Source organism: Ammospiza nelsoni, chromosome 4, assembly GCF_027579445.1.
Source record: "Ammospiza nelsoni isolate bAmmNel1 chromosome 4, bAmmNel1.pri, whole genome shotgun sequence".
Lineage (NCBI taxonomy): Eukaryota > Metazoa > Chordata > Aves > Passeriformes > Passerellidae > Ammospiza > Ammospiza nelsoni.
Genome location: NC_080636.1, coordinates 21,106,373 through 21,394,730, shown reverse-complemented (window position 1 = coordinate 21,394,730; position 288,358 = coordinate 21,106,373). Strand labels below are relative to the sequence as shown.

The window sequence follows — 288,358 nt, the reverse complement described above, 5'->3', positions numbered from 1 at the left end:
TCCTGCTCTGGGGACCAGCTCTGACACTCACCCTCCCTAAGGAGAAAGTCCAGCACTGCCAGAGCACTGAAACCACACTCCCACACAGCTCCGGTGTGCTCCAAGCAGCCAGAGAGGGAAAGGGGCTCTGCAGCCTGTGTGTTGTGTCAATCCACGGAGGGAAAGGGGCTCTGCAGCCTGTGTATTGTGTCAATCCACGGAGGGAAAGGGGCTGTGCAGCCTGTGTATTGTGTACATCCACAGAGGGAAAGGGGCTCTGCAGCCTGTGTATTGTGTCAATCCAGAGGGAAAGGGGCTGTGCAGCCTGTGTGTTGTGTCAATCCAGAGGGAAAGGGGCTCTGCAGCCTGTGTATTGTGTACATCCACAGAGGGAAAGGGGCTCTGCAGCCTGTGTATTGTGTCAATCCAGAGGGAAAGGGGCTGTGCAGCCTGTGTATTGTGTCAATCCAGAGGGAAAGGGGCTCTGCAGCCTGTGTGTTGTGTCAATCCAGAGGGAAAGGGGCTCTGCAGCCTGTGTGTTGTGTCAATCCAGAGGGAAAGGGGCTCTGCAGCCTGTGTGTTGTGTCAATCCACAGAGGGACAGGGGCTGTACAGCCTGTGTATTGTGTCAATCCAGAGGGAAAGGGGCTCTGCAGCCTGTGTGTTGTGTACATCCACAGAGGGAAAGGGGCTCTGCAGCCTGTGTGTTGTGTCAATCCACAGAGGGAAAGGGGCTCTGCAGCCTGTGTATTGTGTCAATCCACAGAGGGACGGGGCTGTACAGCCTGTGTATTGTGTTAGAGAAGGTGATTGCTAGAACCAAAAACCTTCCTTTCCCCATCTTCAGCAGTCTGGCAGCCAGTTAGTTCCCTGGCTGGAGTGAGGTTTCCCAGCAGGAGAGGTTTGAGCAAAAAAAGGTGGAAAAGACTCTATAAATCCCAGTGTTTTCTTTACTTCACTGTTAATTTTAAACTCCTCTGAGACAGAAATCCTACAAACACCTGGGACATCATCTGTAGACTCAAAATATGATCTATTCATTATAGATATTTCACTGTTCTTTACCCCATGTAGAAAGCCCAGGTATGTTCTATGACACTGCCCAGGAGATCATGCTTAACTACCACAAACAATTTCAATTTCTTTTGAGCCAGTGCAGTTTGTCGAGACCTACTGTTGTCAAGAGAGCAAGCAGAGTTTTTTTCAATCTGTCTGGGTTTTTCTTCCTTTACTTTAAGAAATGTTTTGTGTGCTGATACAAAAGATACCTGGAGCAAAAAAAGCACATGGTTCTGTTGCACTAAAGACACTGACAGGAGAGACTTTTTTAATCCTTTCACTGAAGTTGTGTTCCTATGCTATGTGTCCATGCTTCCTTTTAAGATGCTTTTCATTTTGCAAGCAAACAGAAGTGAGCTGTAAGCTTCTAAAAACACAGGCAAGATCTTGCTCATGAGGATGGAATTTTCCACTTCATGTTCTGTATCAAACAAAAGTCACCACCAAAACAGTCTGCATGGTGTTTTAGTTATTGCTATTAGCTCTGATCTTGCAGCAAGCTGGAAAGCATAGCAGGTGCTAAGTGACTTCTCAATGTGATTTTCAGGGCATAGCAACATGACATTTGTCAGTTTGAAGAGAAATATATAGAAAGAGAGAAAAAATTAGTCTTGGTGCTGGGACCACTCTTGAAAAGCACTCACTTTTCCAAATTGCACTGGACTGTATGTAAAGACATAAAAATGCAAAGTTAAGACTAATTTTGTACACACAAATGCTGAAATGAAAGTAAAACCTTGCAGCAAAGCTGCATTCTCTCTGAATAATCTCCAGTACCTTTTTTGTGACACCAAAGAAAGCGTTTGGCTTGCACCATCTGCCCCATCTCTTTCACCAAGTTCTACTGAAATAGAGCCAAAGAGTGCCAATTAAATCCCTCCTTGAAGAGTGAGAAGAGCCAGGAAGTCATAAAGAGAATCATCTGCATTTGATGTGGTGCACAGCCTCATCCCCTGCTCTGCCCTGTCACATCCATCGCCCCAGGATGGGGCTGCTGGTTCATCAGAAGCTCCAAGGGCTCTGACCAGCCCTGGCTCCCCAAACCAGCTGCTCACCCACTGACTGCAGCTGCTCCTTCAACAGTTTGTTTTCCAGTCTTCCTCAAAGATGAGACTGATTCAGGCTTTCCCAGCTGCACAGCCCAACTTGTCACGCCTCTCATGTGGTGTGGTTCAGGGGTCTGAAGGACGTGCGCTGGCGAGCACACAGCACTTGGCAGCGTTTCATTAGGAGGCTGCTTCAGTGCAAAAAATATAAGCAATAATGTCTTGTAACTTAATCGGCTTTTTTTGTAAACACTGTAGCAAGTGTTCATCAGTGAGGAACCATCTTACTGCACAGGCCACCATTTACTTGCACAGTGATGAATGCTTTAAGGGTGAAGTACTTTAGGGGTGCAATTTTTAAGTCAAGGTGAAATGAACCATGGAGTTGAATCAACCCAAGTCAAGGAGCTGTAAAGTCAGATATAACCCAAATTGCACATCCTCCTCCTCAAATCACCACAGGTGCCTTGTGCATGCCTTTGTCAGCCCTTTGAGAACTTCAGTTTCCCTCCTCTTTAATGCACTGAGTGCTTACAGTGCACACTCTCAAGCTCCCCATGCAATTGCATAATTAAAATAATTAAATTTCTTAATTTTTAGGCTTTCATATTATTACTTTACCCTACAATGAGATTCCCTGGATCAGCAAACTCTCAAGAGCTCATTAATATCATTACAGCACATTCCTGAAGAGAGGAAAAGAGAAAATATATTTTAAAGAGTATAAAGAAGAAGGAAGAGGTGCTATTTCAGTACTTCAAGAGCCCTTTCCCCAGGAATATTTCACTCACTGATTTTGCAGCTCTCACTACATGTGCTCTTGCTCTGGCAAGTCTTCCCCACATGCAGTGATGGGGAGTTGCTCTTGACGTGCAGCAGAGCTCAAAAAAGGCTTTGCCAGTTTTGTCACTGGCAACTGCTGGGCTGTGTTAGGATCTCACTGCTCCCCTATCTTGCTGCTGAGGAGATGACAAGGTCTTACAGTGCTAAAACACAGAAAAGATTCCTCCACCAGGACATGCCCAAAAAATGGAGCTTTGTGCCTGAGGGGGAGCAGTTCATTGCAGTTTAATGAAAGGAAAGCTGAATTTAATTTTTTTTTTATTTAATCACAGCAATGGAGAATCCTGCAAGCCATGGGGAGTGGGTTTTGGTTTTTCAGAAGGGGCAACAGATACCCATAGTTTATGCTTTGGGATTAAGTTCTGGTATTATGCTTTGTACTGTGATATTAAGTTTTCTCACCTGTGGAGAGAAAATGGAAAATGGATCGATGGAGTGCTGGCCATTGGTCTTGAAAAGTGCTTGAAAAATTATTTCACCTCCAAAAAAAAAACAAAAGAAAGAAAGAGCTGTTGCAATCCATTATCCCCATGCAGAGTTTTTCATAAAAAATGTTTCCTCAGAAAATGCTGTGCATGGTTGGCAGATTTCTATGCATTTATGTTGACAGGCTTCTTGAAGTCCCCATGGAAAGAAAACATCATTTAAACCCACAGTTTAAGGGTGTGCATCTCTCAGAGGTTGCCTGACACTAAGAGGTTACTATGTTTCATTAAGACAAAATTTCAAAGGATGAAAGCAACGACTGCAATCAAACCAAACACCCAACTTGAAACATCAATTCACCCGCCTCACCTGAATTTTGTTTCCTAGGCTATTTCATCTGCAACTACAATGACACACATAAACAACCTGAGAGAACTCAAGGCTTATTTAGCAGTGTATTTCCAAGCAAACAACCTGCACAGTGGAAAGTCCAGCTCTGTAGCACAGAGACGTGGTCAGCTCTCTGCAGTGTGTGTGCAGCCCCAGGCTGCAGCTCCTTGGCCTATTTCACTGCAATTATTTAGGGGTGGGTTGCAGAAAGCAGTGAAAAGGTGATTCCAGCAGGTTCCCAGGTGAGGAACTCCCTACAGGGCTGGGGATTCCCTGCAGCCATTGAGCAGCTGAATGCTTTGGGGGCTCCTGCTTCCATCCTGCTGCTCAATAACACTTTAGTTATGTGCAGATCAAGTGTGGGCTGCAGCTCCCTAGGGGCAGCTGGACCAGCTCACAGCCACCCAGGAGAAAACCCCTGGCACAGCTTTGTGTTTGTACCTCACAATGCACAAAGCTTTCTTCAGGTAATGGGATCGATCTTGCATATGAAAAACACAGTTTGATAAGCAAAAGCTTTCTCTGCATCTCCAAGCTCAATATTCCAGCTCCAAGTGAGCAGTTTCTATTTCTCTGTTTCTGCACAGGCCTACTCTCCAAATCTGAAAGACTTCCTGTTATTTTATTTTCTTCAAGAATTTTACAGATTTTACCAAAATTTTGTGAACAAAATTATTTTCCTGCTGTTTTTTTCCTAAATTTCATTTTTATTATCAAGTAGTAACATGAAGACATGGATGAATAAAAGGAAGACCTTTTTTCTATCTCCAAGCTCGATATTCCAGCTTGATATTCCAGCTCCAAGTGAGCAGTTGCTACTTCTCTGTTTCTGCACATGCCTGCACTTCAAATCTGAAAGACCTCCTGTGATCTTTTCTTCTTCAAGAATTTTACAGATTTTACCAAAATTTTGTGAATAAAATTATGTTCTTGCCAATTATTTTTTCTAAATTTCACTGTTATTATCAAGTAGTAACATGAGGACATGGATAAATAAAAGGAGCAGACCTTTTTTCTATCCAATTTTTCACCATACAGTTATACTGGAAAAGAAGGAATTATACAGAACTAGTTGTTTCCTCCAAAGGAAACATGAGCTGTGGTCATTGAAATGTTTCTTTCTGTATTAGAAAACTACAGTGGTCTAAGCCAAATGTTGAGTAGTACAACTCTTATCAACAGGAACTAAATAGATAACATTCATCCCAGTAAGACTCATGATTATTTGTATGTATAATACAGATATTTTAGCATGACAGGCATTGGTCAACTGTCTTGTCTCTGTCCACAAGTACATACACCTGCTACTTGTCTGAGAGAGTGCTGGGGCTAAGCCCTTGAGATAACCTATTTATTCACATCCCTAAATACAGATTTAGGTGCCTTAAAAGATTCTTCTCAATTTGGAAGCAATGTCCCAGATGACTGGGCTGATACAGAACTGTAAGGAATTAAATTCTCCGTCAGCCCACCACGATAAAGGAATAATATCAGCCCCAGTTTACACTTAGATTTTCCCTTTCCCTCAGGTGTGATGTACTTCAAGAAGTTAACGGCGTTATTTACATCTGGGGCACTCTCTCCACCTCTCTTCCTTCTCTGCTCAAAAAATTCCCCAATATCTGAAGCTGACACACTACCTGCAGAAAGTTCTTTGAGTTTGTTTCATTATCTCAATTAGAATTTTACACTTTAAGCCTTTGATCCATGTGTAATTGGTATCCTGCCCTTTGTTCTCTTCGGTGGGCTGTGCTTACCTCTCCTTCTTTCTCCATCCAAATAATGCCCCAGGTATTTATTTAACTTTTTATTTAACTTCCTGCTCTTCCACGTTTCAATATTTCTTTATTTCAGCTCATTGTTCTCTGCTTGTCAGCAAGGCTTCTATTTTTTTCACACGTGGAGGCACACTAAAGGAAATCTGATTTGAAATGTCACCTATAATCTTGCTTTTCATTCCAAAAATTTTATGAATTCTTACAAAATTTGCAAAGCCATGTTCTGCACTCATTTGGTAACATAAATCCAATATTCCTCACAGTAGTAATTCCAGATTACAGTGGTATATGCATAAAAAATAAAATAAACCTCCCAAACTGGACTCTTGAACTAAAAATGTATTTTCTAGTATAACATCCTTTTCCATAAGAAAAAAATGAAAACACAAACAAAAAAATATTGTAAATTAAGGCTTTTCCTTGTTTATGATATGGAAGAATATGGAAGAAATTCTAATAAGATAATGTGAGAATATATCAGTATTTGTATTTTTATAGTTATACCCAAGAAGTCCAGAGAAAATCCTGGATCCTTTTTTGCTAAGAACACCAACAGCTACACATGCAGAAGATGAGGTAGTTTGTAATCACAACATGATAAGCAAAACAAGGCAAGCTCAAAAAGAAATGTAAAATGAAAAAAGCAAGCTGCTCAGGAAGACAAACAGATTCTTTGAGTGGAATGTGTTCTCTGAAAAGCCCATTCCTCATCTCTGCCAACTCAGATCTCACACAGATTCTGATTTAAGCTTCAAACCACATACGGCACAGGGAGTTTTTTACTGTTTTCTCTCTTTTTCTATCATGATTTAGCGACTATTTCTCTTTGAGACTGAAACTCTTGCTGAGTAACTGCAGGAGCCATCAGGCTGTGTTGCAATTTTAGTATCTAGAGAAGTAAGTTAGGGAAAAAATTCAGCCTTCTTTAAAATGCATATAGTTTAAATCAGAGGGGGAAAAAGAAAAGAAGAGGTAAAAGAAAAAGGGTTGGGATGGGGTAAAATATTCAAAATCCTTCTCTTCCTTGGGTTCCTATACTGCTTGGTGAGGGTGTGCAGGCTGGGGATGCATTGAGAAGCAGGAATTTTATTCTCAGTCCATGTGAGTTGTATAAATTTGGACTAGAAGGGCTCTTCTGGCAGCTGCTTGTCCAAGAGATGTCCCTTTGTCACCCACAGTGATTCTCCCCACATTCAGAGGCTCACAGAAGAAATCAGTCCAACAGCCTCCCAAAGCAAACATGACCCAGACAAAACTTGCTGAAACATTCCCTGATGCAGCTGTAAATCAAAGAAAGGGAAAAGAGGTGTAATTAATCTTAGAACTAGAACAGCTGCTTTCAAAAGGTGCAGAATTGTCCAGGAGTCTGGGATTTTAACTGTCTGATGGAGAGCAGAGCCCTCTGTGTTGGATCCATTTCATCACCAAGGAGTGCCCAGCCAAACATTCATATATTCAAATTCATCCAGTATATGCCTCAGTTGTGTGGAAAGGAAAAGACAAGAAAGAAAGCTGGGTTTAAAACTCTTAGCAATGGCTTTGCAATTCTATTTGGTGTTCTTTCTTGGAGTCCAAGCTCCTAACTCATGTCTGTACATAATAATCTCAGCTTTCATTCGGGGAGCAAAAAATATGTTTCCAAGTTTCTGTGGCTTAGGAAGATAAGAGGAAATATGTACAGCCTAAGGGTTTCCAAACAGAAAAACAAATTTAAAAAATCTCAGAGATGATCTGCTTTAAAATCTCATGATTTATAATCTGCTCTGGAACCACCTTTGGCCTCTGACTTAATTATTTTTGTAAGCAGGGGACTGCAAATACTTCATTTCCCAAATAGACTTCTAGCAGGAGCCCCACTTCTCCTCATCCTAAGGTTTTCCTTAGGATGGTCATAAAACTTTTGACTAATTCCACTCTAAAAATTGCCTGTGCAATATTTTTAGGAGTGTTTCTTTAACATCTGCTTATTACAAGACAGTTTAATATACTGTTGAGGGAATATAAAATCACTGTAATTTATGACTGATGCAAAATAAGATTGAGAATAAAACACCTAAATGAGCTGTTTTATTCTTTTTCCTGTTCTCAGTGAATATTTGGTTTTGAAAAGCAGAAATCATAATTTTAATGCAAATTAAGTTACCTTATTCCCTCTCCATCACCACACAATCAAATAAAGTGGCAAGGGAAATTACTGCAATTCCCTGAACTTGTTTTGTTATGCACATAAACTTCTGAATACATGTCATGTGAGGCAGTAATTAAGTTCCTAACTTATTTACTTCTTCTATTGGGGCTGCTTCATCTGAGCCACAGTTTGGCAGGAAATCCAAATATCCATCTGAGGTGCAGAATATCCTGAGCTATTTTAGCTGCTACAAGTTTAATTTAGATATTAACCATAACAGACCTGGGATTAGACAATGGCTATGCACTGCCTAGAAATAAAGATGCTATAGAAATCCCTGTGAAAAATCTGGCATGAAAACATAAGTGTTGTTCATGAAGAACACAAACCAGAGCTTATTCCCAGAGGGATCTGAAGTATAAGGAATGTGAAAGAAGCAGAGGCTGGAGAACTGCCTGTGCTTTACACAGGTCCCAAGCAGGGATTCAAGAGAGAGAGGGAGTTTTTCAATTCCACAGACTCTCAGCATCTCCTGAAAGGCTTTCAGATGAATATTTCCAACAAGAGAGAGAATAAGATATCTGGCTGAGGGTTATTGTTTTGACCAGCCACGTAGCAAGAGGAGGAGCAGCAGCAAAGGATTAGAATCAGAAGTCACCACATCACAACCTCCCACCTGTGCACTGAGACCAGATCCTCTCAAAGGCCATGCAATATTAAACCTTTTACAACAATCAGGCCAGAAATGTAAAGGCATGAGTTTCGCTGGAGGAATGATACTTTAATAGAAAGGGCTTGTATTTTTTCTCAATTGTCTTGCTGCTCTGCCTAGGTTTTTTTTGAATGCATGGGCTGGTTTTAAGCAGAGGTTCTGTCTGCAGACCTTGCAGAGACATTCAGTACTCTTCCAGAATAAAACAAAAATCTGCAAACGTGATTTTAGACATGGAAGCCTTTAATTGTGTGTTCTACCACAACCTACAGTTCCTTTCTACAGCAACTTCCAAGTTACTAGCTGGCTCAAAATTTCCACTCAAGAAGAAAGTAAAATTTATTTTAAATAAAGGCAGCTATAATAAGTCTTTTATAATAACTCTGTCATGGTTTTACGGACTTGTCCAGCCATATCTCCTTTATTTGTTTTAGTTCAAAGGGCTATAGTCGTATTTCAGATTATTAGCGTTACATTATTTTTTTTCTTTTGTGTATATATTTATCTGAGATTCATTGAGGTATCTAACAAACAGAGGCTAAGAAAATCATATTTAAATACTCACTGCTACATAAAATTTTATTAACAAAAAATTATGAAGTGATGAAATGTTATATGATTACGTTAATATTAAAAATGCAACTTATTACTTAGAAGTTATAAGTAATTATAAGTTATAAGTTATAAGTATATATAAGAACATTGCAGATGTTCTAGACATCTCTACAATCCAAGGGCAGGAGCGTGGCTGAGCTCCCAGAGAGAGCAGCCCCAGAGCCTGCACAGGCACACAGAGAGAGCTGAGAGCTTCACACTGGAGCCAAGGAGAAAGCTTTTCCCTGGCAGGACAGTCAGACAGCGAGACAGATTGCCCAGAGAGCCAGTCCCTGTCCTGTGCAGCTTCCCAAAGTCAGGAAAAGCTGTCAGTGCAGCTTTCCTGGACATCCTGATATAACCACACAGCTGACCCAGACTGGAAGTGAAGGTATCTTCCAGTCTTATGAGATCCTATATTTCTGTGAAATTTAAGTGACTGTTTAACTTCATTTTAGTTGTCATATTTCAAACATGGGTGCAAAAATGTGCACCAGTGGCATTTTACTCACACCACTCAAGAAACTGAGAGTTTAATATTGATTTACTTGTTTTATATAATTTCTACAGACAAGAGATGGTACAAAGATGAGTACAGACCTGACCTGTATCTTAATATTCATTTATCTTGCCTTGTAAAACCTATACATGATACAGTGTTTTTATCTCTCTGTCTTCTTGTTTCAAATGGATTTATCCTATAGCACTAAAACATCTTTTGCTTGTTTCTTGTACTCTCTATAGAATACTGGTTTTTAACAACTTAATACCTATCTATCAGATGCTTCAAAATATCATGTATTTCCCTAACAAGGCTGTCATTTTTCCCTTGGTGAGACAAGTATTACAATGGCTATTTAATTACAATAGAAGGTGACTGATCAACTTCTTTGCATTTATCAGAATGAAAACGTTTCTATTAATTTGCTGCTTTGTGCTTTGGCATTGCCATTGATGTGTGCAAAGAGCTCTGATGAGAACACAGAGGAATCTGCTACTTCAGTGAATGGGGGAATGTCACCAGGGAAAGGGAAATGTGCTGCATGCCTGTGAGTTTTGATTTTTGCTAAAGCAGAGGAGTGCACTTCTCATCCAGCAATATTTTATTGTTAATGTTGCTGTTTAATTTCAGATGTGTTCAAATAGATCAGTGCACCAATTCTTGTGGTTCTTCTGATATCCTCCAATAGACCAAACTGAACTGCTTTAAGTACTTTGACAACAGCTGACTAGAAATGTGTATCATTTGAGTCCTTTTCTATTCTATCACTTCCATTTCCCAGGTGACAAAGTTGTACTCTTATAACCATAAACCTGTACACATCAGTACAGACCTCCCCATCCTTTCCTGCCTCACCCTCATTCTTTAACATCCAGACACCTGATACCAATTTAGAAATTCATGTAAGATTTGTCCAGCACGCTAATAAATGTTGAGGGAAAAACAATGGGAATCCATCAATAAGGCAGGTGGAAGAGGATCCCTCAATGCATTTTTGGCAATATATGCAGCCAATAAAATGCAACCAATAACTTCAGTGCAGACTGCAAATGCCCTAAATAAGCACACAAGATTGATTATGCAGGTTATCAGCCTCTGGACCTGGCTGCACCTCTGATTTCATATATGGGTAAATAAATCTTTATTTTGTCAAATGCTAAATATAGGCTTCTATATCTCATAATCTAGGTATCTGAAACCTGAATTACACAGAGCATTGGCCAGTCCATCTGCATCTGTTTTTCTTAATATTTTTTTGTAAAATAGAATTGTTTGGAAAATAACATTAAGATCATCAATCCTGAACCAAGTCCCTAAGTGCCACATCTACACACCTCTTAAATTCCTCCATGGATGGTGATAATGACTATTCCTGAATGAGGGCAGGGCTTCATCCTCATCAGATTGCATCCTGTTCCTTTGCAGATCAAGATCAGCCTAAACACTCATCCACTCATCCAGAGAATTGCAGAGTGAGTGGGCATCACTTCCATACCATCATTCACTCATCAATAAAAGCACCCACAGCATCACAGCCAGGAGAGATCTCTGAAGGTCCCTCATGACACAGCTGGGCACCACTCAGTGCACAACTCATATCCCCCTCTCTGAAGCCTCCAGTTAATTTTGAAGCCCGTAGAGTTCTTCTTATTAAAATTTTCTATTTCACAGAGAAAAGAAAAAGCCTGAGTTTTGAAAATGGGGTGGGAGAAAAATCTGGAATGAAATTTAAAATTTAGAAATATGAAACTCAAGTAAAATTACTTAACAGTCATGCAGTAGGATCTCAGGTATACAAATAATTATAGATATTGGATATAAAGCCCAAAACCCTTCACTTAGTAAATAAGAGCTGCTTTTCTCAACCTCAAAGACAAGTTTTAAAAAACAGCTAGTTATTAAAAATTAATTCAGGTGCACTTATGAATAAGAAACTACTTACCTTCCTTGTGATTCTATTCAGAATAAGCAGAACTATTATCATATTTTATCATTAAGCTATCATGAGATTTGGAAATGAAATCTGCTTAGTGGGAAATGAGGCTTTCATAAAGGAAAGGCTTATTTAAAGTTCATTACATCCATAGAGGGCTATCTGAAATGTCCAGGTTAAGGCACTCTGAAATGACAGGGGTCATCTTCAGAGGAACTACTGTTGCTAGGAGACTCAAGTATCAAAGTACCACAAATTTGTAATTTACCCTTATCTGTCAAGGGACGTTGATGATAAATGTACTCCCCAGAATGCACAAGGCTTTAACCAGGCCTTCATCATTTTGCATGAAAAGGGGGGACCACAATCTCACCTTACTGTGTTCTAAGCACCCCCCAAATCCTTGGATTCACAGTAAAACATGAGGTGCAATTTCCTGCTCTTGAGGTAGAAGTGTTTTGCCATATCCCTTTCCCTTGTCATCCCACTCCATTAACAACTCCCAAAGGCAACTGGCCCTAATGGGCAAGACAGAGAGTCAGCATTTAAACATCTGTGATTTAAAAAGCTGCCCAGTGAAGGAAGAGCAAGGGGAGTTTGGGGTGAGCAGCTTGTAAGGTGAGACTAAATTTGAAAATAGCTCAGACTGGATGAGAGGGTCCAGTCTTTCATATGTGGTAGAAAAGATGTTTGGGGGTTTTTGCCTGGATGTAGCTATGGATCACCATAGCTCCAGATGCACAGAAGCACCAGCTGGATGCAAAAACCAATTTGTTTCTGTTGACCCCAGGGATGTGGTATCAGAAAACAGCAACCTTTTGACTGGATGGGAGCAAATGTTACCCCTATCTTCAAAATGGGCAAGAAGGACCCAGGAAAACTGCTGGGCAGTCAGCCTCACCTCCATCCCTGGAAAGGTGATGGCAGATAACATTCTGGAGGTCATCAAACAGCAAGTAAAAGAACAGAAGGTCTTTGGGAGTAGTCAGCATGGACTCAGCAAGGGGGACTCATACTTGGCCAGCCTGACAGGCTTTTGGGATGGCATGGCAGGATGGAGGAAGAGCAGTGGTTGTTTGCCTTGACTGCAGCAAGGGCTTGGACATGGTCTCCTTCCAACCCTAACCCTGGGATTCTGTGGTTCTCTGGGCAGCGCACACCACTGCAATACCTTCATTCCTTCTAAGGTGCAGTCCCAGGGCACTGCCAGCCTCATAATGAACAAATACTTACAGAAATTATTTTCAAGAAGTGAAATTAAAGTGCTGAAGGCAGTCTGCCCTTAACATTGAAATGGCTGCGGAGGCTCGTGGGCACCTTGACTGCAAGATTATTGAGGTGATTCCAGCATAAATGAGCTAATACAAAGTAGAAAATAATGGGAAAAGGACATCCTCATAAGGACAGTACTTTTAGACAGACCAGGTCCAGGAAAGTTCTAGCTGCAGTGTGAATATAAAGAAGAAAAAAAGATAGAAAAAAGAAAAAGGGGAGGAAAAAAAGGCCAGAAAATGTTGTAGCTGTAACAGAATAACAGCTGAGACACTTCCATACTAAGAAACTGAAATAGACTGTTACAGGAGGGCCTTCAGGATCCAAAGAAAAAAAGGGCAGAAGGAAAGATGGGTAAATGCCCAGACAAAGACATACACAGTTGCACAGATAACTACTAATTTGAAGTGATCCTCCTGGATGGGAGACAGGCTTTTCTTTATTTACATGGTCTGGTTACCATGCTCTACTAAAATGACTTGAAGAATTTTACTACATGTGTATTTTCCTTGATTAGCAACTGGTCTGAATATGTATTTCCTTAACATCAAGTCAAATTTTGATTATTCCAAACCAGCTGCCTCTCAGGGCAGCAAAACAGATTTTATAAATTATTTATTCACATGATAGGGAAAGTGTGCTTCTTCCATATCCACATGAATTATTTGGGGATTGAATTAGCCCACCTTTACAGTTTTATCCAACTTCAAAATGAAGTCAAAATCTATACACAGATCAGGACTCTAACAGTTGGTAACCCTGTATCCACCAAAAGCTTGACTTAGAACTATTCCTTGCACAGTTTCTGTAGTGTAATCATTCTTTGCTCTTTCAGTGATACCTCTGAGTCTCCAGTGAGTGCACAACACAGCACTTTCATTCCTGTAATAACCACAGGACTTGCAAGATGCCAAATTCCTGAAGTGGGCATTTGTGTGCTCCTCCTGTATCACACAGCCAGGACTTCTTCCCCAGGTAACACACCACTGCCTGTCCCTCCAGATGGAAAATTAAGGGGCTTGCATTCCATCTCAGTTTTAACCCATCCCTGGCTCACCAGCTCCAGACAGTTGTGCACATCGGGAACAGGAATGTTCTGCTCCTGGTGTTGTCCCTGCCCTCCCATGGTCTGCAGAACAGAGTTTCAGCAGCAGGATAAGATGTTGTTTCCAGGAGATTTATCCATACCTCAGATTTGCAGGAGCCTACCTACTCAAGCATGTGCCAAATTGCATTTAGCAGTGCCAGAGCCATAAAGGAGTTGAATGTTAATTCCAGTCACACACTCTGCTGAGATGAAAACACATCTGAGGGATCCACTGATGTTTAGCTCCCCATGCACACCCCAATCCTTTTGTCTCTCACTGTCATTCACATCTTGCTCATTTGCATCTTGAACATAATTATATTCAGAGCAAGACCACAGGGCATGAACTCATTCCATATTTACCTCCTAGTCCCAGAAAAGTCATCAGTTCCCATAGTGAGAGCAGAGTTAAAAGAACTGCCACTCCAGCACCTCTGTGTCAGGTGTCTTTTGACCTCACAGTAACTCTGCAGGGATTTGGGGTCTTGTCAGTGTAAGATCCTCTGTACAGCTTACCTGCAATTATGAATCCATTTACTTAATACAGTTCTTGACATGTATTTTTTAATTTATAAATGTTTTAAAGATAATTACTTAGTTTCATTAAAAGTAAATCTGAAATGGGAATACATTGCTACAATGGCCATATTTCACTTTAATAGAAAGAGATATTGACATATTTTAGATGCAAACAAACCAGGGAGATATAGTGAGTATGGCCACTTAGGCTGATTGAAAGATGATTGAATAATGGCCACATTACTGTGAAAAAAAGTGGCTTTCCTCTTGAAAAATAATTATGTTTTTCTGTCTAGCTGCAGCAAAGTAGGCGGGAAGCTTAGATTGTTTTGTTCCATCAAAAGATGACAAGAATATGGATGTAGATCTGTAAATTTAATTTAGTTTCACTTTTTAATAGAAAAGTGCTATTTTGAAACAAAGCCAAAGTTAACTCCAAATTCACTGAGACATTGTATTTAGATATTTGAATATTTTCCTCCATTCTTTGCAGCCTCAACTTTTACAGTTGTAAAATGAAAAGAGTCTAGTTCTTATCTCATAGCTCAGTTTTTAATTGAATGCATTTCACCCACTAAATAATATCACTCTGGCTTCATTGGAAGTATAAATAAATAATTTAAAATTAGTTGTGTTCACAACAAATGATTTCCATCAGATATACAACCATACTGCATTTTGCTCTGGAAGATTTCAGCCCTTAGTCTCCAAGGATATTGCATCAAATGACCAGGCTCTTTGATTTCTCTTGAGAAATCAGAAGGTGATAATATTGGTCTATTCTCCTCAAGCAATAGACAAATTTACTCTCCAGGAGTAAAGTTATTATCTGAGCTCACCCTTCTGTTGCCATCATTTTCCCATCACACACGTTTCCATTCCAAGCAGCTTAGAAAGGGAATATTTTATCTTGAGGTTTCTTTTTTTCTACACCCTGAGCAATTGCTAAACAAGATTATGGCAGTATCTGAGAAATGAGCCCTTCTTTCTCCTGGCTTGAAAAGCTGGTATTCCACTTTACAGTGTCTTACTGGGGCCTGTCTTCTTTCCTATTTGTCAGCTCTGGGACCAGATGACTGCAGGTTAAAATCCAGGAAATAATTCTGTATTCTGGTTCTGTAATAGCTCTATGGAAAGAGACATTAACCCAGAAACTACAAAATAAAACCACCAACTCAGGCAATGAACATCAGCTACTCTGCTGTGCCAGTGCTTTATTAATGATGCAGCCTCTCACAGCTGCATCAGAAGTTCCTCAGTTTGAATGGGATTAAAGGTGAATCAATTAGTTTAGATATAGAGGAGTTAGAAATTACTTCAAAAGATCCTCTCAGACCAATATACCTGAAAACATTGTAAAATATTTTTCCAGAAATTGCTCCAAGCAGAATGTGAACTTTGTATAACGATCATGAGAGATGTTTTTCCTTTACAGTCTGATTTCCCAGACCAAAACTCACTTGAAATGCCACAGAGGATCTGAATTGTCTTGGTTTAATATCAAGAGAAAATGAGATCTGAGAAGCCACCGGAGGCACAGAGCTCTGGCAGTGCACTGTCCCCTGGAATATATTATTTTAAATTATCAGACAAGCCTTTGCCACTTCAGAACTGAATGCCCAGTTAGCAGGGATGTAAACAAAGGGAGCTTGCTAAAAACAAGGCTATTGAACAGAAGCTGAGCACCACTGGGGCAAGCTGCCTTCCTGCCCTCCCCACTGGAGGAATCCATCTCCCTGCTGATGCTCCTGGCTCTGCACAGCAGCAGAGGCAGTGACACACCTGCAAGCAGCACCCAGCTGTGGAACCCAGGACATCCCTCTGGCTGTCCAGGATGGCTAAGATCCCTGCCAGGGGGCTCAGAGACCCTGGCACAGAGCCCAAGACACCTGTGGGTTTGATTATGACCCCTGGAGCAAATTACCAACCTTATATGAAGATCAGCAAGCCACAACAGTTTAGGCGAAATTATAGTGAAGTTATCACGGGGTGGAAAAGTAGATTTTGGGGTTTTTGGTATGGGGGTTCAGGAGGCAAGATGGAGGGAACTGGGCGTGTCCAGCCTTTCTCCTTCTTCTTCTTGGCCTCCTTCTTCTGCTGTGATGGTGGCACTTTTAGATTGGTTTAGAGTGGAAGCTCACTGTCTAACATAGGCAATAGGTATTGGAAAGTAATTGTAAACATTGTACACATAGTTTTTAGTATAAAGACATAACAGTGCCCCTGGGGCAGGCAGAGTGCCTGGAACTGTCCTGCTGGACGGACCTCAGCAGGGCAGGAGAAAGAATTTTATGGACAAGATACAATAAACAACCTTGAGACTGAGAACTGAAGAGCTCTGGCTCCTTCTTCAAGTGCCGGGCTGGGAAAAGAGAATTTTTAACATATCTTGGGGTCACTCTGACCAGCTAAAGCCCCGACACCCAGTAACTCTGCTGGCTTACACAGCAGAGCTCTGATCCCCCACCACAGGACCCATGGCAGCATAATGCCTGGGCCAGGAGGTACTTGGAAAGGAATGAAAATATCTGACCTTTCCAAAACTGGGTATTTCTACAAAGATATGACCCTTCCAAAACTGGTATTTCCCCAAAAAGAGAGACATCTTTTATTCTGAGTCTTCCACCAATCACATCAAAGGCCAACAAACTTCCTGACCAATACATCCCCTAAGTATGGAAGTTGGAGCCTTCTCACTTTAAGATGACCATGATAGAAGTTATCAAACAGATGTTGAAGGTGGCAGATGTCTTAAAGGGGAAAAAAATACAAGTATAGCAATAAAACACTATGACAAAAAATATGCACACATTGGACAAATTAAACTTTTACAAGTGGCTGGAATTCTGGAATGTCCTATATTTCTATGCTTTTCTTTGCCATCTTGAAATTCTTTTAATATATTTATTCAAATCAAACCAGTAATTGCCTTTATAGATATCAGTCAGAGAATAAAGACTATTTTCTGTGTATTCTTCATGTATACAAAACTCCTTTACATTTCAGTATTATTAGCTTAATAAAGGAAATTAATCAATTACAAATTTCTTCAAAAACTGACAGTGAAAGCACTGGAGTAGTAATTTTTAGAGTTTTGGGATATCTCTGACCCTTCTGGATTGAATGGGGCAGCAAAAGTGGAGTAAGACTGGGGAACACAGCATGCCTTGCAGAGAATTTTTTAATTGTAGCTTTTTAAATAAAGAACTGACAAAGAAAAACAGATTTCTTTCACATTAGTCAAAACAGAAGAAACTGAAAATACTGAATATAAAAACACAGCTAGAGTCTCTGCTAAGAAAGCACTGCCTATGAAAGGTCCATAGTTTTCAAGACTTACAGGAACACAGGGGAAAGGTTATCTTGAAACAAAATAGTTTCCACATCCATCTCCACACAGGTTTAGGAAGGTTGCCAGGATGCTCATATGTTATAGAGTAGTAAAATTATTTCTGAAGGAGGAAATGCTGCTGTTCTCAGAATGTATTAGACCTAAGGACCAGAAAAAAATTAAACTGTTACATCTCCATGGACACAAGAATGGAAGAAGATCTCATCATTACATTTTTGTTTACTTTTTAAGTTATTTGTCACGTATGAAATCAAGTGACACTGACTTTAAAAAAAATTGAACTGATTGCATTTAGACTAGCATTTCTAGAAAAAGAAATTATAGGAAATGATATAGATGACTTGTAGATGGCAGCTTTGCATTATGGTATATGAGATATTTAGCAACATCACTGCTGCTTACCATAATTGTTTTCTGCATATAAGTAACACATGACCATCAGGAATGATCCTCCAGTGAAAGAATGCTATTGCCCTATTTTGCAAAAATAGCTTAATATTTCTGAATAGTAATTCCAAAAAAACACAATACCAAAATACTGTGGCTGTACAGGGTGGGTTATGTAATATCTGCATTTCAGAGTTACCAGAGGGTTTGTTCGTGGCATACAATGCCAAAGAGATGATTTTGTTATTTATTCATGGTGCACTGTCTACAACACAAGTAAGGAGAACACCAATGTTAGGGAAATAATACTCTGTTGCTTATGAGAGGGAAGGCTTCCTTGTCTTAGGGGAAATTAGAACTGTATAATTTTTTGCAATCTACATTTGAAAACAATTTTGGCCTCAGACCTTTCTGACTGCACAAATACTAATCTACATGAGCATATTAATCACCAATTTCTACATATGAAGCAATACCTCAACACACCAATTGTTCTGGCAATTCAATCATTAAAAAATTGTACATTCATATATGTAAACTAATAGATATTAAATGTAAGTTAACATTTTGAAGCTCACTTCTACATTACCAAACTCCAAACCATGGTGCCCAGATTATCCCCTCAGCACTCCTGATGCTGTGGGTCTCCAGACAATTTGGAAATGCAGACCTCACTTTTTCACCTTCAGATATGCAGCCAAAGTTAGTGGAATAAGTAGCAACAATTTGTTCTCCAGTGAGTTTCAGACACGAGGTCGGATCTCAAGAACTGATAACTCCTCAAGCTGAGTCATACATTTCTAGCACTTCCCCGGCTGATGGGTACACAAGAGAACAGATTTTTGCACTTGTTCAGCTCCCCAGGACTGTACATCAACAGAGAATGTACCTGGGGATGGTACAATCCTATAGTGACTGTATTTGAAATAAATAAATAAGTTCTTTATGCACCAATTAATCATTGAAGAATAAAATGTAAAACAAGTCTCAGCTGGCCTCTCCTACATCTTACAGGATCCTCTGTGAATGGGCAAATCAAAGCAATGGCCCAAAGCAGTTAATCATTAATGTCATTGATTTGCCAGAACACAGTGCACCTGCCAAGCTGCACTGCTCATTTTAGTCTTAATGTCTTGAGAGAAAAAGCCTTGTACCCTGTCAGGGGCAGATAGATATTCTTACATATCCAACCCTATCAACTGCTTCGATGTGCATTACTGACCCAAAGCCTGACAGATGTAGTACAACAACACTTACTGAATGGTATCTGAAAGAGAAATCATTCACACTTGAATATTGTGCTCAAAAGCCCCCAGGTTTAGAGGATGATCCTAACTGTGCTGTAAATTAAACAGCTGCTGCGATCTGATTGAAAAGGCTCAAGTGATTTAACCAATCACTAAAGCTGTTTATTAGAATTACAAAACAACAAAGGAAATTTTTGGTTGGTGACACACCATCGTATTTTAAAATATTCAGCCTGGCCAAGAGGCCAGGACCCTGTGTATGCCGTCCCTCTCCTAAGCTGGCAGGCATACACACTGATGGTGTTGTAGAACACCTCATCAGAAAATATCTGATTTGTTTGTATCAGCCGTGAAGATCCCCTCTTGTTTCACAAATGAGTTTTTCGGTTCAGTCAAATAAAGAACATTTGTGAAATGTTCATTTAAAAGAACACTATTCCTCTACCCATCACAGTAGGAATGAGCCAGAGATTACTTGGTAAAACATCCCAAATTTGTGAAGCCCCCCAAGATATTTCAAATATGGTTTTGTTCTCGCTTATAAAATGTGCTCATTTAAACACCTTTCTTCATTTTGCAGTATAATTTACTATTCTCTTCACATTTGAACTAACACATGCAATCTTTTACAGTTTTTTATTCTTCCTACAAGACACAAGAACCGTTTTTTCTATCACTTCCTCATAGATGACTCTTCTGGTAGCTAAGGAGACACTCCTGATTATTGCCCAGCAATATAAAAAAAGTCAGAATCAGACACATATTTTCCTCAACATTATTAAATTTATGATCTCCTTGGTTTTATAAATATGTCTACTGGGTTATGTCCATTATTGCCTTACATCTATTATTGCTACAATATCATTTTTGAAGGAAGACAAAGAGAAAGGAATTCAGCAATGTCCTGTTTGGCCGTTCACATAAAGCTTTCATAACTTTTCCAGGTTTTTGCTTAAGAATTCCATTAAAAGCATAGTTTCTTGGATGCAGGCTGCTTCTAGAAAACAAAGTTAAAGTTTATTACAACATGAAATAAATATGTACTTTCTGCTGTTATTCAGGGAATATAAAATATTAAAAATGTTTTTTCCACTCCAAGTTGTAAGGCATTTTGCTAATCTGCTGCAATTTTGTAGCAATTTAAAAAGGTCACAGACCTCTTTATAAACTTGATAACAGTGCACTGCAGCCTTCCACCCTTCCATCAACCAATGTGATGCTGTGCTCCCTGAAGTCAAGTGGATCAATGCCTGGTTGCACAAAACATTTGGGGCCTCCATAATGAGCGGTGCTTTTCTTTATCATTTTGGTTTTCTTATTTCCTGCTCCATTTTAATGGCACAGCCAGGGAGATCTTGTCAATGCAGAATCTCTAACACTAATAAGAAAGAATTTGTCATTTCTGTTAACTGTTGTGCCTTGTTATTTCTGTGCTTAGGGAGAAACAACAACTTCTCCATATGGCCAAAGCAGCTCTTTAAGAGAGATTTCCTAGGAGAGCTTTGTCTTTCTCACTGGGATTGCATTGCCCATGAGTTTTGTTTTGCCTTCTGGTTTCATGCCAAGAACTTTAAAGAACTTTAAAGCCGGAGTGAGATATCACAAAGTAAAACCAAAAAATTGTACTAACACGCATTCCACTGTAAAATAGAGGTATTTTGATTAAATAGTAAGGTATAATAGAGGGGTGTGATAAAACACAAAGTCCAATGTCCTTGTACCAAATGCTGTGCATCTGCAGAGTTGCTCTGAAACCTTGACTGCACATGCCACAGGAGCTGGTACCAGGCCCCACAACAGCCGGAGCTGCAGCCTGCTCACCAGCACTTCTTCGGGTAGACCAAAAGAGAATTTTTTACAGGCTTTCTAGAAGCTAGGGCTCTCTCCTTGCAAACCTGAAATCCTGCTGGGGTTCCAGTTGTGGGTTTCTCTGGGTCTGGATTGAAGGCACTTGAGACAGTAGTTCATGTTCAGGCTCAAGTGTTTATTATTTCTTATCAGTAAAACAGTCTCACTGATGTGAGTTTGGCAGCTTTTCATTAGAAGGCACAAAATGGCCAACAATCTCTTGTTACAAGAGCTTTTAAGACTAAACTATCCAGTTAAGAACTGACACCTAGATTATTTTCCCTTTTAACCCAGTAACTGATCCCACAGAGCCCCCAGTGTAGACTTTTCTGCCCAATTACAAAATGCCACCCAAACCCATGAGGAAGAAGGAAGAAGAAGCATGAAGAAGAAACCCAGGATGAGACACCGTGTGCCCTCCATCTTGCTTCCATCCACAATATACTAAAAATCCCAAACCCTAAATTTCTCACCAAGTGATACACTACTCTCTAGAATCTATTTCACACTTTTGTGGGTTCTAGTCCATCTTGAAGTCTAGGAAACTTTCTCCATGAATGAGGGTCAAAGTCAGTGCTCCCCTAGGGGTCAGGCCACCCCAGAGCAGACAGAGAAATATTCCCAGTGCCCTGGGTTTCCACAAAATCCCTATGATCTGCCAGGAATCCCCCTGCAGCTCCCATAGCTATAGGATGGGATATTGGATGGGACAATCAATTCCCAATTTTGGCACAGCCAAGATATTGCACAGCTGCTCCTCATCTGAGGCAAGGCTGGGTTTATCCAGGTCTTCTGAAAGAGAGGGAACAGGTGGGATAGAAACTGGGACCCCTTCAAAAAAAAAAAGCACTTTGAAAAGGATTATGGGCCTGGTGAATGAAAGCTTCTGGGCACTTTCCAGACCAAGCCCTGCTCCAGCTGAGAGCAGGAATGACAGCAAGAACAGCCCTCAGGGATCCCACTGATCCTGATTCCTAAACACTTTTGGCTTCCCAGCCCTACTTGTGTCATTAATGCTGTCTGAACAAGATAAATGTTAATTGAAACAATTTGTTCCATTATGGATCTTTCTTTGTCTATTATTTATTTGAGTCAATTCAGAATTTTTTCTACGTTATTTAAAGGGCACCTGTCTTCAGCTTAAGAGTGAATAATGCAGCAAGACAACTGTAGAACAATCTGAATTGATTGGGAAATGAGTGAAAGCTGTTATATTGAATAGAAATCATTTTGCTTCTGAACTGGCATGTGTATGTCACTAGCCAATAGATTAATATTTGCAGTAAATCATCTTGCACCTGGTAGCTGTGGTGATGTGTTGGAATTCTTTCCTAGGTCTTCAGTGAAAAAGGGAAAGCTGGTCACAGTTGCAGTAATATAGAGCTGGAGTGTTAGGTGAGGAATGAGAGACACAAACACCTCTGGTACAGATGGGTGGAACCAACAGAGTCATCAGGAGACACAGCAGCTTCTGTCTGCCAGTGGTCCTAACCTCAATGGGTTTCAGGATTAAATAGTTGAGAGGTACTCATGAAACTTCCCCAGGAATCACTTAATTAGGAGAGGTTTAAATAATTCAAATCACCAGCAACTGAGTGTAAGTGATGAATTAAACACCATGTTAGAAACACAACTGAGAAAACTCCTGGGAGGGCAAGCACATGACAATCCTTTGCAAAAAAATTTATATGGATAAGAAAAGCTTCTGTGAAAAACTCCTTAAGGTTTCTACAAATAGAGCTGAGAGTAGCTTAATATGAAAACCTGTATAGGGGATGGAGAAACCAAATTAAGGCTGTTGCCACACAGTTGTTCACCACAGATAATTTTCCAAGGTCCAGGAAGGATCATGAAGTTTGGTTTGTTGGCAAGAAATAAGTTTGTAGATATATATATTTGTATATATATGTATGTATGTATATAAATTATAATAATATTTATAAATTTATAAATCATAAATTAATTTGTGGGCACTTCTCTGAAATGGCAGAAGGAAATGCTGTGGCTACAAAAAATTGCTTAACCTTACTAACTAGCAGATAAGAGATGCAATGAGCCACATGAAAAAAAAATAAGTTTAGGGGTTACATGCTTTAACAGTCAAACCTCTTGCTAATTGAAAGAAAAAACATGGCTCACACAGAAAGAGCAAACTCCCCTACATCAGTGGTATGAAAGCAAGAATGTGAGTGAATTCACATACCTACTGACATTTTGCTTACTGCAAAATTCTTAGTGACACAGAAGGTAATGACATTTTAAAATACCTCACATTCAACAACAAAGCTGAAAGCAAATGCTCTGCAGCAACTTCTAGAGACAGCTGAATGAGATGTTTTGTGGGTGATGTGGGAATTTTGTCCCTTTGGACCTGTTTATTAATCCAAAATAGAAATTGAAGAACTGCATGAATGGCACAGAAATAAGTTCCTGATCAAGGTTGATATAAAAGACTGCCATTTCCTTTAGCAGCCTTGCCACAAGGGTCTAAATGAATATTTCCTAGGTGCCTGTTTCTGTGTTTATCTACCCCAAATATTCTTGCTATTCTTGGACTGAGAAATGAAGTTAGTACTGAAAAAAGTGAACTTTGAGTCTATGCTTTTACAGACTCTAAAGGGTCTAAACTTTTATATTAAAAAAATGTATTTCTTTTAATTAGGAACACGGGAGAAAAAGATTGAAATATTGTAGATAATCTCAAATATGCAGTAAGAAAATCAGAAACCACTTACTAGATGCCTCTGGGGAGAGTCCAATATCCAACAAACCATTTGGTATTGAAATAGAAACCAATGATATGTGCATATTCAATCCACAAACAGAAAATGAGTTCCTGCTTATTATGCCTTATTTTCCTTTTTTATATTTTCCTTCTTTATATAATGATTTGACCTGGCCAGTGAAGAGACTTAAGTCTCTAGATTTTATTTCATCCAGTATGACTCACATTAAATTTCCATGGTTAGAGCAAGTTTACAAGTTGATCCTGACACTTCTGGCCCATCAGGTCAGGTATTTCCAACTTAAGACCTTCTTGCTGAAGATATTGCTGCTGCAGAAAAACAATTCATCACATTGTGATTATGAACTTGAAGAAGAACATGTGGCATAATATTCCCTTGTGAAAAGGGATATTTAGAAAAATACAGATTCATAAGAAAAATTAAGAGATCCTGGGATCTGATCTTTCATTGCTTTTCTCCAACCAACCCACATGGCGGTTGAAGGTCATTTTGAGTGTCTTCCACATGTTCTTCCACTGACTGTAGGGCTTCACAAACTCCTGTGCTAATATACAGTCAGCAGATGCATCCCTGCCTTCCAGAGCAGTGGCAGTGTTTGTCCCTGCAGGAAATTTGTTCCCAAATGCAAACAGCAATTTTCTCAGCTAGTAAGAAAAACCAGGTTAACATTTCCACTCTTGTCTTACTGTGTAGTTGAGGGATGAAGTTTTGATCTGTGTTTGCATTTGCAACCTAGTTAATCTCTATAGTAAAAGGCACAAATGTACTATTTACATATTTCCAGAGGCCTACACTTTGTGGAGCAGTTGTATATATAGAAATAACATATTTTAAATACACAGTAAATGCTTCAGCACCCCTCATCAACCACTATATTATTTTAGGATGTCTTAAAACCTTACTGGCAACACTATAACTTACTTAATTGGAGTCCTGGAAATAATTCTGCCATAAATTCATTAGAAGAACACAAGGCTCTTGAAGAAGATGAGGATCCATGTTAGATGAGCATACAGAGAATTCCCAGTCAATGCTGGAAAAAACCCAAAAAGATCATGAGGTTTCATTAAAAGAATTGCTCTAAGACTTTCTATGCCAACTCTTGTCCTAGATTATACCAACATAAATGAGAAAAATACAGCAGCTATAAATAATTTTACACTGAATTTGGTGTAAATAACATCATCATCTAATAACATCACCCAACAAGTTTTTTGCTGTACTATGTGAAATATCCTAAGTTATCAGTACTACAATCTCACAACCCTCTTCTGGCAGCCTTGATGCTCTCCCTAACATTTGCCAGTTTTCCTGCTGGGAATATATTTGCCATCTAAGTTTTATGACATTCTATACTTGATACCATTTTATGCTTATGTTTACTAATTGTTTCAGAACTGACCTATAAAAACAAATACTATTTTGTTCCACTATTTTGTTGAACAAATAGAGCTATTTTGTTCTAGTGTTTAGTTCCAACAATCAGGTAGCAGCAGACCTGTATTTCAAATAATCTGTATTTCAAGATTATTTTTATTAGCACTAATGCTTATGATCAAAGAGACAGCCAGGTTCCAAGTCAAGTTTTTTAAACCTGACTCAAAGTCAGGTTTTTTAAAAAGACCCTTTTTAAAGGTCCTAACAGAAGTGTTAAAAGTCATTCACTATATATTTAGATCACAATGTACAATATGCCCCATACAAAGGACAGACCATGACCATGTTGGACATAATAAGCCTATTCTTGAAACACCTTATTTGAAGTTAATTTCTAGCTAGAACTTTCTTGGAAAAGGTTACTATTGCTAACAAAAAACAGGCTTCAAGAGGCTTTTGTTTACCTCTTGGAGCTAAACATATTTACCGCTGTGGAGAACCAGGACTGCAGCCATTAGGAAAGGATTCCGCCATTTACTACTACCATTAGGAAAGAATTCTGCTTTCTTGTTTGCTGTACCTACTCCTCCTCCTCAGGAAATTACTCCTTATATATACACTCTTTGTTGTTTTTGCAGCTTTCCTTTTCTCTGTGATTCTATGAGATCTTAAACTGTGATCCTACTTGAGATGTGAGTCATCTTTTTCACCATATCCAAGCCCCCAAGCCACCATTTTCATTCTGGATGCAATCATTAAAAACAAATGTAATCAATCATGATCACTAGCAAGTTTATTTAAGACAAACAGTATGTAATTTTACATGTCATCAAGTTCTGCTCAGCACTTTCCAAAATATCTGCTGTGTAAAGTCTTCCCTTTCTGAGAACATTTGTGCTCTTAGTAACACCCCAATAACATGCTCCAGGCAAAACAGGCCCTGGTGCTCAAAGGAAAGTAACTGCTCAAGGAAGTTGTTGGTGGATGGGGCTTTTCTCCCATATTTCAATTGCCCAGAGAATTGGAACAGTCCTAGATTAACCTGCACACCTATAACAACACTGCAGCTAATGATCCAAGCCCAGGAGATGGCAAATTCAATGCGTCATTGGCTTTGGCACTCTCAGCAGCAGCCTCCTATTCTGCAGAAAAGGAATAAAGCCCCCCACGGTCCCTCCCCCTCCCCAGCTCCCTCTGATCCCCTGTCATATTGTGCAGCATGAAGGCACCTGAAAAGAAACTTGACAGTGAGGTCTGTGGATACTCCCTCCCTCCCTCTGATAATTGCCACAGTGCAATTGTGCTGGGAGAGGATTTCCCAGAGCACAGGAAAGGATGCTGAGCATTGTTCATTGCCTTCCTCCCCCAGCCACTGGTACAGACTCTGCTGACTGCATCCCTTTGCACACCAGGATCAAAGGAAGGATTGCCCTTGGTCACACTCAACTTGAAATAATGAAGGTAAAAACATGAAATAGGAGAGTAATTTAACATCTGGAAGCAAAACCTACTAAAAAAAAATTGTCACCATTGGAAGTCTCAGAAAAGACATGAAGAGTCAGTGGCTCTGCACTGCCTCTGAGACTGCTGGAAGCACTGAATGACAATGCAAAAGAAATCTTATATCAACTAAAACAGGAATAAAAAGGTATCACAGAGCATACATGCAAATATATTTTAATCTTGCAGTGTTTTATCTGGGAGAAAAGCAGTGGGGAGTATCATCTATGAAATAAAAGCAGAAAAATAATTATAATAAAAAGCCAACCAGGAAAAATTTAGCTTCTGAAATGTTTTCTCTTTCACTTTGGTGAAAGCTTTCTCCTGATGAAAAGGTCCCACAGCATGCAGTGTGACTATTTTAAGTACCTGCAGTGTTAGGAGTTGAAATTCTTGACATTTGGGGGGAAGGGAAGGGAAGGGAAGGGAAGGGAAGGGAAGGGAAGGGAAGGGAAGGGAAGGGAAGGGAAGGGAAGGGAAGGGAAGGGAAGGGAAGGGAAGGGAAGGGAAGGGAAGGGAAGGGAAGGGAAGGGAAGGGAAGGGAAGGGAAGGGAAGGGAAGGGAAGGGAAGGGAAGGGAAGGGAAGGGAAGGGAAGGGAAGGGAAGGGAAGAGGGAAGGGAAGGGCACTGGTTTGGAGGTGCACATTTCATCTGCCTGTGCATTATTCATTAGCAGTCGCTTGCCTGCCTTTGGGCTGAAGTGATCTCAAGTGGGATGCTAACTCCATGCCTGCAATTACTTGTCAGGACAATCAAAGGTCACTAGATCAAAATAACTAATTAGATGTCCTGACTTGTCCAGACAGAGGTGGAGGCTTTCCCAAAGCTGATACATCCTTTTCTCAGCAAGATCTGGTAAATTCTCTCCCAGTTCCACTCCAACCATACCTGAATTTCCCAAAGCTCCTGGTAACAACAAAGAGCCAACATTCATTGTGCTCAGGGACAAGCACCTCCCTCAGAAATACCCCAACCTTGCCTCCACTTCCCACAGCAGGATAACCCCTCTCCCATCACCTGCTTAACTTCACCATGGTACCTACATCTGGCACTTGCTCAAACCATTACATAAGTGGCTCTGCTCAGCCAGGCTGCCCTAGGAAATCTACATGAACCATTTGCCATTAACTATTCCAGGTCTCTCATCTTTCACACCTCACTCTGCTCCCACCTACAGTTTTGTTCCAAATGAAATGCAGCCCCTTTCCTGCAGGGAGTGACCTCAAAGGACAGAAGTAACTCACAGGGCAGATCTGCACCATTAGAAGTTTCCTGGGTGGACAAGTCACTGAGGCAAAGAGTGGCTGCAGTTCCTGATACAGCTTTTCTGACCACCTTTGTGAAGTGCTTTGCACTCAAAAAGCACTGGATAAAATATGTGTCTTTGCTATCATTCTCAGTTAGCTGCCTGAGGCTGAGCACAAATGTGGCCTAAGCTCAGCAGCCATGACTTTACACCCTCAGCATGTCTTCAATTGCTTATCCCCACCTTAATACACATCAGAGATGCCACCTGCAGATTGCTATTCCCACATTGGACAGATTGTCTGAGCGTAGGACTGAAGGTAGGAAGGAGCAGCAGCACGAGATCTGCAGCATGTCACTGGCACAGACACAGATCTGCATAACAAAGAGCTTTGTGTCTCTTGAGAAAAGGGAATTATATGAAGCTCACACAATTTTAACCATCCCAGCTCTGACATTTCTTTTAAAGCCTATGTGTCGGTTTGGATAAATGACTGTGGAGAAGTAGGAATCTTGTGAGTCTCAGCACTTCTTTCTGGGGGTGGCAGGCTGTGAGACACTGCTGTGCTACGACACAGTAAAGAATATGCACTTCTTCACAGCTATGAAACAGAAAATATATTGCATTCAAATATTATTTTCCTGCAAGATTATCAAATTTACTTATTCAATAATGGGACACTTCAGTGTGCATTTCAATTGGATAAAAATCTAATATTGTTGAGTGTCGGGGAGAAAACATTTATTGCAAAAGAATTTTAAAAGGGAGAATTTAGAAATTGTCAGATCATCAGTCAGTCTTTTCTAGCATCACTGGTCTGAAGGGAGTTCATTTCAGAGCCTTCAGATTAAATATTAAAATATATCTACAGCATGATATACCTGGATGCTATACCCTGATGATATACCTACTATTATCTCTCCAAGTGTCCTTTGAGCACAGTTTTCTAATTTAAGCCACTTCACCCTCTCAAGTATATATTTACTCAAAGAACTGTGCTCTATAGCTTCTATCTTATTTATCCATCCCCAGGGCATGCTTACCAGTACATCTACTTGGCAGCTGTATGTACATTTCAAAATTAATATCAAAAAACAAACAGCTGAGGCAGGAGAATGTGCTGGCAAAACTAAATAAGAAGAATTAAGAACTGGCAGGACATTATGACAGACTTTAAATTTTGCTATAATATATTTTATAGTAAAAAAACCACCTAGAATTAAATCCAAGAAGACGATGGTGAATTAATCTGTTTAGCTGCCTGACTTAAGTATCAAAGTGAACAATTTTAAGGCTAAAAAAAAATACTTTTACTTAGATAAATTGTTCTAGAACCCAGTTTGTTCACTGCTTAAAATAAAGAAAGATAAACAAATAAAAAATATTCTTTATTTCTTGCTTGAAATCTTCTGGTTTCAGCCTGGATCTTGCTATACCTTTCTCTGCAGGATTGACGAGCTACCTACAACTGGAGCACTGCTCATGCTAATTAAGGGTTTAGTCTTCTGGACAACATGAGGAATCTGAACTTCTGAGTCCTTTCCCAGTCAGCTGCTATGAATCAATTTATTATGAAGGGATAAGGTGAGTTAGAATCATGACATCATGGAATATCCTGAGTTGGAAGGGACCCACAAGGATCATTGATGTTCAACTCCTGACCCTGCTCAGGACACCCCAAGAATCACACACCATGGGCCTGAGAGCACTGTTCCAAGGCTTCCTGAACTCAGACAGGCTTGGTGCTGTGACCACTGCCCTCGGGAGCTGTTCCAGTGCCCAACCACCCTGCAGATAAGTGAAAGTGATGTCTGCAGATCATTATCGAGAGGCTCTCTAAGGAGTCATCAGCTGCTCCTTTCACCACTATTCCTGCACTGTGTGCTGTGTAACACACACAGTCCCTGTGCACTGGTGTGGCTGTGCCTGCAGAGCTCTTTTCTGTCCTATTCCCGCTAAAGCTGGCTCTAAATTATTTCCTGACTGAGGCTGATGGGCCCTTGCTCCTCCATAAACTGCTGACACACCACTACACCAAAATCCTTGCTTGACAAGGGTGTGATGTGATATAATCATACCAGACGTGTCAAGCACATTAACCCATTTTTTAGAAGTACTTGGAAGAAAAGCCCCAGGAATGTCAGTCTGTGTCACCTCTGTGCATAAAACACATCACAGGAAAGGGGGTCTCTTCTTGATTTCTTAGCAGCCACAGAAGCATGCATCACACTTTTCTTCATCCTTATACACAAAGCACACCTTTATTGAAAATATACATCAGTGTGCCACATTAGACCCTGATTCACCTCTCTCTGACAACAACAGAAAGTGTGGTTTGGGTTTAAAAGATTACATAATAGCATTCAGGTTTGTGCACATTCAGGTGGAGTCGCATTCATCCGAGTGATGTTCATCCAAGCTATCACTGCACTTGGTCACTTTGTCAAAAACTAAAATCTGGAATGAGAACCTCTGTGAGGAGCTGAAAGCACCTCACAAATGTAAGCTGTCTACAATGGGAAGTAGAATTCAGAAGTCTCATGAGAAAAACATTGCTAAACAATTTAAATATGGATTTTCCTTTTTAGCAGTATTTCCATTCCTTTCAAAACTGTTCAGCTGGAAACAAATGAAACTTTTTAAAAGTGATGCTCCCATCTAATTTTTAAAGGCCAGATAAATATGTAGATGTAAAAAAAAATTACTTTGAAATAAATTTTGGAATATACTGTGTTTCAAATAGGCAACTTCTCTGACAGTTGTGTATGCAGTGCTTCTGATTCATCAGACTCTGCCCTGAACTGGATTACTGAGCACTGTTATAGAACAAGCAACAAATAAGAACAGCTGCTTACTTCACATATCCCTGTACATGTTTTCACTTTAGATACCTAACTATATAAATCATGGTTTTATGGTTCTTGTAGAGACAGGATTAACTGGAAAATTGAAATCCTATTCTGGGCACTAAAACACTCACGCATTTTCTTTTGGTGCCCAAGCCCCTTCTGGGAACTGATGCAACCTCATTACAATTCCATAAAGCTTTAGAGATTTTATAAAGCATCAAAATTGCTGTTAAGTGATCCAGCACTTCCCTGTATTTCACACCATTTGTGACACTTCACAGAGTATCTGGTCCCCAGCACTGTACACACAGGAGAGGAGAGGCAATGTTTGTGCCATAGGCTTCTATAAAAATTCTGCATCTTCCTTAGAAGGAAAAACTTGGTTACATCTGGCAAAACTTCAGTGATCATTGCCACAGTCAGAACAAAGTATGAGCTTGCCACACCTCAGGCACAGAGAAAACACTTTTAGATCAGAAAAAAGTTAAACTTCCAATTAAGTTTCTCTTTATCTATCCTAACATAGACATAACTCCTTATCTATCTCCTACAATACAGCCATTAACAGGGCAGCAGTGCCAATTCTACAAAATATTTTCTAGAATCAAACACCATTTTCTGCCATGACACTTCCACTTTTGACTAGAATCTTGTGATTCTCTCAATTGCTCTAATTCAAAACAGGAATTTTACCTGGTTATGGTCACAGTAATATTATTTTCAAAAAACCATTGTTTCTAAAATAATGTTTTTGAGTTCTTGTGAGAAAGCATAACATCTCAAAGTTTAAATATGATAAATCAAAATATGTCTCTGATTAAGTTTGTCTCTGACAGTTGCCATTCAAAACATTTGTTCTGGGCATTTGGGATAATTAATACTGTGCTGCACCTTGAATTTTGCACTATTTTCTCAGAAATACCAACAGCATGGAAAGTTTTTCGGTTCCAGTACTTGCTTCCAGGACAATCTGTTGTAGATGAAGTTCCTGGAATGAAGTGCCCATCTGCTGATGTCTGTGAGAAAGTTGTTGTTGTCTTTAACAAGCCCAGAATTTCATTTTTATCTCCTTGGGAGAAGAAATATTGGTTGCACCTGGTAAAAATTCAGTGCACTGGTCTGATTTTAGGAATCAAGTTGGCATTGGGTGACATAAAAGATCCATATAATATAATCGTATCCACAAAAACAGTAGCACCAAATTTCAGTACAAGAATTCTTTATCCTGATTTCCTGTCATCTAGCATTGTCCTCTTCAGGAGATTCCTGGGCTGTAAGCTCTTTTCTGCATATTTAGTTACTCTAAGCCCTTCTCCATGAAATTGTCCAGTCTCTCTCTGAGTCCATGATAAACTCCCTTGAACCCAGCAGCCACAGTGTCCTGGCCAAGGGTGTTCACAAGTCTACAATCAAACACACAAGGTACTGCTTCCTCCTCTCTGAACTGTGGTTCCCATTCTTTCCATTCAATACTCCTACTTCTTTATTTATATAAAGGCCCTATCTTTTTCTCCATGGTTGCTGTTATTTTGTGTCTCTCATCCCAAGGGTCTCTTCCAGCCAGAAGATTCACCAATTACACAACTCCTCCTTGAACAGAAGCTATTTGACTTTTTTGACCCTAGCTTGCTTTCCCTGAACCTGACCATGATGAACCCCAACCTTCCAATTGGTGATACCAATTTGGGGTCCATTAGGGGAAGATTGGAACAAAAATGAAGGCAGCAAACCATTATTCATGTCCACTGAGGGTAGAAGAGAGAGTAATAAGGACAAATTGCTGCAAAGAAGAAAAAGTTTAATTATCCAGGATAATTAAAAATCTGAAAAGACTTTCAGGAAAACGGGGCTTGACACTACTGAGGATTCTTTAAAGAAAGCTTAAGTATGTGCTAGGAAATACTGCAGCTGTATTTTCCCTCTCAGCTAAGAGCAGTGGATGGAATGGGGTTAAGTAAGCAGGTTTGTCTGAACTCATCATCTTGCCAGTGAGGAAATATGACAGAAACATTCAAATTTCCATGCTTAAGAGAAGGGTTTAGGCCACCTGTGAACATGATCTGGTTTTCAGAAAGGCTGAGCTTCTTAACTCTTACTAGATAGAAATAACAGGTAGCTACTAAGGATCTTGACATGCTGGACTTCTTTCTTGCTTTGACAGCTACCTAAACCAGACTTTACCTTCAGCTACACAGGAGTTAATCATTTTTTCACTAATAATGTTCAAACAGGCAACTCATTTTACCTGTGAGATGGAAATAAAGTAATATTTAACCTTTTGCTTATGTGGTGTTTGGGCCTAAGGAAGAAAGTGTTTTACACACCTTATCTTCTGAGTCAGAAGGGGATTGTGGTGATTCTGTTTTGTAGAGGTGTTTTTGTTGCTTTTCTCATTCTGCTTGAACTCCATAGCTTGAAGTCCCTTAAGAAGAGAAGGTAGCCTTCTTTTTTATTGATCAGTAGCTTCTGTGGCGTGGGGAGGCAGACAGAAAGGATATCTCTGCCTTTGTGGGTGTATGACATAAGCGATGCCAAATGGAAAATACACAGATCCTGCTGAATGCTAACTAAATGAGGACTGAAAACCTCCCAAGCACTTGTCAGTACAAAACCAGGAAAACACAATTACTTCTGTTTTGAATATCCCAGACAAATGCAGACACTCAAGCTGGATATCTGTATGTTTATGTGATAATGATGAGTAAAAAAAATAGCTGTTCATTTTAGACATTGCCATAAACAAAACACAGCAAAGTATCTCTGCACAGGACACCACAAGATGCACGGGGCTCCTCTCAGAGATTGGCATTCAGTGCAAGGAAGCAAACAGCTGGGAATTGTAACACCTGCATTTGGATACCTGCAGTTTCAGGGGTGAGGTAGAACATTTAGATGAGAATTCACGAGAGAAAGGGAGGAAAAAAGTGCAGTCAGATATTCAGACTGGCAAATTGAAACAATGCCACTGAAGTCAGTCAAGCTCTGACAACTTGCAAAGCCAAAGTGCTACTCTAGAACATTGTCTGAGCACAATTGTTATGTATTGCGCTGTCTCCCTTTCTTAAAGCAGAAATTGCTCTCAGATGCAAAAAATTTATTACCGCTGAAACAAACCCACTTCCATCAGCTTTGAGAAGATTTTGGACAAGCATATGTTCTAAAACAGTGAGCATCCAGCAGGCTGTTTCTGAATCAGTACTGTTTTTTTGTAAATTAAAACTTCTGACAGGTATTAATGAAAGTCTGCAATGTTCCACTGCTTCAGCAAGCAAGCTGGATGGTCCAAGAGCTGTGACATAATTAAAGTATGTGAAATGAAACCTGTCTTCCAGTTCATCTGTCAGTTACTGAAGCAGCATAAAAAATGTGTAAGCACCTAAGAAAATGAACATGCCATAGATATAGTTATGCAGAAGAATGTCTGCCTTTTGGGAAAGACAGGTTAATCCTTCAGTTGACTTCAACCATTGAAGTGAAAAGCTATCTTGATTTTTTTCTCTTCACTAAAGCTAGAAGTTGTGAATCCAACAGAAGGCAGAGTCCCTGACAAAATTTTAATCTCTCTCATAAATGTAATTGTGTTGACATAATATGTTGAGATTTCTGCAAAGCATATCACTCAATGCCATTCAGCAGTCTGATTTTAAAATTTTGGCACTACCTGCAAATTAATGTTGTCTTTATCAAAGTGATTGAAAACATCCAAATTATGGTTAATGAGTGACCAACACAAGGATGTTTTCAGGATGGACAAAAAAAGAAATAAAAAATAATCCTGGAGGATGTTGTTGAACATTGTTACAAAATATAACAAGTGGAAAATCAGTATTAAGTTTGGAAGTGGCAGAATTTTATCAGACACTAAGCCAAAGCAATTAACAATTAAAAACAATTAGTTCATTATTGATGCAGAAATGGCTTTTATTTAATGACAAGAAAAAGGTGCTCCTCCTCTGAAAGACCAGAAAGGACCTTTGGGAAATCAACTTCTAATTTCTGCATAAGGCAGGCTGACAACATTCTCTGGTTTCAATCATGACTGAGAAAAGTTGTTTTAGAAAAACTGCATTCTCTTACAATTGCCAGTGATCACTCCATCAAACACTTCATAAATTGCTCTGTTGACTAGTTGTCCTCATTCTTTTGGTAAAAAACACACACATTCTCACTGAAAATGCGCAGCAATGCTCATATCTAGCCCAAATGGAGTTGCATCCCCCCGCTTTGGCTATGGGGCAGAGGTGGGGGATGAGCAGAGCTGCTCTGTCACAGCTCTGTGACCCTCAGAGCAGGAGTCCTTTGCACTCCTGCTGCCTTCTGCAAGGCAAAATCAACGGGAAGGGGCAAATCCTGTGCTGGGGAACTGCAGCAGGTGAAGAGGATGGAATCACATTACAGGAAAAAATCCTTCACTTTACCTCCCCCAGCACACATGGCCAGAAGTACAGAGGTCTCGTGGTAATAAATGGTTTTGCACTTACACAGGCAGAAGAACTAAAGGACTGAGGATATGAGAGTCAAAATATGTGCCTGCTTTTAATATAGGAACATGTGCCAAAACAGTATAAGTTTTTTAACTGCTCTAAATTATGACTCCTCTAAAAGCATTGTGCAATCCACTAGAATCCAAAATCTATGCACTTATCCCAGAGGAGAAATGTACAGTTGTAAGACATCCCTTTAGGATTAGGAAATAACAAATATTTGATAATTAAATACATTAACAGTATAGAAATGCTCACTGAGAACTCATTGACTAAGCCTCAAGATGGAAAAAACAGCAAACAAAAGTGAGAGTCTCAAAAGCCTAGAAGAAAGAGCAAACATAGTTATATTAATAACCATTGACAGGGATGAAGAATTTTGTATTGAATAGAGATTTTCTAGGTTTTTAACCCAGCTTGTCAGAATTGACATGTATATTACCAGACAGTATTATCTCATGAAATGTCTGTTGTTGAGTTTGAACCTCACTCATTAGACTTTTTCCTTCTATATAACAACAATTTTGGTCTTTGTGATACCAAATTAGAAGAAATAAATTACATTAAACTATCTTATTTGCATGGTTATTCATGGACATATATAAGACTCCACAATTTTTAAATTTGCTAAAAGCAGCCATAAAACAATAGACATGCATTAAAGCATGATACTGAAAATTTCACTTAACACTTCAACCATAAAAAAATCCTTGAACTTGATGCAGAAGAGCTATAATGATCTAATGTGCCAACATTCTGAGTTTTCTCTTTTGATATCTTCAAATATTCTCCAGAGGTCAAAGCCTTTAGCACAAATCATGAGTGCATTTGGTTTTACATTGATCTTCAGTAAAGCTGGTTATCTACAAGAGAGTACAGTCTAAAGCCTTATGAAGAGTTCAAATATTCCAGAGACCTCATTTATTGACTGATTAAACAGCAATAAAAAAATTGTAATGCTTGTTGCCTCTCTGAAATTGTGATGTACTTAGACTTGCGTGGGTTGATTTCCAAAGCTCTTCTGAATTTAATAGATCCTTTTCTGACAGCTGTAAACTACTGCCCCAGGTCATTTTTGGCACATTGTTCTGAAATGCTGGCAATTTGGCTGGGACAGAATACAATGAATGGTAGAATGGATGAATTACCAGAAACAATTGCTCATAACAGATTAATGGGCATGCCTAATATTTTTGTAAACTTAGTGCCTCTCAATGCATATAAAGTATCAGCAATCTATTTTTGCCACACTTTTTTTCTCTGAAATGGGAGTGGATTCAGCCATGCTGTTGAAACTTCTGTGTAAGAACAGGAGATATTGACACAGATACCCAAGTCTTTCCTCAGGAGTCTTTTTTCAGACATAGAAGGGCAGAGGTGATACAACAGCAGAGAGCAAAATGTGCCACAAGATGTTTGCAATTGCCCATTTGGTCAGTAGCTCACACAGCTATCAGACACTACCCCAAAACCTTTAAAGCCTTTTGTATGTGTTGTTTCATACATCTGTCAAATAGCCTTTTTAAAGAACATCTGACAGAAGTCTGACAAGCAGCAGAATGATTTCAGGTGTGTTCCAGTCAAGAGGTTGAAACCTGTATTTTTGAAGTGTCAAAGGAAAATAGTTTACACATCTCATTTTCAACACAGTCAAATTCTCATTAATATCCCATTCTCAAAGCTGTCTTTTTGGCATTTCTTTCTTCTTGAAGAAAGCCTCCCTATACATTTTCATTATATCAGCATGTTCTCTGCTTCTCCCCACTAAATTCAGACAAGTTACATGCTTAGAGAGAAGGGAGCTTTTGGTTGGATATGTTGAGCTTCATTAAGAAACCAGTCTTCTCTCAAAACTGCTGCTACTACCACATTCAAATCTTAAAAATCCCCAAATTCCGTGGCACACACAAAGAGAACAATCACTTTAGTGTGCTGACCACTTTGATGTCATGCCATTTACTAAACAGCCCACTCTGATCTAAATTGAAGAAAACATATAGTCTGCAAGGAGATTAAAAAAATTCTCACTAAGCAGAATTGTTCGATGGCTTTCAGTCAAACTCTTTATTCCAGCATTTCCATAACAATCTAAGTATTCACACTGGTGCATTTCCTCTGGCAGCAGTCACTTTGAAAAAAGGGTGTTGAAACAGGATAATTTTGTATGAAAAAAGATTGCTGTAAAGAGGCATTCTCATAAACAGGTGGGAGAAGAAATAGGACAGCACTTAAATATATAACTGGTATGCAAGTAGTTGTGAAAGGCTGTGATCAGCTTGGAGGTATTAAAGCAATCTTAAAATTGAAGCTTCCAAATCATATTATGTTTGTGCTCATCAGCTGGGAGTCATTTAGGGTGATCTTGGTGATATTAATCTTTTTGGAGATGTTTGTTGAAAGAAGCAGCTAAGCAAATGTATTCATTTTGAATTTAAATTGATGAGGGGGACAACTAAACACACCTGCTATGAAAGGATGTGGAACAAGCACTATGGGATGGGAAGTACAGTTGTGATTTAGAGCATCTCAGTATTTTCCCTGCTTGGAGAGAATAAGATGCTGGATACATGAGCTCTCCCTTGAAATAGCCTTTAGAAAAACAGGTTATATTCCCCCATGTTCTGAGCACTCCACTGATAATATTTATAAAAAGCTTTGAGATTTTAAACTACAGAGGAAATTTAAATCCAGCTGGGGGGCTAACTTTCTTTTAGGCTTTCTTTGTGAAGATCCAGAAGTGCTGCATAAGGGCTCATGAGTTATTACTCATCAAACCTTATGAAAATAATTGAGGATTAGGCCAGTTTTGAAGATGGGAAAAGACAAAGGTTAGGGCTTGGTTTGTATTTCACTAATATTGGTGTAAAATGAGTTTAACAGGAATTCAATGCCCTTCATGTAACCAGGATGGCTCTCTATTGATGTTGTTATGCAAGACAACATGCAGACAAAACCAAGAGCACAGTGGAAACAATGAAACATTCAGGCCTGGATTTCTGCCTTCTAATTTCAGAAAGAAAGATTCTCAAATTAGCTGGGCAAAATCAGTTACAATTCATTACATGATATATGCAAACAAAAGTTAGCATTTCCTTTGTATCTTAGGCTGGAAAATCTGGTTTTATCTACATTAAACCAACCTGCTATGCTCATTCTTCTTGTGTTTTATTGTTAATGCTACCTGTGCCTGCTCGTATTTTCTCTCCTGTTCTGTTACTATACAGAAAGGAGCTTGGCTTTTCTCAAAGAGAAGTCATTTCCTTCTGTACCAGTTTGTGTTAAGACCCCAAATCCACAGCTGAAACACTTCCAGTTGCCCAAGTAGCTAGAAGTAAATAATGTATCCTAACCAAGTCTCTCACCACAAAAATTTGAACTATAAGATATTGTTGTAGGTGCAGGTTGGTATCAGTGTAAACTCTTTATTGGTACTGCACACTATAATTTTGTCCAAAGATGAATAATGCAGGTTTCTTATAGACTGAATATGCACATCTGGTGACCTGCTTGACCAGATAAACTGCACCATTTGCTGTGACAATTCATTAGAACTACAGCTGCAGATTTTTCTAGTCAGGGCCGAAGTAAAAAGCAGACTTTTGCTATTAGGGGTGCACAGCTGTGGGACAATATCATATCTGAAAACTGAAGGAGAAACAAATTCAGACCTAGGGAAGACCTGGAGATTTCAAAAGCACTGCCTATCATCTCTGCTGGAGCTCTTTCTTACAGAAGTGTATTTTCAAGGTCCACCATGGCAGGAAGGAAGTGATGAATCTGACTCCATGTTCTTAAAAGGCTAATTTATTATTATATTATATTATATTATATTATATTATATTATATTATATTATATTATATATTATGCTATACTAAAACTATACTAAAGCATAGAGAAATGATACTTACAGAAGGTTTAACAAGATACCAATGAAAAACCCGTGACTCGCCAGAGCCTTGACACAGCTGAACCATGATTGGTCATTAAATAAAAACTTCACATGAAACCAATAAAACAATGACCAGTTGGTAAACAATGTCCAAACCACATTCCAAAGCAGAAAAACATAGGAGAAGCAGATCAGATAATTATTATTTTCATTTTTCTCTGAGGCTTCTCACCTTCCCAGGAGAAGAAATCCTGGCAAAGGGATTTTTCAGAAAATATGATGGTGACAGAGAAGGATTATGAGCAAACTGAGTATAAACTGATGCAAATCATTCCACGAAACTACTTGCAAGATACGAACCATCAGATGTGGCTGTAAAATCTGCAATTGCAACTTAGGCTGAAGGGTTCTTTGATTGTAATTAAACTCTAGTTCCAACACAGGAAAGGTGAATTGTCATGTTCTCCACATGGTATTTAATTCTCAGATGCTGTTCCTTTACCTTTTTCCTCTGGAGGCAAGACTCTGGAGTACAAATTATCAAAAGAGAGCTATAATTTTGGATCTGACATAAAAAAATATGTGTGACTCATAGACACTATGCATCTGTTATCACAGCCCTAAATACATGATTATCTGGTAGATTGAACTTAGAATTTCTAGAAGAGAAAGTTGCAGTTTCTCCTTTGAATTACATTTTAGGTTTGGTAAATAATCACCGACGCACTTTTTCAGCTTATTACTACAATCAAAGTAAAGCATAAAGCACTTGGCAAGTGGCAGGTGTCTTTTAAAGAATAAAGATGATGTGGGGGTGAGAGCCAAGACCCAGGAATTTCTCAATTGGGTACAAGATAGATCTAATCTTTCAGTAAAGCACTGAATATGGTGCAAAGCCTCTAATACTGCCTTCAAAGTGAGATTCAGAAATCGAGGCAAATTTTCTAAGATAAGTAAGGAATTGGAGTGTTGATAGGGATGGCAGGATTCTACTTTTTAAAGAATCAGTCTTGGAGCTGATGTTAGCTAATGTTTTTAATAATTACATCATTACAACCAAAAGAAAATTACATCAATTAGGTTTCCTGGTGACACAAAATTTAAAGAGAATGTACGAGCACATCAGATGTGAAAAACAGTGGGACTTTGAGGAAACAAGCAAAATACAAATTTCATGCAAAATAGAAATTTAAATTCACCAAGCACAATTTTATGGGCAAGGACAAAAATTTGAAAACATTTCTGAGCTGCAAACAATATTAAAAAAAAAAATGACAGAAACTAGCAAGGATACGTACTTGGCAGGTACCTGTGGGAGTAAAATCAGTTTTTAATATTCTAGTAATTGTTATAATGTAATAAATTTATGCTCTGAAGCAGTAACAGAGCCTTATACACACTTGGTTATTAGTGTTTTGATCTAGTTTTGTAACAGGAAATGGTAACTTCAGCATTCATAGTCACAGTTCATACCTATTTTTGACTTCTTTTCTTTGGAAATGAGACAGAAAATATCATCTGTCTTTCCCAGTGAACTGTTGCATTATTGCTCATTTTTCTGTCCAAGAAGAAAGAAGAGTTGACATTTCAAAGATGATTATGCTCTTACTGTCATCACAAAAAAAAAAGATGGCCAAAAAGAGAACAGAGTTTGTTGAAGACCTCACACAGAAAATCTGCAAGGCAAAAAGAGCTCCTAAAATCTCCAGCTGTAGGAAAAGCTTTATATAGCACTTGCTACCAAAGGACTTAAGTCTCCAGTCCTGGAGAAACATCCCTCATTTTACAAAAATATGGTCAATATGCTACAACACAAGACCTACAAAATCAGTGTATCAGTCATGCAAAATTGCCACCAAGGGGTGAGGCTGGTGCTTGTTCCTGATGAAATTGATAGACTTGTGAAGCATTTGGCTGTGTGAAACATTTAGGAAATATTGATTTGATCCTTACTTGGAAGAGGGCATTTCAATGTTTTAGTGCCTTCCAGGGAAACAGTAACAGCAGCCTGAAAAATGTGTGTCATATATTACATGTTCACTGCTGTGCCAATGCATGTTCTGTGTGTTTATGTGCTTTGCAGGCTGCTGTCTCCTAAACACTGAAAGTTAGAGACCTGTATAGGGCTCTTCTTTTTTTTCCACATGGCACTGAAAATAAACTATGGCAGGGAGGGTAGGAGAATGCTTAAATTTGCTGTTATCTAAACTGATATTTGCACTGCTGACTTCCAGGTTTTGTATAAGGACCTCATAGCTGCTGTAAATTATATGATGCTGTGGGATTTCTTTTTTATTATTTAAAAATTTAAATTTTAATAACTATTAAACTATTTTAACTATTTTTAGTTTTAAATGGTACAAAGCTAAGAAAAAGGGTTTTGTAAAGTATATTCTGATATCTGAATAGAGAGGAACTACTTAAAGGAACAGTTTAATGTATATCTTGATTTAGTAAGTGAAAAGGATGGACAGGAAGGGTCACTATCAGCTTTTACAGCCCTGAAAATACCTAAAATAATAAGCCAAGTTAATACCTGAGTACCTTCTTGTGGTATTTCTTGATTCTCTCATTGCTGAGAGGAATAAATGAATCTGACTCCTTGTCTTTAGAAGGCTAATTTATTATTTCATTATCTATATTATATAAAAGAATTCTACACTAAACTATACTAAAGAATAGAGAAAGGATACAGACAGAAGGCTAAAAGATACCAATGAAAAACTTGTGACTCTCTCCTCAGAGTCTGACACAGCTGGATGTGATTGGCCATTAAGTCAAAACAATTCTCATGTTGGATAAACAATCTCCAAACCACATTCCAAAGCAACAAAACCCAGTAGAAGCAAATGAGATAATGTTGTTTTCATTTTTCTCAGAGGCCTCTCAGCTTCCCAGGAGAGAAATCCTGGGCAAAGGGATTTTTCCAGAAAATATGACGGTGACACCTTCTAAGCATCCATACAGCCTTTAAAGTAGCAGAAATGACTATGCAAACCAGCAACTGGGGTTATCAGACAGCTTTTTTAGTAAAGCTAAACCCAGCCACACAAGGATGCAACCTCTGTTAGCTCACTGATCTGACTGTCAGAGTATCCACCTAACTTATATGGAATTTGTCTTGCTTACCCACTCCTCTGTGAAGGTGTCTTTAACACACAGTCCACTTCAAAATTCTTCAGAGGAGCTTAATATTTCTTTAGAGACAGGACTGGGACACAGGCAAGTGTCCCTGTCTGCTGTCCCTGGTAGCAATACAAATATCCCATAGGTGTTGGTCAGATCCCACCGTGCCACTGCACTCCTTACAAGAGTCAGTTTCCACCAAAACATTTTGGTGGCCAAAAAAACAACCTAACTCCTTAATTCTGACCTGATGGACTCCCTGAAGGATTCATGGTTGTGGTTTTTTGTTCCTGTGACTTCCCTATTCAGCACAAAAGCAATGGACAGGCTGCCAAGCAGCCTTCATCACCCTGAGTCCCATCCCTCAGCCCCTGGGTACCAGCCTGCCTGGGATTAACGATTACCCAACAACAAAGCAGCTGAACTTTAATTCTCCTGCTCATGGGAATAAAGCCCCAGAGTCCATGATTAAATCAACCTGGTTTTCAGACACTCTGGAGCTCTGAAGCACATTTTATAACCAGCTAAGCAAACTACACAAAGCTTTAATTTTCAGTTAAAGCCTCTGCAATGTGGTGTTCCTTTTCCATGGGGGAGACTGAATTGCTTGCTATCCTGTCTTTACTTGCCAGTGTCAATATTTCCTTCAGTTAAGAAACAACTGCTGCTCTAACAAATTGCACAAATCTGCTGAACATCCCATGTGTGACTCCAAGGCTAGACATAGGTAAACATTCCCTTTTTCTATAATAAAAAACATTTATTTAAAAAATAATTCTGATGTTTTAAACACACCGGGAGATTTTTCTGTATTTTGGATAGATGCATGCTCAGGCACATTCTTGCAAAATATTACATCACCAGATGTGCCTCTGTACTTTATAGGGGTCTGTACAAACTGATAAACCATAAAGACAAAGCTAAAACTTGAAATACATGGAGTTATTTGTCTGTGCTTTAAACATCTTCCACAGTGAATATTTTCCTGCTTAAGATGATCCAAGAGTTCATTAACCATGAAAACCACACCTGTACTTCTTTAAATGCTATTCTTTTAACTAGAGAATTTGACAACCACACCAACACCTGCTCTTAGGTAGACTGGAAAAATGAAGCAGGCAGAAATGTTTACATTTACTATAAAAAAAAAGAGGATTTTTCCAGATGTTAAACTGTATCCTTGGTTCCTGTTCTTTGCATTATCTGTTTTTCCTTACTGTTACATTTAACTGTAAATTATTATTCTATACTGTACATTTCTACTATAAAAAAATCTTTCCAGGAGATGAATAAAGTGCAACAAGAGAGTTCAAACAATTAATTGCCTTTATTAGCCTGTACATAATTCAGCCCTTTGTAGTTTGGGAAATTTTGCTTACAGGGAACACAGAAAGTATCTTTTTGTGTACCTGCTTCTGCATGGTCCTGAACTAATTGGGCAATGTCTCACAAATTGCATAATTGGCTGAACATTCCTAGCCATCTGATTTTAATCAGGAACACATGGTGCATATCAATAGTCTACTTCATTACGCCTCAAGAAGATCCAGGGTACTGTCCATTTTCAATTAAATTGTATTTTAAAAGAACAGCAACTTGACCTTTTGGAATACCACATAATAGGTTTAAAAACTTAAGCAGCTTTGGGTTTTTTTCCCCTGGAATAGCTAATAACAAATAGAAATAAGCACCCCTTATTGCAGTATGTCACCAAGGATCAGCCTTTGGATCCATTGGCTCTGTCTTGTGATGGTAATAACACCTGAAAAAAAAATCAATTGCAAAAGAGTACAGACCTGTGTATCTTTACAGCCTTGGAGCTTCCTGTTAGCATTGTTTACTAGAAGCCACGAAAGAAAAAGAGTGGGTGTGATCAAACAGCAGAACATGGAGAGGGCTCCAATCCCAAAAGGCTCACCCTTTTAACTGACAGCAGCATGCAAGAGAACAATAATGAAAAAGCCTTTCTAAAGATAATGAGCAGATCTCTGCCAGAGCTGGGAACAGAACATGCATCTTTGAAGTGGTCAATTCTATTTATTTCTCCTTAATTCCAACTCTGAAATATCTATTATTTTAAGATTCTCATTAGATCCCTGAAAATCCGTAAAACAGCCATGAAGATTTTACCATCAGCATAATTTTCCTCTAATTCGGATTACAGGGATTCTTTTTGTTTAACTGTGGTGACAGCAGTTGTCAGCCAGTATTGCTTTGTGCATGATCCAAAAGAACTGAATCAGTAGCAAGCCATTAGATAACCAAAACAGCACTGCTCAGGAACTTTTAGCTACATGAGGTTTCACAAAACTGAATAAAATCCATGAGAGGCTTTTACTGGCATATATCAGCAGCTCTGGGAGACCTCACAGAAAAAAAATCATGCCCCTCCAGGATGTGCTGGCCATGCTGCTGAAGGCTCTCTGGTCTCTGCAGTTGATGGGTTTTGGTTGAACAGCTGGCTCACAAAAGTTGCATATATCTGTGATTCATATGTCCCAATGTTTAGGAATAATACTTCTCTCCAGCTTGAATCCACTGTGGCCTTGTGTAAGTGAAAAGTGACAAAGCCCAGCCACATCTCTAGAGCTCAGAAACAATCCCACACAGTGTGCTTGTTCATCACCAAATGAGATGAAAGCACAAAACACAATAAAAAATTATAAAAGTATTCACTAAGCACAAAAGCCTAAACAAATGGTACAGAGTATCTCTGCAGCTGAGGTCAGAGGTGATTTAAGTTTATGTAACTGATTATTAGAAACTTTAAATGTCCTTGACCTATTTCAATAGAACTATTCCCTCATCTAAAAGCATAAAGAGGCACCTACCACTCTCCAGCTAGGAATTCATTTGACAGAGGTAAGAAAACGACCCTTATTTCAGCTATAAGTATTTTTTTCTTTATTGACACGTTCTTCAGTGAAAGTCAATCCACTCTTTTGGAAGTACACTTCATTCAAAATGTCCCCCACATGTAGCCAAAAGATTTCTAAAGAAAAAAAGAACAAAATTAAACCTCTTAGAGGAGTATATTGTGGACACTATGGAATATTTATAGAGCATCCGTCTGGGCCATGGAAAATCAGAAGCCTAACTTCAAATATTCTAATATTCTATTTTGTTGCTGAAAGAGGAACATTTGGACTTTAGGGTAAAGTTAGCATTTGTGAATGCTAATTCTCCTGTCCCACCTGCCTTCAAAAGAAACACCTTTAAAACCCTGGTGTGGATAGTTTTCCAAGTTTAAACCAAAAATATTTGTGGATAGCTCAGCTGGCCTGCCAAAGGCATCAGGGTCCAGGATGAGCAAGACAAGTTATTCTTTGTCATTCTTCTCAAGTATTCTCTCATGACAAAAAAACCAGATGTATCCAGATGCCATAGCAGCCAACTGACACTAATTACATCCAGGATAGACCAAAGATGCAATTCATCAATAAAGATAATTAGGGATTTCAAAGACTTACTAGTTAATATACTGAGTTTTTGTCACTGGAAGTCTTGAAACAAAATGTAATGTCATTTTAAAAGCTGTGTTTCTTATCTCAATAAGAATCTATGCTGTAATTATGGAGTTTGGTACCCTGGTCTGGCTTGTACAGGAGGTCAGATGAGACAATCCTAATGGTTTATTCTAAACTCTAAATCAGTGAATAAAGAAATAGCAAATATCTCCACAACTAGACATAAAAATAGGTTGATCATAATAAAAACAAAGCATCAAAAGAATGAAAAAGTGTTGGGTTTGCCTACTAACATTCAGAAGCATGACCAAAAAAAGCACTTGGAGTACTAATCACTGTAAATTATTTAAAAAGCAAAAGAAAAATATAAACAACAATAAAACCAAAATCTTCTACCAACACTTGGCCATCTACTTCAACCCCAGGAAGGGCATTGCTTTCTGTGTGTTTTATTGTTTTGTTTGATTTGTCCTAAAGGTCACAAAGCAAGATTATCTTCTCTTCTGCGCAGGGCTATTGGACACCTTAATAGACTTCATTATATGAGCCATTTCTCTGACATTCAGCTAACATTTGACTGTTTGTGACCACTCCTGAAGTGACAGAAAATACGTGCAAATCTACCTAGGAATACAATACATGTGTGGTAGAGAGCAGAAAAGAAATTTCAGGTGGAAGCAACATCAGAATTATCCTTGACACGACCATTTTCACATGTTTCAAGTGTTCAAAAACACAAAGACTGAAAAAAGCACTACTCCAACTCTTCTTCAATACTTAAGACAGGAAAGTCAATAATGGGATTTTTAATGTAGTGGTTTGAGCAGAAAAAGTGACTATGAAGTGAGAAAGGGATTACATTCAAAAGCGCACAACAGACTTGGGTGACTGGCACCATTTGTTTTATCTTCATTGTACTTACAAATTGATTGATAAGTAAAATGAAATAAAAGGAGTCTTACCTCAGTGTCTAATTGCAAAATGCACATTCCCCTAAAAAAAAAAAAAACTTAGCTGGAAAAACTTCATCCCATTGTGATTTGTACCATCATTGCCCACCCTTTACCAAAGACATTGGCTGTCACTCACCTGAAGGAATTCCTCTTTTTCAGGGCACTTGAGGACTCCAGCTCCCAGAATTACTCAGTAGTTTGGAAAATGCTAAGTGCCAGTTTGGGCCACAAGCCCTGCAAAGCACTTGCCATTTTCCTGGTGTTCCTGGCCTCCTTGCCAGGTCAATCCCCTTGAAACTGTCAGATTTGCTTCAGTTCACCTCAGACAAATTTAAAAACAAAAGCCTTAAAAATTATTCCTGCAAAACAAAACATTTTGTTCTTGATTATGATGTTTAAACCACACTTTAAAATGTAAAGCATAAAATAAATAAATTGACATTTAACATAAACCTGACATAAAACATAAATGTCTTTCTCCCCTTACACACATTCAGGTAAAGTTCAGCACTTTCTAAAGAAAGGTGACAGTTGAGTTTCAGCATTCACAGATCAATCAGAAGCAATGTGCAAACTACAAACTGAAAAACATCACTTGGAAGAATTGTCTTTCAGAAGGGAACCTCTTTGAGACTTTATTCAGCAACAGAAGCTAAAAGGGCAGCAGCTCAGTAGCACTCCTTCTCTGAAACATTTTCATTTCCAGATGACCTAAAAGGTTAGCTTAGAAGCTAGCAATCTATCCTTCATAAATATGCCTTTTTTAACTTTTAATATTACTTTAATTTTTCTTGAAGACTATTCCTCTCATACTAGTAACACTGATGACAGAGCTGGCCCTTAGGAAGCTCCCTGTTCTTCTCTATTAGTCTGGGGAGTACAGCTGTCTCCAAAATAAAGAGATACCCAGACTGCATAAATTACTTTCATATTCATGTTTCAGTACTTGAAGTATGTTAGGTGATGTATTAAGTACTCAAATGTACTCAGGTGTCTGACTTTGCCAAACCCCATTCTCAAACTAAACTCATTCTTTGCAAACCAAGTATTCCCCTCCCTTTTAAAACTTAAATCCACTGGTCTCAAAGCACTCCTGGCAGATTAATCTTCATGAAGAACACAGTGGAGCTTTCATTTTCTCTTATAAGACCAAAAGTGGTATCTCCTATTCTTCTAAGAGCCACAAAATGCACACTCAACCATCTCCTTTGGGGAATTAAAACCCACAACACTTGCTTCTCTGGAGAATCTTCTAACTAATGAGATTTATCTGACCAGCTAAGAGCAAGGGCACGAATTAACAAAGAGCAAGGGCATAAATCAATAGCCTAATAAGTTAGGACTCCTGCTCCTGTGCCTGGATTCTAGTAAAGAAGAACATGGCCTCAGCCTCTGGGGAAAACATAAAAAGTTTCTGAAGGAAAAAATAAAAATAAAATCCACCTTTCCCAGCTGAATACTCCTGTCAGTATTAGTGAGAGTCACACACCCTGAGATTCTCACCATTATCAGTTAAAATTCTCCTTACTTCAGTTTGAAACAGGGGACAAAGAGCCCTCCACCAGCCCTGGGGGCTGCCACAGTCACTGCTGGTTGCTTGTGCCACCTCCTGGCTCTGGCCTCCAGCTCAGGTGGTGGAAGGGGGACAGCACAAAGCAGTACCAATCTGGACCAGGGATGCAGAAGCAGTAGTTCATTAGATGTCATCACAGCTCTCAGATTCTGTGCTGCAATTTGCTCTTCTGGAAAGGAGGAATGGGAGAACCAACTGCTCAAGCCCTGCAAACATAGCTAAAGGCATAAATCCACTTCCTGATCAATACAACTTTGATGATTGGTAACTATGATCAATCCCATTCCCCCTCAGGTACCTGCAAGACTTTCAGGGAATAAAGCCTACCAAATTTATTATAGAACAGTATTGCCCTCCTGTGGCCAAAGACTATGCCAAAGAACCAAATCTTATAAGGATTTCTCTGTATTTTTTTAATTTATTTGTTTCTTTCTTTGTCATGCACAGTCTGCTACCCACCTTTCTGAAAGGAGCTGACAGCTGGGAGACTCCCCTGCAAGCCTCTCCAAACCTAGATCCAAAGCTAGTTTGGGCATTTCAAGGCATAGAAGCTGAACAGAAAAATAAGCAGTAGCCATCATCCCAGTCCCTCTGGCTCCTTACATTTCTCCTGATGATGCTCTTCACATCTGAAATTATTATGTGCCTCATCTTCAGTGGTGACATTTAATAGTGACAGCATTTCTTTCTGTGCACTGCCATTAATCATTCCTCTTTGCCTTAGATTTACTGCCTGTTTAATAATCCAAAAGTAGGATGTGCCCATTTTCAGACTAAGAGACAATCTATTTCTCCACTGGGAGCAAGTATGGACCTTCCAGACCTCCCCCAAACCCATGTAAGAAAACTGATTTTCTCTGATTTAAAAGTCTTTTGGTCCTGAGTGACTTAGCAAGCACGGTGTGAGAGTTTGCAGGCACACAGAGCAACAACAGAGACTACAAAGGGGCTGACACACAGCTCCCCATGGCAACACCCCAGCTCACAGGCTACACAATTAGTGCACAAAGCAAATGACATCGTCCCACCCTTGAATACATAAAGTCCTCTCTGAAATCCCCATAACTTTGCCAACAGAAGTATCACTTAACCAAGAAAATTACAATTTTTTTCTTGGATTAAATACTTGGAGATAATAAAAATCTCTTAAATATTGATTAGCCACACACCTGAGAAAACACTGTTGCAATAAAGGATTTACATAAACAGTAGGACAAATGTAGCTTAAAGCAGTCTAAATTCTTCACCATTATGTCAAAGTGTTGTTGAAAACCAAGATACAGTTTCTGTGAAGATTAATTTCACTTTACATATATCATGGAATGGGCTTCCAATCTATTTTACCTGCCAACAGTCAGTTAATATGACTCAGCTTTTCTGCCCAGCTGTCAAAGACTGAAGAAAAAAGGATAAGCATCTCCATCTTCCTTTTCTGATTGCCAGCTATGCAGTATAAGAATGATCTACCTTTTCTTTTCACAATATGTGTGTCTTTAATCAAGTCTGATTTCAATTTATACATATGTTCCAGTATTTTCTACACAGGATTTTTGTGTTGCTCCATTCAAGTTAAAGAAACCAGTCACAAATAATCCATATAGCCAGAGAAAGTTTGGGAATAGATCTGTGTTCAAAATATGCAAAAATATTTTCAGTCATTTCTGGAAAACAAACAGCCCAAAACATGGGACAAATCCTGGGCCACAACAGACTTACTTGGACACAGCCATAGTTTTTCAATGCATTGAATGCAGCTAACAGTGACCACTCCAAAACACAATTCTTTTCTGGTTAAAATAAAAAAAGGCCTTTGTGTTTCAGGTAAGTACTGACAGCAAATTTTACTTGCTGTCTAATTTATGAAAAATTAATTTTAATTATCATCTCGGAGAAACAGCATCTGCTTAGCATTAGGTTCTAGAAGAGTCTGTAGAATGTGATGAAAAATGAGGACTTCATACCCAGCTGAGTACACAGAGACAGGGAGAGCAGGATAAGGAATAATTCTCAATCTCTTGGAAGTATCTGAAAAGGTTTTTTACCTGTGCTTCCTTTCCAAGAACAGTTTGCACAGACCAAGCATACAGAACTGTAGTCTGGAAGGAAGGAGAGTATTTGAAAAGGTTTTATCCACAAGATGACAAGATGAGCAAGTGAACAAGAACAAGATGAACAATCTCACTTGCTGATGAATTCTGCGTAATCAATGTTAAGTCACAGGCTTGCTGACATTTTGGTTTAATTGGGCAGAGCAACTGTGTCTTCTGGATGGAGGTACAGAAAACAGCATTTTTCCAGCTAAAGTTCCATGGCAGTCTTGCAGCAAGGACATGCACAGGCCACACCTTTCAGCAATGTGTCCTGTATGACAGGGGAAGGAGGACATTAGATATCTTCTGGGAACCCTGGAGACATCATCCATTTCCTTCTGTGTATCTTCTTCCTAACCCCATGGGAATGGACAGTCGCATTTGGATGTTGCTGCTCACTCCCAAGTGCAGTACACTTTTGATCATTTTAATTTTCCATCTTTTCTGATCAGTTTTTATTTTGGATGCTATCTAGGAAAGATAAATAAAAATTAGTAAGATATTTAGATTCCCATTTATTTTTATTTTGGGCTGCTGAATTCGTCATCTGTAGTGCTCAGTATTAGTTATGCCACACGTAACACTCTCCAGAATCATTCTTTTCATTTAACCACTTTTCCCTAGAAAACAATTTTCTTGACAATTACCCTGATTTCTTTTCTTCTTCTTTTCAGAAGCAACAGAATCCAACTGAAAAAGTGAGGATAAGAGGATGCCACCAGCTAGTACAGGCTTTTCTGCCTCTCCTCTTGCTTTTTGACCCAAGCTATGGCAAAGGAAGTCAGTCACCATCCCTCCCACAGCACACACTCACATTTCTCTTCTGTTTGCAAGCTCAGTACTCCTTGCTGTGCTGTGAAACCCTACCTGCTCTCCTTCGAAGCACACCTCTGCCTGGATGCTGTGTACTTCAGGCAAGGAAAAAAAGTCTCTTGTTTTGGCTCCTAAGTCGTTTTTCCAGGCTGTTGTACACAGGAACTTAGAAATCTGTGAGAATTGCTCCCATTCCTGAAAATGGCATGACCTCATCTCCCTCTACAATTATTGTCCTTTTGGGTTCACTCCTCTTGACCAGATGTTCGGTCACTGCTACTCAGGCTTTGTACATCTGAATGCCTCCTGGCCAATAAGGCTAACAAATACCCTGAAATCAGTGTTTGGCTGTTGAAGTCCTTCTAACTCAACTGCAGTCTCTGCCTCCTTGAGGAATTCTCTGTGATGCCCACTAGGAAGCACTAAGATCTCAAACATAGCAAGGGATGTATATTTTTTCTTCTAGCTCTGAAATCCTCCCTTTGAAACTTCTATAGGAAGAGTAATTATTTCAGCTGGACTGGAAGAACCCATCTGCTTATTTGCTTCATTTTCTACAGCTTCCATGACCCTTCTTCTACCTATTTAGCTGAAAATTCAGGAACAGTAATGAGAATGAAAACTCCTCCTTTTAACATTCTCAGGTGCTTATGCCAGAGCTTGTAATACTCTAAAATGCCAAGCCACTGCTGAAGGCTGCTCACCAAACATTAAACTCCCCATATAACAGTAACTTGAAAAATATTGCTGCTACTCTTCACGAGTTCTGATAACAAACATGCCAGAAAATAGAGATGCTTCTGTATGTCTCAACAGATATAAAAAAAAGATACTGAGCTACATCTGAATAATGCAAACTGCAACATACAACTCTTCCTTGCACATCTAGGAAAAGAGAGCCAGGAGTTTTGAAAGGTACAGGTGTTTGGTAAAATTTGAAAGCTATATACACAATGGAAAAGGAACTGGAGAAAAATAATGTACCTATTATGAATATAAACTTAGAAAGCTGTGATGTCAATGCTAAAGCTCATGAAGGTAAGTAAACAAGGAACAGCATGACCTAAAGGAGATGGAAAGAAGAAGAAGAAGAAGAAGAAGAAGAAGAAGAAGAAGAAGAAGAAGAAGAAGAAGAAGAAGAAGAAGAAGAAGAAGAAGAAGAAGAAGAAGAAGAAGAAGAAGAAAGTAAGCAAGGCAGAGAAGCAAGAGGCAGAAATGATTCAAGGCAGCAGGACACAGAGGTTCTTGCTGAAGTTCTCCTGTTGTCACAGCTCACGGTGAAAATCAGCACTGCAGAAGCCATTGGCATTGCTGTCCTACATTTCTGAGGAGAAATGGGGATCAAGTGAAACTGCAGCCATACTTGGAAGGAGCCCTTAACTAAATTCCAGACAAAAAGGACACAGTTGCTCTGGCAGAAAACTGATGTAAAGGAGCACATCTGCCAGGTGTGTTTCTACACTGCACTGTCGAATCCCAGAAAGGATGATTCAGGAGGAATGGAATCACAATCAATTATCTATAATAGGATGATGAGAGAAAAGCACAGCACTTCAGTATATGGTTTTCAAGGAGATGGTGCTTGGCATTCTTCAGAATAGTTTTTGATACTTCATGTTCTGTTCCACCTAACAGCTCTTGCTTTTTTTTTTTTATTCAATTAGATGCCACCATGAGTTCCAATGATGGGCTTCATCTCACAGAGGAGCAGCATTATTCAAGCATATGAGATACCTGTTAGCAATTCATTTTTTCATTTTACATTCATTGTTTATTTTATAGTAATAAGCTACAGCCCAAATTCCAATTAAAAGTTACCTATACATACTATTAAAAATGCAAGTAGTCTCACAGTAGTATAGTTCATGTATTAGAAAACATGAGTACCAAAATTATAAACCAAGATGGTTTCTGGGATTCTCAGTTCTTGAGAGACCACCTCTCATCTCAAATCCTGAAGATGTTCAGAACCTAAACTACATCTCACTGAAACAAAATTTCATTTCAGGAAGGGAAACAAAATCTTGTAATTTCAATGGAGATCAATTGGGCAAGCTTTGGTCCATGTCCCTGAACTTCATGGCATCCCGTGCCTTTTGATGGCTTTCACTTTGGCAAAGACTGTTTTGGGGTTTTTTCCAGTATCCATGGCATGGCACTCATATCTAAATTTTCCAATTTTCTGGTTTTTCTTCAATTGCATTTCCTTTCATTGTATCTCCATTCCAGAGTGTTTGTAAGTCCTTCTACTTTGGCAAAGACTTTTTTTTTCCAGTATCCATGCCATGTCCCTCATATCTTCCCCTCAAAGATGTGTCTTCCTCCTTGATTTTTTCCCCTGATTTTGCAGCATCTGTGAGCTCAGTTTTGGCATCTTTGGGTCCTTTGCACGGCACCTCATTTCCTCCCAAACCACTTTCGTGTAGTCACTAAATCTCCCCATTTTCTGGTTATTTTGGGTTTTTTTTCAGGTGCATTTCATTTGATCATATCTCCTTTCCAAAGTGTTTGTGAGCCTTTCTTTTCTGTTCTGCAAGATTTCGTTTCCTTTCCTGAAATTTGAAACAAGTCAAGATTCCACGTAAAAAATCCTTATTCCCTCCCCACTTATGAAAAAAAGAAAATAAAAAGAGCCTTTACAAGTATGTGCTGAGAACTGGATAGAAAGGAAAGTTGGATTCACGCATTCTACCCAAAGTCATGTAGAGTTGCAGTCAGGAGGACTAAATCAAAGAGACAAGAATACCAGTGAGTTCTTCATTTCCTCTCAAAACAAGTCATGGTTCACTTTAGTCAGCTGCAAAGATCATTTCAGAAAGGGAAGAATTGATAAGCTGGTTTTGACATGCTTATCTTCAGCATCAGCCCTAAACAATTTAGCTGAGGAAGTAATTTCAGGAGGAAAACAGCAATACTAAGCTGCTATAACTTCTGAAAATTAACTACTCTAGAGGGATGTTTTGTAATATTATACCAATACTTGCTTTTTTCTTCTACTAAGATTAAGTGCATAGAGGAAATGATCCACTTTATGAGAATACATGTTTTAAAATAAATTCCAAACTGGTTAGTTCTCCTTGATGTTCCAGTAATTCACATTAAATACACAGGTAAGAAGGGAATGTAAAAACAAGCACTTCCCCAGTTCATCTCTTCAGCATGTTATGCAATTCATTTTCTTCAGTCTGACACTATTTAACTTCCTGCTTGAATGCACAGAATTAAATCCAAGAAAAATAAAGAAGCTATTTCAGAAAAAGTAAACAGTTACATAGATTAACCTAATTTAAATGCACAGGGGGGAAAAAAAGTCTCATTCACACTATAACAGAGTAGTTTTCCTAAATTCAGACTTGGAACAAAGCAGACATAAAATTTCTGATGCTGGATTCTCTGGGTTTGCTTGGATAGGAAAGTGAGAGTGACCCATGCAGAGAATCCTGGAGACAGGAGCTGTGATGCAGCCTGCTCTTCTTTGAGCTGAACATGGAGTTTTCCCAGAGAAGGCAGGTTTCCAGCAATGTCCCAGGTACAGCTCCCAGCCTCTGGGCCTATGAGGGGTGAGTGTGTAAAGTGCTTTTAAACCAACTGTGACTTTCCATCCCAGTGAGCTATTGCAGCTGCCTTAAGGGAATATCAGAGGAATCCAGGTCCTTTTAGCCCCGCTGAAGTAGTCAAAATTGATGTCTTAAAGCTGATTCTGACCTTGGTCTGAGATTTACAGAACAGCACACAGTCAAAGAACAGGCTTAATCCCTTGACAATCAGGATTGTATCTTCAGTGAGAGAGCTCAGCTCAATTAGTCCAGAGACCTATCTCCAACTGTCTTGTCCTGGAAAACTCAAAGCACAGCTGAATAAATTCTCTTTAATTTAATTCTCTTTCATTTAAGTTGAATTACATATCTCTCTAAAAAATCAATATATAAGGTCCACAAAGATGTTTTCTCTCTTATTACTAAGAGAAATGAAGAGAAGAAATAGGTTTCCTCCCTGTTTAAAAAACCATACTGAGAGATGGATGCCAGGCACAGAGAATCTTTTGTGTCACCAAATAAAGACAACCAGGCATCTTCAAAGCCATCTTGATTTGTACAACTCCTGTGGTATCAATTCCCAACATTAACCCAGGAGAGTTTGTCAAGAATGAACCTGCATCTGTATAGGGCCAAAAAGCCTTCAAACTATTAATATCTAATCCAAAATATTAAAAAACCCTGCCGGTGCAAGTAGAGCCAGTAGGATTACACACAGTGTTAAGGTACCTTTGTGGCTCTTCATGAGACCAGGCTGTAACTCACTGCTGACTGAGTTCAGTTTGTTCAGCCTGGAGAAGAAAAGGCTTTTGGGGGACCTTAGAGCAGCTTTCAGTGCCTAGAGAGGCCCTGAAAGAGAGCTGGAGAGGGACTCTTAAGCAGGGAGTAGTGATAGATAAAATTGCTACTTCCTCTTTTTTTTCCCTTTTGCCAGTCTTGCCCTGATTTTCTTTGGGCTCTTGTTGTGGAGCTGCATTTACCAGCCCAGTTCTTGGCAGGTTTAAGTTCTGGCCAGTCCATGCTAGGAGCCAAATGGAATCAGAAAGTCACAACACAGTGGCTGGTGCTTCCCCTTCTGTGGTTTCCTTGCCTTTACCAGCTCAGCAAATCTGGGTACCCCGACAACATCCTGTTATGATGCATTCATATTTCCCCATTATGATTCTCTTCTTTTCTTACAATTTCCCTATCTGAGGCCTATCTATGTGAACCTGGCATTGCTGAGTCCTCCCAGAAGCCAGGTATGCTCTCCCTTCCTAGAAGACAGCCCCATCCCCATTGACAAGCCCCCCAAGTCCATGTGGAGTCCATGTGGAGTCCATGTGGGTGCTGCCAGAGCAGCAGGTGGGATACTTCTGTGCACCCCTGCCCACAAAAATAAAGTATCAGGTCCCCAGAAGAAAGGTGAATGCAGAACATCCCCCTGAGCACCAGCCAGAGCAGATTTTAGCTGGTGCCCCACTGCGAGCAGAGGCCCTGAACTGTGGAAGATGCTCTGGCCTCTCCCTCATGCAGTTCATGGCATTAACCCCACTGGCACCCCAGCACGGTCTTGGACGTGACACTGGTGCTGTCTCCAGGCACTGCTCAGGCTGTGCCAGTGAGCTGACATTGTGCCAGCAGGCCATTGTGCCAGCAGGACAGGCTCAGTGTCCACAAGAATGGATTGGTGAGTCTCCAGAGCTGACACTCCACGGCCCCCAGCCCTCTTTTCCTTTCCTGCAGTGCCAGGCCAGCAAGCTGAGCCAGACAGGGACCAGTGAAGAGGGATTCTACAGCTTTCCCCCGACAGCCAGCAGGAGCTGACACAGTTGGCACAGAAGGTGAGGTTAGGAGTCTTCATGCCCTCAGTCTGGCAGTGCACAGGCAGTGATGCTCTGGTAGCCAGCTGCAAACCACCAACCAGACCTTCATTTACCCAAAAAGGCTCATTTCTGCAGAAATTAGGTCTTTTGAGAGGGTACATGATGGTATCAGTGGTTCCTGTGGTTCTCACTAGCCAGGCAGCCCACTAGCAGGGGTAAGGGGTAACCAGGCTCCCCGGGGCAGTGTGGCACTGACATCCCCTCAGGGGCTGCACCTGCCTGCTGGGGGCACCTCAAACATCACTGCAGCAAAATTCTTGCTTGACAAAGGTAGGATATAATCAATTCCTAAAGACCCCAGCAGTGCACTGTCACCCCATTTCTCTTCACAGAGAAAAGCAAGGCACAATTCTTCCCAAGAATATTTCTGGGTTTCACATTCTCTGAACCTCAAAGGAAAAACAATTCTTATAATTTGCTGTGCCTGTGTTTGTGCAAAAGTAGAATGCAATATGGAGATGTTTTTTACCCAAAGAGATGGTATTTTGTTTCCTTGGCCTGTCAGGGCCAAGTGTGTGTGTCTGTGTCAGGACTGTCAGCTGACAGTCATGAGATTCTGTGCAGTGTGTGCAGAGTTGAGTGCTTGGTAGATTCAGTTTAGAGGTAATGTAATATAATGTAATATAGAATAATATTGTATAATAAAGTAATTAATTAACTTCTGATAAGATGGAGTCAGATACATCACTATCTCCCCTCATCGGGGCAGCCTGCTAATTGGATAGTGCACACTCAGAAAGCAAGCTATGGAACTTGCTACTTTCTTCTTCTTTTCCAGTGTTTATCCTTGTTCTGGTTCTCCTCAGAACCCTGGTCAGCAAAGTTCACATCCCATCCTGGCTCTCAGCTAACAGGTCATTGCAGCAGTAGCAGGGCTTGTGTTTGGGGGTTTGGCTCCGGCCAGTCCCACCAGAGACTCAAATGGAATCTCAAAGTTGCAGATCTGTCACATGCACTTCCCCTTCTGTGGTTTCCTTCTCTGTCATGTTGCACTCATTTTCTCTCCTTTAAACCCTGGATGAATAGGGACTGAGCATTGTGAAGAGGAAAACCCTGCAGCCACCCCAGCTCCAGCCCAGTTTGTGCTCCCTCAGCCTCCGCAGTACCATGAAGTTGACAGAAACAAATTGTAGGATCATTTGTGTTGGAAAAGACCTTTAAGATCATCAAGTCCAACTGTTAATCCAGCATTGCCAAGTTCACCACCAAACTATGTTCCTAAGCACCACATCTACATGTCTTTTAAATGTCTTTAGGGATGGTGACCCCACCACTTCCCCAGGCAGCCTATTGCAGTGCTTGACAACTCTTCCAGAAAAGAACATTTTCATAACATGACCTGGTTCAATGTGAAGCCATTTTGTCTTGTCCTTGTAACCTGGGAGAAGAGAGCAACCTCCACCTCACTACAGCCCTTTCAAAAACTTGCAGAGAGCAGTTAGGTGCCCCTCAGGGGGGCCTCCTCTTCTTACCATCAAAGAAACCTGTGGAAGAGGTTTTACAGCAACTTCTGTGGGCCAGAGAGAAGTTTGATAAGAGGATCCATGTTTACTCCTGAAAGGATTTTCCAGCAAGGTTGTTGACGTAGAAGCCAAGAAAGAAAGAAGGATAAATAAGAGAAAACTGCAACTGTCTGTTCCAATAAGCACCTTGTTTGTCTTTTGTGACCAATGAGTAAAGTGTAAACTTAGGAGTTTTGTAAGAATGTGTAAAAAGCATGATACTATAATAAAAACAGGTCTGAAGCCTTCTGAAAATTGAGTATGTTGCTTTGTACTGTGACCATCTCAACTACAACACAAACCCAGCTCCTTCAGCTGTTCCTCATAAGACTTGTTCTCTCTCAAATCTGAAAATCATAGCCCTGTGGCTGGCACTTCCCTTTCTGCAGCTTATTTACATCACATAATTTTGCTGGTATGACAGACTCATTTTCTTCCGTGAAACCCTGTGCCCGCCCAGTGGTGGGGGATAGAAAAAGAGATCAGCAGGAGCAGGGGCTACTGTGCAGAGGACAGCCCTACAGACACCGCAGCTCCAGCGTCACTCGTGGCTCTCTCAGCCTTTCCAGCACCATGAGGGTCCTGGCAGCTGCCCTGGCTGTTCTGCTCCTCGTGGCCATCTGCTCCCTGGCTGAGGCTGATCCCAGCGTCCCCAGCAGCGCTGCACTTTACAAGCAGAACGGTAGGTTCTCTTTCCCCAGGAGAGAGCCCCATCCCCACTGATTAGACCCTCATGTCTATGGAGAGCTGGGAGCTGATGGGCATCACCAGTGCAGGGACTAAGCCTCAGAGATGGAGGTTTCCAGGAGGTGTTCCCAGAGGACACAGCATAGGTGATGGCAAATGCCCTGAGAGCCACAGGCAGAGCCTCTGCTGCAGTGTGGGGTCTCACTGGGCCCATCTCTCTTCCCTCACAGAAGACTCCACCTGCTGCTTCTCCTACATTTCCCGCCCCATTCCACGCAGGATGATCAGCTCTGCCTACGTGACCAGCAACACCTGCTCAAGGCCAGCTGTGGTGTAAGTACCCAGCACTGCTGGGGTCCAGGGTGCAGCAGCCAGGGCAGTGCCCCAAGGGTGTCCAAGGTTGTCCAGGATGGGGAAGGGCATGGACAGGGACAAACAGGTGCTAACAGCAGGACCTAGCAAAAGCACCCTGATGCCCTGGCTGAGTGCCTCAATACTGGTTTTCCCAACAGCCTGGTCACCAGGAGAGGAACGAAGGTGTGTGCTGATCCCAGTGCTCGCTGGGTGCAGGAATACCTGAAGGACATGGAGCTTCAGTAGTCACTCCTCCCTGCTGCTGCTCCTGGGCAGAGTGCTCAGCCCCCACCATGAGGACTGCAGTAAGAGTGCTTGAGCTGCATCCTTCTTCAAAAGGAAAATTTACTGCAATTGGCATACACTGGTTTAACTAAACTTTGCTTTTGCATAAATGCTTGAATAAAATGTTGGCTTGTCAAATCCTTTGGGTGTCTCTGAAGTCTCTGCTGGAACCCCAACATGACAGAAATGACAGACAAGATAGAACCACGTATTCCAAAATTACTCAGGAATACATATATACACTGTAATAATGAGACTAAAAGAAGCTCTATATCCTAAAATTGATGTGTAGAGCTGCACAAGATTTGGGCAAGGCTGATGGACTTCTTTCTGCATCATCAGTTTGCTGTACTTCAAAGCTCACTTCAACTGCTCTTCAATGCAATGTATAGTGCAATGCTTTTGACCACTTCTGCAATTCAGTCTCATAGCAACAGCTCCTAGGTAAATAACATTGAAAATCTCTGACTTAGGAAAAATGTGAAAGAGAAAACACAAGATTTTTATATTACTTTCAAGGCAAAAATTACACTCCAGTAAAAATCCTCCCTGGCTCATTGTTTTCACAAATCTCATTACAGTTTAGGCAATCTATTGGTTCTTACAAATACACCAACACTGGATTAAACACTGTGCATTTTCACAGCATCATGGAGGTTTTTTTCCTTAATACAGCTTGACTTAATCCCCTCCTAAAAACGCCTGTTGACCACTGCACCCTTTGGCTGGCTCCTTGAAGAGGACACACTGAGGTAGGAGGTTGGCACCATCAGGACCAAGAGCTGCCCTCTGAGCACACACGACTGAGCCCAGAGCCATTCCACACTTCACCCCTGGAGAACAACCTGTGAAAAACGCCAATCACTTGTTTTTAAAATTTTAAAAGTTTAATAGTAATAAAATGGTTATAAAAATAGTAATATAATTAGAGTAATAAAAATTTGAACAATTGAGATTAGGACAATATGAGACAATTAGAACAAAGAGTTACAGACAGTCCAGGTATCTTTTCTGGACAAAATAAGCCTGAAAAAGGACACACGTTAACAGAGGATTAACCCTTTAAAACAATGGATTAACCCTTTAAAACAAAGGATTAACCCTTTAAAACCTGTTGCATATTCATACACCTCATACATGATGAATAAATTCCATTCAGACAAAGAATTCTGTCTGGTCAGGGTCAGCTTCTTCCCTTAATCCTGACGGTGTCTTCATGCCTGAGCGAGGCAGAAAGAAGTTTATTTCTTCTGATAAGAGAGCAATAAATTCTTTTTCTCTGAAAGATTTAGGTGTCCTGTGACTGCTATCTTGTGAGTCCTTTCTTTTAAAAAAGTATCTTATATAGCATAGTTTCTATTTTAACCTTATGTTACAACTTAAAACTATATTTAACACACTATTTAAGAAAATTAATACAGCATAACTTTCTAGCCTAACACATATAATATTCATTTTAATATTTACAAAAAGCCAATCATAAAATACGTATTTTTCACAAACCCAGACTAGGTGTTCCTGCATTTCACACAGCCCTCCTTCTGCCCACACCACCATCCATCCCTCTGTGCTGCCCCAAGTACAGGTGCTCTTCCCTGCCACCACCAAGGGGGAACCCGTTCCCATTCCTGCCTTCCATTTCTTGAGCTGCCTCTTTCTTTCTCTGTTTCTTGGATATTGTGTTAATATCTGAAAACTTTGTTTGATGAAAATAGCAGTGTTCAAACCCACTGTGTCCCCTTATTCCTGCACAGCTGACATCAACACTGAGTGTTGGATGGGAGACTAATCATAAAACGTGCCATATTCGGCATATTTTGTCAAGCAAGTGCTGAGGGGAATGAGAATTGAAAAATGTGTCTTTTATTATTGATTTTTTGCAAATATTAAAATGAATATTATATGTGTTATGTTAGAAAGCTATGCTGTATTAATTCTCTTAAGGAGTGTGTTAAATATAGTTTTAGGTTATAACAAAATGTGAAATAGAAACTGTGCTATGTAGAATACTTTTTTTTAAAGAAAGGACTTACAGAGATAGCAGCCACAGGACACCTAAATCTTTCAGAGAAAGAATTTATTGTCCCTTTGTCATGAGAAACGAACTTCTTCCCGCCTCGCTCAGCTCTGAAGACGCCGTCAGGATTCAGAGGAAGAAATTGACACTGACCAGACAGAATGCTGTATTTGAATGGAATTTATGTATCATGTATGAGATGTATGAATATGCAACAGGCTATTGTTTTTAAGGGTTAATCCTCTGTTAACGTGTGTCCTTTTTCGGGCTTATGCTGCCCAGAAAAAGGTACCCGAACGTCCGTAACTCCTTGTTTCTATTGTCTCATATTGTCCTAATTCAAATCGTTCAAATTATTATTACTCTAATTATATCACTATTTTTATAACAATTTTATTACTATTAAGCTTTAAAAATTTTAAAAACAAGTGATTGGCGTTTCTCACAAAGAGAACAGCACGAAGTGCAACAGCCCACACCTCAGTCCCCTCACGCTCCCCAGACCCAAACCCCACTCTGGGTTCCCGGATTTCCGGCCTTTTCCCCGGCTCGTCCAGCACCGATCTCCCGGCCCCGCAGGGCATCTCGGGAGTTGTAGTTCTCCGCGCGGCGCGACATGGCGGCTGTGCGGGCGCTGCCGGCCCTCGCCGCCGCGCTGCTCCTGGCTGCCGCCGGCCAGGCCAGCAAGTACTCCCGGGAGGCCAACGAGGGGCTGGCGGCCGCCGACGGCAAGCGGCGGGAGGCCGGGGAGTTCCGGGTGGTGAGGCTGAACCAGATCTGGGAGAAGGCGCAGCGGGTGAGTGGGGCGGCGCTCAGAGGGGGCTCCGAGATCGGGCCCGGCCGCTTCAGACCCTCCTTCCCCGTCAGGGAGATGGCGAGGAGCGGGCACCGGTGTGTGAGGAGACGCCGAGGCTGTCTGGCCCCGGCTCGGGACATCGGTGGCGTTTGTTCTGTTCTCGGGCACGGCTGTCCCCGAGCGTCACGCAGCGAGCGCTGCGCTCAGCCCCGCGGCGGCTGCTACGCCGGCGGCGGGAGCGGCCTCCTCCCGGCACGGGGATGTGTGCCCGAGCCCCGGGAGGTGCTCACCCGCCCTGGGTAACGGGATGTGTGCCCGAGCCCCGGGAGGTGTTCACCCGCCCTGGGTAATGCAGCAACTAAACCACATGGCTCCCGGGACAGAGATGTGTCCGAGCCCTAGGATGTGTGTCCGAGCCCCGGGAGGTGCTCACCTGCCCCCGGGTAATGCAGCAGCTAATCCACATGCCCAGGCAGTGCCAGAGAGAGGGAAGCCCCCCTGGTGCCGGGTAGGATCTGCGCTTGGCTCCCGGGCTCGCCGGTTGAAAGCTTTAGCCGTGCTGTTCAGGACTGGGATGCTCTCAGCTGTCTGAAGGTGGTGGGCTCGGTTCCTGCTCGGCACAGGGCAGAAGTTCACTGCGGGAGAAGAGGAAATCTCCACCCTGGTGGTTGTGTTTCCTACGTTCACGTCAAGTAATGTAGACAAATGCAAGAGGACCAGCAAATGGGTTTCACCGTTCCCAGATGAGAGCCTTAATTCTGACAGTGAGTCAAAACAGTACTTGAGTTTCTCTCACAGTGACTACAAAAGATGTTTAATTAAAGTGAAAATACAGTCAAATTATTTAATTACAGTGGAAATACTTGCTTATAACTAAGAAGAACAGCTGCAGTGGGAGGAGAAGAATGTACTGCAGATATCCCCTGAATATTGTGGACCATGGAAATCAGGGTGATGACTGGCAAAGGTTCAGTTCTTTCAGGCTATGAAATATAGTTAACATTCATTTTGGATCTTCTGTATTCTGAATAGCCTGAGCTATTGAATTGGAGGTAGGGCATCCCCAAATTCAGCCAAAAACTAGAACCCTGCTATACTGCTGCCTCCCAATGTGCTAAAAGATGGTATCACAATTACTCCTTACATCAATGGGAGACAGATGGAATGGGGCATAGGAAAGTGTGTTAATAAAACTCCAGCTGTTGAACTGACAGCTGAAAAAGAAACAACACTGAGACTGGAAATAATCTGTAATTATAGTAATGTCAGTTACATGTCACCTTTCCAATTACAGTCTTTTTTCATATCTGGCTCTTCTGAAATTAAAATTTGAGGTGCTTTACATCATCTGTGTTAAGATGCTAAAATATAAAATGGATTAACTTTGTCAGTAAGGAACTAAGGCTTAGTAAATTCTATATGTGTGAGCTGGATTTTAGAGATGCAGAACCTACTTGAACTAAATTTGCTACAATCTGAATTTCACTGTTGAGTACAACTGTCATCCAGCATGTGTTTATAAAGTGATTTTTCAGTATGTCTGGGCAATATATAAAATAAGAGGAAAACTTTGGCTGTGTATTGCATTTGTATTTAAATACTATGTGTGTCAATGCAGACCTCTTTATTCCTTTATTTTGGTAGTGATAGAGAAACTACTGAAAACAGGGGACTTCTTTGTTTTTACATAAAAGTCAGATACCACAATTTAGCATGGCAACACACAGCTGGAGGAGCAGTCCCTAAAAAAAGCCCCAAAATGTTACTTAGTGGGAGCAGGAGCTAAGCCAGACAAGAAGAAAGACAAGCCAGACTTTCTTCTTGTTTCCCTGAGGATGAGTGGAAGGGAGTGCTTGATCTTTCTCCAGAATCTCTTTTCACAAAGAGTAAATTTGTAGTAAAGAGCTCTTTTCTCTCGGAGGCAAGAGTGTAGGTAAGGGTGTTGCAGGTAATGATTGCAGCCAGGCCAACAGCAAATGATGCAATTGTTGTAATGTTCAACAAGTTTCCAGCACTCATTCCCAGAATTTCCAGGTACCTGTCTTGGATGTTAATGTCCAGGCAGCATAAGGAATGAGGAATAAGGAGTGAGTTTAAGGAGCTTGTTGCTTGGTTTAATCATTAAACTTAACTTTTCACCTCTGCTTCTAGTTAGTTATTCCAGCATGTGAGTGATGTTAGTAAAGTGATGAGGAGTCTTACCACTGACATTTTTTCCTGGTGTACTCAGGGTCCAACATGGGATAACCTTAAAGGAAGTAGTTCTTGAACTGAATACTTTAAATTATGTATGCACTCTGTTTTGCATTAATAGGACAGGCAAGGGGCTTCCAAATGGTTTCAAAGGATTTATAATGCTTACAAGGACAGTTACTTTAGTTTCCTACTAAAATTATGATGAGAATTAGAAAAATATTGCTCTAATTGGGAGAAATTTGAATAGAATCTTGTTTTCTCTTAAGGAATAGTGGACTTAATGTAGCTCCTTAGTATTTATTAAGACTTTAACATGTTTGATTGATTATGTCTCCAGACTTTATGTTTAGAAGTTCTGATATTCTCTTCTATAACATCTAGAAAAGAGAAAGCTGTACATGTTTATGGGATTGCACTAACTGCAGAGGGGCTCTAACATAAAATGCACTGTAGAATCTTTTACACAGTAGTGTGTTTCTGATGACAAGGTCCCACATAAAAGATTTTATTATATTTGCAGTACTTAGGAGCTAATTACTTCTTATCTAATTATGCATGGCTATTTATTCCTGTATTTCCTCAGCCCAACTACATGTGATGTCCATGCTACTTGAATGCTGACTAATATTAGAGTAACTAAATAAGTACCAAGATATTTGGCCATTCCCTTCACAATTTGTAGCAAACCTCTGACTCAGTCTTGAAGCTTCAGAGCACAATTCTTGCTGAGGAAAATGATTCTTGGTGCCACTGCAGCAGTGACACTTCGGCTGTCCAGGTCATCCTGCACCAGAAAAGTAAATAAGTACATGATTAAGGTTTTTCTTTTACTCAGCACATCCTAAGAACCATAAATAAAGTGGTTCCTTCTAAGTGCTTTGTTTCTGTAAAGCAGTTCCCCAAAAGTAGATGGTAAAGGTCACAACAGGGACACTCTTTTGCTTTAGTATTAGAGGGATCAGAAGTTTTAATGTGTTCTGGAAGCGTTATATTTCCTGTGATTCTAGATTTTAGTAATTTCAGTAAGCCAAGTGCAAAATGCAGAGAAAATATAGTTTAAAAATCAAACAAGATGGCAATGGCACAAGATTAATTAATAGGACAGCCTATGATGGAAACATAAACAATAATGTGGATAGTTTCCTGAGTTCTTGTCAATAGGAAGCGCATTAGTTTAATTACACTTTTCCTAGTTACTTTAAAATAACCTAGTGACACACAAAGGAACGGGTGAATCTTTTCAGTATCATTCAGATGTTTAAAAACAATACTGAGTTCTGAGTTTGTGTTTACCAAACATACTCCTTCCTCACTGAAAATGATAATTTTTATAATCTGTAAGCTGGTTTTAATGATAAAATAGATAAACTTGTGCTAGGACTTATGAGCCCAGGTGGTTTCCAGCTGGATCTGAGCTCCCAGGAGCTGGGCACACAGTAGTTGGAGGGGTTTTATCTCCTCTCCTCTCTGGGCTTCTCCTCACCTCACCTTCTGGTTTTTGACCACATAGACACAAAAAAAAAGTGGTTCTGAAGTATTAAGATTGTTTGTTACATTTATTTGTTTTAAATTGAATAACTAAGGTGACTAAAATCTGGAAGTTCAGGATCAACTCACAGCAGTGCTGATTAGCCAACCACATATTAGTCATTGTTCCTGTTTTCCCTGTAGCTCACAAAATTTCAATTAGTCCATATTTTTCCTGTTTTCTCTGTAGCTCACAAAATTTCAAGCTGACCTAGCATTCATGTAAATTAATTTTTTTTCTATCTTCAGCCTCAGTGTTATACCTTTTTTTTTTCTAATATGTTAGACAGGAATACCTGTAGGTTTTGTATGTTTTAATGCACATAAACTGTGTTAAGAAATTATTTGAGAATTTCTTTTTTCATTTTGATCATAGTAAATATTGCTGATGAAGTGGCTGTCTGACCTGCAAGGCCATCCTCAGTGACCTGGGAGACTGAAAAACTGTACTAACCAATAAAGTTTTCCAACTCACTATAACTGTATGGTTGGAAGATGGTCCACAAGAAAGGACATGTGATGGCAATGGCATGTTCTTTGAGAAGAATTGCTGTGCCATGCTGGTTGTTATCTGTCTGTACTGGTTCCTGAGGTAGCTCTGAAGCAAAAGGGGACTCCACATAACTAAATACAAACCCACATAACTAAATACAAACCCACTTAACTAAATACAAACCTTTCTGTGTTCTCGTCAGCTCCATCTCTCTGCTGTGAAACTGGCAGAGTTGCATAGTGATCTAAAAATACAAGAAAAGGATGAGCTGAGCTGGAAAAAACTGAAAGCTGAAGGGCTGGATGAAGATGGAGAGAAGGAAGCCAAGCTCAGACGGAACTTAAATGGTAAGGGCTGTCTTGGAAAGGAGGAGTTTAAACTTTGCATCACACACACACATGGTTAGACACTTGTGTTTATTACATAACAGGTTGTCTTGGACACTAAGCACACAAGTTCTCTGCAGGTCAGTAGGGAGCTGCAGGAGCCTAACTGAGTGCTTTACTCCCAGTAATTCCAGACGAGGTCATTGAACCTGGGACCACTGTCTTGAACTGTTTGTTCGCTGTTCCTCCATGAGCTGCAAAGTCCAGCTCTGAAAGTCACAGATGTAGCCCATCTCTCACCTTCCATACATCCATAGTTGGTTCTCATGTTTCTGTATCTTCTATTCCCTTGCAGTCATTATGACTAAATATGGAATGAATGGAAAGAAGGACTCTCAGCTAGTTGATACCAACTATATTAAAGATGGCACAGAAAGTGACACACTAGATGATCCAAGACTGGAGAAATTATGGAGCAAGGTGAGTAAGATTTCCAGGAACTGGAGTGTAGGAAGTCAGTATTTCTTCATTGAACTCTTAGCTGTGTCTTCTGTGAGCATTCAGACTTGGAAATTAATGGCTTTACTACTCTTTTGTTAAGTACTGACCAAGCTGCCTTGCTCTGTAGCTCACATCTTCATGCCCTGTATCCAGACCATCCAGCTGTGGCAGGTTGTCTTTGGCAATTAAAACACCCAGTTAATCTGAAAGGTGGAGCCTGGGTCCTCACATTTCCCTGAACTCATGGCTTCCCTTAGTGTGACTGTCACACTGTGTGGTAGTATATCTATGGTGTTTTTCTCAGTTTTCTTCTTGTTGTTTGTGGATATTTTTTAAAATATATATTTAAAATAGAACCATTTTGTAGACTGTCTAAAGTGAAATGTATTGTGGGGAAGGGTTTTAAATAAGGGCTTTCTCAACCTAGTATTCAACTGAAAATTTCTAGGATTTGCATTCATGCATAAAAAGTGGAAGATGTACTGTCAAATTTGGGCAGTTAAAACTGGCAAAGTCATAATCTTCAGCAATTAAATAATTCAAATTTTAAGAAGCAACTAGTCAGGTAAATCTAAAGAATTCTCCCATGAGTGTAGTGCAGTGATAGAAAAGCAGAAAAAAAGATTTGCTGAATATTTAAATGTTACTGTAACTAGGTACAGCTTTGGCAAGGAACATGTTGTCCTGTGCTTTGGGGAACAGTAAAGTGCAATAGGAGAAATATTCCCTGAGCCAAAAAAAACAAAAGGGGTCTGGATAGGTTTCAAAAATATTCACTTTTGATCAGGCATTGCAGCAAGTATCCCCCCAGATTTGTGAGTAGTGCCCCAGCTGTGTGAGCAGTGCTTCTTAAATGGTTAGAGAGCAAGTGCACAGCAGTGATAAAATCTTCACATGCCAGTAGAGTAAGATGCAGTAAAGACTGTGTTTAATATCCGACTGCATCCCTCATGCAAATGGTTCCCTTACAGTTGTCTGTGGAGCTCCATGGCCCTTATTTCTGTATTAAATTGTTTCCCATGGAATAGAAATGCCAGACACTTTTCACTGGGTAATCCATAGCAAGTCCACCTTTATAAGTCTGAAGCAAACTTCTTTTGACATGATTAAAGAGATCTCATCCATCAACATCTAAATCCTGACCACATACAAATATTAAGAGAATTAAAAGATCTAAAGAAAAGCTGCATTTAATAATTTTCTAAATGTGGTGAGGAGTGGGAAGACATTTTGGCAGTTGAGGGCACTTAAAGCACTTGGCCTGGAAAGCATAATGAACTCATGTTTCTTTCAGGCCAAGACCTCTGGGAAGTTCTCTGATGAGGAGCTGGATAAGCTTTGGCGAGAATTTAAGCATCACAAAGAAAAGATCCGTGAATACAATATTCTGCTGGAGACTGTGAGCAGAACAGAAGGTGCCTGGACATTTCTCTGATGTTTCAAGATCAGTACATCTCTTTTCTCTGCCCATTGTTTCCATCACTTCCAAATTTCTTTGAAACTCCTCACATTTCTGTCAGAACCACTTGCAGATGCTGGCATTTTCAGATACCTCCTGGGTTTAGTTCTGCATTAGCTGCCAAAATTCTTGCCAGCTAATGAAACTGTTGCCATTTCAGTTTTCTGATTCTGCCTTCATTTCATGCAGGGAAAATGCCATCAGATTAGCAATGATGGCCATTGTAGTTTTACAGGAAATTAGGCAGCAAGCATAAATCCACTGCTGCAAAACGCAATTCTAAAGTCTGCAGAAAATACGTGTTTTGTCTCACCAGCTGTATTTGCACTCAACTGAAATCCTAAGAACTTAGCACTTTTTTATTCACCTCAGATTTGGGGGATTATTTGGAGTTTTTGAGCTATCAAGATTTGGCCCACAGTCAATAATACTTACTGTTCTTCAACAGATATCCACAAGAATGTTATCAATCCATCTGAGGAGAACCTGGTGAAAGAGGAAATCTTGCACAACAAGCACAGAGAGCTCAAGGAGAAGTTAAGGAGCATCAATCAGGGCTTTGAACGTTTGCGTAAAGTCAGTCACCAGGGATATGACACAACCAGTGGTATGATACAGCAGGGTTTGTGCTTCTTTGGGATTCATTTCATTTTTTAAAAGTTAAAATCAGTGGGCAAGGGCATAGTCACAGTATCACAGTGTGTTGTGTGCCACAGTGGGCTGAAGATATAGAGTCAGCCAGTCCTGTTTAGCACCAAACACTGGAAGCCTAATGAAAGGATACAGTCATTGTGTTAAGAGGATAATTTTGTCCTCCATGAGAAGGGATATTGCCCCCGGAGGGCAAGTAAATGAGACAACATGCAGGACAAGCAATGCCTTTATCCAGTTCCTCGGGTTTGGGGTTTTTTGCTTTTAAAAACCTCCTTGTTTTACCTAGTACTAGTATCTGGTTTTATCCAGTACTTGGGTACTTCTCCCAAGTACTCAGTTTCATCTAAATTAGATCTATTAGAAATGCAGTGCTTAATGTCTCTGTTCTTAATTTAATAACTATATGTATGTGAGAAAGCATCTCTTCATCTTTCATAGAAGTTGAGCATTAAAACCATTGTGTCCACATTTTAATTTTGTTATGTGTGTTTGTTTAGAATTTGAAGAACCAAGAGTGATTGATTTGTGGGACATGGCCAAATCAGCTAATTTCACTGAGAAAGAGCTTGAATCTTTTCGAGTAAGTAGAATTCCAGTGACTTCTCTTGCAGAAAGATATTTTGCCACATAAAGAAACGCTTGATGTTACTCTGATTGCAGCCACTTCTGTATTACCCTCCAGACACCATAAAAAAGGTCATACTGCCTTTTTAATTCTTCAAATTTATAGACATGTGTGTAACTAATCATATGCTGGTTCTGTTATAATCAGCAGAATGAACATTCTGAATCCTCTCAAAACAACTGTTGCATATTTTGAATCTTTGAAAGATCAGGCCCTGCTTCTTTGTTGCCAAGGCACCAGATTTACCCCTCTTACCAATGTCTTAATTATGTCTTTGGGAGGCACTGTAATCTGTATACCCAGCAATTTCCCTCTCGTGCCCATCTCTGTACTGCTAACTTCCCATGTTGGAGCTGTGTTGAGCTGACACAAAACTATTGTGGTTAAGACTGTTTTTCAATGAAATAATGTAGAACTTCATTCCTGTGCAGTTCATGCCACTTTTATTCAATTCAAGTTGTATAAAGAAAAGATTTTTTTTTTTTATCTGACTCTCTCTGTTTATCAGATTTCAAAAAGAGGCTTTTCTAAAAATCTGTCTCTCTCCCCTCATTCTGCTGTTCTTATGCTTAAATTTTTGCTTGGTGTTCACTGCTCTCATCTTGTAGCACCTCACAGCCACCCACAGTCTCCTTTTGAGGACTCTGCAGTGGGTCATTTTCAGCACTGCTTTCAAAATCAGCAGTCTGGTGGTGATGGTAATGGATTGTCCAGACACTTTTTAAGAAGCAGGGAACTGAAAAAGCTTTCTCTGCCTGACTTAGTAGAGTATCATTAAGAGTGTCTTGGCAAGAGAAAGGAAGACTTGGAAAGAAACTCCTCTGAAGCTGTGTGTGTCTATTATCTTAGGAGGAGCTGAAACATTTTGAAGCAAAGATTGAAAAGCACTATCATTACCAGAAACAATTAGAGATTTCACACCAGAAACTGAAGCATGTAGAGGAAACTGGAGACAAGGATCATCTGAACAGAAACAAAGAGAAATATGCCATGCTGCAAGAAAAGACAAAAGAGCTAGGATATAAGGTCTGTATAAATGCAGTGTTACATACATGTTGAAAGTTTAACTCAATAGCAGAGGGGAAGCAGATTATCCAGTGCTGATTTTTCATGCAAGCTAAATGACTTCCAGAAGGGGAGTTCAAGACACATCTGTTCTCCATGTTTAGTACACCATACACATAATTGTTCTTACAGACTTAAAAAGGCCTGAAATCTTCCTGCTCTCTGCTCTTTCTGTTGTTACAAATATTTGTGGCAAAGTCTGAATATATTACTCTATTGATAATTTATTGTCTTCCTGATTTTTTTGTGTGTGTTTTCTTTTCCTGATAGGTAAAGAAGCACTTGCAAGACTTATCCAGCAGAATCTCTCAAGGTCTCCAACACAATGAGCTATAAGAATTTGTCCTGCTTCATGGGATCAGTCTGTTAACACAAAGCAATTAGTGTGGTTTTTTGAGCAGGGCTTACCAAGGAGTCCTTCTGAAATAGTAAGGATTGAACAGATGTGTGGTGTAAGAATTTTTTTTGCCTACTTTATTACAAATTTTGTATTTGCACTGTAAAATTAAATGATTAAATATTAAGGTTTCACATCTTGGATCATAAGAATCTTACTTCTGAATCAAGTAGCAGCCTTTGAAATAATCAGTTTTGTCAAAAGGAAACAAATATGCAAAAATCAAAGGATTCCTGCTAGTAAAAAAATACTAATCTTATAGTCAGGTAAGGTATTCTGATCAATGAAAGCAAACACTGAGGTACAGGAAGGTTAAACAGGGGCCAGAAAAAGTCTTTATTTCAATCCTTGGCCTATTACATTTCCAACTTAAGTTTACAAAAATATTTTTACTGACTTTGAGCAGTGGCTCAGAGCTGGACTGCTGCACGTATATGAATCTTTCATGTGAGAGGGGGAGGAAGGTACTGAGGTCAATTTGCACAGTTTAGTTATTGACTAATGTGTGTGTACAATTATCTTGTTCATGGTTGCTTTGGTTTTGCTACACTTGGTCATTAAAAAATCAAAACAAGATACTGGTGAGTCTTTTTCTTTTCACCTTCCCTTTCATAAAGTGAGAAGTAACCAGACCTGTTTTTTGAGCATGTTGCTAGTTCCTGTAATGTTCATTCACACATCAGTTTTTAAGAGAGGATGGATAGTTTTGCACCACAAGGATGTGTTTCTATGTTCTGAATAGGCAGAAAGATTTCTAAAGCAGCTTATCTCTGAGTGTATATTTCAGTTCAATCTCCAGTAAAGATTATTATCACTTCTTCTTTCAAGACCAAATTTTTCTGGTCAGAACTTTGGCACACATCAGGCACTTGGATTGAAATTGTCTATAATAACAATGCTGACCCTTTATTTCAAATGCAAGTTTCGAATTAAACTGTTCCAGGAGCGAGGCCAAGGCCAAGGTCCGGTGTGGGTGAATCATTACAGCTTGGTTGGGGAGCTCTGTCCCTCACAGATGGCAGTGCTGAGGTGTCTGATCAGGCAGCTGTCCTCAAGCCCTGCTCTGCCTGCCTGTTCCGTGAGGAATACTGAAGAGACCCATTCAGTCAGAATAGGCCACTCATCCTGGGTCATCATGGCTTAAAAGTAACGTGATTTTTTTTTACTTAAAAACTATATCTTCATGTGCAAAAGATCTGAACCAAAACTCTGGTAGCAGTCTTACTTTGAGATTTTCTTTGAAGATAGAATCTTTTTCTTTTTTTTACTTTGAAGATAGAATCTTTTTTTTACTTTTTGAATTTAATGTAAGCTTAGAATTATTTATATTGCAGAGAATCGTTGTCCATCACAATAAGAAGCCACCACTAATATTAGCAATCTCCTTAGACAGCTCTGTTCATGTAGTTTAGGTATACCTTTGGTTGGCAAACTAAAAAATGTAAATCCAAAAATAGTTACAAGCCATTTATGAGAAAACTGCTTTGTTTTTGTTTTTTTTCAAATGCTACACACTTATTTCTTCTCCAGACTATGGCTTTAAGGGTCGTATCAGAGAGTAGCTGTATTATCTTTCATGTTTGTCTACATCAATTCCCTGTGAATGCAGAACAGAAATGTAATCTGTATTATGTTAGAAAGCAGAGACTTCACTGTGTTCTTCAGTGCCCCCTTTGGCAGGGTGGGCACCAAATCTGTGAGCTGCAGGTCAGTTTGGTGGCTGTGGCCTGGGTGTGGGGGGTCCCACAGCAATGGCCCTGGGTGAAGAATTTGGACACATGCAGAGGAGAGGAGCTACACAAAGCACTGAGACACTGCTGCTGGGCAGTCCTGGCAGGGTGGTGGGGGATGGAGCAGCTTTCCCAGGGCACAGAGTTCAGGTCCTGCTGCTGGGGGAGCTGTGCTGCCCCTGGGAAAGCAAAATATCCTGGCCTGCACTGAAGGCAGGCACAGCAGCTGTGTGCTCCACACAGGAGGGCACAGCACGAAGCTGGGTTTCATTCCAGTGTCTACCTGAAGTAGAATATGCTTATCCAAGAATTTCTGAGGATGTCTGGAACAGCAGAAGGTGCTGTATTCATGGAGTGAATAACCAGGGTCGGATCAGTTACTGAACAAGTGCAGAGGTGTTGCAGCAGAGGCTTTAAAGAGGCAGTGGCTGTGCTGTGTCTTTACCTACAACACCATGACAGTAAGGTTCAAAGGCTCAAAGGCCAGGTGGGCTCAAGCAGAGAGAATGCTTGGCAGGTGCTGCAAAGTACAAGAGGCTGACAAAATACTTATATGTCACAGTAATGTAAAACTGGGAACAAGTCACAGCTCATCAGAGGCAAAGGTTGGAGAGTGGGGTCAGCAGAGTCACCTCACTTCAGTTACAGAGCAGAGCTGTTAATGAGTCTGAGCGCACAAACCTAGAGGAGAACAAAGTAAAAAGGCTGTTGCTGCCCTGCACCCAGCTTCCCATTGGAATAGTCTGTGGCTGAGTTAGAGTGCAACGGCATAAGGCAAAGCATGAGCAATAGTCTGTTCCTGTCAAGGTTCCTCAGGGCTTTCCCTGCCTTTTAAGATTTGGGACAGGCTAGGGGGGTGCAAAGTCTGATTCCACTGTAGTTTCTATGGTCTGCACCTCACATGCATCAATGTATTACTGTATTTGCAGGGACCCCTGTGGCAGGGAGGAATGATGAATCTGACTCCATGTTCTCAGAAGGCTAATTTATTACTTTAAAATACTATATTATATTAAAGAATACTATACTAAACTATACTAAAGAATACAGAAAGGATACTTACTGAATGCTAAAAAGATAATAATGAAAACTCATGACTCTCTCCAGACTCTCAACACAACTTGGCCTCAGTTGGCCAAAGAGTCAAAACAACTCACACCAGAATCCAATGAAACAATCACCTGTGGGTAAACAATCTCCAAATACATTCCACATGAGAAAAACACAAGAGAAGCAAATGAGATAAGAATTATTTTCTTTTTCTCTGAGGCTTCTCAGCTTCCCAGGAGAAAAATCCTGGGCAAAGGGATTTTTTCCGGGAATGTGAATGCTACAATGTATCTACAATTCAGTTATTGTTGCAGTTTTAGTCCTCCAAACACTGTTCATATGGTCAAAATAACAAGAGTGGGTAGTGTTTGAGATATTAAAGATTAAAAAATAACTTGAGTCACCACTCCTGTGTTTCTCTAAATAGCAACAAAAAATCAGAGCCAAGAAAAAAGGTATAAATGAGATATACCTGCAGTCCTGTACCCTGTAAGAGGTGAATAATGGAGTTCATAGATCACATGGAAAAGGCATCTGAAAAGCAAAGAAAACTTTTATACAACGGTTGAATCTTCTCTTCCTTAATAGGTTTTCTAGCTGATCCTTCTGTAATTTTTCAAATTAACAAGTTTTTAAACCACTCTGAGAAACAATTTGAAATACAAAAGGGGGAGCAAAAAAAGGAGAAAAGAGCTGCATTTCTTAGGAAAAAAAAATCAGACCATTTAATATTCTATAGTCAGTCAAATTCTGCCCTGAAAAGAACCTCAATTTAAGTAAACATGTCAGTGACTTCATGGACAGATTTTATTTGTTAAAAAGGGGGGTGGAAATGTGAGGGAAATAAATACATAAGGCATTAAATGCAACAAAAATAACCAAGCCTTTCTTAAAAAAAGCCCATCCTACACGTTGGTACAGCAGCTCAGGTGGCATCATTCTACCAAGACAAATAAGGAACAGCACTGTAGCAGATTTATTGTGCAATAATTTCCCCTCTCCCCTCCCATGGCATCCTCATGAATGATAGATCTGGCAATAGCAGGAATATTTAAATTTACCAAGTAGAGATCATTTACATTTTGTCAGGTGAAGTGGCATCTGCCTTTTCAGATCCCGTTTCTGCAGGTGGGGATCCCTGTGCTCAGGAGCTGGTGGGATCCTTGCCTGGGCTTTCCTGCTTGCTGTGTCCAGCTCTCCCTGTGGAGTTCCCTCAAGATAGGCTTAATGCAGATTAAGGTAGAAAGCAAGGGACAGAGAAACCACCTGAGCTTCCAGAATGTGCTGCCTCAACAGCTGATCTTGGCTGAGCATTTCACAGTAAGTACTACACAGGAAGTTCTAAAATATATCTTAAATATATTTTTTCATTCCATAGCATTTAATGAGAATAGAAGAAATAAAGTAATTTAAGTCAATAAATGGAATAGATTGTTGCATTCAATACAAACAGACCTACCTCTGTAACTGAGAGCTGGGTGCTGCATTTTCTGGATGCATTATGTTCTTTTAAAAAGTGCTGCTAAATACCACAACCAACATTTCCAAACAGATCACACAGTTAACATGTATTTCAGTGTATTCACCTAGTGCCTATTGGGAAGCAGGATATTCATCTGCAAAAAAAGACTGCATGGAATTCTTTTACTGGTATCTACAGGCATAAAATGGAAGCACTCATAAAGTCTGTCCAGTAGAGCCAAAATAAATTCATAAGCTTTCCTCCACAATAAATATTTCAAGTTGAGCCATATTATTACTTCAACAATTGCAACCCAAGTGCTTTTATCAAAAGCCTTTAAAGCACTCTCATATCCAAATGTTCAAATGTTATATTATCCCACCACTCAACAAAAGAGCACTCTCCTAAATCAGAAACAGTACACAGATAGTAATGCTTAATATGTGAACTTTGTTCCTTCACTGCTGCAGTAACTTATCACAAAAGCTTGCCATTTTAATAAAACTAACCATTTCAGTCTCCAAGTCTGCCTCTCAATAACTTGTCTACTGTAATTTAAAACTGACACTTTCTATAGGCAAAGTGAGTGTTGAATCACTTTGAAATAAACCTCCTTCTAAAATAAAATGCTGTTTAATGTTCTACAGTTGTAATTTTCCAAGCACTTTAAAGAGAGAAGGGAGCTACACTATTTGAAGTATAAACACACTGAGAACGGGAAACTCCCATATGAAAACCAATAATTTACAATACCTGGCATTGGGTTCTTTAGTCCAAAATTCAAATTTCAGTTTCTAATTCAAGAAGACATCTGAACCAAAACCATTAACTAAATGGTCCTTCAGTAGGGAAAAAGTTCATTTTCCACCATTTAAGACCCAAGTTCTGGGTCTGGGATGGATGTGTCTTAAAGAATGTTTGCATTAGACTCAGTTTGCTGGTGTCACTAAAGCCTTGCCACCAATCAGGCCTTGCACAAATTGACCCTCATTTTTTGTAGAACTGCAAAACAAAGTTTTTATTCATGATTATTAATTCAGGATGAGAACATGATTTTCCAGAGACGTTCTTAGGAATTGTTTTCCTTCTCATTTTAATGCCACATGTACAAAGAGCTGTACTAGAACTTTTGAAAGACCAAAACAGCCAATGTAACCAAATAGGACAGTCAGAATTCCAGATCAAAGTGCTGTCACAGTATGTGTCTGGGATTACAGAAGGAACAGGAGTTTAGCCACAAGCATACCATGAAAAAAACATGAATTTTCATCAGCCCCTTCCAACCTAGGAACAGAGCAACTCACCCTGTTCAGCTTTGACCACTTACAGCAGAGACACAGCAGGGTGCAGTTAGTTTGGCATCTTCACATGGACAGTGTTGCTGCTTGGCCACCAGGTTTCTGTTATCCATTCATTCTGTTTCTCCCTGCAGTGCTCAGGGCAAGCTCTGTGCTGATGGACAGAGGGACAGGGCTGCCATCACAGGCCACGCTGCAGATGTGGCCAGCTGCAGGCTGAAACTGGCACCTTGACAATTCCCCAGACAGAGCAACAACAATGAGAGGCTCTAAGCTGGTTAAATGTTCCCACTGTATTTGCTGCCTGCAGGGCTCCAAAGCAGCACAGCCAGGGCTGTCACCGCCGTCACTGCAGGAGAAGCATTCCACAGCTATCACTTCTGGCCACTTCTGGTCACTACTGTCATAGGTCTGTGATTCACCATAGAAAGCACAGAGACAGCAAATCCAAGATCAGGTCCTGGGCTTTCAGCAGACCTGATCCATCTGTACCAAACACCCCAGCCACTGTAAATGACACTGGTGCATTTACAGAACACAGAATTAGGAGCACTCTCCTTTCAGATCTCCTTTCAGTTCTCTCTGTTTCACAGCACTTGGCTCTTTACACACACACATCTTGTGGTGCTGCCCTCCTACCAGTGCTGCCAAAGGACAGCTGCTGCTTTCTGGTTCTCTGCTGACACCTACCTACTTCATCACATTCCCAGGAAGACACTTTCCTGTGCTTCCCAATTTGTGTCCGGTACTGCTGACTGTCAGCATCAAAAGGACAGAGTGTTACAGCAGGCCATGGGGTACATCCTCCAAATGTGGCAGAGACATGGGGGAAGATGGATCTGAGTGATTCATTACATAACAAAACTCCAGTATCCAAAGAGCAGGTTCCTTTCTGAACATCTAATCAGCTCTATTTTCTGTATATGGACTATCCATAAATTGCCAGCTCAGCCCACAGATGAGCAAAATTTAACTTATACAATAGCAGATGCTAGGGGTTTTTTATTTATTTATTTTTCTTTTTAAGGATTTCACAACCATATAATGTAGAGAAAAATTACTGTCATGCTAAATCTGCTTTCTGATCCCACCCCCCCTACTGCATATTCCTCAAATAAGTTGACACGTATTATTTCAGTAAAATGGTGATGTTACATACGCCTCTGTGTACACAGTGGGATCATAAATTTGAATTATTTCTAGATGCCCTGATGCAGGAGAGCATTTGAAAGTATATAAGTTTTAAAGTTCACTCACCCTCAAGTTTTTACTAAATTCAAAGTTCACATGTCAGCTGCACTTTCCTAAACCTGCTCACTGTCTTACAAAGCTATTCCTTGTGTCAGAATCCAGATGAAGATTACAGTTACTTTCCTGTCACTTATATCCCAGCCTTTCAGAGAAAATTGATAGCTGATTTATCAATAACCAACTCATATTACTCAGAGTGAGGCTACTCTGAAACCTGTCATCTTTGGGATGAGATGGGATGGGATGGGAGAAGAGAAAGAGAAAGAGAAAGAGAAAGAGAAAAAAGAGAAAGAGAAAGAGAAAGAGAAAGAGAAAGAGAAAGAGAAAGAGAAAGAGAAAGAGAAAGAGAAAGAGAAAGAGAAAGAGAAAGAGAAAGAGAAAGAGAAAGAGAAAGAAAGAGAAAGTATTAGGAAAAAGAAGAGGAAGAAGAAGAGAAAAGAGAAGAGAAGAGAAGAGAAGAGAAGAGAAGAGAAGAGAAGAGAAGAGAAGAGAAGAGAAGAGAAGAGAAGAGAAGAGAAGACAAGACAAGACAAGACAAGACAAGACAAGACAAGACAAGACAAGACAAGACAAGACAAGACAAGACATATTTTAATTGGGAGGGAGCAGTATCAACCAACTAATCCCCCTGCCTGACCAATTCAGGGCTGACCAAAATTTAAAGCATGTTATTTAGGGTATTTTCTTAATGCTTCTTAAGCACTGCCAGGCTTGGGACAAGAATCACCTCTCTGGGAAGCCTATTCCAGTGTTTGACCAGCCTTTTGGTAAAGAAATGCTTCCCAAAGTCCAATCTAAATCTTCCATGGTGCAGTTTTGCACCATTCCTGCACATCCTATCTCTGGATACCAGCAAGAAGAGCTCAACACCTTCTTCTCTGCTTCCCCTTAGGAAGCTGCAGAGAGCAATGAGGTCACCCCTCACCCTCTTTTGCTCCAAATAACACAAACCCAGAGCACTCAGCCTCCCCTCAGAGCACTCCCAGACCTTTCACCAGTTTTGTTGTTCTCTGGACACACTCAGGGACCTGCCTTTGCTTCTTAAATTGTGAGGCCAAGCACACATCACTCAAGATAAGGCTGTAACAAAGCTGAGCACACATTCACCTCTTTTGCCCAGCTGTCTGTGCTGTGTTTGATGCAGATCTGCTCCCTACAAAAATTCCCTTTAATTACTTTTAACTCTCCCAGCCTTACTCTGCTTTGCTTGTTCTAATTGCTGTATGAGATTAAATTAACATTTCCTGTCAACTTAGATTGTAAACATTGTTTGTATGACTGGTCAAATGAGAGCTGAGGATCTTCCCAAAGAAAAGGTGACATAAAAATGTAGCAGCATTGTCATCTTAAAAAAAATCCTCATAATTTTAACAGTAACTCATAAAATACTGTGTCTTTTTCCTGTGGTGATTGTACCAAGTATGTGTCTTACTCTAGACAAACTAGAAGAGAAACTTACCAAGGGCTGCATGTTCCAGCATCTCACAAAAATGCAATCACTCATAATTCAAATTCAAATATAGTTTTCCAAGCTACACTAATTAAAACTGTTTTGTTTACAGCAGAGAGGAAAAATGAGGATTTTTTTCCAAGCCGTTTGCTGAAAACAACTCTCAGGGCAGATTTTCACAAACATTTACATGCCTAAAGATACCTACTGGCATTTTCCACAACTAGGTGCCAGAGTGCTATTAAAACCCAGACAATTATTTGCATTGTTGGGAAATTAAATCCCTCCAAACTCCAGCCCTCCGTCCTGCAGCCCATTACCTTGGAGAAAATTCCATCAGCCAAATATTTGCCTGTAAAACTGTTCCATAGCAGCTTATGAACCTTGCCATTGCCCCACTGAGGCAGCAGTTACAATTGGCAGCAGGTTATCAGGCAGAAGGAGGTACACACACAGCACATTAATGCTTATGCACAAACACTGCACTTGAGAGCTTTTTCTCATCACCAAGAGCACTTCTGCCACATTAAAGTCCTTCAATAACACCTTTCAGAAGTACCAGCCATATCACATTGTCTTGTTCTTCTGGTAATTAATACTTTGTGCTCCTGGTGAAAACAGATCTGACTCTGATAAAATGCTAAATTAAAAATGATCAAATCCTTCTTTTTATCATCAGAAGTTACAAGTTGCATTTGTTTCCAAAAGCGTGGGAGAATTTGTTTTTTTGGCTTTTTTGATTTTTTTGCAAAGAGCTCTGTATCTGGACTCATCCCATAGAATCACAAACTGTATTTTAGATCACTCATGCACATGTTTTTTTTATGCAAGGTCTGTGAACAAGCACAAGCCTGCTAACAGGACTATGGTTTGATTTCCATTGCCCCTGGTTCACTAGTGGAAGTTGAAGGCACATGATTTTATTTATCTAGGAAAAAAGGTTTCCATTTCTGTGAGCTCCTGTTGTTCCAATGAGAAAATTCCAGTTCTTTCAACAGAAATGTCAAGTGTGTAACTTGACAGGGAGGTACAACCTGCAGGTACTACTGAAATAAAAACCAACCAGTTTTTAACAGATGCAACAATTTGGCTTGGCCTCTTGCTTCAGCTCCTGATATAATTTAGTGCATGACAATATAACGTGAATTTTAAAACTAAGTGAAAGTCATCTATTTGTCCTATTCTAGTGATGTAAAAATAACTTAAAAGAAACAGAGATTACTATGATATACACAAACACGTGCACAGAAAAGCATGTGCATGCACAGATTCACAGCCCTTCTCAACCTGAAAAAATACATTTTTTTAAATTGTGATTCCTCTATGAGACCAGCAGCAATCTGATGACCTTTACTATTGTGTCAAATCCTTACCCATGCTACAAGTCCCAGATTTAATGCAAGTAACATTCAGAAAGGCAGCCTTTGTAGAGACCTTGGGTAATTTATTTTCCTGGTAAACAGAATTTTGCAATAAAAATATTTTGTCATGGAAAACACTGCATTTCAATGCATCAGTCCAGGTGGCCTCATCCTAAATATGAAGAGATTTAACCTTGCAAGTCCTCCGGTGGGGGATCCTTGAGTGAAGAACTCTGATAACCTGGCCCCAGGAAGTCCAGGCTATTCCAGTTGTACTGAAATTTAAAAAGCAGATCAGCACTGTCCACTTGTCAAAGAAAAATCTTTTAAACTTAGAATCTCATAAAAAGATCTCTTTTCCCTTCAGAAATATGCTAGGTGGATCAACAGAAAAAATACATCTGAACACAGGACAGAGAAGAATGGCAATTGTCAACTCTCAAACACTGGGTTGTTTTTTTTTTTATTTGAGAGATTTCTGGTATTTTACATTACTATTGAGGCTACATTCAAATAAATTTGTAGGTTAAATCCTGCCTCAGAAACAAAACCCCACCTCTCATTTTAAGTCACTTATTTTGAAACCCTCACTGGCACAAAACTTCCACCCACCAATATAAATTATAATCATATCTAGAAAACAGAATTTGGCTGTAACCCTGGATCTTAAGAGGACATTAACAGAAAATCATAATACCCAAGATGTCACTCCTGGCAACTTCTGGAAGCTAAAGCTGATATTTTATCAGAAAAAAAATTCCTTTCCTTCTTAAGTACATTTCTTTGTTAGTCTAACATCACTGCTATACATTTTATATAACATTTTATTTAAATAACATTTTATATGAGGATAAAGAAAATATTTACATAGCCAACATGGGGAATTAAGTTTTGAATCATAAACTCTCACTGTACAAAAGCAAGATATGGCAGATTCATGGGTAAACCTATTTTACAAGACAACATCCTGTTGTGCCTCAAGGCTGTAGCATCTCTGGAGATATCATCCTCTTACACAGAACTGGTTTTATGCTACTTAGGGACAGCAAAGAATAATTCAATAAAGTTTTGGATTTAAGGGGGATGATGGTTTTACATTATGAATAGTTTTTGTGACATTAAAGACCCAACTTCGAAAAGCAAATGTTTCTCTTGAATACCTTGGTTTTAAAATATGCTGTGGGAGAAAACTGGGACCTGATTTTCAAAGTGATACATATGTTCAGCTCCGGGAAAATTGCTAAGAATTACAGATACCCAGCAATATGGTTTGAACTAGGCTTTTCAAGAACAGAAACACCCAAATGCCCCTTCACATTACTGTGGTTTATAAACATAATTAAATAACTTGTTTGTGTGCTCTGGTCTGTTTGCAGACACATGTGCATCCCTGACACTCCGGCTTTTACATCTGAGAAACTTTAGACAAACTGCAGGACTTGGTGAGGTATAAAACTGAATTATCCATAGGTATAGTTGAGCATGTCCATAAATAAGCACATCAATTGAACAAAACTGTACTTGCAAAAAGAGCTGGCACTGAATTTTCTTGCTTTTGTAGGAGTCCATTAATGTATTAATAGAGGTTTTACATATTTTATACACTCAGATATATACATATATTTTATCAGTAATGTGTGCTTACATACAGACATATGCAAACATATGTGTACACTTACCACACACACTCACATTCCCTTATCTACACACATTCAAGTTCTTTATTTTCAAAGAAAATGCCACCATTTAATAAACACTGAAATTGGTTCCAGGTTCTCCATGATTTTAGAATTATAGAGAAAGGTAACTAATTGCCTATGACAAAAAATCTGGACTTTACAACCAAATTAAAACAAAAGGAAAGACCAAACACACCCCTCGTGCTACCAGTTTTCCAACCAGGAATCAAGACATTGGAATGAATCTGGTGTAACTGCAAGGAGCAATGGCAGCAATTTGTGTGAGTGCATTTTTGCAACAAACGTGAATCCTTTGGAAGATGAATTAGGATGGATTTGTGGTGAGCACAAAGTTCTTTCCTGGCCAGGTCACTGCTGAGCTCCTTTCTTCTTGTGCTCCAGCTCCTGCAGGCGCTCCTGCGCGTGCTGCGTGCCCACCTTGTGCGCCGTCTCGGTGGCTGCAATGTCAATCTGGGCGTACCGGGACGATCCACTCCCTGAAACACCACATGGAACCCTGTAAAAGGCTGCACCCCTCACACATTCCTGAGCAAAACAGCTGTTGTGACACTTCCTCCATAGATTTCCTGGACTGTCTTTGTCCAGTCTCAGAGAAAGCTGTGTAAAGGGAGCAAGGTGATAACCACCACTAAAACAAAACACCTCGAAAGCTTTGCTACCTACATATTCTAGCGGTCTGGCTTTCCTCAAACAAGCAAATGAACCATTTGCATGTCTGCCCCAGGTGTGAATCTCCACCCCTATTACTCCCAGTCAATGACAAAATTGAACTTGACTCTCCCACTCCTGGGAGGTTTCCTCACCAAGCTATCAATCAGGAAATCAACTCCTGCTTTTTGAACAGAAAACTCTTGTGGCAGCTGGCACTGTTCTTTGTCAGGATTAGGCACTCTGTGAATGTTTACCAGAGCAACACCTTCAGCCTCACACAGAATGACACTTCAGCTCATTTTTCTTGCCAATAGTGAAGACAAGTTAAGTAAAATACTTAAGTATTAAGAGTTGAGCAGTAAAATACTTCTATAAGGCTAGAGGCTGGGAAAACTTTAATATGAAAAAATTTAAATATTTGTGGTCATTACAGGCACCTTTAAAGTTACACAATTTGAGACTGGGAGGGTAGTTGACATTTAGGAAAATTTAGAGTCTTTAATTCTTCATTTTTAATGCCTTGGTTCATTGTGTTTAAAATTAAGAGAAAATATTGCTTTTACATTTCAACACAATGGTTGTAGAGAGAACTACATTGAGGTCCAGGAGAAGCTTAGAATTACATAATGAAGAACATAAAAACATTTAAAAGGCAAAAAGCATGGGAAAAGTGCTAGCATTTCAAGTTAATAAAATTGCTGAAATTAGAAGTATAAAAATTAAACTTTTTATAAACTTTTTATAAAAAGTTTATAAAAAAAATAAACTTTTTATTTATAGCTGAGAAGTATAGATGGAAAACCTATCAATATCAAATGCAAGGAATTAAATACCAGAGTCTGATGAAAGGCTTGCTGTAGCAAGGACTGCATCTCTAAATGACAACGCATAGCAGATGTATTGCTTGTTTATGTGCTAATTGCCCAAGTTAAGCAATAGAAGTAAAATATCCAATCCATTCAAAATAATTAAAAAGAAAAAAAAACATAAAAAATGAAATCATTTGCATTCTCTCTGTAGCACTTTCACATGCCCACATGGAGAGCAGATAGAAGAACACTGTGTTCTGTTCTGAAGCACTTGCTGCATGGCTCCAGAGCCAGTGTCTTCAGGAGCAAGCCCTGTACACCCACAGCCCTGTTTCTGAAGCCAAGAAAAATGAGGAAAGTGTAGTCCTAATATGCAATGAAAATCTTGAGAACACAAGCAAATTACTGTCTTTCAAACTCCAGAGTTTGAAATGTTCACTTTAGAAGGAGTGCATATACAATCACCTGTCAAAGGGATGCAACACCTTATAGAACTTCATTACTCAAAAATCTTTTTCAAGAAGAGATGCCAATTAAAAAAAACTGCCTCTGAAACGTAAGAGGATTCAACTCCTCTGTTAGCAGAAGCCTGTGGGTAGATCATGGAATCATTAAGGTTGGAAAAGACCTCCAAATCATTGAGTCCAAGCTTTGACCAAGCACCATCAACTAAGCCACAGCACTGCATGCCACATCAAGTCATTTCTTGAACAGTTCCAGGAATGATGACTCCATCGCTTCCCTGGGAAGCCTGCTCCAATGCTTTTCAGTGACATCCTGTCAGTGAAAAAATTCTTCCTGATGTCCAACCTGAACCTCCCCTTGGGCAGCTTGAGGCCGTGTCCTGTCCTGTCACTGTTTCCTGGGAGAAGAGGCCAACCCCCACTTGACTACAGCCTCCTTTCAGGTAGTTGTAGGAGCATTAAGGTCCCCCTTGAGCCTCCTTTCCTCTGGGCTGAACACCCCCAGCTCCCTCATCTGCATCCCGTATGAAATCAGGGTTCCACATACCCATACATTCTGCATATTCTTAGCTGTTTAAAAGTACCACAGACTTCCTTACCTCTTATGCTTGTGCTAGATTCTTGAAGCTCCAGTTCCATGTAGTGAAGCTGTTTTTTGGAAGTAGGGCTGACAGGAATATTAACATAGGTGGCTGTCTCACTGTGGGGTCGATCTGGTGTTGGGACATCAGCTGAATAACCTACAGCCCCTTCTGAAATAAATAACAAGTTACAGCAGGCACTGTTTGCAGTGACCAATGTTCATACAGACACACAGAAAGCAAACAATGGGCAGCAATAACTCCTCTCGCCAAACAGGACATTCCTCAGTGGTAGATGGGACCTGAGAAAACTACAGCTTCTACTTTAAATATCCTGAGACACTGATCAAGTGTCTCAGGAACTGTGCAGAAGGCCACAGACCACAGACAGACCACAGACAGACCACAGGGTCTTGCTGTGTTGTGGCAGAAGGCAAACACTGCAGGTATTTCTAACAGCAGCACTGCCTTAGGTTAGTAGAGCTTTATGTGAAGTAATTTGTTCTAGGAAGATGTGAATTACTATATCATCTGCAAGACAGAAAGCAAAATCAGTAGAGGTTCTTAAAGCCTGTCCCAAAAACAGGGACTGAAGAACTGTTTCAAGCAAAGGGAGGGCGATCTTGAGGAGACAATGTTGACAGCTTCCCTGTGCAGAATTGAAAAGATAGGAATAATGAGAGGACATGAAGATATTAAAGGACTTTCACTGCAGAAAAAAATAGTGGGAAAACCCTTCTAAATAGTAAAAATCACAAGAACTTCAGAGGAAATCCCAGAGTTTTCTAGAACTTTCTAAAAAAGACACAGACCAACACCTACTAGGAAAGAGTTCCTATGAAACAATTTTGACTTAAAACCATTTTTTTGTCTACTGGTTGAATTCTCAAGACCTTATCTAGCCCTGCTTTCAATAATTTTAATCTTATCTGCCTGTTCAGTCCAGTTGGAGTCCTTAGCCCTAAAGACCTTCTACTCTCAAGTCAGTTTGAGACAGAGGAGTGCAGAGGGAAAACAGTTTTACTTTGAGGTTCTTTATCATGAAGTTCTCCTTTTAAGCCCTTCCTTAACCTTCCTTATCACTACTAAGAGCTCATATCAAGTCTTTTTTTGCCCAAAATGCTGCTTTTCCTTTTTTCCCCATTTAGACCCTATTGAGATGTCAATAGAGAGGCAGTAGGATATCAAGGCATTTTAGAGCATAGAGAAAAATTACTTCTTATATCCAGAAAACAGCAGCAGTGAATAACCACTGAGGGAAACTTTTTCATCCTTTTGGAAGTATTATGAGTAGCAGAAATAGCTTATACAATGTTAGGCAACAGTATGGGTATGTTCCAGTATAATGGAATCTCCCCAGGCTTAAGCTGTTTAAATCAAAGGAGTCTACAGTCCAAATACTGGAAAGACTGGAAATTTGGCCAATTTGCTCACAGATTTTAATTTTAAAACATAGGAAAATCCAAAAAGTATACAAATATTTCTCCGTCAGTCAGACTTCAAGTTGTTGTTGCAAAGCAAGATGTTAAGAACAAAATGACAAAATGAATGCAGAAGGAATTTTTGCATTTTTATCAAACATCATTCTAAGAAATTATTTTCAATTATTGTGTCCAAAGTATTGCAAAGGATTTTGGCCTGATTGAGCAAGAATGGACTCAGAAAAATCATAGCATTGAAAACCTGCATCACAAAATTTAGAAGCTGCAAGCAAGTGACAATTTTGAGTACAGAGTCACAAATAGTTGTGAAGGAAAAGATCATTTTTGAAGTATTTCTGTATTCTGTTAAAGCGATGTAACAGAAGTGTTAAGTGAAGCATCCTCAAAGTTAGCTAGCATGAAAACTAGCAAGATCCCCTATAGAACTAAACAGTTAACAGGTTTAAGGAAGCTGAGCATCATACCTGATGCAAACAAGCCAAGGGATTTTCCTGAGAACTAAAATACTACACATGGACAATTAGTACGGCTTTGTAAAAGAAAAACAAAAGAAACACACAGGAAAAAAAAACCAAGACCTGGCAACAGTCAAATATTCTTCTCAAAGGAGGAAGAAGAAAAAACACAAAACAAAACAAAAAAATTATACACAAAAAACTCAAACAAAAACAAACAAACAAAAAAAGTAAAACAGTTGGGCAAACTGGAATGGAAGGAAAGAAAAAGCCTTCTGTAGTTCAGTCAGTGCTGTCTCAATAGAAACTGTGCTTTCTTTGCAAAAATAGGAATACTTGGTTTCCATTTTTCCTCAAAAAACCCAACCAAACAAAAAAAAAAATCTTACTAGCAACTGAAAACTGGCTTTTATTTGTTTGAAGAGAAGAATTTATTTAAGAAGCACAGTCAAATATTCCAACTAATTGAAGCATGGTGCACAGAGTGAGCCATGGACAGTGCTTGCAGCAGTCCCTTCTGGTTGGACAGAGAAAGATGTTTCCAAGAGGGGTCAGAAGGCAAATACTTAAGAACATTATGAAAGGAGGATTTCAGAGAAGAGCAGACCACAATGGATGGTTACAACATTCTGAAAGAATTCCTAGAATATCATGATTGCTTGAAGAGAAAAGGGGAAACTGTAGGAATCAAAAAAGATAGTCAAGCAAGTAACAAGAGAAGAGTAAAAGTGAAAATTTAGTGGCCCCCAACTGAGGGGAAAAGGAAGGAAAAGACTATAACTAGGGAGGGAAGAAAAAAGTTATATTTGAAACTGGTGTTGCAGCCTTTCTTTCAGGAAGTGTTAGTTATTCATATTTTCTCCCCAATATAGGCACTGTTCTCAGAAATGAGCAATAAATTACACAGAAAGAAAACCAGCACTATAACTACATCCCAAAGATAAGTGTGTGTGTGAGCATGCATGTGAAGCTGACACGTTCAAAGGGCAACACTTCAAAAATTACACTTAGAAGAGATCTCAACAATAAAAAAAAATTTAAAAACAAAAGGAACATGAAAAAAAATCAAGAGGTCTTAGTGACCTCTGCACAAAAATCTGTACTCACCAAGTTCCTCAGAACTAGTTGGAGTTCCAGGTTCTGAAGGAAGTGCTAGCATCTCATACCCACCTTTAGGACCTAGAATACAGGAACACTGTTAATGGCTTTGGATTTAGCAATTTGTGCAATATAATCAAAGCCTATGCTTTTCTGGTTTTGACTTGTAACCTTTTAAACTAAACCATACAGAATATCCTCAGAAAGCATAAACTGTGCCTAGTGCTGACTTTTCTGTGACGGTGATGTCAGCACTTCCTTATGAGTGTAACACCAAGGAAATAAAATTTAAGACACTTTTACAACTATTCACACTGAGGGCCACTGAAGTCAACAGCAGTGCATTCTGCTGTACAGCAGTGTGGGAGCAGAGCTGTCTTGCATGCATGAATCAGGGAGCAATGTGTGGGTGATCTTGGGAGCATCTGGAAGACTCTTGTTGAAATTCCACCTCCAGCATGATGGATAACTTCTTGATTTCTGAAAAACCATCGAAAATGCTTAAGCTAGCCCTTCCAAAGACAACTTTGCTTTCCAAGTGCAAACCTCCATCTTTACAAAGAAGTCAGGCTGCACGACATTATTGGTCTTTCCTGAGCAGGAAGCTGAAAAGAGATGCCCACATTTCTTCACAATTTCAGACTCCACTCCAGTTAAAACCAGGCAAGCAAAAATGCTGTGTCCATAGAATGAACATATTGCAATTAATTTTGAATTACAAACACACATATCTATCTGCTGGCAGTGTTTCTATTCTACATTATCATAAAGAAGTATATTTTAAATGTGGTGGGTGTTTTTTCCCAGAATATCATTGTTAGGGTACAGGACTTCTCATGACCTGAGGTGAATTTTTTTGGTGGGTGCCCTTTGTTAAAGTGATGGCAGCATTTCACTGCTGTGAATAAGATTATTGCTTATACTCTGTCAGTTATCTCATCTGTCACTGCTTCTTCTAAACTTATCCCATCTGTCAATGCCTTTCTGACAGAAATTCCTCAAAGCAAAAAACCCAAAGAAATACGTAAGCCTTACAATAGGGAATCAAATCATGCATTACCTTTAATATTTTCTGAAGTTTAAAATAATTTCAGTTTAAATTAGTTTCGATTTACATGCAAACACACCTCATAGTTACTTTTACTTACCAGCTTGGAGACTGTGCCCTCTATGCACTTTCAAAGACCCAGAAGCTGCCATGACAGAAGCACCACCTGTTTTCAAAAACAGAGATTAACATTAAATCTGAATACCTGTTTCATTTTTAGTAGATGTTTCTGAAACATCTAGGAAAAAAAATAAAACAAAACACAAAGAATTACAAGTCTTTGTTCTTCATTTAGGCAATTTTTTTTTTTGCTTAGTTCTTTATCCTGAGTTTGTGGCATGAAAATCTCATTTTGTGTTTTCTTTCTTTAGAAAGAAAGGATGCCTTCTATAAAACCTAAGGATGCTGTCCCTCCCTGTTTGTGGTAAGTAATTCCTTCCTCACAGGGAAAGCTGTCTTGAGCTAAGTAAAATGGCAACGAGAACTGAGTTGGGAGATGCCTTTGCAATCCATAATGTCGTTTTAGCAATCACAAAGTTTAAAATGCTCATTAAAATCTGGTCAGAGTGGATCCAAAACCTATCTAAGTGTAATGTGACCTCTGGTTGGGTTTTGGGGTATCCCCGGGTGGCCTCACTGCTCCGGAGAGTGCAGCCTTGTTCAGCACAGCCTGCCCGGGCTCCCAGGCAGTTCCCAGCCACAGGCTACCTCAGCAAGCTCAGCTCTCAGTGAGATCAGCTCTTTGTGATTATCAGCTCATTTGTGATTTCAGCTCTTGGCTTGCTAAGTGCCTTGGGCAGACACAGGGAGAGAGAGGAGCAGGCCGTGTGAGGTTGCACAGGATTGTCTTCCTTGGCCTTCTGCGAAGGCCTCAGGGACAGCTCCTCCGCCAAGCTGGGCAAAAGGAGCTCTTTGTATAGGGCACAGGAGTTTTAGGAATTGTCCAACAGCAAGGGTCAAAAGGGAAGTGACCTATAGTCTTACAGAGATATAAGCAAGGGTCTGGAGGCAGAAAAAGGGGCTTTTTAGGTCCAGCCATCATGACTGGGCATTTCCTATCTTAGGCTGCTGAATGCCAGGAATGCCTTGCAGGCCCTGTGCCTGCTGCATAAGTGAATGAGAAAACTTCTACACTCCAGCACTCCACCAGCCATGCTCAGACATGGACACAGCAGGCCAGAGGCAAGGGAACACAAGGGATCTGCCCCATGGGGATTGAATCCAGGTTCTTGTGAAACACCCTCCCAGTGTTCCAGCCATGGACACCCCAGGTGGCACAGCCAGCCTCCCTTCCCCAGCCCGAGTCTGGCCAGCAGGAAGCTGCACTGGGGAAATTTGAGGAAACAAAAGCCATCAGCTCAGAAAGCTCCAGGGTGGCATCCCTGCAGGGTGGCTTGGCTGCACACACAAGCTCCTTCTTTGAGCAGCAAGCTCAGCAGCATCATCCCCACTGCTGGCTACGGGGCGACCTCACCCCATCCACCCCAAACCTCTGCTGTGTCACTGCGGCCACCTCAGCAGAGCTCAGTGGCATTTCTGTCCTGGCATGAGTAATTGTGAGGGAACTGCGTGTGCAGGAGATGGAGCTGAGCGGGGAGCAGGTGGGAGGCTGTGGGGATGAGTAACCCTGCCCCTGCTGCCATGTGCTGCAGCCTGCTGGGGCTCACATTTAAAATTAACACTTTTCTAAGCTGATGAATAGTCTCTGAGCAGGTGAGACACTGCTCTGCAAATTGTTTTTAAAATAGCGTCCAAAAATTACCACAGTTCTTATGCAACACGAAGAAATTCTGTAAGATAAATATTCTGAAATATCTAAGAAAGCTGCATGGCCTGGGAATCTAAAGAAAATGGCAATTTCTTTTTTTTTCCTCCTGTATGAAGTATACACACAATTTTAATTCCAAACCTAAGGGTTTCCAAGCTTCATCCTAGTTTATAAAATAAATCTAAAAAGCCACTCATTATTTCACTTAATGAGGACAATGGATTAAAACAATAGAAGAAAAACTATTTCAAAAAGGCACAACTGAACTAAAGCTTTTAGTTTGTTCTCTTTATATACATCCAAGGGTAATCCAAGGCTAAAAAATTCAATTTTAAAGTATGCCATACTGAGAATCTGATTTTGTATTTTAACAAATGAGGTCAGATTGTAGAACATTTACATATTATAGAACTCTAGTGAGGACTTAACAACTAAAAATGTTATTTGGAATTTTGTTTTTACCAAGACTGCTGATAAAAATAAATGCAAAAATAGGACAGCCCCAGGCTAGCTGATTTACTTATATTTTCACTTTAACTCATCTTCCTTTTTCTCATATCAGTGCATCCTCTCTCTGCATTGAAAACATCAGAATATGTTTTATGAAGCCAAAAGCCTCCCCTTACTTTGAAGAAAGATTAGAACCTTATGCTAATTTCAGCATCATCACAAAGCTAGTATGAGGTTGGGGTTTTTATTCCCTCAAAAATGTATTGCAACTCAGCAGAAATTATTCCAGAGGCATTGTGGATTCTTAAGCAACATTTTTAGGATCTATGAGGAACACCCAGGACAGGAAAAATTTAAAAGAAAAAGACAGTCCAATCCATTTATGGTCAAGTTTAAATTTTCTCATTCAGGGCTTATTTAAAAGAACCATGTTAATGTTTTAGGATTTGACCTGTTGCATTTTCCTCATTTTCAAATCTGGCAACTAACAAATATTTACATAATCAAATCTCCCAGGGAATTTTTTTTGAAGCTTTGAACTTCATCCTATAAACACATGTCAACAGAGATCAACCTAGATATTTTCTTCCTTCTTCTTTTCAGCTACTGAATAAACTGGTTTGATTTTTATTTGTGAATCTAGGCTAACACTTGCAGGAATGGAAAAAGCAAGATAAATTTCTAGCAAAAAAAGTATCCAACAGGAGACAGACGCTCCCTTCCATTATTCTTCTCATTTTACAAGGGATTGTTAAGAATTTTTTTTCAGTTTCCCCTGTCATCTAGGTCTGTGTGGCAGACTTGCTCAAGTCTTTCTCAGAACTGGGTACCTCATCAAGAGAGTTACTTCTGTTCTACTTTCCTCAATCTGTAAGAGGAAGAAGGTACTCAAAATGTGACAAAACGAAAATGATTTGCAGGATATTTTGAATTCTGACATTTGATTAGACTCAAAAGTTTAACATAGCTCAGTAGTTGAAGACAACTACTATTTGAAATATTTTTCTAGCTTTATAGTTATTACTTCATGCCCATTCTTCAAACATAAGGACAGTTTACAGCACATGTGCTACAAGAAAGAGCCAAGAAAAAAAATAATGAGGGAAGATGGAATATAAAATATAAACTGAGCCCGGACAGTTTACATTTTCAAATCATCTGACCTATCCTTGCATGACCAGTGAGGAGACACACACAGCCCTGCACTGCCTTTACCAAGTGATCACTTCTCACTGCCAGCCTCCTCGAGGGGTAGGACACACACTCTTCAGGTCTGGGCTATTAAATTTCCTGAAAAGGAGTCAGAACAGAAGAAAACACCACATTCTGTGATAAAACCCTGCTGCTTGTTGAATTAAAACTAGCTTTATTATGAAGAACTTTGACCCACTCACCCAAGCAACATTCTCATCTCCTCCTCTGAAAACAGATACCTTGCTTAAAAGAGCATCCAAAGGCTACAGCAGCTGATTGGCAGGAGGAACCCTGCAGGAGCACCAGGAGGTTGTTTCATGTAAATGTAACAGGACACTTCCTGCTCCTGTATATTTGCCCTACAAAACCTCCCTGTTCGTTCTCTTCGATTTTCAAAGTAATTTCATATATTTTCTGCTATACAAATGGCATTACCCCAAGACATAAAAGCTGAAGAGGATACTTAAAAATGCTTGCTTGCTCCACAGATTTCTCCATATTCAGAAATGCCTCCTTTCTCTCTAACAGATTACTTTAAATGTGGCAAAATCTCTCAAAATTAGAAATGCATTCAAGCACTCTGTTCAAATATTGCTCCTCAAAGATGTCTATTTAGTCTGTGCAAAAAATAACAGAGGATCTAACTAGGTCTGGCTATTATTCATCTTCTCATGCTGTGGGCCATTCCATCCCAGCCTCCTATCCTTAAAAATGCAAAAGTGTTAAGCTAGAATTATTACCATTTCCCTGTGCCAGGAAATTCAGTGTCTGGGGTTTTGTTTTTTTTTTTTTTTTTTTTTTTTTTTTTTAAATACACCTTCAAAGATGCTTCACATACATTTAATTCAAAAATCTTCATACATGCAAAGCTCAGAATCTACACTGGGCAGGGATGAAGGTCAGACACAAAACCAAAAATTTTTTTAAAATTTGAAATAATCACTATATGTGCAAATAAGGTCCTCACCTTTGTGCTCTATAAGGCTGGGATAAGTAATTTCTCCAGATTTCAGTGTCAGAGAAGGTGTGGTAAAGCAAATCACAAATAAATAAAGGACAGGACTAGAGGGTTACTGTGGCACAGACTCACCACCTTCTGTCAGCCCCAGTCCAGAGAACTGGATCTGCTGGATCTGCTCAGCCCAGAGGATGAAGCAGCAGCATTGGGATCATTCTCTGACATGGTTTCCCCATAGTTTTCTTTCGCCCCTGGAAATTCTCTTAATTCAGACATTAATTTCGTTTGTAAATTGTATTGTATTTTAACAAGCTCACTTTTTCTGAGCTCCTGTATTTCTTCCCCTGCAGAATTATTTTGAGTGGACTTTTAGAATAAAGCAGGACCAAGAAAGAGCATGCCACTTTATGGCAGGTTTTCATTAATCAGTTTCTCATTAGAATGATCTCTGTCTATTACAGTGTTTAGCCCTATAAGGTATGACATGACATATCTATAGTGGACACTGTTCAACACAGAGTCCTTCCCTGGCTCAATAAAAATATCAGAGTGTACTTGGTCATCGTACATCTCAAGAACTGACAGCACAAATCTTTTAAAAAAGTGAGAATTGTAAACTGTTTTCAATCTAAGCAATTATAACCACCACAGTATGGCCCAGATTCCTCTTTCTCATTGCTCTGAATTAATTCCTTAAAAGCTGACTCCTAAGCTTGGAATAAAAGCATCATGCTGCATAGATGTGCAATAAAAATATTTTTAAAGGCACAAAAATCCATCAAATTTTCCATCAGGAAAGTTAAGCTGTCAGACAGCTGACTTTGTTTTCAGTACCTTGTTGGTTTCTCGGCTGTTTTAAAGACCTGGAAAGGCCCGGGGTGGCCTTGGACAGCCCGCGCTTCAAAGGATGAGAAGAGGCTTCAGGTTCTTTCTCGGTCTTGGTGTTTATTAATTGTTTATCTAAAAGATTTTCTCTCAGCCCGACAGAGATCTGCACAGCAGCCAGCCATGAGCACACTGCGAGCCTCCGGGGCGGTCACCTATCTTTATACTCAAAGTTACGTATACAATATTTATCAATTTTCCCCAATACCTTTTACCCTTATTAACCAGTGCACTTCTAGTAATAACCAATCCCAAAGTGCCAACATCACCACAGAAGATGGAGGCCAAGAAGAAGAAGAAAAAGGACAGGACACGCCCCAATTCCTCCATCTTACTTCTTTAGACCCCCCTGTACAGAAATCCTAAACCCTGTGTCTTACACTCTAATTAACTTATCCCTTCACCATTTACCCCAGTGAAATCCTCCTATCCTCATACAGGTGTCATCTCCCTTGTAGGATCAAAGTCCAGCCACCAGACACTTCTGGCAACATTCCAGGACTCCCGAGCCCCCCAAGGGTGGTCTCGGTCACTCTGCACATCAGTCCTGAGGTGCTGAGATCCCACAGTACCTGTTATATACTTAATTTTATTCTTTCTTCTTGTCTGGCTGCCTTGAGTCCCTGTCTACTTAAGAAAAATTTAATAGGTGATATTTTAGCTGAATTCCAATCTACAGCATTGTTTTATGTTTACTCCTTAATCCATCTCCTCAGTACATTTCCCATCAAGCATTGTGTAGGTTTGGTATTGCAAGCAAAGAGGATGTCAGAGAGCAGAATGTCTGCTGCAATGACAGTGAATCTGCTCCTCTGGAATAAGGGGGGAAATGGAAAAGGAGAGAGACAATTCACAAGTCAAAAAGCAAAACTGAAAGTGCACTGCTTCCCTGGGAGCATTTTTATTACTTGCCCATTCAACTACTGGCTTTTGCAAAGCCAGAGCCCCTGGCACAGGGGTGCAGGGAGATCAGATCTCCCTCAAGGAAAGTTTAATTTGAGTGTTGAAACACTCAGGGCTGGGTCAGGCTCATGGGAATGCCCAGGCAAGCAGCTCCCCTGTGGGAATTGGAAATGGATGAAAGTTTCTGAAATATGGTGCATAGAGCTTGCATGAAATGCCTTCCCCAGGGACTGCAGTGTCCCTAAGCACTTCTGCAAGCTATTCCAGCTCCCAGCCTCCCTTCTCTAAACAGGAGTCTTGGGATTCAGTCTGCTCAGCTCATTTGGAAGTGGTTGGCAGCTAAGGACAGAAATAGTGGCATTTCCCCAAGGACAAAAATAGTGACATTTCCCCTCCACACTGAACAGCCTCAAGGTTTAAACATCATTCATAAAAGAAGATTGCTGTGAAGACTTCTACTCAACTGAGAAAATACAAATATTTTGAAGGAAATCATTTGCCCCTATGAATAAGAGCTGGAGGTTCCTTATCTAAGGTGTTGCAATGGAATAGAAAGGAGAACAAGATTAAAAGAAAAGGCCTAAATTTCAATGAGAAACAGCACAACTGCTAGGAAATACATTGTAAATTGTAAGAATAGCGGAGGATTTTGGGTGATTCAAGGTGGATTAAGGATTCTCACTGCAGAACTAAACATCTGTCAGACATATACAGAAGAACATCCAAACCTAAGGGCAGAGACTCTAGACAACTGCTTCAGTCCTATTTTTCCTACAGTGCTTTGGTTAATAGTACCAGAAAGATAATGAAGATAATGGCAAGCTCTTCAGCTCACCATTCTGTGAAGGAATGAATGTGCAGTCTATTGTTTCATTTCCCAACACTGAATGTGGATCTTATTCACAATCCCTTAACTCAAAGCATATAAGCAGTTCCTGAGAAAAAGCCCTACATAAATATCTCTGAAATTGCAACCACCAGATCAAGCTGCAGGATTCCTTAAGCAGTGATGAGAATCTGCCCAGGTCCCATGAGAACTGCTCACACCAAATGTACCAAACTGAGGTGTCTCCAGAATCCAGCAGTCTCAGGAAATCTGAATCATACTTTTAAACCTCTATCCTGTCATGGTATTTTGAGGTCCATCATAACTATAAATGCAGTCTATTATACTTAAGAGCACACATTCACACATCATAGAATCCCTTACCTTTATCTGTAGTACAAAGCTATGATAACAATGGGAACATTTTCCTCCTACAAACTCAAGTAATCTAATTCAGTCTCTCTTTCTAATCAATATTTACAAAGTTATTTAGAACAAAGGCAACCAAATTATTTAAACCTGAATTAAATTATTCACCCCAACTTGTTTTTTTCTATCTAATAATGCAACTTAGAATTGTTGCCATATTTAGAACACTTTGCCATTAGAATGAAACACAATTCCCTAAAGTTGCTGAGTCTGTTGCTCAGCATATCTAACGAAAAGGAGAAAGAGAATACCCACATTCCCTACAATAAACCAACAAATACACAAACAATTGATTTGTGACTGTTTAATTTCATGTCTTGCTACAGGACCAAGACATTCAAGAGCAAAAATATTGCATAGAAGATGTAAGTACCTGTATCTCTGGAAGGAATGGGTTTGCATTCTACAGTGTATTTAAATGACAATATGATAGAAAAGAGATTTACTTGTGAGTAAGGAAACTACTACAGTAGGAAATATATCTGGGTATTGGTCATTGTCATCAATGCTAGCAGATGTATCTTGCCATGTATATGCACAATACAGGTTTTGAAAGTAGCTACCTCAAATTAGTGTGCCTCTATTTTATTCTCAACAATGGATAATAATCTCTCTATTATTATTTCTGGATAATAATAGAGAACCACAGACAAGTTCTAATGCAGTTCCTTTAGTGCAACAGAACAGTGTGAATGACTGCTCAGCACCCTGGGACCTTCAGTTAATGCCTTAGATTAAATATTCCAATGCTACAGAATTATTTTGAAAGCTTTGCAATGCTGAGTTTAATTATACTTAAAATTTCACCTATATAAAAGAGAAAACTTTAATACAAAACAATAATCATCATCATCATCATCAAATATCTAAGGATAATAAAAATGCAATGAGACACAGAAAACTGCAGCTCCTTTTGTATTCTGAAAAATAGTTTTAGCTTTGAAAATAAAATTTTACTGGTATATTAGAACATTTGAGAGGTCAAACCCCATAAACAAAATTTCACTCACTGGCTTTAGATGTTGCATTTGTCTCAAACATTTATATTTTTCTTGCAAGATTTATTTTCATAAACTATATTTTTCCAGTGTACCAGACAATAAAATGCACCTGCTCAAACTTCTTTTTCTGTTGATATAAAAATCTGTCCTGTATTTCTGCACTTCCAATTTGCTTCATGGTAGGTTTTATCAAAACAGCTAACTCCCTCCTATGCACGAATAGTCTGAGATAAGGATTTTTGTCAGATGTTGTTTGCATCCAAAATTAACTTGATGCTGAAATTAATACAGAAATAACATTCTGCCCACCACATGCAGCAGAAGTTTCCCTGTATTTACGCACACTTGAATCATAAGTGTTCTGGTTTCCTTGCTTTGAGTCGAGGACTAGAAACTTGAGTACCAGAGGGAAAGATAAAATTAATGATCCAATTTGGGATTCTACTTACACCTCTATAAATCAAGAGTGATTCCACTGACTTGAGTGGAATAACTAGCAACAACATCTGCTAAATGCTTCTGGATTTTCTCCTGCTAAGACAGACAAAGGAAGGAGTTACTTTTAACCTTCTCCAGAGACACCTCCTGATTCTGAGTATCTCACTGGATTTGTTCACAAAAATCCCATCAGTCACACTGCTTTATGTATTGGCCAAGGTTTTTTAAAGTAGTAAAGAAACCCAAGCATGAAGAGCTGCTCCATGTCTATTGGAGGTGGGAATCCTATGAAATTTAATGGATCTGATAAATTATCAGGTAAACTATTTAAGGAATGGAAAGACATTTAAGACAGTAACCAAATTCTTTGCACAGATCTCTCCAAGGTCTAAGACAGAGAGTAATCACACAAAACTAAATGCTTATGAACTAAATGCTTATGAAATGCTTTTTTTTTTTTTGAAGTAAAATGATAATTCAGAAGTGCCAGATCAGTTTGGCTGCATTAGAGAGGGAACTCAGGTGACCAACACGTTCTACTGATAGAGAGGTTTACACTGCAAGGATGGCCAGTGCCTCTGCATAATCTTTCCAGGCCAGACACTCAGTGTCCTCTCATTAGTGATTTTGTTGGTCAATCAAGAGTTTTACTGACATGAGAGAAGCATCTCCCAGTTGCTTCTGGTAAAGATTCATTCCTGTGATTTTGTGTTATTTAGGAAACTGGCTACACACACTGAACATATAAATAATGTTTGCTTTTGGTGCTAATATAGCCTAAAAAGAAAAAATTCTTGTTGTTCTTTGAACATGTAAGTAGAAAAGGCACTAAACAGCTTTTTTAAGACTCTAACAACTTTGAACCTCTTCAGATTAACAAAAGAAAGGGGGAAAACAAATATATAAATCTTTTCAACCAAGGTTATTACAGATTACAATGTATTTCATAGCTGCCAAGTCATGGATTGCAGAAGAAAAACCAGCCACAAACAGCACACCTCTCAATACAGTATTTAGTTCTGCTTCCATAAATCTTCTGTTTCTTTTGTCACAATTTGAGACTAAAACATCATTGTTAAATAAAGTAAATAAGTAAATGACTCCTACCTGATATAGCTGATAAGACTCCAGACTGTAATACTGCTGTTCCCTAAAGAAAACAGAAAATTTTAGAATGAAATATCTCTACAAGTAGAAACCTGACAAAATATAGAAGGTATATAAAAGTAGAATGGAGGGGAGGAAATCAAAAATGTGGCCAAGATTTCATTTGTGAAAGAGAAAAACATCTCACAGCATTCCAGAAAATATTAGATTTTACTTAACAAAGATGCAAAAATGCCAACAGAAGTTTGATGTGTGAAATTACAACAGATATGGGACACAGTTAAAGTATCATTCAAATTATAGGAAAGACAACAAATAACTAGAAGAATCACCTTTGATTAGATAAAGAAATGAGCCTGACATAAAAAAAAAAAAAGCAGTGTTTTGTTATTAAGTGATTTTTTTCAGTCTCTAAGAATGTTTTCATTTCCCTTTTCAGTACATCATATTCTGTTATTTCTGCAACTCTGAGGCCTCCAGCTGCAATCGTCTGTAAGGCAGAGGGTTCAGTAACAGTGGCAACAGAAAAGGCAACTCAGCAGAAAGAACAATAGAGAGATGTAAAAGATGCCTTTTATAATTCTACAAAACACAGCAAAACATGGTTTTTCCTGTAGGAGAACCTTTTAAAATTATTATGGCATCATGTACAAATGTAAGTGCATGGTTTTCAAATACAGAGCATAATGCAGATCTCAACCCACCCTGTGATTACATCAGAGGAGAAAAGGGGTAAGTGACCTCACTCAAATCATATGCTTTTGTCACACCTGCTATGACACCCAGACAAAAACTAACATGATTACCTAAGGCCTGCATGCCTCCTAGTATTACTCATAAATATAAGTTAAATAGCCTCATATAAGCATGTAATCTTTTGTCTGTGACCCAGGAGCTGAGTGCTGGGGTCTGTGATGCCTGGCCCCAGCCACCCCAGCAGCACAGCACCCTCAGTAAGCAGATATGCACAGTCTGTGTGTCACACACCAGGAGTGCATGGCCAGGGCTATTTTGGCTCTGGTACTGATCTGCCTGCTGTCAGATGACATTCATTTTTTATGTTCTGCTTCCAAATATCTTGGGTAGAGTTCAATGAGTGATGTTAGGAGAACCCAGTGGTTTCATATGCTGGGTCATTATCCACAGATTAGCTTGATTTCCCTAAAGAGCTAAATAGAACTTAAGCCTGGCATTTCTTTCTGTATAACAAATAACCACCATGGCATATAATCCTTTTCATGATCAAAATGGGATTTTCTTTTCCCTTTTCTGTGTATATTTGGAATATCTTTGCCTTCCTCTCACCTTTTTTTTTAAGCTTCATTTTATTATATTCAAACTTTCACTCATTTTAAATTTCATTAAATATGTGATTGATCACACCGGTTCTCATAAAAAAAAAAAATCAGCAGTTAAAAATACGGTCCCACAGGAAGAAGAGCAGGCCTTCCCATATCTATACAACTTTTCAGTTTACTGATTACATACCTAATCCTGCTTTTGGTGCTGCTTATGGGAGTTTTAGTCTTTGGGTCCAAGACCAGCCCAAAAATTCCAGATCATCTAATATAACCTCCACAGCATGGAGCAAAGATACTGCACTGCACAGTTCCCGGGCTATAGAAGAAGTTTTTCCAGATTCATAGTGACCAAAAGCACCAGAACAGCTTTGCAAGCTCACCTCTGTGGCATAAAAAGGAGCCAGAAACTTGCCAGTTGGATGAATAAAAAACAAACAAACAAACAAACCAAAACACAAAAAAAAATTGTCTTAAAACTAATTCTTCCCATATTGGCTATGATAGATAGCTGATCAATATTAACCAAGCATTTTCACAGAGCCAAAATATTTTTGTTTCCTATTTTTCCTCCTAAAAAGGAGTAACCTACACTTCCAAGAAAAAGCTCTGTAGGTTTGAATGCTGAGCAGAGCTCCATGATCACTGGCAAGAGGAATGAAATGCCAGTCACCTGAGAACTGTGCCAACATTTCAGACACACCTCATCAGCCACAGCTTATGTAATTCCCTCTGTGTATCTTTAGAAATAAAGCTTTTCTTTCAGCTCATCTAAGTTTGGCAGCTTTTTATAGCTCCATTATTCTGCACCTACTGAGAGTCAGAGTTCTCAGCACAGGGAAGATGAACCTCTTGGAGCAGGTCCAGAGCATGGACAGAAAATGATGGGAGGGCTGGAGCACCTCTCCTTTCAGGAAAGGCTGAGAGTGTTGGGCTTGTCCCTGGAGAAAGGAAGGCTCCAGGGAGACCATGGAGCAGCCCTTCAGTACTTTTAGTATAAGAAAGATTGGGACAGACTTTTTAGCAGATTGTGTTGTGATAGGAAAAAGGGTGATGGTTTTAAATAAAATAAGATAGATTTAGCCTGGGTGGTGAAACATTTGCACAGGTAACCCAGAGAAGTCATGGATGTCCCATCACTGGAAACATTCAAGATTAGGCTGCAGAGGGCTCTGAGGAGCCTGACCTAATGGAAAGTGTTCCTACTCAAAGCAGAGGAGTTAAAGTAGGCGACCTTTAAAGGTCCCTTGCAGCACAAAATAGTTGTGCTTTTTAGGTCTCTCTTGCTTTAGTCTAAGCACATATCTGAAGTTTTGCCCCAATCTGAGTCCTCAAACATGAAGAAGAAAAGCTCAACATAAATTAGAGGCTCCCAGATTTGTCTTGTTATGAAACAGGATTTTGTACTTGACTGTAATAGAAGCAAGTATTTACTTTGGGAGATTTTTATTCTGCACATTCCAAAAATGCACTCATAAACAAAGGCTTGATTGCAACATTGGCCAAATGCTTCATTTTTGCAGAGAAGATGATCTAGATTGTTTTTTCTCCTCTCCCTCCCTTTATGTTAAAGCTATTATGTAGTAACAAGGCTACACAAAATATCCAGTTTTTCAACAGGAAACCATGAAAATCATGATTCAAAATTCCCTGGGTTCCTGAAAACCAGGAACTGTGAGCAGACGTCTCCAACAATGAACAAACACTCTCCTGCATGCTGTGGGTAGCTGGTGGCAAATCATCACAAGCCTCTGACTGCTTCACATAGTTTGTGTGCAGAGGGAGGCAGCAGATTACAGTCACATAATATAGTTTATTACAATCAACTTGAACGATCAGAAACTTCTCAAAGGAGCAAAGGGCTCAATGAGAGATCCTGAATGAAGATTTTGAAATCAGTGTCACAAAGAGAACTTTAAAGTGCTTTTAGAGAATGGAAGAGAAAAAGTACGTGTAAAGTTCTGCAAAGCTCACATATTTCAGCAAAAAGGAGCCGGTCTCTAATGAAAGTGACAGTTCTAGTACTTTTCTTGTAAGGATTAAAGACTGTGATTTATTCTATTATTCGAAATCATAATAAAATATAAAGCTTGAATGCTTAGGCTGCCACAAGAAAAACAAAGTTCCCAGGAAAGGTCAATAAATACAGTCACATGGAGCAACCTTTAAAGGTTATCTGCCTTGCTGGGCTCTTTCACCCAGCAGTTGATCAGGCTCAGAAGAAAAGATACAAAATTTTTAACTCTATGATCCTTTCTAACAACTCCAATGAAACAAACTCCTGCCCATAGCATGTTTCATTGGTGCAGGGCTCTAATTTCAGCCACAAACTCCTGATTACTCAGCTTCATCTGTGACAAGCCCACTGCCAACTACAGAAGGACTGCTGAAGTCAGTTTAGAAACATCTCCACTTGCTCAGCCAAGCCCAAACATCAGCTATTTTATGAGGCATGAAGCTGGGAATTTCAGTGCCTCTAGCAAGCCGTGGGCTGTGCCAAATTAAAATATACCCCTGCATAAAATACACCCCTGTTAAAATATACCCCTCTATATTTTTTATTTATATATATATATATATATATATATATATATGAGCTCTGCTCATCTACAAGGTACAGGTCTTGTTTAAGAAACAATCAAAAGTATTGTTTAATTCTAGTCCAGATTTGTGTCGCTTTCTTCTAATGTTTTTTACAGAGGCCTCTGCAGTTGTAATTTTTTTTAAGCTTCTGTTGAGAGGCATCTCCTGCTCCCTGCTCTGGGCTTCCCAGCTGCCTGCAGCCAGGAGTCTCTTGTCACACAACCAGACCACAACCATTAACATCAGAACGTGACCATTACCTCCCAAAATGACACAACTTGCCTAGAGCATACTCGGAAGCTGTCCACTCATGGGAGAGAAAGAGAGGCTGGGCTGAGTTCCCTACCACGAAAGCCAGTAGCTGGATCCCTCTGCCAGGCAGCAGAAATTCACAAGGTCGATTCTCAGTTGCAACACTGAAGGGTCAAATTTCAAGCTCTGCTACTGGTAATATATGAGCCCACAGGGAAACTGACACAGCAGCAAGGCACATGATTTGCTCTTGTCTTTGCCTTTTCAAAACCAGACCTAGAATTACTACAAGGACAGTCACACTAGGAGTGTGCTGAACAACTGCACTGTAATGCAATTACATGGTCACATACCAGTTTGTCCATGGGACATCTGTTTCCTTCACTGCATGAGAGAGACACATGTGTGGCTACAAGATGGCATGAGCAACAGTAAATCTGTCAATTCCTCAACACTGAGGAGCTTAACTTTCCAACCTAAACCACATCCTTTTAACATCACACACATATCTCATTATGCACAGAAGTATTCTAGAGGAAGCAGCTATGCAATGCCGTCAAAGGCATATAAAATACCTGGTGTAAACACATCAGTGATGTTTGTGTCTGTCTCCAGGCATTGCTACAAGCCAAGCTTGCATACTTGCTAGACAAAAATATAAGTCAGGAGAATATACAGCTGGCCCAAAGCAGCAACACTCAGCCCGGGTCAATAGCAAAGTCTGAAGGCACAAAACACCAAACCCTCCTAAACTGTCCTAGCAGCAATATCAGCTATCTTGTGATTACAGAGACATGCCCAAAACTACAAGTTATAACACATAAATAAAATAAGGACACTCTGCCGCCTCTGTCAAACTGAGGGTTTGGGGTTGTCTTACCATTTCTAACTGATTTCATAAGGTTTGAGTTTCTCATGGTTTCATTTGATATAATGGCTCCAGATCAAACAAAATTATTCAATACTTCCATGAATTTGAGGGTCTCTCCTCTTTAACCATGGGTAAAATTCAGAAGCACTGGTTTCTATACAGGCAGAAGCACTTCATTATTTCATAGAGATTTTGTAGGGATAAATATAGTGACAATCTGCAGAGAGAGAGGCTGCAGTAGCAAACCCTCTAGGGAGAGCTGTATAAGAAACTCAGATGGAAAGATGGACACTAATGATTATGAATATTGCTGAAGGGATGAGCTCATCTAAGATTCTGAAGAGATCTCACAGGACAAAGACACTGAAGTACAGTCAGAGAACACTTCACCCCTGGTTCATGATACAGGAGGACTTTTCACAGCAGGAGCCAGGACTAGGCTGAAGAATTCCACCAGAGGAAATGGCTACATCAGACACAGCAAATTGCCTCTGAAACCAGTTTTAATCCAATGTATTTGATAAACACAGGCAGAATGTTGGAGGAGTTAGAAGACTGGAACTAAAAGTAATTATTCATGAAAAATAAAAACACCATATGTAAATTTCACAGGATATATTCCTCAAACTTAACAGCATCTCCTGATTTCAGAGCACAGAACCCTAAACAAACACACCTGTGAATTGATGCTGAGTACATAATGCAATGCATTAACCTCAGCCTTCACTGCCTCATCTTTCACCAGATATCTCATAATAATCATTCTACCATTCAGGGCATGAATGACTCCTTACACAATTGCCATTAAAATAAACCACACTCAGCTCAGAAGTGATAAATGCTTTCTCTCCAGCTGTGAGATCTAAGAACAAAGGCAAATAGCCCAATACAATCTGAAGTTCAGTATTTCAGATATTCTTAGGGCCAAGATAAAGACAACAAATTCTTCCAGGTAATTAGAATCATCTACATTGTTCTCCCCAACTCCTCAAGTGAGCTGTCCTGATTTACAGTAGCAGATGATGTTCTGCACTTTTATGAAAAAGAACAATTTTTAATTTAAGCATTAAGACACATAGCAGATTTTCCAATTCAAAACAGTGCTGTCAGCTTTTTAGAGACGTTTTCATAGAAACATTACATTCCCTTTTCCAGAGCATTGCTCAGCTCAGCTCTCCTGAGGCAGAGACAGAAACTCCTGCTGCAATGCCAATGCACAAGAGACCAAATACACTTTTCCAGACTGTTCCATGTCCAGCAGGGCATCCACAGCACTGCTTTAGCCAGTCCCATTTCCACAGGGGAGCACAAGTGCCCTTCCTCAGCCAGCACCTGAATCACAGCAAACACTGTAACTTTAGCCATGCAAAGAGAGAAGCTGCATTTCTGTTTTAGAAGTTGCAAGTTCTTTATGACGAGATGCTTGTGAACAATAAAAATCAACATTAATAGGTTATACATTTGTATTCTTATAGAAAGACAGTAAAATGACAGGCACTTTTGCTTGCAGCTGTATTTCACCATGAAAGAATATTTCAAATTTAATTCAGTGGTAACTGGAAGGAAAAAAAAAAAACTTTCCTATTTATGTTTAAAAAATACTTTTTTTAAGAGAGACTGGTACTTCTAAAGTCTTGTCAAGTGGAATGGAAACAAAGTAATGTACACAAAGTCAGAGGCTTCAATTCCACGTACTCTGGTTTCATATATCCCAAATTCCAACAGGGGGTAGCATTACACTTCTGCAAGAACATTTGTTATTGAGAATACACTCAGTTTCCCCACATTCGATAGTCTGAGCTTCCTTGTACAACAGATCTGTTAATTTCCACTCATTCTGCACCCAAGGAAACCACACAAGGCAGAGACTCCAGCAAAACTCCCCCACTACTGAAACTGAGGTTCAGATGGGCCCAAGCAGGTATGAAAACCATATTTGACTCTGTGCAAACAATCAGTGTGTGCCTCTCAGCTCGTTCTTCTTACTCTGCACATAACACAAGCAGGAGAGGCAAGGTGCTCACAGATGGAATGCAACCCCTCACATGATCCACTCCCTCTGCATTTTCAAGTTCACAAGACTGACTGTGCCCCCACTGAGCACCTGAGTTCTGCAGAAACACCTGTGAACACCTGGCCAGTGGGAAGTACTGCTGTACATTTTCTCAGAACAGCACAGCCCAATAGAAACCACAGAGCTCTGAGTCAGAGCATTAACCCATTTCAAGGTAGTCAAAGTCAGTACAAAAGTACTATGGAGCAGGAAGCCTGGAGAGGCTGAAAATAAACAAGAAGGACCGTCACTAACATATGGACCTATGGACACACGTGCTCACAAAGGGATTCAGGTGGCCTTGCTCTTGTGGTTAGCAAAGCAGCAATTTATGGAAAATTTACACACAAAAGTGCATGAAGTATAGCTTTACCCAAGTTTTCTGCTTGCAACAAGATTTAAAATCCAAGCCAGCTATTAATGAAGAAAAGGGATCACTTTTTGCAAATAAAGAGTTCAACTCTACAGCTGAAGTGACAGTAAACAGAGAAGGACTCAAATGAAAACATTTCAAAAGTTGGCAAAGTGAAATCTCAGATCTTAGAGACAAATTAAACCTGCCCCTGTGGGGTCTTTACAGATAGAAAAAGTTAAGCTTTAATTATCATATTGAAACATTCACCTGAGGAAAGCCCCAAGTCCTTTTCTTCCTCTATTTCCCCAAAGACTGTTGCTCCACAGTGTGAGCTTATCTTCTGCTGGCACTAAAAATACACTTGTGCCTATCTTGTAGCTGATGGAGCTATGCCAATTTACATTAGACTAGTTACTTGATTCCTTCCTTCCAGCCCATTCCACAGAAAGACACAGAGAAAAGAATCCTTGTTATAACCTGTGCATCCTGTTCCACAAAGAGAACTAGAGTGGGCTTAATTATGGGCCTATGAAGAACAAAAATGAAAGCCTTGCAATATGATCTTCACATTCATTTTCCTCCTTTTTCAACCTCACATTTAGAGCTATAGTTAGTCAACTTCCAGAAAAAAGTATTAACAAGATAATCAGTGATCATCACAAAGAAATGGATGGAAGAAGAAGGACAAATAAGGGAGGAAAAGCTCAAAATAGTAAAATTAAGACAAGTGTTTTTCTTTATCCCCAGCCCATCACTGAAATTATGGTTTGCCAAAAGTAATGAAACTATAATTAAGCTGCACAGCTTCAAAGGATAGAGATATTTAACTATCCATGGGGGCTGCTCCCAGGCTTCTTCTATATCAGAGAGCAGTGCAATAAATTATTGGGCACAATTATATTTGTAGTTTTTTCCAAAGTCTCCTACAGTAGTTATCTCCACAGCACGTGTGTTCTGCTTGACTTTGTGTCTCCAGGAATGAGATGAATCAGCAAACTTCATCTGGAAATGTTTTCCTTGTGCTACAGGGGATTCAAGTGTACAGTTACCAGCCCTGATATAGCCCACTTAGCACTTCTCTGTCCTTCTAATAAACTAGATCTGGAAAAGGTTTCTATTTCCTTAATATTTTCCAGGCTCAAATTTCTAGTACATCCAGAATTGCTTCCAATCAGCATTGAATTAGCAGAGGATTCCACAGAATCCAGACTACTGCAGAGGATGTGGCTAGGGGAGAGGGAACACAGCCAGAGTTCATGTCCCACTGATTCCCAGCTGTTGAAACAGTCATTTTAGTTGACTGACAGCTGGCTGCTGCATTTTATCCTGCAAATAACCCTTTATCCTCATGTGACAAGACTTAAGAGCACAAAGTCAACTTCAGAGTCCCTTTTCCATCTATACTTTGAACTCGAGTTGGATTGAACTTCTGCAGAGAAAGTCCCAAGGTCTGCTTTCTTTCATCTACCCTGTTTTTGGAAGAAAAATCATGGAAAGACATGGAAGATAACTCCAAGGAGGACATACAAGCAGAGCTTGCATGCAGTAAAGGCAATTTACTGCAGCCTAGAAGTCCTATATATGACTGCTATTCGCTCACACATCCTGGCTTTCATTTATCATATTAGTCACATTTATTTTGACCTTAACATCCTCATCCCACCCGAGGAAGTTCAGTCTAACTTTGACCCACATACACAAATTTTGCATTGTTTTATTGATGCATCAAATTTCCCTGGAGATGAACCAGAGGGGACAAAAAACACACAGTAGCTCCATATTACATTTTCCCCTGCACTTCTATCCTACACTCACAGGTTGAATTATTGACTGAAGTAAGATAGTTTTTCAAGGCACAAAATGTTGTTACACTAGCAGGGATGGCCAGAATGCAAGGAAGCACTTCCCTCTGCAGTGTCATTTAGGAATGGAACAGAAAAGTTTGTGTGAAACTGGTAAAAAGAGCTTTATTCCCACTTAAAGATTTACTCAGTTGGTCAGGTGAAGTAACTGAGGTTTCACTGTGTTCACCTTGGTTCTTACCCAGAGTTCCTACATTTCAAAACTAAGTTTAGCCAGAACCATGGGAACTCATTTGGGTTAATTTGCTACCAAAAACATTGCTCCAGAAGTTCCCTGCAGTCATCTGCTCTCACACCTCCTACTGGGGAACAGCTGAGTTTTACCTAATCCCTGTTTGGGCAAAATGGCTTTTGATCTAATAGAGAAATTGGGGGGGGGGGGAAAGTCATTGCACCCAAAAAAATTTGCAAAATTACATTTTATGCAAGATGCTTCTCCGTAAGGGTTTTAGAGAAGAATACATTGAGAAAACATAATACCAGTATAGTCTTTTCCTCCCTCTGTTGTTGCAACTTGGCTTGAAGTTCAGGCATATCCTCAAGCATTTTCTTGATACCTTGCACCTTTCTGAATGCTAAAAAATCAGTCAGCCCTCAGGCTAATCCCATTCTTAGAAAGAACTGATCTTCAACTGCCATGTCCTCAGTCTCAGATTTTCTGAATCAACTGAGTTTAAGGCTCCAACATTCATAACTTTTTTCTGTTAACTTTAGTTCTTGAAAGACACCATTCTTCAAGCTCAATTTCAGATACAAAAAAAATCTCTTGAAATAACTTATGCAGTACCAATGCTTTGTGGTCTTTCATTAAATAGAAAACAGCTTTCAACTGTTTGTTGAAGTTATAAAAATTATTAATAGACTTGCCACAATTTAAAACAATAATTGTGGAGCAGCTGCTTCATCCTGGCAGGTTGATTTTTCCTTTAGCAACTCTCATTAATGACTTCCTTTTCTGTCCACAGTTCTCTAAAAAGGCAAACAAATTTTGTCTCTCTCACTACCATGTGGACAACATTGCATTTAACATAATCTTTAGCACTTGGACAGAATTTTCAAGATCCAAAGTCCTGTACAAACATCATCCCATCAGACAACAGCCCAGGGAAAGAAATACAGATATCACAGATAGAGTGAGGTAAGCTGGTCACAAGAAAACCCTGGCACAAAATCCCTGCATCAGTCCAAATCTCAAGCTGCTTTCCTCTCTTTACAAAGTGAGACAGTGCCCAAAACACCACTCTGCCATCACAAACTCCTGCCAGCAGCCTGTCTGCATAGACAAGCAGCTTCATAGCATGGTGGGCAGGTTTGTCAGATGCACTCAACACTAAGCCAGGCAGAGCAAGAACACCACCAGATTGCAGTATGGATTCTTTCTGTATTCCCTCAGGTCCAGAGCAGTCAATTCCACTCTTCTACTGTGGGACACGGTATGAAATCTGCCTGTTTTAAATATCAAAGGTTCATCTTATTTGTTTTAACTCACATGCAGCCCCAATCTCTAATGAAGTGAACATTTTACCCATATTGATTCAGCGGCCTTGCTTCCAGGAGTGTCAAAGGAAAGGAGATGAAGTCTGCACAAGACTTCTGCTCAACTCAGAGGAACATTTTGGTCAGAACTATACAGTTGCATGAGGGGTAAATTTGACAGTCTTTTCCTCCTTATGAGCTTCTAAAGAATTCTCTCTCCTTTCTCCTCTAGACAAGTTCCCTGGCATTTCAGCAGAAGCATTCAGAACTTTGCATAACAAAACAATAAATAAAATCTCAAGGAACTTTAAAAATAGTCCATCCTAAAAACTGGTAGGCATTTTTCTATCAGAATGGCTTTTGCACATTTACTACCTTCTTTGCCTATGGGAAGCATTCATTCAGGTCTGAACACATAAATATATTTCAGTGATTCATTTCTCAAATTGGTTTCAGTATAATGAAACCATGGAGCAGGTTCAATGGAGTAGGTAATAAACCATTTTCTATTCAGTAGATTTGTTGCCACATATTTTCATGCTAACAAATCCCAAAATTGCATTACCCATAGGAAGATGTTGTTACCATATTATTACATTTCACAAACATAATAGATGGAAAAATTATGTGTTCTTTATGACTAAAGTAATGTAACTTGGAATAGGGTCGAATATGACAAACAGTAAGGATTTGCCTACACCACAACACAACCAACACCTTCAGATATAATCTGATTACAAGTAATTACAACTCACTGTAACTCTGCTGACATGTTATCAGCTAGACTGAAAGTACTTCCATGGATATCCTGAAGTAATAAGTATATTGGGAATTTGAATTACCAAAACTAATTCCACTCCTATATCTTGTCCTGAGTTGTGGACCAGCTTGTTTAATGTTGTTGGAACACATTTCAACCTTCTAATTTGCATACTTCCAGTTTAAGTGGTTCTGTCACAAAAGGTTGGTTGGAAAGGTCACACCCCTACTGAGCATCTATTTTCAGTCCTCTCATCTACTCCCAGGGAGCTGCTGTCAGCCCTCCAGACATCCCATCTAAGTGATTGCTATCCTACTGACACTCACCAGTTCCTTCTGAGCCATGCAATTACTTTGATATCACTGACTGTTAATCAAAACAAAATATTTCCTGCATAGTCTTTTTAATGCACAACCTTAAAAATAGAATGTTAGCAGACATTACAAACATTTTTCAGAAATGTAAGTCAAGGAATTGAGGTTTTTTGAAAGTAACTTTGTTTATGATCTTCCAGAAGGAGATAAGCCGTATGGGAATCAAACTTGGGAATCTTATTCCAGGGCTGCTACTGGAGTTATTCACTTCCCCTGAGTTCAGCTCCATGTAATGTAGCTTTCCTTACATCTATGCTTTTCCTCTCTTTCCTTTCCCTGCAGGTGAATTTTTCTTTCTCCCTTTTATAAAATGAAGATAGAAAGTGTTTGCTAACACTTTGTAGGATTCTGTTGAATTTTTCCAGAAATAAATGGATTTGTATTTTGGGGGGGGGGGGGGGGGGCTACATAGATTTTAAAAAGCCTTCCATTTCTCATTTTGGCCACATTCCAAGCAATCTGAAGACTCTCCTTTACAGCTGGATCAAAACCAGAAACCCCACAAACTCTACATTCCAAAGGGAATTTTTCCCAGCTTTTATTGTCATATGACTCCCCCTTCAAAGCATTTCTTTCTCTCTTCAGAAAAGCTACTGCTCCCAACAGAGGAAGAAGTAGCCATTGGTATTAGTAATAATAAAAGCTATTATCCAGCTTGATTTTATTTAGGGGAGGAAGCCAATTTTCTAGTTTGTTCATTGTGATGGGGATAGAAGGTCAATAATGGGGTTTATCAAGATCTCCAAGGCTCTCTGACAGAAAAGCAATCCAGGAACACTTGTGTTTGTTACAGAAGAATGAATTCTGCTGAGTTACACTGTCTGTATTCCCTCATGTAAGGAAGGATGCTCTCTTCTCTTGACATTGTTATCATTTCACTCACCAGTGCTTCTGTGGCAGGCACTGCTTTTCCCATTACAGACCACAGGCTGTCTTCTTCCCTTAGTGCCAAGAGCCCAAGGTGTGCCAACTGTTATTATTCCAAATTTAGATTAAAACTCTTATTCTTTGCACAAAAGTTATGAGGATTCTTTCATGATAGTTGGAGAGTACCCTGAGTACAGTTTTCTAGATAAGAGATAAGGTAACCTCTACAGGGCTGAAAGCAAGTCAGATCTGCACTGCCCTGGTAGGGTTGGTATGTCTCATGTGTTCCTGTGACATCTAAAATCCAAATTCTTACCCCTTGATCTCCTCCATGCCCACCTTTGGAAGAGCTGGGTCACTTATGTGAGCTCTTAACAGCAACAACAATGGAAAAGGAAGCTGGGTCTCTCCTTGGTTACTTGGGAGTGAAGCCTGAAAGCTGCCAAGAAGCATTAAATACTGGACAAGTTAACTGGGGAACTGGTAAGAAAAAACATTCTTCCTTTCCTGCAAGCTGACATTAGGCAATATCTCTACACGGTGCATAAGCACACCTGGATGGGAGAGGAGATCAAGAGGATGGAGATCATCTCTACAATAGACTTAGGCTCTTGACCAAAACTACAAAAAGAAAAACAGAACAAATGTAGCCTTAAACCTGACACTAAATCCACCTGTTTTATGCCCCTTTTTTCTGTCAGCTTCAACTGGAAAAAAAAATGATTGAAAAACTGACAGAAGTGATGACACTTCTTCTCATCTTTGATCTGCACAGCACTAGGTGCTTTTGTCCAGCTCCAGAAATTACTGCATTTCATTGTCAAGAGCAGCAATGATCATGGATTTCTTCTATTTCAGAAAGATGCTGTGGGAAAACTGGTGGGCTTTAAGATACTTTTGAATTTCTGAGAAGTCTGAAGAATAACACTACTTTATTGTAAAAATTTCAGAGCCTTTTACAGTAACAGTAATGTAAGTAAAATGCCAGATGGCCAAATCATTGTCCAGTGCAGGCACCTCATTTAGTGGTGACACATGCTGGGAGATGCACATCACTGCTGGTTCATGTATCACAGTCAGGACTCATAGAAAAACAACTGGAATTAAATCTTGAAAGAAAAGAGCACAAAAGTAAGTTTTCTAATTCATGCAAAAAGCCAGCAAGACCCAGATACAGAAACCTCACAAACATATCATTCAGGTCAATAATGACCATTAATTTCCAGGTTCCTCTGAGGTGCAAACTGCTCCTGTTATAGTTCTGACAGTGTTGCTCAACTGCCCAGAGCTCTGAGATTAGAGCAGAAATACAAGCAGCAACAATGCTGTAGAAGATGACAAATGCATCCTTCTCAGCTGAGAATTTAGACAGCTTGTAGCTTTTTTAAAGGTGGGAGGAAGCATAAAATGTTACAGCACCACACGTCAATACTGTAAAAAAAAGAGATGTAAAAGATGTGCAATTACAAATAATCATGTTCCTACACTGTCAGAGAAAGCATGGAAATAAACACAGTACAAGATAAACACATAAGGTTTTCAGTCTCCTGGGGAAAGAGGTAATGACTCCCAACAGAAAAAATATAGCTAAGTTAAGGTTGTAGATAACAGTACATTGTGATTTCTTTAGTATCTGTTTTAGTACTACATTAGAAAAGTACTTGATTAAAAGCCAAAAAAAATTAAAACATTCTCAGTTACACAGATATGGCCATGTAGTCATGCAGCTGCCATTTCTCAGATTTCACTAAGAAAGTTAACACATTACAGGCCTTCTCTTTCACCCCTTTCAAAAGGAGCATCTACAATGACAGGAGAAACACTTGCTAACTCCAGGGTTAAGGGTTTGTACAGGATTTGGAGGATTAAGGCCATATTCCCAAGCCAGTGACAGGCTGCTCATGACCCTGGTGAAATTAGTACCAGGCAAGTCAGTGTAGGATGCTCTAGAGCTGAAGCCCCTTCTCTGCCTGAAGTCACATCAGCTGTGCTTCTCCCTAGGCTTAGTCCCTCTCCCTGGTCTATAGTGCGCAAGGGACACGGAGATATTCACAGTTTCTCTAGAACACAGAGACTCTGCACTCACCCAAGGCTGCAGGAGATTACCCAGCTCTGAAAGCGGGACATGGGGCTGCAGCGTCAAGCACTGCAGTAAAGAGCCATGCACATGCCACCCTCTGGAGTTGTAATGCAAAACAAAGCAGTTTCTACAGGACAGACTGAAAGAGTTAAATATCCTACCAACCAAACCAACTCCTCACTTAACCTGAGATCCATGAGCTCCCAAGGCAGCTGCCAGTCCTCCCTGGATTGTGTAGGGAAGGGTTCTCAGCCCCTCAGTGCTGTGGATCCTGCTGCCTGACAAAACCATCAAGACCACCACACTTCTGTATTTCCACTTACTACAGATATGCTGGGAGATTCAAAGTTTGAGGCACAGAGTCACTGTGGTAGCAGGAACTATACAAGTACCTCATACAGAATTTGGGACCATATTGTCCCCAACGAGGCCTTGGTATTTTAAAATCATCAACCCAAGTTGGTGGCTGAATACCAAAAGCCATTGATGACAACAGCCACAACTTCTTTTCTCCTCTATCATGGCAAGTTAACTACCAAAGCAGTACTCATTACTATATTTCTACATAAATAAGAACTCCCAGTGACATAAATATGAGTTTAGCATGAGCTAGACATACATACATGTAATTCTTACTAATAGGCACATTTGGAGCTGTCAACAGTTATTTGAGTATAACACTAAGTAGCATGAAGAGACAGCCATAAACACTCCATATTAATTCAACTTGCAAGAAGGAGGTCAGGGGACAAAAAAGCAAAGCAAAACAAAACCCAGAACTTGTCAGATGGAAAAGGACAAAACCAGTTGGAAAATACTTTTATTTTTCAGACTTCTAAGAAAATTTACAAACAATGGTGATGTAAAAAAAAAAAAAAACTATAAAAAAGTTGACATTTCTCAAACTATAGCATCAAAGGAAGTTACAGAGCAACAAGCATACAATGAAATTCTATTCATCAAATTAGTATTAGTTAAGTAGTTAAAAACACAATAAGTAAAGTCTAATAATAAATCTCTACAGCTTACTCAGAAATTGTAACAATCAATTCTGAGCTTAAATTATACTTACAATAGACAATTAATTCACCTCTGCAATCATCTACAGCATTGAAATCATCTAGGTCAAATTACATAGCAAAAGCACACCTTGGAAATCTGTAAAGGACATCCTGAGCACAGCACAATTACATACAACAGAAAGCAAATCACCCTGCATGCTTGCTTCTTAGCCCCCCATGTCTAATATGAAATACAATAGACAAGTAATAGAAGCAATATTTAGTAACTCTTGTCATGCTGGTTCTATTTTTCATGCAGAGTGACAGAAAGGCTTCCTTGCCCTGTTTTCTGTTTGAGCCTTGGCACTTTCCCAGGTCTGTTCTCCCTGTTTTCATCACCATCTTTGTCACTAGAGGAGCAGGTGGTTGTTAACAAGTCCATCCCATCAGGACCCCCACCATGCCCATCTTCACCCTGCAACCTCTCTCCAACTCTCCACATGCTGAACTCCAACATGCACACAGACATGCCCAAAACTACAAACCTAATCTCCATGTGCCAAAGGGCATGTGCCTTTTGTGCCAAAGGGCACAAACAAACTAATGCTTATAGCCTTAATTACTGCTGCAGACTCTCCTCCACTCAGGTCACTTTAAATAGTAGGCATTTAAAAGCCATTAACACAATTTAATTAACAGCTTAACTCAAAATTGCAAAGGAACTCCAAACACCAGCACATTAAAGCTTTTTGAGCACGAATTTGAATAAACATTAAAACCTGGTGTTTTCATCAACCCATAAATCAACTCTTCCTGGCCCTAACTTAAATATATTCTGTTCAAAGTACAAGGAGTAATAATTATTTTTTAGTTACAGCCTATGGATTTGTTCTTTCACTGAACTCATCAGGAGAAATGCCAAAGACAGCGTCCATTAAATACTGCTAAAATAACTCATTCATGATAGTTCAAGAGAGTGCACCAAAGGGTTATTTTTTCTTTCAAAAGTAAAAACAAACCCATGAATCATTCCATTTAATGAGACTTCTTTCGTGACTGCTTATAAATGGATTGATTAAAAAAAAAGCAGATGTACATATCTCATGCTAAAACAAAAGTTAGGAAGAAGGTTGCACCAGTGTTTATCACTAAATTTGTTTAAGTATAGACAATATCTGAAATTCTTGCCAACTTATTAGGGCAGCTAGAAACACTGTTAAACCTGACACCGCTTTGTAATAAAAGATGTGGGTATTTGTCATTGGGGTCAACAGGCAGTTGTAATGACATAATTTACTTTTTTTTACTTAATGATTTTGAAGATATCCAATGGAACACTCACTTTCAGCTTCCCATCTTCCACAGATAGCCAGGGTAAGATCTGACAAATTCACATCTAAACCAACAATTCTGGTCACCCAGAAACATTTAGGCCATGTGAACTAATTGTAGCTGAATTACTCCTTTCCTCCCTGCCTATAACAAAGCCACTTTTAAGCTTTCTAACCCCAAAGCAGAGCCCTTCCAGAAATCAGTCTTGGTTATTTTCCCCAAATTCTCCCTGACTACACGGAGCAGCCACAGGAAGCCAACAGCAGATGTTGGCTGTGCACCCCATTGCCTGCAGCCACACTTCCAGAACTGGGCTGGAGGCCTTTGAGGGCTTGTGGTGCAGGTGGCTGGCAAGGATGGCCTTGGAAAATCACTGATTCCACTGACCACAGCCTTAGACAACTTGTCCCACAGGTGCCTCCCTACCTGCCAGGTGCTCCAGGCACATGGCACAGGAACATCCAAGGTGCTGTGATGGGGTTGTGCAAGTGGCCCAGGCAGACAGAGCTTTCCAGTTTGCAAACATGTGAAGGCACTCAATGATGCAAATGCATGAAACACCTCATGAGAGGAAAACAATCCCTCAAATTTATAACCTTTTAATTTTTCTTTCATCACCTACTAGGCATTCAAGCCCTTTCCATAGCAGTGGTTTATGTAATCTCATATTTAATTAAATGCACACACTTCAATGGCAGTGTTTAATTCTTCATGCAGAAGTCTCTCTTGCTGAATCCTTGCTTCACACATTCCCTAAATTAAGCACTCCCTCTAACCTTCCCAGCCTTTCAAGAGCTCACTAATACAAGTAGCTTTAACTTCAAGTTTAGCAAACACATTCACAAAAAAAAAAAATCTTCTCTAGCATGGATAAAATCAGATACATTTTCATACAATGTATAATTGATGTATAAAGCTTACTGCCATAAAAAGACAAGAACATAGCAGGTCCAAAAAGAATTTATAAGAATATCAGTCTTAGATACTGGCAAATGTGTTTGGAAAGGCAAGTGAACCTCCACAGTTTAGGTATTAATTCTTTACACGACTGGTGATAAAAATAAATTTCTCTGCAAATAAACTGTCCTGTTTGTAGACTGTTTGTGAAATTTTGTGTACCTCCTCTAAAGTGCCTGTCATTGGCCAGTCACAGAACCAGACTGCCATGCTGACTTGGCTATCTTGTATTTCCTCAGTGAGAAACGGGTCTAACCTGGCTTCTTGTGCAAGGCATGCTCAAACTACAGGGACAAAGAAAAGGAAAAACATCAATAAAATAAAAGTATGCACTCAGATCTCCTTAAGAGCAGCACATACTATTTCACCTCCCTTCTTTCTTTGTAAATACTCACAGCAAAACAGGTCAGTGTCTTTCATGCTTGCTTGCCATTATATGACAAATCCAGTGCCTGAAAAACTTTCCTCTTTCACTTACATGTACCCAAAGCCAAAATTGGCCAATTTAAAAGTAGTGGTTGTGGTCTCTATTGTTCAGTGTTTCCATGACTAGGAACAGATTTTGAGGAAACCATGTGCTAAGCCTCTCCATTTCAGCATGAACAACAGAAAAAGTTATTACCTGTTCAGAATATAAAGGAAACAATATTACTTATGACCTACAACTTAGGTAACTTTAAATCAATCATGCTCTATTAACTAAGGCTCGTTAGCATCAGCTCAGTGTTAGGTATTTACCTTTAGTCCACCACAGATTGGACAAGATGAAAAAAGAGCTCTTGTCATCCCAGGGTGGGGGCTACATGTGTCACAGGGGTCAGCTGAGGCCCCACCAGGTGGTGACAGCTCACTACTTTTGGAGTCTGACACCTGTCCTTGTGGTTTTGTGTCTGACCACCTTGAAACAAAATCCACATATGTCTCATCACTTGAGTCCTTGCTGCTTTCTGTGAGTAAGGATGAAGGCCTCCCTCTGTGCTGGCTGTGCTCAGCTCCCCTCCGTGCTTCCAAGTGTGGCAGCAGCAGTCTTGGGTCACTGGCACCTTGAGCTGGCAGGGCCTGGTCCTTGGGTAGCGTGGAATCTGCACTCTTGAGCTGCACTTCCTTAGAAGCTGCCTGTAACACACTCCTGGGTATATCATAAACGTGTCTGAGAGAGCTGGGAACCTGATACTCTGATCCCACACCTCTCTGGGACTCACTGTGAGGGCAAGTACATAGACTCTGATCTGAAGGGAAGTTCAATGGCAAGCTTAGCAATGATCCAAACTCATCACCATGGCAAATGTCTAAGCTCCCAGCATAGGAAGAGAAGCTCCCAGAGTAGGAAGAGTGACTCCCAGTAGCTATTCCACTGTCAGAAGAGCTCTGACGTCCTATTTCCTGCAGCTGTCTGGACCGCAGGGGCTTTGGAGGGGGTTTGGTGGTGCCACGTGCCCCTTCTGGAAGGGTCTTCTCTTCTCCCAGGTGAATGCCCTTGGCAGCTGCCAGCCCATGGCTCTCCTGAGAGGTGCTGGCTGAAGATTGCTCAGGCCACACTGTCAGCCTGCTCCCAACACTGACATCCGAGTGGCTGGTATCTGAAGATGAGCTTGAAATACTCCTGTCATCTCCTGGAAAAGAAGGAAACACATCAACCTATGTTTAAAACACAATCAACAGACTCAAGCATGGCAAGTATGCACTAACAGGAAGGGCCCAGAGATTCCATCTGCTTTTTGTAAGTGGAACTGCCGTCAGGAAGCCAGAAATTCCTGCAATAACTCACAGGAAAAATAAAATGCAATGGTATGTTACCTTGCCATAACCCTACCACACTGTGGAACATCATGCATTCGAGGCTAAATTCTTAAAAGTTTATGCACCAAGCTCTGCCCTTTTCAAACATATTTTACTTTCGTACAGTTAATTGGGTTGCTGTACCAAAATATAATCATACATCACTGCACAAATAAAAAAAAAGGAATAATATTGCTATAAAAACGTTTACATATCTATATACGAAAATGTCCTCTGTGATAAATTTATGTCTATATTGCAAGATAGTTTCTTCAATGACAGTTGCAAGAAAGGCATTTTAGCAGGTAATTACTGCCATCATGCCAAAATTAAACACTGGCATGAAAGAGCACAAGGACAAAACATAAACATCACAAACAAATAAAAAACCAAACAAATACAAAACCACTTTCTTGTAGCACAAAGTCCGAAACTGTACATGAAGTTGGGTCGCGATTTCTGACCAGAAGAATTTAAAATAAAAAAAAAAACAGGCATGCTTATCTATCAAGTGTCATTTTTTTCTACCCATTCAGTTAAGTCTAGTAGTTATGTGCAAATTAAGAAAAACCTCAGGAAGTTTCACTGGAATTCAGTCACAAACCCCATTACCCAGCAGTGTCTGGGCCAAAGCAGCCATGGACATGTATATAAGCACATAATTAAGCTCCTGAGGATCTTCACAGGGACAATTTTTAGGCTTGTAGGCTTTACAGTCAAGAGCAAAGCAGATGTTTGGATGATCTAACTTTGGCTATTAAACAGTTCAAATGGCAGTTCAGGGCACAGGCCCTTTTACAAATCCAGTGCTAGACACCAATTCTACTTTGATACACTAACAAATCCAGAAAAGGCATGTACAGATAGCAGAGAAAAGCACAGGAGTCCTATGTGTTACTGCAAAAATCTGCCGTAAGTCTGATGTGTGAACCATACAAGTGAGTCCATCTCACAGGCTGCATTGACTAAGGTACTTAAGCAAATATCAGATTTGATGCAGACAGTTCTTTTTAAGTTTTACATGCAAGAATTCAGTAGGACTCAGCATCCTAAATGTTCTTCCTGGTTTAATAGTGCTTGATTCAAAACTCAGTCTGCTGAATTGAAAACCTCCAATGTACATCAAAGGACTTCAGACAATGCTGTTGGAGAACTGCCTCACAGGAAACATAAATCAAATGTCTTGACCATTTCTCTAGTATTTTTTCTTGTAAGCTCCACATCTTATAACACAGACCATACAACTTTTAAAGCCTGGGCAGGAAGGAACATAACATAGTATTTTTATTTAATTAAAGATATTTCTTACCTCCACTACCTTGACGACTTGTATGGGACAGCAAGCTCAAACGCTTTTCTAATTGCAAAGCTTCATGAGCCAATCTTTCTTCTGAATAGGCTGGGTTTGTACTTGGATCTTTAAAAAGAAACAGATAATAAATAAATAAATAAATAAATAAATAAATAAATAAATAAATAAATGAGGTAATATGGAAAATAAATAAAAAGTAAGGAAAGATAAAAAGACATTCTTATGCTTTAAATGCTGATTGGAAAAATGTATGGCACAATCTGACTTCAAGCATATCCTGGCCATGTGCTACACAGTAACTTATAAAAGATTTTCAGAGATTATACCCAATGCCTGTAATAGTTACCACCAGGGACAGAACACTGAAAAGCACAGCACCAAAGACAATAGCTACAGAAATAATTAGCATCCATCAGGTCTAGAGAACTTGAAAGCTAATTTGACCCACGTAAAATCTGTCCTGAATTCACTGGATTCACTGGGATTTTTAACATTCAGAAAAACCTAATTTTTCATCCTAGAAATTTACAAATCTACATCATAAAGTCAGAATCAGAGGGATTAAACTGACATCTTCCAATCCAGATCATCTATTTACAAAGACTTTGCCTTCAAGTTGGATGTTCAGACAGTCATTAAGTTCAGATGTCAGAGATAAAATAAGCAACCCCAGTGGCTCTCTGTCTTCATGTTTAAGACAAGACAAGTTAGGACGATATAAACCACTTCTACAATGTACTGTTATGGATTTTCCCCATACATTTTAGTGAGCTTGCCATTCCAGCTGAGATTATTTCATTGAAGGCAGCTCATTATATTCCAAAAAAAAAAAAAGGCAGAAAGACAAAAAAAAAAGCAGAATGTGGGAGTCTCATCAGTAAAACAGGCCAGTTTCCTCTAAATAATTTTATTTCCAGAAGGCATAACAATAAAACCAGATGTTGGAAGTAATCATAATGATTATCCCAAGAGAAACCTTACAGATCCCTTCAAATAGCAGCAATGAGTCTGTCATGCTCAGCAGTTGCAGAGGATAAGGTCTGCTAACTTGTTCATCATCAGAAACTTCAGTAATTCTTATTAACACACAGGGAAAGTAATTAATGACAGCAAAAACAGATTAGCTTCCTCACAACTGCTGCACTTGTATATCTGATCAAATGGGCAGCAGAAGCAAACCACAAAAACACTGAATCATTTAATGAAAGGAAAAGAGGATGAAAAAGGCTATACATTGTTGTGATTGAGTTAGTAAAACAAAAACCAGTTGGAAAGATGAAAGAAAAGTTTCATTTTCACCCCAGGTTTTTTATTTTTAAAAGACTTGGTTTTAATATTGTCAACACAGCAGTCAAAGCAAGCTCATAACCAGGGGAAGGAGCACTGCCAGCTCAGCTGAAGCTCCATGGGAGCTGCCTACATTATCAACTGCCCCAAGAAACAAACTGCCACGTCTCTCCTCTCTAATCATATTCCCTTTCTGACCTGTCCTAGGTAGGAACAGAAATGACAATGCTGAACTTTCTAACTTTTCTTTCCTATGTCAAGGAGGTTTCCATCTTTGGCAGTCTGCAATCTGGGTAAGATGAGCAGAGAAACCAAGATATACACAATCCACCTATAACAACAAACATTGGAACCCAAGGGTGTTCTAACAGGGACAAGGCAACAACGCCCATGACAAACAGGGTCTGTGACCTCTGTGTGTCCCAGCTCAGACAGAAAATAGGAATGTTTGATGTGAATTATTTGTTAGGTGTCCATTCCTATTTACACTGCAAGACAGTTACATTAGGCATTGAGTACCTCAAACCTGTGTGACTGCTTACTCAAATGTAACCCCCAGTGCTTCCATATGGACCTCTGCCAAAGGAAAGCACAACATTTGGCCACCAGCACCTATGGTGCAACACAGACATGTCCATGCAAAGATCTTCTCAGAAGCATACAGCGTTACAAGCTGCTGCCTATTTTTTTTATGTCCTCTACTCCAGTTACTTTAGTGTATCTAGTTAAATTCCTTATGTCCAAAAAGGTCCCAGAAAGATGTTCTACAAGCACTTTAAGTATAAAGTTGTCATAACAGATCAGCAAGTTGGTCAAACAAAGATGCAAACAGACACTACTAATCCTTCTCACACCAAAGAACTGCCAGTAGGAAAGGTCCTTTCACTTTCCTCAGAACATGACTACTTGACAAATACAGATGTTCAGAACTAGGGCACCTACACAACAACTAGTTTTTGAAGTAAGTTATGTCCCTCTTACAGACAGCAAAAGACATAATTAAAAGAAATTCAAACAACTGATCTTGTAAAATTATAATAAAATACAAGATGAGGTAGGAAGGAAGTTGAAGTCAGAAAGTTTGCACTTCACGTGTTCAATTGCTTCCAGAAGGCAAATTCCCTATCAGCTACACAGCTACAGAACACACCAGGTTTCACCCAACAACATGAAACCTCTGTCTGTCCAACAGAACTGGAAATTTTTTGGTTAACCTTCCCCTTAAAGATTGCCTATGGATAAAATGTTTGTATAAAATTGTGTTCATAGTTATGTGCTGCTCTCATCACCCAGGTTTGTGAAAGATTAAGCAGAAAAACCTTCCTCAGCAAGTTCTAGGAAATACCTATTGAAAACTTCAAAACTTGACAAACATACAGTCTAAGTTTTAGATAATTACCTATCAGTCTTAACCAAGTCTTTGTTTCACCTTGAATCTTCTCTGCTAATAAGCCAGACTTCCATGGAAAACACCCACAATATTATTTCCCAGAAGTAACAGATTCTTGTACCAGTATTTTTGGTTACAGATGACCAAGCTCTAATCAAGACATTTTCCTACAGGATCTGACTATGGATTGAAGTCACTGGCAGCCACTTTTTAGGGACCAGTCCTCATTGGAGTGCATAACCTATGACCTCCCATGAGTGCTGTTGTGATAACCCTTTTTCTAATACATTTTTTTGGCCATAATAACACAAAGTTGGATTTGTTGGCATCATCCTCTACCTTTAGCATGCCCAATACACAGCCTCTAAATAACTAGGTGGCAAATTGCCACGTTAGTAGCCCAGGGGGACAGAAGCAGCGTGACCGGTACTGAGCCAGCTGTCCAAGGAAGTTCCGACAGCTTCTGCCCACACAACATCCGAGAGCAGCTCCAAGAACAATCAGTACCTTCCTTCCCCAAACTGTTAACAAATGGATTCTGTCCTGTGACTCATTCAGGTCTTTCAATTAATAATTTTTTTATCATTTTCCAATCAAACATGGATCCCTTGCTATGAAGAAAATCATCTTCTATGTGAGGCAGTCATCGAAATCTTCTTAAACACTGCTTTGGGGCAAAGGGGAAGGATTACATCAAATTTAGCTGGACTAAAAATGCCTCTGCTGGAGATTATATTTTTACATTACGTTGGTGGGTATTCATTAAAGCCACATCAGCTGCTCATCGTGGGAGATTTAGAATATTTTGGTAACATAGGAATAAAGTGTCATAGTAATTCAAAGCTCCAAGGCTGTTCAATAAGCACCTGTCAGGAAAAAATGTATCCAGTCAGTCAGCAGCTACCCAATTGATTATATGCACCTTAAAAGCAACACTGGTTAATTACTTTGTTAAACAAAATTAAATAAGTTAGGCTGAAAATCTCTCTTTTCTTTCTTCCTGTGTAACTGTAGGCACATTTGTAAATCAGGCCTGGACCCTCACCTTCTAGCTAACATCTCCACACCTTGTAAGATGTCTGGAGGAATGGAAAGATGCCCTAAAGGTTTAAGGAGGATCCATTTGGAACAAATACTGCAGAAGGCAGCCACAGGGCTGTCTTGCAATGGCCAAAGGTGTATCAAGCTTCAACAAAAAAAAAGAGTATCAATGGATCCTCAGCAAGCAGCAACTGTACACTCTCCAGTCAGTCACAAAGCAGCCTGAAAAAGCTTCCAGAATTAAAAAAAGAGCATCCAGACTATCAACATCACACCTGGGGTCTTTCCAGACTGCAGGACTAGACTGTCACATAATCAGATATAGAGAGTACTGATCTGCCCATTGATCAAAGATATCCCTGATGGGCTCTTGGGCCTTTGCTGTGCTCAGGTTTGGCATTCAATGTGAATCTTGCTAGTGAAAAAAAGGAGTTCAACACACACCTGATAAACAAACATTTCTCAAATAATAAGCATGCAATTCAGTATAGATTACAAACCAAGAAATCAGAGATTCATTACTAAGTGCATATCTAGACTTCTGTCAAGACAGAATGCAAATTCTCTGGACTGTTTTCTAAATATCTCTTCAAGGAAAAACAAAAAAGAGATCACACTAGTAGCCAGTTACAGCAGCTCTCTTCCAACTAATAGCTGCGGAAAACAAGCCATCCCTAGCCATCACCCATTTGAGTCCTTTATTTAAAATATTACACTTCCTAAAAATATCTACAGATACCTATACCTACATGACCTTCACATTCCCATCTTCTATTCTTTGGGGGGGCTTTATGAGACCTGATCAGGCAACTTTTAAACCATAAAACAACTAATTTTCTTTTCCTCTTCCAATTTATTTTGGGTGTACACATAATAGAATTATTTTTTATTGTGAGAATCATAATTTAATTCATTTCCAAAACATCACAGAATAATTCAGGTTGGAGGGGATCTCAGGAGCTCTCTCTGACTGGCTGCTCAAATCTGCTCTGTTGAGAAATTAGACCAGATTATGGTACTTTGCAAGGGTAAGTCAAGTTTATGAGTTCCACTGCACTGGATTTTCATTGCATATTTTATAGATGACATCATAAAATATGTACAGCAGTCATATATCCAAGTGATAAGAACATCATGCTTTTAAGGAAACAAGGTATTGTTTTTAAAACTACAGTCTTGAAAAGAAGATGTGAATATTGTCCTTGAGCAAACACCCCCTGCACACCCAGTTTACAAATTCCATTGGGATACTGGCTGTTTTACATTTGTTTAAGAATCACTATGGCAAGTAAGAAAACTGGTGATTTTTCAGTCTTCTTCAAACCTCTACCATCTCCTATTAATTTCATGCTAACACATAAATATTTCAGCACCCCTTTTAACCATATTGTTGAGTTGTTCATACATGAAGCAACTGGCTTCATTCATTCATCCTTCCTACAAAGACAAGGACAGACTACATTGATTGCATAACATCTACAGATTATATCTGTGCTGTGGGAGGTGGTGTCCAACACTGTCACTGTTACTGTTTTTACCACATTACATTCCTTCTCAGTACATCTGCCCTTTGTGTGTTTTCCTTGCTTGAAAATACCACAGTGCTTCAAACATATCTCATGTTTAAGTTGGAAAGGCAAAGGCAAGATGCCAAATTCAAGTAGCAAACTGTGAAGAGAAGGTTTCTCTAAAAGCTTTTAAATTGCACAGAAGCAGCATATTGCATACATAAAGTAAAGTTGAAGCTGTGTAGCATTCTGCAATGCAGTAAATATGAATTACATAGACAAGAGGTTTTTTGGTAGAACCTCCAATTTGGAAGTTTTGATCTAGTTGCCTGAAAGGTACAGATAATTAATCTGTTTACAAGCTGATGCTTTCAAAGGTTGAGTGAATTTCAATACCTGACACATGGTATGCATCTGGTAGACTCGACCTTTTCAAGCAATACAGCACATTCTGTGTAACGACATACTTGATAAGGAAAATTAGTTTACGGATGAATCACCAGAACTGTACATCTGTGTGTGCCTTAAACAGATCTGTACAAGCTTCTGCATGGGATAATAAATAAAGAACATTAAACAAATATTTTTTCCAAGGAACGTGTACATAGAGAGAAACAACAAACTGGAAGAGAAAAGGGTAAAATACACAGGAATGAAAGTTAGAGTCCTCAAGGTAGCTTGGATAAATAAAAGCAGAGTCTGCAATTACATGAGCACAACTCTTGACAAAACACTTCTCCTGTCCAGGGAAATGAGATTAAATCAAGTGGATGAGATTTTACTGGCAAGTACATCAAGCACAGAAGAGAAATGGAAAGACCTCAGGAAAAGATCTTCTCTTACAAAAAACACCAAAAACTCCCCAGAACACTCCACATCCACTTCATGCACCTCAGTGAGGTCAGAGCTCCTGAAGGAGGGAAGAGATTGTGGTATGTGGCACAACAACCCACAAACACTAGAAGTGATAACTAACATGTGAAAGCAGATTTACTCCTACATGCTTGTGAAAAATGAATCTGCAAAGATTCATTGTGCTAAAATTAAAATTTGAAATAATAATTAAAAGAAAAAAGACAACAGAATAGTTGTTTGTGTGCTTAATTTTTCCAGACAGAAATTTCTGTTCGACTAAAATTTGTTTGGCAAGACTTCGGGGTTGTACATATATATTTACATACACACATAGTTTTAGATATGCAGAAAAATGTGTGCAATAGCAAAGCTTTAAGCATAAACATTTATTCTTGTGTTTCTGTTGGGTTTTTTTCTGTTTACTTCTTTTTTTCAAACACTACAGTTAATTGAATGCTGACATATATCATCATACAAGAATGACTTTTTTGTCTACTATTCTGCTTGATTATTTAACTTGCTTCTGCCTTATAGCCATGAGAAAGACAACATGAACTGCGACTTGTGTTTACTGAATTTACTAATTTTTAAGTAATAACTTTTTCATAATTTATTTTCACAAGCTTCACATTATCTAATGATCTAATAAGCTAAAGATCTAATCTTTCCCATCACACTTCCTTCCTGCAATTATCTTAACCTTATAACAGCAATAAAACCCTGTTGAACACTTATTAACTGCCTAATACACAAACTCTAAGTATTCCACAAATCCCATCTCATCCTTCACCATTCTTGCAACCTATTCCTACTGTATGCCAGCACCAAATCACAGACAATTTTCTGCAATTTCATCTCTACACTTTTGTCCGGTTTGACAGAGTCATTCTGACTCAATACTTTACTTCATCTGCTGAAATCAAAAGGAAATAGGCTTTATTATGATGCCATCCAAATTCCTCTTTGAACACTGCAGTACATGCAGCACTTACCACGAAATAGGAAAAGGAATTTAATCCTCAGACATAAGGAAAAAAGCTCAAGTTGAAAAACTTAAATATGATGCGGAGGCTTGACAAAGTTTTCTAAGGCTGACAAGACTTAGAACTTCATTTTGGAGAAACTCAAAATGTTGCAGAAGTTAGTTTTCCGTTAAACTATCAAAATAGCAATGCAGACATGGATCCAAGTTAAATGTCTAAGTTTAAAACTAAAATTTAGGATTCCCTTCAATTCAAATAGCCATCTTTTAATACTGTTAAATAACAGAGGGCTGGAGTTAGCAATATAACCAGAAACGTGAATGAACCAGAGCAGCAGGGGGAAACTGGGTAAATCCAGCTTATAAATCTGTACGGTGACATTTCAGAATGAAAACCACTTTGCACCCTGCACACCCTCAGTGTCTGCAAGCTGCTCTCACACCAGCAGCAGGGGGTGTGAGACATGACAAGCTCCTGCTTCACTGGGTTACTCTGGACTTCCTGTATTAACCTGGGAGCACTGGACGCAGACCAAAGGGGCCTTTGGTCGGGGAGATGCCGCGGACGATGCAGTCGAACAGAAAGCTGATCTGCTCCCCTTCAGCACAAGAGAGGAAAAAAACACCAGCCCCTGCAAGAAAGCACAACATAAATATGTATGGTTTTCACCTGAAAACACTAGAAATATATTTAGCTGAAGCTATTTATAATGTAGCAATCAAAAGAGTTTTAAGTGCAAGCCATGAAAAGAAGTCAACAAGATATTCTCCTGGGAAAAGAAATAAAAAATTCAGGTCAGCACACACACACTATACCACAAACGTACATATAAATTCAATATCTGTCTAATAATTCATGCTAATTTTATGACATTCAGGCAGTTAAAGTAGTGTCCTAGAACAACAGAATGGCTTGGGTTGGAAGGGACCTTGAGGATGGATCATCTACTTCCAATCCCCCCTGAATGTCAAAACAGACACCTTACTCTCAACAGCTGTGCAGGTCTTTTGTTCTTATTTACCCCTAAAATTTTGGGGTCAAACTTTCCTATGCAGGAAGTGTCAAGAATACTTAAAGTGACTTCAAAAGAATGAACCAAGTTAATTCCACTTTTAACCACTTTTAAGCAAGAGGAGCTTTTTATATGCCAACAAATTAGAATTTGGTTATATTGCTGGATTATAGTATAAATTTTCCTAGACTAAGTCCTATGTGTCTATTATTAACATAATGTAACACAACTCCTCAGGTTGTCATCAGATCTTTACCCTTTGCTCTATTCTGATATTTGCTTTCCATTCATTAAGAATAGCCCCAAGCAAAATTATATGAGATTCACTAAATAAACAAACAAGTTAGGAGCTCCATGACACATGGCTGCATGAACAACACAAAAGACTAGAAGGGCTCCACAGAACATTTTATAAATTGTCAGTCCAAATATAAATCACATCAGGGAAAAAAAGTTATTATCTTAAAACATCAGACAAAAGACCACCCCAGTAACCAGCAATTTTAGGGAAATAAAACTTCAATACCAGACAAAAAAGGAAATTAAATTAGTATATAGACCTAGAAGAACTGCTGCCACTTCACCAGAGCCAAGCATGCTAGCAAACTCCAATATAAAATCTTAGACCTGCAGTAGGGTTTTGCACATTACTTTTCTTGTGACTCAGGCCCTAATTTGGACATGTTTGACTTCTGCATGTCTCTAGCCAATTCTGGGTTGCATTTGTATTTTTTTCAATTTTACTCAAAGAAGCACAGCTGATCTTGACTAGAATGACTGCATCCCCATCACTTTCCAAACATATGCCCTGTCATACCCAACAGGATACTCACATTTCACTTAAGAAATTTATACACTTTTGACAGCTTGACAAAGGGCTGTGTGATTCAAACAAAAAGGATCGTATAAAGTGGATCACAACCCACAACACCTACTTGAGTAAATTAAGTATAACCAGCAAACTGTAAACCAATCTCTCTAGGAAAAACATATTCTGGTCCACACTCTTGTCATTCCCAATTTATGTCACATCTAAGTCTCTCCCAGTTCTGCTTAAATCTGTTCAAGACAACATTGTTAGAGACATCTTCATAACTTGATATGTCACTCCACTGCATTTGCATCTCTTCAGATCTTACCTATCAAGAATTCTTCAGCCAAAGAAACATGAAGCCACCCTGGCTTCATGGTCAGAGGCTATCTAGGAGAGTACAACATTAATCACACAGCCTGACAGATATGAATGTTTCTGCTGGTGACTCACTTGCACTCTTGCCCATCTCTTCCCTTCCCAAGAGATGCCAAAGTCAGAGAACATTGTATTAGGATAAAAAATCCTGGCTGCAATGTATTCAGGAATTATCTGAAATTCAGCTTCTTCTTTGAGCTGACTTCTCCTCCCTGAACAGAGCACAGAGAGTCTACAGGAACAGGACCTTTGCATTCCATGCAGCAAAAGCAAGCAGGATATAAACACAACATAGCAGAGGACATTCAGGTCTCAAGCACAGTGATACACTATGTGTCTTGATAATTCAGCAGAATCCTACACCTCCCTGTTGCCACTCAGGGCAAAAAAAAGATTCCTCAAATATTTCTGTAGATAAGGAGTACATCTGGACCATTTTGTTCTTTTATCACCTTTCTTAAGAGTTACTTAAACTCCAAAGAGGCTCTACAAGCCTTTGACTTTAATGGAAACAAAGAAAGTAAATGTGTGTGTGTACGCTTGCTGCCAAACTCAAAGGATTTTTTCTGCAAATAACTATCAGTCATCTCGAAATCCCAAAACCAAATGTGATGACCTTTATATAACCAGTGCAAAGAGTGTATGTCCATGTGCATGTGGATACAAATCCAACAGAAAAATACAATAATCTCTTCGTAGATTCTATTCTTAATTGCTGACTGACTCTCACAGGAAACATTTTCTTTCTAGTTTTGTTAGGTAGGACTAGATTGCAAGGGAAGAAAGAAGTCTGAGGGTCCTTGCAGAAAACATCAAGTGAGATGAATGAGTAGGCAGGGCTTAACTAAAGCATACATAAAAGCAAGTGATTACATTTCTTTTCTCCTTTCTTGAGAAAACTGAGAAATTCACTACTGGAAATTACATATCGCAGTCATGTGTTGGAACTGGTTTGGTGCACAGGCATTTAGAAGCCAAGGAATGTGTGGCATGCACAATGTAATAGCATGCAGCTGTTCACCAGACTGAAGGGCTCACTCAGCTCTCTCCATGGCCTATGAGACTTGGTGAAATGCAGCCTCCAGCCACTCGCAGGAGACTGAAACACTCAGCCAGTCCTCTGTGGCAATCAGCAGTGAAGCATTGAACAGTCCCTCAAACATTCAGGACAAGTTGCCAATTTCATAAAACTTCAAGTACTGCTTAATCTTGCCAATGTTGATTTTAACTGATCATATGGGCAAACACACTTTAAAAACGGACAATAGCCAAAAATTACTTCAATCTCTGTAGTGAGTGTGAAAGTAGGGAGGAAGAGTCAGTTCTTTCCCATTAATTACTATTCCTAACATAGAACACTAGAGCCTGAAGCCTTTAGCCTTTAGGCAGGAACCAGAGCAGCTCATTCCATGGCAACCAGCATGTCCATTCCAACCCCAGCCTTGAATAGCCCCTTCAGAGGGGACCTCACACTGCTCTTCTCTGTGGGGAAAATGACACAGTATTCCTATTATTGCCAACTAAGATATGGGCATGACAACTAAAAATAGATAAATAGAGATAATGTTGGTTGCCTGCAGTAGGCCTAAGTAGGAGACAGCACAGAATATCTGCATATAAAGAGACATTTCAATCTATGCAATCCAGGATTTTTCAAAAAATTCCAGACCTTGCCCCAGTTTAACCATCTCTACTACTTCTTTATTTCAAATAAATACAGAAGGGGAAACAAGGAAAGAAGGAAGGAAGTACCAAATTTTATCAAAGCACCAAAAGGATTACAGAAATATTCCTGCTTATCCTGCAATTAGCATTTGTTCTTTCAAAGGGCACTAAGGGTCCCACAAGTTCCCTTCTTCAAGGAGATGCTGTCAGAAAATATGAGGCAGCTTTAAACCAGGCTCTGGCAGCTAATCCTGAAGCACTTGAACACGGAGAGCCTGAATTCTCATGGTGTTAATGTGCCCTTTTATTACCCTACTTGAATTTTTTCACACTGACCTCCAAGTGAAGATTCTCCCGGCAACTGGTCATTTTAACTGGTGCACACTAATTGAGCTGGGAACGTGGGAAAGTGAGAGGCTCCTTTTTTCCAGCCTGTTCCTCCAGGTAAACCTCTCCATTGACTGCTAGGCCAAGACACCAGCTTTTTTCAAATGGTGTGTGAATAAGCTTCAGCTACAGAGAGAACAAAATTTTGGCCCAGAAAATAACTTATCTGCAGCTTTCAGAAGCAGAAAAAATATTTTTTAAATCTCTAGCAGTACAATTGTGGTGTTAAGAGTAAGAGAAGTTCAGAATGTAAATGTTCTTCTTCCTATTTGTGAATAAACTTGTGTGAACCATCTTGAAAATGCACCTAGACTTAATGTTTGAAATCTCAGCATTATCTCAGATGGTTTCCCTCTTCCTGGACTGAGTACCAAAGCCTTTGGAGTTGAATTAAACCTGTACTAAGCAACAGAACATAATGAAATGTTATATCTTTATAAAAACTTTTGTGAGGAAGCACGAAACAGAAAGCTAAAACAAATTCATATCCTTTTAGACCTCAGTTCTACCACAGATATAACCAAAAAAGCTCTGCTTCAGTTTCAGGCTTCATGTCTTTTGTTATGGAGAGGCAATCAAACCACAAGATTACTGGTTCCTTTTAATAAGGTATTTATTACAGTGATATTTAAACCTTAAACTCACTAATCCTCTGCATTCAGACCTCCACAGGATGAATGTGAGCAAAGATATGGTTTAACCTGTAGGAAAGTAACATTAATAATAGAGTCTGCATAATATTATATTACACTTACATGACAGGGTAATGGAGAGTGCCTTTGTTTAGGAATTAAAACAACTTCTGTAATAACATATCATTTTTTTTTCCTGAACACTACTTATTTGCCTCAAGAATTCCAGAGGACTGAGGTAAAAGCTATCTGAAGAAAGATGGTCCTTCTCTTTACCAACACACTTCTGACAAGAATAACCAGAGTAATATTTTAATTTAGGTTCTATTTTCAAAAAGCCTTTTCTTATAGTGGCAATATTAAATCAAGTGTTTAGACTAAACACATATTTAAATGTTGTTATGCCTGTGGGTATGTTTGACTGCTTAGTTAAGAGCAACAACTCCTTTAACAAGATCAGCTTGAACCTGTAAAGAGTTTCCAACTGTGGCAGGCAATTTTGTACCAAATTGACTGTGCTGTTCTTCTCTCTGAATGCACACCTGCAGGGGAAAGACAAATATCCTTTCATGGCAACTGAAAGGGCTCAGCTACCAACACTCACGTTTCTTAACAATGATCCACAAGGTAGTGGGACCTTTTCCAAGGCACTTTTCTAATTCTGTTTGCTTGTAACCTTAAAAAAAATCAATAATTTCATATTTTTTAAAGTATGCACACAGGGGAGCTACGGATGACCCCGTTTCACCAGAAACTAGTGTAAGTTTAAGGGAGGAAAAAAAAGAAAAACCACCATAGATAATTCACGTTCCATCACCTACAGTTCCTCATTTCACAGAATCATTGAGGCTGGAAAAGATCCTGACATAATCAAGTCCAACTTTTGACTGGACACCACCATGTCAACTAAGTGTCATGTCCAGTCATTTCTTAAACACCTTCAGGGATGCTGATTTCACCACCTTTCCAGGCATCTCATTTCAATGCTTGAGAACCCTTCCTGTGTAGAAATTCCTCTCAAAGCCCAACCTAAACCTCCTCTGGCACAGCCTGAGGCCACTTCCTCTCGTCATATCCCTTGCTGCCTGGGAGAAGAGACCAATCCCTGCCAGGCCACACCCTCCATCAGGTCAGAAGGAGGTCAGGAATTTGGGTTTCCACTCCATAGAAGTAGAGAAACCAGAATTTACATGCAGAGCACTGTATGCAAGTCCCAGGAAGAATATATTTGGATTTGGATCAACTCTGAAATCTTCTAATTTTTCAGTTTATTTATTGAAAAAAGTATGCAAGTCAAACAACTTCACATCCAAACTGGCAGTCTGCATATCCATCCATGCTCACAGGCCATCAATTCAGCATGGCTTCAAACTCTGCTTATGAAATTAAAACCTTATTAATAAAAACCTACTTATATGTTATTATACCTGTACATTTATTAACCATCCCTCTTTAGATCTTCTTACTCTGAAGTAAGATATTGAGAAGTCCTAAATTGCCCATGGGAACAAGAGATTTATCTCCATGTAAAGGTGTATCTTAGCTACTAGGCTGTGGAAACTAGCTTCAGCCTGCTTGCTTTCATTCTGACCCCAAATATCACTATCCACCCCATAGTTACAAAGCTGCTAATAGGGAAGGGACCAGAGAGTTGTTCTAACTTTAAGGAGTAAAAAGTCCTCTATGGGATTTAGAAATTATCATTTAAAAAATGAGAACATTGATGCTGCCTGTAACCTCAAAGCTCCGGATCACTTTCCCCTCAGCAAACAACAAAACAATTAATCATAATTTAATAATCTGTACATTAAGCCATTTTACCTTATCTCTTGCATAACACAAGCCATAAAATTTCATTACTTTATTTTTGCTATGTATTCAATAGCAGCTTTTGACTAAACATCTTCTGGAGAGCCACAGGGCAATTTTTAGCCAGGACTGCACACAGTCACATTTCTCCTGAACACCAGGGTTGAAGCCTGCAGAAATCTACTCAGAACAGACCCTCTGATAAGAGGCTGCCTGTTTGACAAAGCAGCACAGCTGGCTCTGCAGTTTCTACTAGGAATGAGAGTGCATTTACATTTCTGCAAAAGGCAGCAAGCAACATTTGGAGGTTCCATTTGTACTTACAGAAGCCGCACCTGGTGCCCCCTTCGAAGATGAATCCGTTCGGGACAGCCCCGTAGCGCCGCAGATCCGAGAGCTTCCACTGCCCCATGACACTGGGAGGAAGGTCTTTCACTAGGACAAGGATGTCATTGCAGAAATGCAGGGTAGCAGGCCCACTCTCTAGTTTTGTGCCAGGGGCTACAAAGACTTGAAATCTATGAACTACCAAATAAGGAAAAAAATATTACTACAGGATATACAAGTGTTATGTAAGTGATTCTGTTCAGCTGTGGTATTTGGACCAAACCCTGCCCACACCATGAGACTCTGGCACAAAGATCTACATGGAGCCCAGACAGCCACATGTAAGTAGCTGTAAGGCCATTACCCTCTATTATGCCAGTTTAGGATTGAAAAAAATCCAGCATATCTTGCCCTAATGCTACAAATGATAAAAGCTGCAATGCTACATTAATTTATCCTAAATCCTCTAGGCTAATCCCTATCTCAGATTAGTCAATCATCCAGCCCAGACTTCACTTACCTCTTCCATCCTTGCATCATTACATGGGTTGCTTTGTCTCCTCCTCTAACCTGTGTCTCTCCTTTCCCACATGCATACAACAAAAATAAAATGGTGCTCAAGGAGCCCAAAGGCCAAGGCTCAAAGAACTAAACAAATCTCTCTATCACTGACTCATCTGCAACCTTTAATAAACTGCTTCACTTCCTCCCTAGCAGTAAAATGAGGAAAATTATATTTTCCACCTTTGTGATTATTTCATGAGTTGGTGATGGTAGATGCCAAGACATTTTATATTACTAGGAAACGAAGTGATGTATAAGTAACAAACAATTTTGGATGTCAGTTTTTTTTTTTGTATTTCACATCCTGAATTTTAAAAGAGCGGAGAAATAAAAAGAAACACGTATCTCAAGTTTACAAAATCTAGGTTCAAATCTCAGTCCCAGTATCATCTATAATTCAGTATCCTTACCGAAAGCAGTTGTTCTAGGCTGGTCTTCCATTTTCTCTTCCAAGGCTATTGCATTCTGAATAATAAGTTATTGGGATCACTCAAATCTCAGTGTTTCAAAGGGAACAATTTAAGTGAGCAAGCATACAATTCTCAAACAATTGTTTTGACCTCCACTACTGTTCTAGTTTCTTTCATATTGTGATTAGACACAAAAAAACCAACCAACAAACAAAATAAAAACAATAAACCCACAACAAATTTTTTAAAAAGCAAACAACATCTGTCTTGGTAGAGAGAAGCATTGAGACTCTTATCTTTACAGAAGGAGGTTTTTGGTGATGTTTATCAAGAAGCAATATAGACTTAGTCTTTGGTTATGCATCGAAGATCACACAAACAGCTCCCTGCCTATGAAATCTACTGGGTAACTTGCAGGTACTCTCAGTTCTTGCATCAACTCTTCCCTGTTTCTTGCCCATGCCTCGTCAAGCATCACAAATTTCATCTGGGTCTGAGTCTTGCTTCTCATCTAACTGCTTGCTGTATTCTTAGTCACGATCCGAGCTGTAAGCCAACTCCTCATCTATGACATGCATTTGCTAAGTTCCCTGAGGCTCCAGCAGAATTAGCCACAAAGTCATTCGAGTGAAATGTGCAAGGAGACAGAGATAGATCTAACTAACCACAGCTCTGCTTACAGCCCTGCCAGCAGCACTGCTAGGGAGCAAATCAATAGTCACACCATGTCCCCTTTTGGGCACGCAGTTGTTACGCAATCTGCTTAAACATCAGCTATCAAAAGGACAGCAAAAGCATCATGACCAATAATGCTCAGAAAGCAATCTTTAACGCCATTTGTACTCCTCTGCCCAGAATTTTGCTGACAATTAAACCATGGGAGAAGCAGCATCAGGACTCTTTCTGCTTCATAACTGAGGAATGAAGCCCACTCTTCACACAATCAGTTGCAAGTTAAAACAGCTGCTGAAAACAAAGAGCTGCAGCCCAAGTTCTAGACCACTGTTCAGAGTTGGGTATGCTGTATTTTGACAAAGCCAAAGTAAAAGGAAAAGCACATTTGAAAATAAAGCTTTTCCCATACACCACTTTTGGTAAATTGGAATATTTTTTAAAAATTCTTCCCAGCATTCTCTTACTCTGTAATAAAGTACTTCCCAGACTTCTCTTACTCTATAAAAAAAATTGTGGGCTTTCTTCAGCCCATCTTTTCTTTTTCACAGCTATGCACTGACCTGCAGTACACTAACTTCTCAAAATGAGTTGTGAGCCCAAGCACATTGCAGGAATCACATCCACCTCATCTGCTAAAAACTGAGAGAAAACACTGGGAACTCCACTGTGAACGCCTCCATTCTGTGGTCCTCATTCAAGAACAGTGTCAGCTCCTTTCACTTTTTTTTTTGCTTCCCAGACTCTGAGGTCATCTCTCCCTAGCCTATTTTTATCATCCAACCACCTCATTTTCAAGGCACACAAAGGCACCCTTACTACACTTTAGGAAAAAACACCAATCACCATCCTCTCTTCATCTACATCTTCTCTCTTTTCTATTCCTCTTTACTCAAACTAGACTCCCTTTGACTTTGTTCTCCTAACTGAACATGTACTGAAAGACAAAATCCTGAAAAAAGTTTCAATGCTTTGGTTTATTCTCCCGCCCCTAAGATTTTTTGCAATTAACTTAACAGAAATTATTGCCAGTTCAACCAATTACACTTGTTTTCTTACTTCTGCATTTCTTCACTTCCACACACACACAATCTCTCCCACTTCACCTTTACTCCATGGCTGCAGATGTCATAATCCAGTAGGCTCTATTCCTACCTCATTCACAGCTTTCCTTGAAAAAAAACCTTTGCTGCTTTTCTATGTCCTCCAATCCCAACCACAACCCTCACACCCAGACTGAGATTACTCCAGCACTACATCAGTGCAAGAGCATAAAAAACAGACCTACCCTGTTATATTCAAGCACTCCTTCAGCTTTTAGGATAAGTCTATGCTATATATAGATCCCAAACCTAGTTTAAAAAACCAACCAAACAAATAAAAAAACTAAAACAAAAACACCAAACCAACACTGAAAGACTGTAGAGCTGTATCATCAAAGTGCACCAACCACTCCCACTACTCATGCTTGTATTGTTCAGCAAATCCTCTAACCTTTCCTGTTATGCAAGGCATCATATTTGATAGCCCTGAGAGGTACATCCACATATCTCACTTCTTATAGTTCTACATATTTTTACTGCAAAATTCCCAGGCCATCTTTCTACATATGTACTGCAAAGGAACGAGCCCACAAACCCAACAGATGGCAGAGCATATGTAACAAATGATAAAGATTGCTAATGTGTGTCTCCCACACACCTACCCTCCTTCCCTAGTTATGACTAAACAAACATAAGACAGATACTATGGATTACCAACATTATCCCTCTTTGTTCACCACAGTTCATTTTAGAGCTGCTAACCAAGAAAATAAAATAGGAGGAAAGAGAAAGGTGAAGTTAGCTGGAAAGAATGTGTCTGATGACACTCCTTAGGGCAAAAAGTCTCCTTCTGAAATGGCACACTAGCAGCAATGAAAATTATCAATGCAACACCCAGTAGGCAGCTCAGCAAACTGGGCATGAACTGGCAAAGTTCTACTCAGGACTTTGCATCTCTTAATTCAGGCTCCCCCTGAGTCCTTTTGCCAGAATCCCTGAGTCAGTTGTAGGACCAGAAGCAGAAGTTTGATCACTTTGTTTCAAAGCTACACATCATCAGTGTCCAAATCAAAACCCCAAGTTAAGAGCTGCCATAATTATCCATCAGTACTGGGTGGTACTGTAGCCAAAACCTATTGGAAGGGATACCTGCTTTACATCTAAGGGAGAAAACAGTTTGTCACTCGTTTGAGAGTGGACAATCTTGTCCTGAACTCTACTGTTTTATTTGCATTTTAGTTTCACCTTTCTTTGTTTTTTTTAATCCTGTGGGGGAAAACCCAAACCAGAGTGAGAAGACAAAGGTTACCTTCCCCCAGGCTGTAGCGTATTCGCACATCCCAGGCGTACATGGCTTCCTTGCTGTCAAACCCCAGCATCACAACCTGGGACAGACAGATGATGGCGAGCGTGTGATTGAGGCCCTCGTAGGACAGCCCAGGATCCAAGCCACAGATGTCTTCTAAGGTCATGCTGCTCCTCTCCTTATGCCCTTTTGCTCGCTCAGATTTATCCTTGTACACCAGCATGAGCAAACAGTCTAAAAGAAGCAAAACTGTCAGAGATGATGATGCAGAGCACAGACCATAACAAATTTCTCAGCACTCTGCTGCAATACAAAGGAGCTTTAGACAACTGCAGGATCATCTTGATCAAGTCAATGTAAAACTCTGATTTCTTTTCCCAGCCCACCCCCAGGTAGTTTATAGTCCTTGTTTTCAGGAAGCAAACACTGAAGGTGTGTTTTAAGGGTTAAATTGCAGGCTAAAAAAAAGGAGGTCAGTAATAAATCTTCCCTCTTTTACTCAAAGTCCAGTGGCATTTCAGATCCTCTCCTGAGTCCAGTGGGACTGGCTCATTAATTCAGAGCATTAGGAGCTATGCTAGGATAGCTGTTCACGTTACAAGACTCTAAAGACCGAGAGGCTATTGTTGTCTGTATTTTCATTAGAACATACTGAACCACAAATGAAATTCTTACAGCAGCTTTCAGATTACCCAGCCACTAAATGGCAAGCAGGCTTTGCTGCGAGATTGCTCCTGTCGGCTCAGGTTTCCTGGTTAAATGCTCCACAGCAGCCATGGCTAAAAATCATTATGTGCCACACCTTCTTTTATTTTTTTTTTTTTAGTGTTTGCCTGTGTCACCAGTTGTTATTAACCCCTTTCCAGAGGTGTTTATTACACAGCAACCATGCAATGGCAGAAACCAGTTCAAGTGCCATGGCCCCATGGGGAAAGCAAGCATTTCACAAGCAAACCCAAAAGGAAAGGGGAGTCACCTCTCCCACCTTTTGCATTTATGACAAAAGCAGCCCTCCTTCCCCCATATTCATTTCCGATCACACAGCACTCAGATGTAGATGAAATTAATGGTCAATATCAAAGCTGCAACATCCACAGCTTAAGCTGAGCTACAAACCACAAAAGACAAAGACCCCCATGTATTTTATAAATACTGAGGCTGGTGCTCCCAGTCCCACTGAGGTGCCCTGCAGCTCTCAGCTGGGCAAGGGACTGGCAAAATCTCCACCCACAGAGATGAAAAAGTACTGAAAGACTGAACTGTCTGCTAACTAATGCAGAGCTTTGCATGGATTCCCAATTGTCTTTGTGCACCTGTTAGCAAAAACAGCTGCAACCACAGTATTTAAACATTCTGCAATACAGTTGTGTGCCTGAAGAATGGCTATAGTTTATATACCAAGAAAAGAAGATCACCAGGGGCTTTTTAGTAAACCTGGCTAGATTAGCTAGAATAAAAATAGTATTTTTGAGGAATATTATCAGTCAGGCTCCACCATCTACAGCCTTCGAAGCTGGCTTACTCACAATAGAAACTCAGGCCCATGTTCACAGATCGATGTACTAGCTCTATGATCAACAGATGCCCTTTCACACAGGGAGGCTGCACAGATTTAGATGAGATGCAGGCATTTCAAACACTAAAATATTACTGTAACAACTCAGGTAACAAAGAATTACTAAGAAGCCCTCAGTCTTTCTAACAAGAGCCAAGAAAGGCTGCCAAAATCCATTCTGCAGCAGTGAGGATTCACGTTTTCCAAGTGTGGGCAACATTTCGCCCCAGAAAGAAATACTTTTGGGCCCAAATGTTTTCCCTCTTGGGAGCAGATGAGGAAACCTGAAGCCTACTTTTCCCTCTGCAGCAGTAAAACATCAGCTCTGTGTAACATTTTCAATTTCCCCTTCAGAAGCATGGAAACGATCTTTTTTTTCTTCTTCTTCTTCTTCTTAATTCAAAATGTCATTTTATTTTTAAATTGAAGTGATATTTTCTGTCAAAACACTGATCAAAAATAACTATCGAGCTTACAATGTCAGGGGCTTTTTTTGGTGGTTTTTTTTTTTTTTTTTTTAACAGCCAGCAGTCACCCTGAAAAAATAAGTTCACCCTCAGAAAATTAAAATTAAAAAAAAGAAAGGAAAAAAAAAAAAAGTGCATTTGGAACCAGCACCAAATCCAATGCCTGTGCTTTCGAAAGTCACTTTTCCCGTTGTTCTTAGTGAGGGCAGGAGCTCGTTCCGAGGCCGGACGCGGCTCCCGGGCAGCACAGCTCCGGGACGGCCCCTCCAGGGCTGTGCGGGCACTCGCCCCGGGAGCCGGGCAAGCTGCGGGGCCCCGAGCCCCGTCCCCACCGCCGGGCCCCTCTTACCTGCCACCGGGGAGGGCTTGCGCAGCACCAGCCACCTGCTCTTCCACTGCAACGAGAGGCAAAGGGACAGGGTTAGCCGGGGCCGCGCGGGGGAGAGCGGGCTCTCTCCCCTCAGGGCAAGGGGCGGCGGTCGGGGACCCCCGCGGGCCGAAGGGGCGCCGGGAGCGGGGACCTTTTTTCCGTCTCTCAACTTGACGTGACCCTCCACCACCACGGAATCCGTCATCTTCAGTCATGATTCCGGACAGCTGCGCCGGCTCGCTGCGCCCGCCCCGCGCTCCGGCCGCTCGAGGGGTCACTTCCAAAATAGCTTTATTAGGGCCCCGCGCGGGCGGGCGGCCAGCGCGGCCCGGCCCGCCCCCCGACCTGCCGCCTGGGCAAAGGGGGCTGCGGGCTGTCCCAATGTCTCTGTTCATGTGTTTTACTTCTGGCTTGCGGGAGAAACTTGGATTTTTTTTTTTTAATTATTTATTTCCCCAGGGTTTCAGAGCGCGAGGCGCGGCCCCTGGTGCACCGCGGATCCGCTCCGAGCGCGACCCCCGCCCCAATCCGGCTCCGGACTTTGCCGCTGCCCGCAGGGGCTGCCCCGCGCCCGGGCGGCCGCAAAGCCCGCACCGGATTCACTGTCCGGAACGGGGCCCGCCTCTGGCCGGCCCGAACGCCCCCTTCCCGCACCTTCCTTACAATGCCCAATTCTCACTTTGCAAAAGTATAATTACAGCTCTCCTTGGCTCCCAGAAGACGCTGCCAACTACCCCAGATAAAAATACTCTTCTCACTTTTTTTTCCCTCTTTGCAATACAACTGTCACGAGATAACAACCCGCTTACACCAAACCAGAAACAGCTACAATTAATAGAATAAGATGTGTTAATGATGTCCTCAGATTTATTTTCACGAGCAATGGACTAATTAGAGTCCATTATTCCAAAAATACTCCTGCTGCATCTTATTTGATGGTAATTAGTCCTTCAGCTTTTTTTAAACAGCACTACAGCACATTTTTCTTTCAGTAGCATAATACAAGGGTTTTTCTTAGATGTTTGCATTTGTTTCTTCCTTTTAAATCGGTCGGTTTGCATGGAATAACATACAATTTAATAAAACCATCTTTTAAGTGTGTTTCATAATGAATTAGGGAAGTGTTTTGTTCAACTGGCTTTGCATTCTAATTCAATTTCAATATAGAGTTAGGGAAAATATCAGATAAAATTTCACTAGTACATTTGAGTCTGTTTTTTCATTTTAACCAAGGCAATAATCACTTAAAGGGGGTGAAAAACATGGAGAATTAGTTTCCATGGGGTAATGCTCAACAGAAAGGCAGGGGGCAGATAATAGAGTGCCTCAAAGGAATTTGACTGATGTCAGGATGTGAGAGGTCAGGACATCTCCCAACCCGGACATCTCCTTGCCACCCCTACTCTGTGCTTGTTATACTGTGCTAGTCACCTCACAGCTGAGGCTTAAATGATTTTCATTTAGTTCCACCAAGCCAATGCAGTCACAGTGGATAAACAGGCTGCTTTGAAAGCCAAAAATTAATTTTAATGCAAAGTATTCAAATTAGAATCAACTGGAGATCTGTCATTTAAACCTTTGAGGGCAGAAACCAGACCATTCAATATATTATTTTTTAAGTGTGTTATTATTTGTACTGCTGTTGGTGTGTACTGATACACCATGAAGCAGCATGGATTTTAAAAATGGGACAGCTAAAAAAACTCTACACAAATTGTCAGAAACACCAGTCTAACACCTTTCCTATCAAACAGCCACCTTCTTTACTGCAAGAGAAGACCAAGAGAATATATACAACATGAAACTGCAAGATCAAAACTGTGCACAGTGTGGATAGATATTAATTTCAAAGTGAAACTGAAGTCACAGAACAGATACAGACATTCAGGGTGGCTTCATCTTTGAGTGGAAACCTGTTCCTGATGAATCCCTTCCAAAGAAGAGCAAACAGTTCCTTCCTGCTGATACAGTACTTGTTTCAGCTGCAGGTACAGTTAGTCCTGCCACATGGTCATATTCATTTTAGGGCATTAAACAAGCCAGACTCATACTGGAAATGGCCAGGGATGCAGAGCCACACAAAAATCTTCAGCTTGGTTTGGAATCAAGATCCCAGAGGAGGACATTAATATTTCAAGCTAGTGTTTAGTGCCTCAGAAAAATAAACCAAAGGCTTTCATCCTGGGACTCACAGTATCCATAGCTGAAAAACATACCCAGGTGCTTACATCTGCCTGCTGGAAATGTGTGTGACACTTGCATTAAACTGAGAGCACCACCAGCTGAAATTAACCCTTACAGAGATTTTCTGATGCCTTGCATCTCAAATTGTTATTGCATCTGTCTACCAGCTCTCATCCTCTAGAACAGCCTACAGAGGGATTCAAAGATCTTACTGTAACTTTATACATAACAGACTAAGTTCAAGAAACAGAGGGTAAATGTTTTTATTAAACAGTTTACATCATTTATCTAGATTAGCATTGTTGTATATTTTTACTTACAGATGTAGGTTTTGGTTATTTTTCCTTTAAAAATCTCTTTTTACTGTAAATAACATTCACCACTACTAAGAAACCCATGAGGAAACTACAAACAAAAAACATATTTGAATATCTAGGCACCACTTTAAAATTCTATTACTTTAAAAAACAACTTTTCTTGAAAAACTTAAAAGAGTTCATAAATGTTCATTGCCAGGGGAAAAATACTTTTCACATCAACACCTAAATATACACATTTGACATGACTAAAGGAAAAAAACAAATTTCCATTCTTTGTCAGACTTTTTCTGTTGAATAATTTTCTGCCTGTTTTTGCTCATACAACTGAGTCCACTGCCTCTAAACATCTGTAATTATTGTAATAATTGCTTTGGTTGGTCCCATAACAATTCCATAGGCCATGACAGTAAAGCCTGTGGTTTATGATGTCACCAAATCCCTAAGGAAAATGTCAAGCTGCACCCCAGCTATCCAGTTGAAAAATCTGTTACAAGAAACCTCCTTTCTGAATTATCTAAATAGTTGAACAACTTGTTAGTACAAAACCTAAGACATCTTCAAAACACTGTCAAATTAAAGAAACATTGAGGGATTTATCAGCAAGGTGAAGTGTTTCCATTGCTATCCTCAAGGCAAGGAGCAGATCACAGTCTGCAGAAGGTCCTGGCTGTATCAACCTAAATCAGCTGCTCCAGATAACAACATTTTTCAGGAAGACTGAGCTCTCAGGAGGTGTTGCATTAACCTTGCTGGGAAATTGCACACCAGATTCAGCAGAGCTCTGAGGCACGTTCCTGATTTTACGTCAGTGGAACACAGAAATATGTTTATATAAAAATATGCTTACGTGTTTGGTTGAAATAAAACCTAAACCCTCTGGTTTCTTTCCCCAGACTTGTTGTTGCAGTAAGCTGAGGAGCAGCTTTACCTACATTGTTCTCTTGCTGTCTCTTGCCCTGAGCTTCAAGCGATCATTTCTCAGGGAGAGGGAATTTCATTTTTGATTCTCGTGTTTATTTTTTCATTTCAACTGAGAATACAAGGACAATAGTGTTGCAGGATGGTTTGGGGGATGACAGCTCCACCAGAAACTGCAGAACACATCAAATCCCTTTTTAGATAATCCACCAAGCTGACAGAGAGTTGCAGATTTTTGTGCACTGTGTCAATATGTTTGAGATTTTTTTAAGACAAATAAAGGCAGTCAGGTGCATTGAGCAATCCACAGTTCTTGAATGATAGATCAAGGCAGCTGACATCAGATGGAGCAGGCTGCTTTTGGTGGCCTGGCTTGGAACTGCTAACAATTACCACGAGAGTTTTCATACCAGCTTATAATAAAATATATATGCCATTTTAATAAAACCAGAAGACTCCAGAACCCTGCTTCAAATGTTAGTGTATTTAACTATTCAGCTTGTTTTTCGGGAGCCTATTTTCTCATTAATCCACTTGACATAGTTTGTCACTCTTGTGTATACTCCAGGTTTGTTGACTCTGCCACAGCCATCTCCCCAGCTGATAATTCCATAGAGGTAAGAGATGTCATTTTCCTCACAAGCCAGAGGTCCGCCAGAATCTCCCTGCATCAAAAGTAAGCAAAGGTTATCTAATTTGATAGAAAACAGTCAGAAGATCAGTTAGGGAAAGTCATAAAATAGGAATTATTGCACATGAGATTTAAACTAAAAAAAAAAAAAAAAAAACAAAAAAACCCCAAAAAAACCAGTTTACTGAAGTTTCATTATAGAAAGCATTTTTAGTCACATTTAAATATAAAAATGGTGTTTTTTTAAAATTACACATTAACAAAAGTATTAAAATATCAGATTTTGTTTAAAAACATGAACATTTTAGATTCAGAGACCTACTGAAAAGCATGGTTGATGTAGATAATTTTCAGTGGAAGTGAACAAGCCTTTGGGGCTTGGCACTGTGTTGTAATATCAGCACTGCATGGAGAGGTGACATGGGGGCATTTGGAGAATTTCTCAATGCAGTTTATTGCAGCTTGCAGAGAACATGAGAGTTTTCAAAGAAAGGTGTTGCACACAGCCACACTTTGGGACTGTGGGATACTGTAATTTTATGTGGTATATGGGGTTCTGCGTGTGTTTGAATTTGCTATTAAGTATTTATCTTGTCATTAAACCACAAACTGAAAAGCAGCCCAAACTACACTACAGCAAGGGTTAATTTTGAACATTTTTACTTATATTAAACCTTGAAAACATTCAGGACAGGGGTTTTTATTATTTTTATTGTTTCTCTTAGATTGATTTTCTAGAGAAATTAAAATGTTAGAAATTAAAAATGTGACTTAGTAAATGGTACTGGTGAAAGCAGCTATCACTCTAATTATTTGAGACCAAGGAGAAATATATTTTTTCCTATCTCAAAAGAAAATTCTTTGAGACCAAAATACATAAGAAAATTGTGTTGCCTTTATACTGAAGATTTCAGTATAAGTGAAGGACATCAGATGAAGTCTTATTTGTATATTTTTCACAATTAGTCTAATTGATTGCAGTTTTGGCATCAGTGCACTAATTAAATGACAAAAGTTTCCAAGAAAATATTTTTAAAATAATCAAGAGAAACACAGTCTGTTTGAAGTTTCTTGGTCTTGGAATATTTTTTATACATAACAGATTACTTACAGGTTAATATCCTAAGTGTACATTAAGAAAACCTAGAGGTCAGCCACTTCTGTTGTTACATTAAGAGGTCTACAGTATTTCTCCTCAGACCCCACTACAAGTCTGACAATAGGGAAAAATGAATTATTGATTCACTAATAATGACTTCATGTCATGAGCACTGTTCTTCAGCAATATCCGTGACTCAAAATCACTGTTTCTCAGACTTTGTAATTTTCTCCAGACCACTTGTCTTTGTACAACTCCTTTCTCCTTCCCTCCACTTTCTTTTCTCCTTCTCATTCCTGATTTCTGTTTTTCCAGGGCAGGGAGAGAGAATCAGCTGTAATGCTGTCTCTTATTTGCACTTCCTGGGAAAGGCAAGGGGAGCTGGGCAGGCACGGTCATTTCCATCCCTCTGGCTTTTGTGACCCCTTGCAGCCTCAGTCTCAGCCCTGGCCTTGAGCCACTGCTGGCTGCTGCCATTTCACTCGTGCCACCTTTCTTTGGATATGTTCATGACCTCTATGGGCCTTCCAGCACACAATATACATGACATTCTTGCCTGCACTTACACTGCCAGCTATTAGCTATGTGCTGCCTTTTCACGAACTTATGTTAATAGAGCAAAACCCTCCTCCTTCAAAATGAGCTGTAGATGAAATCTGAAGTTTTACGTAAGGAATAATCTGATCCTTCATTTTAAGAAGTCTCATCTATCACCACAACAATTCTGCATCCTTATTCAGAGCCGAGGTGTGACACAACTGAAAGTAGCGAGAGCATGAGGTCATTCCATGAAAGACTGAGGTTGCATAACACAGTTTCCTATTGACTGACATTCTACACCATTCAGTCACATCCACTATAGAAACCTCAGCTCCTTCCTCCAAGCCTCACCACTGCTCCTCACCTCCTACCCAGGTGTCCTTATTTTCCCTCAGTCAAGAGGCAGCAGCTCTGGGATTTGTCCCCACTCAGGTTCATGCTCGTTTTCCTGCTGGCACATCCCTGCCAGCTGGGCAGAAATCCATTGCCACCACCTGCAGGCTCAGCCAGGACTGGAGCAACACACCCTCCAGTGCACAGCCACTGCCTTATGACAAGGTAGGAGGAATGTAATACCCTGCAGCCCTTCTGTAGAGCTTAATTGACATTGAACATGATAAAAAATGAAGGTGGAAGCAGTCATATAAGGTTCTTTTCTTTAGGAATATTTCTTTTCTTTAGGAACGCTATAAAATCAAAAGTAAGAATTGGAATACTGCAACATTTACGACCCAAATACATTTTTCTATCACCTGCCTAGAGATGATCCAGCATTACCTGACAAGCATCAGATTTGCTATCAAAGTAGCCAGCACAGAACATATTTTCTGTGAGTTCTGTTCCATAAATTTCAGGACTTCTGCACTTCTCCTCCGAAATAAGTGGAACCAGTGTTTCTTGCAGGACATCTGAATAACCAGATATATCTTTAAAAAATGTCCCAGAAAGGAAAAGAAAGTCATTTTTATAGAATGTCAAGAGCGTAACAGGAAAACACAAGGCACAACACATTTAACACATAATAAACATATTTAACACCTCTCAGTAGTATTCATGTTATGGACACCTTTAAAATAAAATAATTTGTATAGTGATCACTTTCTGATCCTCCAGTCAGACTCCATAAAATAACTGTATTGCAATGTCCAGTCATTGATACATTTTGGCTTCTCTCATTTTCTAGAGACTCAGCAACAGTACCCCAGCATTCCTGTCCTCACCTCTTTCCAGATGTGATAATAAATCATCCATTTTTCAAAGGCTCTATTACTTCTTTTTATCTTTAGACTACACATTTAGACTGGGATATTTGCTCATACTTTATCTCTCACAAAAATATGGTAGCCAGCTCCCCAGTCCTTCTCATCTATCTACATAGGTCTTTGCTATCTCAGCACTGAAGCAGCATGGTCCAGGCCATAATCCTGAAATTCCTCCTCTGAAAGGATGGGATGATTTTTTCCACTTTTCTCAAGCTGGGTGTAAGCACTTCTTAAGCCAAAGTCTACCTAGCCTTCTCCTATAAATGTTTTCAAAGTTTGTTGATGGTGAAGTTAAAAATCTCTAGATTTTTAGTTAGAAAGTTAGAAATCAGGGGAAGGATTCACTTTACTAAAATTCCAGGTGTTGGCACTCCAATGAGTTACTTTCTCCCCTCCCAGTCCAGTGAGGTCTAGCTAGCTCATAGCTCCTTCCGTCCTGAAATTGGTGCAAACATTTGGTCAAAGGAACCACACTCCAAATTCCAAGGCCTATAAAGGAAGTTCAGGATGACTATTTCAGATGTAAATGTTGTAAACTCTAAAGGTAGGTATAAAGAATCCCACCAGAAGTCCCTTGCAAAACATTTTACCAAACTCTCAGCTGTATAACACACCTGAGCGTTATGTTTTTATTATCATCATTTTTTTAATACAAATATCAGCTCTTGTTTTACTCACTCTCATGCTTGTGTCCCCATCCAGAAATCTGACATTTCAACTGGTCAGGGAAAACAGTGTTACTTTCTGGCAGGCAGATGGGCTGAACAAACTGGGACTTGACAGCACAACGTTGGCCATTCTTCTTCAGCTTAATCAAAGCTGCAGAACAGAAAATGCAGGAGGAAGAAAGTGACTGTTCCCTTTCTTTAATGGGATTGGCAGTAATGGGTCTCAAATACAAATTTAATTATCCCCTAAGCCTCTCTTAATTAAGATATTTCAATCAAAGACAGACAGACTCATCTCAACAGCACCTGATTTCACAGCAAATTGAAGGCTGAAACATTTAGCTACTCCCCTTGTGGGAATATTTATTTTATGCTATGCTCACTGAGCAGATTTTGCTTCACTGCCTCTGTAGAGAAGGGGGAAGATAGAAAATACATGTGTCTCCTCCCACCTTATAGTTAAATAACAGTGACATATCCCCAACTTTCAGCTGAAATAAGTGGGATGTGCAAATACTCACTGCTTCTGAAAGCCTGGCCATTGGCCTAATTCCAATTCCATTAAAAAAATTAATTACTCCATGAGCTGGTGTATTTCATGTCCTGTTATAACTGAGTTCAGCAAAATTCAAGATCTTTAAAATTAAGGAATAAAACCTTGGGACATTTCAAAACCAAGCTTCTTGAAGCTACAAAATATTACATAACCTACACAACTAACTAGTCTTTACTAACCAGTCATGGGGTTGAAAACAGTATAAATACATAGCTGTGCAGCATCATGGGTTTGATACTGAAAGATTTCAAAAATTGGTTCCCTCTTTCATTTGGCTGTAAAGCAGCAGAGGGGGCTTTGTACTGGGTGGAACAAGGGAAGCATGTTGGTTTGGCCACAGCACTCAAAGAGCTGAGGTAATGTGGACACACCTATTAAACCTTCTCATTAGGCCTTTAGGAAGCTCAAAGTTTTGTGAGCACAGCTGTGTGGAAAGCAAGTGACCTCACTGGTCTTATTTCTCTACCAGCTACAGTTTTTGGCCTTAGTGGAACATAGAAGCAGTAACTCACAGCTTGAGAAACCCACACAAACCTTGCTCCCACACTTCCTCACCTTGCTCCTCTTCCCTGCTAACTCTGCTTCTGCATCCCTCAAATTTCCTAGCAAACACTCATGTGATAGTTGTTTCCTTTAGAAAAGTACTTTCAGCAGGACAAAACTCTTCTGTTGCATCAGAAGAAATCACTGACTGGACAGAACAGGCACCTGCATCTCTCTCCCCACAACACAGCTTCTGCTTTCTCTTTTTTTTTGCAGTTGGGCTTGTCTTAGGTACTCCATGTGCAGCTCTCCCTAGATTTGGTCATAGCACACTGGTGAGGCATGCCTACCTAATTTCAGAGTAATTAAAAAAGCATCATGGGTGGTTTTCACCAGGACATTTCAGAGCAATGTCTCAAATCCAGTTTATCTCCTTGTACACTGTGACAGAGCTCACACCAACACAGAACTTGAATGCTTTTTGCAATAGAGTAGAAAATATTCACCATCTGTGAGCCAAAAAAACAACCTAGTACATGCCTGACCTAAAATATTCTCAATGTCAGGCTATTAAATAATCTCACAAAGGGCTCACACAGCTTGATGCCCTGGGGTGACGTGACAACTTTCACAAGAGCAGATCAGAAAATAAGAAATAAGTTACTGCTCCATTGTCATTCTGACTAATATTATAAGGTCAATCAGAAGGGCATTTAACTTCTGAGTGATAAGACAGCTGATTTTTAAATCTATCTCAGTGTAAAAAATGATTCTTAGTATCACAGGTTTTCAGAGCAGATGGGGTTATTACATTCCTCTAGTCAGATCCTTTATACAATACAGACAATAGAATTTTACCAAGTAATTCCTGCATCAAGCCTACAGCTTCTGGTTCAGTTGAAAAAATGCCTAATCTCACAAAGACTTGAAGTGATGATCAATCTGCCACACAGCTAGGTAAATTGCTCCAAAGGCTAATTATCATAATTATTTAAAATTTGCAATTTATTTTTCATCTGAATTTGTCTAGTCTTCAGATGCTGTTATAACTCTGGTAGAAATAAGAACCCTCGGTATTCAAAAGCCTCTCCTAGAATCTATGACTTTTCTGCTCTAAAGGCAGTTTCTAACAGACCATCTAAACTTGAAACTAGGTTGAGTAAATGGAAAATAAAACTGTCTGAAGAAAAATACTCACCAATATCATGTTCAGTAGGATTGAACACGGAATACTGAGGATGCAAGATGTATTTCTCTATCTCAAATGTCTGTGTTACATCAGTTGTTTTATTAAATATTTGTTGACCCAGAACTACTCGAATGGTAGATTTTAGTGGACTGTAATGCAAAAGAGAGACAAGCATTACTAGGACAAATGCAGGTGATTTTCCAGTGGCTGGGTATCCTATGAACCATTATAACTTCAGCCTCCCACTATGTCCATTCTTTACCCTCTCAAATGCCTGTACCTGTTCCCCAGGTTTCCTGCCTGCAGAGGGCAAGAAAAAAGATATTACAGTGAAACCCAGGCTCTGTGGGTCCTGATTAGCCTAATTAAAGGCTGCTCCTTCTTGAAAGAAGGAAAAGGCCAGCACAGGCACTGTGCCCAGCTGCTGCTTGGCTAGCAAGCATCTTTGGGGGATGTAAACACCTCTTCTAGAAATTCAACTGAGTCAACTCAAACTCAGCTTTGCCAATGAATACAAAAACTGCTCAGAAAGAAAGGAGGGATCAAAAGATGAGTCAGTGGTGGATATCTCGTTTCTCCAGGAAAACAGTCTCCTGAAAAAAATTACAAGCATGGGCCAAGATTTAAAGGTGCTGGAACACTGACAATTCAGGGACATCTGGGAAGCTTCCACTGAAAAGATATCACAAGAGATTTGCTTATCTATGTTAAATCTGTTGTCCAGAATCAAAAGCAACCTGGTGAAGTCCCAAAAGCACATGGATTTAATGGGAAACTTTACAGCCAGAGGAGAACACAGTAATTGCAATTCACACCATCTTTTCCAACTATCAGTTTTTCACTTTGAAGACCACAGTTCTCTGATATCCAGCATCCTAGGAAAGAAAACTAATAAGAACAAGTATAGTAACTGGGAAGTAAGGGACATTGGAGAATAATCAGGAAGCGTTTAGGAAAGGAAATACAGTCTCTAGCTTTGAAAGCAACAGAATTCACATTTCACTCTTGTTCTAAAACCAATTCAAACTGCTTAAGTCTATAATGAATTAAGTTAGCAAGTTTCTTCAACATTGGAGCATTCCTGTGTTTTGTTACCCAGTGCAGGAGAGGGAAATATCTGATGTCACACATCATGCACAGAGTGGTTTGCATCATTGCAGTTTCCCTGGTTGCATTTCTGTGCCCAACAGGTACAAAAGTACCAGTACTCCCCCAGTACTGAGTGCACAGCAATGACCAGCAGCCATGGATTCAGAGAAAAGAGACTGGGCAATTGCAATGCAGAGAGATGCTACAAGAATTGTGCTTAAGGTTAACAAAGGAAAGGAAACAAAGTGTATTCTGTTTTATCAAAATACAAGAAAATAAAATGTTCTTCAATTAATATGTCAGGCCATGATTTTCTCAGTATTTTTGCAGTAGTAAATCAACCTCCTTGAAAATCAAATTTTGGGCCTGTAAAATAGTGGAAAGTTCACTTTCTGGAACAGTATTTAGAATAGTTTTAGAAGCACTGAATGATTCTACTAGAACTTTCAGATGGTTCATTCAGGAAAAAAAGAAAAGAAATAAAACAGGAGGGGTTACAGAAAAGAAAAAAGAAATAATTGAGCTGCACAGGTATCTATTGTCTCCTAGTGGAAAACAGTTGGAATTGTGACTACCAGAGGTACTAAACAAACACAAGAGCACAGACTACAATGCAGTAATTATGGAAAATCTGTACGTACCAAACGACCAGCTGGAAGTGGGTGGAAATGTCCTGAACAGCTGCCAAAGTTAGTAGCTATTTCACAACATTTGAAAAACAAATGCATTGTGGCTTGAGCTCCAAATGCTTCAGTACAGCATTCACAGTGGTATTATTAGCTCTAAAAGCTATCAGTGTCTATATTCTGGCAAAAGGTTTTCTGTTTCTCTTGGCTTCTTTACTATGCAAAGGAACAATGGGTATCAAATGATGTAATATTTTTCCCTTGAACGTGATCAAACTGAAATCAGGGAAAGTGTTGAGCATTTGTAGAAAATTAAGTATTTAGAATAAAGTAAGAGCATTCTATAATCAATATTTTCTCCAGTGTCCCACAGGAGAAAACAAAAAACTCTCTCAAGAAAATCAGCTTCAGAAGTTTGACTGTTTAGCTCTTCCATGTGGCTTTTTGTTAAGCTCAGCCCACTCTATTTGTGTCAACCAACAGTAATTTATCGTCTCCAATAAATCATTGCTTGGCTGTCTCAGCCTTTCTGAACAAAACACAGCAGAGAGCACAGTCATCTCTGTTATATCTCAAAAAAGGCATAAACATTCAGAAAGGTAACCAAGAAGAAGATAAATACTTCTGCTCCCCTGCAGGTTCTTGCACATGCAATGCCCCATTCTATGTGCTGTTTCACCCTACCTTATTCCTTTAGTCAGGGTATTTAGACTCTTTGAGACTCCTTAAGGAACAAGATAAGAGCTTATGGGATTATAGTAGTCCAAGCCATTTTTCAGATCATGAAGAGTATTCAAATTGCCAGAAAATCCTTTTGACACATTGGTCTTTTATAATTTCATCTTTTTTCTTGTTTCAGTTCAGGTTTGTTGTGAGGACCCACTGTCACACTAAGGAGTGAGCTTACCTGTGAGCAAAGCAGTGTGCTGCTGACACAACCCAGCAGGTCTGAACCAGGCTGCCACCACAGAAACTCTCTCCAATATATATAGCTGCTGTCCAGGGGTGAGATCCAGGCAGAGATGAAGATCCCCCAACAATCCTAGGTCTCACAAAACTTCTTTTTTTATGTCTTCTTCCACATGGTCTTTTGGTGATTGCAGAACTACCTACTGTGGCTGGAACTAGTGGCCTCCTTTCCCTGCTTGCTGAGATAAAAAGGCATATGGCTTCAGACTACCAGAATCTTTATGTTTTGGAATTAAACACCATGTCTCATACATCCTCAGGTTGTAGACCTCTCATTGCTCACACTCCCTTTTCTGGGCCTGTAATTCCCAGGGTGATGAAAATTTTTACCAAAACATCAGTAATTTCTGGCACCTTGCATGCTCTAGCAGAAGGTTTGGTGATATTGGGATGGTTGTGACCAAAACAGTAGTATGACACTGCTGCTATTTCAGGACAAGAATCACAGACTGTATCACAACTCCAAAAATGCAAAGGAAGCCTGTTGTTTACTGGAAACAGTAACATATTCAACACTTCTGGGAGCAGTAGAGCATTCAAAATTATACAGTGAAACCTTGTTGTAGTATCAATAAATCTTTATTCATTCATAACATGGATTTTAAGAAAGTCTTTACATACCACAACTTGGAATGTCACAATACTCCCAAGACAAACTGCTGTCCTTCATGGTGTAACACCAGGGCTTATCATCATCATCTGGATTTCTGGTGAATTCAGGAGAAGAGGGAATTACAAGCATTAACCACAGTGTTAGCTTCCCAAAGCTTCCCAAAGTTTTCTTTTTTCTCTTGCACCATGCACACCACTGACAGGGCTCTCAGATTTTGAGCCATCTGACAAAGTACTCACCTACAAGGGTGAGCAGTTTTTCAACATAATTATTCATCTTAAAACTAACCAAGACTAAGGCTCTCTAGGACATGAAATACTGACATGACTGAACACCTGTGAAACTTGCCTACAAGTATTTGGATGCATGAGCACGTTCACAGCATTTAACTACAGCCCACACTGAAGTGCTTTCACAGGTATCAGCTCAGCTATTTTCAGAACTAAATCCCATGGGAGAGATTCCTGGTTTAGGTTATTTTTTAGGCAAGGAGATTCCAACACAGGTAGAATCATAGGAAATCCATAACAAGAATAGCTAGCAAAAATGAATTTGCAAATCTCAGGTTCACATTCCCTGGAGAGTCTGAGGAAATGAAAGACTATTTCAAGAAAATATTGTATTCCTCAGAAAGGTTGGGAAAAGACAAAGGAGTAATGGAAACCATTTTGCTCTTTATTACCTTGGTGTTAAACAGATTTTGGTTTGACTCCATTAGGGTTTCTCTGTGTACAGCCTGTCTTTATCAGCGCATTTTAAGTGACCAGAAATCTGCCCAGTTTACACCTCCAAGAATATAGGGAGACTTTATTAGACCAAGAAGAATAGACAAGGTAGTTCAGAGCTCCAGATAAGCAGTAATTCTAATTTCAGTTGGATTTATCACAAGTGCTATCTTTGATTATTTTTTTCTTTTTCAATCTGACTGCTCTTCAGAAAAAGATAAGAGCACTTTCAAATTCTCAGAACTGAAGAAGCAACACAGGTTGAGTCATCTTCCGCCAACAATGTTTCTAAATTAGACTATTTGAAGAAGAAGATATCTGCAGGATTATATAGTACAGCAGAGATATCCCCAGAAATTGTAACAAGCTGACAAAAAAGTGAAAAGCTTTTTTCTCAGCTCTACAGAACATGAACACATCAGCTCCTACGCCATTTTGTTCTCTGCATTTCAAATCTGGAAGTGAATATTGGGCATAAATGATGTAAATCAAAGGGCTCAAGTTTCATCAAAGCACAAAATCTGTGCCACGTAAATTGCCACACTGTGCTGGGACACCATAAACCAAATACTGAAATGTTTGCATGAGGAGCAAGCCCTGGAAATCAAGGTGGGAGGGTTTAAAGGATGGGGTAGGAATTGTTTATTGTTGGTTTGTGTTACATAGAGAGGGGCTACTTTCAGCATTCATGCATGCTTTTTATTACCAAACAAATTAAGAAGTGCAATAGATTCTGATTTTCCTGAACTACTGGTCTAAGTTCCATTAAAAAAAACACACACACACACACACACACACACACACACACATATATATAAAAATAAGCAATCAAGCAAACAAACAAAATCTTCAATCAAGCAATCAAGCAAACAAACAAAAGGCATCAACCAGTAATTTATGGAGAATCATCTATAGTTTGGCAGGTTTAGCATTTATTCATCTCCAAGATGAGAAATATTCTTTCTAAACAAAAACATTTCCTTTATTTGTGGATATCCATTGAGCTCATGGATACCTCAGAAACGGGGGGAAGAACATAAGGTGACTGAGGAGAAGGCACAAACCTACATAGCACAAGCTGTTTTCATTATAGCTTAAGTGCATATAGAAAACTTCAGCAGAAATGTAGTTTATCACTATGTGGTGCAATCAAAATTGAAACACTGGGACATCTTCTTTGGCAAAAGTTTTCCTTTGTAAGAAATCGAAAAACAAATTTCACATCCCACTTCAACCTTATTTAAATATAGTGCTTTGATTTTTCATTTTCAAATAACTTTTGGAAATATTTCTTTATGGTATGTCTTTCACAAGCAAAGAATAAAAAGTTAAATTTAGCCATTTCAATTTAGCTAGTGCATTGATTTCTCTTTTTGGATGAGCATTAATGAACAATGTCAAAATTTTTGCATTATGGTTTCATTTGGGAATAACACTTCATTACTCAGGGGAAAAGAAAAGGACCTGGAATTTCCAACATTATTTTGTGTCTGAGCTTCTCTCAGCAGCTATTGATTGAGCCTATCTACCAGATCTTGTCTTCTGTACAATCACTCTTGTCAGGCTGACTGATTACTGAAATCAGCCTAGCTTTCCTCAGACAGGGGAACCCTGCTTTGAGATCCCTGGCCCTTCTCATTTCCACATCACATCCATCTCTGGATGTACAAACGCAGGACAAACAAGAACCTTCCTCACCTGCAGTAAGGGAAGGGTCCCAGGCCAAGCTCCACTGCTTTCCCAATGGTGTCAACATGAAGCTCTTGGTAAAACAGGTCAGAATTCCAAGGCAAGCAGCTGTGTCCAGAGATGGTTGTGTTGGCTGTCCCTCTGTAATCCGTGCCATTGCCAATGTAGCACCGTTGGCTTGGGACTGGCAGAGGAAGAGACTGGTCAGGAATCAGGAATCAGTGCTAAATGCATGTTAAATACGCACTTCACAGCTGAGGTTTGAAATGAGAGCCCAACTTTGTAATGCCTTTCTCTTTAAACAGGACCTGAATGCACCAAAGAATTTTTTTAATAAAGAAAAAAGGAACCCAAGAAGTTAAAATCTCTGCTTAAAATTTGTAGTAAGTTAACCTCATTTTACACAGGAGCAAGTAACTAATCAACAGACAGAATAGCAGAAAATTAGACCTACATTTTGTACTGGGTATGGAAGATTTCAGTCAGCAATCTGCAGCAAAGTCAGCAATATGGCTGGGATTCCTCTGGTCTAATTTTAGACACAACTGAGCTCATCTCTGGAGGCTCCCTTTTTAGTTAATTAAGAGAAACATAGATTTCTAGTGCCAAACTGATGCAGCCTGTTTGAGGTAACTTTCTTAAGATGAGGTAGGCCCCACAGACTCCTATCCACATTGAATGAATCTCCATTGAAAATTTAGGGTGCTTAAGACAACCAGCTCAAACAGAAAAAAAGTACTGAAAATAACATAGCTCTGCTCTGCAAGTGCTTCAAGGGCCTGATTTTTGAAAATACTTCTTTTAATGGCCTCATATGCACCCATATATATATATACAGACTTACTATACTCATGTATATTACAGATATGTAGCTACATGTTGCAGATACATCAATTTTGCAAAATTCTAACTAGTAGGCTGAATTTTCTTATTCAAAACCCACATCTTTATCACCTGCATAAGGGCTATTTCTTCAGCTAGGTCTGACATATACATACTCTATGACCTGTATACTCAGCTGCCAAGATCTATCAACAGCACATACCAGCATTATGGCTGAAAAACATATGGGGATGCATTTGTATACAAATAGCTACACTGAGCAGAAAGCCTACACCTCAAAACACAGCTAAGAGCATCCCAAAGGAAACACAAAACCATCTAATGCACAAAAAGGATTAATTGTGACCGAGCCTCAGAGGATTTCTTGTCCCAGCCATGTCAACGTGACATGTCCTTGACATGTCACAAGACTGGTGGAATCTCCTTCTAAACTTATAGGCATACTTAAAGATATAACATCATTGACCAACTGTTGAAAAACACCCTCTGAGGATGATCCATCATACCACACAGTGCAGACAGCTATTGCCAAAGACCAGTTTATTTTGACAGAATAAGGTGACACATGAACCAGGGCACAGAACCAGGGCTGAAATAATGAACCACAGTGCTGAACTGCTGCTGTTAATTACCCTGCCAAGTCATCAGTGGAGTGACAGACCTCAAAACCACAAGCAAGCATATGGCATAAATTTTGGAGGCGAAGGTCAAGAAGTTAGGTGGAAGAACATTAGTTAGTATGCAAACACCTAGCTAAATGCACTCTACCTTGGCCTGGCAGACACTTCTGACATGCTGAGATCACATTTTCTCCCACCCACAACCTGAATCAAATTCCCTTTATTCAATGACTATAAAAATAACATTAAATCAAACTCATGTTTTAAAATCCATAATCTAGGAACTCATAGAAAATAACTTGCCTATCATTTGTATTGTTAGCAAGAGTAACCATGTCTTGGCAAACCTGCCATTTAATTTTCCAGGAAGTTGCAAGTTACCCTGCTTTGTTTGCCTGAAACAGTGTCATGAAAATACCACAATCATGCTGGATGCTAAGTTTTTTCATTTATGCAGGTGCTGTGTTTACTTGGGCTGTATTTATTGCATTCAGAAACAATTTAGAGTGGCTGCTTTTATGAGAACCAAACAAGGGGTTGCATTTCAGCACAGACCCATATTCTGCACAGGGCCATATTCTGCAATACCTGTGGTTTGGATGTCTTGCAGATGGTGTTTACAATTTGTGCTTATCCTTGTCAGGCTTAAAATCCAACAGATTTCATCAGGTCTGCCAGTCATTGCTAAAGCTGCCAGCGTATTTTAACTGGAAGAATTTAGCCTCTTTCTGTACCATCCCTCACGTTCTCCTCCTGTAGCTAAGATGTTTAGATTACATCTTGCACTTGTTGAGGGGAACAGTGATATCTCTCAAGAAGTTTTTAGTTTCTTTTTTGTTTTATGAGGAGTATTTTGGAAACAGGCATAACTTGAGTTAATTTGCAACCTGTGGGAAGGCTTCTGAGGTGAAGAATTAACATTCATTAGCAACTTTCCATTGGTCTGTGCTCCACTCCAGACTCCTTTACCTGACTGGTTGGCAGCAGCACCATGGTACCCACTAAGGCCGTGAGAAGTATCTGCAATGCTTTGTACATTTTATCACCTATAACTCAGGAAAAACAGTTTTTAAAAATATCTCTGCAATTATTGCAGTCATGTAGACCTTTTGCCTCTAATTCTCTTTTTTTGAACTGTTACAGCACTGAAAAAACTCTCTTTTTCCCCTTTGTCAGAAATAGTGTGTAGGTGGTCTGCTTTCAGCAGTTCTTAATGGATTGCTCTGACTGGGAACTGTTCAGTCCCAGATCCACATAGCTTCCACAATTTCTCACAACTCTGAAACATATTTATTTTCTTATGTGTAAGAAATTAATAGAGGATGTAATATGTGTTTTCTTGTTCATTCACTTCACTGTACTACCACAAATCACTGCTAAGAATAGAAATGGCCTAAATTTTCAGATTATGAAAGTTTTGATGCAAATGCGGATTCAATTTACTCTACAGTCCTATGCCACTATCACCCCTGTTAGCTTATTTTCAGAAAAATATTAAAATTTAAAATTATAAATAATCTTTTGTTGTGTTTTATTTTTTCAGTTTAAGGTATTTCAAGAGCTCATGTAAAATATTACACATGTTAAGATTTTATATTTTATAAGCAAGTCACAGCAAATCTCTGCCTTTTCCAATAAAACAGGTTTGGGTCTTAAAATTAACAGCAACCTGAAATAGCAGTTCTAATTGCTAACTTTCTGAAAGCATTTCACAAGACTTTTTTTCTTTAGATCTTGTTTCAAGTCCTGTAGTTACATACCTGAATATTTCTGGGAGTTTCTTTTGAAACTCTCTGCAGAAAACAATGAATCTTTCACGTTTCCTTTTCCCCAAAACACCTCACCATCAATTTTCCTGATTTTTTGAGCTTGGAATGTTTTTTTGTTTTTTTCCAGATACACATCAGCTATTTCATTCTATTTATAAAAATATGTTTTTCCACCAATGGTTCTGATTCTGGGACAGGATGGTTTAAAGTAACCCTTTCATTCAGCAATGCTTTGATTTATCCCTGACCAACAAGTAATGCTTTCATGAAGTACAATGTTATATTCATTTTTTGTATTGTTCTATGTAAGCTGATGGCAGGAACAGAGAAGGGGGAAGAGGAAAAGAACATATCCAACCTAAACCTCCCCTGACTCAGCTTGATGCTCTTTCCTCAAGATGAACAGCACTGAACAATGATGTTCTACACCTCTGCATTAATTTATTGCTTACACAACCTCAACATTACAGGATGTGCTGCCCTTCAAGCCATCCTTTACAAGGGTATAAGCCAAATTTCCTTTTTCCATGAGTTCAGACTCATGGGCTGCCTGCAGAAGGGTTGGTCCTTTCTTCATTCAGCCAGAAGTTCCCTGATCTCCCTTCCTGGGTAGCTGTGAGCTGCCCTCAGAGATGAAAGGTGTGAAAGCCTTTGATTTGAGGGAGCTGCACTTCCCCTGCTGCACAGGCAGACAATGACAACTCTGGGCTGGCAGTAAATGTGTGAGAGAAAGCAGTCTCTGGTACTTACAGAGATTGCTCTTCCAGGCATCTCATTCCATCAAATTGTGCACTGAAACACAGCACACACAGACACACGCACCCTGCCATGTGTTCTGAGAGCAATAAGGCAAATATTCCTGTGCTAAATGAAACAAACACCATGAAGAGATCTTTAAAAGACATCCACCCAGTACTGCTTCCAAAGGAAGATTTGACTTATCTTCCAGTGTGTTCCTATGCCACTGAAAATCACTGTAAATATCTAAGGAGCAGGCTCCACTGAAGAAACCAGTTGCCCTTTTTTCACTCATTAATGATGAGAATGTGAATTCTGATGACATGAGGCAGAGGATTGCATGGCAGCAGCACCTGGACTGTTCCTGGCTTGAAGCAAATTGCTTCACATTTTCCTGCCTTTCTGTGAATGTGAGCAGCAATAGCACCCACTGTGGCTTTCAGAGTTTAGAAATTAATGAACACTTACCACAAGTGAAATGTAAGGGCACCTATGTATCTATATTTCAATATAATTCAATCATACTCTTACAATATATAGCTATATTTCAATATTTCTTTTTGGGGTCATGAACAGCAGATTGAACACATATATAACAAATAACTGATTCAAATAATTGTGTCACTTTCTAGTTGTTGAATAGCAGTAAAACCTCTGGACTGACAGCACCTAACACTGGAATGAATGCCTGCTGAAACTGCAGCCTGATTATGACACAACCAATCTGTCTGAGCTAAAAGCTGGGCAGAAAGGTGGGAAAATTGGCATCTTTTTGTAATTAATTAATCTAGCAGAAAATTAACATGTAAAACAAGGATAGATTTAAGACTGGGGGAAAAAAAGTGATTTATATGCACAAAACCTCTTAAAGTTGCATGCTGACATGAGGATGGCACATTACATTTACTGAAACTAGACATTTTTTAATATATTTCTTCTTTAAAGTCTCTTTGTCCCTTCATACTTGCCAATGCTTAGATCATCTGAGGTAAAATTGAAGAGATTTATATCTGTTATAAAAGCTTATGTACAAAGCTACCTTCTCAATAAGTTGAATTCCTTAATATAAAAGTTTAAATCCAGAAATCTATAAACTCTGCCAGTACTTTCTTATAGCTTAGAAAAGTAATATCCTACATAAGAGGAAGGAGTGGCTCTTTTTCCATTTCATTTTTCTATTTATTATGTTCAATTCTAGTACAATAGTTAAGATTTACAGACACATAAATGCAATCCAATAGGTAGGTATATAAAGCTAATAGGAGCAATATATTTAGGAAAAGGCTGTCAAGAGCTAGGGGAAAGAAATTCTGGCAACAACAAGCCAATATCGGTGCTATATTACTCTGACAGTTACACAGCCTGCCATACGGGATTTTGAAGAATATCTGAGTGCCTAATTCATAGTGAAAGCTTTCATTCTTTTGAATATACCTGTAGGTTCTGATGTGCTTAGAGACTGAGCCAAAATAACTCACTGTGCAGGAAAAGGAACAGACTGTGTAGCAGTGAATGATGGTCAGCAGAGGAGCAGCTGCTCTGTGGAGAGATTTTAATGAGACATGGGGGTCTCTTGAGCCCCCAGAGCATCCAGAGTAGGCTGAGAAAGCAGAAGATTGAAGAAACAAATAATGCAGTAATCCAAGGATGAGCTGCATCTTCCACATCTTCCTTTCAACCACCTTCCTGACAATTACACAGGACAACAGCCTGCATGGGTTAAGAGATGTCAGTCCTCTTGTACTGCAAGAGAAGATGTGCCCTCTGTAACATAATGAACTGAAACCACTGTCACATCCCAAACACATCACAAATAGGATTAAAAACACACTAATGGCTTTCAATTAACCAGCACCCAGTAGCACTGCTGCCAAGACAGGCACTCTCACAAGACTAAGGACTAAGCAGCTGCTTCATATTAGAGGCTGCTAATATTAATCATATTAGTTTATACTAGGATTAGAACAAAGACGTGTCATCTAAAAAGGCAACACTGTAGGAATAGAGAGCAAAACACAGAAAACTTAGTGCCCACCAGCATCTGGAAGTGCACATCTATGTAAAAATAAAGTAATTTGTGGATCTTTAACCTACTTCTATCTCTGAGAAATCTTTTCTTTGTTATCTGCCTTATCTTCTAATCCTTACAGAGACAGTCCTTGCTGTATGCCATGCCTCTACCAGCCCAGCTCATTAGCTCTCATCTCTAGCTCACATTTGCCAAGGTGTCAAATATAAATTACTAATCCATAACCCCAATGCAAACAGTATTTCCTTCATTTTTGTTTTCCTCCATATTAGCCAAAAGCTTTATTATGGCCCTAAAATTATAAAGAAGGCTGGGAGATAAGAAGAGCCTATCATTGCTCACATCTGTCACCTCCATAAATGACATGGAATGGTTGTTTTGCAAAGCCACAGCTGTCTCTGGTCTCCTGTTCACCATCCCCTGGAGTGGAACTGTCTCAGTGCAATGAATCACAGGTGGGGGCTTAGTGGACAATGCCATGCTCACCCATCTCTTCATCTTCCAGTGCCTCCTTCCACTGATCATTGCAGGCAACTATGCCACTGGGCATAGTTTTATCCTTATAACTCCAGCATTGTAGAATTTTATTTTAATAATTCAAAATCTGATAAAAATTGAACCCACCATTACTATTTCTGCAGTGGTGCTCTAGGCTTTCTCTTCATTACCCTTGCATTATTAACCCATGCCTCCCCTCATTCAAATTCCATGGTGACCTCTAAAACTTGTCCTGTGCAAATACATAATCACCTCTACAAGCCATATTAATACATAATATGTATTAATACATAATGTTGCTTTTTTATCTGCTGCTCCACCTATTTTTCCACAACTGTGGAGAAAGAATGACTTTATTATTTTCCAGTCTAGTTACATTATTAAGCCCAGTGCTTCACACAAGCAAGCAACAAGCATCATCTCAGCCTCACTTAGAAACCCTTTTCAAGTCTTACTTACAGACCCACCTGTCCAAGTTCAGTGGGGGACTGACTGACCAGTTAAATGCCCATTTATCATTGTCAGCCAAGGGACCTTGTTATTATACTTCACCCTGTTTCCCTCTGCATTTCTAGAAAGTAAAAAATCAAACACTAATCCAAAAGCATTCTAGTACAGCATAAATATAAAGCAGAAAGTTAAAATTCATTATCTTATGTCTTCTTCAGAAAACAAAAAATATTTAAAACTTTCCTGCCAGCCTCCAGAGCTGAATTTCCTTTACTAAAGTAGCTTTTTTAGTAGAAAACTGCCAACACACTATTTCAGTAAATGAACCACTAAAAAGGTGGGTTTGCTGTCATTTTTTGCTAATTCTATTACCTCAAACTCCTCCAGTTTAACCCCTAAAGATGTGGCCAAGAAGTTTTGGGGGTTTTTTCCTGTAGGTCATTATATATTCAGCTTTTCTATCATCTTCCTTTTCTGAAAATCCTCAGCCTACTTCTGACATACACCACATCTGCTTACATAACCAGAAGCTTTCCACAATTAGAATTCCAACTCATGCTTTCTTTAAAGATATGGTACCCCTCTAATTCCATTATCCATAGCCTAATGAGGAAAATACCCCCAAACACTACAAAGCAGAGTTTTGAGAAATACCTTCACCAACTTCACATTTCATGACCAAAATATTATCAAAACCATTATCAAAATATTATCAAATCCATTTCTTTGGATTAAGGCTGCCTAAGCCTTAATCCAAAGAAAACTCAAAATGTTTAATCCTCTGTGCAGTGCTCCCAATGCACTCAAACCCACAATGCAACCCACAACCACAGTGAGCAAATGCTTCAGGAAAAGACTTGGTGACTAAGAGAGTCAATATACCCCACTAACATATCAGAATATAAATAAAGCATAAATAATAATACATCAAGAATGAATTTAAAATACAAATAAGTACCCCAAATTTAATAACAACTGACATCCAACCAACAGTAACAAAGCTGTGGTAAGAGAAAGGAAGTGCTTTTACATGGAAATCTGGCAAAATATATATTCATTTCCATTCACATCCCATAAACTAAAGCAAAAACTGTGAATGCAATGGTGGGGTTTCAACCACAGAAACCTAAAGGCACTAACCCGCTGAAAAAAAAATTCTACATCTCCTTCCTTTACCCTTAAATTCCCTTTAACTTCTCCATAAATGCATATTATAATGAATTATCTGTCCTCTGGCCAGATAACTCCTCCTCTGTATCCAGCATCTCCACCATGGCTCCTGTCTGTTCAAAGAAACATAAAATGTCAAAGTAATTTTACAATTACATATTTATAACTGTTTGTCATCAATTATCACCTCCAGTGAAGCTAAATATTTACAAAGTTAATTATCTACAAAAAAATCCGCTCTCCATTTCCAATGCCAGCCTGGGCTAGAGATAAAATATTCCACTCCCATCTTTCTCAGGTTTTACTTCTTGCCCACATTTGCCACTGCTAAAGTGGTTGGATTTGGGCCCTTTTGATAAATTTCTGTGTTCAGTGAGACAACCATTGCTACTCATGATTGGGCAATTGATTCTGAAGCTTCACCTAGAGCCTGGATTCAGAGCTGTCCCAGCAAGAGCTGTTTCCAAAGAGGGTGCAGTCACTCTTTTAGCACAAAATCCTTATTTCTGAAAACAGATGCATATTTAAGGACAGTTATTATGAATTGAACTTAATTAAACATGGTTCCTTGAACAACTTTAAACAGCATCTCTTTGGGGAGAGATTTGTTGGTGATGCCTCTAATTTCCTTCAAAATTAAACTTCACTGAAATCCTATGCATATAAACTGTCTCAGAACACTTTTTTAAATGGCAGTTCTTTCTTTAGTACTGCAAGTTTCTTCTTTAAGAAGAAAATAATGTATTGCCACAAAGAATAGAAATCTATATTAGAAACTGTCTTTTGTATATCAATCTCCTTTGTGATGGATATCTCCTCTGTTACTTTTATCATCTCTCTTTTTTATTTTAAGTCAGCTCATGATTTTCCAGTAGCTATATGGTCATTTATGATAGTAGCCTAGAAATATATATACACATACACATATACACACACACACACATATATGATGATTGTTCGCAAGAGAATTTTAAGATCAAAGATGAGTTTTGAGTACTGATAGGGACATTGTAGTCCAAAAAGTAATGGACGGATAAATAGGTATCTTTAAAATCACAAAAGTTATGATTATTCTGTTACTCACTGTTCAAAGGAGAAGAATAAAATTACCAGGCAGTAGGTTTTTTGTTAACAATAGAAAATAGTTCTTTTCATCACATCTATTTATAATCTGGGACTTCTTGACATGGAATGCTGTGAAAGGGGAAAGCATAAAGGAATACTGAAGAATTTAGACAAATTCATGGAAAACAGGTAAAGGTCTGACAGATATGATGGTCCAAGCATCTGCTAAGTATATCCTCAACCAAGAGGTGTTTTCAGTACTTTTCTCCTGGTTTTGCTCCTCCTACTCTACCAGTGCTTGAGGCACAACAGCACTAAACCTTGTGATATGATGGATGAAGGATGGTACTTCATTATTAATATTTTTGAGTATAATGTTTAATATTTTTGGGTAAAATGTTAGGATAAATTTGCTGGTTTTTCATTAGGTACATATGAAGGCTGGTTATTCTCTGTGTAAGTCAAGGGCAGAGGATACCTCAAACATATTACATCTCAATAACAGTCTGGGAGACTTCCTGTTTATTAAATTGATTTCTGCTTAAAAAAAAATCTAAGAAGACATTTTTGCATCACACCTTGGCTTTAAGGTTGCCTCTTTAACTGATAATTCAGAATAAAGTACACTTTGGAGAGGAAATACTGTAACACTTTCTCTGAATCAAGCATTGTAGCCACCAGCTATTCCAACTAAAGGGTAACCTCACAAGTACATCCTGTTAGACAAGGGAAACTGTACAAGACAGTAAAAAGGAAAAAAAGGAAAAAAGCCATTTCTGTTCACTGCATCAAATTAAAGTGTTAAAGTAAAAATTAATCCAACAAATGTTTAAAAATAATTTCTGAGCACTCAGAGAATACAAGGCACTTTCACCAGAATGCCATTGCCCTACTGTGGTGATAGTACCAGGTGTGTAGACCTGAAGATTAATTTATTTGCATTAATTCAGAATTACTGCATCTTGACAAAGAGTTTTTTTTCTTTTTTTAGACTCTTTGCAAGGCCCTGACACACAAACACAATTCTTCAGTTCCCACTCTGTGTAGGGGTGTTAGGAAGCTGAACACAGATGGATTGTATGCATCCAAAGCCACTTGTTTAGCAAACCAAATGTTTGCTTTATTATTTTCAAGTAATCAAAGAGCACCTGCTTATTTCTTGTTCAAAGCTAGTCAGAAACCTGTATGACAGCTGTAAAACTGCCTTTCTGGTGTTTATGATCCAGCCCTGCTGGGTGGATGTCTCTGTTTGCACCACTGCTGCTTGGGGCAGGGGAAGCTGATAATAAAACAGGAACTGGAAAAGCAGTTTAATGTGAAAATGAGCAGAGGGCAGCCCTGCCCCAGGCTCCAGGCCACACAGTGTGTGCTGTGCAGCCCCTCACCCAGATCCCTGCAGCAGCATTCCCAAAGCCTGGAACAATCTCCCCAGGGTAACTAAAGGACAGAGCAACTGAGCTAAAATAGTGCTCCTTATGAAGGATTTAAAGAGTCCCAAAGCCATTTCTCATGATTCATCAGATACCTGGTGAGTCCAGGACCAGCTCATACATTGTCCAATTTACCCACTCACTCCTGCTATTTGCTTTTCCAGCTGTACTGCTGGTCTCCCAAATGGATTTATTTTTTTTTCCCCAGCTAGAATAGTTGACTACACCATTTCTTAACTATCAGAGTAACAAAAAGAATGCCAGATATAAATTCCAGTGTTCATTAAGAGGTTTTTTACCCCACCACACACTTGGATTAAGAAAGTGCCCACCAGAGCCACTGGAAGTCATGTCCTCAGTTTTGATGAGCCATGGGATTTATGCACCCAGAAAGACACAGACAGTGAATTGATAGGGTCACAGGATTGTGTGACTGAAGGTCTATTAAAATTTATGCCTAAAATGTGCATTTATTTAAAAAGTAGCCACTGGCACGACTTGCAGATATAGCATGCAAGCAAGATTTAACCCCTGCTGGGATAAATGTTAAGTCTTCTGGAGGAAAGTTGTATCAAAACTATGTAGCACCTAAAATACAAAACAGGACTTGCACATAGATACCAAAAAACAGATTTCTCTGACCCACCAGAGAAAGGAAGGGGTTTTGTATAACCTGTACTGGGCTAAATGTGCTATTAACTTAAAATGTCCAGTAACCCAAAGGGTGAGCATTTTCTCTGTCCCACAGTCATTGAGTGCTACCAAAGAATGGCTGCTAGATTTTGTCAGATGTAAATCCCTGCTTTATAGGGAATGTGTGGATGTGTAGGGAGGCAGTAGCTCTATAGTAGAACTCTGTGACTGATTCTGCAAAATAGAAACATGCACTTATTTTATAGGCATGTGTAATTGGATTAAAATTTCTGTTTGATTTTCTATAAAGTAAAGGGCGTGAAAAAATATTTTTAGAAGCTGAGTCTCAGTGGTGAAGTGTGTGTTATATTTTACACTGGATAAATACATTAAACCCTTGTTCTGTGTGACTCTTCAGTTGGTACAAGAAATGTCCTCAAATGCAGAACACAACAGAGCCAAACCCACCAGCCTTATACCCAGACGAAAACTCCTAATTCTGTCTGCCTGTAGGTTGTTGTACTCACCAATATTGCAATACTTTCCTGCATAATTTTCTTTGCAATCACATACTGTTTTCCCAGTGGAGACAACCATCTTACACTCTCCACCATTCATGCAAGGATTATGAACACAACCTACAAGGAAACACAACGAATGGTCAAACCAAAGGTACAAAATATTCAAGAGAATCAGCCCATTTTAACTTACTCTAGTGCATCTCCTCTGTGCATATGCATTTGGGGGAAGTTTTTCTTCTTTGTTTATGTCAGACCTACACTTGTGATAAATTAAAGGAAAGGAAACTCAAATTATTTCTGCCCACTGAGGTCTGTCTATTGTTTTCCCTGCTATTGGATAATTTCAGCTATTGAAAGATATTATCAGTGAACAATAGGTAAAATGGGGGTGGTGATTATTATTACTAGTGGAGATGGTATTAACATTTCTTCCTCTATAGAGGGTTCTGCCAATTCTAGACTTGCCACTAAGCTCTATTAGAATTTATAATAACATATCTAGTAGGGAGCTCAGTTAAATATTTAAGATCTGTGATTGGGAAGTATTCAGTCTATCAAATTTTCCAACTCTCACATGGACTCTCAATGTCCTAGAAATTGACTCTCCATACTTTAATTTCCAATTACATAAGGGAATAAAGGCACCTACACATTCCAAAGGGCTTTTATGAAACTCATTTGTACTGTGACTTACTTGTGAATCTGGGCAAGGTAAAAGTTAGCCAGACTAGCAGAATAGCCATACCAGAGCACATGTGTAGATGAGGCACATGGTTTGCTTCCCAACATCTCTCCTCCAAATGAAAGGAGCCGTGCTGGCTTCTTCAGATGGGTGACAACCCAAAGTGCATAGCCAGTGCTGGCTGGCCAGGGTGTTGGGCTCCTGGCAGCCCCTTAAAAAAGGAGGAGGCTTCATAATGTAAGCATCATACCTGCCAGGAATGGGCCAAAAATCATGCGGACCCTGGAGCCAATGCAGGCCTTACGGGATCTTGGAGGCAGGTAAAATTTACATGCTGCTAATTCAAGAGTGAGATGGACTTGGGAAGAAACAGAGGCAAAACAGCAATATGAAGTGATTGTTGGTGTGCAGATTTCACCTCTCAGGCAGGTTATAGTTTTGGAGAAAGAATTTTACCACTCCTACTATATAACCTGTTGTATATTCTTATATATATTTTTTTTCTCTGTAAGAAAACAATGTATGTCCCTAAAATTCCTCCTAAAATAGTTGCTTCCTCAAATAAGGATGGACACATTGAAGGGATTTCCTGGGTCAGTATAACTGCTCACTCTTGGAAAGGAAAGCTAAAATGTTGTCTTTTAGAGAGCTGTAAGGGCAGCATTAGGGTGTGTAACACCTCTCAGGCTTTGATACCCTCACTGTCCTTTATCCTCCCTCCATGCAGAGCTACAGCTGTGGTACAAAACAGAGCCTTACTCTCGTGTTCCACACGCTCACACTGCATCTGGCCATGCACACACGTGCACTGCTCCACTGCTCCTCCTTGGACTCTTGACCAGCTCACTTCCACATCAAAGAATTCATAGAGGCCGTTGTCAAAACATTTCTCTGAAATGAAGTTTTACAAACAACACAAGCTTTCAGATGTTATTTCATGCAAGAAATGGCACCACAATTTCTATTATCATTCTCTGCTCATCCCTTTTTTCCTGTTGAGTAGATCCGTGTTTGTTGACAGTTCTTCGCAAGCTAGCCAGCCTCCATAGTGTGGAGGCACTGAGCCAGTAGAGCAGCAGCTCCAGGAACCTCAGGGCAGAGGTGGCTTTCTCCTAAAGCCCTGTAGGCAGGACAGCATCACTGTCCCCAGCATGTGCATGTACATAAGGAACAAGGCATCCCCCGAAATTGTGCTGTTTTTTCACATCTCTGTGCATTGCCTAGTGCAATATTAGTAATTTCCAAACATGTAAGGGATATTTAAATCTTAAAAACAGCAAAGGAAGGGGAAGAGGCTTTTTGTGTTTCCCATGCTCAGAGCATACTTGGATTTATAATTGCAGAGTCGAGCTATTTTCAGTTGTCCTGTCAGGAATGGATTGTCTGTCATAACCATTTGGAAATCCACCTACACAAACATTCACGCTGCAGTGGTCTCTCCCATCACAACAGCACTACCTTTTCATTAAGCAAACATTAATGAGCTCTACTTACTATTCATATTTCATGTTGTAACACTGGTGGTAGAAGATACTTACTCAGCTGACAGTCCTCGCCTGTGAATTCCTCAGGACAGGTACAGTGGTACATCCTGTGGCTGTGAGTGAGAGAACAGGTCCCTCCATTTTGGCAGGGGTTGTCTGCGCAGTGATCTGGAGAGGCCACTAAGAAATTGTTGTTAATAAGTATGGTATAAGTCATGCTTTGTCCTTTTGGCTCTGTGAACCATGCTCAGTGGGTTTAATACCATCTACTAATGTAAAACTAAGTTTGTCCAACCAATTGACAGCGGGTTTGGGGAATATGGAAGCATATTTATCCAGCTTTTAAAAACCATGAGGCAGATCTGAACCATGTGGTTCTGAGCTGAACCTTCACCCCCCAAGACAAAGTTGTCTGAAGGGGGTAGGTCCAGGCACACCTGGAGTCCCCAGAGCTGGCACTGTGGCGAGGAAGAAGACGGGCTAGGTGCCCACAAGATGGAGCTGTGCCTTTACACTGGGCGGGGAGGAAGGCTGCAAGGGAGGAAGGCTGCAAGGGAGGAAGGCTGCAAGGGAGGAAGGCTGCAAGGGAGGAAGGCTGCAGGGAGGAAGGCTGCAGCGCTGCCCGGCCTCTGCCACCGCCGGGATCGCGCATCACTTTCAAACTGCTCAAAGGACAGCCCTCGACAGAAGGATTTGCCATGGGATTTTGGATTATGTCTAAAACAAATGGACAGCTGGAACCAAGGGAAAAATTATAAAGAAAACCACAAAGCACATTGTCCTGGGGTGACATGATGATGCTTGTATCCTCATTTACACATCCAAGTAAATCACACCAAGAAAGATGAAAACTGGACCAGTCTAGCATATTTCCATTTACTGGGGAATTATCTGAATGATGGGAAAATGTGGTGGGAGAGGAGTTAGGTACCACAGCTCGTGCAATAGAAGCTTTACTTGGCAATGTGCAATGTAAAAGTAGTAAGAGTCTTGCTGGTCAGGCAGTGTTTCTGATTTCAGGCAGGGCCAAGGGATGGATCTCCGCTGAAGTTAACCAACAACAAGTTTACACCTGCTCCAGAGTTGGCCCAACAGCTTGTCTGCATTCAAATCTTCCTTTTTAATGCTAGTCAAACTCTGCTATGCCATCTCCAGGGTTACTCAATCCAGGTGCTCCTTCAGCCAGACTGTGTGTCCTGAGCATGAGATGCAACATGCAGAGGCACAGGCACACATGAGCAGGGCTGAGGTGAAGCACAAAGGGTGCATTCTGAATTTGCTACAGCAGGGTAAATCTGAGCTTCCCCTGCAGGGGTCAAAATATTTACTTCAGAAGAGAGTGATGTAATTCCTATTAGATAGCAGGTCTGGGTGTATTCACTGGGAGTTTCAATCCAGGATAACATCAAGGGAAAGCAAGTGAAGTCAGTGACATTCCTACTCTTCCTGCTGTTGAAGGTTATGAAACTTCTAGTGCTGTAATGTTTCCTCAAATTTCCTATTCCCACTACATCCAAGCCATGATCTGATCTCCAAGCCATCTTCTGCTGTAACAAATGTTCAAGAAATTTTTTGTACCCTTGTTAAATCTGCAAGAAGCACTTCCACTCATTTATTTCTTTCTCAATCTGTTCCTCACTACATCCCACCCACCACTGCAGTCTGACCTTCCAGGCATGTTCTGTGTTGCTCCACATCTTTCCTGGAATCCAGGAACAACTTCTGCTCATAAGCAGATGGACACATCTCAGTTCCCAGTGGGGAATCTTGCCCACAATTAACTATCCATTAACTGGGGATTGCCAAGTCCACACTTTCTCAGCACTGTCTAAAGCACCTCATGGATAAAGCACTCCATGCTTGCTAGCTCTCATCTTGACTGCAGCTTCATCTCTCCGAGTCTCTGCTGATTGAGCAGTAGCCTTGTCTCACCTTTCTGCCCATGTTTCCCAACAAAAACATTCTGTTTCTGCCACCCACTTTCCTCAGAGCTCCTCCTAGGATGACGCCTCTTCCTCTTGCCTGCCCAGCCCAAACCACTCTACTTTTTCTTTCCATATCAGTCCAGAGGGATCTTAAAAATACTGTCTGGCAATTTTCTCCCCCATGTTTGGGTCTCCCTGGGGGTTTGGCCATTTGTCCAAGATTTCCAGACATTCAGAGAAGTAGTCCTACCAGCCTGCCCAAAATCTGGAATTCCCACCTATAAGGGCATTTCACGTTGATGGACATTTGTACATATATGTGAGCTATGCCTGCACAGTCCACGTGTGTGCAGTACTAACAGCACCCTCCAGCAGAAACTTCCTACCCAGGCTTCTCTTCATCCTAGACCTAAAGGCCTCTTGGTTAAACTTCCCTTTGAATTTGGCAGATGTATTTTTCTGGATCAAAGCTTTCAGTGCTTGCTTAACATTGGTTTGTAAGCACCTCCATCATTTTGAAGCTGATTGTCACATGCATGTGGTAATCTTGGCCTGGAGAGATTTGTGCTTCAGCCTTTGCTCTAAAGAAGCTCCTTCTCCATGCCAATGGATACACTGCTCACCAGCCTCTTATGGACAAAGGATACTCTCTCCCTGAAATTCAACTTTTTTCTTGTTTTTCAAGAAAAATCATCCAAAGATTTAATACTTTAGTGGAATTTTTTAAAAGTATTATTTTACATGTTTTAGAGATCAGCAGTGTTCAGTTTGACTGCTTATTTCTTCCAGGCAAACTTTCCTTCTTTGGCTTCAAATTCCCTTCATCCATTAAATTGCTTTTCCTTGCAACCTCATCATAGACCTGTTCACTTTAAACTATGATTAATAATCTGTTAAACGTTTCCCAAATCCAAAAACTGCTGCTGAAAAAAACCTAAGTAGACTTATGTTTATAAATAAAATAACAGCCAAAAAACCTTGCATTTACTTTTTTCAAATTCTAAATGCTTCCAGAAATAAAGGGGTTATCTTTTCTTTTGCAACAGCCAGTGGTGATCTCTTCTAGCTACCCCTTCCTTTTTTCTCTTTCCTTTCCTTTCTCACACACATGTAACTCTTTTTTTTTTTTCTTTTTTTTTTTTTTTTTGTATTTTAAGCTCTGGGAAGCTACTGATGAGTAAGTGCAGCCCTCACAACCTGACTCTTGTAAGCATGAGCTGCCCATAAAGTCTATGTTCATGTCTGGCACACTTGCATTACAAAGTTGTATACGTTGCTGCTTGTTTTGGGACTAGGTCACTGGCCTCTGATCTACTGTTAATCTGTTTTAAAGCCAGGCTGGAAAATAATTTAAAGTAGCTACATTTTAAAAGGTGATGCTGTGCACTGCTTAATTCTAGACTGTGAGCATGATTCAGCTAATTTGGCTTTTCAAGTGCTCTGGTAGACTGCAATCAGCTTGGCAATGCGACTCCTGACACTGTGGAGAGCTCCCTGAAAGGGGTTGGTCAAAAAAGCCCTTCATTTGAAAGTGGGAAGTGAATATCTAAGGCTATTGGTCATATCCTGCAGACTAAACATGTCTCATTTGAAAATTGTGAGACAGCAAAAAGAGGAACATGAACAGAATTAGACAGAGATCCCAAAAAAAGCCTCAGGGGCATCAAGTTTGACCAGTTCAACACCTGATTTTTCAAGCTGGTCGGTGGCTGTATGAAATGAGAATTTATATATATACATATATATATATATATACATACATATATGTATATATACACATACACACATATATATGTATTATTTATAAAATGGAATTCCCCAACATCCAGCTCATGGAGCCAGGGATACAGAGACAAGCAAAGCCAGTCACTGAAGGACTGCTGAGGACAGGGATGCATATTCCCAGGTGAACTTTCACCCAATGTGTCAATTAAAGTGACTTTTTTATATAAAGGTGACTTTGCCACAGACCTTGACTTCCCCTTTCAGACAGACTCTCGCAATGAGGTAATTGTAGCACTGGAGTGTGGTGACCACAGGAAGCCACAGAGCTGTTCAGCCAAGTAATCCTTTCATTATCCCTCAGGACTCCTGCAATGAACATGTCTGGCCTCTTGTCTTCTCTGACACAGCCCAGAGCTCAAGAAGTCTGGGTCTGAGAACTGCGCTTTCCCATGAGATCTCAAGAAAGGAAAGCTGGAAGTGATGGCTGTATGTTGTACAGGGTGTCAAATGTTTCTGTGCCTTCTAAGGAAATTAACTGGTCAAACAGACAGAAAATGCAGCTGTGTAATTTAGGGAAAGCTAAAAGGCACATCCAAGCCATGAGGGAGGAGAAGATTATCACCTTTGTGGTTGTCTCCAGCAGGAGTTTAGATTTCCATGCTGGCATTACCATAATTTCTCTCCATGACTTAGAGTTAGTCAACAGAGAGTGAATTAAAGACTGTGTGATATTCACAGTCTAATGCTCTGGCTGTGCAGCGTCACAAAGAGATTATGGAAACAGCTGATGTGAAGGTTTGCTTCAAAATAAATGCACAAATAAAAGTTGCACTGAAGGCACTCTCCCTCCTTCCTGCAGGTGGCAAAGCAAGAGCCAGGCACCTGGAGCAGCTCAGCCATGGCCTTACCTGAGTGCTCTCTGGGCAGGTACTCTCTGGGGTGCTCTCTGGGCAGGTGGTCTCTGGGGTGCTCTCTGGGCAGGTGCTCTCTGGGGTGCTCTCTGGGGTGCTCTCTGGGCAGGTGCTCTCTGGGGTGGTCTCTGGACAGGTGGTCCCTGGACAGGTGGTCCCTGGGCAGGTGGTCTCCGGGCAGCAAATCACAGTGTCCCCACCTCCTGTCCCGGTCAAAGTTATGTGTTGTTGAACACCTGAAAAGAATCAAAGGTGCAGCTTAGTGCATCTTTAAATAGGCTTAGTTCATATTTAAACAACCTGGATGTCTGCAGTGAAACTACAGGGCCTTCACACCCTGGTGGCCTGGAAATTCATGCTTGGTTTTTTTTCTAATTAGCATCAGTTTCATTCAAATTGTTGTACGAGCAGAGGAAAAAATATGCTTTCTTTTGTTAAAGTTGCTCTGCTCCACTTGTCTCACATTAAAAACATATTAAAAATAAGATGTTAATGCAGAACCTGAGATTTTCAATGAATCCTTCAGAAAAACCCAACATTCTTCCTATTTCTGGGATTAGAAAAAGAAAGAGAGGAATAAAAACAAAACCAAAGACAAATAATGTTTTCTTTACTTATTACAAAACAAGCACAACAGACCCAGCCCATTTATGATGCCTGACAGTTACTGTAGTAATCTGTAGAGGCAGGAGACTGTCCACAAAGGGACTTTTCCCTGACTTTCAGTGACAAGCATATTTCACTCTTTTCAGACTCAGTTCCTTTAAAGCATTCTTGTTTTGGAACTTACAAGATGAAATGAGGAAATAACTGACACGGGGGTGATTTCCAAAGGCACAGACAAAACCTCTCCTTTTCTGAGAGCAGGGGACAGAGTCCTGCCCACCCTCACTGCTGGTCTGTTATCTGAGTCTGCTATCTCAGGCTCAGAGCACCACAAGGAGCACAGAGCTGCTATTCCTCTTTTGCAGGAGCAGATTTGGAGGCTTCCCTGAGGACACACAGGGAGCACATGGCTGAACTGAGGTTGTACCGTGGAGATCCATGTCTTGTCCCAGTGCACTATCCACCAAAACATCCTCCCTAGCCAGTTATAATGCAGAATAATAGGTATCAGCCACATGACATTAGAAGGCACTGGAGTTTATTTAATGTGTCTGATGATCTAATTCCATTATGCCTGGTTTTATAATTCCTTGAGCAGTTGTGTGATCAAATTTTTCATCCTAGGATGTCACAAGCTAGACTGAAATTTTATTGCAGCACATGTCTGCATTTTAACTGCCCTATTTTCCTTCTTAATTAGATGCTATGAGGTATTTAAAATGCATCATTCCTATGGAGCATCTGAATAGGCCATGTATATTAAGTTGGGTGACCTCAATTATAAAAGGTGCACAAAAAGAGGTGCTTGGTAGTCTGGTGCAGATTAAGGTGGCATATGCTTAAAGAGGCTGTTCTCTCACAGGAATTAAGGCTGGTGAAACTCCTGGGAGCTGATGGAAATTCCTCAAAGATCCTTCTGTGGGAAGTGGATTGTGCTTTCTTTAAAGGGTGGTCTAGTCTGCACAAGAATGAAGATGAGAAATGAGATAAATGTGTTCACAGCACTGCTCATGTCACTGTCCAGCAGCAGCCAAGTTCTAAGCAAAGGGGAGTCTCAAATTTTTCCATCTTAAAAGTATTTTTTGTCATCAGAGACCCTGACAGAGGCTTCTTCTACCAGCTCTCCACAAACCACTGGTCCTCCCACTTGATGCTCTGCCCAGCCAGTCCTTCCCTATTGCCTTGCAGTGACTACAGTGAGATTGGTCCCCCCTTGTGATGCCAAGCTGCCTCCTTGGTGCCAAGCTTCTTGCACAGTTACATAATCCTTTTATATTTTCCACCACAGATCTCACTTTCTGTGAGATCTCCCTCCTTTTCTTTTAAAAATGTTTTGTCTGATTGGAGGCTTACCAAAAATGAAATTGTGACTTTTCAGTCTTCTGGAATGTTACCTCCAGCAGCCAAACCAACCCAGTGGCTTTATTATATCTTTATGCTATTTGCAAATGCATCCACACTCAAAATTTATGGGATAGCAAATATCTTTACATCAGCTTGTCATATTGCTAATATGAAAGTGAAAACATAAAGACAGAGATACTGAACTAATTATATCAGAAAAGTCCACTACAAGGGACTGCATTTTAAACCCATAGATGGTAAAGAGCATGGGAATGGGCAAACAGAAGATGAGGCCTAACTGGCAGGCAGGATCAATGGAAAGTAGGCTGTTTTTCCCACCAGGAGTACAGGGAGCCCTAACAATAGGATGTTTTGGAGAACAAGCAAAGCCCCAGGCCTAAGGCAGACAGGTGTAAGGAAAGAGCTTTGCCATCACACCTGGTGTTGTCACTGTGTTTGAGACTTGGAGGTTGCCTGAGACTTTTTTAGGTGTTGTCCTGACCATGAGACATGGCTCGACAGACTCTGTCTGACAACACCAGACCAACCACTGGCAGCTCCAGGAAAATTCAGAACCTGATGCCTAACATCTCCCAGCTCAGCCCACAGGTTTCTCCTTTCCAGGACTGTCAGAAACTCCCCATCCTGTAATCCAGCTGGCCAAAAAGCTTCCTCTGTACTGTTTGCAGTCTGTGGCCAGTCTGATATCAAAAGTTATCTTCTTGTTTCCAAGGAAGATGATAAGATCATGTCCTTCCTACACAGACCCAAGCTCACCCTGGCCCAGTGGCCCTGTCCCTGCAGAACTCAAGCACAGGATAAGGCTTCTGCAGGGCATGAGTCAACACCTTCCCATTTATAGCCAAAATCTCAGGCAAGGTCTGCTCCTGCCATTCCCCTAGAGCAGAATCTGAGGAACCCATCCCACCCTGGGATGCAGGGATGCAGGGACAGGGTGCTACAGCTTCCCTGCAGCCACAGCTTGGTCCAGTTGAGACCACCCTCCCCTTTTGCTCTCACCGGTGCTCACTGCACCCCCACTCTGTCTGTCCCTACACTGCTTTGTCTCTCTGGAGGTACCAATGAAACTCAGAAGCAATTCCAGCTATTTTTTTTTCTCCTCAGCACAAAAGGAAAATTTACACTATATCCTTGGCAAGATATCATGTAAGACTTACTAATAGATCACTAAATGGAAATTTATCTGTAAAAACAGATTATAATTAGGGGGAAAAGCCATACAGGATGCTGTTAAAGGAAGTCTGTTATTTAAATAGTGTAATTATTCTGTCTTCTTTCCTGTATTTTCAATAAATATTTATAAAGATACAGCTTGTTTGTTGCTCTCAAAGTAGGGAGAGCTTTCTGTGGTCAGGAGCAGATTTATGTTGAAACACAGTATCTGTGTCATATGTAGTATGAGAAAACATAAATCTAAAGCAAATTTGAGTGGGGTTTAGCCTGCACTGTAAAGTCCTGCCTGTAGTCCTGACCCAAAATATGACTTGAAGATTGAGGACATGAACTTAAGCACACAAGTCAGGGCTCTCCTGGTCGGGTTTCCTGGAATTCAGAATTCAGAAGCAGTTTGGACCCAGCCTCCCATCATCCCTTCCTAGCGGCTTGCAGGAGGCAGGAGCAGAAAGGGCACGAGCCTTGCCCTCACCTGGAGCCTTCCAGGTGCCCTGGGATCAGTTATTCAGTGTAAGTCCAGCCTGGGATTGTGCCAAGTCACACAAAAAGTGCACAGAGCAGGTTTCCCAACTGCTATTCAGGGCCCTTTTCCTGGCATCTCTGTGCCTGAAGTCACACATTAAGTTGCTTTTAGCTTATGAGTGATGAGCAAACACTGGTCAGAAGGTCACCCATAGGGTGAAATGGTCTGTCAAATCCAAATAACTCCAGCTGTCCTCCTCCCTGTCTCCCTGCTTGTAAATGGCTTTTAAAATGTCAGAAGCATAAGAGCAAGTTGTTCAAGGTCAGCTCTAAAGTGTTCTCTAACCTTGGACCACATCCATTGACAGGTTTTTCCATTTCTGTGCCCTAACTGGCTAAAAGCAAATACACAGGGTCATGTATTAACAGGATCCCTCTTAAGCATTGCATGAAATTAAGTGTGTACTAAGGTCAAACTCTTTGTGGCTAAAGTTCATCAAAGACAGGATTCAAACTGGTAAATTATTCCAGTTCCCTTTCTTTAGTTAAGATAGTCTCAAATTCTTGTTTCCTGGAGGCTTGTATTAGCTGGGTTGTATCAGTGGATATTGGGGAAATTCTGAAGTGGTTTCCTAGCCTGAAGCTCAGTGTCTATTTGTGCAAACAGGTTTGTTTTGTGTTGTTTACATTACACCAGCACTTACACTTGAAACAGATGTGTCATCAGAAAGACGCCAACAGATCATGAAAAAATGAGACAGTCCAGTATAAAAAATGAGAGTTCTGCCCTGCCTGGGCAAGTAAAATAAACTCTAAAATATCATCTCTGCCCTGAAAACAGGCAAGTGTTTGCCTTTCACATGGCTCATCTGGGCATAATTTTCACATTAGTGGTACCCACATACTCTCTGCTTTGTTGCCTTTGATTTCAGTTAAATATGCCTATCAAATGAGTTTGTCTGCAAAGTTCATCTTTTTTATTCAGTGCTTTAATTCAGTAGGGTTCCCCCCTGACTGCTCCTACCCCAAAAATGGATCATGAATACTCCTAACAGCTTCTGCAAAAGTAAAAGAGTAACCTTTGCCCAAAAGAAGGCAAAATGGCCTTAAACACACTAGTAGAATAAATCATTAACCAACAAACAGGAGTAATACCTCACTTCTTAGGACTGCACTGTCCAAAGGGGTTCTGGTGCCAATCTGGATAGAAATTAGAGAGAGGGGGGTTGGGGAGAAAACAGATTTCCTCAAAAATCAGATGGTCTCTGCTACAGTGCAAGTACAGCCTGCACAAATCAAACAATTCCTTAACCAAGTGTCCTCTCTTGCAGGTGTCTGTGTCCCTTTCTCCCTCAGCAGAGGGTCTCTCCCAGGCCCATTCCATCAGTCCTGCTGTTTCTGTACAAGCTCTTGTCACCCATGTAAATTGCAGTTCCATGGGCAGGGCAGCAAGGAAGCATTTCTGCAGTTCCTGAGGCTCCTGTGGCTGTGTAAACCCAGTGCCAGGGCTCCCTTCCCCTGAGCACACCCTGAGCCAAGGGCCACGGCCATCAGCAGCAGAACTGCACCTTGGGCACAGCTTCCTGCTCATCTTAATTACTCCAAAAGCAAGATTAAAGCACTAAAAGGATGACATTTCATTTGAATGCTGTTTTCATTTATGTCAACTCACCATTTCTTTCTGGAAAATAAATTTGATAAACACGTGTGATAAAGCCTTCCACCAAACCGGAAAGGAAATTTGCATAAATGTCCATCCTCTGTAAACACTGAAATACAAATATAAAGAGCTCATAATGCAGCTGAAAACCAAACCCCAAATTATATTACATACTATTATATGAAGTTATGAAGATAGACATCTGCAAGTTTTTCAGCTGTACTCTGGACTCTGTGTCTCTGCAATGTCTAGAGCATAAGAAGAAGCTTAAAACTTCGATAATTACTGAATCAACAAAGATTAATGGACTCTGCAGTTGAACAAAGATCTCAGATCATTTCAGTTTAAAATATACTGCCATTTCTGGTACAGCAAATGCCAATTACATTCATTAATTGCAATTATAATTTCTAATTATGTAGTATTGTAATTGCATATTAAAATAATTTCTGAAGTTGTATCCTTTCAGGCTCTATATAATATTGTAATATCTGTTTAAAATAATTAGGGAACCAGACAGTACAAACTGAAATAGAAAGAGTCAGGAGGAAGAAGTTTTAAAGGCTGAGGGTAGAGAGAGAATTTGATCATAACACCTTCCCTTTGGGATAAGCAGATTCCTTACAAGAGGGGAGAAACTGATGGGACCAGTGTCTAAAAAGGGCAAGTTTTCTATTTGCCACATGAGTGATGGCAATCTAAGGAAGGGTGGTGGGACTTTAAGGAAGGCTAGTGGGAGTCTATCAGGAAAAAATCTTTCAAGATGAGTCTTGATAATGAGAGAGCCTGAAGACAAAAAAGACAATGAAAAACTGTCAGAGCTTATTTAACGATTAAACTAAAAGTAATCTGTTTTGAAATCCCAAATCTGAATGGGAAGCCAACCAGTGCTGCAAGAGAGAAACGGGTCATCCAACCAAACTGGCAGTACAGCACATTTCCATTTCTCAGAGACAATGTGTGACTGCTCCTTGTCCTGAGCTTACCCCTCCCATGATGGCTGGGGCTCCTGCACACTCTTACAATATCTGTTTACTCCCATCAGCCCAGACATCCCAAAGAGCTGCTGAGGTCAGTTATTGGCATTACAGAAAAAATAACCTATCCCTGTGGCCCAACCCCTTGTTAATCAGTTGGGATTGTCACTCCATCTGCCCTAACTGCCTCCTTCTCTATCAACAGGAAATAGCCACTGCCACCACCTTGTCAACCACTTTTCATTCTCTGAACTAATTCAGCAAATGTTGCAAATAGCAACTTTCTCTGTCTGATACCTTCCAGTACAACAGGCAGGAGAGTTGTGAGAATACATCGCCATCCAGAAGATATATTGCATCCCAAAGGCCACTGAAGACTGTTATAACCTATAAAGCCCAATGGCCCAATGCATGTAATCTTTAACTACAAAAGTACAGGACAATAAAAGCTTTAAAATGCAAACTGCAACACTCTCCCACAGCCAGGATTTCTGATCATTGGGGTGCCACTAGAACAAATGCAAACCAGAAAGCTGCATGCAACTCAAACCCTTCTCCCACAGAGAGATCAAGGGCCAGGGTAGAAACTGAACCTGCACATACAAAGAGTTAATGTGCTTGAAAGTTACAGGGCAGCTGCAGCTCTGATTAAAGGTTGTTGCACATCTTCAGCCACACCACCTTGTGCAATAATATAAAGCCATGCCAGCTCAGACAACTCAAATCCCATCAGCACCTTCCCATTAATCTTCACCTGAAGGAAAATTACCTGAGATTCCTGAGCTAATCTCAAATTCCCCTTTAAACAGAAATTAATACTGGCATAACCATTCTATAATCCTTATTCATGTTGAAACAAAGACAGGCTTCCTACCAGCTTGCACAGCATGGACACAGACAGGCAGACAATTCTTACTGTCATGAAACCTACTGGATTTGACTTGGTACCTTGTGGGCGAGGGACCCCATGCCTTGAGCCTCTTCCTGCCCCAGATCTGTAGTGCTACAAAGAGAAAAAGAGAATGTGGGTTGGAGACACAAATTCACTCTGGGAACCATACTACTGGTCAAAAACTACTTTCCAGGGTGCCCTGAACTTGTGTTTCTCCCAGTGCTTCTGAGAAAATCTTATTATTTTCTTTTGATTTTTGGTGGGGCACAATCTGGTGAAAGAGGGTAGATACATGTTGACTCTTGAAAGTGCCAGCTAAACCAGGAAAACCCAGCACAACCCAACAAAGGCCAAAGCTCTCTCTCCTCCATTTTATCTTTCTATTGCCAAGGGACACATCTCCTATTTCTCTCAGCAGGAAGAATACATGCATTCTGGGGCCAGTTCACAGTTACAAACAATATCCCAACATTTGCCTTTTCCTGCTATTTAACTGTATCTCCCCAGGGCATTAGTAACAAAAGCAACTTCTAACTGTATTTGGGTTTGCCAAACAGCAAGCAAAGAGCACTAGGCTGAGCCGATTTTAAGCCACAGGAAATAATAAAAAGAGAATAATACACATAAAGTGCTGCTGCCACCAAAGGTGCTGGCAATTGAACTATAGCAAAAAAAAATATCACAAAAGCAGTCAAAGATGCACATATAATGAACATAGAACTGGACAGGGGGCATAAAAGTGAGGGTTAAGAAAAAGCTGTTGCTAAGATATATAGAGAAGGCTTGAACAGTTCTGAGGAAAGAACAGTTTTTGCACTCTACACAGACTGCCACCACCAAGCAAGGGCTCCAGCCAGGGATGATCTTTACCTTGAGCATGAGCATTCTTCTCTGCTCCCTCATGCAATATCTGAGGATATACTTTTGTAATTTGCTAAAATAGTTTTATAATAGGATTATAGCACCATCCAAGTATATCTGAGCTAGTTTTAACCCAGCTAGAGAAATAAGGCTGATCTTAAGGCCCCAGTGCTGACCATAAGGCAGCAGTGAGCTAACTACCCTGCTAGCCCATGGTAGATGCCAGGCTGTGGTGGGGTTTAAGCAAACTAGCAAATTCAGACCATCACAGCCTGCTCAGCAGTGCTTCATGTGCTTGGCAGATATACCCCCAAAAAAGACACAAGATACATAATGCAAACCACTGAGGGGTTTGGCATGGAAACAAGTCTGAAAAGAAGAAGACAGCCACCTAAGCTGGCCTGCTCAGTTACAGACACAGCAGCAGTGTCTGGCAGTGGAGCACTCTCCCTCCATGCTCCTGCAGGTACCTGCCTGTGTCAACACTTTTCTGAGATGTATTTTTTAGGGATTTCCATTTTTGCAGTCCTTCCTCACTGCCCACTCCTCCTCCATAGCAAGGCATGGATGTAAGCAAATGCTTCAAACAGAGAAAGGTGTAGCACCAGCTGTCCCACAGTCCCCCCACAAGTGAGCACCTTATAAACTGTCTTATAAACTTCTTATAATCTGTCAGCCTTCATCTGGCTCATCCCTGCTGTGCTCCCTTTGACTCTCCCTTTCTCTGGGTCTGTTCAGTGGCTTCACTCATCCAGCCTCAGGCAGCCTAGTCCTGCCAGGTATCCCACAGCTGATCCATCACTCAGAAAGAGAGGAATCACTTACCATCCTTGTACAGTCACTGCTCAGACTCAGAGCCAAGACAACAGTGAGAGGAGCACAGACTCTCATCCTTGCTCTCCTCTCATGCAGTTTTGCCTGGCAGAGGAAAACTTCCAGAGCTGGGCTGAAGCAGGAGGGTGAATCAGGAACAAGCTTTCACAAGGGACTGTGATATTCTTGACTTTAAGGTATTTTAGTTTTCTAAGTAAGCAGAGCTGTTATCATTGTTAATCATTAATGTCTTTGGGAGTAGAAGGGAATGCCCCAGAGGGAGAGACTCTCCCTAAAACACCAGGAGTGAAGAGTTTACAAAGTGCCTGACCCTTGGAGATGGTCCCTGGTGTCATCACCTGAAGGGCAGCTCCAGAGAGGCTGATCCAATGTAGCTTATAACTAGAGCTGGATGTTTCCCTTCTTTCTCTTCATGAGCTGATTAAAAGCATGGTATAGCAACAGCAAAGAGCTCCAAGCAAGCCCACTCAGGAGATGGCATCACATTGCAAAATGTGGACCAGATCAATGCCAACACCAAGGATTACTCATTAACAGATGGTTACCTGCCCAGCTGTGACTTGTAACAGCAGCCATCCAGCAACAGACTGGGAAAGTTAAAAGAAAGAAAATACACATTACTCTGATAACACATTTTGTGTACTAAAAAGCTCCCTTCTGCCACCACCTGAGCAAAGCCATCTCTGTTTTGTGTCTGTCTGAGACAGCTGCACTGCAGAATCATGTGTCCTACAGATGCAGAGGATATTGCTATAACTGAGATTTCACCAGAGCCGTCTACTGCAGCCCCACCTTGCCCCACAACCAAAATCCACAGGTTTGGCTGGTGCAACAGTGTCTGTGCTTGAGGCTTTTGCCATGTTCTGTCAATCAGGGACCACACCTCCTCACACCCAAAATCCCCAGAGCCACAACAACGGAAACAATACCATAGTCCTTGCTCAAGTTGTGTGCTGCCCTTTGAAGTTTCACCAGCACAGCTATGGAAGGGAAATGATTCTTTTTCATTTTTTTGACCCAACAAAGCCATGGCAGTAGGGCCCAGTGGTGAAGCAGAGCTATCCCTGCACAGTTTTGACATGATGGTTTATCATGGTGCAGGGAACTGACACACTGCTCTGCCTTTCATCACAGCAATAACTCCTGTTAGTTCAACTAGGCATATATAGGTTTATGGAATAAACTTTGCTACTGTGAGCAAGGCTTGGAACAGCAGGAAGTAGGAAAAGCTGGCATTTCCTTCCCAAAATCCAGCAAACAGGCAGAAGAAAAATTTTTGCCTCTGTGCATTGCTTGTTGCTAAAGACTTGAAGTAAATAAAGCTTCAGAATAGATCTGTCTTATTTTCACTCATTTCAAATCTGGAAATAGGATGTACAGACAGTCTGATCTGCCTGAGAACACCTAGCAAAGCTGAAACATAGATTTCCACTTCCTCTCCTCATTTTTCAGTCTGGCCATCAGGTTTCAAATCAATAATGCCTATGCAATGACTTGTAGACATCTGTTTACCATCAAGGTTACTGAAATTTTGTGAAGAAAGTGGGGGGAAAAGAGCCATTACCTGCTATTGCACTCCAGAGTTCCCAAAAGTTTTGTAGAAAGGGAGAAGCAGGGGAGTGAGGAGAGAAGGAAGATACTTCTTTAAGGTTGTGGAAATACCCTCTTCCACCCATTTCCAGAATAAAAATCATCCACTTCCAGGACAAGAAACACTGTGTTTCTGGGGTGACCAACGTGTGTGTTGTAGAGAAGCATTTTTCCATGCCTAAAAGTAACAGAGAAGAAAAGCAGGAATGCAATCTATTGTTGGTGTTGTCTACTCCCAGCTGCTGTAGTTCATGTTGTAGATCTCCACTAAGAGCTGCAGTGTGTCCTTCTGGGGACTCAAAACTCCAAGCTTTTGGCCCAAACTGATTCCTTAACATGGTAAAGGGAATAAATACCAACATCAGGAGCCACTTCAGCTGATAGGATGGGGCTGGCACAAAGTAAAAGGAAAAGTCATCAAACCCAGGAGTTGCAACAGCTGGCAGAGAAGCCCCACCATAAAATGGGAATTATCCCTGAGTAAGGTCTGGACAGTGATTTTAGGGTTCAGATGGATCTGAATCACTGAAATCCCCAAGTGCTCCATGTGCTGCCTTTGTTCAGCAGAGAGGTGTCTGAACAGGTCTTACAGCCATAGCAAAAAGGCAGGATTTGAGGTGTGGTTTTTTGGTCAATTATGTTAAATGATCAGTGAATCTTTCAGCTGCTTATAAACAGAAGAAACTCTGTCTGCCTCTTTCAAGCATTTTGTACAATTGTTAAAATGTTTGGGGTGTTTTTGAGACACATTTTATCTTATTGGCAGGAAACTAGTCAGAAAACTAGACTCAGTTTTGATACTGAATTCTTATAAACTTCACAGGGCTCTGGGCCTTTGGGAGTTCATAGGTGCAAAGAATAATTTCTGTGCCAAAAGCATTGTCCCATGGATCAGGCTGAGGAGCCTGCAGAGCTGCTCTCCACCACCTTCTCAAGTCTTTTCATCTGTGACTCACTATTTCCAGTCTGGTGATGGAAACTTTGTATACAGGGAAATAAGAATCAGGTGTCTATGGAGCTAATAACTTAACAACCATGAGAAAAATAACAAAGCTATAGAAACAATGCATATGGAATTCAAGATAAATTCCCTGACATTAGGTTTTAGATTTCATCTAGCCCCCATTTCAAATGAGGCTCTGTAAAATACTAAAGGGAAATAAATATATGTGTGTATACATATACATAAATATAAAAAAGAGAGAGAAAATCTGTACAAAAAAGCTAGAGGAAAACCTGGCTTTGGAGTGATAAAATATTTGGCAGCTATAAGGCCTGGAGCAACTCATCCCATCAGTAAAATTACAGCTAGAGTCTGGCTCTTGTTTTCAAAGAAAATTCCATTTTCCTTTTAAGAAAGGCACATTCTGATTCTCAATTTTGCTGTACATAATTTTGAACATTTCCTACAGAACACAGAACCCAAATGTATTTGAAGCCATATTCTGCTACTACTAAAGACAATGATAAGTTTCAAAATAAGAGTAGGAATTCTTTTTCATATTTGCAGACTAATCCTTCTGTATCAAAGGCTGAAATCCATTCATTTCAGCAGTCATTTTCCTCTTTATACTGACATCATGAGAAAAAGCAAAGGCAAATAAACACACAATAAATGAGGAGAAAGAGACAGAACTCTTGCTGTGGCTGTATACCAGATACTGATAATGCTGCCTCATGCATTTGCCTTTTCCTTATTTCCCACACTGCAATGCTTTTATTACTTAAAATTTAAAAATAATTAATAAAAGCTCAGGCTGAGCCCAACCTTTGAACTACTTAATAATAATAATGAAACAATATTAACAACTACCCTAAATCATTAAATATCTGCAAAACATAAATTAACTGAGTCAGCCATCAATATGAAATAATGAAATTGCAGAGGGTTTTTTAATCAATGAGTTGACTAGATATAAGTGGAAAAGACAAGCCTAGACACACACACACATCCATTTGCATTCATTCCTCTGTACCAGCTACCAAGGTAGTGAGAGAGCTGTCTGGTAACTGCACATTCATCTGTCCCCATTTTTTCATTATTTTCTGACCATTGTAAATGTTTCTGAGAAAACTTCCACTCAGCTACTGCAAAACTGAAAAAAAATCTACAAACTTTTCTCATGACAGGGGAGTGAGGAGATTCCCCCTGTATTTTTGCAAATTTCTAAGCTTTTTAACGGTGATAAAGTAACCCAAACTAATGGGGTAGTGTTGTCACCTGAGATGATCTGATTTCATGACTTTAGTTGACATTATTGCTACACAGGCCAGACCCAGCTTCCCAGATAAGGAGACACTTGCAGGAGCATTGGTAGCACAAGGAACTGGTGCAGGATCCAAAGCCTCTGCAAGTGTACTCTGTCCAGGACCTTTGTACAGCCTGGTGAGTACAGGTGAACAGGAAGTAATTAGAACTATTTCTGGTATTAAAAATACAACTTTTGATTTATCTTTCAGGAATGTGTGGAATGCAAGCAATCGCATGTGGCAGTTCTGTTCCTGGTGTACTAACAAGGGACTCAGTGCTAACATGAAACTGATGAACAAACCCAACTAACTCCCTTTTTTTTCTTCTGGGGGACCTGCAAACCACACTAGAGACTTTGTTGTCCCTGCCAGATGGGATTTCCTTCATCTCTGCTGCTTGATATCATTCCCATCATCCTGGGAACCATTACCAAAACTCACAATAATAGACTTTGAGTCTCTGAAATTTAATGAATATTCAAATCACCAGAACTGAGGTGAACACTCACAGCTAAAAGCATAGCGACTTTTTAAATAAATAAGGTAACACAGCAGCACTGAGTGCATGAGGAACCCTTACTCTTTTGTCCTTCAAACTCCTCAGCTGTCCCAGCACAGCAGGGTACAGGTCACACCTGTCTCAGCAAATGGTGCAACCTCAGTCTTGTCACTCACACCCAAAACCAGCACCTTCACCCCTGGGTGACAAGTGAGCCTCCACCTTCCCTTATGTCTCCTGGAGTGGTGCCTTGAGAGAAGCCATTGTAGCCATTGTGTTTCTTTTGCTAGAGCAAAGACAGAAAGCTGAAATCATTTTTCTTGTTTGCTTATTTCAGCAAGAAAAAAGAAATCAAACTGGATAGTTATTTTTGTGGGCCTTAAACAGGGTAAAATCCAGCTACATTGTGACCATGAACATCTCTGTGTGTCATCCCTCTTGTTTCCCTGGGATCTTCAGAAACCCAAGGGGAAAAAAATGCCATGCTTTTTGGCTCTCAGGAAGAACTGGAGTCCCAGTCTGTCCTCTCCTGCACCAGAATTTGCTGTCCCCAAACTGGGGATAATCTCTGCCAAACAAGCTCTTTCACAAGGCTGTGAAAAGCACAGCTGCCAGCGCTGCTGCTGAGCAGCTGGCATCGTGCAAGCATGGATTGGGTGCTGCAGCACTTAGCAGATAATCCTGGGACTGAAATATATGTCTTCAGCCAAATGTTTTCTCCTCCTCACTCCTCTCACCTCCCACACTCCCCCAGGATCTCTAGCAGCTCTCCTGGCTTCCCGCACCCACCAGCTCACAGCTCTGGGGTTTTCTGCACTGATTTCCTTTCTCTTCTCTCCAGGGAGAGAAGCAGTGCTCAGATCTATCATGTTATTTCTTTCATCTCCCTCACTCACTCTCCTCCCCTCAGACATGTTGGCTGTGATGTCCCATCCTGGCCCATGATCTCCCAGCGGCCTCCAACCCCTCAGAGAGCAGGACAGCAGAGGGAATGCCATCCCTCTGCGCACAAGATGGGCTCAGGGTGTTATTGGGTGTCCCTGCTGCCACTGCCTTCTTGGGATCTCCTCTGCAGGCCTTGAGACCTCCTCTGGCAGCTCTGCAGGCCTTCCCCTTTCCATCACATCTCCACATGGAGAGGGATCTTCTCCTGGATGTTCTCCACGTGGTTCTTCCAGCTGGCCTTGGCATGTTTCTGTTTAAACCCCACACCCTGATGTTTATCTGACACTACTGCCCCTCAGCCATGGCCTCTCTGATCTTACTCTGCACCAGCACCTTCTCTTCCCACACCTCTGGGCCTGCGCTCGGAGCTGTGCCACCCCTCAGCTAAAAGGATCAGACCATGAATCCCTCTCCAGAAGGTGTCACCTCCTCCCCAGTCCAGTGCTGCACAGCCTCCATGTCCTCATTGCCTGCATCACACAGGAGCAGGCACAGGGCCCTCCACAGCCCAGCACCCTGGGCCATTTTTGTAATGTGTACTTCTCTGTACTGCTTCTTTTCATGTGTGAAAACTTCCCTGTGAAATCTCAGTTTTGGCCAGATACAGCCCCTGCAGTTGCATCTCTATATTGCAGGTACATCTTTTTAATGCCTTTATCTGCAGCCGTGCTTATGGATGTTTTTATTGATGCAGCCAAAAAACCTTCAGTTCTGCTATAAAAAAAACAAATTATATTGATATAGCAATGGAAGAGCTGGGCTTCAGCTGCAGAAACAAAATCAAGCTGTGCTTTTACACTCCTAATCACACCAATCTGTGAGTGATTTAAAGCTCTGCTACAATCCACAATAGGCAGAACCTTAATTTATACATCCCAAACCCAGATCTAAACAAGCTTTTAGAAGTCCATTTCAGGATAGCACTTAGTTCTGTTCCAGATGTCATGGTTTATCTAAAATGCCATGCCTGCAGCCAGCTTAGGGTGTGTTTGCATGAAGAGACTTCCTCCCACTGCATGAATAAGGGTGGAAAGCAGGTAACTGTATTTCTCAAGGACTTTGGTATAAACCTTTGCTGATAACCCTGGCTGAAACAGTAGGCCCATATACAGAGGCGTGTGGGTTTTTTTTTAGCTGTGTACTCACTGCAAACTGACAAGAAGAGGTGTGGAGGCACCCACCTTCCACCGATGCCAACACATTTAGGTAACTTGAGCACAGGCTGATTTGCAATTGTTAGGCACTTACATTTTTAGCTGTGCTCAAATTCCTGCAATTCCACCTACTTTCTTCATTAGCATATTAGACGCCCCCATGGCATACTTTAAAATGGTCTAAAGTCAGGCATGTGTGAGGGAAGTGGCTCCACTGGTGCAGCTGAAGGCAGCTGAAGTCTTCCCTTTGGAGTGGGGAAAGAGCACTAACAAGGAACGGACAACCTCGTGGGAAGGATGCCAGCCCCAGAGCCTGCCTTGACTTTGGGGTGACCCCCTATGGTAGGATGGAGAGCAGAGTTCAATAAGTAATGCTCCAAATATTCTGATTGCAGGCCTAATAGTATCCTATATGGAAACCTGTATACATATATATGTATATATAGATATATCTACATTTTCTGTATGCTTTTGATGTGTGTATGTGCATATATATACATATATATGTGTGTGTGTTTGTGTGTATAAACCAGATGTTTTTTCTGCTCTGCAAGCAGCACCTATGCCAAGGGCTGAAGAGCCAGCTGTCACCAGCTGATCAGCCTTTTGGCCACAGTGACCAGGGGAAGCCAGACAAAGAGGTGCCCTCTGCTAAACCTGTGCAGGGAGTGCTCCCATCCCTCAGGATCACTGAGGCAGCTGCCCAGGGCCAGCAGGGCTGCTTGGACACTGCATTTTTCAATATCATTGTAAGGACACTCATCCTAGATTTGTTGATCTAGCACAGTGTTTGTCTCAGCTTTCCCTGGGTTTTTTCTATCCCAAATTGAGGGGGAAATCTGTAAGGGACTCTTCAAGCTTCTCCCTTCAGTCTCCCTGATGCCAAGGTCATGTTCCTATGCAGGAAAAGGACCCTTGGATCTCAGTCCCATGCCCTGGGGTATGTTTGGGAGAGATGGTGATGTATCAAGGAGGCAGAGAGATAAAGCTGCCTCCTGGAAGCAGGGACACAGTGTTCCCAGCAGGACTGCCCTCTCACTGCATACAAAAACCCCACTACTGATGCCTCTTATCTCCCTCTGCTCTTGCCAATCCATGGTCTCATCCTACTGGGCACTGATGCACACTTTTTTCACCAAATCAATAGGAATTCTGTCCCTGGCAAAACTCCTGGGCCATTTTTCCTGCACTCCTAAAGATAAGGCAGGCAGAGATGCCCCAGGAAGAAGAGCAGCCCTCTCCCCACTGCCTAAATCCTCACTTCAGAAGTGACTGTGTACAACTCACAGGCTCAAGAACAGGCTTAGGCTAAAGATTTCACAACATGGTCAATATCCCTGCTGTATTTCCTTCTCTCTCTTTTCCCCCCCTCATTTTGCTGTACTTCCAGTGCCACTCCTTGTAATTGCTGCAGAAATGTAATTGCTGCTCTGTGTAATTGCTGCTGAAACAATCTGAGCTGTCATTGACTTACATTGTTCAGAGATCAGGAGGAACTGGCAGATGAGAGTCACCCCACCTAGCTTCAGGGGCCTCCTGAATATGCATTTACATCTGAGGCAGCTATCAAGGCTCACAGATTAGGCAGTGGAGACCTTGAAATATAGAAGTGTTAAATTTAAGGTATGAGTCACCTGTGCAAAAGCATGTTTCAGCTCAAGGATGAAACAAATCATTCTTTATATACATGGAAGGTATTAAACAAACAATTCTTTATATCCCCAGACAGTCTTAATTCCATCCCTAGCAAATACATAAAGTACTTAGGATACAAAGGCAGCTTTGGAGCAGACACCTAAAGTTAGGCAAGATCCCAACTGGGTTCTCCTAAAAGAGAAATCATGTCTTTCATATCAGCTCTGCTAAGTGTACTTTGAATTAAACTGGACTTTCTTTTGCAAACAGGAGGCTGAATCCTGTTGACTACAGAGTGTAAAGCAAGAAAAAAATACCTCTTATGACATCACAGAGTGGGTGTTTTAATGGCACAAGCTCATGTCATTGCAGTGAATGGCAGCAGAATCTCATACATCTGCATCAGTCCTTTCTCACAAGAGCATAAAACAAACAGGCAAGATGCAATGGGAGAAGCAGCTTTTTCCAGGAGATGGAGGCTGTGCAAGACCAGCAAAACTTCACCATCCAGACCTTGCCACAGGAGATGAACATCTGCCTCCCTTCACAATCTCACCTGGGAATGAAATTGCAGCATGTGTGGCTCTGGATTTTCTAACACACAAACTTCAGTCAACACTCCAATAAGCAAGGTCAAGATCAGAGATATGCTCCCACCACCATGGATTATCTCCTGCTTGCAAACAAGTTTCAGCTAACTGCTCTGCATACAGAGGGCTGATCTCAGCCAGGCATTGCTTCATCCTGCACACAGCACTGCCTCTGGAAATTTTTAAATCATGGAAAAGGTTGAGGTTATGTAGCTGTTGAGGGAGTGCATGCTCTTGGTATATTGGTAAATAATGGCAAATAGCTGAAAAGAATGCATGGGCAAATCTATAAATGAGGGAGAATAATAATTAAAGTAATAGTAATTAAATTCCTCATCATCACAAGGTTTCATCTTTCCAGAAAATACTCAAATCATTAAGAAAGACCCCAGTTACCTCTTTCAGGAATGGGGAGAAACATTAATTTCATTTTTGTGCCCTGGCCTAAGAATGTGCCACTCCAAGAAGGATTAGCTTTTTTCAGATGAACTTCTAGCTGGCCTTTTATTGTTTATCAGCCTGCTCTGGAACTGAGGTGTGAATCTGCACAATAACTGATTTCTAGACTAGTTGGTGAGCAAATCTTTGCAAGCAAAGAATGCAAATGAGGAACAGGTTGATGCTCCCTGGCAAGGCAGACACAAGGCATTTAAGAATACGCTTCCCAAACTTGGACTCCAGGACCTTCTCCAGGGGGGTGGGTGAATGCCCTTACAGCATCCACCCTGACACTTGCTACAGGCTCTGGGCACCCATGGAAATGCTCCATTTGCAGCTCTGCGGACACACAGGGGTGGGATTCACACTTACCTGGAAACTGGGATGAGATTATCACAGACAGAAATACAGTGCTAGCATGGACCTGGAAGAGAGGTTTCATCCCACTCCCATCAGACATTATTCTCCACTATTGGTACTTAAACTTCTGTATTCCTCTTGCTCTGGCACAGACTGTTCCAAGCACAGAGAGGGATGTGGAGGAGAAGGGAGTCATTGAAGGATTGAAGCACTCTTGTGTCACTGATACACCTTAGTTTACACAGGCATTGAACCCCTGTAACCAACCTGCCTTCCATCCATCTCGCTATCTCTCTCTGGCAGATAGAGCATCTGTATATTTTAGCTGTGTTAGCAGCAAGAGCAGCTCTGATGCACTGGTCCCCTCAGATCACCACACAAAGCCAGACAACACCAAGACTATGCAGACAAGAAGCCAGAGGAGGATTACACTGTACCTGGAAAACATTTGGCTATTCAGGCTTGCAATCCCTTTGTGTTGCTAGAATAGAGCAAAAGGAAATAATTAAAGGCTAAAAACATACCCTACTATTATTAAATTCCTGAGGATGAGCTATTTTTAAGGTATATAAATATTTGGCAAGAATTCTTAATGATCCCCTTTTAAAGGAATTTCTTTATGTAGGCTAGGGTTTAGAAGATATTTTTGCAGAATCTAATAAAATGCATGTGAGTTTTATGTTGTCTCATACTTCCATTTAAACTGCAATATCTAAATGGCAACAGGTCCCAGAATAACTGAAAAAATATTTTTCACATTTTTTCCCCAACATTGAAATTAAATATCCATTAAGCATTATCAGCTCTAGTGGTATAAATTATTTACTTACTACATAGACAATTACCATTTTAATGAGTTTGACACACTTAAGATTCTATAAACATTATTGTGCAGTACAGGATTTCTTAATACTTTGGGGAGATAAGGGACGAGGAAGAAAACCAATGTGCATTTTCATATTAGAAACTAATCATATAGATATTTAAAGAAAAACCACAAATAAAATAAGGATAAAAATAAAATTCTGTACAGCAGCATTTTAGACCATACAACAGATTTATCAATTGGGACAAAAAATATAAACAATTTTTTATCTTTCACACAAACAGTTCAGAAAGTTGGTTCATGTGCAACATCTTGGATTTGCTAATATTTTGAGTAATACAGGCAAGATTTGCAGATGTGATCATCCAGCACTTCTCAACAATTTTTTTCTTCTGAAAAAATCAATAGTAACCTGGCTAAAAGTGACAGTTGGTCTACAGAAAGGAAGCATTTTGGTAAGATCAATGAAATCCTTTCCTGTGTTTTAACTGGCATTGGATTAGGGGTCACAAATCACACAGTTCTCCATCACTCCACAATGCTAAACCTGGGATGCTATTCCAAGAGCACAGAGATAAGCACCTGGATGTGCCCCTTGTTTTGCCACAGGGTGAACACCCACACTGCCCACAGAGCAACTCTGTTGTCACACAGCTTTGCTGCAATCCCACAAGGCTTGGAAATCTGCCTGCTGGTGCAGAAAATAGGGGCATTTCTAAACACAAGTCACCGAACTGTTGTTGGGAGCTGGGAGGTGCCTCAGACCTGTTTTGGCTTCTCACACCCCTGGGTAAGGACCTGCTGCTATCCAACTGAGCCTTTGGAAACTTTTCAAAATCTCTGAGAAATTGTGAAAAGATGCCTCCAGGTGTTTGCATCACACTACCACACACACTCTCCCTTGTCTCCCAGTACCTTGGGAGAGGCCATTTGAAATTACAGTATTATTTGCTGTCAAATCTGTGTTGGAGAGGGCTGGGGTGAGCAGCAGCGCTGCTGCTGAGAGACAACTACTGACAAGGATTTCAGTTTTGTGGTGAAAATCAAGCTACTTCCAAAAAATAAAAATATGCTCATAAGTCCTGGTTATCTCTGCTACAATGAGACAAGGAGGCTGCCAGCTGAGCCACATCTTCTAGAAGTTTCCTGTCAAGAACATTAAATTCCAGCATCAGAACAGAAACAGGAATAATGCAGTTCAGGCTACAGCAAAGGCACAAGGAAACCAAAACTTGCAGGGAGAAAAGTAGTGCCAGGAGGACACAGCATCTTTGAAGGACAATAAATAGTACCAGAAGACTTCCAGGAGCATGAGAAAGGACAACACAGCCAGGTACTGGCTCCTTCCCACGGAGCAGTAAAGCTCTGGCAAAGTCTCTTTGCAAAGCCTGTTTTTGTGTCTTCATAACCCCTTATTCTTTGTCACACAGCTCCCCAGAGCTAAACTGTGCAGTGATTTATTTTGCATGTGTGTTATATCACAAACTTGTTGACAAGGCACAAAACTCTAGTAATCCTATGGGAGAAGTCTCATTGCAAGTTTGCCTGGATTTATACTTTCTATTCTTCACAAAGCCTTTAAAATTAAACCACAACAAAACTGACTTGTGGAACCAATGAGGCTGAACCACTACAATTGAAAATCAGATACCATGACAACAAGTGAAATATAAGACAACTGCTACATTAAATGAGATTTGGAATGCTGCAGGATTTTCTGAGTGTTGGGATTGGAGTTTTTTTACATTGCTGGTTGTTACAGTTTCAGGTTTGAGTACTGACACAGGTCAGTAGACCTCCCTCTTCCACCTAAAAGGATGAAAAGACCCTTGTTATTTATCATCATGGGATTAGGAAGAGAAAAGAGTAACTCTGCACAAGTGGAGCTTCCACATGGAAAAAACCAGGAAAACTAGAAGAGAAATAAAGCCAGTTAGAATTCAATTATCTTCAGGAACAAGCTGGCAAGATAAAGGATCAAGTAATCAAGCAGGGCTTCAATTAGGCTGATTTTTAACTGTAAGTAAATTTGATTAGTAGTGTAAATCACAGTATGAAGAGGCAACTTCAAGTCATATCATAATGCTGAAGTCACACAGTAATAAAAACTAGACCACATCCCTAGTAAAATATTGGAAACCATCAGCCAGACAGGCTGCCCACATTCCTTTCTATTAACTCCTGATTCTTTTATATTCTGCCAGATATTGAAAGGAAAGCTGATATCATTAATGACTTCTAGGTCTAAGGAATTAATTTCTATTAGTTCTAGCTAAGAACTCATTCTTTTAAACAATCTGCTATTGATTGGCATGGCAGCATAGCATGGGGAGAAACAGCTTTTCCCATGTCCCTTTGTTTACAGGATTTCCAGGCATTATGCCAAAGCTTTTCTCTATGTTAAAGAAAACTCCATTCTTCCACATCCTTCATTTCCCTGCACACAACTCGACTCCCATGCTGTCAAATTCCATTTGAATCCTTGATACAATAAAACCCATTTTGTTGCACTCAGAATTTATGAACTTCCATTTGCTTGTTTCTCTGAGCACAGCTGCTCAGGGATAGGAAACAGGAGAGGGTGGAGAAAGAGCTCTTTGATTTACACCTGGCTTTTCTTAGTTTCATCTGATGGCCCCTAATCCTTGCATTAGAAAGGAGTGTGAAAGTCAACTCCCTCTCCATGGCACTCGAGGTTTTTCAGCTGTTCTTGCATCTCCCCTCAGCTGTCCCTTTTTCCAGATGAAAAATTCTGCATTGCTCACTCCCAGTCATTTGAGTGCCCTCGCACAATTTAAGATAAGCAACCTTGTTTCATCTAATATATTGATCAGAGATTAATAAGGACTGTAATGACTGCATTTGAATTTCAAGTTTTTATCTGTCAGATGCTAGGACTTTATTTTCCAAGACACAAAAGCAGTGCAAAGCATACCCCAGGTCAAAAAGCCCTCTCTTGAGTTTGACTGCTGTTATTTTAGTTTTGATTAGAACAAAGCTATGGATTTTCCAGAAGATAAGATTTTCCAAAAAATTTTGGCCATTTATCTGTGTAATGAAATATCTGCTTAAGGGCAACTATTAGCACAATACTATTAAAAAAAAAAAAAAGAAGAAGAAATAAACTCTTTAAAAATACATAAATATTGAAGTATTTTCACATCACTGAGCTGTGTTCTGCCTGCTGTGTTTCCCAACTCTCTAGTAGCATTACGCCACCACGATTTTATCATGACTCTAAAATTAGGTTAAAGCTTGAAAGTTTTAAAAAGTACAGCTATTTTCACAGCATATACCTTCATTCGGGCCCACACTGAGTTGAGTCTAATGTCAACAAAGATTTTTCCTCAATATCAAAGGCAAAATCCCTTACCAGTAGAAAAATATAAAGTATTAAAGCTAATGGGTGTTGTATCCCTTAATCTCACTGGAGTATTTGATGTAACACTTAAACATTAAGCTTTAGGAATCTTAATTTGTTAGTACAAAATCATACACACCTTCTTTCTCACCTTACACATTTGAGTATAAGAAATTGAGTGACAGCGTCCAGTACTCCCAACTGTTGTCATTACATTGCAAGGGTTCCATATTGCCAGAGTTTTGTACCTCCTTGATATTTCTTGTAGGCAGCTTCTCTAAGCACTGACTCTTCCTTGTCCTCACAGCAGCCACTGACTCCAGTTCCCCTCAACCAACCAATCCACTCTTTTATAACACTCTGCTTATTGGCTACAGCTGTGGCCTGTTAACATCAGGCCTGCTCCTAAGCCTTAGTAATTGGCTCAGCTGCAACTCTTTAGGGGATAAAATTACTTTCTATACCACCTTCATTTATCCATACTGTATCCCCCTACACTCAACTATTCAGAATATTGGTTATTCTTGGTATGCTTTAGGAGCAGAGAAAGAGGAATTAACCAATATTTACCTTGGTGCTTTAAACCCGTGTGGATCTGCAGTCCAGGAGAGATGCAGCATGACTTTTTAATTCTCACAATCATTTCAAACCAGTGACCCCCCAGAAGCCTCTCTATATCCCTCAGTATGATGAGCAGATTTTCAACACTCAATTCTTTGTGCACTCTTTTGCATGTCCAGGCTTATAACCTCTCCTGAAGAAATGGTAACACAGGAAAAGGAGCAGGTGGCAAAACCAACATGTTCAGCAGTCTTGAATATCTTTTCCTTTTCAGAACTCCACCTAAGGCTAGAAGAGTAACTGAAATGAAAATAGACAAGAAGGAGAGGCACTGAACCCTTATTGAAAGGGCAATAACCAAATTGCCTTTCCCCAAAGTAAAAAGGCACTGAGACCAGCGGTGAGGTGGGACCCAATGAGCATCACACCACTGTGTAATTAGATAAATATCTCTGGTATGGAAACATCACCAGTGTTGGCTATGAAAGCAGCTACTATTCCCAGCACAGGAAATTCACAATTTTGGTTTATTTTGGTTTTTTTTGTTGTTGTTGGATGGGGTAGGGTTTTTTTGTTGTTGTTGGTTTTGTTGGTTTGTTGTTGTTTGCTTCTTGCTGCTTGTATAACAATGTCTTATTGCATACAACCAGACAATGCATTAGACAAGACTGAATTCCACTTGGACCTCTTCCCAAGTGTTATGAGACAGACAGGAAGACATTAAGAAAATATCCAAATCTTTTTTACAGCAGTAACTGATTTTACTTACATTTCAAAAATCTGCTAAAACACGGGGAATACCATTAGAAGATTAAACTGAAATTATCTTAAATAAAACGTTTGGATCGGGGAATTTAAAGAAAGTTTGCCTTGAATAAAGACAAGAAGGGTAGGGTTCAAAATAATTATTTTAATTGCACCGTTCAGTGGAATCATCCCAGGGAAAATAATACAGAAATGGAAAAAAAGCAAAACCAAATAGCTCAATACTTTCATTGGAATACTATTTTTTCATTCTAGGACTTCCAACTCATATCAGAAGTGATGGTCTCTAGCCAGCTCTTTGAAGGCAAGTGGATATTGAAAACCACTTACATCTTGCAGCAACATGTCTCTAATACATATCTCCATTGTTGCTGATGCCAAGCAAAATACCAGAAAATTTAATTAAAAGCAGAGATTTAAACAAAAGTAGCTTTGTACTGATTCTCAGTGGCCTTATTCTTCTCACTCTTTACAGTTATCAGAGAGGGAAGGTCTGACGTCCGGTAAACTCCAGTCCTCATCCTCCCTTGGCAAGATCTCAGTTCAGAGATGTAACCTTCAAAGCTGAGGTTCCCTTCAGAATCATCACAGGAACGTGTCCCAGAGTCTTCCAGCTTGACCCCATCCACATCAATTATCCTGTTCACAGGGAGCTCCATTCCAGGGTTCCCTCTCACACCAGGAGGATTAAAGCTTCTGCTGGCCTTGGCTTTGTGAGAGGTCTGCTCATAGTAGTTTCCTGAAGTCCCTTGTGAATCATTTTTCTTTCTGTTTGCACCTAACGGAAGAATTAAAAACAAAAAAAAACACAGAACAAGAGAATTATGTATCTTCTGGTTTTAGCAGTTTTCAATATTGCAGCCTTCTCTGAGGCCCCAAAGGTAGTCAGCTGGGATATTCATCCACCAAAGAGACTTACTGATGGAAATTTAACTAAACACTGGATCTCAAAGATAAATGTGAAATACTAATATGTATCTATCTTAATGTAGCATTTTTCAGAGTTCTTGAAAATACTCCATTAAAAATAACTAATTAGTATAATTTTGTACACCTCTAGAACAAAAAAATTCTTACAGCAGCAAACCCAAGGGTGGAGGAGAAGAAGGACCTTCCACTGGGGCAGAATGGGAGATGTTCCTTCAGTTGAACTGGTCTTCAAGACCCTGCTGAAATAGTATTTTTACTTGGCTAGGGCTTAATTCTCTAGCAGACTAGTAAGGGATTATTTGAAGTTGCAGGTCACTGTCCTGAACTGCAACAGAGCAGTTATGAGCCACAGGACAAGAATAAAAGAAACAACTTCACAGAATCACAGGTTGGTTCAAGTTGGAAGGAATCCAGTGGGGCACCTGGTCCCACCTGCCTGCTAAAGCAGGATCATCCCAGAGCACATGGCCCAGGATTCTGTCCAGTTGGTTCTGGAATATCTCCAGTGAGGGAGACCCCACACCCTCTCTGTGCAGTCAGTTCCAGTGCTCAGAACAGTGAAGATGTTCTTCCTTATTCAGGTGGAACTTCCTGTGCATCAATTTCTGCCCATTTCCTTGTGTTCTGTGGCTCAGCACCATTGAGCAGAGCCTGACTCTCTCCTCTTCCACCCTCCCTGCAGATATTTATAAACATTGCTGAGGTCTCCTCTCAGTTCAGTTGTTTCTTCTCAAAGCTGACCAGGCCCAGCTCCCCAATTCTTTCCTCCTAAAAGAGATCCTCCAGACCCTTGACCAACTTAGTGGTACTTTGCTTGACCTGCTCTAGGAGTTCCTTGTCCTGAGGAGCCCAGAACTGGACACAGCACTCCAGATGTGTCCCACCAGGGCTGAGCAGAGGGGCAGGATATCCTCCCCTGACCTGCTGGCACCATTGCTGCTCCTAACCCACCCCAGGACCCCATTGGCCCTCTCAGGCGCAAGGACACACTGCTGGCCCATGGACACCTTGTGTCCACCAGGCCCCCCAGCCCTTCTCTGCAGAGCTGCCCCCAGCAGGTCAGCCCCAGCCTGGGCTGCTCCATGGGCTTGTTCCTGCCCAGGAGCAGCCCCCTGCATTTGCTCTTGCTGAACTTCAGCAGGTTCCTCCCTGCCCACCTCTCCAGCCTATTGAGGTCCTTCTGAAGGGCTGCACAACCGTCTGAGGGCTTTAAACACTCAAGGAACACCTGAGTTACATCTAAAATCACAGTTGCCAAGATTCAGGCCTATTCACACAAAGTCATCACTACCCCAAGACAGCTGTAGTTCAAACCCTCGAGCTCCCAAAAGCCAGTTTTGTGTTAGGTGTGACCCTGCAAAGTACAAGGAGCTTCTGAAAGCAAATGTACAGAAGCTGATTTGTCTGTGTCAACAGCAGCAAGAAGGGAAGGATGAAGGAGCTGATTTCAGGATTCACACCACAGTTATCAACATGGTTTCTGGAACTGAGGCTCCCCCCATAATGATATAAAGAGGGACAACATTTTCAGAAACAGAGAACTGCTTTCATTAGATCCAACTGAGAGCCAAGAAAAAAAAAAAAAAGAGAAACTTTCAAGGCACAAAAGCAGGCCTAAGTAGGGACTTCAATTTCATATTTAATTCCCTTTTTCCATATATGTTCTTATCCATCTTTTAAAATATACCATCTTATCTGACATTCTTTACCCAAAGCATTCTCAAATTTTGCACCACAGTACATGCAAGTGCCTGACCAGCATGTTTAGCCACACAAATCCCATGAGACTGGTGTGGTTAAATCCCATAGCTGTCTTTCAAATATTTAATTTGTGTTTATTCCATGAAGTGAGTGGTACAGTTTTATGCAAGGAAAAGAAATTTCCATGTATAATCAGCGTAATCAAGAATTTTTTGATATGGAGAATGGAGGAAATGCAAATGAAAAAGACCAAAAAAGCACTTTCACACACTTTCAATCAAATCACTCCAGGGTCTTCTTGAGGCTTAAAGCTTTCTATTTAAGAAAAATAAGTTAAAATCCTCAGTAGTGCAATGCTTAGTGTTTTAGCTGCAGTGAAGCCCACATGAGTAATGTGAGTATTTTGCATCAGTAATGCTTGCTGTGTTTTCAGAGGAATTAGATCAAACTCCAAACAAATCAGCTGAGCAGAGAGGCAGAAAGCTCCCAGCCCTGCTAGCCCAGCATGACTTCAGCCTACTAAATTGCAGCTAACATTTAATGGGACTGTATTAGACTTTGTGTTTAAATCTCCCTACTGAAACTAAACGTTGCCTTAATTTTAACTGCTGCTTGCCTGGCTGGGCTGCAAAATGCTATTATTCTGTTCTGGAACGTTTATCTTAACATGAGTGTACTGAATTGTTCTCTTGATCTCTTTAATCTACTATTCTACACCCTTTGAGGAAGACCTGTGACTCTCCTTTCAAGTTGCTTTAGAAGAGGTACAAATTGCTGAAATGCCTACTAATGACAAATTCCCACAAATACATGGCATTGACAGAGCATGAGTCACCCAGCTGTCCTAGCACTCAGAACACATCCTCCTATGAAATGTCATGCAAAGGAACATCTTTGATTGAGGTGGAAGGTCTCATATCTGTTGACTTGGACTACGTTGAAACACTTTCCACAGTCAAAAGACACAGCCTGCATTAACAGGGCACAAGAGATGAAAGAGCTGGAAACTCTTGTTGAAGAACACTATGGAAGGTGCAAGTATTGCTGAATTTATTTGGGTGCTAAGCCCTTCTACAGTTAAATATAAGAAATGTCATTAAGTCTTGGAATTATGGTGTCACTGAGTCAGCACACGAAGCAACTGGGTGTGCAAGCTGCCCAATAGGAACACAGCAGAAATAAGGTCAATGTTTGTTCCCAGGCTTCACAAGACATAAGCTCATATGAACAAGAACATGTCCACATTATAGACATATTTTTCCATTAATGTCCTTTTTAGGAGCAATCTCTCTGCAGCATCAAATAAATTACTACTAGAGGCAGGGCACTAATACAGAACATCTTGTCTAAAATACCAGTTCAAAAGAATGTGGAATTACTAAGGGAGGATACTGTGAAGATGATTTCACTTTTCCTGTCAGGGTAGAAAATATCTTAGCTCATCTTCACCAAATAGGAAGATGATTTCAAGAGTAGTACTACACAGAAAAAATATTTCAATGTAATTTTTTTCCTCACTTTTTTAAGAAAAATCTTTTATGGAGCAAGGCTATTTAACACAAATAGTAGGCGAGATTTGCCAAACCAGCTTGTGCATAAATGTATAGCACAAGTTTTTAAGTAGAATCAAGACTTGCATGTACTTAGTGGAGCTTTATAATGAGGTTTCCATGCAGTTTGTAAAACTCTTACACTGGTCTCCTTCTCATGTTTTCTGAGTAACAAATGCCTGAAGACACTCAGCTGTGCAGGGCACCATCTAAGAATCATCAAGAATCTGCATTAGACTTAGAGTTATATGATCCTCTCATCTACATTTGGCTGTTAATGCTGCTCCTGAAATTTCCAGGTTTTTTGTGGAATTCCCTGTGTGGAATTTGGCCACATGCTCCCTTATTCCTAAACTACCTGGAAGACAGTGAAGCAGAGGGCCTTCACAGGGAAAACTTCACATATTCTTGACTGAAGTGATGAATACCTCCATGGAACACTCTGCAGATGCTTTGCCATGTATGGAGCATGTCAGGAATGTTATTACATTCCCATATCTAATCTCTCAGATGTCCTACCTAACTTCAGTAGAGAAAGGAAGACACAGCTTAGGGCAGCAGCCACACAGGTGAATTTCCAGCCTGTTTCATCCCTATTGGTAATCTCCTCCCTTGCTAAGCATTCCACACAGCTCTTAAGAAATTTTCTTGTGCATCTGATCTTGTTGATATGTTCCAGCTGGTTTAAAGATGGGAAGATGCAGGTCATACTTTGTCTTTAAACCAGAGATCTGCTGTGTTACAGACTCACAGCCAAATGACTGCTTAGAAGGCTTAACTGCACCCACCTGCATTTTTCCAAAGGTGACTACAATCAGGCACTGTTTTGGCTGATCTCCTGGTTTCTGTTACCAATATTTCTCTTTTTGTGATATTTGGATTTTGTGTATTATTCTCAATCACTCTAAATTTAATATTGTCATTATGGAGAACTATATTTATAAAGACAAAGGGAAATCTTCTTCTGTATTAAACAATCCTCCAACTTTAAGATCTAAGCAAAAGATCACAAGACACTGTCTTCCAGGTAGTTTAGGAATAAGGGAGCATGTGGCCAAATTCCACACAGGGAATTCCACAAAAAACCTGGAAATTTCAGGAGCAGCATTAACAGCCAAATGTAGATGAGAGGATCATATAACTCTAAGTCTAATGCAGATTCTTGATGATTTAAAGGCCTGCTCACAACACCTTGCAATTATATTGTTTCTATACCATAATCAATAAATGCATTTATCTTCAATGTGCTAAATTTTAGTTACGATTTTCAATAAAATCTCTTTCATGTAAATTGAGTGTTTCACTCATCATTCTACCTTTGCTAAAATCCTACTGTTCTTGTGAAAATCATTAACTATTTAGATGGCTCTAAGTTCTACTGAAAGATAACAAGAATATCCTGCTTTTCATACCATTGATCCCAGGCATTTGACTTCTAATGCCAGAGAGGATCTGATCTCAGTTAAAGGAAATGAGCTCCAGATTAATGATTTTGTACTGACTTAGAGCAGATAAAAATCTGTTTGAAGTATTTCATAAAACTTAGGATATAACTTGTGAAAAGAAGCCTGAAGTTTTCAGGGGCAGTTCCTGGGACTGGAGGTTTACAGGCTTGTTCCATCCCCAGATGCAATCAGTCTCCCAGGCAGCTCGGGGTGTGCTGTGACACGGGGGCCTGGGCAGACACTGCTCCAGCCTCTGACTCCACGGAGCCTGCCCCAAGGTGGTGCCACACCGCCTGAGAGAGCGTTTTCTTACATGAGGCTGAGAAAAGGAGCCCTTTGGTGGTCACTTCTATTTCAGGGTCCTGGAAATACATCAATATAAATAACTTCTCCTTAACATGGACATAATCTGTCAGTTTCACTCTCAGACAGACACCTATCCCTTTCTGTCCTAAACTGTTAGGAAATGCTACTTCTACATATTAGCCCTCCCACACATGGATTCTTTTAAGTAGTGGATGAATGACTTCCACACTGGCTGACATACTGTTACTACTGCAGGAATCTTTTTTTTTTTAAAGTTTGTACAGTGATTTATGCTTCTGAAGGGAAAAGGATACTTTACATCAAAGTTTTAGAATACCAGAGGTAAATTTTCTTTGGCAGTTTCCTTCTTTTTATCTCGTAATTGATACAGCACCAAGGAGAAAGCAGACTTAATAAAAGATTCCTACATACAGTTTATGCTAAATATTTTCAAAGGAAATTTGACTTTATATGCTGAATTTCACTTGCATGATGAAACAGCAACTGCAGCATATGCTCAGTGCCTTGAAATCTGACTCAGTAAAATGAAGGCATCGAGCCAGGAAATGGGTTGTGCTACAAAGCAGCAATACTCTACATTACCAGTTTATTTACATTTTTCCTGGGAATTTTGTGAGTACATTTGCAGCATTAAGTTTAGAAATGGGCAGATGGAAATTCTTTCATTGCACTCATCTCCAAAGCATTCACAAGAAGAACAAAGCACCAAACATTATTCAGAAGGACAAATTTGAAATATCACATGGAAGAGGGAGCTCACCAGTGGCATACAGATGCAAAAGAGGGAGCACTGAAATCTGTGTTTGCTGAAGGCAGGGACCCTTCATGTGCACAGCTACAACAGCAGCTGAAGGGAACTGCACACAATGTCATTTAAAATCCAGGAGCACTCCACAAATAAATTTAAAAGTTCTGAATTTTGATCCAGGCAGACATGTGTGCCCTCAATAACACTGTCCAGTTTGCTCAAACTTTCCATTTCTCCACTGCTAAACCTGAAACATTTTTGACTACTTTCCAAGCAGTAGATATGATAAAAGAACTCTGCAGCAGCCTGCACATACTCAGCCCTCAGTGTGATCTTCCAGCATTTATTGTTTTGGTTTTTCATCAGTGGTCGGTAACAGCGGGTTTAATTATTGCAGAGTCCTATATTGGGAGATAGTGGATTGAATTACTTGAATCCATTTTAATTTAATCTGCCATTCATTAGGTTATTTTTCAATTATGAATGTCTAAAATGTGGTTTCACTGGGCTATTGGGTACATTTCACCAATAATTCAGCAAAGTTCATTTCATCATCCAAATGCTGCCATGGGTTGAATAGATCTGGGTTTGGCCCACATGCATTTGGTTCAAAGGGCAGCTGCCATTTTTCTAACATTTCATCCAGTCAGTGATAAAATTTGCAATTCTTTCTAAAATGTTTATCCTGTTGCTTGATCAAAATAAGTTTACATTTCAAATAATCATCCCCCAAGGTCTTCCTTGCTCCCCATTTGTCTACTCTAAACTTCCCTTCTCCTCAGTTTGTTGTGGCTCACAGTCATGTACTACATGTAATTCTCTCATTGAATCATGCTCTGATTAAAAGAGGATTAACACATCCCAGCCTTAGTATTTCCGGATTCTCATGGGTACTTCTTTATATTGATCCAGAATCCAATTATCTTCTATAAATTTACACAGAACCAGTAAAGGATATAAGTTACCGCATGAAAACAGCCTTTGTTAAAAATAATGATTTAAATTACTCTTACATCTTTTACATCATAATCACCCCCTCTTCTTGATTTTTTATTTATGTTTTCATTCATGTGGTTATCCTGATTTACATAGGGAACACCACTGGACTGTCTCTAAAATATGCCACATGAATTAAGAGATTATATAAAATATTAGTTACATAAGTATCGTATCATTTATTACAGAAAAAAGTTTATTTTCAAATTTTGAAGATAGAAATGTGATTTCTTTTAATGACCTCTTAATCTCCTTAACTACCACAAACTTTTTTCCACTTGGAATTCATTACCATTAGAATTGAAACATTTAGTAGCCAAAAAAACCTAAAGTCACAGAAATACCACTGATCTCTGCTCTAATTATCTGATCTCTATTCTTCAGCTGTGGGGTCCTGCATCCTTTTTGTGAATAATAAAAATGATCAGCTGGGGATTTTTTGGGGGGCTTTTGGAACCATAGCATATACCAGACTCTGAGAGACTATTCTGCATTTTATTTCTGCATCATTTATCTTTCACAACAAAAACATCGTAGCACTGGTACTAACTATTCCATTTTTGAAAGATTTCTTTCCAATAAGAAAGTAAGCAAGTTTATTTCGAGGATACAAATCTATTTCAGAAAAACAGCAGTTTCTTTTAAAAAAAGCTATATAACTTTAAACTAAATTAATTCTTTAACTTCCATAGACATTCCACTATGCAATATTACAGAGAGTTTGCCATGCTTTTATTTCCCCTATCTGGCTTTCTATCTTAACCAATGGCACCATAGGCTTGCTAAAAGATGGTTTTGAATAAACTTTTCAGTTGCAGTGCTGGATCCAGTCTATACATCTCCTTAAAAAAAAAAAGACCTTCATACTTGGCAGACAATTCCACTGACTGTAACTCTAGTGTCGTTTTGAGAATAATTCTCATTCTAGCTGAAAAAAAAATGCCCCAAAAAGAACGGCTGTCTTTTTTTTAAGAGAAAGAAGAACAATTTGATGGACTCAAACCTCCAGTCTGTGCTCTTCAGTCTGGATTGCTGCAAACTGTCCTATCTAGGTTGAAATGGTATTTAGTGAAACAGCCCAGTTGCTATCATGACAAAATGCCCACCTACTTTGTAGTAGAGGCAAAAGCCATCATTAACAACTCAGACCTGTGGAATATTGCAAATAAACAATTCAGTGCAAGGCCTGTGGCTTAACACAGCTCTTGAGGAGTCTACAGGTTTGGGAGGCTGCCTTTCCCCATGGGTAACACATGTGTCCAGCCTCTTGGGAAAAACTGGGCAATGTTCAAAATACCCAGACTATACCAGGCAATTAAAAAAAGAAAAATAAAACAAAATAAAAGCCAAGGGGATTCAATCAGCGTTTTGACACTTTCAAAAATGAATGCATCACTTCAAGCCAATCACACCACACAGTAATTATTTCTTCCACAGATGGGACCACCATTATATGCAGAAACATGAAAGAATGTCTTCAGATTCCAGCAACCTCTGGTTTTTAAAGTGGGAAATTTGCCAGAACTAGCAGGCTTATTCAAAATAAAGATATTTTCTCTTGATGAGTAACGCAACTAGAAAGAGTAATGATTCTTGTGTTGCTATTTTATTTGCTATTTACTTCATAGCTAAGTATTAATACATTATAAAAACATTTCAATTATTTCAGAAAGTTAAGAACTGAGCTTGAAAATGTGTTCTCAATAGCTCTGAGTGATGCAAACCTTATTTTGCTGACTTCCATTGTTCATATTTTCCTTTCTAGATCATCAAGTTAAAAAAACCCAAGTGTTACCCATTAGAGGGATGGACATTGGCCTGGCTTTGCTACACCAGCAAATTGCCCCCTGCAGAACATGAGGGACCCTTCACTCCTCCCAGTCCTTTTCCCAGCATTTATAAGCCCAAAATGTGCAGGGTAAGCACACACGTCATTTGTCTTTAGGCCTATTTGGAACCAAGACCAGAGATCTCTGCAAATTATGAAGTCATTATTTGTCTTTATATCCCAACATTTTAATTGAATAAACCAATCAGAAATGCAATTTCCATTGATGGGGGTTATGAATGAACAACCATTAAAGCACTTAAAAAAGCAACCATTATTAATGATTTAGTCCTTTGAGATTTCAATTCTTGACTGGAGAGAGTTTCCAGAAGTCTTTATTATAATTATGTACATCATCAAACAGCCTTTCCATGCAAACTCCAGTCATGAAAATAGAAAACTTTTGATTCACCCCACATTTTTTCCATAAAATCACCGTTCTTTTATAGAATACAGTTCCCATTAAATAGTAGTGTGTGAGGAGTGTAGAATGCATCTAATATATGCAATAAGATTGTAGCAAAAAAGGAAGGTTTTTTATATATTTTTTAAAAATTTTTGTTATATCTAAAAAAAAATCTGGTTTGTCAGAAAGCGAAAAGAAATTTAGATTTTCAGTTTTGCAAAATTAGTTAGATTACTTACTCATGGGTGACTATGACAAAATGATAAGGCGCAATCACCACTGAAAGTATAGAACACTAGCTGAAATACATGCTAATTAAAATTCATTAAAAAAATAAATTAAATATGAATGGTATTACTTATTTGTTTTGAAAAAGTCTGAATCATTTTAGAAGGGGAACTGCCACAGGACTTTCAACTGCTTTATTTTTTTTCTTGGAGGCCCACAAATATGTGAGAACACAGTGACTTTTGGAAAAACTGGATTTTCATTCCCCAGAACACAATGAGACCTAGTTAACAGCACGACACGCCTCTCTGCAGAATTATTCTTTTTTAATTAGGCTTCACAGCGCTGTTATGTAGGACCCATCTCAAAGAGTGAAAAGAGTAGTGTGGTCTCCAGCACCCAACCAACCCCTCATTTCTTACCCAAGTCTACCAAATAAAGAGGTGGTTACTTTGGTTATTCCACATCAAACAAGCTGAGATCTCCAGCTCACTTCTTAAAGACCAGGGAAGAGTTGCTTTAGTTTAAAATAAGAAGGAAAGTAATGAATGTAAAGTTTAGCCCAAGAACCCAAAGACAGAAGAAATTCTCCTTTCAGGAGTTCCTGTTATGACTAATTCCAAAGAAATCTCGTCTTATCTGCCTTCTGGAGCACATGCCAATGCTATGGATTTTACATGTGACCCATCAGCATCTCAAGACAGCATTTGCCCTTGGATGTCTAAATTATTAATAAATCTAATGTTTGTCAGCTTTGTCTCATGGTAATTGCTTGTTCATGTCTATTTATCTGTTTGTCATAAGAAGGTAATTTCAATCAGAATTCTTAATCCGGGACTGAAAGAATTTTTAAAATAATGCATAAAATGAAAGCTTAAAACCAGTTTGCGTAACTAGAGCTAGAATTTATTACTCCTGAGAGAACAAGGATACAAAATACATGTGAAAACTACACAAAGATTTCTACAAAGTAAAAAGTAGAAAGTGGGAAAAGGGAAAGCTACAGCTCAGTGGTTACACAGAAACTTATGGCATGCATTAAAATATTGTAAATTCATGAAGTTTTTTTTAAGTGCAAATGGTTTTTTTTAAACAGTTCTCACTGAAAAATATGCAAATTGATACCTATGTTGTACACTTGACATATTATCAGAAAGACACCAACACAAATCTATGCATATATACATCAATATGTCTGAAGTACATTTTGTGGTTCTGTTATTCATAGGCACTGGTTACAAGTCCGTCTAATACTCAGTTTCAGAAATTAAGTGGTAGCGCTAATAGAACATTTCTCATATACTATAATAAAGGAATTGGCTTTTAAAATGCCAAGAGGATGAAATAATTTGCATTGCCATTTATAAGCATCCAACAACCAAAGAAGTATTTACAAATCATCAACCATACAGATAAAGAACAGTATCAAATACTCTGTGTAAAAAGATAAATAATTAAAATGTATATTCCCACATCACAAAGAAATGTGATCATACAAATATGGCACCATATGTTTGTGAAACATCAAAAATAAATGTAGCACATAGATACCTCTTCTTATATTTTACATTAAAATGCACAGTACAATGACTGTAAATGTCAATGTCACGACACCCATTGTCTTCAAAATCCTGTTTCTGGTAACAGCAATTATTAGTAGAGTCCATGTTTATAAAGAAATTCCATACTTCAGCCTTGGGCTAATATTGCTCTGTGATATTGCTAGACCATGAGACTTACTTCCTAAAAAAGTTACATATTTTCTTTAAAATTGTCTATTAGAAAGCTACTTGATATGTGAACATTCTGGGAGAAAGTGTGATAGATGCAATCTATTTCTCTGTGTAGCAAAGTATGGGTTAAAAAAAATAACATTTTTATTTTTGTCACAAATATCAAATTTATTAGTGAAATATATCTTAAGTTGAGGCTTATCCATTTAAAATTTTAATCATAAACAATACTGCAATTTTCAATAATTAGGGGTTTTGTTAAAGTACTTAAACTTCCAAATCCTAATCATGTATCTCATTATGAGAAATGGATCAGAAAATCTGGAACACAACAGTGCTATAGAGCTCAAAAATGCTGATATCCTGTTTTGTACTCTGAGGGTGAATGAGATAATTACAGCATGTGGATGTATTTCAAAGGTTTGTCTGCATGTGGCCACTTATGGTTACATGCCAAATCCAAACAAAAGTACATTGTTAAAGGCAACCAGAAGTATAACAGTTAGAACAGACTAAGGCAATTAAAATCTTTTTTCCTACTTTTTTTGGTTAAAAAAAAAATAAAAATTAAGGTGCGGAGGGAATTTTCTTTGCTGTTTTAATGGGTGCCAAATACTGATTAACAGTGCCAAGGAAAAGTAGTTTTACACAAAAGGAAAGACTATTAAAATCTAGAAATACCTGAATTGGATCTTTGAAATCCAGAATTTTCCTGATTACCTGCAAAAGGAGTTGGGGGCGGATAGTTGGCTTCCGTGAGTTTACTGATGTCTGACAGTGGCGTTGGTGGTGGCGGTGGTAGCAAAGTGCTGTTAGGGCTGCTAATATCTCCTTCAGCCACAAGAGTCAAGTCTGCCACATTCTCATCATCTACCATCTGAATGCCTTCAGCCTGCAGCTCTCTGGACTGCCTTTTCCACACTGCGGCGTTGCTCTCCTGGGCGTGCGGAATCGGAGACAACGGAGGGCTGAAAGGGACACTGAAAGTCTTCTGGCTGTGGAGCGCTGCCAAAGCAGACTTATGTTTGTTTTCTGAGTAACCCACTTTCTTTACTGAATTTTCATTAGAGTTTTGCAGGGACTCCTGCTTTCCACTGGGTGATGTACATCCATCACTGCCATCGCTTTTTGAAACTCGCTTGCCTTTAGAACCTGCGGGTGTAGATGAGGATGGTTCTGGTCCAGTGGGTGGTAAACGAAGAAAGTCAGGAAGAATAAGGTCTTCTTTCCTTAGCAGTCCACGTTGGTCATCTGCTCTGTTACTTTGTGCTTTGGATATGAGTTCAAAAAATTCTATTGGGGAAAAACCCAAAATTGACAAGTTTTTGTCAGAAAGTGCAATGCTATTAAAACGTACATTTTCAGCACATTTATTTTCCATGAAGATCTTCAATTCTTTCAATGCTGCCTTGAAATAAGATCCCATGTTAATTAGGAACTTTTTCAATTGCAGCAATGTTCACTAGCATCACTATAATTAAGACCATCAGCATTGCTATTGTAAGAGTTTTGCAGTTTAGAACAGCTGCAATTCACTGAGCCTTGAACACGTCTTCAATTTTACGCAGTTAATAAATCTGTACACACATGCAGGATTTTTTAATTCTTTATACAAAACAAGGCTCTAGTCTTACAGACAATGGGTGCACATTTTTATATTCTGGATGGGTTTTACCCATCTTAACTCAAAAATAGCATGCCATTTGAACATTCAAAGATTCAGAATGTTGCAAACTTCCTCGTTATATTGACTTTCTCTCAGAGTAATTATATTTTATCACAGTTTCAATTCAATTCATGGCATAGTTTTAAACCAGGATGTTATCATCACAGGGTATGATCAGATGATGATTTAAGTAACCCCATTTTATCTGGAGCTGCAATGAATCAGTAGCTTACAGATAGTCAGTAACCATCCAAGGAGCCATTACCAAAAGCGATGGGGCAGCTTTTTAAAGAGGCTTTAACACAATTAGAAGTGATTTTCTGATCATGTCCCTAATGATATCCAATGGTTTAATATGTTTCTATAAATAATACTCATAATAGATCAACACTGTTCTAAAAAGTTTCAAAACTTGGCAACAAGAAACTTATCAACTGTAAGCCAAGAATTATACCACTCCTCAAAAAAGAAGCATTGCAACAATAAACAAACTCTTTGGTACAAAACATAGACATATAAAAATATGTAATTCTTAATATAGGGTCTCTGCATGTCCTAATTTTTCAAGAAGAAAGCACTTTAACTACAGAATATTAAAAGATGCTTTAAAAGGCCATCTCCAACAAATTAAATAAAATCAACAGTTCCAACCCAGCTTATAAATACTGTTTGAAGCAAAAGCCATTAAGGAATAAAGCAACAGAACATCAGTATCATTTTAACTTAGCATAATATGAAGTCGTACACTTGCACTTGTATGACCTTATTCCTAAATCTTCTACTCATACTTGGCAGGCTTTGCAATGTATTCATAAAAATGACTTTTTAACATGCTTTTTCAAATGCTGTAAAATCTGAATGTAGCCAAGATGGAAGCTTCAAAATGCTTCTTATTGCCAAAGTTTTGCAAAATGGCGGTAGGCATATTAAAACATGCAACATTTCTAAGATGTGTCATACAAAAATGTTTCTGAAATTTCAAAGTTCATAGAACAGTTGTTTGTTTTTGCATTAAAAAACAGTCTACAACATTTGGTATGCATTTTTCAAACTTTGACAAATATCACAAAACTCAAAATAAAATGTGAAAGCCTCGAATTCTGAAGTTTTCAAATTATGTTAATGTTTTACTCAGTCCTAGGAAAAAAAATGAAAGTATTAAAATGTGGAAAACAAGTTAACAAAAGAGTAAGAAACAGAAAATAATTTAAAATGCACTAATATATTGTAATAACACTTATATGAAAAAACCATATATTTTGCAGTAGAAGTTTTAGCCATAGCATTTTTTTTTCAGTTCTAGTCAGTGGATGTTTATTCACAGATGAACATTCAAAGGTAAACATTCATTTGCTGTATAAATGTGCATAACCAGGTTTTGGATATGCATATGGGGTAACTTCAGCAGTAAATTTTATTCTGTGGGTCAAATATGGTCCTTTGAGGTTTGTTTTTCTTCATGGGAAAATAGGGAGGAGCGTGTAGGGCTGACAGACAGGTCATCACTTCAGTTCAAGTCCTAGGGCACAGGGTGTTATGCCAAAATTTCTAGTGCTACATAATTGTTATTTCTCTTTTGCCCATGGACATCTTTCTATAAGAAAGCAAATTCTCTCATGAGTTTTTTTTCCAATGATATCACCAGAACTATTAGGATGTAAAAAAGGTAAAAATAGGACTCAGGAAATGCAAGATTACCAATAACCTCTTTGCTTATTTCTACTTCTAAACAACTTTTGCTGAATGCAAATTTTTCTGTTGCCCATCACATCTCCTCCACAATCTGATTGCCCTGCTCTGGCTGTTACAGAGTTCAGCAGAAAACTTACAAAAATTCTTACCTGAGTACATTTGGGTCTACACTACTGTGCAGTGCCTGTCAAACACTTATATAGAGGTGAACAGAAAGCCAAGCTTCTACACAGCTTACAGAGAGTATCAAATGGGATGTTCAACTGCAGCGGAGTAACTAATCCCCTTTTATTTTACAGGAATTAGGTACCCCTCACTTTTGAAAATCCCACTGGACACCTACATCAGTGTTCAGGTATTTTTAAATTTTCAACTTATAAAAACTTCACAATTCAAACACACCAAACAAAAATATAATGGTCATGACTATGATTTTCACAACACAGTATTAAACACATGGTATCTACACAGACACAAATTTTTTCTAAGACTACTTATGTTAATATGTAAGCTATAAAGTTCACATACCCTCTGCTTCATCCAAATTTATTTTGTGACTTTTTTTTTTCCCAATCTTTGCAATAGAGTCTTCTCTCTTTGACAGCCGGACTTCCCTAGCATTTTTTCCATTTTCGCCTTTCATTTTGATAGAATTAGACTTTCCTAGAGTTCTTCCCTCTCCCTGCATTAGAAGGAAAGTTAAGGTACTACTTACATTCAGGCTCTATTATTGTATACATAATATGGCCTAAAGGAATGAGGAAAGTTATTTTGGAAACACATTTCTCTAACATCACAATAAATGCTTTAGTTTAGTCTTGATTATGGCAAAGAACATTTGCCATAGTAGTTCCCAAAAAAAATGTAGAAATAAATATAATATTATTTACTCTGAAGAATTCACGTGACAGAAATGGCCTTTGAACTACAGAGTAGCTCAATTATTTTCAAACACAGATAAGCCAATGAGACACAAAACAACAAACACAACACAGTGAAAGAGTTAACTGATTCATCATGAAGACAAAGTTCTTCACAAATAAAATGCTGTTGACAGTGGAAAACTATCAGACAGATAACAGCTATATTCAATCTAGTTACAGAATTTGGCCGATTCAAAATCATGTGTGAATGCAGCCTTTGATACAGAATTCTAGAAGGAAACAGAAGATGATCTAATGGAGAAAAATCGTTGCAGAAGACTTACAGTAGATCCTTGACTTCTTGAAGATACAGTTGCAGTCTGTTTTACTAACACGCCTCTTTGTTTCTCTGTAAACACTGAACATAAATAAGGTAGTCACCTTCTGTAACTACCAATTTATAATTCCCTAAAGAAGCAAGATTTAAGGGACAACAGATTTTTGCTTTAAAATCACTCTAATCAGTACTCAGAAAATAGTGAGCACAGTTGATAACCCTGATATCTTTCAGTAAAACCCCACCAGAATATGCCTCTCATCTTCAGATTTTCCTCACACTGCCACTATTTTTAAAGTTAAAGGATGCTGAAGTTTCATTTACGCACTAAATTTTCAGTTGATTTAGAAAAAATAATCGTAAAATCTGATCATTCAGTTCACAATTCTCAACAATATAATTTAAAAATGAAAAAGAAAATCAGCAGAAAAGACCATTGAAAGGCTATGTTAAATCTTTTCCATCCTGTTTCACACATCAATTATTTTGTATTTCTGCTGTATGTTCCTTACCATTGTCTAAGTAATCAAAAGCTTCCATCAAATTAAATCTGCCTACAGCAAATTTAGTAACACAGAATCATTGCCCCCTTTCACTGGTACATTGCCACAGAATCACTGCCAGAATGATTCTCTATGATTTAGGCTTTTACAGATGCTGGCAGCACACTGGATTTAGGCTTTACTTGTAATCCTTAACCTAATTATGTGTGAAAGTATTTAGATCGAAACTGTTTTTCAAAATAACAATTGGTTCTGTTGGTTAGGAAAATGACAAATCTGATTCTCCTCAATATATACCTCCATCTTTATAATCCCAGCTCTTCCTTGAAGAGGATCTCTGCTCTAAGTCTATTTAATTTAACCATATCTAATTTGGTTTTTGAAAATAAGTGTTTGATATCTCTAAAAAGGTCTCCTAATGAAACCAAACCTTTACTCATAAGGGTGTTTACATTAATCTAGAGTGTTAATTGTGCCAAGAGATTGTCAACTGTTTAGCTGATAAATTTTTATTTTTCCGATTATGTTGCCTAGGGTCATGAGTTTTTATCCTTTTTGGTGTTATTTTCAAAAATCATCACTTAAAACTGGAGAAGTAGGCTCTGGTACTTTCTCATTTTAAGAAGGATATTATGATAGCAGCATATGCAGCTGCTGTACAAACTGCATCTGTTTTCCTTACACAGAACGCTCCTTGCTGAATAATTGCCAAATGCACCGAAGATATTTGGCACTTGATTCTCATTATTATTACTGGGTGCTATGTTCTTAAGTTTGTGGGTGCATCTGTGGCTCAGTGCAAACAAAAAATTCGAACATTACTACTGCAAAATTTCTTACAGCAACAGTAAAAGTACCTGCTATCACAGATTACATTAATCTTCAATCTTCAGAAGCTGCACTGCTTTTTAGTTAAAAAGAATATATGCTATATGTGATAGATACAAATTTATTCACATTTACCTCACCTTCACAGAAACAGGAAAAACTAACCATAGTCAGGGTTTGTAACACTGATTTGGAACCACAAACAAAAGCTTTTCTACAAACTTACCTCTACCCTTTGATGGTTCTTTTTCATCTAGAACAACCCGCTGGCCATCCAGATTAGATATAGGGACACCAAGATCAAGGGGCTCCTGCTCACCACTCTAAAGTCGGATCACAGTTTGTATGTAATAGAGAAAAAGCTGTTTTCAGAACAAATGTATGCAGTCTGACATTTTTGAAAGAAAACAAGCAAGGCATTTTTATGCTTCAGAGTAGCTTCAATCTATCCTTCTACCGTTATAAAAACGTTTATTCCAGTGGTGTAAAACTACCTTAATTTCAATGAGTGTAACCCTATTCTGTGAGAAGAATGGAATTTGGGAAAATGATACATGGAGAAAAAAAAAAATCATCCAATTTGTGAGTGTGCTCAAATACTCTAGCACCATTAGTGTGTGTATGCTCAGCAAGTCATGTTTTTCAGAGAACACTTTAGATTATTTTTTATTCTGAACTGATTGTATTATTTCATTAGTTTTGTAATTTCATTAAATGAAGTTATCTTTATTCCAACATGCTTTTCAGTTATCTTAAAAACTTGGACTGGTTCAGCCAAGACAGCTTACATACTAGAAATACCACAAAATTAACTTTACATTCCTAGGTATTCCAGCACAAAAGAAAGGAGAACATGCCAGCCAAGAGTTCAGTAGTAGAGAAGTTGAATTAGTCTGCTTTAACAAAATATTTCTGCAAGGGGATTTGTGGCAACTTTCATGATTCCCAGGACAATGGAACAAAAGCTTTAATCCAACCAACTTTCCCTGGCTAATAATGGGAGTTGAGCTCTGGAAGAAGCAAAGTTCAGGCTTGCTTATTTTGGATGTTGGGTTTATTATGAAGAGAATATAAAACAGATGTAGACTAAATATTTGAGGTAACTACTACTAAGCATAATGGTTATAATTACAATGCATTTTATCTCAAAATATAGCTGTAGATATTTAAATGCCTAATTCTCAGGGAAGAGGAATCATTCCAGGGACTATCATATGATCTTCTGCAGACAGAAAATATTGCTGCTTGAATTACATCAAAGAATACTTACTAGTCTTGCCACAAGTTCATTAAGATTTAAACCATATTTTGCAACAACAGGCCTTAAGACCTCTGTTACTGGTTTGGTGGGTTTTGCCTTCAGACCAACTGACCGGTTGATAGGAACAAGATCCAGCCTGCAACACAGCAATTGCAACATCAAGTGTGAAATACTCCAGTAAATAAAGTGAACAGAAATATGTCAAATCAAATCTACCACATAGTTGTAACAATTTACAGCTAGTAGCTAGCTGGAACCGCAGTAGCATGAATGTATGTTAACTGAAGCAACAACGAATCTATTATTTTATTTTTATTTCTTTATTATTATATTTAATTTATTATTACTTCTATTTAACACAAATAAAAATTCTACCGTTTTGCTTGCCAGAACTGAGTGAAGGCCTGAGGCAGTCTATTTCAGACCAAGAAAAAGCATTCCACAGCACTTCCATATTTACAGGGAGATTTCTCTGACCAGTTTGGTCCAGGAGTCCTTCCCAAGTGACTCCATGCCTCAACTGTAGATTTGGATGCAAGAAAAATATTTCTTCTCAGTTCCACAAGACAGACTCACAACTTGTTATGCAATTACATGAGATGGATTTGGACAAATATTTTAATTTTTAAGCAGACTAACACTGTGGAATTCCAGTGTTACTTCTTTGGGTTGGTGCCACCATACAATGAAATATCGGTATAAGAGAAACTTATACACCAAAGGTGTAAAAGTAATTAACTTAGAATTTACAGGCTAAAGACAGTTCTTTTCAGAGCATATTTTACAATTTTTCATTATTAAAACAGTAAAAGAATAATTAAATACAATTTTTTTTTACAAAATTAAACCCAAACAACTTTCATTAGCATCTATGTCCCTGCACAGAACTGTGCCCAGCTTTGATTTTGATTTGGTTTTGGCTTATTTTTTTTTTTAAATGCTCTTCATCTATGCCCTGAATCCTCCATAAACCTCATTTAATTGCAATGGTACTATAGTGTGAAATCAAGGACAAGCTTATTACTAACAAAACAATCAGAAGAAATGTACATCATCATCAGATATTATTATCTCACAAAAATTAAACACGATGTTAAGTCATGTTGACTTTTCTCTTTCACAAGAAGCCAGAATAACTGAAACTTTGTCTTTTATATTTTCTTTGAATTCAACAGTTACTAAATTGAAAATTTCAATTTTAATCATTAGCTGGTAATTGATACAAAAGTGGCAAACACTGAGGTAACTAAGTATACCCACATAGTATTTCTCCTTTGTCTGAAAATGTTCCAAATATTTGACTATATTTGCTTACATAGTATCTACCCAGAGAATGGAATAATGCAGAACATTTCTACATTTTAATTAACACACAAATAACATATGGTACTGCCTACTTCAAGTTCCTTTTTAACTTGGAGACTCAACAAGCTCACACCTAATAAAAGACTGCTCAATCTCAATCTAAAAATTGAATATGCCATGCAGTATTTATTAACCTGAAGTACCTTTAAATAGAAACTAGCCTAGCTTCCTAAGGAAAAGTAATATAGAGCCAAAATAAGGAATTCCTCACAAAATAAACTTCATTCACTTCAAAAGTCCAGGTCAGTAATGTAGTACATTTTGCTTCAATACTTTTTCCTGAAATAATTATTTCAGGAGTTTTCATAGCATTAGTTTGGATTCATTTTGGAAAAAATTACAAATGTTATTTTGAAAAAAACACATGCTACCAAATATATTACATAAAACTAAATGTATAATGTACTGCATTATATTATATCCATACTCATAATTTAACATTGACTTTAAGATTCGGGGTTCATCAGAGGATTTTTATTTATACAATTAGTCTTACTGTAATTTTCCAGGTGGGCAAATATATACAGATAAAACTGAATGGGAACAGGTCATCAATAAATACATCCATTTAGTTTAAGGCTAGGAGACTTACAGTTCAATTTCTATATCTTTCTGTGCTACTCCAACCTACTAAACATGTCTTTCTGATGTGGAAGGTCCCTCTGGACCCACACATCTGTCCAATGCTTTCAGAGCTGCCTCAGCTTGAGCATTTTGACATCACAATAATATTTAAATGTCCCTAAACTGGAACACTGCCATCAAAATCTCACTTGTATCCTAAGAGCAATCCAGGAAGCCCCCTCCTGCAGCTGCACAGCCTCCTCTTTCACTGCACAGGGAACTGGCAATATCTCCTTTATTGCACTTACAAAAAGCAAACTGGGAAGCAGGGAGGGAAAGGCCATAGGAAGGCTTTATTTTTGACTCTTACCTAAATAAAGTGCGTTTTTCCAAGCGCAGGTCCCGAGACTCCAGGATGCTGCTGTCCTGGTGCAACACCAGGGGCTGCAGAACATGTCAGGGATAAAAGAACAGAGAGCAAATTAATTCTAAACTATGTAAAAAAGAGCAGCTGTGTTGTTAAATTTTTTTAAGGTAACTCGGAATATTATTAATATAGGCTGCACTCATTCCAGTGACTGCTCCTTTACAATATGGAACATGATTAAAGCATGTTTTCTTTTGGCTAGGTGTGAAACAATGACCAAAATTCAATTTCCACTGGAGTCAGCAGGTGTTCAGGAACTTGGTTGTTAAAATAAACCTAGATTCTTCAACTTATATAAATAACACAGAATAATGCATTAGAAAATACAGCCAGCTAACAGTCCTTAAAAGCTTTAAAAGCCCATAACTGTGAACATTCATTGATTTTTGTCATTGCAATCATCTAGATGGATCAAAAGCATGAATTTAAGAGAATAAATACTTCATGTCCACAACTTCCCTTTGAATTGGAGAACATTTCAGTTGACTAAGAGCCATCTCACACACACTGCATCATCCCCACAGATTGCTGTCTTGGAAATTTTCCTCAATATTAAAACCTGTACCTCATTTCTACCATTAATGCATCTCATTCATCTTTGAGCAACTGAATGTCACTATGTTTTAGGGCTTTAATGCAGTAGCATCTACTACCAGACATTTGCTTTCTTCATGGATAATTCAATTCTCCTTCAATTAACCAGCACTGCCAATGTAAAGCTATGGGCAGAACCAGGACATGTGTGTCAGTATGGAGAGAACAGAATTCCTTATCTGTGAAATGGGGAGGAAAACACCTCCAAAAAAGCCCAGGAATATGCAGTACCTTATCACCTCCAACGAGGAACAGGTCCACTGCAGCTATGTTGATGCCATGTTTCTCACAGACCCCAGCGAGCACCTCCTTGATGGAGAACCCTGACTTCACAGCCATTTTGCTGGATGAGCCATCCGGAAGGTTTACACAACAGTACTTGGGGGATTTGTCTTTATCTGGCACAAATGCAGGCAATCTTGAGGTTTCAGACTTGAAAGGAAAAAAAAAAAAGGTCAGTGACCAATGGGAAAATGAGGACTATATAAACTATTGGAGTATAAACTATTGGAGCCCACCCAGATCAAACCATGCCAACAACCATAGTTTCTACCTTGTGCTAGAAATCCTTCCAAATACCACAAATATTAGATACATTTAAATCTCGGGGGAAAAAAATTTAGATAAAGATCATAAATCTAAATCACAAATCTGAATTTATTTCAAGAACAGGTGAAGTTTTACACAGCAAGTTAAAAATTATAAAAGTAAATTAAATCTCATTAAGCATCCAAATAGTTAAATGTCTGTGCTCAATAATGTCCTGCTGATGTAAAAATTACCATTGGCACCCTATGAATCAACATTTAAGTGAAGAGGAATGCCTTTAAACATCAGGTTGCTCAATCTTTCCTCACAAAATTTCCTCTTCTTTCAACATAATACAAATTCTATGCACAAATACACCACAGAGAAATTAAAATTTTAAAATTATTTGCTTCATGACCATTAATTGTTTTTATTAAAGGGAATTAGGACTACAATGCTATGGACTAGGCACTAACCTTTATTCTAGAGTAACAGCAGAATAGTAACACTACCACTAAATATCAAAAGTATCTTTGAAAATTTAACAAAAAGCTCACTTACAACTTAAAAGGACACTAAAAAATACTGGGTTTGACAGCCTTTTAGGGTACTCATCATGCTTTTTCTCTCTTCTTTAACATGGTGCTTCTCATTCAAATCACAGTAACTTTCTGATAGAAATCATGTGGGAGTGGGAAAGAAATGAGGGGTTGTTGCTTTAGGGAGCCTTTGCATTTTCTATTTTTTATGATAAGACTTTTTTGCAACAGAAATAAACATGACTTCACCATGCTTGTTTCCCTGATCAATATTTTTAGCATAGATAAATTTACACAGTTATTAGTTGATGGTTAATTACACAGAATCTATTCTATCAGAGAGACACCAACAGCACAAAAAAACTAAAATTTCCTTTTTTAGAGTCTTCCTCCATATCAACATAGATAAATAAAGTATTACATCTATGTTTTATTAATGCTGTTTTAAATTTGCACCTCATTAGTTTTACACTGTGAAGGTAAAACTTGATGGTTAGAAATCACAGTGTCTTCACTTGTTAATTTCTTAGCATGACAAAGTGTCCACAACAAACCTCTCAGGATTTTAGGACCAAATTAAGTCATAATGACAAAAACACACAGCTTTAAAGAAAACAGAGAAGAAGCAAGACGGACACTGGCACAACAAAAATCAACCTAATGCAACTTGCATCCCCCTTACTGCAGAGGCCAAGAAGAGGAAAAGCTTTAACTTGTGGCTGTTTAAAACAGATTCGCATCCTTGCAGGTAGAACAAACTAGTTTTAAAGAGCTACAGACTTTAAAAGGGAAACTTTATTCTGTAGTTCACTGGTGCCTGATGTTAAGACAGACAAGATGCAAAGCCTATCCAAGGACAGCATAAGAAATAATATATGAACACAACCTCTCTTGCATTTCTAACACTCTGAAATTGCCTAATATTACATCTCGTGCTGCAGCTGCATCACTTGAAACCCCTTTCCCAAGGCATTACATCAAACAAGCTACATCACACCACTTAGAAAATCAGTATTTCACTGTTTCATCTGCTCCCCCAGTAGCCCATGAGCAAGAGGCGGCCATTACCAGGTCGAGACTTGCAGTGGATGACATGGAGCCTTGAGATTCCCGTCTGTAGGACAATCCATTGGACTGAAAAGAATCTGTTTGTACAAAAAACCAGCAATCAGTAAAGAGGCTGATTTCATTGTTTATGCTAATACAGACAACTATTTCAAATATCATCTTGTTGGGTCACAAATGTTTCTTTTTTCATTAAAAGGAAAGAAACCATCAAATCTTCATACTGTGCACAGAAGCATGGAAACCAAAGTAACTTTTGGTCAAGTGCTTCTTGGTTATGTAACCCCTGAATAAAGCCATTTGTTTTACATCAAAAAAAGGGGAAAAATATTTTTAAAATAATATTAGTTTTGTTAACTAGATGTAACATGATTTCAATATTTCATCTTAAAAAAATTATTCTACCTCTTCAGATACTCTCAAGGCAGATAAATACTTTTAAAAGTGCAAGTATGGTATTAGAACACTAAAATCTAAGGCAATTACTAGTCACTTTCAGAAGGAAATGTCCATGATCACAGCAAATGCCACTGATGTCTTTTCACATATGAATATACTAAGAACACCCAAATTATCCATATGACCAAAGGTATCTTGTGGGTCTGGGAATTTATCAGAAGCAAAAACTGCATTATCAAATATGGACCAAACTTGGGGCTTTGCTGGAATTTTTTCATCATTTTTAATTCAACAGCATAATTTACTGCAAAACTTTCATCTCCTCTAGAGGCCATGAACAGGTGCTTTCATAAGGGAACTCTTCCTTAAACTCTCAAACACAATTAAGTAACAAAACAGCAGGTTACAAGGGCTTTCACACCTCTGAGTCTCCTTTCTCATTTTAGTCAGGGAAGGTGAAAACAGATGGTGACTGTTCAAAAGTGAACATACCTGTGTGTTACTGATAAAAGAAAGAAAAGTAGGATAATGCAGATGGAGGAATTTTTAAATAGCTGTAACTACAGCACTATTTGCTGTACTGATCCTGGACTTTTCTGTAAAGATTTGAAATTATCTTTCTATAAAAATAGCAGCTCTCTGCTTGAAAAGGCAATTACCAGCACACAGAAAGGCAGAATATTCCAAAATGTTAAAAAAAAAAAGTCTTGTGGAAGTCAGTAAAAACAAATTTAAATATTGTCATATTTTTATCTATTTACTTGTACATCTTCCACAAAACTGCAGCAATACTAGCCACACTCTGGCCTTCTGACTTGACAGCTCCTTTCCTCTGTCACTCCCAAGAATGCACTTAGATAGCAACTAATCATGGTGAGATTAGTCATATCTATTGCTGAAACAACTTTGAAACAAAGCAGATTTTGATACTCACCGTTTGGATAATCACCATTTTCTCTTCTCTTCTGTGATTTTCCCAAACTCTTGCTTCTTGACCATGAGAAGAATGTTCCCCTCTTTTTCTTCTCAGTGTCCTCCTCTCCTGACTCTTCATTTAAAGATCTTCCAGACTTTGACTTACCACTTAGCTATCACCAAAACACAATTAAATCACTGGTTTGATCACAGGTGTGAGTATATTGTCTAAAATAAACCTCCCCACACTTCTTCCCAAAACAAGAGTGTGATGGCCAGGTTAGCTGCCTTCTTTACCCCACGCACAAGTGTCTGTGCCAGCATTCCTCTCAGCAGCAATCAAAAAAAAAAAAAAAACCCAAAAAAACACCTCACCAGTGGCAACAGAAAGAAATACAGAGATGGAAATGTGCTGCTTGGTAGGGAGCACAAAACAGTAGCTGGAAATGAGCCATGGAGAGCTCCAGCAAATATGAAAGAACTGTCCCCAGCTCACCAGTAATGCCTAAGTTAATGTGGAAAGGCCATTTGCCTTGCTTTTAAAACACTGAATTTCACTTTGGTATTTTTCCTAGGCTAGGCTTGAACATGAACAGCTTTCAAAGACAATGACAAAGTACTGTTTAACATTTACAAGTATAATCAAGTATTTATTAGAGTTGAAGAATACAAATGTCAGGAATGTTTGATATTAAACTAAACTTGCTTTTAACAAGCTAGTATTCTTGTTAGATTATTAGAATATTCCTTGAAATGCTACTTTCTAAAGGTTCCTAGTCATAAGAATACATAATGGCAGATGGGGTAATCTGTAGTGATTGACATGAAAAATGAGAAGTTATAATTTACCCATACAGTTATGTAATGCCATGGTGGTATTATCTACAAGAAGAAAAAATAAACCCTAAATAATGTCAAGGGATCAGTCAGTAAGACTACTGGTCTAATTTTTAAGCAACTGTACTTATTTAACACAGAATTATCTTAGTTTAGTAGGAGCTAAGAAATTAAAAACTACCCTTTGCCAAAATGAGCTAGTTTAGGTTAAGCCTTCTCCAAAACTTCTGATAAAATGTCTCCTCTCAGCAAAGGTTAAATTATCACATCTTAATTCCCCTATTCAACCAAAATAAGCTTCTGAACTGGTGTATTAACAAAATAAAACTTACTTTTTATTTGTACACATACAGTTAAATAATAATGAAGATTTTAAATTATATTCAGCAATTCAATATCTAGAAAACTGATTCAAAGTATATTCCTGAGTACATAAAATTTTGCAGTTGTATTTGCCAACACCTCTAACCATACATTTTATTTTACAGGTTATCTTTGATTTTCCAAAGAACGTGAAAAACATTATTTAAAACCACAGTTTTGTGATAACAACAATGCAAAAGTCACCTTTTTTGGTGTGGACATGTTGGACTTGTCTGAACTGACGCTGTGTTTGGAGGTTGGGCTGCTGGGAACACGCTGAGGATCAGGAAGAGGACGTCCTTCCACTTCAGCTAAGATGCACTCTTGGTAGAGGGGGGACTTGAGGAAGCGAGTATAGCTATCAAACTTCATCAGGTTAAATATCTGAAATTAAACCACAATGGATAATGGGTACATACATTCCAGTAGCACATCGAGAAAATGAAGCTGCTTTGCAATAGGAAGCTCCCATAACATTTAGGATATCAGGCTGTAAGCAGCATAGGTATGACACTGTTTAGACCTGGCTAAATCCACTGCACCCATTTTAAAGTGAAATATAACTTGATCTATTCCCTTATTACAGGTTCAGAAAAAAAGTTATGATTTGTGCAAACTGCAAGCTGAGATGATGTAGAGTCTTGACAACACTTTCCTTTTTTACTGTATTGATGCCATTCTGTGTGGAGCATGTAGCAATCTGGCCATTTAAAACATTTTGAAGGTTATTACACTGGCACTGTATGTGACAGCATTAAGTTATGCAGGTATGTTTTAAGGTAGCTGTGAACAAGAAAAGTTTATGTTCTAAAACACAGAAATATGATATAATCACAATATGCAATAATCCACAATGATACAAGACACACAATGTTAATTGCTGATGTGAGGAGAAGTTGAGAGTCCTTTGCATCATATAAAATGTTCACAGAGTCATAGAATCATTTAAGCTGGAAAAGACCTCTAAGATCATCACATCATTAACCCAGAACTGACAAGTGTTAACAGTAAACTACAGTCCTGTATCCATTGATAAGGAAAAAACCCATCAGTATCTCTGGGCAATTCAATAATCAAGGTGCTGTAGATCTCAAAAGAGAACAGTTTACATTAAATGATCAACATTTATCTTTAACCACAGAGGAAGAAAGCAGCTCTATACCAGGCCTGGATCAAATATTTGAGGCTGATTTAACCAAAGGTAAATTTAAGAAAGTGAAAAAGAGCTTTTTCTTAAATGCTAAATAATGTTTAAATTTTTTGTTCCATTTTTGCAAATTTAAACAAAGCTAATTTTATGAAAGTGAAAACAAGCTTTTTTTTTAATGCTAAATAAGGTTTAAAGGTTTTGTTCCATTTTTGCAAATTTGCTGTTTTAAGTGAATCCATACTTTTAGCTCTATATCTTCTCCCATGATTCAGTTCATCTGAAAAAACAGTAAGAATGGCTACTTCTTTGGACATGACAAATTCCCCACAAGCCAAGGAAGGTAGGAACCATGAGCAGGTTATGGCACTCCCAAGAGTGTAAAGGAAAGTCCATCACTGAGACTGAGTGGCCCATTTGCAGATGGAAACCATGCTTCAGACTGTGCAGACACACCCTTCCCAACAGGCTTTAGCCCAAAACCTATCCTGTAAACAGCAAGACAGAGCAGAGAGAACTTGATCCTGCAGAGTCACAGAAACCCAACTCAAACTGAATGCCAACTTCCATGTTTTTTACTTTCCCCTCTGTATATTCCCCTTCCTGCTTAGCTGCTGCCTTTTAATGCACTGTTTTCCACATGGTAAGCTATGGAAAAATACTTCTGTATATGCCAGCTTTGACAGTCTGCAAATTAAACATACTTAATACAGCAAAAAAATTACAACCTTCTAACTTTGCAGGACAGAGCCATGAGAGGGTAACTAACTTACCTTGAGCTGATTATCATCTGCCCCATGTTTCTAGCCCACACTACCTCTATGATTTCCTATATTTAGAATTATTATCATATTTACATATCTTAATGATTTCTGCTTATTGCAAAAAGGCTAGAAGATGCTAGTTCTTGTACTTACAAATGAGAAACATATATTTTAAAAACATAATTTGAAATTTTCAGATAAACAAGAGCAGAAAAACTTACATCCATTATCAAATCTTCATGAAGTACATGCTATGTTATTCTTATTTTAATATGTTCAAGTGACCTGCACTGTCCTCCATCCAGAAACACTGAAAATGCTTGTTCTTATTCAATTTACAAAAAGGAGCAACATCTTAACTAGGTACTTTGGCTGCATCCACACTGCCATTACAACCTCTAACAACAAGATCATGGACAAATTTGTCAGGACATGGACAGAAAGCAACTTCCAGGGATATTCCCAACAGAGAGTGCTTGAAAGAGAATGGCCTGAAAGTGTTTCCAAGGCACTTTCCCACACACTTCTGCCACTCCTCTGCAGCCTTACAGCTACACTCCCCATTCCCCAGCACCACACTCATTCAACAACCACCACAGAGCAGCACCCATTCTGTGGTCAGTGCTCAAATCTAAAAAATCTTGTGAAAGACCACAAATGCAGAGCTTTCACTTTATTAAGGTTGTGTCACCACCATGAGCTCAACTTTGTGGGTGTGTTGCAGTAACTACACAACCCACAGCTGTGTGTTATCACACGGTGCCATCCACCAAGACCACAAGCTGGCCTGCAGAAGCACTCCCTGGAACCAAGGAATGAAGGGCCACCAAGCAGCTGATTGCCCAGCCCTGTCCCCAGCCAGGCAGCACACCCCAGCACCTCAGCCACGCTCCAAGGCCATGTCCTGCAGCAGAAGGAGCTCTCATCCTGCCTCACTTCATCTTCCAGAGAAAGGACTGGGTCTGACTGAGGGGTCTCACTGAGGCACTGACAATTTGAGATAAGAGGTCAGGTACAGAGAGGCCTTGTGGCTGGGACTGGACGCACAGCAGCACTTCCCATGAGCATTTTCTCCCCCATTACGAGCCCTCCTACCAAGGATACAGCATTTTCAAAGGGACAAAACCTGCATCAACCCTGTCACCTGACTCATCAGGACACTCTGTACTCCACCAAAAAAAAATGGGAGAGGATAAGGAGGAATTCAGGCACAGTCTCCACAACACCAGGATGACAAATGCATGAAAAAATGTCTGGGAATGTGGTGACTGGTAATTCCCACAGAAGGCTCAGGCTTGGGAGGTGCAGAAGGAGTATCTGTAAAGCTGGGAGCTACCACAGCAGCAGCCAGACCTACCTTCTATCTGCACTCTGCAGGAGGGTGACACTATGCCCTGCTGCTCAGATTGCCCAAAAGCACATGGTCTGAGATTGTGTCCCAAGACTGTGACCTGGATCACTAATGCCATGGCCTTGATTCCAAAATTATGATATCAAAACTACTTCTACTAATAAACTGGTAGGGTGGAAGAGTTACCAAAGAGATGACTTAGGGAAAAAAGGCTAGAAACTTAAATTCTACAGGAAATGTGAAGTGTATCCTGTTGTGCTCTGATTATCAATAATTTAAAATACATCCACTTCAGAGGTCTTCAGACTCCAACAGTTCTAAAATCTCTTTGCCTGACAGTAGTATTAAAGCCTAAGAGAAGAACTCCCTTAATACATTTTAACATTTAGAAACATTTTAAAAACCAAAACTAGACACTATTTTTGTACTCAGCTCTCCACTAAAGAAAAGAAAAGCAGCTATATGCAAACACTCTATGCAATGGTGCTGCAACACATGGAATTATTTACTTGCACTTAACCCTCTGTTATTTCAATAACAGTACTTTTCAGATTATTTTTTAGTTAAGTGAAAATATTCTCTCCACATAACAGAAAAACAGCCAAGCAGCCTTTTTTCTATTCTTCTAACAGAGTCTAAAATATACAGCATGTAAAACTATTTTTATAGATCATAAAGGAAAAGATAACAGACATAAACATAGAGCATTCATGGTTACTATGGTTACCTGAAGTTGCTGTTCCTTGAACATATCTGGATGGGGAGAATTGAGAATATCATCTGCCAGCTGTGCCTGGCTGTCAATATTAACTGGGGTTGTAGCTTTGCTACACAAGAACTTACTGAAGATCTCCCGAGCCCTGTAAGAAAGCTACAGAAAAGAAATGCTAAATGTATGTTGGTTTTAAAACCATAATTTTAGCTAGGCATTTCTTACACTGATACATTCCACCCAAAAATAGATAGCCACTCCTGAATCTTTTATATATGTATTTTTCATATATCAGTTTTTGTGAGTTTTAAGCACATAAATAGGGTTTTTTTCTTTATGATTACAAATATTCATCAAATATTTCTTGAACAGTTGTCCTCCAAATAAAAATAAAAATAATCAAGCAGTGAAGCACAGCAAGTATTTTTGTAAAAGAAGAGTAGATTTTTTTAGATTTTGAGATCTTTTACATAACAGTTACTATTTAAATACATCCTCTAAGATTACATTTCTAGAAGTAAGAAAAAGGTAAGTATATATATGAATATTTACAGTCAAAACCACTTATTTTTAACTTGTTTATATGAAACACACACATCATGAAAATAATGAAAAACCCACCAAGCTGAGCCCACAGCCCTTAAGGGTGGTGTTCAGAAAATACTTTGAAGACAGAAGAAAGTAGAAGAAAAAATCCTTATTAGTAGACAAAAGAACTAAGAGAGACTTGGAAGGTGAAACTGTTTCCACCACATAAACCTGACCAGGTTTGGCTGTGGTGTAGACATAAGTGTTGCCAACCTGCATAAAGTTCAAAATTCACCCAAACTGCCTGACCAATGTAGGATTCCCTCAAAAGGATGAGATGGAGATTCTCATAATTTGTGAACAAACATGAGAGCCCTGCCCTCGGAGCAGCAGATAATTAAGTTATTTAGAAACACAGTCTTGGCTGGTGGAGGCAGTTTAGCTCAAAGAGTACAAGAGGCCTCTCCCTGACATGGACAATTTACTTGCTCTGCACTTCCATGCACTGGGCTACCACTGCTGGCCATTTGCAACATCCAGGATACTTTAACTCATTCTCACAGAGCTACCTCTGCACTTTGCTGCAGTTTGAACATATCCAACATCTTAAGCTTAGGTCATCCCACCCTATTTTAGTGATGTCACAGTACACAGACCAAGCACAGCTCCATTCATTTCAATAATCTTGAAGGAGTAATAATTTTTGAAGAAGCAACACAAGGTATTGAAATACAACACTAACTTACCTCTTTTTTATCATGTGCAGGTACATGGTTAAAATATTCACAGGCCTGCCAAAATAAAATATTTTCTTCGCTAAATTCTTTCCGTAGAAATTCCTAGGGGAAAAAATAAGCAAATAAATAAATATCTCAAAGAAAAGTTACTTGTCAGCTTAAAAAACATATATATAATGCTTGGAAAGTTTGCATAAATGTAAGTTTTCAATCAGTCTCACAATCCAGTTTTTTCCTAAAGTAAAAATCAATATATGTCCAATACATACCTGGTGCTCCCCTCTTTCTCCTGTCTTTTTTAATGTATACATTTAGAAGAATACATCAAGTTACAATCAAATCATTTGCAAGTACAAAATTTGAAATGTCATGCTAAGTAGTGCTTAAACTGGTGAATACACTTTAAATAAAAATTTAAATAGTTCATATACTAGATTTAAAAGTGACACTGCAAATGTCTTTAATTGCAGTTCTACCGATATAACAGAGTAGATGTTTACCAAGAAGTGCCCATAACCAATCCTGGATTCATTACAGTGTATTTTTTTATCACATGGCAACTATAAAAAAAAAAAAATCTATCACTGTTCACTGTGTTTGACGTGGCCACATTGTTTCTCTTTGGAAAATACTCACTGAGAGGAAAATAAAATATCTCCCAGTACAACACAGAATACTCAGGATCTTTATATTACAGAATCCTAAAGTCCAAATGAACACTGGTACTGATTCAGCTGGAAAACCCTACAATTACAAACTGTCCCATATTAAAATCTGTATAATTCAATATTCTCTCAGCATCTTTAAAGAATTTTAACCATCAGGGGAAAAAAAAGATTTAAAAAAACAACTTGATCCACCACAACCTTCACTCAGTCATCACATGGGTGTCAGTGAAGCTTCCTTATCATACAAAGTAGCCTCAGAAAGCTGTGTAAGAAGAATCTACACAGAAATAAACTTAAGTTTATTTGTGCTTTTCAGATTTACATAACAGTTTAGGGAGTCCAGCTGTAAGAAAGCAATTGAGATAAACTACAATACAGGGAATCTAAATGCCCAAGCAAGCTCTGAATTTAAAGTTCTTCGGATACATAAGCTGAGACACCAAATGCATAAAAGACAATCCTGAGAGCAGCCAGGGGAACATTTCTGCACTTTACATGCAATTACATATCTAAAGAGAACCAAATGAGTGAGCAAGAACCAGAACACAAGTGCCTACTTCCCCCTTGGCACACTCCCTGTGACCCCAGAGTCCATCTCCCCTTGCTTCCTCGTGGCCACAGGGCTTGGGCACAGCTGTCCAACATCTCAGCTTCTCCAGGAGGGCTGAGGGGTGCCCCAGCTGGAACACCAGGCAGCAAGGCAGGTGCCACCCATGGCTGGGAAGCTGCAGAGGCTGCTCTGAACCCCTTGTGGGGGCACTTGCAAACAGCTCCAAGCAGCAGCTATTATGCAAAGTGTGACTATTTGCAAAACATGCAAAATCTATCCATCTGAGAGAGCAATTCCTGCTCTGTGACAAAGCTGTCCTCAGGAAAGGCAGATGCTGGATCACACATGCACCAAGACACTTGCTGCGGAACCCTAAATTAAATGCTGGTGCCTCAGTGTTCATGGATATTGGCAGCAATCTGTAACTGCACAGGATTATGGCAATCAGGTTAACAGATCTAAGCAATGGCTCTGGACATCTCCTGGGCCTCAAGAAAATGGTGGTGCACACAATAAACTTTAACATTCTTTAATTGTTTTTTAAAGTTGGATTTCTTTAAGACTTGAAATGTTGCAATATTCATTTTAAAAAGTTCTAATTAGAAAAAAATGTGAGCAAAAAGTAAAACTTCCAGAATATCCGAGGTTGGCTTTTGGTGAAATGATGTGTACCTTTAACCTTTTAATCTGAACATTTATTAAAATTATATGAGCTACTTTTTACATTTATAATGTAAGTTTTGAAGTATCATAGCAGCCAAAGAATTTAATGCAGCAATTTCCTAAGTGTACACAAGTTTACCAGAGGTTTACAAGTAATTAGAACCAAGTCAACTGAACTTTCAGTAGGAGCCCCATGAACTGCATCATTTTTTAGATAGACTCCAACATTAGATCAGAACTGTAATTTTTTTTCCAGTCTGACAAGAAATCTCAGTATGAAAGCAGAAATGCTATTAACTCTCAGACTACTCTGCTAAAATAAGGAACACAATGTCCAGGATGTATTATTTTGCTTTCCTCTTCTCTGTTTCCACAAATAGATGTTCACTGTTAATGTGGGTTTTGGGTTCCCCCACCAGTTAACATGGAAATTGGCTTATTGACCATTGTGATCTCTTAATACTTTTATATCAAGCAAAAGAGTCTTTCTGAGTTACTGCAGATTTCAATAATCTACCTTTCCTGTACCAGATGTTTCTTTATATTCCTAATGCGAAAATTACTTGGGCAGCACAAACTGTCCCTGTGTAACACACTCAGAATCAGCAACACACTACAGTGCAACAAAGTAAAAGTGTGTACCCTCAGCTTCCTTGCAAAATAGAGATGATGGTATTTACTACCTCATAAATGTGCTGTGCAGAACATTTTTTATGTATTGTAAAGTATTTATGCTTTGGAAATACTCAGCATTATTCCTTCAAGTTGCGGTTTTAACTACCGTAACTACTTCCAAAAAGTATTTCTAAAAACTTTTCACAGGAAAATAAACCACTCTATCATTGAAAACACCTTCTATGTGGCTTCCAGTGTTTCAGGAGATAGATGTAAAAAACAACCCAAAAGTACTTCCTTCTTCTTGTACAAAGGCTACAGATAGGGAAAAAAAAGCATTTTACAAATGGGGAAGAATTCTAGAAGTTCCCAGACAACGCCAAATATAGCAGAAGTTTCAGGTGAAAATAGAAGCTATGCAGAGATGCATGGCAATCTGAATATTACTATTACTCAACTGTGAACCTGTGTAAACTCAGAAAGATGCTCAGGTAACAACAGAGCACGAATGAACTCCCGTCTCTTGCCCTGTGCAAGGAGAGTGTCAATAAAAAAAATATACAGGAAAATTACAGCAGCAGTATCAGGTATTTTGGAAAGCCTCTCACTGTCCCTCAAAACTCACCGAAAAATATTTAACACCAACAGAGTCCTGCAGAAGCCTCTCAAAGGACACGGCCCAGCTGGCAACCCTCCGCTCGCGCAGGCGCCGGCAGCTCTGCACGCTGGGGAGGCTGGCATTGCTGCTGAGGCTGTTCTCACTGATGCAGTCCTTCAACTCAGTGCTGTTCAGCTCTGCAGTAAAGGAAATCACAGCTGTCAATAAAGTACTATTATATATGTACTATTATTAAGTACTACTATATATATATTATATAGATTATACTTGTACTCTTCAGGATTGTTTATTTGGTTTATCACGCCTCCTGCTCAAACTCGCAGTGGTTCAGACTTCTAATTATCCCTCTCCATTTTTATTAAGAGCAACTGCATAGGGAAAAATCCCACCCCAAACACCTCTCAAATTTCTTCTGTTCTACTGCAAAGAAAACTGAATGAGTGTCTTAACAGCAGTCCCTTGACAGAAGCAGAAGGGACAGCTCTAAAACAAAATATTTTTTCTTGTTCCACAAAAAAAATACGTTTTCCTCTTTATATTTCTTGCACTATAGACTGCACTCCTTCAGAAGGTTATCCAAGGAAAGTTGACCTTCAAGCACCCACTATTCATCAGAATGTGGGCAAAAACCTATGAGGTGAAAGGGGGCAGCAAAATTTCATAAACACTTCAATTGGCAGACAAGCAATCTGAAATTTTGCATGGAAATACAAGATTCCCATTCATACTGAAAATTTAGGAGAGAAGTCAATTGTGGAAAAGAACATTAGGAAAATTAGATAGTAAGGGATGCCTTCCTCATCCACAGGAAGTAAGAGACACCTAACAATAGATCCTCCATTTATTACGGTTTCTGATAAAAACAGGGATCCCTTCCAGACTTCAGCCAACATACTGGAATAATCTAGAGACCCCAAGATGAGATTTTAACAGATCCTTTAGATTTTGAAAACACAGAAGTGATTTTTCATTCTGAGAAACAAATTAACAAGACCCCATGGAGAATTCAGAGAAACACAAAAAAACCCCTAGTGTAGCAGACTAAAAACCCCAAGTATTAACCCCAGATCATCTTTGTCACGTCAGTAATCAAAATAGGCACACAAAAAAATGTCAAAGTGACCATTTGTTCACAGAAGTAGAAAGGGGAAAGAAATGGCTGCTCTAAGAGAGGGAACTGCTTACAGCAGGGCTCTATTCACAGATTCATCATTTACTTCTTGCATACCCTTTTACAGGATCGTCCCTCCACCCCCCAGTGTACACAAATGTAAAACTGGTAATGCTGAACTCACAGCTGCACACTTTATAGAGGAGATGTGAGGTTTAATTCATTGTGGAGACACAACTAAAGCCTGAGCTACCTGGTCTGATCTCCCTGCTTCAAAGCAGGACAGGTTGCACACAGAGAGATGTCAAACTGAATGAGATTCTTTGATGAAGGGATGAAAAAATCACAGACATTCAATTATTTGAAAAACTTGTAGTAACAGATGTAAGAAAATAATACCCTCAAATTAAATAGATGGTATATTCAGCAGTTTTATGCCAATGGAAAAGCAAGTATGCAGCTCACTAGAAATGCAATCTCTTGGAAAAAACTGAATTCACAACCAGTCAGAAATGGACTGTGCTTCATGGGGATATTTTTATGATTTTCCTCAGGTAATCACTTAGACTAACTAAAGCAATGAGTAATTTCACCAAAAAGACCCCGGGTACTTTATACGCTCTCCCAAGGTCTCCTTTTATGTTAGAAGTATTTGAAGGCACTCTGCATTTCCAAACTTCATGTTACAAAACATTACTGTTCCTCCCTGGATGTAAGAGCTCTGAAAAAATGCACCATTCAAAAACAGTTACAAGCATTGGGAAAAGTGATAAAGATAGTTGTAAAAATATGAAAAAAAATTTTAAGAGTAAAAAACTTCATTTTTAAACATATTCTTAGCTCAGAAATATTCACTGAGATGTAACAGTTTACTCTGAGTTTCTGTAAGCAAAACTATTTTTTAAGACAAAAATAAAATAAGACAAAGATACAAAATTAGATGAGGGAAAAACAAAATGTAACTTTGTATTTTCAATAATGATAATCTTTAAGGACACTAGTAACAAATCAGGTATATAAATAATTATGATTGCCCAATCATATTAATCAAGGCTAATTACAAACAGTCAGCAAATAATGACAAATTTTCTTATACAAATATTTATTCACTTTTTCCTTTAAGACATGTGAAAGAGCATAACCAAGTCAACTGTTAACTTCATTAGAGACTATCTGTCACCAGAGTGAAACTATTGTGAAAGAAGTTAATGTGATTCTGAAGAGGATGATATCTAACTTTATTATCTGTAGTATTTTGCTTTAGCTCCACAGGTGCATGTGCTCTATTTTACAGTCCAGGATATAAACAGACACCCACTTCTTGATAGATCTGGAACAGTTTCAGACACTGCCTCACTCCTGGAGGGTTCAATCCCCAGTGATGAAAATTTCCTTGTTCCTTTCAGGCAAAGTCAGAAAGGCAAACTCATCCCACATGCCAAGCCCCTGAAACCTCCTTGGCTGACAGAGAGGAATTAGGGAGCAGCCATACCAAGAGCTCAGCTCTGGATGCTGGAGTCACAGTGCCTCAGGAGTCGGGAGGGACTGGGAAGTGGCAGGCACAGCCATCATCAGGCAGTCAGCATCACCTCCCTCCCATGGCAGGCGTTCAATTTCCCCATGGCAGCCGGGAAACCCAACTGCAATTACAGCCTCCAGTGTTTACACCATGGGGAACTGCTAACTACCTTTAATTGCTACCAGCTGCCTGCTCTCTCCAGCTCCTCAGAGTTACACTCCTCTAAACTGCACCGGGTTCTCCCTCCTCTGATACACTCCCAGCTCTGGAGATCCCATGAAAACAAACGATCCAAAATGAGACTCTATTTCCAACAATCAAAGAGCTACTAGCACAGGTCCTCCAATATGTTAACATAGCATTAAGGGATTACTCATTCCCAGTAAACTGTCTGTGTTCTGGTAGACTTAATTTAGGTAATTCAGACTTTTTTCAAAAATAACTATTTAATTTATACTTAACCCTGGCACAGCTTTGGTTTCCCTTAATGAAAAAATGCAGTCGGTTTGCTTTTAAAATCTGTAGAGTTTTCTGCTGTGGTACTCATCAAGCTGAAAACAATACAGAAAAGGTTGTTTGCCAAAACAGGCTTGGTTATTCTAGTCAACACCCAGATCATCAGTTGCAATTAAAAGAGTCACAGCCTAGTGCAGATACACCATTGAGAACTGGAGAAAAAGAAAGTCAGATAGAAGGAAAAACACATCCCTGATTCTACCATAAGTACCCAATTTATCCGAATCACACTTAAATGAAGACTGTATAAGGCATAATTCCTGCTCCACTCCCCTTGCAGAGGAATGTTTCCAGTGAAAGACTCCAGCATCAGGTTTCCTGACCCTCACAGCTCATGCATTCCTAGGTACATGCAGCCCACCTTGGAAAGCAGGAATGGAGAAACTTTCCAACCCAGCCACATATTTCATCTAATGAGCCCTCTGTGATGGTCATCAGAGGAAACACAGAGCCCTGACTCCCACCCTCACATGCTCTCACCACAGGGCTGCTGTGCAAAGTGGACTCCTCCTCCTCTCCCTTGAAAATATTTTAAAAAATAAAAGGAGCAGTTGGGAAACTCAGGATGCCAGATGATTTTAATGTGAAAAATCCCAGCTCTGCATGGACAACATGAACTGCAGCAGTGCTGGGAAGTTTCCAAATGCCTGCCTTCCTTTGTCATCACTGCTGGAAGCACCGACTTATCCTGTATTACCTGTAAAAGGAGGCTCCTTGATCAAACATTTCAAATCCCAGGGACCTAACTTCATTTCTGTTCTGCTTGACAGCAACCATACCTACTGAGGAAAAACTACCTTGAATTCAAACTCATTCAGTTTAATTTATTATCTTTTGGAAATACAGAACTGACACAAAATGCTATGTAAAAAATCTCAAAATACAATGTTTTGCACATTTTGTGGTTACACATTCCATGGAGGGTCTTGGTTTTATTTATTTTACAAAAACAGCATTAAGTAAGAAAATACAGGCATTTAATCAACTAAGTCTTGAAAGCATTCAGGATAGGATGGCTTCAGAAGTTTTGGTTTAGATAATATAAAGCCATAAGCCTGAATACAATAAATGAAGGTTATTTTGTATGCATTTGTATGTATTTTTCAGCCTACAAATACTTTTTTTTTTTTATTGTGAGACACTAAGCACATTCCTCACAATCATAGGAACGCATATAAATCATACAATCACTAAATACTTTACCTGGATAAAGCTGGTAAGAACCACTGTGGTGCCACTTAATGAAACACTTCAAGCCCTTCACTGAAAGCCATCCTTCTGAATCCATACCAAGTTCAGCCGCAACGTCCCGGAACCCATTGGGTGCAGGTTAGTCTGACTGCACAGCACATTGTTTGCTCCTCTGCAATTCTGGGATGAGGGAAGCTAGCAAAGTTCCTCACAGCAGCTCCTGGGAGCTTCTATTCTGAACAAGCTGATTCCTTACCCTCGCTGCTTCAAGCAGAGGGAAGCAATAGTATACTTAACACAAAGCATTATAAAATGCTACATAAATAATTTAAAGGAAAGACCTTTTGCCACTGCTGCTAAAGGAACTTGAATTATTTATGCTACAGTGGAACACAGCTACAGTGAGCATGCACCACCAGCAGAACTGACAAATAAGTCATATACCTGTTAGAGGAAACAATCCATCTGTAGTTATAGTGCAAAAAGCATAAACAGTGTTTTGCTTTATTTTGCACTTCATTGCTAATTTTTTGCCTTACCTTCTTCAGTTACTTTTTAAAACACAGTTTTACATTATTTATTACTGCAAACATCAGATTCCTTTCGGAAAGGTCTTTAGGAACACTTTTCCTTACGAAAATTCTTTCCAAGTGATGAACACTAAAAGCAAAAAGCAGCAGAAACTACAGCAAAGTACTATCTTAGGAAGAAATGTGTGCATATAGTATCTGTTAGGCTGAAGTATTTCAGCTTTGTGGAACTGATCTCTGCAGGGAACAGCAGGTGAGAACTGACTCAGACATGCTCCCTAGCTCAGATACCTCACCACCTCTGTCTGGGACATGAATGATGATGGTACTTCTGTTATAGATCCTTTGACCTTAAGGTTTTTCCTTTCTAAAGTGCCTTCCAGGTATAAATAGCAAAGTCAGTCATTAGCAGGGGCCTATTGATCATCCTTGTGACAATTCAGATGGCACAGTGCTCAGAACATCAGGCACAGCCTGCGTGCTGTGTACACACTCCCACAGTCAGCACACAGGGACAGCTCCTGAGGTGGGAAATAAGAGAAACCTGCTAATTACAGGTCACTGTAGTAACATCAAATGGCTCCTGCTACCCCCTAGAGCAGATTGGTTGATCTACAGCAATAATCTTGCATTTAAGCATTATTGCAGTTTGCATTCTGATTGTCTGCGATTCATTACACAAATCAATTACAGTTAAGAGCTGCCACTGGTCAGCACATCTGGAAACAACACTAATTTACACATCAGCTATCTTGCAATGCCCAAGTGCAGAGTTTTGGCTGATAAGAACATCCCAGCCTTGCACAAGCTGGGATGCAAAATATAAAATAAACACAAAGGGCTAGATGGTTTCCAGGGCCAGGCTCTAACACAATAAAAGCCATATGACATAAAACTTCATTGACTTTGGAAGGAAAATGTACAAAGAACTGTTGTGCCTCCCACCATACTGAAGAGATTTATATAAACACATAATTGCTTTTTACACATTAATTTTCTTCCCAAACTAAAGCTTAACAATAGTATTTATAGTATCTAGGTACATGTACAAATAATAATATTAATTAATAATACCAAGCAGAAGAGGAGAGACCTTAGAGCACCTTTCATTACCTAAAGGGGGTACAAGAGAGCTGGAGAGAGACTTCTGACAAGAGCAGACAAAGAGCTTTAAACTGAAAGAAGGTAGATTTAGATTAGATATTAGAAATTTTTCACTCTGACAGTGATGATAACACTGGAACAGGCTGCCCAGGGAAACTACATGTACACCCCTGGAAGTGTCAAGGGCAGGTTGGATGGCAGCAGGGCTGGAACAAGTTGACCTTTACAGTCCCTTCCAACCCAAATCATTCTGTGATTCTGTGATGACAAAGATTTAGTCTAGGAAGGGAAGCATGCAGCGCTGTACCAATGGTTATGGTGAAAATTTCTCTAAACTAAACATACCCTAAAATGTCTGTCTGTGGATCTATTTCTGTACTAGTGAGATTAAAGAAAACTGAAAAAATGTCTGTGCTGTTCCATCCTCAATGAAAGTAAATGCTAGAAAATATAATTCACAGATGAATCACAACTTTTTACTCAATGCAGCTAAAGATGAATTAGGAATTCATTTAATTTCACTTTTGCTGGTTACAGTCTCTCTGGTTCCTATTTTTCCAACCCGCTATCTGGGTATTTAAGCATGGATTCAATATTATTCAATGGATTTGATATTATTCACTATAGTTCAACTACCACTTTTTGCACAAATTATACTCCTTCTTAAATAGTATTTAACAATGAAGAGAGAGTTCATGTTAAATTCTGAACTAGCTAAAAAAACAGGGAATACAACTCAGCAGAAAATAGCACATAATTTCTTGGCTGTTTTTTCACCTCTGTGACTTTACATGGCCCTTAGATTTCATGAGTTAAAAAAACTGTATAGAATTAATTGTGATAACAGCTACCTAAAGATTTGGAATTAGACACAAATCATATTGGAAGAACTGAAAATAAGTGGAATTTTTAAAATAAATTTTCAACTGGCAGGATAATTATTGTATGAGTACTATCACAGAGATTCCCAAGTCTGGATAGGCAACAAAATAACTTTCAACAACACAGAACAAGACTCCTTGTGGAAACAAGACACAAGTACATTGCATTTTACCTAAAAAAGGATCAGTCAAATTTTTGGTCCTCAACAGCTACATACAAAATAAGAAAGTCTGTGGTCTGCTTTGATTTTTATGTCAAGAAGGTAACACGTGGGGAGAAAAAACCCCATATTTTTCCCAGAAAAACACAGGCTATGTTTTAGAAATAGAAAGCAGAATAAGCACTATTATTTTCTGTTTTGCTGTTTTATCACTTTGTGGACAAGACAGATACAACACAGAGTCTACTTCTCATCCAGACAGAAGTACAGTAAAGCATCAGACTGTGTCAGCAGTAGAGAAGGAGAATACCTGACCAAGTCAGCCACTGGAAAATGGCTCCAGCAAAAGGACCAAAACAGCAATGTTTTTCTGAAATGCAGTTTTAGTCTTGCAAGGAATCAGAAATTAGGATATGAAGGAGTTTTGTAAATAGTATTGCTAATTTTCATTTACATTTGCATGTAATATAAAAAAAATATCTGTAGCATTCCAAATATTTTTTTCCATTTCACTGCACTGATTATAGCAACACATCTTGTTACCTTTTGCCCTTTTTATTTAATAAATTTGTCTTGTAATGTTGTCAAAGTACAGCAAACACAAAAATACATGAGTTTTTCTGCAGGATCAAGTGAACCAACTCCTGCCAGAGAAGACAAGGAGAAAAGCCATCTCCTTTATACCCTCCACTATACAAATTCCTTTATTCCATTAAGGAACCTTTTTTAAACTGTTTCAATTAACTTCAAAGCTTCAGAGAAATAATTTTCTAATGTTTAACAAAGAGTGGACATCCTTTAAAACATTAAAGGCATGTTAAAATCAAAACAAACCAGCTTATGTGCAATAAAGATGAGTTTACTTAGAATATTCCAGAAGTGCAAAAGCTCCATGCTGGGATTTTACAAATATCAAATTACTTACCCCCTTCTCAAAAAGGATCACACTTAACAAAGTTCAACCTCAGCAAATGCACCAACACAGCTTACAACTTAGAAGCTACAGTACCTCTTTAAAAGCAAACAAGGTATGTTAAGGAGAATAAAACAGAAAATGAGATTTTATCTACCATCCAATTACACAGAAGTCTATCAGCTCTGCCTCTATTATTACGAATGAAGAAGCCTAGTTATAATAAAAATGTGTATATATAAATGTACCAAAAAAAATATTATGCAAATAAACCAGTGAAAGTATGTGAACACAAGCCTGCAGTATTTTCTCTGGCACAGTTCCTAAAGCAGCCACACAGTTCTGCACCACCTTGGACTTACATCTTATAATATATCACATAATTTACCACATATTACGTTGCTTAACGTGGAAAAGTGATTATTTTTCATTATAAACGTAAAAACAAGCTTCAGCTTACCTCCATCAGAAACAGTTGCTGACTGCAATAAAAAAGAAAAAAAGAAAAGTGTTACTGAAGTTTCATGGCAAGTATCAGAAATCTCTGAGATTCATTTAGCATTTGCAGTGTTAGCTACTTTTGTAATCTTATTAATAAGTGATAATATTAGAGAGGTAAATCTAAAGAAGCCAGCTGTTATTTCTGACAGCTTTTTTATCTCCAGCATGAAATTCATCCCTTTAAACCACTATTGTCCAAGGACTTGATCCCACCAATATTCACTGGAAGAAGCATTTCCTACTGTGGTAATTACACTGCTCCCAAAAGTCCCTCTTAGAGGGGCAGAGACAATCAGTTGGTACTTGTGACAAGGAAGATACCTAAAACTGACCTGCAAAGACTGGAAAACAATACGAATTAAATTTTTAATTTGCTGTAGTATTTGGAAATATGTGACATTAAAATGAAAATTCAGTGTTTTGTCAGTCAGGTGACTGAAAACTTTCCCTGTCAGTCACTTCTGACTGTCACAGAACCAAAAGGATGTTCAGGGTGCTTGCAATAAGCTAGAACTTAACTTGGAATAAGTAAGAACTCCTCACCACCTCTACCTATTGTACATCAGATTTTCAAGGACAATTAGTATTCTAGTGAAATGTTGAAGTTTATGTGCTTATCTACCCTAAACTTCCCAACTTTCATCATAAATGGCCTCAAGGCATCTGATACCTCATTAAATCCAAGTACTGACCATTTCCCAATTAGGTACTCCAATGCTTGGATTCCGCTTCAGCTGAGTGAAGTCTGGAGGACAAATGATTTTTAAGATTTAAGTTTGCATTGATTTTTTAATGACTAATAGAAAGTATTTTTATTTTAGTTTGGCCAATCTTTTCTTGGTCATTGAAAGTGTCCTTGAACCTTTAGAAAACCTTCTAAATATTTAAAAAATACTCTCTTCACTTGTACTGCTCATTAAAAAGCCCTACAGTATCTAAAACTTCTTCAAGGTCAGAAACACACACAAGAAAAAAAGCACAAATATAAACACAACTCAACCTAACAGCTACCTCTCCACAGTTTGTATTTTTCAGCCTTGGCAATAAACACTCCCACTCTTCTTCAAAATCCACAAAAACCTTTAGTAATATCTTCTCCTTTCTTTCTCTCTTTCACTGCAGGCTCTCACCCTGCTGTTAAAACTCTCTGAAGAACTTGTTACCAAGTGGCCTCACCATTCCCATCACCAGGAGAGGATCTGAGCTATTCTGGGACTTTCAAGTCTAAACTAACCTCTATTGGCATCATTCCCCTGGTGCTAGCTCAGATAAACACAAATACGCCTCTCATGAAAATGATTTTTTAAATGAAAAAAAGGGAAAAAAAATTTAAAAAGGAAAAATTGAAAAAATGGAAATAAATTAATAAATAACTACATAAATGCTTCTGGATCTGTGAAGAATAATAATACAACAAAAAGTATCTCCAAGCATCTCCCTTTAGTAGCTTTGTTTCAGGTATCAAAAATATGGTTCTGGTTACAATCCTTCAGTGGGGCTTAGGACATCTTTTCTACTTCTATTTTGCACATAAGCCTAGTGATCATGTTATAAATTCAGAAGCCATAATTTAATTAATGTTGGTAATTTAGAAAATTTAATTTGCATTACTGAAATCTGGTTTATAAATGTGATTGCTTTTAATTTCTCAGCACAGCACTGTACAGTACAGTTAATGAATAAACAACTTCAATGTCATTTCTAAAAGCACAAAGAAAATGATGACTCAAAGTAAAGTAATAGTACCAGTTTACACATTAGACAGAAAAAAAAACCCAAAATCCTTTCAAAATATCTATATTTTAGGAATGTTCATATACTTCGTTAGCTTTCATTAACCTAATTTCAAACACTAAGTAAAATTCTTCATGGTTTTGAAAGGTATGAAGCAAAATTATTAGGATTTTCATGAAAACAGAAAGAATATTCATAATACTTCTGTCAAAAACTGGGAAGTTAACAATTATAAAAAATAATGTTCAAGAGAAAATGGTGCAATTACATAGAAAAGCTTAATCACGAATGGACACTGAGAGTTTTATCTCAATCCATTTAGCATAAATTAATGCAGTGAACTTTTGACACATCACAGGTTGGTTTTGCTTGTTTATTTTAAATGCCTTGTTACATTACATATACCAGCATCTTAAAATCTCTCCAAGCAGGGCCTTAGTAACTTTTATGTCAGACCATTTTAGAAAAGCACCCATAGGATGAATATATTTTGCATTACAGAGTCAGCAAATATACCTATCGTGTTCCAGGCATCATCGGTTTATTTCTATAGATCACAGAATAAAATATATCTTGAGAACATTTCCTTCAATTCATCTGTCTAACTAAATCCACCTAATTCAATAAAGCCTAGAAACTAAAGCTTGTAATTACGGTGCAAGAATTCACAGTAATATGTTCAAACTATGTTTGTGAGTACTCAGAAATCTCAGTTTAAACCTGTCAGAAATTGCATGCAGTCCACATTCAGACAAAGAAGTTTCTCTTCTAAACTGTTCAGCTGAAACTTGTCTAGATTTGTCTTTGAAAGGTATAAGTTGCAAGACCAGATTTTTTTAAATACTATGATGATCTCATTTTAAAAATACAGTTTATGTTGGGGGCTTTTTTTTCATTCTTCAGCACTCACGTTTCCCACCACTGGAGGCTCTTCAGGACAAAATTTGATGTGCTACACAAAAAAGTTTGAATATTTGATGAAATGTAACACTGCACACATATTAAGAACCACCTATTGAAAAACAAATGTATGAGAAAGCTATAAAATTTAATTACTCCTGTAGGCAGCCATTTCTGAAAGAGGGGGAAGGGCAGGGCATGACTCTGTGCCAGTCAGGGCTAACGTGAGGATTTTTTTTAAAGTATTTAAGCATTTAATTAAAATGCCAGAACATATATGTTGTGAATGTACCTATGAGCTATCATCAAGAGATAAAATCTAATTGCATGAAACCATCAAATCTTTCACAACCAGATAAGAACTCAAATTGGTTCTTCCAATTACCCCAGTTACCAAATTGGTTTAGGAAGAAGCCCATGATATATGCCAGCAATCTGATGGCAAAAAAATTACCAAAATTTAACAAAATCTAATTTAGGAAAGCTAAAATGCCTTCCAGTATATCCCTTAATGGGAACTCTGCTCGCTCATCTAGCTGGATTAGCAGCTGAATTCTACAGACACACACCCCACAAAGCTGGGGGATGCAACTCTGCTCCAGGGACTTCAGGGCAGGATTTGAGAGGGAAGCTCAGTGGCAGGGCCAGCAAGCTGGAGTGGCTTCCCAGTTACCATTCGGCATAAAAGATGCTCTAGGTCTCTCTAAACTGGCAAATGCTGCAGCATATATTTGATAGCACAAAGTTCTGAATAAGAGAAAACATGTTACATTTCCCTTTGCATCATCTCTCTTGGCTAGGTGGAAAAACCAGAAGGGCCTGAGAGCTTTTGATGTTGTGTTCAGGATCTGCTAGCAACAAATCTAAAATAGTTTAAGCTTACAGTAATTATCAGGGAGAAAACTACTTTGTGTGAGTGCCTAATTTTTCTCCCAGAACAGAAGTAGACAGCATAGTACCCTGCACCAACAACATGGAACAAAGGGAGAGAGGGCATAGAAGAGAATAATTCATAAGGCTGAAAGTTCATAAGGTTGGAACAGGCTGTATCTTTTAGCTTTCATGGCCTATAACCTGCTAGATGTGTGCACCCCTACATGAAGCTTGTCTGCTGACATCTTTAGGTGACAGAAACTCTTATCCACTTAGTTCCAACTTAAATGTTCCATTTTACATGGATCAGGTCCCAGAGAAGTGACTTGGTACTGTCCAATTCTGCCATAACAATATCCTGCAGAAACCAAAAAATACCCCACCTGCAGCCCAGAGATTATATTGAGCACATAAATCCATGTGCACAACTACTCGGGTAACAGAGTACAAAAATTTCCTTCTTTTCCACCTCAAGATTTGTTACTCAAATCGAAGTCATGCTCAAATACTGGAGTAGAACAAAGGGAAAGAGGGGGATACTGAGGGGTGACACATACTGGGAATGCCAGGCCTTAGCAATAAAATGGAGCAACATGAAATCATCTGTGCCATTACAGTGGGGGTGAGTGCCTTCCTGAGCCAAGAAACATCTCTGTTTCCCACTCCTCCTGAGACACACAGGGTGAAATCTGTAAGGAGAGTGAAGATGTTATTTCTCTCTCCTATTCTAACAATGACAGAATCACAGACTAAACAGAAATATCTATTCTTTTCCTCAGCATCCAGAAAGATTTGGAATAAAAGGGATTAAAAATGAGCTCTCTGTTGCCTTTCCAAAGCACACTTTCTTGCAATGCAGGCATCGCTTGCTGCATCCAAAGAATTCTCTGAGTGCTGCCAGGATCTGTTACTTACCCAGCACAACATCACTTCACACACTATTTTATAAAGTCTCTGTAAATAAGCCTTCCAGGTTAGAACAGCACACCTAGCTCCACCAATCTTCTATACTAATTTTCTCATATATTTTCAGTATAGAGGATAATGCTAGGAAATCTGCTGGGATCTGAAGATTTTCAGGCTGAATACAAAGAGCCAACTTTGAACTATTCTGTCACTTATCTCAGGGAAAGCCTATCACTCAGCTCGCCATCTGCTTGCATCTAGCTTTGTTCAAAGTACTTCTTAAAAAAACTGAATCAACTTCTCCTTTTGCCAAGGTATGGATTATAAGCAGATCCCCAGGTGTTCAGTCACATCACTGAAGGATTTACATGAGATATATGTATTTTCAGATATATTACAGCATCAACATAGTTCATGCCATGAACTCCAGTGGACTCTCGATGGGGAGGGAGATCGTGCCTCAAAATATGGTATATACAATTCTAACATTTTAAATAAAAAAATAAAGCCACATTACTCATCAACTATTGCTAGTTTTTCCTTCTAATAAAAAATTTCAAATGCACTTCTCACCTAAAAAGTAGCATAACATTACAGGCTTTTTATCCCCATTTCATAATGTTATTTCAATTAATGTAATGATTTAGAATTCTTTGAGAAGAGTGTCCCTTCAGAATGCCACTTAAAGGAGGACTATTACACAATTTCACTTTACAATTCTCTACCACCAAATTGCATTTATAACAGTTAACACAAAAGCATTCTATATGTAAGAGTTCTGAAGAAAAACATACTGTACAACTACTGTAGAATAACTTTACTGAATACATTCCATATAATTTTGTCAAATATTTGAATCTATAAAAACAACATATGAAGAATAAATGATGTGACATTTGGAATTCCTTTAAGAAATAAATGTTCAACTTTTTACCCCAAACAAAACCAATCTTATCACATATAAACACAGCACCTTAAGTGCCAAATCCATCCCTAAAATTATTTTTATAAAGATATATACAAAATATATACAGCCTTACCTAAAGATACAATATTGATATAATGGTACAGAAAGTATATACAAAATATATTGCACATAATTAAATAATAGGCACATATTATACACATACTGGGATTTTAGCTTTATACATACTGTGCATAGTTCACAAATACAAATGAAAATCTCAGTGTTAGTTGGTATAACAATATTACTTTTCTCTTAGAATAAAACCCAATGTTTGCATTTACAAAGGAATTTTAACTCAAATACTTTAAAGTAAAAAAGCTTAAAGGATAAGCAAAAAGCATTCTGAAGCTGATCCCATTCTTCTCTAATTTCTTGCCAATAACAATAGCCTATTCTAATTTCTCACTACAACAATGCCTTGCTTTAGCTAAATATAATTCATATCACTTACCCGCTCCTCATAAGAAACAGCAGTTATTTTTCCTAGCAGCACTCTTCCTAAATTCATCTTCACTTAATATGGAAAAAGCATTTCCTTAACACGTCGGCTTCTCAAAGATTAAACTCAAAAATTCAACGCTGTTCCATGCCTGTACATGCCAGTAAAGTTTAAAGGCATTTCGTATGAAGTTCTATTTTACTCCCTTTATGTTACCAATAGCAACAGGCCAATGCAGGAAGCTGTGGTTCGTCAGGGATTCAGATTAGATCTCAATTATCTCTCACCAGAAAAGCTCGATCATTTTATATAAATCATGCTGATTGTATTTGAGAACGTTTCCTATAACAAATCAGGAAAATAAAACGACGCTGAACCCTATGGTAGTCCTGTATTCAATAAAACAGATTTCCAAGACAGTCTCCAAAAAAACACTAGTTAATCACCCTAACATTAGTTAGAGAAACATTTACATAGTAAATCACTATTTTCAGAGGTTTACATAATGCAAGCCAGAACAAAATAGGACCTCAAATAGTCCATTCTGCTCTACTTTTCAGTGCTTAACACTGCACATAAAAATCTGCTATACAAGGAGACTTGGCACATTTCATTAAACCTAGGAGTGGCCTCTTGTCACTAAAGACAAAATTCTTCTTGCAGAAACCAACTTCTATTCTGCCCTTCCTCCCTCAGGACCTGAACCTGTGCTCAGCTGATGTCAAGAGAGTTCTGTGCACAGAGCCTGAGGAACAGAGAGCAAAAGAGGCTCCTTGTAATGAAAGAGGGAAGTGCAATTCACTTGCCTGTGACAGCGGTGTCTTCAAGAGACTCTATATGGAAAGTACAGCATTTCAGGAAGTTTGCTGCTGTCCACAACACTGACAGTACCTAAATCATTCACTGCTGTTATTTTTAAAGCAATCAGAACACAATTTTCTGCTAAAAATAAACCCCAGAATGGCAATCCGGGAGAGATTATTGGGCATTTTTACGCCAGTGGGATGTCCTTAAGCCCGAGGTGGACGTGCATTTAGGAAAGAGGAACTTTCTCCCTTGTTCAGTACAGCATGTGGAACCCCCCACAGCCATGCAGCTCCCAGGTTGAGCCCCTAATACAGAAACCACCCTGTGAAAAAGGCAAATGCTACTTGGAACTTACAAAGAGAGAAAATGAGAAAGAGAAGAGCCTTTACTCAATATTTCATGGTGAGACTGACTTGCTACATCCAATATGTAAAAGCCTGCACATCTTTTCATTTTGCACTTAGGATGAAGAGACTTGGTTAACAGAAAAACTTAATCTTCTCCATTTAATTTAGAGTGATCAGGGAAGAAATTTAATTTCCTTGCAGATGAAGCCTATTCTAACTAGAATTTTAGAGACATAAGCCAATTGCTGCGACGGAAAGTTAATTTTTTGATTGATTACTTGTTTGAATAGGCACACCACTGCAGTTTGGAATGCTCCTCCAAGCATTTAATACCATGACAAATGCAATGGAAACAAATGGGTGAGTAGACAGGAAGAAATGTCTTTTAAAAACTACAAATTACACCCTCCATTATTCTAGGATTTCAGAAGCAAGTGCCCTATGGTTCTTGCACAGAACAGTTTTACTGTGTGTGGAAAAGTATTAAAAATATGCAACTTCATAAAGAAAAAATGCCAGAGCTGCTTAAATACTGCATTTTGTTTGACACTAAACCAAGTGGGATGCAGAATATATTTTCATTGTCAATACTTTAATCAAATAGCAACAATATTACAAATAATCGGGTGCATAATAATCACAATCGGAAGTGCCTGAAGAACTTTCCTGTGAACATCCCTTTGGGGTAACACAAAACAGGACTTTTATCAATAGCACTTACACTTAGTACCCAAGCTAAATCCTCTAGGAATCATCTGGAAAGACCAAAAGTACTTGTACAATTTTAACAGGAGAAAATGTTACCCGCAAGAAGGAATAAGAGGAAACTGACCCCTCATGCAACAGTGGGATGCAGCTGCAAGACCAGCAGCTCACTGGAGCCACTGCAGTGAACATTGTTGGGAACACTGTGGGTGGGCAATGTTTTACACACTCTAGGCACTGTAAACCTCACAATCCCTTCCTTTAAACAGACATGAAGAATTGTTGATTTTGTTTCACTGAACTAAGCATTACACATCCCCATTTTTTCCATACAGCAGCTCTACCAACACTGAAAAATAAGCTCTAGCAATTAGGCAGCAGCACTTAATGATCATGGCTATGAAGTGTCATGTGGCACTGAAAGCCCTTTAAAAAATTCATATCCCTCTACATTTTCACAGCTTATTTCAGCAGCTACAGATATAAAATCTTCTGATTTTGAGTAGCATATTTGTAAATTGGGCAGGCAACTCAGAGGTCAAAGGTCAAAAGCAGAAGGAGTGCTAATTTGCAAAGCTATTAATGGGAAGTGTTAAAATATGGTACAACAGCTTTAAAAGCCTTATTCAGCTCCACCAAAGACGACATTTGTAAACCCACATCCATCTGCTTAGGAGCTAAACTGTGGGAAGGGGGAGCGACCCCAGATAAGGCAGATCTGTTTTTCTCTCCTATCCTCCCTCCACTTCCTGCTCATATTTGCTTTTGTACATTTGTTTTCAGAGCAGAAAAAGCTAAAGAGAAAGACCAAATGACAGGGAGCCTGGATAAGTTTTAACTTGTCAGAAGATTAATGGGATTTATTATATCCCTGACTCCTAAAAGAAGAAAATAGGCACAAAAACCACCAAGCAACCAGAAAGAGGCAATCCCCTGGACCAGCTCCTCATCACACAGAGTACTAAATTAAATGAGACATTAGCAGAATGAACCACCAAAGATCTTAAATCTCATCAAGTATTGATTTTTTTAATGTCATATTAAAGTAACAACTACTTGCATGACAGCCACATTTTAAGAATATGATTTAGCTCACTTATCCCAGTTACTGAAATAAAAAGCAGAAGCATCAAAAAGCCTACACTTAAATTAAGAAAACTCTGCCATAAAATAAAATGTTTTTTCCCCTAATTCTCTAATTTTCTGTAATATGTCTAAATATATTTTTGTCAACGATTTGCCAGCTACTCAACAATAAACAGACCCCATATGTGCTACTGATGAGAAGAGGAAAGATTCTCTCATTTACAGCATTGTGGATTCCCTCTATGAATTTTGAAATAAGAGCCCTTCCTATTCCAATGCAATATTAACAAAAATATTTTGAAGCTGAACTAGCTGGAACTTGCTGGTGTATAAATAAGTGAAGTACAAGCTGCCTTGTCAGACACTGAGACTTCCCCCACAGCAAATCCTGCAAAGCAAAGGGAATGATGCAAACCACTGCTCCAGTGCCCTCTGCTGTCTGCCACACTGCTCACACTCCTGTGCACGTTCTCAAGTACTAAGTTCAAGGTTTGCCATCCAGAAATCCACTCTAAAAAAAAAATCTGGTTCTATGATCCATATTTCAAAGTTTGAAAAATAATTCTCCAGGACTGCTAAATGAAAATTTCAAAAATATACTTTTGCAAAAATGTTTGTGAACAATTCCTGGGTTTATTTTCCCCTTCTGTTAATCAACATTTTAAGACCACTGAATTCTCTCCAATAATAAAAACATGCAGAAACAGCATCACTTGCACATCCAAATGGAAGGTAACTTGCAGTCCAACAGTAAACTAAATTTAAACTGCATATTAAAGAGGATATGATTAAGTGACAGATCACTGAAACACATTTAGTCACTTCTGAATTTCTTACTACTGATGTAGCCCAAAAAAAAAAAATAGATTTTGAGGAAATCAATGTAAAAGTTAGAATGAAAATTACTATATTATAAGTAAATAATGCATATAATATTTTGCCCATGCTTTGCAATTATTTATTTCCCTCCTGATTTTAAAATATGAAAATTTTGCTGCCATACTCTTAGCATTTAAGACAATTTTATACTGAGATATATAGACAGAAAAAATAAGACTATAATGTCAAAATTTGATAACACAGTTAGTATGTTTACTTGCAAAATAAATGTTTTCTGAGCAACAACAAGCCAAAACTGATCTAAGTCTCTACACCTCAGAAATTTTGTATTCTATAAATACCTTTCATTTATTTTCAGTTATTCTAATAATTCACACCATCTGGATTCTGTTTTATTGGATAAAATTCCAGATGGAAGAAGAAAAATCGCTTTAGCTGCAGAACTTATAAAAAAGCAGTGTAACAATTACAAGGTAATATATCTGTAAAGACATTTTTGCTTTACGGAAACACGTGCAAGAATAATAAAAATTAACTGAAAGATTTATAAAAAAACTTAGAGAAATATCAGTTTATCTACTACACTCACTTAAAAAACAATACAATGCAAAAGAATTTTAAACATGGCTAGAAAAATGGTGTATTCTTAATTTTATAACAGCTTATATAGAAAGTCAACTTAAATACTTATACTTACGAACTTTGTCTCTTTAAAACCTCATTGAATCCTGAGAAGCATAATTTATCATATTTCACTGCAAGATTTCTTAGCTCGGAAGGCTACTCATTAAACCATATTCCTGTTTTCTGCTCGCTTTAGACAAACAAAACTTTATACTTACAGACACTTGACTATCAGTAAAAGTTTTCTCCATGTATAAATGGTTTAATATCTCATTGTTAAGAAACAGCCCCTTCAACTTTATTATTATGCTCTTTCTGAACACATATTTACTTCTTCCAGAGTCCAGTAAAAAAATGAGGCTTCTCTGCCTGCTGCCCTATCAACACCTCTCCCATTCTCCTCCCTCCCCAGCACATTCCCCGCCCTCAGCACTGGTTCTGTATCTTCTCATCAAAAGGAACAGGCAGCTTTCAAAATGGTGTTTAGGCAGGTCCTGCGTAACAATAAAGCTTCTGTAAAGACAACAGCCCTGCTGAGGAATCTGCTAATGTAAAATGCATTCAATGAGGGCCAACAGGACTCTGTCCTAAAGGTTTGTCCAAACTTGTTTCAGCATTGAGTCAACATCGCTTTCTCATCCAAAGTATTCCCTTTTTTAATACATTCCCCTTTGATGAGCATATTACCTGAATGAACAGAGTCACCAATCTCTACTAAAAATAATTAAAATTTAATCTAAAAATACTTTTAAAAATACACTGTTAAAACATGTAAGACTCACAGCAAACTTCTTGCAGTTTCTGGCATGTAAGTACGTGTCTTGGAGTGATTACAATCACATGTATGCAGATTGTGCAATCTATCTCATCCTACCACAACTCTCCGTGTTCTTGTGAGTAAGCAGAGCATTGGCATTTACGAGGATCATGTTCCAAGTGTAACATTACTCTCATAATTTTCAATACCACACCTACTCTCGAGACAGACCTGCAATATCTGTGCATTTTCTGAAAAAAAATTCATGCACTTTCTGCCCAAAAATAATCCTTAAACATTATCCTTCAGCAGTTCCTTTGTCCAGAGGGAAGTTGCAGATGGGTTTTTTGCTGTATATTTTAAGTTTTAGAAGTACTAGTGAAATGTTTTAATGATTTAATAGTGAATAAGAAATACTAGTAAGTAAACAAAAAGCTTCTAGTAAAAGTTCTAGCTGACTCCTTTTTGTTTCTGTAGTTTCACTGTACAGATAAATGCATGAGGACAGTGAAAATTAGGTGGTACAAACTCCTACTCAAAATCCCAACAGTTTAAGCATGAGAGAATCAGAAACAATTTGCAGATGCTATCAATATGTGCTGTACCTATTCTGTGATTATGCTCTAGAAAAACCAATCCAGTTCACTCAGTAAAGCCTTAAAAACATCAACCAGGTCTCATCATAGAGCAAAAACCCCTCCTTAGTTATTATTTTGTCATGTCAAAAGACACACCAGGTAACAGGAAGAGCAGCGAGGGAGGGCAGGGACGGCGGCGCCAAACCAGTCAGGCAGTTCCTCATTCCCACTCGTCCCAGGAGCTGCCTGGACAATCTCAGCAGCAGCAGCAGCAGCAGCAGTAGCTCTGGGCAGGGCAGCGGCCAGAGCCATCCCCACAGCACTGCAGCACAAATGGGAATGCTCCCAGTGCCCAGGGCAGGCACCAGCACCAGCAGGTACTGCAGCCCTGCACAACAACCTCCCAGCAAGCGAAAGGCAGCACAGCTCCTGTGCCAAGAGAACACCGCAGTCCTACAGGCAGGGAAAGGCACTGCCCGCCTTCACATCTCTGCACACAGTCAGGTCAGAACATGGGTTTATCAAAGCCAGGATTATGTTTCCAGTAGTGGCCACACATGGAAGTCTACCAACAAGCAGCACAGGGCAGCATATCAGACACTTCCCTGATGACATTCTCGCAGACTCCAGGTATTTTTAGTTCAAGAGATTTCCTCAGCCTGGTATGGCTTGTCTCCTTAATAACCCCCAGTGGCTCTCTTTTCCAAATACTTGTCCACTTTCCCTCCAGGACATGCAAATTTCTTGCATCCACAGCACTCAGTGGTGAGGCATACCACAGACCAGCTCACCTCCCACGTGAACAGTCGTGTTCTCCTGTTTGTTTCGCTCCTGGCTCCAGCTATCTTTAATTAATGGTGTCGACTTCTTGTCCCGAAGGAGAGATGAGCAATCAATCCCAACTACTTTTCCTATGCCACCCCTGATTTTCCACTCTTCTTTACGCTTTTCTAAATCTTTTCTTCTCTTAATATATCAGAACATTTTAAAATAAAGAGACCAGGTATGGAAAAACAAACCACAGTTGTATGCAATGGAATCATCTATTCCTTCTGTAATAATGTGTAATACAGGATTTTGCTTCATTGCTACTGTACTGAGCTGTTGTTTACATGCAACTCTCCCTTATAACTCAAAGACCTCACTTCTGAGAAGAAACAGTCTGCTGAGAAACATATATATCATTTGTTATATGAAGCTGGAGCGATTTTGCCTCATTTGTTTTACTTTACATTTATCTGCATACATTTTCATCTGCCATTTTGTTGCCCAGTCATTCAGACTTATAAAAGCAGCCTGGTCTCATCTTCAGAGACTGCTCTCATCCTCATTACCTGGAGTAACATCACCTCACTGCTCACCTTCTTGGGAGGAGCCTTAAAAGACGCCCTTGAATCAACAAATGTAATATAAGAAACTGCAGTAAGGATCAACCTTAAGCAGCAAATAGTTCTGCATTTCAGAATCAGTGCAGTAAACAGTAGCACTATTCTGCCTTAATGTCACATGCCTCAGACCCAGAAGAGGGAACAGGTTCAGTTCAAAGAGAGTAAGCCACATTTTTGAAGAACGCTAGGTTGGGGAGAAAGACACGCCTGAGAGATTGCCAACCTAACAAGAGCTCCATTTGTGTGAGCATTGACAGTTCTGTCACTACTCAAGGAAACCAGAACCAAAATAACAGAGCCAAAGCCAAATCCCAGTATCTTACACTGCTGAGCTAAGGAATGCAACCCCTCTGTAGCTGCAGGTGGTTACTTGAACTTGCTCATCCTGTCTGAACCTTGTATTTCCACAAACTACAGAGGTATTTACAGCCTGTGAATTCACCTGTGTCCCTTTAAACACACATCTTGAGAATGGCAGTACTGGATACTACAAGAAAATTAATTTATACAGAATACAAGTCTATCTCTAGTGCCTGAAAGCACGTATTGTGTCTCTGGCTCTGTGGCAGAAATGGGCTTGTGCTGGAGAGCCAAGCCTGGAGGCAATAAGGCTGGGACAGCACTTGTGGTATTTTCTGTGACCCCTGTGGAAGGGAGGAATGATGAATCTGACTCCATGTTCTTAAAAGGCTAATTTATTATTCTATGATCTATATTATATAAAAGAATACTATACAAAACTATACTAAAGAATAGAGAAAGGATACCTACAGAAGGCTAGAAGATACTAAAGAAAAACTCGTGACTCTCTCCAGAGTCCTGACACAGCCTGACCGTGATTGGTTATTAAGCCAAAAACAATTCACATGTTGCATAAACAATCTCCAACCACATTCCAAAGCAGCAAAACACAGGAGAAGCAAATAAAATAATATTGTTTTCCTTTTTCTCTGAGGCTTCTCAGCTTCCCAGGAGAAAAATCCTGGGCAAAGGGATTTTTCAGCAAATATGACAGTGACAAGCACTTGAGTGGCAGGGTCAGACAATCTACTGATTGCCTCCTCAAGAAGAAATTTCTCTGTACTGTCCCAACTGCCTTTGCACAGATGGGGACCTCATTCCCTAAGGAATCCATCCTAGGCAACACTGTTGGTTTCTTCTCAAGCACCACAGCATGGGGTGAGCACTGCTGTGATGAGCACTGCCCTTATGCACCTCACAAAAAACACAGAGATGAGATCCAGCTCTCAGCACATTCTCTGGCTATTCTGCTTCTTACATGCAAATTTAAATGGCAAGTTTCTCCAGAATCTGAAGTAAAGAAACTAACACAAAAGCAGGAGAAAACAGTAAACAGTAACATTATTGAAGGATGATCATTTCACGAATTGAAGTAACAGAAAATAAATCCCATTATTCTCAGTGTCTGGGGAAAAAAAAAACCCACAGTTTAACATTCTGGACTATATAGAGAAATAAGTACCTCAAATTCACAATTAAGAGGTTGCACACAACTGTGTTGATCTGTTGACCAACCCATCTTTGTCAGATACTACAAAACAGTGTCAGGAGCACAACAACTTTCCATGAAAAAGTCTATAAATGTAAACTTAAGAGCAGATAGTGAAAATCTTTTTAAAATTATGGTATAGTATAAAATACCACAAAAACCTAACAGTAATGCTAGACCACAATCTGTGAAGAAAAATAAAATGTATACTACTAGCATGATGTTTCCTTCCTTAAAGAGATTTAAATAAACTACCTGATAAGATCCCACATACCAAAGTAAAAGCCTGAGTATGGTCCTCTAGGGAGTCTGAAATTCTAAATAGAGCAGTCTAGAGAAGCAAATGTGAAACCAAATGGTGCTGGACAGCATGGCAGCCCAGACAGTGCAACCCCCATGTCCTGGCAGTGTTTCACTGAGCAGCACAGCTGTGTGGCCACTGTGCAGCCCAGCAGGTGAACAGCTCCAGCCAGGACTGCTCAGCACAGGGCCTGAACAAAGCAGAGGAATGCCTGGCACAAACCACTGGACGTTTTCAAAGTCTCACTGCTCAGCTCCATGAGCACATCAGTAATTCAAGGTAAAATCATCAATGTGTAATGCCATGACTGAGTTGCACTATTTACAGCCAGACATCATGGCCAGCAGGAGGGTTTGGGCCAGTATAGTGAGGGAGTCTGAAATCACAAAGCACACCTCTCACTGCTCCAGGAGCAGTGCAAAGGGAGAAGAGAAACAAGAACCTCACCTGTGGGCACAGATCCATGAAGCTTCCAACACAGCAGCCTCAGGGGCTGCTCAGGGTTAGCACTCAGACTGCAGAGTACCCACACATGAGACTGGATTAAACCTTTAGGAACTCATTATCAGCATGCTGAAAATACAATACTGCCTTTTACATACAAGAATGGAGATTTTCTCATGTGTGCACTGCTATTTCACAATTGGCCTTTCCTCCCCCTTCCATGAAAGCTGACAGCAAAACCGCCAATTGATTGGTTGTATCTTAGGTAAAAATCTGGACAAAATATTGCCAAAGATGCCATTCTTAAAGGGGGTACACAGTATAACATATTTTTAACCAAAAGGTAAAATTAAACTCTACATTCTTTTCAAATTTTGAATTCACTGTGAAAAGCTGGGAATGAAGAGGTCTCTTGATTTAAAACATATACTTGCCATAGTGGTGGCATTGTGGCCATGGTGATGATTTAAGAACATCAATAAATCAACCTCTGCAGGAAGAGTTAATACTTTCTATTAGATCATATGAGAGGGTGGGAAAAGTTTGGGGCATGTTTAGATCTTCTTGTCTGATTTTCATAGTATACTAGTAGGTCTAATATAAGCTATTATCTCCCTGTGTAAGCTTTGTCTGATTATTTAAATCAGTCAAACAAAAACAGGTACCCACTTAAAAACTCCTTATTAAGTCAAATGAGCATTTAGGGGGAGTTTTGCCACCCACAGATGCCAAAGCTAATATCCAGCAGAGACATGTCATCCATTAGTATAAAATCTCATACCAAAGAGATGTGCTGTATGCTTTCAAATAGCAGATGAAATGCAAAAAGTAGTTGATTCAGTAGAATTAACAAAACAGAAAAAAAAATCAAGCATTATTATCTATAATAATACCTAATAATACTACATTATTAATGGTTATAATTAAGATGGAACATTCTAACAAAGCCCTCACACTGATTTTTAAAAGGAATACATGATACATTCCAACTTTGAAAACATTACTAAACTCTAGAAATTTGATACAACAAATGTTGTTTATAATATAAAACATAGCTTTAAGCTTTCCTAAACAGGATGAGAACAAGAATAAAAGCCGCAGCCATCTTTTCTTGTCCTGATACTTAGTTCAAAGAATTAAACAATCTTTAATTTTAAAAATATCTCTGCATTAAATGATCAATTAACAATACTTACAGAATTTGACACTTGTTTCCCTAAGAGATTATGTCTCTCATTATACTACTCTGCCCTATTTTTAACCACAGAGAAATGCAAAAAGTACAAGTACCAAAATTATTTTCAGGAAAAAACAGCTTTGAATGTTCTTCTTGGTGAGGAGGAACCTAAATTTTTTGACTTCAAGAAAATACTGCAAGGTTCCCCCATTTTCACTTCAACAAAAATTAAAAGATGAGTGGAATGGCTACAGCTGAAAGTGTTACCAAAACTGGTGATGAATAGAAGAATTACCATTAATGTGCTTAAGGTAAATTTTTACATAGGTAGTGTTCTACTGTCTGCAGTCTCACAGAGACACCTTTAACTTGTTTATAAATTTATAAACGTCTTTTCCAGAACAGAATTGTGCAAGAGGATGAGAGTAGTGGCATTTATCTACAGGAAAGAAAAGTGGGAATAAAGACAGGATCACACCCTCTCATTAAGCCAAATATTAAATAATCATAAGGTACTTTTAGCTTAAGTTACACCTTGAAAATATGAATCAGCAAATATGCTAAAAAGTAAAATTGGTACAAATCACAGAATGTTAACATGGTTTTTAATAGACACTTCTTCATAACAACAAATTGTTCACATAGAAAAATTGATTGCTAGATAAAAGATAAATCTGTTCTTAACAAAACCAGGTTTCTTGTAATTTAATAAAGAAAATTTTCTAAACACATTTCTTGTGAAAACAACATAACTAGGGCACATACTAGACATGCTCATTTTCTGAATTCAGTTCCAATTTAAAGACTAATTAATCATAATCAGACCTGCTGTGAACAAGCACAATTTCCACAGTTCAGAAATAAAATTGTGCATTTTCTGTTTTGTGAGACTTTCTCCCTACCACAATTATAGCACAAATACACCATTAATTTTCCCCTCTCGTCCCATCTTGATCCCTGCATTTTTAAAAAAATCTTGTATACAGTTTCTATCAGTAAAAACAGCACCAAGATGTTAATCCTACAAATTTGTCTGGTTTTTTCTATGTATAATACAGCTTCTGCAGTTAAGAGGAAAATATTTAAGGAGGGGAAACTATACCATTAATTCTAATCTTACAAGAATTCTGTCTGTGCACATATAGCCAGAAGTAATCTAACAAGTTAAAAGAAAAAGTGACATTTTCTCATGAAATCATGTTTTTATTTATTAAAATATCTATGAATACACTGTATTCTTTGACAGATACTTTAAAAAAACAAATAAATAACAAATTTCAAAGAAATCACGCCACCTTATGGCAGCAGTCAGCAACAGACAGCTGCTGTTTCACACACTGCTCATACTTCAACAAAAAATCCAAACACAGCCTTTTTAGACCTGTAAGCAATGAACAGTGTTAAATGCCCATAAAAGAAACTCCATGGAACCTACTTACACTGCTCAATTTAGAAGATTAATTTGGATGCCAGCAGGAATCAAACCCATAAAGCTCAGAGAAGCATACTAACTTCCAAATTTCATGTTTGGATTATTACCTTATCCAGTCTGCCAAGACAACTGAAAAGAACACAAAAGCAAGCAAGCAGCCTATACAATACACTCATGGTCATTATTCCAAAGGTGGAGTCTCTAAGAATTTCCTGCTATTGTTATTTTCTCTTCCACCACCCCTAAATAGACGGCTTGAAATAAACTAAACATGTACTAACAACATTATGTTCTACCCCACACAGTGTAAGAGTACTTGGGACAAGTGCTGAAGCAGCAGTGTTGAAGTTTGAACCAAAATTAAAACACCCCAACATTATTTTATTTTGACATACAAAGCTTTTTAAACTCTTCTCTGGATTGCTGTTTCCCCTGGTGGCTGGGATATCTGAGATATCATTCTCTTACAGCATGCAGAGCAAAAGAAAGATTACAAAGTGCAAAGAAGTAGCTGGACAGAGAACAGTGCACACCCACACAGCTACATGTAGTAAGGGCATTCATCCAAATACAGATTTGGATTCAGACCATTCCTTTGTCCAGTTCATCGTGTGACCTAGAATGAAATTTTCCCCTTCCAAAGTAACTCAGTAATGATGAGAACATTGGGACACAGATTGACCCAATCCCTCCTGTTGGTGCTACTCCGTTTACAGTCACTAATGAATACCAGCTAAAATATGAGGGGAAAAAAGTGACTTTTTAGGCCAGTAACTATCATATCTTTCTGAAATTAATGGAAAGTCCCAACTGCCTGTTTTAATGAATATTTACACAATGTGTAACAGCTCCAACAACAGAAATTAAATTTTATTTTTGATGTTTAAAACACTCAAAACATGAGATGTGCAAAAAACCTGTATGAAATTTTGATCTGTAAGACTGTGGAAAGAGGAAAGAACCATGTTTTTCCTGTTGCATGTGAATTGCTAGCACTAGATTCTTTGGTATTCTGAGAGAATTCACTCTTACTGCAATCAGAAATTCTGTCAAAACTGGATATATGTAACAGCAAACTTTTTCAAATTAGAAGTATCACCATTTTCTGATTAAGAAAGATGTAGCTGGATGGTTCCCAAACACTTTTATCCAGAAGTTCTTCTTGTGTTTAAGTTATGCAGTTACTGTATTAAAGTTATGAGTGCAAAGAAATCACGTATTTTCTATAACTAGAAAAAAAGCAAGACACTTAAAAGGTTCTAAAAGGTTCAGTGAATATACACCACCATGAAAAACAGAAAAATAGAAAAACATTTGAGAAATAGGTAATTACAGTTCCTACCTGCATTCCCTAAGCATGCCAGAAGCTCCTCCATATATTCTGCTCCCTAAACATCCCCTGCACTGAGCTCCCTTTTCCTTCAGTTCAGAGTGAAATGCTGTTCTTCCTACATTTTCCCACAGCAGAAAACTCAGAGTGTCTCCTTCTTCCCTCCTCCCATCTCAAATGCTGTTTAAACACCTCCTTCCCATTTGGAGGGCTCAGTGTGCCACACTCCCTCCCTTGCTGAGGTGGTGCAGAACGCAGTGCATGGCTCCTGTGCCAAGAGCTCTGCACAGATTTTTGTTTCTCCCCAGTCACCAGCCTTCCCCCAAGTAAGCATGGTAAAGGGCAAGGGAAGAATCTCTGCATTCACCTGCACATAACTCAGGTGGCTCAGGTTTTCCTGAGGAGGCACACTAGGAGTGAAGATATAATGAAGCCATATTCCAACAGGAGAACAGGAGGATGGCTTTTCATTCCTTGTTTTCTCCAAAGCTAGTATGGTTTTGAGAGCCAGACATCAGCTGATGCTAAACCAGATGTAAAAGAGCATAATATTACTCTTAAAAGGACCCAAAATCACCAAGTTGATTAGGAATTCCCTTTTGTCAACTGCTGTCAAAATTCATCAGCTGAACAAAAACCAGAATATGATGAACATTTGATTTTTCTATATATCATGATACATTCATTTCTGAGACATTATGAACATTTTGGTCAACAAAAGTGTGTTGTTTGGATTTACACAGGACCAACTATGATATGAAAAATAAAGTCAGAATTTCCCACAGAAAGAATGGCCATGATGTAGCCTATTAAAGAAATATTGAAAAAGGTTGATACCTGATTTCTGTATTCCCCTCACAAAAATGTCATATGATAGCAAATAACTTTATTAAACTAATACATTGTTAATTTTCTTTCAGCAATTATCAGCATTATCTATACTATAAGTTCTCTAAGGCTCACTTCTAAATTTTAAGTGAAAGTTAATTACCTCGAGGTCATCCAGAGAGCGAGTAATGCTAAATCGCTTCGATCTTCCAAATGATCTTCGAGCAGAGGAACGTGGAGGAGGAGCCTGATTTAATCCCATTGAATGTCCAAATTTTGCACCCTAAAAAAACCAGAAAATATATATTAATTTATTTCTTTAATATGTATTTTCCTTTCAGAAAATATATATTAATTTATTTCTTTTTAGTACATTGCTGATCATAGTGAGATCTGAATTGTAAGGAAATGTGACAGGACCACAATTTCAAAACAAGCTGGTCATTTGCCATGCCCCTGTAAAATCAAATACTAAAATTCATTATATTTGACTTTTCCAGTCTCAAGTCAAATATCTTAAACATTCCACATTAATTTACTGTATTAACATGAGTCATCAGTTAGGTTGCTAAAATGCACATGAGACATGTCAATAATAAATGCAAGATGATCCTGGCTCTTTCCTGTCTTAACTGAAAAACATTTAATTACAAAATATTAAATAGTGTTTTCTATAGGAAATTACCATCCTAGAAATCATCTCACCCAGCTGCTCTTGAAATGTTTCCCCACATTTTTAAAAATCTTATTTTCACTACTCTTTTTTTAAAAGCCTTGCTACTGCAAAGTCCAACTTTTGAAATCACAGCAGTACAAAATTGCAGGAACTTTTGTTCTGAGGAAAGCAACTCCCTCACTTGGATGTTCCATTACTAGAACTGGTGCTGCAATAATCAAATCTGCTTTCTCTCATGTCTATAATAATACTCTTTCTTCCTAAAAAGTTACCAGATATCTGTTAAGCTACTCAGCATATACATATCAAGTTTATTCCAAATGGCAAAGTGTAAGCTTGAGCCTAAAATTAGGCACAGTTGGTGAGTGGTGCTAAGCAGATGTACATAAACTCACTACATTACAAAACCTTGTGATTATGTGCCTGAAATTTTGGATTCCTTTCACTGTAACATTCAATGTGGGGAAAATTCCTCCCTGTCTACTGATGCTTTTTTGCTTTAGAAAATAAAAGACTTTAAATCAGAGCAAATTCCCTTCTGTTTCATGTCAGCATCTTTCTTCATTACAGTAAGCTTAAAAATATATTTACTAGTCCTTTTATAATTGCTCTGCATTTGGCAGATTTGTAATATTTAACAAATTTTCTATTTGTGTTCATTTCTTCCTTTGGGCAAGTTTCTGTGCTCCGAGTTCTGAAATATTTTGGTCCCCCTTTGATCATTCATTGGGAAGTCTATACACATCACATTAATCAAAAGAACAAGCACAAATTTCACATCCTCACAGCCTCATGCCAACAACCACTCATACAAAGCAGAGAAGAGCATCCAGAGCATTGTACAGCCTCAGAGATGTCTGCCTGTTTGCTAATTCCCATGGAGACATCACTGTTTTACAGCAACTGGGCTCTGGCCATCACCAGTGCTCTCAACATGTTTATGAGCTCAAAGAATTGTCAAGACAAAACTTTGCTGGATCCAAAGTATGCAGCACGGTTCATCCCCTCAACAAGCTTGAGAGATCAACTTCATTCAGTATTAAAAGTGATCCCTTTTTCTATGATATCTCTTTCCCTCCCAATTTTCTATTTACTAAGGGTTTGGTTTGGTTGGCTTTTTTTATTGGCTGAGAAGTAAATTGGGCAGGTTCTGCCACAGCAGCCTGGAAATCTAGCAGCTGGATATTAGCTTCCAAGGTTTTAAGAGAGCATTTACATGTGCAGTATAAACAAGCTTAGGTGGCTTTTGCTAAATGATCAAATAAATGTGAAGAGAAGAAAATTGCTCTCTGCAAATGTTAACAAGCAACACCCAGTGGAATGAGGACAGTTCCTGTCTTTTTGAGCATCTTTTTGAGCAACTTTTAAAATCATCTGCTCATCCAGGCAGGTGCTGCTGAGGTGGTTCACACCTGCCTCATCCCCTACAGCCACACCAGCCCTTCCTGTGTGGATGGAAAGCTTACACCTAATCTGTGCCACACAGTGAACTTCACCCCAACCCCTGACTAAATTCTGCTGTATCCATTACTGCTGCTGCACTGCTGATCAAAACATCAACAAGGCTCCTCCTGCATAAATTTTTCTGTTAGAACAACATGAGTGTACATCTACATCTACTCAATTTCACTGCTAGTCAAGTGTGATCACACTAGTTCTGTGATTTTTTAATTTTTTTTCATTTTTAATCTGAGAATTAGTGATAAAACTATCAGACTACCAACAACTCAGCAAATTAATGGCATCATTAATTGGTACTTGGAAACTAATGAAACAGTTACATGGTACGGATGCTTAATGGTCTTTGATGTGTTTCTTAAAAAGTAGATGGATGCCCTGAGAGAACTTCAGCTTTCATTGAAAATGAAAGGGTGAAAGGAAAAAAATGGAAAAACTATCAGTAGCAGACATATCTATTCAGAATAACAAATACACTTTCACTATTCATTCTGTTTCATCCCCAAAAAAGAATATAAATTGTCCAGTATTTATTTAAATATAGATACTGCCATATATGATGCTGGGAGATTAAGAACATGCACTCAAAAATTTTTTGAAACATTAACACTACAAACTGAAGGAACAGGAACCAACTGCCTAAAGACAAATCTAATTAAATTCCACTGAGAAGCAGATTCTAGATAAGATTAATTACCACCAGATGTCCCATTTTGGAAATAAATGCTGCTTACCTATTTGTGGTCAGAAGCATAACAAAGAGACAGAGCAAAAAAAAACAACTTGTAAATTGTGTGGTATTAGAAAAGACAGAGTAAATTAGTATCCAATCAAATTTTTTATGAATGGTTTTTTTATATTGTTATGCATAACTGACTACTGAGCCCTGGGTGGAACAGTAAAGATAACAACAGGTTAAGAAAAAAAAGAGACCCTGGGAATAAAACAATGCTTAAGCAATGATTACAAAATAGAAAAAAGCACTGAGCTAACTATTTCCCCAACCCATCTGGATAAGAACTGCAATTAAGAAAATATTTTCAACTGACAAAAAACTCTTCCTTGCTCTGAAAAATCAAATTAATCATCTAGGAAATTAAGGAGGGCATTACTAAAAAACCAAAAAAGACTGCAATTCACAAGTATTTAATTTCCTGGGAAGTCTCCCTTTTCATCTTTTCTTGACTCTATTCCAGACATTCAGACTATGAAGGCTGACCTCCTTCTCCAGATCAATTTAAAAAATGGCTGTGCATACACACATGCACACAAAGAAGGAAAGAATCACGTATCTTAAGCAAACAGCACCATTTTGGCAAATGTTTTTCATGGGACTGTGAAGAGCTGGAAATAAAAGCATCCATGACTTGAACAGAAAACAGCCATTGAAACTTCTAGAATGTACTAATCAGCACAGCTAAAGAAATCCACTGTATTTGAGCACATAGAGATTGTTAGTGCAATGACTGATATTAATGTCATTTCTGCAGTCTGTTAGACATAAAGAAATCTTTGTACTTCTAAAAGCCTTTATTACACTATTAAATAGATATTAAAACCCACTAAATTATTCACAACCATTTCAGAACAATACATGTATGACCAAAAACATGGCCAGTTTGGAGCAACCTGGTCCAGTGAAAGGTGTCCCTCGCTGGGGCATGGGGCTTGGAACAAGATGATCTTAAGGTCCCTCCCAACCCAAACCACTCTATGAAAACTATGCTGCTACATTCTCTGTTAGCTGCCAAGCTAAAACACTGACATTTGCTGCATGAACATGAGGCTGCAGGGTTGTTTGGGTTTTTTTTAACAGAGATTGACTATGAGCCCTAGAACTGTTTATTATGCTACCTTAAATATTCTCTTCCAAAAACAGTGTTGCTAAATCTGTGAAACTCTAAATAGATCTAAATAGTCAAGAAAACCTAAGAAATTCTATCAGAGAACAGAATTAGAAACTGAAGTTCACCTGACATTTTACTAAGTGCCTTCATCTTAGAACTTTTAGAAATCCAGAAGCCAACCAAAAAGCACAGAAATTTGTGAAAACAAGTTGATCAGTGAAAAGCCTGTGCTACAGCAATACATCCTCTCCTATTTGTAATGCAGATACTTGCCACTCTGCCACTACTATCTATCATGGTTAAAGTATAAAAGAACATATCTCTAAAAGCCTTTATTCTGTTATCATTTGGCAGATGGAGAGGAAAAACAACAAGGGATTAAAGGAATTAAGGTACTGATGCTCTAAAAAAAATACATTCCTTTTTCTACTCTTATAAAAAAGTAAAAGCTAGAATGGATTGAAATACCAGTAAAATGTACAATCATAAGAAAATAAGGACAATTAAATGGTGTCTGAGTCCTTTACTTTTTCTAATAAATTACTAGATTACCATTTTTTTAGGAAAACAGGAAATGGCAAGTGCAAATATGACAAGGAGAGCACTGAAAACAGGTCACCAGAGGAGGACTGATATAGCAGCATTTTGTGAAGTGTCCAAGTGAGAATGGTTTCTTTCTGAGAACAAGAATGGTGTACAAGAAAAGTGCAAATGAAAAGGCAGAAAACATTGTACTTCATTATTAGCAAGGCAGAGGGAGTGAAGAAGGATGTGACTCGTGTGACTGCAGACAGACGGACAGAAAGAATAAAAAGGTTCCAATATAAGATGATTTGCACAACTCGAATTATTTAAAGATAGAACAAACAAAGGATAGGCTCTTAAAAGTATTTTTAACAGATAAACAAGTTAGGCAGCAGTTCCATATAAGATTTTTGGCAGCTTAAGGGTTTTGCATGCACCCCTGACCTCTCCTGCAAGCTCACAAATTCAGCAGGCTGTGCCCTCATCTCCACTAACAGTAAACTAGAGTTTACAAGATTAAATAATCCTGTTCCTAAGGCAGATCCACAGACAGTCATGCCAGCATAACTCATGATATTCACTGCCAACTCTGGCCTGAGCACCACAGGAACTCTTTCAAGCTGGAACTACCAAAGAAATGCAACATGAAACTATGACAGCCAGTATGTGGCTGTAACCTGGAGCCTGAGTGCACAGAAGAAAGTTGATGAAACTTGATCAATTATTCAGAACACAAAGAAACCAAACCCCTTCAGAAAACATCTTCAATTAGCTTAAAGGAATTACCAGCTATAGCACAAGCTGTGCTGTGCTCCTTCATCTCCCAGCAAATGCATTTATCCAGTATTATAACTTTGCAATAAATGCAAGAACCTAAAATTTCCATTTTGTGCTAAATAATCTTTGTGCCTCTCTGCAGTTATTGCCAGGGTATCACTAATAGATTTCCTCTCCTCTGGTACCAGTTCTAAAGCTGGAGGTGCAGGAAGGGTTAGCAAGGGAGGAGAGAGGCAGCTACTGGAGCACAAGAGACTCAGGAAGGGGAGAATTTTTGTTAGGAGTTCTGGCATCCCTGACAACAAAAAAATACAGTGAGCTGGCAGCAGGAATCCAGAAAGGGGAGAAAAGGAGAAAGAAAAACTGTGAGGCTTTAGGCCAGCTTCCAGCAAATTTACAGCTTTTCATGGAAAACACATTATGGTCTGTGATCGTGAGAGGAAACTAAATTTAAGTTTCGGAAACTAAAAGGGACTAAATCTGATGAGACAGAGGGTTTGCCTGCTCAATGGAAGAGCAGCAAGAAGGAAAGGTAAAATATAAGAAGGGAAGCTAATCAAAAATGTGTAAAAAGCCTGATCATCTACATTTATAGAACTATGCTTTCAAAACTGTTTCACAACAAAAAGTTAATCTCACAAAATTGAGCAAAATAGTTATAAAAGTTTAAATTGTTAAAAAAACATAAGAAAGTAATTTAATGTGATGAAGAAAGTTCTAGGAGCTCTAAGACAAAAGCATCATTACCAGTGTGCACTAATTTTTCATAGAAAATGTTTTTCCTCCAGTTCAGGTAGAATAAGTACACTACCCTATGTCCTGGCCATTTAAGAGAATACAAAGGACCATGCACATGCTAGAATGGTCACACAGAACTGCTTGCCTCAATTTAAGGAGCTCAACAGAATTTGGTATGTTCTACGTGTCACAGAACTTAATCATACTAACTATAAAATCACCAAATTTTAATGTGTCCTATTTCCAGCTCTTGAAGCTTTTAAAAACTTCCACTGTTTTTAGGTTTGATTCTGTGACTTTGTGTGGTGAACTGCATAACAGTTTGGAGCCCAGATACACTGACCATATTATTTGAAACTTCTATGGATATTCAAAATGTACTGAATTTAATCCTGGCTGTTGAGCCCCTCAGCAGAAGGTCAGTCTGGACAGGCAGTTCATCTTTATAAAGAATGCAGGTTTAAGACTTCAGAAAGAAAGTTCCTGATTTAGACCTTTCTGAAAAGGGATGGGAAACAGGGATGCACACAAAATTGCAAAAATTAATGAAAGGATCACAGAAAAAAAAAAAAAAAAAAAAAGCAGCTGATATAAATATTATTCTGCCATCTATAGTAGTGTCCAATGCTGATCTGGACTGTGTGGCTTTGTGCTCCTCTCCTGTCCATTCCCATCCTCAGCATCCACTCTCCTGACTGAGTGTCCCTCTGGAGCAGAGCAGGTCCTGACCTCCCTTTGCTCCTCATCTGCCAGCACCACGTGCCCCCCACCCAAACTGACACTGAAACTCAGAGTTCTGTAAAAGGAGGGTCTGACAACAGGAGAGACTGAAATATGGGAGATGCTGGGTAAGGATTTCTTGTGTTCTGAAAGAGATAAAGGAATCTGGGGGGAGCTGGGAACAGAGCTGGCTGTGACTTCATCCCATGGGCTCTCCAGGAAGCAACAAGTGGCGAGCACAGGGCTCCAGGTGTGTCTGTGCTCACACACAGAGCTCCAGGTGTGTCTGTGCTCACACACAGAGAGGGCTCCAGGTGTGTCTGTACTCACAGAGAGAGCTCCAGGTGTGTCTGTGCTCACAGAGAGGGCTCCAGGTGTGTCTGTGCTCACACACAGAGCTCCAGGTGTGTCTGTGCTCACACACAGAGAGGGCTCCAGGTGTGTCTGTACTCACAGAGAGAGCTCCAGGTGTGTCTGTGCTCACAGAGAGAGCTCCAGGTGTGTCTGTGCTCACACACAGGGCTCCAGGTGTGTCTGTGCTCACACACAGAGCTCCAGGTGTGTCTGTGCTCACACACAGGGCTCCAGGTGTGTCTGTGCTCACAGAGAGAGCTCCAGGTGTGTCTGTGCTCACACACAGAGATGGCTCCAGGTGTGTCTGTGCTCACAGAGAGAGCTCCAGGTGTGTCTGTGCTCACACACAGAGAGGGCTCCAGGTGTGTCTGTGCTCACAGAGAGAGCTCCAGGTGTGTCTGTGCTCACACACAGAGCTCCAGGTGTGTCTGTGCTCACAGAGAGAGCTCCAGGTGTGTCTGTGCTCACACACAGGGCTCCAGGTGTGTCTGTGCTCACACACAGGGCTCCAGGTGTGTCTGTGCTCACAGAGAGAGCTCCAGGTGTGTCTGTGCTCACACACAGAGAGGGCTCCAGGTGTGTCTGTGCTCACAGAGAGAGCTCCAGGTGTGTCTGTGCTCACACACAGAGAGCTCCAGGTGTGTCTGTGCTCACACACAGGGCTCCAGGTGTGTCTGTGCTCACACACAGGGCTCCAGGTGTGTCTGTGCTCACAGAGAGAGCTCCAGGTGTGTCTGTGCTCACACACAGAGAGGGCTCCAGGTGTGTCTGTGCTCACACACAGAGCTCCAGGTGTGTCTGTGCTCACACACAGAGAACTCCAGGTGTGTATGTGCTCACACACAGGGCTCCAGGTGTGTCTGTGCTCACACACAGGGCTCCAGGTGTGTCTGTGCTCACACACAGAGAACTCCAGGTGTGTCTGTGCTCACACACAGGGCTCCAGGTGTGTCTGTGCTCACAGAGAGAGCTCCAGGTGTGTCTGTGCTCACACACAGAGATGGCTCCAGGTGTGTCTGTGCTCACAGAGAGAGCTCCAGGTGTGTCTGTGCTCACACACAGAGAGGGCTCCAGGTGTGTCTGTGCTCACAGAGAGAGCTCCAGGTGTGTCTGTGCTCACACACAGAGCTCCAGGTGTGTCTGTGCTCACAGAGAGAGCTCCAGGTGTGTCTGTGCTCACACACAGGGCTCCAGGTGTGTCTGTGCTCACACACAGGGCTCCAGGTGTGTCTGTGCTCACAGAGAGAGCTCCAGGTGTGTCTGTGCTCACACACAGAGAGGGCTCCAGGTGTGTCTGTGCTCACAGAGAGAGCTCCAGGTGTGTCTGTGCTCACACACAGAGAGCTCCAGGTGTGTCTGTGCTCACACACAGGGCTCCAGGTGTGTCTGTGCTCACACACAGGGCTCCAGGTGTGTCTGTGCTCACAGAGAGAGCTCCAGGTGTGTCTGTGCTCACACACAGAGAGGGCTCCAGGTGTGTCTGTGCTCACACACAGAGCTCCAGGTGTGTCTGTGCTCACACACAGAGAACTCCAGGTGTGTATGTGCTCACACACAGGGCTCCAGGTGTGTCTGTGCTCACACACAGGGCTCCAGGTGTGTCTGTGCTCACACACAGAGAACTCCAGGTGTGTCTGTGCTCACACACAGGGCTCCAGGTGTGTCTGTGCTCACAGAGAGGGCTCCAGGTGTGTCTGTGCTCACACACAGAGAGCTCCAGGTGTGTCTGTGCTCACACACAGGGCTCCAGGTGTGTCTGTGCTCACACACAGAGAACTCCAGGTGTGTCTGTGCTCACACACAGGGCTCCAGGTGTGTCTGTGCTCACAGAGAGGGCTCCAGGTGTGTCTGTGCTCACAGAGAGAGCTCCAGGTGTGTCTGTGCTCACACACAGGGCTCCAGGTGTGTCTGTGCTCACACACAGAGCTCCAGGTGTGTCTGTGCTCACACACAGGGCTCCAGGTGTGTCTGTGCTCACACACAGAGCTCCAGGTGTGTCTGTGCTCACACACAGGGCTCCAGGTGTGTCTGTGCTCACAGAGAGAGCTCCAGGTGTGTCTGTGCTCACACACAGAGCTCCAGGTGTGTCTGTGCTCACACACAGGGCTCCAGGTGTGTCTGTGCTGACAGAGAGAGCTCCAGGTGCTGTGGACAAAGCCAGAATGAAGGGACACCCTTCAGGCTGCCCTGCACTTGTGTCACTATCATGGAGGGACAGCACCTCACAAAACCCAGTTAGATGACAGAGGGTTAATTAAATGGGTCTATCATCATTCAAACTTTAGTGTCAGCTTTTCTGCGGGCTTTAATTACACTCTAATTACCTTTTTTGTTGTTGTTGTTGGGGTACACCAGGACGACAAAGAATTCCAATGCTACATTCTCCAGTGCTGATCAACAGATTTGATGACTTTTAAGAATACTTCTTTGCTGCTCAGATGATAATAACACATTTCACTCTCTTCTAATCATTACAGTGGCATTTTAAATCCCAGTTTGGCCCATGATACAATGAAGAATGTTGCAAGATTTCAAATAAGATCAATAGGGACTCCAGGAAGACAGAAAAGAGACTGTCCTGACATGAACATCCAAGTAAATGAAATTGAATGCTTGTCTCCTGTACTAAGGATATTAGGCATAAAACATTGACCCATCTACACTTCCGTACCATCCTCATCCCTTTTCAAGAAAGAAAAAAAAAACAAAAAAAAAAAAAAACCCCAAAAAAACCCCCACAAATGTCGATGTTATTTATGCATATGAAAAAGTAAGATCATTTTCTCAGTAAAACTAGATAAAAGTATCTTCAATAAGTTGGAAGTTGGTAGTTGGAAATTACAGAAGCACAGAAAGACCTTACTATACTAGGGGAAAATGTGAAGAAAAATACACAAAAAGGACATAACAACTAGTTTCAAATCATCTTGAACATTAGGTAGCCATTAGCTGGGAACATTAATTCAGTATAGCCAAATAATCATTAACAATCAAAACTCTGACCAGGAATCATCATAAAAGAAAAAAAAAATTAAAGATCAAACAAACAAGAAATAAGCCTTATGAATACATTGTCTGTCCACACATTTTTAAAACCACTTATAACTCTGGTAACCCATCTCAAAAATAAAATTACAGCAACCAATTATATTAAAATTATGAAAAAACTTTTGGAAATGATAAGACTGAGCTGACTTCTGATTGGAAAGTAAGGAATTGATGATTAAGGTTTAAAACAAAAATGATATCACTAAGAGAAAGTAGAGAGAGAGAAAGACTGCTAGTATTTCTCAGGATAAATATTAGCAGGTATGAAATGAAACTACACAGAAAGTACAATTATGTGGTGTTTTCTTTCCACACTAATTAAACTGCAGAATATATAAGTCAAGTGATGCCAGGAATGCCAAAAGTACAAGTTCACATAAGTTTTAGCAATTCCATATTTATATTTATTAATTAAAGATCTTTATTCTATATGGCCCTATTTCTTGTCTAGTGAAAAACTGGTATTTTACAATTCCTTGTCTCCTCTAAATCTTCTCAACTGCAAGGAATTCATATCCTTCTTAGTACAGACAATAACTTAATAATTTCCCATCTCAAAGCTTCTATGTTTAAAACATAAATATTATGTTTTTTCATTATTTCAATTCATTCTGTGCTAAATATTTTTTACATGCCATTTTATTTCTAGTACATAAATTTGAAATGAGGACATTTCACAAAAGTCAGCATCGCTCTGATATTTACTGTCCAGATTTTTATCTAATTTCTTTTTCAAAGAAACACAGCCAGCATTATTTGGGTTTTTTATACGCTTTGAAGATCCTAGAACCATTTTTAAAATCATTTTAGAATATTACAATTCATATGAAAAGGCAGCATGGAATTACTAAATATTTAATTGTTTTTCATTTTCTCTAAGCAAAAAGCAGAGGACCTATTTCCTACAGATGCCTCTTTGCAGATTAATTCACATGAGCACATTCTCAGATCTAGCTTGCTCTTTGGGATTTTTCTTGAGCTCTCTTTAAGGTATAGAGGTAGATCTCAAATCAGATCAAAGCCTATAAAAATCCAAAAGTTAACATTAAATTGTACTGCATAAGAATAGCAATCCAGCTGCCATTAATTCTGCTTCAAAAACAGCTGTGGTGGAACAATTTAAGCTAGTGAGCAAACAGAATTCTAAAGGAAAGAGAAAAAAACATGTAATTATACAACAAAAAAACAAATATGGGAACCACAAAGCTTTGCCAACATTGTCTCTGCATCTAAAATATCTGCTTTGCAGTCAGTTCACCAACCAGTTACCAACAGTAAAAAACTGCAACTCTTGGATCTGAACCAAACTACAGATTTTCATCACCAAAAAGAAAAATAATTTTTAACTTGAACAGCATATCTTTTTCAGTAACACTTGCTTTGGAAACAAAGACAACTCTAAAGTATTTACAGTTAAACTTCTGAACAGAACAGAGGAATAAAAATAGTTGCCCACGAACTAGATTAGCAGGGAAAGATGCCTTAGTGAACTCCATAGTACAGCTTGCCTATCTTCTCTCTTCTACATTCTAACAATATTTTCAGGAGCTGAAATTATGAGGGTTACTAAGCAGTTGAAATATTATATATATATGTATCAACTTTAAAAAACCCCACACATCTGCAATACTATTGTCCAATGAGTCTCATGAAATAAGATTTTCTATTTTGTCTTCTTTTAAGATCTACAAATAGGATCCAACTACAAATTCACATTTTTCATCAGCACAAACAATAATGTGATCAAGAGAGAAGTATAATAAGTGTGAAACAGTAAAGGACTTCTAAAAACCAATACCCAAAATTTTAAAAAGCTTTTTAATTACATTTCAATAGATTTGTCATATTCACTTGGAATAAACCTAGGACCCAAATGCCAGTTATCAGGCTTAGGTTGTAAAACCTCTTTTGATCTCAGTGTTATACTCACTGCCACACTATTAAAACAGACTTTCTTTTTTTAAAAAGAGAATGGTGAGAGGTCAATGCCTAGGATTCTGTCCTTATGGAGAGAGAACTCAAGGACTAAACTGACTGTTATAAAGCTTTCCAGTGGAAAAGGGAGTATTTTCCCAGTAGAACTTAATTTAAAACAGTAATGGGTAGACATATTTTTGGCCAGGCACTAGCCTGAAAACAGAGAGTGAGGGTTGAACAAAATCAAACATATTTATATTAATTTAGTCTAGAGGGAAAGGAATGCTTCCCTGCTCAGCAATTTCTCAAGTCCCCTGCCAATTCCAACATCCCCTGATGTTTTCAGATTGCTTATGGTGCTTTTCACTTGTGTCACCCAAAAATCATGCACAGGAGCGAGTAGGTGAATGACTGGAACTTAGTGGGATGCTAAAGAAGGTGCAAAGAGTAATGCAACAGCAAAGGCAGGACAGTGCAGCTGGAATTGCAAACAAAAAAGCAGGAATTATTCCATTTCAATTTAAACCATAACCAGGCTGCTCATGTTGTCTCACAGACCTCAGCAGAGCATACCCAACCCCTACCCAGCATCAATCTTAGAGCAATTTAGAAGCTCATTGTCACCAGAAATCTTCCTCAATTGTTCTCAGATTAAAAGACACCTTGCCTTCCATGATTTGCCTTTTCAGCAACATCATCAGGCCTCTCCTTGCTTGTTTTCATCTAAGACCTACAGAAGACATGGATGCCACCAAAAAATTCTAATTAGAATATTGATGGTCTCATTTCTTCAACAGAAATTCTCCTTGTCTAATTTCTTCAACAGAAATCTGTTCACATGACACTTTCAAGAAACGTGAAGTTCAGTACAGGGAACAATATGAGAGGTGCACAGGGCCAGAGATATCTTCTGGTAGGTCTCAGTCAAAAGAGGTGGACTAGAACCAAATATCCCTGGTTTAGTTCTTCTCTTGCCATGCACAAAAACCTTTTTAAAAGGTTTTAGAAAAAAAACTAAATACAGCAATTGTGAAAGCATGTGTTCAGTAACTTGGCGATAATTCATAATTACAACATTTTAAAGAAAACAAGAAATCTCATGGTGTCCACTAACAACAAAATTAGGCATTTTTAACTATTTTCTACGATTCACGCTTATATTGAATTTTAAAACGCCATATAGAGAAAATTAGTTTTTTAAAAGTGGGTTTGCCAATTATCATAAAATTAATCACAATTCCAGTCTGTGAGCTGAAAACATCATCACTAGAGGGGAAACACGGCTCAAAGAATGTGCTTACTTGCTTGCAACAGAGGTCTGAAATGCCGTATCTATTCCTACTCACAAGAAGCACTTCCAAGGCTCAGTTTTGAGAGTGCAATTTTAAATAGATATGTTCACTTACACTTTCTCACATCTGCTCTTGCGTGCTGTACAATTCACAAATGTTTTGTAAGTGCAGCCATAAAATCTGGAAGCAGTTTATGCCCATCTTACCCCCCACTAGCATTGTATAGTACAGCATATTTTTCAGAATTACATGCTGTGGTCATCACTGTTTATCTGCACAGCAGCTCTGCTAGAGCAGAATTGCATCCAGGAATTCATGTGTGATGAAAATTCTGAAGAAGACAGTGTTTCATATGGAATCAGAGTCCATCACAAGCACCTCTACCTCTGCTAACCTTTTCTCCCTCTAGCGGCTTCTACATTCCCTGTCATAGGATGTTTTAGCTTCAGTATTGATGTAAAAGACAAAAGCAATTAAAGTGCTGTTCTGCCAAATGAAGACAGCATTTAGACTCAGCCCCCAGGTTGTAAAAATATTAATGTAATCCTATGTGGCCACTTTATACACTTTATTCTGTGACTGGAATGAGTCTGAGCAAGCTATGTAAAATAGATCCTTACCACTTAAAAAGGTCACAGGAAGTTAAGAACATGTAATTTTCTGGAACACAGGAGCTCACCCACCTGAATAATGGTTTGGAATGGGCAGTTTCACCTCATCCCTTGACACAAAATAATAAAAAATCTGAATTTCTCTCTTATGAAAATGAACTAGGGCTCTAAGATGCAAATACAGATTTTCCCTATTTCTTCAGCACCTGAAGAACAGAGGTATGATAATCAGTAGTAACATCCTCTGATCATTTACATGAAAGATTTAAGATGAGAACATTGTACAAATTCATCTCTGTGAATTACTCCAAATATTCTTTATGAGCTTTTCTCATCAGTTTCAACAGCCTTCAATAATATTGAAAAATAAAATTAAAATTCAAAAGAGGGTCTGTAACTTTAATGAACAGATTAAATGCTAAAGCCATGTAGGAACATTTTAAATGTGTCTTGCAAACAAATTTGTCATTAATCAAAGAACAGAATGTGTATTTTATTATCAGACTCAAAAGTGAAGATTGACATACTTAGTGTTGGTTTATGATGATCTGAATGATACAGTAGGTGAAATATTACTACTCTTTAGCCAAATGTAGAGCATCTTTCATCTCAAAGTGTAAAATTTGCTATGAAATTTTAATTAGTATAATCTTGACTTCCATGAAATAAGTGTTTCTGAAAAACATCTAATCCATATTACTGTAGTGGACAACACTGCAGACACAAACTTATTACAGAGACCCTGAAGGAATTTCAGCAGCATCCAATGCAGCACTTGGGACCAACACCCACCATGCACCTGCACCAGGTGCTGCACATAAAGAGGACTTTTCCTTGGTCCACCAGCAAAGACTTCAGGGCAGCAGATAGAATTAAGTCTTAAGTGGTTTGGGTGGGCAGTGTTTACAAATTTAATGTTTCTGTTTAGCTGTTTAGCTTTTGATTCACACTTTTTGAAAGTGAATCACATTGAATTTAAGAACACTTGAAATTTAATTTTATTGTGGCTCCGGAAAACATTGCTGCCTGTAGCAGCATTTACCTTAACAATACACTAGTGTATAACTATTATACATACTAATTTATTTCTTTTTCTTTTCAGCACAAAAAGCATACAATAGAACATAGACAAAAGCTGCTTGCTTTACAGTGCAGGAAAAGCAATAAAAAATATCCTCTCTTTCCACACCAAACTCAAAATGCTCTTAAATTCTGCAACCTAATCCCCAGAAAGGTTTTGTTTCTTACAGTATGAAACAACTAATGAACCTCCACTGTCATCCACTTGATCAGTAGTTGTATATTTTTAATGAAGTGAGGAAAAAACCACACTTTTTTTCAAAACAGATTTGGATAGCATAATGGACATCTGAAACAATAATACCAGCAATACACAAAACTTTCACATACAGTCTTTTTTATGCTTTTTGTGCTGAAAATAAAAACAAACAAACTAGTAGATATAATAGTTATACACTGGTGTATTGTTAAGGTGAACACTAAGCCTGGAATGACAAAGTTTCCTGAAGGCTAATTTGGAGTATAAGATTCTGTATTTCCCTGGAGTCAGCAAACATTTCAGATACAAAACTGCTGCTGATCCTTTCAGTATCAGAACAATGGCCTCCACTTTACCAGAATTCCAGTTATCAACAACAGACTCCCCTGAGATTAGCTCCCTCAACATCAAAATGTGTGTGTCACAAAGGGTATGTAATCATCCTGAATACTCTTCCCACACCTTGTTTTGTTTTTTAACTCTCCTCATTTTGTCTAACGGTAGACAAAACAAGAAGAAACAGTAATTTGGAATAAAATTTAAATTAGAGGCTCGCTGGCAGAATGTTAGATTTGTGACCTACCACTACTCATTTTTTATGTTGGTTTTTAATGCTACTTGTATTGAGAGGCTTGCTGGAGTGAAGTTTGTAATAAAACAGTCTTATTCACTTAAAAGTATATAATCCAGGTTTCTGACTAATGATTAGACTACATCTCTATAAAAATAGATGGCAGTAAAATAACAACATTTGCAAGCCAGCCTTCTACAAAAAGGAACCAGACTAAAGATGCAGACTCTTTCCATTCTTTTGCAGCTGAAGGTCAGAAGAAACTGAAGTTGCTAAAATGTCATGTCTCCTTTTCATTTCAGTGCCACTGAGACATTTGGAAACAATGAAGAGGCAAGAAGAAAAGTGAGAAAGCCCTAACAGACAACACTTCAAGCAGAAGTACAATTCCAGAGCTGCACTCAATTAAAGAGGAATATGAAACGCCTCTGCAGACGAGAGCGGAAGGTATTATTTTCTTCATCTGAAATTTTGTAAATTATATAATACACCTTTCAATTTTAATATGCAAATATTACTGTGCAAAAGTACCATAGGCAGATGGGTTTGGGTGTGGGGTTTTTTGATACTGTTAAGAACCAACACCAGCATGTTCTTACCTTTTTATCTTCTTTTGATTTCCTGATACTGTGTGGAGGGCCAAATTTGTTCTGAATGCAGAACATCTTCTTGGACCATTCACTTTTGTGAGATTTTAGCTGTGGCTGACCAAAGCTGCCATCGACCCTGTATCTGTCAGCTGGAATCTTACTCATTGGGGGAGGAAGGGTGCCACAGTTCACACTGGACCAGCCATCTGTGGAGTCTGTGTAGGACTCCTGGTCACTGGCATTGCCATGCTGCCACTCCTGCAAAACGTGCACAGGCAGCCACCTCTGATTGCCCAGGCCTGCAGCATTTTTCTTGGACGGGGGCACTGAATTTCGGGAGGAAACCAATGGAACTTCAATACGAGCAGAAGGGCTCAAGTGCTTGCTAACATTTTGGGACTTATCATTCTGAATTACTTCCAAAGGGATGTTTCCCTCCTGCTCATGACAGAAGCCATTCCAATGGGAAGCAGGCTGATTTTGTCCCCTTCCTACTGGATTCTCCCATATGCTGCTAGGAATGTGTTTACTTGGATTGGTCCCTAAATCAACCACCAGAACTCTATTATTCTTTTCTTCTTGGTTGAAATTTCCAATCCCACTGTCACTGTTACTGCTGGTACTATTATTCTGATGAGCATCTGCATCACCATCGAGGAAAGCCCTTGCACGCATTCCCTCTATCAGCTCCCCCATATCCCTGTACAGGACAGAAATAAACTGCAGGACAGGGAGAGAGGATGTTGGAAACTCCAGACAGCCATTGGTATCTGGATCTGCTGTACATTCCAGTCCAAAACGTCTTGCTATACCCTGGTGAATTTTATGATGAAATAATTCAGGATCCACCATAAAAACATGGCAAGATGTCCTCAGGACCCCTTCATCTTCCTGAGCCAAGCTTGCATCATCATTTGTCTGCATTGTAACTAGGCCAAAGAATCTTCTATCATCCGGGCAAACAGCACTGAATGCCAGTTTCTCTGCAGGATATTCTGCCACAACACCTGATTTGTCACTGCAGAGCTGAATACAGTCATGCATTATCTTCATCATCACCAGGGAATGGATTTTCTGCTCTGCCCGCAGACGTCTCATGCACCCACGAATGGCCTGCAAACTCTCTGTTTCCAAATTTGCAGTTGTTGAAGGAAGTTCGATGGAGCCTAAGTAACCTACAATCATGGCAACATTCAAAATGCTTGCATCTAACCCAAAGTCTTCTGCACTCTCCAGTCCGATTCTAAAAACCGAATCATCATTCAGAACTTTGGCTATTTCTTCCTTTGACAGTATATTTGGATTGCTTACATTTTCATTGCCAGTTTCAAATTTCATAGCAGCAGAAACTGGAAATGATCTTTGTTTTGGTGCAGAATTATCTGAGTTTCCAGCACAAAGAGCAGGATTCTCAAAAATCATGTTGAAAATGCCACCAGACTGCATTTCTTCGACAACTTTTTCAGCTCTGTTTATACCCAGAGCTTTAGAGTCAGGTTTGGGTTTCAGCCACCCCTTCCCATCATAAAAACCAACTTCTTCATCGCTTGAACATGAATCCATATGACTCATCCCTTCAGCAATGACCATGTGCAGGACTCCAGAACATTTCCCTATAAGCTTCACTACATCTTCATGAGAGGCTTTTTTCACATTGATTTCATTAACTGCAAATATCTGGTCTCCTGCTTTAAGTCCAACATAATCTGCAGGGCTTCCTTTCATCACACAACTAAGAACACAAGGGGCTTGTCCCGAAAGGGTAAAGCCATAACCTGCTCTTCCTCGAGCAACTTCCACGCTTCTTATCCGCGGAGGAGCGTGCATGTTGAGGCGACGTTTGACCGTCTCTCCTGGTCTGTACATTTTGGACTTTTTTTTTTCCTAAAATAGGAAAACTTTTATTTAGTCCAGTTTTTTGTCATGTTTCAAGAGTATCACTCCATCTGATGAAGATCTAAAGAAAGAAAGAAAGAAAGGACATTTTAATTCTCATCATATTTCTGGTCTTTTAGCACCAAGTATTCCTTTTACTGTTGAGAAAAAATTGCCAGTGAACTAACCAAAAAGTATTGCCAGAGAATTAACAAAACACTCAGAACAGTTTGAAAAGAACAGGTACCACGGTGTTCATTTTAGTGATAAGAAAGGAGTTGCAAATGTAAATAAAGTGGCTGTCCAAGATGACAACGTGACAGAATGGCAAAGAACAGGATCCAAGTCTTTTGATGTACAGTCAGTGTTTTTTATACTAAGCATGTTATGTCTTCCCCCAACTCCCCCCCATTGCTTATTATTCAATTTCCTTCTGGCTTACTGCACCATTATACTACCACTGCATTTTACAGCATAGAGAAAATCCTTATTTAAGCTCATACATCCTTTCCCAGCAAAACAAAAATGAGAGCTCATGCTCATCTACTCAGCTGTACCTCACCCCCTTTACACAGCATACAGAAACAGATACCACATGTATCATGTAAAAGGGATTAATTACCCCTAGAGTTGCCTGTATCTCTCCACTGACTGTAAAGACAGCTCAAAATAAGTATCTGACCAACTTCCTTACATACATTTCACTTACATAGGCAATGACAAGTGGGCATTCAGTCATGTATCAGACCAAAGGGATCCAAGATCAGATTTACTGTTACACCCATCAATTAATCTACTCAAAACAATTTGTCAGATAGCAAACACTGTAAAAATGCATTTCAGACCATCATTCCAACACCCATGTGTTTTAGTTTAGCTTAAACATTCAAAAATAAAAGAAAAAAAAAGGAGTGAAAAAGACACATGCTGCCAGCATTAATCTAGACATGACTTTGCAATTAACATATAACAGCTTTGTATGAACAGCAAGAAGTAGAATATTTCACTACATTTTAGTGTCAGCACTGAAGTCTGGATGTCTTGTTCTAAATATACTTGAGCAAATTCCATTGTTTTAGAGAGGTTTCCCCCACTAAGCAGGTTAAAATGCATGAAAATGACTAATACAAATAAAAGAAATGACAACTTGTTCAACTTTTGAAACTATCTCCTTGTTGCACTATATGAATCCTCATTTCCAGGGTCTGGAGGATGACTGACAGAAAAACCCATGGGACTACAGCTACATGAAATTGCAATAAACTCCATCTGAGCAAGTGAGAACTAATCTGACAGTAATTACTCTGAGTTGGTCCACAGGCTTATCCTTAACTCAGTCACATTGTAACATACTTAAAGTGTATAACATACTTGAAAGCAAGTATCTTGCATATTTGGGCAAAATGCAGGCAACATTTTAGATAAATACATTCACAGAAAGATATAAATACACATACCCTCAGAGGCAACACATTCCTTTATCATATCTAAAGTGGTAAATTAGTGGTGTCCCGCTCACTACTTGCATGGTCAAAATGACCAAGAAATCCTACTGACATTGCTCTCAGCTACAGAAAAAATAAAAAACCCACACTCAGAATGTGATTAGATCCACAGCACACTACTTTCACAGTATTTCTGCCTGGCTTAGAACAAACAAGGCAATTACTTCACAAGTTTTACCAATTAAAAACCAAACCAAAACTTAAATACAATTTAGAATTATAGTCTTAATTACTTATCTACATTTGAACTCCTTGATTACCAAATTTAAGAAACCACTGCTGTTTCTCAAATATTGTGCTAGATACTCAACTGAAGGATGTAATTCCACAGGACCCTTCCAAACCTAAAATAGGACAGATTTCAAGATACCAGAAGAGATCCAGCTGGCCTTACTTTTTGAGGTTTAGTTTTTTGGGTTTTTTTAACAAAGGGACATCAGGGTTTTATATCTCCATGGTGCAGCTGTGACTATTCAGTGTAGAATGATTTTTGCAAATTGTTTTAATATAGCAATTATCCAGCTTCATTAACAATACTTTTCCTATAATTTGAGACAAAAAAAGACCCACTCTGGCTTTAAGAAGTAATGAAACTTCACACCTAACCTTTAAATGGAAATCATAACATAAGAAGTGCTTTGCAAACATTTTACCAAACTTAACTCTTACATTGCTGTAAGAAAGCCCCATCAATTGGCATCCTGTCTCATATCTTAAATGTTGTTTGACCCTTTCCTGATGGAGCTAAACTTGGGAATCAAGAGGTCACTGTGCATTCAGCTATCTCTAATTAGGTCTATTATTTTTTGAGAATTGCCATTAAATATTTCAAAATATAGTTCTCAAAAAAAACAAAAATAGAACTAACAAATGCCCAACGGTAAATAAAAACCTTCTATCTAGGAGCATGAATACATACTTGTTCCAATTTGCCTTATAGTGAATATTTCTGTTTTCAGCTGTCTGGAGAATAGCCTAATGTGACCCCTGGGTACCCTCTGAATCTGTGCTGTTAACCTGATCACCACAAAGCCCAATAGTATCTGGCACCTAAAACTGTGCTACTAGCTTCCAAGAGCAAAGGAAACCATTAGAGAGTATGAGATTATAAATAATCTCCTTTTAAAAATATAATAAAAAACAGTTGTTACTAAAAAACTTGAGATTTAATATATAATGTTGAAGTGGTTGATAAGAAAAACAGGTTTTTTACAGCTAATCTATACAGCTCTCCAATCTATAAAAAAATATCTTAAATGCCACTATAAAAACACACAATGAAAATAGAGTTAGGCTGCTCTTGGGAAGAGGCAAACCCCAACATTGTCTTACATCACAATTCTGCATTTGCTAAGAGAGGTTTTCCTTTCAACTCTGTTCACAAGTCAATTTACCCATTTTCCTTCCTAACCTATGACCCTTACACATCAAGCATTTATTGTAGGGAAAACCACTGATAATGAAATGTCATTCAAAAACCTGACAAAACAGCAGGCTGCTAACATGTTACTTTCCTCTAATACTGATGTTCCAGATATATGAAGACTTTCAGCTATTAATATATTTGTGAAATTTTGTAGGTGCAAAATTAGGAACTAATTCAACATTAAAGGGTTTTTGCTATTAATGTGTCTAGAATCTAAAAAACCCAAAACAAAAAAATACCAACCAAAGACAAACTGTATTGCTTCGCTAGATCACCTCTTCCCTCCCTCAGTACCTGAATATTACTGTGCAATTTTTATGCTAATTACACCCAGGACAAACAAGATCTCATTAAATTTATCTAGGAAACTTCAAGACGAAGGACAAATATATCTCTTCTGCAAGAACCCTCAGCATTCCAAGTATGTTTTACTGCAATAATGGCATGACAGGCAAATAGAACAATTATGAAAATAATGTTTTCCCTAAGCAGAGATTAGTTGATTGTCAAACTGTTAACAGACTAGTTCAAAACTAAATTATCAAGTTATCTAATTGCTAACTTTTCTCCTAATTTCTTTGCAGACTTGAAACCTGGAGCTGAAGAGATATGGCACAGAAGTGGCACAAACTTCCACAATTCCAAAGTAAACTTGTCTGAATATTTTTTTCCTGTAATAAATTATAAAACATATAGCATATCCAGTGAAACAAAAACACCAATTCACTTGCACTGATATAACGCTTTGTAGCTTTATAACTACAAAGTATTACACAGAACATTTCAGGCAAAATCACTAATATGTGCACATTAAGAATTGTTCAGGTATCTGAAATAACATAATTTGTCCATACACATCAGCTTTGACACAGAACTGCAAAACAAAACAAAGCATTCAAGATTTCAGCATTCTGGTCTACCATTTGGATCAATTCTTTGTGGGGTATAATACAGCAAAAATACCAGCTACAGTTGAAATGTACTGCATCCCACAAACACTGCATTTCTGTATGGTACGCTGCTACATATCCATGTTAGCTTTTCATGTCATTTTCAAACCCTCTGCTCCAAAGAAAATAACATGTATTTGCATTCTTCCAAGAGAGAGAGGTGGTTTGTTTCCTGCTCCTGCTCTTGTTATCTCATAGCAACAAAGAGAACAGCAACAGGAGGCACGCTCCTGCTGCAGCCCATGTTAAACTGTAACTGAGCAGCGCAGAGGGCATGGGGCAGCCCCTGGAGATCAGGAGTACATGACTGACCACCACCCGCTCCCAAAAAGCCTCTGGAAATGAGCTGCTGCTCAGCACTGCAGGATCCATGTTAATGGGCAGAGACACTGTCTGGCTTCATTCTGTCTGGCTTTATTTTGTTTTTCATAGTAGGACTGCAAGAGAATAAAGTATGCAAAGTGGAAGTGCACAGAGGAGAGAGACTGTTCCCTCGTCTCTCACACAGGTCTTGAAGTAATGCAAAAGACTCTTCAGCATGGGTGCCAGTTGTTGAGGCAGAGCTGATGCCAAGTCCCTACAAAGCTCAAATGAAGCTGTCACATTTGAATTCCACTAACTATTCAAATGTGGTACGTGTTTATAGACAAGTTACACAAGAAATGTAGCAGCACAACCTGTAGAAGACAGCTACCAGTTGTTTGAAAACTTGGGCAGGACAATGTTTTAATAAAAAAATCTCATTCCACAATTGGCAAGACAGACCATTATGTTTCCTTTAGGTGTATCTAGTGTGATAATTCAAAAAATACTGACTGCAGTTAGTAACAGCAGGCTGAAAAGTAGTTGTTAATAAAAACTCTTCTCCCACTGCAGACAGTGTACGAATTGTAAGGAACACAAACAGGACATTCGCTGTTTTGTCTGACAAGACTCATGTGAGCAAGGACACAGTTTCCTAAAGCTATTGTACAGACAGTCATGCGCCTACAATTCAGACTAATTTATCTGCCGTATTCAAGAAGGTGGAAAGGTTTTGTTCGCAGTTAGGCATTTTCCCCGCTGCTTTTCTTGCAAATTCGTTCCAGAACTGTTGGGACGCCGCTCAGAGGGGCGGCACTAGGGGCGGCAGCAGCGACACCCGGGCGGGACGGGGACACCGGGACGGGCCCGGCGGGCTCTGCACAGCCGCTCGCACGGCCCCGCCGCCGCTGCCCCGCTCCCGGGGGGCGGCGGGTCCGGAGCAGCGCCCCGCGGGGTTACCCACTAACTGCCCGGCTCGCGGGCAGCCGCTTCCCGGGGGGTGGAGCTGCGGGGAGGGGAGAAGCGGCACCTGAGCCCGCAGGGACGATTTGAAAAATCAAGCGGTAAAAGACGGGAGGGCACGGAGCACCCGCGCCCCCCCCCACCCCCCCCGCGGGCGGACCCGCCGGCCCCTCCGCGCTGCGCTCCGGGGGTCGCGGGCAGCGCCGCAGCCCGAGGGGCGCGCACAGGGGCGGCCAAGGCTCCCGGCTGCCCCCTGCCTCCCCTCGGCCCCCGCCGCCGTGCTCCCCTCCCCCCGTTCCCCCTTCCGCCGTCCATCTGCCGTCCCCGCTCCTCCCGCCGCATCCCAGCGGGGTCCCGGGCCGGGCGCTCGGCGGCGAAGGGGATGGGAGAGCCGGGCGGGCTGCAGTGGGCGCTGCCCCGCTCAGACCCACTCACCTCTGTCCCCCGGGACTCCGGCTACTCCGCCGAGGCAGCGGCTGTCCCAGTCACCGGGGAGACGGCGCCGGGCTCGGCCGCACGGCGCTGCGGCGACTGGCTGTCCGGCGCTGTCAGTCACCGCGCTCGCCCGGCGGGGTGGCGGTCGGGTTCCCGGACAGAGAAAGGGGAGAGACAATACCCCGCGCCGGAGGACTACAGCTCCCGGCGTGCCTTGCGAGAGGCCCGCTCGCTCCGGCCGTGGGGAACTGGGCGCGCGGGGCATGGCGGGGCGCGTAGTTCGCTGGCCTCCCCGAGCCTCCTCGCCTCGCCCTGGGCTCCGGCGGGGCAGGCAGTGCGCAGGCGCGGGCTGGCGGCGGCCGTTCGAACGGGGCCGGGAGCGGGAGCCGGGCTCAGGCTCGCACCCGCACCGCGGGCGCGGCGGACCCGAGACACAGAGCGCAGCCCGGGCTCCGGACCGTGTGAGGGGAGGGACCCACAGCCCGCGGCTCGGAGCGCAGGTGGGGCTGGGAGCCGCCTCAGACAGGTGTGCCGCGCCTTTGAAGGGCGGGAATAAAGCGAGACGGAGCGTGGGGTGAGGGAGCGGCGGGCACTGCCTGCACCGGCAGCCTGAGGCGGAGCGGGCACTGAGGGGCCACTAACGCCTAAAGGACAAAGGTGCGTGCCAAGGGGCAGCTTCACCGCCCGCTGGAGCTGGGCACAGGCAGCAGGTGCTCAAAATACACCGGGGACAGCTCTTATTTTAAATAGGAGAAATAGGAAGAGGGGGGAAAAAAAGTTAACATCAGTTAAGAAACTTGTAAAGAATATAAGAGTCAGAGAAAGGGTAGAATTAACCAAATCTCTTTGGCTTTCCCACAGAACCTGAAAGCATTTTGTGATCTTAGCAGAAGAATGTAATCTTTAATTGTTAACATGTACTTGTAGCAATCCTTTGTATATGGGGTATTTAATTTTTTTCTCTATGTGCAGGAAACCTGACACTGAACTTACCAGGCACAAGTTCAAGGAGAATTCTTACCTTTTTCTGGGGATTTTTGGTTTTTTTCCCCAGTCTCCAGAGCTGTATATCTATCCCACAGCCATTATGTCTGTAAGATACCATCTAAATTGTAATACTGTTACTTAATGGTTTAACTTCAGTCATTTGTCTAATTCTTACCCAGTCTAGGAAGTTGTTTCTTAATAATTCCATCCTGAGCTGAAGTGCTTACAGGATACCAGAGTCTTCAGGAAAAACAAAAACACAGGGCAAAGGAAAAAGCTCTTTGGAAAAGCAGAGAATCCTGCTCCTCTACTCTGGCCTTCACCTTCTCATTCTGCTGATTTTTTTCTTTGTCAGTCCATCCCAAGGAGGTTTCTACCAATCTGAGACATTTCAGACCTAGATACCAGTTTTGTTATCTCTCTTATCCAGTTTTATGCAAAAAGCTTCTGAAAAGAAAAAATAACCAAATAAAATAAGCATTACGTCTTTTTCTCATCCTCACAGAAGATATCCTGGCAGATCAGTGTAACAGATTTCCAAACTTCTTCAGATATACTGTGTCTCATACAAGTAATTATTAAGTCCTTAGGGAGGCTAAAAATTCAAAACTCAAGGAAGAAAGTTGAGTGTTGACTTTAAACCTCACAGTTGATTCTTTCAGGTGAGGTACAGTAATTTTTAAAAATACTCCAGTGATTTAAGTTGGCCCAAAGAAGCTATAATTCTTTATCCTTTTGGCTGGGAAGATGTCACAGGTAGAGAATTGTGTTCCACAAATCCAAGGTGTTGGTTTGGGTTGCCATCCCTTAAGAGCCCAATTATTTCCAGCTGCCACAGGAGGTTGTCAAGACTTTATATCTTTTGCCACTGTCTCTGTTGCTGTGTTACCCCAACAGATCTAGGACTGGCTTGCACAACCTCCTTGCCTATAGAATGGGAAATTGATCAATGTATTTCAGTCTGACCTTGTAAACAGCTGAAGAAACTGAAGGAAATCTTTTGGAAAGTGACAAGTGGAATGGTAAGTATCCCACAGAGGTAACTGCAGGTCTCCCACTGAATCTTTATGGAGTTGATACACAGGTATTATGTTTTATTTTGCTTCGAAGAGGAGGGATGCTAAAATGTGCCATCAGAATCTGCTAACTCTAAACTAATTGCTCCATGTCAGTGTCAGATTACCCCTTCCAAATACCTGAACCTGTTGTATTTGTGATAATTAACAGAATTGTTTGCACTTTGTAATAGCACAGGAGCATGTAATT

At 39.5% G+C, this 288,358-nt stretch overlaps 5 protein-coding genes and 1 long non-coding RNA gene across 9 annotated transcripts; 2 read left to right on the top strand and 4 right to left on the bottom strand.

Annotated features, from left to right (window-relative positions):
• The first annotated feature begins 58,567 nt into the window (after nt 1-58,567).
• Nucleotides 58,568-59,584, top strand: LOC132072419 (C-C motif chemokine 3-like). The gene is made up of 3 exons (XM_059470729.1): nt 58,568-58,802; nt 59,038-59,140; nt 59,320-59,584. The coding sequence occupies exons 1-3, from the start codon at nt 58,694-58,696 to the stop codon at nt 59,405-59,407; spliced, it is 300 nt and encodes a 99-aa protein (XP_059326712.1). The 5' UTR covers nt 58,568-58,693; the 3' UTR covers nt 59,408-59,584.
• A 2,484-nt stretch (nt 59,585-62,068) lies between these two features.
• Nucleotides 62,069-72,078, top strand: LRPAP1 (LDL receptor related protein associated protein 1). Of its 2 annotated transcripts, XM_059470158.1 has the most exons (8): nt 62,069-62,259; nt 66,678-66,822; nt 67,157-67,281; nt 68,597-68,717; nt 69,210-69,368; nt 69,913-69,995; nt 70,890-71,066; nt 71,376-72,078. In XM_059470158.1, the coding sequence occupies exons 1-8, from the start codon at nt 62,080-62,082 to the stop codon at nt 71,439-71,441; spliced, it is 1,056 nt and encodes a 351-aa protein (XP_059326141.1). In that variant the 5' UTR covers nt 62,069-62,079; the 3' UTR covers nt 71,442-72,078. The 2 variants fall into 2 exon arrangements, with proteins under 2 accessions (XP_059326141.1, XP_059326142.1); XM_059470159.1 differs by lacking the exon at nt 70,890-71,066.
• A 9,472-nt stretch (nt 72,079-81,550) lies between these two features.
• On the bottom strand, nt 81,551-141,200 carry DOK7 (docking protein 7). The gene is made up of 11 exons (XM_059471174.1): nt 140,975-141,200; nt 138,607-138,837; nt 134,606-134,806; nt 128,099-128,218; nt 120,521-120,628; nt 118,171-119,045; nt 99,312-99,354; nt 89,453-89,518; nt 88,314-88,385; nt 85,328-85,480; nt 81,551-83,280 (listed from the first exon to the last, which is right to left on the bottom strand). Exons 1-11 carry the CDS (start codon nt 141,198-141,200, stop codon nt 83,153-83,155), a joined length of 2,223 nt encoding a protein of 740 aa, XP_059327157.1. The 3' UTR covers nt 81,551-83,152.
• Nucleotides 141,201-143,417: 2,217 nt separating this feature from the next.
• On the bottom strand, nt 143,418-184,060 carry HGFAC (HGF activator). Of its 2 annotated transcripts, none has more exons than XM_059471278.1 (14): nt 183,871-184,060; nt 182,241-182,295; nt 180,328-180,424; nt 175,047-175,285; nt 170,543-170,668; nt 169,764-169,895; nt 168,329-168,439; nt 156,566-156,740; nt 154,151-154,236; nt 153,468-153,708; nt 150,855-150,994; nt 148,628-148,768; nt 147,465-147,613; nt 143,418-145,082 (listed from the first exon to the last, which is right to left on the bottom strand). In XM_059471278.1, exons 1-14 carry the CDS (start codon nt 183,934-183,936, stop codon nt 144,912-144,914), a joined length of 1,929 nt encoding a protein of 642 aa, XP_059327261.1. In that variant the 5' UTR covers nt 183,937-184,060; the 3' UTR covers nt 143,418-144,911. The 2 variants fall into 2 exon arrangements, with proteins under 2 accessions (XP_059327261.1, XP_059327262.1); XM_059471279.1 differs by having other exon boundaries at nt 147,465-147,595.
• Nucleotides 184,061-192,275: 8,215 nt separating this feature from the next.
• LOC132071938 (uncharacterized) lies at nt 192,276-197,840 on the bottom strand. The gene is made up of 4 exons (XR_009418263.1): nt 197,776-197,840; nt 193,778-193,821; nt 193,353-193,404; nt 192,276-192,508 (listed from the first exon to the last, which is right to left on the bottom strand). It is a non-coding gene; the product is annotated as an uncharacterized LOC132071938 (long non-coding RNA).
• Nucleotides 197,841-198,988: 1,148 nt separating this feature from the next.
• RGS12 (regulator of G protein signaling 12) lies at nt 198,989-286,264 on the bottom strand. 2 transcript variants are annotated; one of them, XM_059469983.1, is made up of 18 exons: nt 286,106-286,264; nt 278,658-280,605; nt 262,409-262,528; nt 242,232-242,253; nt 233,852-234,021; nt 230,740-230,832; nt 229,481-229,624; nt 225,696-225,875; nt 224,311-224,464; nt 222,981-223,057; nt 221,077-221,277; nt 220,195-220,268; nt 217,905-218,031; nt 216,861-216,957; nt 215,311-215,375; nt 214,632-214,785; nt 211,466-212,038; nt 198,989-199,631 (listed from the first exon to the last, which is right to left on the bottom strand). In XM_059469983.1, exons 2-18 carry the CDS (start codon nt 280,512-280,514, stop codon nt 199,270-199,272), a joined length of 4,470 nt encoding a protein of 1,489 aa, XP_059325966.1. In that variant the 5' UTR covers nt 280,515-280,605; nt 286,106-286,264; the 3' UTR covers nt 198,989-199,269. The 2 variants fall into 2 exon arrangements, with proteins under 2 accessions (XP_059325966.1, XP_059325967.1); XM_059469984.1 differs by lacking the exons at nt 262,409-262,528; nt 278,658-280,605; nt 286,106-286,264 and adding an exon at nt 252,719-252,834.
• Between the last annotated feature and the right edge of the window lie 2,094 nt (nt 286,265-288,358).

Excerpts from the sequence above, each read along its gene's own strand:
- LOC132072419 (XM_059470729.1), top strand. The coding sequence starts at position 58,694 with ATGAGGGTCCTGGCAGCTGCCCTGGCTGTTCTGCTCCTCGTGGCCATC. Across the intron at positions 58,803-59,037 it reads TGCACTTTACAAGCAGAACG|AAGACTCCACCTGCTGCTTC; the intron begins GTAGGTTCTCTT and ends CTTCCCTCACAG. Across the intron at positions 59,141-59,319 it reads TGCTCAAGGCCAGCTGTGGT|CCTGGTCACCAGGAGAGGAA; the intron begins GTAAGTACCCAG and ends TTTTCCCAACAG.
- LRPAP1 (XM_059470158.1), top strand. The coding sequence starts at position 62,080 with ATGGCGGCTGTGCGGGCGCTGCCGGCCCTCGCCGCCGCGCTGCTCCTG. Across the intron at positions 66,823-67,156 it reads GCTCAGACGGAACTTAAATG|TCATTATGACTAAATATGGA; the intron begins GTAAGGGCTGTC and ends ATTCCCTTGCAG. Across the intron at positions 71,067-71,375 it reads CAAAAGAGCTAGGATATAAG|GTAAAGAAGCACTTGCAAGA; the intron begins GTCTGTATAAAT and ends TTTTCCTGATAG.
- DOK7 (XM_059471174.1), bottom strand. The coding sequence starts at position 141,200 with ATGACGGATTCCGTGGTGGTGGAGGGTCACGTCAAGTTGAGAGACGGA. Across the intron at positions 134,807-138,606 it reads ACGCTACAGCCTGGGGGAAG|TTCATAGATTTCAAGTCTTT; the intron begins GTAACCTTTGTC and ends CTTATTTGGTAG. Across the intron at positions 83,281-85,327 it reads ATCTAGCACAAGCATAAGAG|GGAGTGGATCGTCCCGGTAC; the intron begins GTAAGGAAGTCT and ends GTGGTGTTTCAG.
- HGFAC (XM_059471278.1), bottom strand. The coding sequence starts at position 183,936 with ATGAGAGTCTGTGCTCCTCTCACTGTTGTCTTGGCTCTGAGTCTGAGC. Across the intron at positions 153,709-154,150 it reads TTGTGACATTCCAAGTTGTG|CAAGCAGGGAAAGGAGGCCA; the intron begins GTATGTAAAGAC and ends TTTTTATCTCAG. Across the intron at positions 148,769-150,854 it reads TCCTACTGAACATGATATTG|CTTTGATTAAGCTGAAGAAG; the intron begins GTGAGTATTTTT and ends TCTGTTCTGCAG.
- RGS12 (XM_059469983.1), bottom strand. The coding sequence starts at position 280,514 with ATGTACAGACCAGGAGAGACGGTCAAACGTCGCCTCAACATGCACGCT. Across the intron at positions 229,625-230,739 it reads CTGCACATGATAAAAAAGAG|CTTTCTTACAGGGCTCGGGA; the intron begins GTAAGTTAGTGT and ends TCTTTTCTGTAG. Across the intron at positions 220,269-221,076 it reads TCCTCGTTGGAGGTGATAAG|CCCCTGGTGTTGCACCAGGA; the intron begins GTACTGCATATT and ends CATGTTCTGCAG.